Here is a 262314-nt window from a genome sequence, read left to right as displayed (position 1 = left end):
TTGAAGTAAATTTTATTTGTGTTAGTGTGCGCCAAACTATATTTGTTCAATCGAATTTTTATAATAGTACATGAAAACAAGTGTAACTTAAGCGTGCTTAAGTGAAATGTAATATTGTGATATTTGTACCTAAGAAGCGTATTTGTAAATTATATTAATAAAATGTTATTTGTGTATATGTTGAGTTTCATTTAAATTATTTCAAACCTACTGCTGTATAACTAGATAATCTTATATTTGAAGAAACTGATAAAGAAACACTAATTTTCCATAATACTTATAGGTACATAGATTCTTTGAAGATGTAGAAAATATAAATTGAATCTATTTTTTAATAAAAAATATCACACATATAAATGTGTATTGGTATGACAGTTGTCTCAGGTTTAATTATTATATCTGTGTAAATATAAATAAGTATTTATAAAAGGTCTACAAATCAGTACACCATGCCCTATAAGGCTGGTTGCAGAGCTTGACCGACCATCAGTGCGTACGTCAGTCGCGCTTGTCATATGTATGGAAATTCATAAAACCGTTCATAGCTAGACCGACCATACGCACGCGTATTGTCATGCGCATTAGTGTCATAGTCATACAATTGTTGATGCGTATCGTCAGGACCGACGGTACGCACTGACGGTCGGTCAAGCTCTGCAACCAGCCTAAAACACAAACATATTATGTAGTTACTGTTAATTTAACTAAAAAATCTGTCATTTTAAGGAACACACATCCATGCACGGTGTACAATATGATTCCTCTCATATATCGAAAACTACTTGACCTATTCATACTCTCATCGTTCTATTAGAAATAATATAAATCATAATTAAAATTATAGAACAAAGTTTTATCACACTGAAGTATAAAGTAAATTAAAAGATACAAAAAACGTGAAGATTATACGCATGAAATATGATTTTCCGCCTAATTTGGTTTAAAAACCACGATCGCGATTAAAATATAAAAACACATATCTAATTTACTTAAAAAAAAACAATACCTACACTTTAATTATGATAAATGTGATAATTTTTCGTTAATTTTTCATCATCTATAGATTATAAGATAACAATCCGATAGAAATATAATTTGGGGATTATTTGAAACGAAAATTCGTTAGTCGTCAAAATGGCAGCATACTTGTTGTTTGGATTTTTAGTCGCCCTTGGGCTGGGACAGGTGAATATTAGATATAATCATAGTTATTTACAACTAATATGATAAAATAATAGGATGATACGTTTTATTTTCTTTTTTAAAACGGAAGATTAGAAATAAGACTTTACTCTCTATGGAAAACTGTTTTAAAGCATCTTGAATGATAGTGGAATAATTAGAAACTATCTGTATAATATAAGAACTTATACCTATACGAATTATAGGACTTCAACAAACTTGCAAACTTGCAACTTGAGAAGTTTCATCCCAATATTGCAACTGACGCACAAGAAAGATCTGGAGAGGCTTGTTATTAAGTTATGTAATTTTTCTCACGATTTAATCTAAAATGAACAAATAATTGAAATTTCAGGGAGATTCTCTGAACACTCCACTACAACCGGCGTACATTGAACACCTTCGTAGTAAGTATAATACCTACTAGAATTAGAGAGGTTTAATTTTTTTTAATGATAAATGTGAATTTCGTTAATTTTTCATCATCTATAGATTATAAGATAACAATTAACCGATAGAAATATAATTTGGGGATTTTTTTTTATTTTTTTTTAATGCTTTGCAAAAATTATTCTCCAAAATCTTATTTTATATACCTATTCATAGTAGGGGAGAGGGGGGCATTACGGGGACGCGGGGCACGACGGGGCTATCCACACTTACAGAAAACTATACGGTCTAGATGTGTTTTGTTTTCGCTAATAGGTAGCCAATTTGTATCTCTCTTAAGTCTGAAAGTGACCGGCGAAAGGCTGCGCACGTTTGATTTTTAATAGGAAAAACGATTTTCAACGTAATTTCATGTAATTTTGAGTGACTATGAATACGCTTATAAAATGGTAAGTGTTTATTGCTACTATCATGTATTTACTTTGTTATTGCAGATAAGTTATTTATTGATATGTTTTGAACAAAAAAACTCAAACCCTCACTCATTTTATTTGATTTGTTATTTAAAATAATGTGAGAATTGGGGCATAACGGGGACATGGCTACGGGGTACGATGGGGTATCCCGTTATGTTAGAAAAAAACGAGAACAATTTAAGAGAACGAAGAAATGTTCTAATCCAAATGACCCCAAGTTAAAGAAGAACTCTAAGAAACAGAAGACCCAAAAAGACTCTTCTGAAGAGAATACCGACGAGGATACCATGTGCATGTACTGCCTTGACGGGAACCACACTATTTAAGGTCTTCGGAAGATTGGGTGGCTTGTCAATTATGTGGACGGTGGGCTCATATATCTTGTGCTGGTGTAGATGACGACAATACAGAAGAAATCCACATGTGCTTGTATTGTGACGCAAAATAAATACGTACCCCATTCTGCCCCTACCCTGGGGCACGATGGGGTTTTCATAATAGTTTCAAAAAATTAAAATTATAACGTGATATGATTATTTACATCACCAAATTCTATGCCAAATGATAGTTTAATAAGTAACCAAAGTGTTGTGATTCATTTTAATTAATAAATACATTGCGTTGATCATGTTACTGTGTATTTTCCTTAACGTCCCCATTATGCCCCTAGGTATGTACGCAAAAGGAAAAAATAAAGAATCAGATCTAACACGATAGGTAAAAAAAAATCTTACAATGTTGCGAACGTCTACTACATCTACTTTTTCTATTTTATAGGTACTTACCTAATCGTTAAACTGAAGTCGAAGAGATTACTTATTAGCCAAACTTTAAACGATAAAAATTTCAACTCGAAGAACGTTTTACGTAAACATGATACGGACACCTAAAACTTGCTACTAAAATTGTATGTTCTCAAATCTCAATACGATTTCCTACAGGATTCGTACTATGCATAGAATTTTCTTCGCTATGAAACACTTTTCCTTCTCATTACAAAGGTAACTGCAGAATGTACCATTAAACTTAATTTAATATAGGTGCTTCGTCCCGTATCGTCGCTGGTTGGGAAGCTGAAGATGGCCAGATCCCCTACCAGATCAGTTTGCGTATGGTGAACGTAAATGCTGGAGTATCATCATGTGGTGGCTCCATTATCCATCACAACTGGGTGATCACCGCTGCTCACTGTTTGGCTAAGTATGGAATTTGATGATTTATAATTGTATTTATTGAAGTGAAACTTCATTATCGGGGTTGGAAAAAAATGTAGTGTAACATTTTTTCGTTACGCGTGACATTTTTCCGTTACGCGCCATCTTTTTCTTATCCCTACCACGCGTGATTCGACGTATTTCTGTAAAGTTGCATATAGTAAATTATTTTTTTTTAAATAAGGTCATAAAGAAGTTTTACTTCTTACGTGTGTACACGCACACATTTTATTTTTTTATTTATTTATTTAACATATTTCTTACTAATATAATTTACATTATTACAAGATAAGTACCTACTCATCTTTACTTATTGAGTAAAATGTAGATACCTATATGTCCACTTATTTTTATAATGCTCGTAGTTTTTGAATATAATTAATCTATTTTGAGATTAATAAATAGATCAAGAAAAATACAATATGGCATACCTAATATTTGGCGAAGTTGTAATAATAAATAAATGAAACACAGAAAGTGTTAAATATTTGAAATAGCCTGTATTGCTTTTCTATGTGAATTTTATGATCAGTTTTTTTTTTTCATTAAATTACTTATTTTTCTTCAGGTGAAATCGGTGAAAAAGCACAAACATGTACAAATAAGTACCTATAGCCAATGGGTTTTTAAAAAGTGTAGTTTCTCAATTTTAAGCGTATTATGTCTTATCTTTATAATTATGTTTTAATAATTGTAGTTATACTCATCCATCATTTATTTAATCGCTAAGCGTATATGATAGAGTAGGTAATTAGGTAAGTACTTAACTTTTTGAGTCATGCAATGAAAACTGTGTGTTTCTTAGACTTAAGATAATTAAAAAAAAATCTAGAAATACTTAATAATATTCGTATAATAATTGAATCCGTTTATCCGTTTTCTGTCATTGTACCTACTCACAGAATTTGGGATCTTACTAAGTGTTATACCTACCTACTGGAGCATTTAAAATATTACGACAAGCTTTTTTCCATATTTGTTGATGTTTAGTTTTATGTTTGCCTAAGTATAAAACAAAACACGAACAGCTCTATATCTATCAAGCAGTTAATAAACACAGCGCTGTTTAATGAATAATCTAGGCTTTCAATAAAACGGCTGATATAGCTAGTTAGCTGCAACATTTTAACCACGTAAAATGTAAACTCTATTAGTTACGTAAAATCTATTAAAATTGTATACTTACATTATTTTCAAAATATTCCAGTCGCTTCACATTCGTGGTCCGCTTTGGGCTCACGAACCTCACTCGACCGGAGTACATCGTGGAGGCGACGAGGAAGTATATCCACCCTCAGTACCAGGAGAACGTGAACCGAGTGCAGACTGATGATATCGCTTTGTTGGGCATTGATCAGCATATTCCTTATGGCCGTGAGTTTATAGTTAACGATATTTGTTATATTGGAAGATTAGGAACCTTTCGCGTGGAGCGTTTCGGTGACAAAACATATCTACAATACATTTTGGTAGTTAAAAGTTATTTGTTAAAAATAGAGATGATTATGATTCATTACACACGATTTACAAGGATTCTTTAAATTCGAGTGTGCTGATTTTGGTTTATAAAAAACCTCAAAATTTTTTGAAAAAAAGACGAATCAATCACCGTTCTTAGTGATTGATTCGTCTATTTAGCATAGAATCTCGTAAATTAGTGTTGAATAATGTAGTGGTTTTCTATAAATGATAGCAGTCTGTACGCTATAAAGTTAAACTAATATACAAACAAAAAGTTACAAAATTATTTATTTATGATTAAATATAAATTCCAGCATACATCCAACCCTGCAGGCTGGAGAGCAGCGAGCAGACAGCGCTGAAACACATTGGAGAGAGAGTCACTGTTAGTGGTTATGGACTCACAGACGACAGATGGAATGGTAATATTTTATTATACATGTCGGAGAATTTAAATAACTCTCCATAATTAATTATAGTTAGGTAGATATGTGAAATAATATTAAATAATGACTCAGTGCGCACACCTTGCGCGGTCGATGGTGGTACCGAGACTATATCATCGAGCTACTGACTCAAGGAATATAAACCATAGCATGGCCCGACACCCCATGCATTTCATATCAATTGAATATCAACACTATGTTGTACACCATAGAGTACATTATAATAGGAAGGTATAGCCACATAACAACTACTATATTGTTATAATTCTCTCACACGGTATAAAAATACCTTTTGAATAGGAAATATAGGTACTGATGTATGTCTATCTTGCACTTTCTTATTATTGCAAATATTACGAAAATAAACAGTGTACCTAACTACAATTTCATGCTATGGATTTTCAGTAAAGTTAGGATAGGTAGTATTTGAAATCTCTCCACGTGAGAAATTGTTAAAGAATAGAAAAAAATCAAACTTGACCGATTTTTTTTTTTAATTTGGATGCTTCTAAATCTTAATATCAAAATTCTCCACATTTTTACTAATGGATTGCCGATTTACTCAATTTGAAATACACGAAATTCATAATTCGCTTAATCCTTTGAACATGAATTCAGAATTGTAAATTCAAGTCTACTCCTGTTTTTTATCTAAAAGGCACAAAAAATAGTCAACAATATGCATTGTTGAAATTGATAAATGCAGTTGCTTTTGCTAACGCTAAAAAGCTTAAATATATCAGTACAGATAATATAATACTAAATTATTTTACAGGTGGAGATTCATCTGAGGTCCTGAGATGGGTGTACCTCCGCGCCATCTCCAACGAGCAGTGCCTGATGTTCTACCCGGGCAGTACCGTCATCCAAAAGCAGACCATTTGCGCAGAATCCTACAATGACACAGCTCAATCTTCCTGCCAGGTAATTTGAACTTTGTAGATACAGAATTTTGTAATAAAAATAGGAAAATAAACAAAACCACACTTTCTAGTTCCGGAGCCTTTTCGTCTTCTGTATTTTGCAAAACCAATCGTGTAGGTATCATGAGTCCGAGTTAATGTAAAAGTAAGGACATGGCTTCCATCTTCCAAGAATTATGTACCTATAGCAAAATTACTAGTAAATATATTTAGAAATACATATTAGAATCCTATGAACATTTTAACATTAACATTAACGTTAGCATTAACATTAAAATTTACGTTAACATTCAGCAATAAAGGCCAAATGATGCCTTTTTGTAATATTGTTCTTTTTTTTTAAATTATTCCATTCATATTATTGAACAATAAAGTGTTACAAATAAATTTTAAAGAAATTATTAATTCGTAAAATTAAATCAAATCGATTTCACTTTCTTAACCCAACCTAAGAATTGTATATTTCATTGTAGGGTGACAGTGGCGGCCCTCTCACCATCGTCGACGCTGATGGAAAACCCACCATGATTGGCATCGTCAGTTTTGGATCGTCTGCTGGGTGCAATGGACCTCATCCTTCAGGTAAACTTAGATTTTTTAGATAATTAAAAAAGGTCGATAAATAACTTTTAATTCATCCATCTATTCGTATATGAAAATAATTAGTATTTGCATACTGAGTCTGTCAAAAAAATGTTTAAAAAAACATCGAATTTTATGAAATTAGTTTATTCATAATGTTTAGTTAATTCGTTTCTTTTAATCAGAAAAAACTTATATTCACATAGATATCAAGGAACAATTTAAAACTACTTACTATAAAAGTTGAACGGCCATTTTTCAGTGCTGATTTTCAATATGTTCTTATTTATTTATTACAGACAACTTAGGGCCCATAATATATAAATACCTTACAACTAACATAAGGTAAACGCAGCTATCAACGACCCATCGAAAATCTGAAGGTATTACCGACCTATAAAAGTAATTCGAAATTTAAACGTTTCCAGAACTATTCTAGCTATAGGTAGGCAAAGTTATACACGAATGTATTAATTGAGCATCGTATACTTTAACGTTAGAGTGAGTAACTGAGCAAAAAAGAGTTAAAATGCGTAAGTTGCTGCGGGGTAGCGTGGAAGCAGGACGTGTCGTACTGTTCCGTTGTTCCTTCGGGTAAGTACTGTGAGTATCTTTTTAAGACATTTACAAACAAATGACATCTATACTTTAATTTATATTACTAAATGTCAATGCATTTAAGTGTCAACTTTTCATTTCTTACAACATTTTATTAATAAAAAGTAATTTGAAACGATAAAACTTAAAATTAAAATGGGACGGTGTTAGCTTCACCAGTTTAAGTCGTGGCAGGTATCAACGACCCGTAAGTCGGCAATGGCAGCAACGTAACTTTTTGTTTTATTTTCTTTTATGTTATTATATCACACTAACACAAGTGGTCTTATGGACCAGTTTAAATCTAAGCTATGAGTCTTCATAAAAATCTATTAGCGACTAAACTTTTTTGTCTAGTGTTGTGTCTTTTAGCGTTGTCAATTTATACAAAGTTATGATATTTTCGAGGATCCCTATCGAATAGTTACAGTAGTAAATCATTGTTTTTTTTTGTTTAAACAATATGCATTTGTTCATATTTTGTATGACATTAATCAATTATAATCTATTTTATAGTCTGATGGTCAAATGAATTAAAATAACCATTTTTTTATGGGTCGGTAATACAATTTAGGTTTATACTTACATACTTTAATACCGACCCGTGTGGGTCGGCAATAGCAACTATAGGAAGCTATTACCGATCGAATATAGATTGTTTAGTTTCTCATCTACAAATTCAAATTCAAATTGCTTTATTTGCAGAATGTAGAATAAAGATGTTTGTATATACAGATAATATTGATCCTTAAACATTCCGCTCGTAATTGAGCGTGCAAATATATTTTTATTACTTTTATGACATAATAGGTGCCTATTAAAAATTATATTTTTTTTAGGTTCAATTAACATAAAACATATAATTAGGTATATTTTTTCCAGAAATATGGAGCCACGAAAGCGGCGAAAAGTATTCAGTAAAACACAACTCGCCGAAGCAATCAATCAATTAATAGCATAACGAAATATCCTAGAGTTTGAAATCCTTAATTTAATATATGTACATATATTAATAGTATTATGTTGATTAATTTAAAAGTTTGTAATTATTTAGTTCATTACTAAAAAGTACTCATTTGTTTTATTAAAAATAACTACAATAAAAAAATACGAATATATTTGCATTTTTATTTCATTTTATTAAGATCGGTAATCATCATCATCACTAGCTTCTATACATTCCATTGCTGGAAAAAGGCTTCCTCTCACATACGATCGGGAATAGCTGCATAAAAATCGTTAATAGCTTCACAGCCGTTTTTATGGGTCGGTAATAGCAACAATCGACTAAGTCACATTGTAAATTATTTTTTACAAGATAATCCTTTATTAGAATGTATTTGCTTCAATAAATACATTTTTTATACATAACACTAGCATATAAAATGAAATTATAAATCTTTAGAAGAACCAGTATACTTAAAAAATATGGTTGATTTTGAAATTGCCTTAGAGGGGTCGTTAATACCTGCGTTTACCCTACATTTAAATATTTTTTTTTTATTTTTGTTTATAGCATACGTCCGCCCCGGTTTCTACCAAAAGTGGTTCACTGAAGTAACCGGTCTTAACTTTGACTGGAGCAGCGAGGACAATGAGCCAGAAAACGAACCAGACGTGGAGCCAGAACCAGTATTGATTATTGATCAAATGCAATAATATAATTAGCTTTTTAACTTCAGTAACATGAGACAATAAAAGTTAAATTTTACTAAGTAGTTTTTTTATTTATTTTTATATGTGTATCTCAGCTTCGCCTGTAGTGTCGATGACTGGCCGTATAAATCCTACCCCCTCCTACTCTCCTCCATATACTCTCTGCTAAAAATTATCATACAATCAAATACATACTTTACGATACATACATTCTATAAACACATACAGACAAACATTCATTTTTATATTAAAAAATTTGAAAAATTATGTGATTTTTTCGGTATGCATGATAAAACGTAGTGATTATATCCTGTTTGATGCATGACTCGATTATGCAATACATTGATTAAATAGGATGCGATGTGAAGAAAATTGTATTGATGAGTATTCGGTATCACAATGATAATTTTGATAAATGAAACACATGCATTGTTATAGAAAACATAACAATACATTATGTAGTCGGCCAACTAGAATACCCTAAAAGACGACCCACTGTGTAGCTATAAGTATTTGAAATTATAAGAAACTAGGTTTCCGCCCGCGCAGTCAAAGAAAAACCGTTCCCGTTCCCGTGGGATTTGCAGGATTGCATCATTTTCCCGGGATAAAAAGGGAATATTTTCCCGGGATAGCCTTTCTCGGGTATCAAAATATCTCCATACCAAATTTCATTAAAATTGGTTCAGTAGTTTAGGCGTGATTGAGTAACAGACAGACAGACAGAGTTACTTTCGCATTTATAATATGTATTAAGTATGGATACGAAAATACTATTATTTCTATGAACATTTTGACTTTTGAGTACATACTTATCTACTCAAATGTACTTTAAACCGATTAAAAAATACGGTAATTACTAATTAGATATGCGTGAATGAGTTGTCGAATTAATTAGATCCTTATCGTTTTAAATGATAATCACACGAAATAACAATAAACCTAATTGAGCGTAAAACAGGTGATATTTTGTGATATTAATATTTATATCACTGTTTTCGCAATATAAGATTGTAACAATAATAATCAATGAGAAGATTATAGTTTATCATGAACGAGAACTAAATTATAATTACTAGACCTACACTATAATTCTGAATGTTATATGGTCCGTTATCACGTCAAAACGCCTGTACCGATTTTGGTGTAATACAATAATAGAAATAAATAGCTGAAGGAAGGCTTAATAAAAACTAAACTATAAGTGGTGAAATAGACTGAACTACTCAATATAATATGAGAGATTGTTAAATTGTATGATAGTTACGTTGCAAATGAAGAATTAAGAAGAATTAAATAGAACTTTAGAGGAGGCTTCCTAACATAATTATATATTCTGGCACTGAGAGACTTGTTAGACCGCTATGCTACGGTGCTAAACGCTAACACAGCCGTAATAAAGTTGAATATCGCGTGCGCTCTTTGATCGCGTTCGAGCTCGAAACTAAATCTCGTAAGTCTTATTTCGTTTATAACTAAAGTAATAATTGATCTAGAGAAGGATTGGATAGTTAACTATGTTTTCTTACTGTTAACATTTATTTTAGACATAAAGTCATAAATATAATAATTAAGTAAATCTTAAAAAAAATGTAATAATCCTTAAAAAAAGCATAATTTTTGAATAAAAAATGAATCGTTCTAAAATGTTACAATTACGTAACTGTCTTGTGCATGGAAATAAAAAGACCCAATAAATCGTATACTAAAGTTCCATTTTGATTGTATGTGTGACTGTTTCAGAATATTAATGCAAATTCACATAAAATTTAGCCTCCCCTTAAGTTGTGTTACATAACGGGCAAATAAAACACAAAGATCAATATTAATCATGTTTATTTATAAATACTACTTACAATAAAATTTTATAAGATTCTGTAGTAGTCATTCATAACACAATTTTATTGTAAATGCATTGTTATGGACATTGTTATGGACATAAAAAGTGTTCAAAATGAGTACTAAACTAGATAATAGTCTAGATTTTTATACATATTTGTCCATAACGAAATGAGAATCACATAGTCTATACAAAGAAACAACACAATTAAAAATTTCCTCTCTTGACACCAGCCTCAAAAACGCTCAATTTCGCACTTTTGATGGTTCCGTACTTTAATAATATCGCCTTTTCCAACTCCATAGTACAAAATTATCGATCAATTTCATTATTAACAAGTTCAACTTGTGGCAGACCATCCAAAATCTTTAATATATTCTTGCAGTACTGCTTCTCTTCTATGTATTCTTCTTCCAACTCCGGTCGTTTCAAATGTTCTTCTAGAACATTCTTCAGATCTAAGCTTGGGTCTTGACACTGCTGTTTCACTCTGGAATCTTCTAGAAGGGAATGTAGAATGCTCAAAAGGTGTTCTGTTGTGTTGTCTCGTCCAGTTTTGATTTGTTCAGCTATCGTACGCGCTAAGTTGAGTTCTATGAATTTTTCTGGAAATAAAACATGTGAATTTTTAATATATGTGGTATTCAAAAAATAATCAATGCGAAAGTTGGTGAGGATAAATTTATGTATTGGACGTAACTGGACGGATTTTTCTGATTTTTGTCCGCAGTTTCGTTCATGAGTGAATCCGCGCGGTCCACTCTATCACACTTTTCTCTGTCCATTAACATAAAAGAAATCGTCGCCAATTGTTTAAATGTATTCTTAGGTTAAGTAATATTGTAACTTTCTCGGAGCAATAAAGAATTCATAAATAAATAAAACTACCCACCTCTAGCGTCCGGGTAGTGTTGGCACAGGTACGTGACGAGGAAGGCTGCCCTGGTCTTGGCCGCTGGGGCGCAGTCCGAGCCCAGCAGGTGGGTGAGTGTCTCGCACCCACCTTGCGCTGTTAGTTCCCGGCATGCGGGCTCGAATTCACGGGTGGCCGCTGTAATTGTGAAATAATATTGTGTTTATTAATTTGTATTAAAAAAAAAATTTGATATTGTGCATTTTTGTTGAGATTTGACATAAAAATTATTCAACGAATTTTATAAACTATTTTAATGCTACAATAACAAAATCTACTATTTTTTATTCCAGGGTGAAACTAGGACATAATACAATACACATCGTAAGTTCAGATTCCTATATCCTTACCGACTTTATAAATGTGGAAGTGTTTTTGTTTGTACAATAAAAATGTAAACTATGACTGCATTGAGCATTTGAAAACACGAAAATCTTTAATACATCTTGTATCTACCCAGTATATTTACTACCCAGAATTATTTTCATTTCTAAAACACTATCTCAACCTTAACATAAAAAATCGTCAAATCTATATAAAATAACAGAACCCTCACCCGATATAGCTGACACACACTTGGCCAGTACTTGGCCGCGCTCTGTGGACGCCAAGTGCAGTACCACATTCAGGAGACCACACTCCAATGCTCTCGCTTGGCAGAAGGGATTGTTCTGGCATAATTCTGTGAGTATTTGACTTGCTCGAGAGCGTACTTCTTCATTCTCGCTACTGTAGCAAATTGGAAACATCGCAAATCCGCCCATTTTGTAGAAGTCTGAAAATAACATAAATTAATCAATAAATAATTGGTGATTTGGTTGTATCAAAAAAAAATAAAGGGTTAAGACCCAGAATTACTGCCCCGTCTATAAATGTATTCATTTAAAAAAGTAAAAATACAACACTTTTTAGCTTTACTCAGCAAAAAAAAACAATCACTGTTCTTTATTTGTCACTCTTATATGCCAAAATTCATTTAAATCCAATTCTGAATGCTCTGCCTAGGAAGGTATGTTTCTGTTCATTCTTTAATTTTTTAATTATTCTATTTACACATTAGGAGACAAATTAAGCAAAATATCAAAAAATCTTTATTATCTATTCAGCTTTTCTTGAGTTAAAGGTTGTTCAACTCAATCAAGTACTTCAATTAATGTAATTTTGATGTTAAGTTTCATCCAAATCCATACATACAATAGTTTTTTCGTGAAAGATTAACAAACATACACACGTCCATACTCACAAACTTGCGCATATAATATTAGTAGTCTAATACTTACCATTAGCCACATCAATATCATCAATATACTCGAGCACATTATTGAACGCCACATCCACTTCCTCAGGCAGGCTCTCACCAAGCTGGATGCTCTTCATCTTCTCCGAGTCTGTGAGCACCTTGATACCGTTCTGGAGCACCTCCGCTACGTTCACTGTGATGCTTTTTAGGGCTTCCTCTAGGAATTTACGCCTCTGGAAATTGATTATTTATCTTTTATAATTTAAAAGGTGAATTTATTTTATGACAAAAATTGGATTAATGTGTATTTTGTTGGAATGAGCTTATAATTTATACTTTGATGGTTACCTTTTGTTAGAACTGAATTTTATAGTTTTTGTCAGGTCCTGACGATGATGTTAGAAAACTGGTCATAGTTTTCATAATAAAAATTGTGTTTTAAAGTAAATGAAAGTGGAATTAGTGAATTACGTGCTTCATTTAAAAAATCGAAACTATGAATAAGCTAACAAGTTAATTAAATTGGTAATAGATTTTATATATTTAAAGATATACCTTTCAATTGTTACAGTATATAATATTTATAATAATATAAAGCTGAAGAGTTTGTATGTTTGAACACACTAATGTACCAATTTTAATATTAATAATTACGAATACTTACTTCTTCATCCATTGGTCCAAACTGTGAATTACCAGGGGCATCTTCAGCCTTAGTGGCTTCCATTGCAAACCGCAGCAGACCCTGGAATTTTAACAAAAAAATATTATAATAGTCTTACTTTTGATACATAGATAGGTACATATGTTTTCTGTTGGAACATAAGATTTAATCTTAGAAAAATATTGAACCTAAAGTAAATTATAATATTATAGTTATAAAATTTCTCAAATCAGTATTTAAAAAAATTATGTAGGGACAAATTTTTGCTCAAATTATAAACTTACACACATGAAATTATTCAAAAAGCAATTACTAGGTATTCATACAACTTTATGAGTATGGTTTTTGCAAAGTGACAGATAAATATGTTTTTAGATGTGGATACTAAGGGTAAGGGAAAAATCAATAGATGAAACAATTTTCACGACTTTTAGCTTTAGTTATTCTAAAATCTTGTAAGACTTTTCGCATTAGACACTTGGAAAAACAAATTACCTGCAAGTTTCTGGGCTGCCGCGGTTGTGGGATCACTGACTGTTCATTTCGGGCAGGAAAAGTGAGGGCACCAGCTATTGAAGCTCTATTCTCTTCATTATTTTGATCCATGTTTGATTTTACGTATATTTTAGGTTAAACACAGCACACACTACACGTAATTGATAAGATACTTGAGAAACTACGACAGACCGACAGACGCCGACTTTTATTCAATCAACAATGACGCATACAACTAGAATTAGCAATATTTATGTGTGTACGAACTCGCATGGAACTCTCACTTTTACTTGCTCTCACTTCTAGAAAATATAAGAAATCTCTAGAAAATTTACACAAGTCACAACAACGAATTTGGGACAATATGCCAAATTGCGAAACCAACGAAACAAACATTGACATTGACTTTTTATAATGACAGGTGACGTTTACGCACAGATAATTTAAAGAATATAGCCTGTGAATATAGCATGTCTGTCTCTATTTCTCTATATTCTGAATTAAATCTTTTTTTTTTTTTTTTTGCACGCCTCATAAGCGAAGCGTTGAGGTGGGTACTACTGTCACTTCGCGCAAAACATCTGATTTTTCAAACTTAAAATGTCTTTATGTATCAAACATTGCACTTGTAAGATAATACATACACATACATATTAAGAAAAAACACTATTTTTAACATTCATGATATTTTTGATGTCATTTTTGTTATTTAAACTAGTTAAAAAACAGTTTAAAAAAGTTCTGTCTTGGACGTCCGTGTGTCTGTATGTGCGGAGGATTTTCTTGTTAACACGATAGCGACCGAAATACTTTACTACCTAATAGAGTCTTTTTTTTTTCTCTTACGCTTGAGTATGCTCAGGAATAGAACCCTTTCATTTTTCAGGGTCTGATTCGATGTGGTTTAATTGTTATTAAATAAACAAAAAAAAATATCGACTGTTCTCCATAATTTTAGTATATCTATATATATTCTTTATTTACACCATATACATAAATATCTACATACTTATATTATATACACCTTTATAAATAATCAATTAAAGGATGAGATTATGAGGCGTGCACTTTTGGATTTTCCAAACTTTTTTTACAGTACAATAGGGGAGCGCTTGGCCACGATCTCGCCTGATGGTAAGCTGAGATGTGGCCTAAGATGGAGCGCGCTGCCCTAGAATGTACCTGTTCACTCTCCTCTTGAAGACCTCCATATTGTACTCGTCGGGGAACACAGACTCAGGAGGCATGTTCCAGTCCCTCGCGGTTCGAATGAAGAATGTCGATCCGAATCTAAATATAATTTGTTTTATTTCTTAAATTAACACGGATATATTTAAAATTGACATAGTATTACCTAGTATCTAATCTGTGGTATTACGTGCTGCACCTCGGAGCAATTAATGCTGCACTATGTACCTACATGCATATTATGATTGTCACGGAAATATAGACATACTATATATTTCCATAATGATGGTATATTATTATAGGTATAACTGTAGCAATAATTTAATTGGATTGGCTGTTACTCGTTTGTAATATTAAAATAAACTTCGCTAAATGCATATGGATGTATACGGAACATTATATACCAAAAAAGATATCAAAATAGTATTTTTTAAATTTTTGTCCATCTGTTTATTCTGATTTATCTCTAGAACAGATGGACTGATTTTGATGACACTTTGACGTAAGGATTAAATGGCAAAACTTATTGACGTGGGTGAATCGGCTGGACACAGCTAGTAGTAAGTAGTTCCGGAGTTCAGCGCTTTCAAACAAACAAACAAACTCTTCAGTCTTCCATACTGTATTATTATACTATGGAGTATGGAAGTACAGATAGCGGAGTTGAAATATGTGTCGAATAATAAGCATAATTTCCCTATCAATTGTAAATACGTAAGTCGAAATGCGATCATTGGTGATATATCGCAGTGACTGGCCTACGTATAACAAACAAGATTCAGCACCTGAATTTGCTGACCAAATAAATGAATCACTGTTCAAAATTTTACTCAGATTTGTGCACAGCCGACTCAAACTTTTGCATTTATAAAATACCTATAATGGCTTAAATACGACTTACGTTTTTCTATTACAATGTTGATATTTGGAAAATTGTCAATATAATATTATCAGAATTGAAAACCTCGACACTGATAAACAAGATACGTTATCTAACTCTCAAGATAAACTGGATGTAAAGTAAGAACATATCGACATCCCAACGCACGCGAACATTTGTTTTGAAAATATTTTGATTGACGTGGAAAATTTGATCTGAAATAAGAAAATACCTATTTAAGAAATATTGTGATAGATTTAAAATCGGTGAGTTGATTTTTTATTATGTTTAACGGAAGGTAATTCACGATCCTGTAGCGTAGGTACTTACTTACTCATACAAATAACAATTAGTGTTTATAATCTACTAGCAAACCGGGCGAACTTTGTTTCGCTACCAGCCTTTTCTTTGCCATAAACCTCACGGAGCCCGAGACTTTTCCAACGAATGCAAAACCGTGGAAATCGCTTGGATAATTTTTTATTTAGATTACATATTTCAAAAATAAAGGAAAATAGATGAAACAATAGAATAAAGTATATCGATAAAAGTATTTTCTTGAATAAGAAAATGATAAAACTAAGACGTATATTGTGAAGGAACAATAATTTGTGATAATTTATATGGATAATATCATCGCGTGTGAAAAAAATCGATTAATCTTACATTTTGACTTAAACATATCCTTTTGTTGATATAGGTATCGAAGAAATTTGTATTAGGTAAAAAAACGATCATTTCAGTAACAGGTAGCTTATTGCTAGCACAAATAAACAAACGGTAATAATAATATATATTGATAAAGATGGTATTTGTGTGTTTCCTTCCGTGTGTAATCTTTAGGGAACTTCGTAAACAAATTACGTAAAAGATTATAGTAATTATAATTTTAATGCCTAGTTATATCATATATGCCTCAAATAATAAGTAATTTTCCTGAAGCGACCGTACTTACTCTACTTGAGATATCTTCAAGGTACCACGGTTTCAAAATTATCATTACATATTATAATACAAAGTCGCTTTATCTGTCCCTATATCCATATGGATGCTTGAATCTTTAAAACTAAGCAACGGATTTTGATGCGGTTTTTTATGGATAGAGTGAATCTCGAGGAAGATTAGTATAGAGGGCGGATAGCTAGACGATTACTGGAAGGAGGTCCTTCAAATTATGCGAGCACTATTATCATCTATTTGTTTTATTATTTCCTACGCTTGTGGTAAAATTAAAAATTTGGACATACTCATTGTTGTTAGCATTTTAGTACGTGTGAACCTGTTATTGTAAAAGTACTTTCGTCCTTACTACAATCTAATACTACAAGATCTTAACTCTTCAAATGATTTCAGATAAACTGCTCTTGTTATGTATCTCCGTTATCGTGATCTGGAAAAATCTACGAGCGCTATCGGAGTGTAGGGATATAAAACTCAATAATAATTAGGTATTATACTCTTAAAGCTCACGTAAAAATCGAGAAAATAATATACAATTAGATTATTTTTAACCGACTTCAAAAAAAGGAGGAGGTTATCAATTTGACCGGTATTTTTTTTGTATACGTACACCGATTACCTACTCCGATTTCCGAGGTTTCTGAACCGATTTACGTGATTCTTTTTTTTTTGGTTTAATATCATGTGAGAGGACCCGCAATCGCACTATTTTGTTTGTAGGTATAGGAATTAGGAACACAGTACCGAGTACCTACGTACTTAAAATTTAGATTGGATACTATGAATGAATGAATAATACTTTATTGTACACTTTATAGTAGAATGCTACTATGTGTTTGTTTATAATAATAATCGTGTGCCTATGGGTTATTAATATTCCACCAGACCAATTAAGTAACGACGTCATATTTTATGTATTAAAAAAACATGGCTGAAGATCATATCAATAAGTGACCTTTTATTTATATACAATTGATTGATGATAATTCCTATGTATGATAAGATTCAAGGTTCTTCTTGCGTATTATTATATCTGATAGAACTGATTAAATCTGTATATTACAGTAGGTAATTAAAAATTGAAATTATTTCATAAGGCACTGTCTTTGAGAAACATTGTTGTTGTGTATAACCTTCTTGACTAATTTTACCGGTCAATAAGGTTACTGACTGGTTCAGGGTTTTGACTGTAGCATATACATATAAAGCTATTGTCTATCTCGGGATTCGGGAAATTACTAAAGAGAAAAGGAAAATCTTGTTCCTGTCAAAATGACTAAAGTATAAAGCCACCTTTATTTGTGGCAAAATTATACAATTTCTCCTATTTCAATATAAAATTTCATCGTTTTGTAGGTATAATAATACTGTAAATAAATGCAAAATAAATACAATTTATGTCCTCAACATTGTTGAATGTGTGTCGTATAGCATATTTTTTTAATAATTTCCAGGAATGCCGCCTCGTCAAGACTACATCCAGCCCAGTCGTATCCGGGTCGAGCAGACCCGTACACCCCCTCCCCCGCCCCCCGGCCGGCTCCAGCGCCCCCCGCACGACCACCCCGCTACGTACATTACTTCCCAAACTAGGCGTAATAATGCTCCTACCATACAGACCTCTTAGCTATGGATTTTCTATAAAATTCTATTACCCACGCTGCCGAATTAGAATTTGTTGTTTTAACTCAAACTTTATCTAATCTGTGTTTTTATCCAGCCAGTAGCGATTCTATTTTCGAATGAAAACATTACTCTACAGAAATTTGCACAGAAATTTGCCTATCTATTTTTTATCTACGATATATTTTTTTTTTCGGCATAGTTTATGAGTTATGACTATCCATTATTAATTAAAATACCTATAAGTATTATTAGGAATAATATTTAGTAGAATAAGATAATTTTAATTAAGAATTTTCTAAATTAAAAGTATAATAATATGAGCTATGTTTATAAATATACTATGTACAATACTGATTTTGTAATTCCAAAATAAAATATTTAATAATAATATAATATTATTTAAGATTTATAGTCTGTCTGTCTGTATCATGAATGGTGACTGATAAATATTTAGGATTAATTATTTGGATAAAGATGAATTTGAAAATCGATATAGTTAAGTATGTAGGTACCTCATCTGAAATGGGACACGAAAATTTAGAAAGTATAAATGAATATTGTATAAATACTAGTATTATTTAATTGATTTATAAATAAAGTATGAAAAACTAAGTCTTGTTATTTGATTAGCTAAAAAACTAGATATTTAAAGAAAAAAAAAAACAAACAATATCAAAACAGTAACAACCCTACTGCTTCAATGCTGCGTAGGTTATTATTTCATCACAGGGGATTAGTCGCTTTACTGTTCCTTCTGCCTACTGTGCATGTGGTACAAACGTTCGTCTGCCAACAGCCAAACCGCTCACATACACAGTACACACACTGCACACATCACATCTCGTCCGTCGCGAGTCGTCAGTCGCGACGCGCATCAGTCGTAATTCGTAACTCGTGCCTAACTGCCTAAGCAGTCGTCGCGGTACCGGCAGCAGGGAGAGCCGCGTTTTCGCGATCTTTTTAAAAATGACACGAACAAATTGCGTTGTGTACGGTTGTTTGAACTCGTCAATAGCGAATCCAGATCTATCATTTTTTAAACTTCCTGCTAACTGTGAAAGGTAAGAATGATGATACCTACATATAATGTATATAATATTATATTAAATATAAGGGAAGGGCCGAATGTGGTTTGACCTATTCCGAACTTAGGCTCTGGCTGACCATTCGATTAAAAAAAATGTGGCCTAATTTCTGTTCAATTTCGCGCGCTTTCTGCAGAGCGACATGTCAAACGTCGTGTGACGTGTCATGCCTTTTCGACGTTACTTCAAACATATTAATTGTAAAACGTGATTTTTTTTATTCAGATTCAGATTACAATTTAAAAAAATCATGAAATCACTGAACTGATTGTAATTCCAAAACGTAAATGAAACAGGCTTAGGATAATATAATTTTTTTATAATATTTTGTAATCACTCACTTGGAATTGTTGTAAACCTTCACACCTTTCATAATGAAAATGACAAATAACAAAAAAATATTTCGTTATCTTTTTCAGACGATCCGAATGGCTTCGTTTGATATCTCGAGAAGATTTGATGAACAAACCACCTCACAGTTATACTGTATGTGAAATTCATTTTAATTCTATGCATATTCTATCGGGAAAGTGTCGCAAAACGCTCAGAATCAATTCCTTACCATCTCTTCATCTACCAGAGTTTCTAAAAAAAGATGCACAGACCTTAACAGAAACTCCGAAGATGGTTGAAATCTCTACACAGACGGACCAGCTTAAATTAGCATACAGTGACAGTAATCAAACTGCCAGATCTCTTTCAATGGATTCTCCCGGGAAAAGAAAGCAAAACTCCTATGTTTTGGAATGTGGAAAAAAAATTAAAACTGATAAATCGGAAAAATATCAAAGGGATCAATTCCATGAGTTTTGTGACAAATATCTAACGAAAGAGTTAGCTGTGTTGATAAAGGCACAGACTCACTTAAAACATCGTTCTACCGGAAATAGATATGACCAAAATTACATTATGTTTTGCTTAAATTTATATTATAACAGTCCACAAGCTTACAAGTTGCTGCAAAGTATGGTATGCCTCCCAAAGCCGGAAACATTAAATAAGCATAGAATAAGTACCAGTAACATCTAAAATAAACGACGGACTTATGTCAATTCTGAAAACTAAAGTCGATACCATGAGTAAAATGGAAAAGAACTGCTCAGTTGTCATTGACGCCATGGGTTTAAAGACTAATTTATTTTATAACTTAAAGCAAGATAAAATAATTGGCTTTCATGAAATCGATGGAGTACAGTCACCGGCACCTGCCAGAAAAGCTTTAGTCGTGATGGTTCGTGGGATTTTTGTCAACTGGAAGCAACCCGTGGGATTTGCATTACTCTCTGAAAGTACAAACTATGACGAGATCGCTAAGTGGATTGATAAACTTTTGGAAAAACTATTTGAGATAGGACTCAACATTAGAACATTTGTCTCCGACATGGGATCTGATCTATTCAACATTACAAAACATAGATTTGTTACAATTGAACAGCCTTATTTCTTCATTAATGAGAGAAAAATATATTATATTTTTGATGCACCACACCTCATAAGACTGATTCGCAACTATTTCATTAACTACGACTTCCATTTCCGTGACCGTGTAGCTAAATACGAAAATATCGTTAAATTTTATGAGAATGACAAACAAAAAAGCATTAAACTTGCACATAAATTGACGAATAGCCACATCTATCCAACAAATTTGGAAAAGAGGAAAATTCGCTATGCTACTCAACTTTTAAGTAATTCTGTTGCCGCTGGTATATCCACTTACGTAGATTTTAATCAGATTGAAGAGTCCGGCAGGAGCACCGCTGAGCTCATTAGAAATATGAACAATTTGTTTGACGCATTAAACTCATTAAGTCATAACGATAGCAATGAACACAGAAGAGCATTCTGTGGAAAAGAATCTCAGATAACTTTCTTCAAGGAAATGTTGACTTTTTTTCAAGATGTGCAGTTGATAAATCCGAAAAATGGAAGAAATATTACTTCATCTGCTAAGTTTATAAACGGCTTTCAATTAACAATTACTTCTATTTTAATGTTTTTTGAAGATTTAAAGTCAGAAGGGCATACGTTTTTAAGTACAAGGAGGCTCAATAAGGGTGTACTAGATAATTTTTTCGATCAAATTAGAACCAAAAATGGTCCAGTAACCGCACCCACAAGCAGACAGTTTATATCTGGTTTTCAAAAAATATATTTTTCCAGTATAAAAAGATCTCCAAAAAAAGGTATTTGTGATTTGGGAAAATTCCTTACTCGTGCGATCAGACAACTGACTGACGAAATGTCACACAAGAAACGCTTGGTGTGTGCATCGAAGACTTAGATAACGTTGAAATTATGAGCTCAGAATATAATCAAATGAATATTACCCAAAACAACTCACTATTTTATGTATGCAGTTATCTTCTGAAAAAATGCAGCGAGCGTCACAAGATTTGTCAAATTCTGAAATCATACGTGAAACCAAATCAAGCTAGCCTCAAGTTTAATTCGGAAAAGCGATACTCAAGATACAGAAAATACAGCAAACACGTCAACCAAAGCTTACTAATTGTCCCACCAGACGATTTTGTTGAATATGTCCAGAAATTAGATGACCTATTCTGTTCCTACTTTAAAAGAGAACACATCAATTGTGAAGTGGTTGAATCTATTTACAAAGAATTCAACTCAATTAGATTTATTTTACCCTGTCCATGTTTCCCAACAGGCTACTTAAAAAAGCTGTTCATAAGAATGAGAATTTTTTACACTATAAAATTGAATAATGAAGAAATGAGGCGTAACAGCCGAATTCATTTTACTATAAATAATTTGTCATTTGAATAAAGTGTATAATAATATGAAGATTTTGTTATTGTAATTTGTTTCATATTAATACTGACTTTATTTTAATATACCTATATGACGACGAAGACTTTTTCTAGAAGACGCCGGATCTGCTGGAGGCATGAACCTCGCTATCATGGCTTAGGTTTGCCAAACTTTGTTCCAATAAAACAATTGTGTAAATATTTTCTTCTTTTTATTTCCAATCGCTCTAATGCCTTGTCCTCGATTAAACCATCGAGCGGGTATGCTTTTTATATAAACACGGAACATTCCATTTGTTCAATTGTTAAACATTTTAAATTTTAACATTTGTTTTTAAATTAATAAAAAGTAAACTTCAAATGAGGTTTCATTCCGGCCACAAGTATTATTATTCTTGTGATGGAACTTCCCGCCGACATAATATCACAGTATTACAATATTATATTAATAATGTAAGATCATTTTCAAATTTTTGAAAAATGAGAGAAGACAAAGTTGTGTTATCAAGCTAGTGATATTACGTACCCGTTTAAACATATTGTTATCCATGAAAATGCCTACCACGTAACTTGGTCTCATAAAATTTTAATTAATGTTATTTTTAATTTGTTTCATTCGTGTAAAAAAGCAATTATACCATGTAATTTTAACAAAACAAGGGGTAAATGTGGGACAAAGGATGTTTTAGTACGAGTAACTCAGGGGGCATACCTTTTATTATATTTCATAATAATTATTTTTATAACGTACCTATTACCCTGGTCCCTGATATAGTGATAAGTGAGATACCACTTTTATTGCTTTTCCTTTTACGTTAATATTGTTTAATTCGCAGGTACGTAGTCTTTATGTAATTTGCCACAGATAATGTTGTACGTAAACCCAAGATACAGTCTTACACCTAGCTAAAGCTCACTAATTCCTATTATTTGCCCAAGGCTGTTTCAATATAACGTAAAATATAATCCCTAAAAACCAACATGGATTGTAATTTGTAATTGTTCATTATTACGATATTCTTTTTAAAAAGGCCCAAGGCGAAATATTCTCTCTCAAGCTCTGACATAATCTATGTAAAGATTAATTATATTTCACTAGCTTGCTGTCCGCGGGTTTATCAATCCATGCTTTAAGTAAATAAATAAAAATAAATAAAAATTGTTTATTTCTTTTAAACAAGTTTTCATCTCGGGTTGGAGGTAAGTGCCTTCATTTAAGTGACAAATTTCACTTGTGTTAGAAGGCGCTTCTCTTCCATAACAATTACTAGGCATTAACAATTAAAAGAAAGCTTAAAAAATAAGGTAATACATAAAAATAAAAATACTCTAAAAATTGGTAGAATGGATGCGTGTGTGTGTGTGTGAGTGTGTGTGTGAGTGCGCGTGTGAGTGTGTGTGGGTGTATGTGTGTTCGCATGTTGTTGTTTGTGTAATGTACGTAAGAATTAAAGAAATGTGTTTTTTTTTTTTTTTTTTATTTAACATCTTCATTTTACTCCCTACTATTTACATGTTTTTAAAATGTCTTCTGCTTCTGTATAACTAATTTCTTAAAGCCATTTTAAGGTATGTTTTTTACATTCGTTATATCGATTTCCATATATATTTAAAATTTTATTTACATTTTTGTATAAAATTTCTGACTGTCTATTGTACTGACGCTTACTAAATGATGTGTTCGTTTTATGAAATAGTGGAATAATGTCTCTTCTTCTACGATTCGTTATGTTAGGATCATATGTAGTAGCCTTATGTTTTTTTAGGATAGTTGCAAGAATATATAATTTGCGTACAGATAGTAGGCCCGTTGTGGAGTAAAGGAGTTCAGTAGAATATTTGTATGGTTTAAAATGCATAACCTTTATTAAAGCACGTTGTGCACGTTCTACTTCCAAAAGTTTTGTTTTTGTGGCTCCGCCCCAGACCGGTATACAATAGGTTAAAATTGATTGCGCTAGTGTCACATATATTTTGTTTAGCAAATCCTTATCAGCAACATGGCGAAGTGTTTTAAAAGTCCATGTTATCTTCCTAATTCTGGATGTTATTAAATCTATTTGCGGATGCCAGGACAATCTTTCGTCAATTTGTATTCCCAGATATTTCGCTGAGGTGACTTTATTTATGTAAGGACAATGGCATGTAGTAAGATTACATTGGTTGTGGATTTGAATACTAAAGTTGTTAGAAGGTTGAGTTTTTTTAGTTATAGAAAAGCAAATGTAGTTTGATTTGGTTGCGTTTAATGTGAGAAGATTAGATTGTAACCACGTAGCAATTTTTGATAGACCTACTTCAGCTTTCTGTCGAACGGCATCCCATGATTTCTCCGAAAATACTACTGCGGTGTCATCAGCGTATGAGTAAATTTTTGCATCATCTAATTTTAGTTTACAGAGGCTGTTTATGTATACTAAAAAGAGAGTAGGGCCCAAAACACTTCCCTGGGGAACTCCAGTTGTTATATCTGTGTCATCGCTGTAGTATTGTCCAATTTTAGTCTTTTGTGAACGATTTTGTAGGTAGTCTTTAAATAATTTTAGTGGAGTTCCTCTAATACCTATCTTTTCTAATTTATTTATAAGTAAATGAACCGAAACTGTGTCAAATGCCTTCTTAAGATCAAGGAAGACAGTAAGGCTTTTACGTCTAATTTGTCAACTATGTGTGTGCTTAAGGCAGTAATGGCATCCTCTGTGCATCTTCCAGATCTGAAACCGTATTGGTTGTTTGCTAGTATGTTGAATTTATTAAGATAGTTAAGTAATCTGATGTTTAATAGTTTTTCTAGGACCTTTGAAATACAGGATAAGACAGAAATCGGTCTGTAGTTATTGAGATCACTTTTGCTGCCGCTCTTATATATTGGTGTAATGATCGATCGTTTTAGAGGATTAGGGAAAACGCCTTGCTGAAAGCATAGGTTTGCTAAATGACAAATGATAGGAGCCAGTTCTACTACAGCTAATTTTAGAAATTTCGATGGGATACCATCCCATCCGGGAGCACTGTCCTCTTTCAGATTGGATATAACTTTATGAACCTCATCAACATCTGTATCCAGTAAACAAAGTGAAGTTAAATTTGTATCTTCTTCCTCAAGCGTCTTTACACCTATGTTAGATATTCCTATCTCGTCCGCAAGTTTATTCCCGATATTAGCTAGGTAAGCGTTTACATAATTTACTGATTCTAGGGGTGTGTTCTTAATTTTTAATAATGTTGTATTGTCCGACTTTCCCTGTTTTAAATTTGTAATTTTGTTTATGTTTTTCCAAAGATTTTTTGTATTTTTAGTTGATTTTTCTAAATTTTGTCTTTCGTAATTGCGTTTTAGTTTTTTTATAAGTTTGTTACAATGGTTGCGGTATCTTTTATAAGTAATATTCAGTATTTCGTTATGAGGATCCATTTTAAGTTTCTTTTGCATTTTATTTCTATTTCTTATACAGCGTAAAATACCTGCTGTTATCCATGGTTTAATTATTTGTTTTTGTTTTGATATAGTCGTTGTCACTGTATTCTCTTTTATGATGGTTGTAAGTTTTTGAATCAAATGACCAGTCAATAAACAAGGGTCATCACAGTGTAATAATTCTGAGATATTAATATTTGCAAGATCGATAAGAGCTTTATCAAAGTTTATTTTTGTTAGAGTTTTAGGACAGTTATTATATGAAATTTTAGTTAGGTGTAAGAATATCATCAGGTGATCGGTTATAGACGTATTAAGAATAATAATGTGGGCACAGGTTTTGTTTCGTTCAACATTTAACATAAAATGATCAAGACAGCTAGATTCGCGAGTAGGTATTGTGTGTCCAATTAAAAATCCTTGCATCGTCAACATATTTAAATACCGTATTCTATTATTCTTTTCATTATTGTTTTCATTTGGTTTGGCCAGTATGTTTTTATTAATATCTCCAGTTATGATAGTATTTTTAATAGATTTATAAGAAGTTAATTGACGATCTAAAGAGTTTATAAATTTGTCTGCGTTAGTATTAGATGGTGAGCGATAAATTCCTAGGATTGTGTAGTTGTTCGATTCTATTTGTAGGCAGGAAGCTTGATCTAATTTAATCTCTTTTACTGTAGCATGTACAGAATCTCTAATATAAGTTACTACACCGTCATTTTGATTGATATGATTCGTGGTTGCATGTGAGACATAATCTTGTAATTTAGGAATAGGTTTGTTTGGTGTAAGTCTACATTCAGTGAGAATCAATATATCTGCTGTACATTTTAGTTGAGTAAGTGTAATATAAAGGTCGTTAACATTGCTGTATACGCTTCTAATATTCTGAGAAATGATAGTTAAATCGTGTTTTTCTTTAGTTATATGTTTTTCTTTAGTTTAAGTGTATGGGTTCTTCTAATATTCTTGTAAACTATCTATCACGCTACGACTTTCAGGAGTGGAGCCACGGGGGTGAAACCGCGCGGAGCAGCTTGTATAAAATATAATCTTCAGCCGTCTTCATGCCTAATGTCATCAGTAATCAGTTTAGCCGCCAAAGAATAACTTAGACCACACGCGTTCGAACAGTAGTGTGAGTCATTATTTTTTATGACTAGTAAGTAGGTATTTTATGTTTTTTTCCCATCAACATCGCTCAATTTTGTTGTTAAAAGTTATATGTATCTAGACACGCGGCAGCGTGTCAAGCCGAGTTCAAGCGAAGAGAACTGGCGAGCAGCAGCCGTGTGTATATTTACACGAACCATTTCGAGCCACTTTTCACCCCCTTATAACTCGAAAACTATTTAAGTTAAATAAACCAAATTTGGTACATATCAAGAGGACCTCAAGATAAATAAGAACCTTAAGTTTCATAAATACAGATTAAACAGTTGCGTAGATATTAATATCCAAAAATCGCAATTTTTAAGACTGACTGACTTATAGATATATACAAAACCTAACCCACTTCCAGATGACCTAGAAAGTTCAAATTTTGTAATCAACTAGGTAATAGTAAGTGTACAAAGGAAAAAATCAGAAAATACTGAATTTATTTGTATTTAATTTTTTTTTCAATGACATTAATTTTGTTTGTATGGAAAAATGGAAAAGTTTAAAAAAATAGAAAATAGTATATTCACCATAAAAGTGTTAAAATATAGATCAAAACTAATGAGTGGCCGAAAAAAATTTGGAAATCCATCAATAAATGACTGAGATATAGATTATTGAAGTTTACATATTTTAGGACGAAACATCTGTAGATTCAAAGCGCCTCTGCATCACACTCACTCGCGCTAGTATCGCTAGGGCTGATCACTTCGATTGCATGATTTCTTATTATTCAAAACTGTAATTAAACGTAAAATAAAAGAAAATTGTAATAAAAATATTGCTCATACAGTTAAAAATAATATATAATTTTACATATTCACATTTATTTATTCTTTATTTATGAGTGTTTAGTTTAGTTTTAATTTCAGTGTAATGGAAGAAAGCTTCGTCGAAGGTCGAAATGATTTAATTTGCGTAATATTAATATAAGTGAAACATCTTTAGGCGCGTTTAGAGTAAAATTTCAAGATCGCGTCATGGCAATACCGTAACGTCATGGAGTAAGGCGACGATTCTTCTACAACGATCTTTGCATCTTGGTAATAGTGTGTGTACAAATTCACGCTGAATGTTTAGAAAATCATGTAAGTAATCTTTTAAACAGAGAACGAGTTTAAAAAATTGCAGATAATGACGGGGCAATGTGCGCTGACATTCATTACATATAAGAAAATATAGAAAATAATATTAAACGAACCATACAGAGAAACCGCAAGAAAAAATAAAAAAAATCGTATATAAAAAGTATTATATTCATAAAGTAAATCAAATTTGCAGAGTAATTTTCTGTACAAAAAGTAATGATATCCCACCAAAAACATAAATGTAAAATTTGGAGCCGAGTTCAATCGTTGACTTAATTTGCCAAAAAAAGAAATGAGATCTAAATGTGTGCCAAGTTCTGCAGACAGTCCAGAAATTTATTTACAAAGATGTATTAAGTTCTTAGGTTGACTGAAAACTCAATTGTTTTATTTTCCCTTAGAGAACAATGTTTATTCCAAAATATAACTTTTTTAATTTGAATAATATAATTATTTTCACAAAGCAAACAACTAATGACCTATTGAACCCCATAATTTGATGAGGCTAGTTTTACATACTTACTCTTTATATTTTGTGAGGTTCTAAAAACTAGCCTCATCATTATGGGGTTCAATAGGTCATTAGTTGTTTGCTTTGTGAAAATAATTATATTATTCAAATTAAAAAAAAGTTATATTTTGGAATAAACATTGTTCTCTAAGGGAAAATAAAACAATTGAGTTTTCAGTCAACCTAAGAACTTAATACATCTTTGTAAATAAATTTCTGGACTGTCTGCAGAACTTGGCACACATTTAGATCTCATTTCTTTTTTTGGCAAATTAAGTCAACGATTGAACTCGGCTCCAAATTTTACATTTATGTTTTTGGTGGGATTTTTATATCACAATACATATAACTAAGAAAAAATCACATTATGAGGCACATAACAATTTTGCATTGCTATGGCCTATGATAATTCTCCTATCATCAATCTTAGATGTCTTATTTTAGGACTGTCGGGTCTAAGGGAGCCTTTAAGCCCCATATCTGCACATTCAACCGATCGCAGATACCACCGCCCTTTGAAAACGAGGTGTGCCGTGTGCTAATCTCTCCTTATCGAGCCTAGCATACAATTTCAACCACTACCTACCTGCTTCTAATAATACAACACAAATACACGTAGGTAGCTTGATTTACAACATATCACATTCTAACTGCATCTGTATTGTCAATACTCTTTGTTATTTTTGGCGCGCTAACATTGATTTACGATATTCGATTTTTTAAAATGTTACGGGCCGTCCCATTGTTTTGCCGTTTTTGCATTGAGGCCATTGACACTCATTAAATTCTTCGCGCACTTCGCCATCTGCACGCCAGAGGAACGGACAAATAGATTTCGATCTATATATTAGATTACGGATAACGTGGATCGCAGGTGTCATTTTCCCTCATTTAATTGATTGGCAACAAACAGTAAAAATAAACATTGCCGCAAGTGGCAGGCGTGGCGGTGCGGCAACGTCGCAATATCGACCCGTCCTCCACTGCGCTGCGTGAAAGCTGAAAGGCATCATTTGAAAAGTTCGCTCGATGCTACTAAAACAAGCTTCGAGTGGAATGGAAACTCGTTATGATGTGTTTGTAATGAACGTGAAAGTTATAACGAATTTTATTAAAAGTATTGAAAAATAATTCAATTTTATTTTTGTTGCATGAAAAAAAACCAATAAGATATATACTTTACTATGTATTAGGTATAGTTTGTCTTTTAAGCTAATAGTGCAATTGAATTTTAATGGTCAAGCACTAGATTTAAAAAGAATATAAAATGATGTTTACATTAAATTACCTCCCATAGGTCGGCATAGTAATTAGTTTTATATTTTAAAGGTACAACACTATAGTCAGGTAATTAAAAAGTATATTCTCATAACGAAGACCTTGAAATATACTAAGATACGTTTTAATTAAGCAATAAATATTTTAGGGCGAGTACATAATTTTAATATTATATTAATTTATTATTATTAATAAGTACCTAATGGTTTCAACTTTGTACCTTAGAAAAAAGATACATAAATGGCATTATTGTAATTTTTCTAAGTATGTATCTAATTACCTACACAAAATTTTGAAACATGATTAGGGTTATTTACCTCAATAAGTGGCTTTTCTAAAAGACCCTTCAACATATAGACTAATCTGAAATACTAAACTATTGTTTGTGGAATACAATACTGTGAAATTCAAAGATACCTATCGCTAATAGACTTAAATAACATATTGAATGAACAAGTTATTTTGTTTCGTGGTACATTCATTAATTCTTACCTATGCACGTAAAAATAATAAAAAGGAAAATAAACTGTCCAGTTCTGAAAACTAAAAGTTATTAAGATCGCATTTCATTACAACCTGAAAGAGCAATGCTTTGAATTTGAGAGGAGTAAATTCTAATTTTTCTCTATAATTATAGTAGACCAACCTAAAATAAGGAAATAAAAATATTTATAAGTATTTCATTTTCAAACTCAAAGAACAAAAGCTTCTTACGTCAACAACGCTCCATATTCCCTAAGTCTTGTAAATGGAAGTAAATAGTGTATTTATAACTTATCAGGGGTCAGTTCCACTCACTAAACATCTCGGTTCTTGTCAATTATAAATAAATATTCAAGTGGTTCATTGTTTCTACCTGAATGCTCTGGATAATAAATAAAAGCTATTATTCATGCTATGCAAAGTTTGCTATCAAAAGCCCGCAATTCGTTGATGCGGCACGATAAATAAAATTATATTCTCTATTGAAAAATGAAAATAAAAATAAAATTCGTGATATATAAGGAAATCTGATGTATTATCATCGTTATCATCATCATTATCAGCCTATATTTTTCCACTGCTGGACATAGGCCTCAGTCACAGAACTATATCGGGATAGAAGGAAATAGTTCGTCGATTTATATGAGAACTGAGCGTGTAGTTCTGTGGCCTCACTCCTCAGTTTATCTTATGTTATAGGTACTATACGTTGATTCAGGAATTCAAAAATATAAAGAATACCCCTATATAAAATGCTTATAATGTGAATATATACAGCCAATAGTGTCTGGACCATTAAACTTAGGTATTCGCTTTGAGCAAGCACCAGCCATTCTATTCAATATCCATAATTTATCTATAAAACTTTAAATAAAACGGAAACAAAATTAACACAAAACAATTTTCAATTCATGTATAGCCAGCTCTATTAGAATAGCCGGTTAGATAGTCAATAAATTCATATTCGCAAAACAGGATCATAATTCAAACAAATCTGAACCACGGTTACAATTAAGTCCTTGCAAACGAAAGTTGCAAAACATAAATGTATATACAGGGTGGCTCTGAAATACGTTGACAACTTATTTTACGATTTATTTTATTTTTCTTTTACACAGTATATCGGTGACTACTTTATAATAAAAATACAGTATTATTTTAATGTAAATATCTATTTATTTTCAAAATAACCACCTTTAGCTTTAATACAAAGACAAACGTTTTCTGAAGTTTTCGACGATTTTCCGTACCTCCTCTTCAGATATTTTGTCCCACTCACGAGTAAGTGTTGCCTTCAGCGCGTCTACACCTCTGTGTGATGTTGCACAGGCCTTCGCCTCTAGAATTGACCATACGCTGAAATCCATTCGATTAAGGTCTGATGAAAATGGAGGCCATTCCTTGGAACTTATGAACTCTGGGAAATGGTCCATACATCACTACTGCACATTTGAGGCCCTGTGAGATGCAGCAGAGTCATGTTGAAAAGTCCACGGTTGGTCACCGAAGTGCTACTGGTTCCAAGGAAGAACTACACTCTCTAAAATATCGCGTCGGTATATTTCTTGATTCATTTTCACACCTTTTTTTACGAAAACGAGAGGAGTTTTGCCTGTTGAGCAAATGCCACGCCAAACCATGACTGATTCCGGTCTTTTCCGATGGGGGATAATTGCTGTGGCTCCAGGGCGACTAGAAGAGTAAACTTTATCGTTTTGGCGGTTATGAGACTGTTCAATCTGAAAAATTTTTTCATCGGTGAAAAAAATATTTTTCCACGCTTCACCAGCGGAGCGCGCTTTCAGTAAGCGACATCTTTCAAGGCGTATTTTTTTATCTTTATCATCCAACCGCTGCGCTTTTCGAAGCTTGTATGCTGTTGACTTGAGCTCATTTTTAACAACTCGTTGTAACGTTGAATGACTTACACCTAAATCTCGAGCCATTTTTCTTACCTTGGCTTGTGAATTGCGGGTCTATCTTTGTTTGGCGATATGTCGAAGCCTAGGCGTCTTTACAGTTCTTTTTCTGCCTCTTCCCAGACAGTCACCAAGATGGCCAAGCTCATCGTAGCGTTTAATAGCAGAAGAAACTAACTGCCGACTAATACTGAGAAGTCACACTATCGCGCACTGCCGCTTACCAGCCTCATATAAGGATATTATTGCACCTCGTTGAGCAGACATAGTAAAAAATGACTAATTTTTAATTTATTCTCTTCACAAATAACGTTAAGTTGGCGCCAAAACATGTGAAAATAATAATTAAAAAACAAAAGCAACGCAGCATGTCCCATTTTTGAAATTTATTATTTTGAAATTTGTCAACGTAATTTAGAACCACCCTGTACTTATAATATACTTTAATATTATAAAGCTGAAGAGTTTGTTCCTGTGAACGCGCTAATCTCAGGAACTAACTGGTCCAATTTGAAAAATTATTTCGGTGTTAGAAAGCCCATTTATCGAGGAAGCCTATAGGCTATATTATAATATCATCTCGCTGAGACCAACAGTAGCGCGCGGAACAATGCGGATAAAACCACGGAGCACAGCTAGTATTGAATAAACAGATAAATACAATAAGTATATTATACAATAACCTTTAGGTGTAATGTAAATCGAGAATGACCGAGTATAGTTTGCGGACGGTCGTTTCGTTCATTGGAACAAAATAGACGGGTAAGGTATCTCTACATTACTCTAAGCTGAGATTTTTTGTTTTTATAATGACCTTAGAAATGGATTTAAATATTCAATATATTTATTATTTGATTTTCTCTTCGTTTTATGAAATACGTGGTCCCGAATGTTATGATTGAATAATATGTAAGACGTTTCTTAGACACTTTTTGCACGAGAAAGGTAAAAAAAACTTAACAACTCGAAATTATTGGTAAGAAATTGCTATCTCTAAATCCTTTTATAGAAAAGGATATATAAAGGATCCAGCTTGCTGTGCCCAAATAAAGTAACAAAAGTGAAGAAATGAGGATTGTTAGAACGAAATCTAGGCATATATACCTAGGTAGCTTATAAATTGATGAACTATAACAGTCACAATGCAGCATTTGATACCACATACATACAGACAACCAGACAAAACAACAGACAGAGATAAATAGAATTCAAAACATCTTCGTTAGGGGTTAAAATAAGAAGTAAAATCTAAAACTGGAACGTAATCCTTATGGGTGGTGCGACGTTGCCGCGCCGCTTTCGCATTCATCGCAGTACGCTGAGCCATTCACCGCACTAATATTTACCCGAGAACTGTGCCCGAGAGCTTGAATCGCCGGGGAAAGCGACGGTGTACGCGGCCACTTTTGGATGGGCATGGTTGTGCTTTTAGCATTTTGGAATAATATGACTGGATAAGTATAATACAAGCTTTGGTACAAGAGAAAGTTTAGTCCAAAAAAACTTTTGGCCCAATATCCATTATTTTTAATGGATTCGTGATGTTAGGTGATATATCACGCAAAAACTACTGCACGATTTGTCTCTATATAAATGTAGATAGTCTGGGATATCAAATTGGTATTTTTATCACGCATATATATTCCAGTGCTGTGTTTCGACTAAATCATGTTAACACATTGTCTTTTAATAAATATGTTTATTACCTACAGATTTTAATTCCATTACATATAATTATTTTACGCACAAATATTGTAATACAATAATTATATGTGCATTGTTAAAGATTGTTGAAATTTGTCTCCTATTCAGTAAGTCATTAAAAATATTTCAGAAAGATAAGTAGGTACCACATCTTTACCAAGTAACATAGGCAATTTTTTTATGCCAAGACAACGTGAGCGAAGCTTGGGCAAAAGGCTAGTAAAAGCAAGTATTAATACATAAATCAGTACCAAATTTCATGCGAAATTATTTATCCAATATGGTGTAAATGATTTCGAAACAACTGCAAACTATCTTATTTATATATTATTAGAAGGAAATTCGATGGCTGCAAGATGGATGGTGTGGTAGGAAATAATTGTATATGTTGACCTTGACCTTGAAAGAAGAAACGAAATATTATCCAGAAATAGACGATGGAATAAATATTCCCAAATACCAGACTATAATTTAGGAGATCTGAAATGACAAAAGATGCGTCGATCCAGAGAAAAGCAACGAAAAATGAATTCGAGAAGAGATTAACAGAGTTTGATCGTTTGATGTTGTTTATGAAAATTGTGTGCTAGTGTTTGACACTAAACGACTGTCTATGTGTTAGTTCATGGAAACACATAGAAAATCGTTATAACATAATTAGAACCATGCGAAATCTGGGGGCACGGCAGTGCCCCCGCCAAGTCGAGCTTAAACATACATCACATTTAGGTTTGAAACAAATTACAAAACAATACATAAAACAAATGAAATTGAAACAAAATTTTCTTCATTTAAATAATGGAAATAAACGAACTTTTACATACGTTTTAGAATATTTTACTGACAACGCCTAACTTACAATAAACAAAACACCCCCTAGATGGTCACTAAACAAAAACTAGCTCCAAAAAGCAAGCTAGAAATCCCGAAATGAACAAAAATGCTTTACATCACACGGGAGGGGTCGACCTTCAGGGCTACAGAGGTAATTAGATCGCCCTCTCGCCTCCCGACCCCATCCCCAACCACCCTGTATAGTACAGTTTCCTGTAGTATATGGCTGGTTAGGTATATACTGGTGTAGTATGTATTTCTGTGGAGAAAAATTCATGTTTGTATATTTTTTTGATGAGTTATGCTAATGCTTGTAGAATTTTCTCCACTAGCATTAGCATAACTCTGTTCATGAAATTACTGTTACAATACAAGAGGAAAATCAAATAAATAAGAATCATCAAAATCGGCATAGCCGTTCTAGCGTTACATGTTGTGTCTGTCACGGCTAAAACCAGAAATGCGGCTACGCCTATTTCTAGTTGGCTTTAGTACACGGTAGCCATTACATCAGTGTAGTACCTACATTACACTGTAACAATGTTTTAGGTTTTATGATGCCAGTCTACATTTGTATGCTGTATAGCTTTCAAATAGTTACATATAAGTTGTCCTATACAGGTTTTTAGGCTATAAAAATACTATCCACGGGTAATGCAAAACTATTTATAAGACTTTATACGTAGTCTTTTATTATTAGTCTGTGATAAGACGTAGAAAATATAGAACTTCTACCTTGTACCAGTTGCAATACTACGAACTATTTTTTCATCATAATAATAGGCAACTACAGACTATATATACTACCTATATACCTAACTAGTGTGTAACAGGCCGATTCAATAAAGCCTTCAGAAGCATTTGTTCAGTCACTTCACTTACAGACATTTACGTAAGAAGAATATACTACGTCAATGCTCACAGTATTAAGCCTATAAGTCGCAGGCTACAGCTTACACTTTACAGCATCGATTTTGTTACAGATTTGTTCTTTGAAGATAAAACAATATTTCAACCGAGAGAACAGACATTTAAATCAATAAAAAAACAAATCTATAAATACTGTATTTCCAACAATAGTTACAACATACAAATTACAATGTAACTTTGTATGTCTAGTATAGATTATAAAACATAATATGGGCTAGGCTAGGACTTCGCTAGTAGGATTCGTAACGCGACCGTGCGGTCCGGCAACGCCGCGCGACCGACGACCTCAGCTATCACCCGTCGCGTCTCGAAAGGTCATCTCTATTCCTGCATTACCAAATTGAAAGTGTTTTGTACGTGATTCTGGAATTAAGATTAATTGGATACTGGATTTGTGGCATATATTTGCTTGCTTGCGTAATTAAATGCTTGATTGAAGACCCGAATGATCAGTCGCCTTTTCAAGTTTACCGTGTACCGAGTCCTGACAGCTGTCCTTTTATATCCTAATCTACAGACTATATCTAAACTAATAATAATATAAATCTATAATTGAACCCGCTTATCACAAAAACTACTGCACTGGTTTCAAAAATTAAGATGTAAGTAGTTACGTGATTCTATAGTATTCATACCACGGGCGAAGCCGGGCGAACCGCTAGACCGTAGACGCTAGGTAAATTTATAAACTTGAAAGTTTGTGGTTTTGTATGTACTTATATGTATAGATGTTTGTACTCTTTCTTTCAATTTGAATCAGGGATGAAGAAATATATACCATTACATACTATATAGCACATTTCAAAAGTACGTAAAAGTACGTACGTAAAAGTACGTTTAGTTACATCCATACTAATATTATAAATGCGAAAGTAACTCTGTCTGTCTGTCTGTTACTCAATCACGCCTAAACTACTGAACCAATTTTCATGAAATTTGGTATGGATATATTTTGATAACCGAGAAAGGACATAGGCTACTTTTTATCCCGGAAAAATGACGCAATCCCGGAAATCCCACGGGAACGGGAACTATGCGGGTTTTTCTTTGACTGCGCGGGCGAAGCCGCGGGCGGAAACCTAGTCGATAAATAATACTAAACAAATACTATAATCGATGTATGCAGCACAAAGTATACAGACTAAATAAATTAATTATGTAGGTATTGATTTATATATCAATTAGACTAGGCCACTAGGGTGTTAGGATGGAATTATTATATTTTATTACAATGGTACACTTTTCATTGATAATGTATAGTAAAGGTTATTGTCTAAAATTTATATCAATAAATAAACAATTCACCAGAAAATAAATTAGTAACCAAAGATTGTTGGAAATATTCAAATTTCGTATTATAATTTTGTTTATTACGAGAATTCTGAAGGACGCGTAAGTTACCAGACAACCTCTGAAAAATATATTATAATCCATAAGTACTAATATTATAAATGCGAAAGTAACTCTGTCTGTCTGTCTGTTACTCAATCACGCCTAAACTACTGAACCAATTTGCATGAAATTTGGTATGGAGATATATTGATACCCGAGAAAGGACATAGGCTACCTTTTATTGCGAAACATGTATCACGGGCGAAGCCGGGGCAGACCACTAGTATATTATAAATAAGCTATTTTGGGCTATTTTAAATTTATAGCTTCACAAAATTTTAATGTTTTATCTTTGAATTTTAATTTCACGTAGGTACCTACCTAGTCGTCCAACTTGCTTTTCAATTAGGTACTTATATTTTCAAATTATTAAATTTACTAGCTTACCGCCCGCGGCTTCGCCCGCTTTGTCTAAGACCTAATAAATTATATAGGTACTAAAACCTTCCTCATGAATCGCTCTATCTATTAAAAAAACCGCATCACAATCCGTTGCGTAGGTACCTAGTTTTAAAGATTTAAGCATACAAAGGGACATAGGGACAGAGAAAGCGACTTTGTTTTATACTATGTAGTGATGATGATTTTTAGAGATAAAAGAGGAGAAATAGACTATGTAATAAAATATGCTTATAGCCCATATTTAGGTAGGTAGCTACTTGTAAAAGGAAATACATAGTAATACCATTATAATATTAGCTGTGTTAATATTATATCCGCCTATGTCTTATTCTGGGTGTTCTACCTTCATACTAGGTACATTGTTACCCGCTCAGTAGTATTTGCGTGAAAGAATAACAAACATAATATGTATATACCTAGATAGATGTCTATCCAACCTCAAACTTTTTATCCCGGAAATCTCACAGGAACGGGAAGTATGCGGGTTTTTCTTTGAAAATGCGGATGAAGCCTTGTTTTATCTATTAAATAATTAATAATCATTATCTTCTTCATATTTAAACCCCATTTTAAATTAAATATAATCAATATCATAAGTACCTAACAAAAATGTTAGGTATCTTATTAAATGTAAGATGTTAAGAGTAAAGACAATGCTTTGTTTCGTGGTTGTAACTGTTACTTTTTAGTCAGGCGTACAACTTTATTCCTAGATACCTACCTACCTATAATAAAAGTAAAACTAGAGTATGAGCTACCTATTGAGAAACGGGTATTTTAGTTTCTTGGCTCGAATTAAATTATTTAAATATTCTGTAAAATATAATAAATCATTCATGTTTTAACAACATGGATTAAATAATGTTGAAAATATAACCTCAATCTTTCTGTATCGTTTACAAAATTACATGCAAGTTATGTAAATTACATTTCCAAAACGTGTCTCTACAATTTAAGCTTAGGTAAAACACATTTAATCCACCTTTTATCATTACAATCACTACCGACCACGTGCAGGCCTGGCGACTTGGGATTCTCGAGACAAGAGCGGTCTCCATTCTCCGCCGCTCGACCCGTCGAACGCCTTTCGCGCTTTCCCAACTCGACGGTTGCAGCGTTCATCGATGACACACATTCAAGTGTCGCAGGTCTCCCGGTCCTCAGTCCTTGCCATCTGAACAATTGTTTTCACATAGAAATCCCATAAGTACACCGTGATAAAACATTTCGTACAACGTGGCGAAACATACCAAATACCAATCTATCTGTCTTGCTTGCACGCCCGCGTCCCTCTCGGCTCCGCCCCCCTCCGACCGGCGCGCCGCCTGGCGGCCGAACCGCGAAACAAACTATACACCGTTGCCACTCCGTACTTATAATTTCGCTAGACGTAAATTTCATCGGAAACAGTTCAATGGACTTCGTAAATCCTGAAACGTATCAAGTAACGTGTAACACGTGGTAATCTAAGAAAGTGGTGTTTCAAAATCTGTTATTTATCAATATATGTGTATTAAAAAGTGATATTATAGCATCCGCGCGTGTGAGAATCGTGGCTAAGTCCCGTTGGAAGATTCTGCGTCCGTTTTAGGTTTAAAGGTAAGTGCGATAAGCTTATAACGTTAGGGAAAGTAGGAGAAATGTGTCTAAAAGTGATATACGTGAATAAAAGTGCGTTAGCAAGTCGATGTACTTTTGGTGTTTCGTCATAGTAGCATAGTAGGTAACTGCGTAAAATGATGTCAGTTGTCTCGAATCAGCTACGATAGAATAGATTTCGTGGTCAGTTTGACTGTTGGCTGCACGTGCAAAGTTATGTAAGACGATAAACTAATCAAGAAGTGTACGCGTTATTTTTGTCCGGATGCTCTTTGGTGGCTAAAATAACTGCAATCGACACCAATGAGATGTGGTTCTTGTGAACGGGCAAGCTGGGCCGCTCACAGAATGGGCCTACAAGGCTAAAGCCGCCTCTCACTAACATAAATCAAGTTAGAATATGTTCACCATCTATTTGTCGTGAATCTTCAGATTTCTGCTGAAAACTTTATAATATATACCTAATTATTGATGGATGAATTATAAAAATCAAGCAAGACGAAACACCAAAACTCAAATCGAATAAATATATAAAAATACAAGGCATGTAGGTAATCAATTATCATAGCAAATCTCCGAGTAATGTTTAATTACAAAAATGTAGATTAGGTACCTATACCTAATTAATAATTACCTATTATCTTAATAGAGAAATGTTAATTTTATCACTCATTATCTTTAAACATTTGCAATATTGACGTAAAGTCATTAATTAGGTACGTGTTTGGGTATTTTATGTACAAAATTCGAATTTCAAAAAAATACATAACTTAACCGCTATTATCGAATTCCGCAGTAAAGAGTACCCACATAATGTAATCAAGTTGAGAAAGATTAATAATAAAATCGTACATAGGTATTATTTTTCTTGTCTTTCAAATAGATTCGTCATAATTGTTGCGTCACTTCCTGTTTACAAATTACTCAATACCTATTTAATCAAGTTCTTTATAACCTAAGAAACATAGGTAGGTATACACCTACTTATACATATGAAACAACTTATATATTATGTAAAAAAAAATACCTACCTAGGCTAGGTATAAACCTATGTTCATTAATTTTACATAATATCACTTAGGTAGGTAGGTAGGTACCTAGTTCGTGGATGTATAGATAATCTTATCAGTCAGTAAAGATCTATCATGAAAAATAAAATAAATGTCCAATTAAAACAAGATTTAGGCATTGGATTTAGGATGCTTTTTTCGACTTTTGATTTTACATCTCATTTAGAATTATTGCAAAAATTATCCCACTTAGTCCAGTCGTTTTTATTTTAAATACCTCCAACTAGGTATATAGGTACCTATTCATATTTTTTATATTTCCAAAACTAAAAGATCTTAAAAAAATACGTAACTTGGTACATAGGTATGACGAGCACAATACGTATTATTCATCCCACATTGGCGTTGTTCCAAACGAACAGAATATCAACAAAAATCCGAGTAATGCTTTCAATTATTTACTGTGATAAATTTAATGTGTGTGTTGGTGTAAATAAAGCTTAGAAGCTATTTTTGTTGTACTGGATACTAGCGCTGCGCCCCGACTTCGTCCGAGTCGCGTATTTTTGGTATCATGCAAATACTGCTACTTAAATAATGTTCAATGTTACATCCTAGTAATCCTAGTAATATTTGTGTGAAATAACTCTGTCTTTCTGTCTATCTTGAATCTTGATAACTGTAAACTGCATCGCAATGTAATAGGTAATAATTGTACACATTTTGTTGGGTTGCGATCTTCTCCTAAAATTGATGTAACGCCTATAGGCCCAACAAGATCGTGATAATATTATTATGTTGTGTGTATGTCGTGGTCATATCGTAGATTTGATCATTTCATGATATGAGTGGCCATTTCACGAAATGGTCGCATATCGTGAAATGGCCAACATAGTTTGATCAGATCGTTAAATCGTCAACGTTTCACGATTTGGTCATCCACATTTGGCCAGATCGTATAAAATATAAAGAGTCCATAAAATATTAAAAAATTTCAGAATAACTATATTCTAAAAACTTGTTTAATGTCATTTAAGTTAGTGCCGCGGCAGCGGCCGGCGAATGCCAGAAGCGAATCGTTTTTGCAATAGAAAACAGTAGGTTAGGTTAGGTTAGACTTCGATAAACAACGCACGAGCAGAGCGAGCAAAGCGAGCGTGCCGCGGCAGCGGCCGGCGAGTGCCAGAAGCGGATCGCTTTTTAAAAAACAAACAATTATAATAATATAGTAGTAGTTTCTTAAATTATATTATTTAAGTCGCATTTTTTCTTAAAGCCGCCATCTTATCACATAAACACAGAGCTTGCAGTTGCAGCGCCTCTACCAACGATTAATGTAACTATTTTACGATATGATCAAATAATTTTGATCATTTCATGAAAAAACCGTGCGTTAATTGGCCATATCGTGAAACTATTTCTTATCATTGATCTGCCCAAACCACATCATGATGTGGCCAAACTAAATTGGCCATTTCACGATATGCGACCATTTCGTGAAATGGCCACTCATATCATGAAATGATCAAATCTACGATATGACCACGACATGTATACAATTTAAATAAATAAATAAAAAATATATATCTATTTCTTTGTCACGGCTAAAACCAACCAATAGTTATTGATGAAATTTGGAATAATTTTTGTTAGTTAAGAATTGAGATATTAATTTATTTCGAAAGCTGCGGTCGACGAAACTTATGAAATATATTTGCAGATCAAATTAAAAAAAATCACGCCATCATTTTGAGTCCCGTTACAACAATGGTTAGAGAGTGAGCATTATAACTCAAGAGATTTGATACCAGATTGTAAAAATAGTTTCAGTGATATTAAAAATGTTTATCATGTGCTTGTCCATAAATAAAACCAATCCATAGACTAGATGTAATAATCATCTGCACAAAAATTGCATTTGTAATCTACTAGCCCTTCGCCCTGGATCAGTTCGAGCAGAAATACTAAAAATGCAGTTACTCAGAAATAATGTAGATAAATACTGCACCCCTTTTAAAAAATCTGTCATTAATAGAAAAGTAGGTACGTGGAGTGAAATAGATTTTTAACCGACTTACAACAAAAGATGAAGTTCTCAAGACTACGAAAAATAATTGTTTAAAGGCTGACGAAGCATTCTTTTATAATATTGTTTAAACTAATAGAAAATCTTTTTAAGAAGATGATTTTTGTTTGTTTATTACGATTTAAGTCAAAAACTAATCGATCAATGTGAAAAAAATCACTATTGGAAAGTCACATCTTTACCGAAGTAATATAGGCTGTATTTTATCCCGGATCAACTCGAGTAACGCCGGGGGAAGAGGCTAGTTATACTTAAAGAAAGAATGTACTATAAGAAAAGGGAGGTGCGTTATCTTTACGTTGTTGGCTACATGAGGGTGATTTGGGGTAGGTATTTACAGCCTTAGTTTACAGCTTACTGCTTATCTCCAAAAGCAAAATTGTTCCCTGGTCCTTTTTTTAAGATAAATAAATTAAGAATTTTTTTCGTAACAAGAGGATAGTGAAATAGCTGACCAAATCCCTTGCAATCGTTGCAAACAGATAGAACCTTCACAAAACCAAAAACAAGTTCGAGAACGCATGCTTTTTTTTTTGTGAGGTGTTTCTCAATGTTAGCCAGAAGGGCTTCTACATTTTAACGCGGTCGCGGGGGTGAACTGAAGGTTCACCCTGGTAGCGACATGCACAAGGGCGTCCCCCCTTGACGGGGATCTCGAACCTCGGCTTGGGCTGTCGCTTGAGTGGAGGAGGCCAGAAGGGCCCTAATCGGACGGGAGAACGCATGCAAACCGATGCATATGTAAAGAAAATGTAATGCTACAGAAATAAACACAAATACACTTGTTAAACTTATAGGTAGCATACGGCATACCTTCTTGTACAAGGGTTGAAGGTATCATCTGATCGCAAGCAACGCTGCAGCCAGCAACTGGTATTAGCAACAAGTCTAGAACTAATTGGAAGTTAAATTAGCTTAAAGTCAAAAATAGATCGTGTCATTAGAAAAATACTATACGTAGTGATTCAGAAACACATTTGTTTGTGGCTTCCTCCGCAATGTACTAAGTTGTTATCCAATTAAAGTATTAGCTGGATATAAACAGTATTAAAGGTGACGCGGTTTTTTTAATTATACGTGTCAAGTGACGTCACATAGCCTGATTCTTGGAAACGTAATAGCTGAATGGTTATAATTGTTTTATGGGTTAGAAATCATAGTGCTTTGGACTTTGACCTCTTTGGTAATCCCGAGAGGTATTGTATCTTAATTGACAATACAGTAGAGGGATGTAATTAGTAGTATAGCACTTGGGAATTTACAAAACATAATCATATTGATAGAAGATTCATCAGGATTTAGGGCAACTACAAACTGTAACTGTTTATATGTAGTTTATTTTTACTGCTCAAGAGCTATCTATGGTAATGCCTTACATCTTCATGCAATACATCAAGTAACAAAATATTCAAACTCAAACTCAAAAATTTATTTATTCAATTAGACTTCTTAAACATATAAGCACTTTTGAAACGTCATTACATTTACCACCGATTCGGAAAGCAGTATCTACGGAGAAGAACCGGCAAGAAACTCCATTGTTGCTCTTTAAAATCATGTCGACATTACATATTTTAACATTTACCACCGATTCGGAAAGCAGTATCTATGGAGAAAAACCGGCAAGAAACTCCATAGTTGCTCTTTAAAATCATGTCGATGTGATATATTAGCTCTATCCAGATGATAAGCCTACTTTTAAAACGCATGATACTCTGTTATTCAATGTAGAAATTGCTGATGAAAGTAACAGTTCAACATATTAGGGGGTCTGCATTATTTAAATCTCACCTAATGAGCATGCATAGCACCACAAGTGTACCTTTTGGATTCAGAAATTCGCTTCTAAAAATGCAAATTTCAAAGACATCATACTGATACTCTCCTTTGTTGCAGGTTGCGTGCAGTGTGTTACGGTGCAGTGTTGTGAGTGTGTGTGTGAGGATGGCTAGCTAGCGGCGGTATGCGCGCCCGCTAGCCATGCCGGCGGCGGTGTCATGGCGCAATATTCACGGACACAGCCGATGCACAGGTAATATGGTTGTAGCTACAGACTTAAATGTTAAGCGAGAAGTCCCCTAGTGTAGGACAGATGCATTATGCATACATCTGTTTCAATTATCGATTTTTTCTTTAGGAACAAGGGGAACTTGAGAAACAATTTCTTTTCGTCTCCACCAGGAATCGAACCTAAGATCCCCTCGGTTCTACGCTCACGCGTTAATCACTGGACCAAGGAGCCGGTCAATGTCAAATTAAGTCTATAGGACGGTGGAATGGTAGGAATTATGGCTAGTCTGTACAATACGATAGTATCGCAACTCAAGGATAGAAATTTGTGGTCAATTATCTAGTACATTTGGAAATTTAGTTAATGAAGCTATTGTCAAGTTAATATAGTAGTAATGTATTTATTTCGTAGCACGATTATTAACTCAGTCAACTAGTTTGTCGCCAGTCAGTCGTCAGTAATGACTGAATCGCTTAGACTGTTTTATGGCGTCTTTAGGCAAGGAATTTGGGAGAATATACTGAATAATTATTAAATAATTGTTAATAGATTATTTACTCCACTTTTTCCACTTGATATTTTCTGATGAAAACGTTTTTTTTACTTGGACAAACTGGCAAGTGCAAAGATTTGCCTATGTACAAACATTATGACCTCATAGTATTTAATAATAAAATAGGTGCGCCGGCGTCGCGTGGGTAGCTGGCGATTTATCTGTGTAATATATTATGTATTTCTTTATTATTATCATTACGTTTTGACGACCATGAATTCCTAGGAATTCAAACCTACGTGAATTGCTGTGAGCTAATTTTATTTTGGATCTAAAAACTTTATAGACACGTCTTTCAACATGTATTCCACGTTTCCAAACAAACAAAAAGGATTCAACAGTCTATTCTAGATCGGATCTTACTAAAGTTTAACGCAAGAACATGTTATCTACGTCTGTACTTTCTCAGCTCTAGCATTCAGATACATCTCATTTCTATGCTAATCACTTTACAAATATCATCGTTTTTCTCACCCAAAAAAAGTTTCCACCAATTCGTAAAGTGACGTGCGATTTTTATGTACGCGTTATCATTATCATCATTACATACTATAAAATAAAGTTGCTTTCTGTTCTGTTCCTATATCCCAATATCCGTACGTATGCTTAAATCTTTAAAAATACACAACAGATTTTAATGCGCTTTTTTAATAGAGTGATTGAAGAGGAAGTTTTAAAATATGTATAATCGGTATTAGACACAGCGATTGACTTCGACATTTCATATTACCTTTCTACCTACCTTACCTGAGTCACCATATGCCACGCGAGCATGTCACTCATTAACAATTAATAACCCTGATGAAGTCACGCCGTGCTGCGTGACCTTGCTACGTTCCAATAAGTTGTACAAACGAGCGGTCGTCGCTCCTTTTATCTTTCGTAAATAATCCTTTTATGGCACAATAGTCTCGCTGTTTTGTTGTTATAGTGACATTCGATAACCTCTAATTATTCGTGGTTGCTGGGGACGGGATTATGTAATGTCATCAGTAACTGCTATGTCAAAAAGGTTTTGAAATACAGGAGCTGTAAAATTATGAATGACATTTTTCTAACACGTTAACACGGCCAATTTACTTCGCTTGAATAAAATATTAATTGTATCACTAGACTAGACGAATTAACAGGCACTTTTTAGGCGGGCGTGACTTACCACCTTAGATCTCGTCACCGCTTTCCATCAGGTGGGACTGGGGTCAAACGTCCGCCTATCTATGTATAAAAAAAAAAAAGACTGTTAATATTTACCCTCTATTGTATCATAGAGGGTAAATATTAACAGTCTAGGGAAAAAATGAAAAAATATCATCAATATAAACGCCATTATAATATGGATCAATTCTTATTGATTCATATTATACTACTTCTATGAAATTTTAGGTAGGTCACAACTCACAGTAATAAGGCTTAATGAATAATGATACTCTAATAAGGTCGTCAACCTGACTGAAACCTACCTATGCTGACGGCACTAATGGATATGTTTAATTGACAGACTCCATAAAATTTCAGTAAATTACTGCTAAATTGACCTATTTTTACGTCTTTGGGCCACGCGTCATCAACCTCGTCACGACACCTCGCGCACCGAAACGTGACATATTAAACTGTTTATCTTAATTAAATTTCCATGAGAACTGATTGCGGTAACCAATAATATACAAAGCTGGCTTTGGAGCGTGGGCAGTTGTGATTAGATTGTTCTGGCCAATTACGACTCTAACTTTGATCATATTATTCGTGAATGGTATACGTATCAATTGCCATTATGGTCTATTGCTCACTAAGAATTTACACCTAACTTTGCAGAATTTCTATTTGATAGGGATTAATGAAAAATATATGTATGTCGTGGTCATATCGTAGATTTGATCATTTCATGATATGAGTGGCCATTTCACGAAATGGTCACATATCGTGAAATGGCCAATTTAGTTTGGCCACATCATGATGTGGTTTGGGCAGATCAATGATAAGAAATCGTTTCACGATATGGCCAATAATAACGCACGGTTTTTTCATGAAATGATCAAAATTATTTATTTTGATCATATCGTAAAATAGTTGCATTAATCGTTGGTAGAGGCGCTGCAAGCTCTGTGTTTATGTGATAAGATGGCGGCCGCTGGCGAAAATTAATTAATTAATTCGCAGTTAAAAACTTCATAATTCGTTTAATAACAATATTATGAAGAAAGTTATAGCAAAGAATTTACGACGAAGAGGTACGAGTACCTACTATGGAAAATGTGGATATCTTATATGTATTTAAGAAAAAATGCGACTTAAATAAAATAATTTAAGAAACTACCTACTACTATATTATTATAATTGTTTGTTTTTTAAAAAGCGATCCGCTTCTGGCACTTGCCGGCCGCTGCCGCGGCACGCTCGCTTTGCTCGCTCGGCTCGTGCGTTGTTTATCAAAGTCTAACCTAACCTAACTGTTTTCTATTGCAAAAACGATTCGCTTCTGGCATTCGCCGGCCGCTGCCGCGGCACTAACTTAAATGACATTAAACAAGTTTTTCGAATATAGAATATATTCTGAAATTTTTTAATATTTTATGGACTCTTTATAATATTTTATACGATCTGTCCAAGTGTCGATGAACAAATCGTGAAACGTTGATGATTTAACGATCTGATCAAACTATGTTGGCCATTTCACGATATGCGACCATTTCGTGAAATGGCCACTCATATCATGAAATGATCAAATCTACGATATGACCACGACATGTATACATACATTGTATTATGCCTGATCGTCTACTTGTAATGAAATCGATCAGTGAAACGTGAACCGGTTCATGCCCCACAAGTAGAACGTGGTTATAATACTTCTCATTTCATATTATAAACTTGAAACTTTGCGAACCGCGAACGCATCTTCACTTACAAAGTTAGATTTCCTTTCGTTGCATTTCAACGTCTGAAAAAATTTGGAAGATATGGTAGGTGGCAAATTTTGCCCTGTAATGACAAAATGGGCTACTTTCATCCGGTTAGCATACGTGATTAACTGCAGTGACGTCAGCACAGGGGGGTTACCATGATGTCTTGTAGCAGTATTATACCAGTGTGGGAAAGTGATGGCGCTAGACGATCTATATAGATCTGTCGTCTTTCCACACTAGAAATAATGCTTTAAAACATTATCGTACAGGTACAGAGAGACGTATAGCATATGTGTGTCGAATCAAATGTTCTGAAACGAGGGGTATCTGGTCTCCTTCAAACACCCTTGCAGGGCAGGTGCATTGACCACCTGGCTGATGACGAAAATCGATTTAGGTTTAGAACGGTTTGTGACGGTGTCGTAGTATTGCGTTTGATACAGATACATAATGACTTTGTTTAGAATAGTTTAATTCGTGTTTTGTTTAATACTTTTGTAAGTAATAAGAATTAAGAAATGGGATATTTTTTTGATTCCTGACCAAAATTTGAAGGAACATAGCAAAAGAAAGCCGCAGACTTTTTATTGGAGAATACGATTGCGGTGGTCATTGTTTTGAAAACTTATAAATCTGTTATAATAACCTGAAATAATAATTATTATGCTATCATAATGATTGTATAATTTCATAATGATTGTATTTCCCTCGGTAACCTCACGCGATGCCGGTTCAATAAAACGCAGGTCATAATAATTAATTGCTCGACTCGGCTTGACAAAAAGTTAAGATAAAAGATATGAAGTCAAATTTTTCAAGATAATGCAGTATATCATGAAGAAATAGGTATTTATTTAACAAAACTGACTAGCTTGCAAGCAGCAAGTTTAGTTAGGAACTACATATTATGTATAATAAATATCCTGGAATATTAGTTTCACCCCGCAGCTTTGCTCGAGTGGTCGCTGATGAATGTATCTAGCTTATATAACCTCACCTAGTACACCTTTTCTAGCGTCAATGGGTAACAAATTTCAATCCTCTTTATCTTTATAATATTAGAAGGATTATAATTTATACCCTAAAAGGTCGCATATTAAAAGGAAAGGTCCCATTTTCATACAAAAACCGATGACGTAATAGGCCATACAAGGCTCGCCTATCAAGGTTTGCTTACCAATTAAAAAGTGGCCGCAATAAACAATTCCTTTTATATTGGATTCGGTCACAATTAACTGGTCAATATAATTGATATTTTGTCGGATTATTAATTACCTACTCATTTTGGTAACTAGTTTTATTACATGTTTTTATTCGTTCAAGAATTTGTTTTGTTCACTTATTCACTGAACATTATTTATAGGTACCTATTGATTTATGATATCAACCCGAACTCCCACCATTTATTTCTAAAAAAGAAATTTCGAAAAAGATTCCCCAAAGATTCAAAACTACGTTGAAATCAGAAAATCATTGACATAAAATATATGTACAATGTACATACTAGGTTTTTGTCATTATTCTACATTATGTAAAAGTTAAAACTTTGCGTAGTGTAGAATTCCAAATCAGTGGCTTCTAAAATACCCTATTGATTAAAAACCTATAATCATAACTTGGTATTCATTTCGTATATTAACTATAAAGGTAATACAAGGAAATGTTTTTACCTCAATAAACTGTGAAATGGACACCGGGGCTTCACTTGTATGTGATATGATTACAAATGACCTATTCATAATATAATATATATAAATATTTATAGGGTTCTAATTTTATGATGAGTTTTCTGCTAAACCCTGTAATGTGATATGGGGCATGGCCCATGGGTCTTCAATTTTCGTTTGTATTACGTATAGTTGACTGCACAACTAAGAATAATGATTATTCAGTTATAGTAATAATTACATATTTGACATGAATTATATTTACGACAATGTTTGACAATGGCTACGATATGACCTCTAAACTTTCATCACTAATCTAATAATATGAATCGGATTTCTGACCCAGGTATGTGTTCACAAGCTGCCTTATAACAAATGAAAGGAAAAATATTTTATAACCTCCTTTCAAACGCACCTGCCCCATCTTGTACATTCTAGTAATATATAGTAAACACTGACCTTGGAGACAAACAAATTGCATACAGCAGACAAACTAGGTAATTTAGTGCTCTCAGACGTATGCCTATTCCTAGATTCCTGTCGTGATCTGTTGACTGCAGAAATAGATTGCAGGCTCGATATTTCTAGACTTTATACGAATGCGTTACAGGTTATAAAAATTAAACAAGTTACACAATTTTTGGTTTTATTCTGAATTGGTAAGCTTCTCATTCTGGTAGAAACTGGATGTTCTACTATCATTTAGCCGTGTTTGTGTTTACTTCATTCTTAATAGCCATTAGTACCTAGGTTAGCCATTATTAAAATAAGTCGTGATTAAGCAATACGTCACTTATAGAAGTAATCTCCACCAGCTAAAGATACTTTCTTTCTAATTTAGTTAATCACTTGCAAACAAAAATTTATCATACCTCTGTTATATAAGAGCATCACAAAGAAACAGGTCAGAACCACTAATAATAACAATAATTTTAACCACCAGTAATAGCTGCTATCATTTCGTTACAAAGTAGAATTTTAACCAGTGTGTTCCCGTTTTAACCGGTCTAGACTGGTCAAAGTATTCTGGAATTAGACCGCGGTTCAGTAAATCGATTGTCTCCAGAATAGCTGATGCACTAATTGTGGTTGCTATGGGAAACCTCATTTCAATGGCTTAATCAAGGATGGTGACAATCGATCTATCCATTGCGCTTTTCAATGGTAGATGACGATGCTATTGTAGACAGCGTTCAATAGATATGGAATTGATGTAAGGAATTTTATGTTCTGTGCTGGATTATTTTCGGTAAAATCTGAGTGATATATTTGTGTTATTAACAACTGTCGATTTTTGCTTCAAGTTCTAGAAATCTAATTGTATTAGTTTCATCGACATATTTTTAGCTTATACCTTTGTATTCTGGTAAATCCGTGTGCATTGAATTGATGACGCTATCCTTCTAAAAAATCTGACGCTAATTCGTGATTCCGAATGATAGATTATTAGCAAATACCATGCAGTGCCCGGTATTATCATTCCATTAAAAACGTTTTTTTCCTACAGAGCCCCTCGCTTACGTGCAAATGATAGTGACATGAAAAAACGCAATTTTACATCGTAATTGCAATGGCCATAAAAACTATGACACGCTTGCTGGGACACGTAATAATACAAATAATAAGTTAAACGCATTAAGGTTTAGGAAGTTTAAACCCACGAACTTGATAACGAGGCAAGTCCAATCGCCAGTTACGTAATGATTGTGTTCACGCCTACACATCAATTGTATAACAAAGGGAACGAACTAAATATATCAAGCATCAAGCAACCTACATACGTATAGCTAGCCGTGAGTCGCGATACAGCTGATCACGAAACTGTATCACGCGAGACGGCGCGCGACGTTGCCGCTCTGCTCTAACGTACACGGCGCGCGGTTGCCGCACCGTCTTTACTCTTGACTTGTTTGCGGTGCGAAATGCGAATGGAAGCAACGAGTGGCGCTAACTTTTTTTTTCGTTCGAATTTGTTCAAAATAACATATTGCTTTCGTACTGATGAGGTTTTTATTTAAGTGCTTTTTATAATTCGAACTTTGCATAGAAATATAAATTACTTTTTGTTTTATTGTTTTTATATTTTATTAAGTGCATGTTCCATTTCGTAATCATTATGACTAACAATAAGTATGCATTGTTAGCGATTTTATAGGTACCAAAGTTACGAAACTACGACATTAATTTTATATTAAAATTTCAGTGTATTTCATACAAATAGGTACGTGACATAATAAAAATTAAAAGGTAATTTAGAGGTTTATAAAATTATGTGGGTGTTTTTGTCACATTATTACATGTAAATAATAAACATAAAAAGCGCACATGTTGTAGGATTTAGGTAACAATTACAATAAATTATTATTCAAATAATAATATAAATAACTATAAATTATATTTAGTCAATAGTTTAATCGTATTCTAATGTCTTATACACAATCAAGGACATAGGTACAATACAATGTTTAACAAGAACAACAATATTGTATAAAATTAAACCGGTTATATGTATAAGAATACTGTTAAAGTTACATATAAGGGTCAATCAATTTTTAAAGGTCCCGATCATAATTTTCTCGTATTTTTTTTTTTTACTTAATTTTCAGCATTTTACTATTTCATTTAGAAGATAATTCTTCGTAGATTAAGATTATATAAGCAGCAGTGATGTTGATTAAATACATTTGTGGATTTAACTTCACGAACCGATCTATTCACGGGAAATAATGTCCTTTGGACAACTTACACAATAGTACTTTTTTAAATGTTAAATTCCCTTAAGAATTAAAACAAATTCTTCTAATATTAAATAATAAATAATATTTTGATATTTGTTCTATTTACACCCAAAATACGAAATATTTTTATTAAAATTGAAACGAATGATGTCTTTTGAACAACCAAATAATGTTTCATATACAAAAAAGTTTCAGTAAAGCGGAAATAGTGATATTTTTTACAAAATAAAAACCGGCCAAGTGCGAGTCGGGCTCGCGCACAAAGGGTTCCGTAGCAGCAAATATAATAAACTTATTATTTACAGTTAAATCAACCTATCTCAAAAACTATAAGAGATACTTTGATCAAACCAAAAATCGTTGAAAGAGTTAATTAGCATGCATCACCTCTATTTTTTTTAGAATTTTATACCCCGTAGTTATAAAAATAGAGGGGGGGGGACATACTTTTTACGACTTTGAGAGCTGATATCTCAAAAACCGTTCACTTTAAGAAAAATGTTTTTTAAAAAACTTTATATCATTTTAAAAGACCTTTCCATTGATACCCCACACGGGTATGTACATCGAAAAAAAAAATTTCATCCCTCAGTTACATGTATGGGGGGCCCCACCCCCAATTCTTTTTTTTACTATTTAGTGTCATATTTTTGTAGCGGTTCATACAACACATATTCCCATCAAATTTCATCACTGTAGTACTTATAGTTTCCGAGTAAATCGGCTGTGACAGACGGACAGACGGACAGACGGACAGACGGACATGACGAAACTATAAGGGTTCCGTTTTTGCCATTTTGGCTACGGAACCCTAAAAACTATTAAGGCGAGGTTGTTACGTATCGTATTATTGATTTTACTTAATTAAAATGAACTGATTCTCGATAAAACTGAATGAATGAAGTATAATGTGATTTTCATATGGGGACATCTTAGTTGTCTTGATTTTTGAAATGTTAAAATTACAATTAAACTAGACATAAAATCGCGTAATAAAAATGTGTTCCCGAAACAGCCGAGTAATAAACAAAACATGAACTATTTAACTGTTAAAGTATAAGTTTTATATAATTATTGTCCTAGGGACAACCAAATTGTCCATGGTACAACCACTTTGGTTGACCAAGTGACTGGTTGTCCGCGGGACATTTTTTAAATTTTGGGCCGCCAAGCAAATACTATTGTTATTTTATATATTAATCTCAGCTCACACTAAAATATAGACGAAAGCGCATCTCGTGTAGTATAATTGATAACAATGCATCAAGTACTTACGTTTTAATCACAGTTGTCTGACGGACTGACAAAAAAGCCACCCCACACTCACCAACAACGCTCGGACGACTGTTGCCGTGATTTTATACAAATCAAAGTGGCGTTTGAGCCCGACAGTTAATTATTGTGTTTAGCTTGTTGTTTAGGAATCTACCGCGCCATATGTGTTTTGGTTTCATAACTAAATTACGGTTGTCTATGAGACCTGTGTCATGTAGGTGATTTATGGGGACAAAAGTAAAATGCCTGAAAATCGTATTATATCCAATAAAAAAAAATGGTTTGTATGTTTGGATGTCAATAATTATGTACTGAAACAAGGAGTGTATTTGGTATTTATGGTCGTGATAGTATGTGTTCGTGATGCGAAGTTTGTTAATGCATTGTGGCATGGGGACAAATGTGATAGTACTGGAAAATTGCATTTAGTCCCTCGACAACCATGAAACAACGCACAAATTAATAAAACAAGTAAAATATTGTTCGCAATAATGCTAGAAAATATTAGAAGGAATATAATTAAAACGAATTTAACTCTTTATGATTTCATGTTTATTAATTATCCTTCAGGGACATGATCCGTACACGTCGGACCAATAAAAGTTGATCGACCCATAAGTTATAACTTATAATACATATAATATTATTGTGAAAAAGGTGATTGGTGAAGTTTTGGTATTGTATCACATAGGCGTAGTAATTATTGTATAGCTGTAGGTAGGTACAACGCGCACCTTCTAAAAGAAAGTACTAGAATGCATTGGACGTTATTCACCAATAACGGGCTTATCGAAATTGGCCGAAACGTGTCTTCGTTAAGCCTCAATAACGGTATTTAGCCAATTAAATATGGCGAAACGGGTTCCCGTAATTCTGATTTGCCATTTAATTGGCGGTTACGATGTTAAATATGCGATCTTTAGCCGTTTTTTCGTTTTACTGTAACGTGTTGTGAATTCTGTGAAGTATGGACCTTTTTTAACCCTCACCTTGTTAGTTTTTACCTGTTCGCGTACAATACCGGCAGGTGAACTAGGTATTGCGATTTTATTTTATCTCGTCTAGAACTAAATTTACTGAGGAAGTATTATTGCCCATGTTATTTTGTTAGATGTGTTCGTCTTGTAGTTTAAAAAGCTTTAGAATGCCCCTTTGTGTGATTAAAATAGTAGATTACGTAATTTTCCTAAGTATTCGTTAATTAATTATGCTAAAATCGCCCCTAAATAACAAACTAGTATACACAACGCACCTTTGCGTTATTACTTATTAGTTATTACCATGAATGTATAATTATTATTTAAAATTATGAGATAACAAAGATCGTTTACTTATTTATATTTTGGTCCAGTGCTTTGAAGCATGAAGTTACACATAATTATAAAAGTAGAAAACAAATGAATAATTTAATGCCATTCTGGAAATTAACTTTGTAGTAAACAGTGCATGAGGAAACTAAATAATTTGTTCCAAGAAGTACAATAACTCAAGTTTGTGTACAAGTAAATATTTCCTAATAATAAATCGATTGGCTTATCTACGACGATGATGTAACCTCTATAAACATCACACGAAAGCATTCACAACTTAATTGAGCCACCTCCGACCCTATATTTAGTGTTCGCTTGTACGTTTCATAAACAACTTTTCTCAGCTCGAATGATAACCTGTATCGATCCGCGCGTTGCCCGTCCGCTGCGCGATGTTGCCGCACCGCACGCACCATCCTATTATTTATAAGGCCGCCTGAGGCTGGCTTTACGTTGACTATAATATAGAAAATATTTTTACATTGCCTAGGATTTTTAAATACAATAACGTGGGTTATGTAAGGGAATATTGCTTATATTTTTTACTTTAACAGTAATAAGTAGGTATAAAAATAACAAACATTTGTGTAAGCATTTGCGTATCTTTCTCATAAATATTTAAAGATAGTGAAAATCTCAATGATAATAATACTACAACTGAATCAACATTCAACACTACTTTATCTCAAACGATATATGTATAAATATGAGCTTTGCGTAGTTGTACAGTCAGAAGCATAAATATATTACTATTTGCAGATTAGCAAAAATATCTGTCACAAGAACGAGTTCAATAAAATCTGTCTGCCCTTATACAGCAAAAATATCTGACATTAGTAGGCAGCATAATAAAGTGGCATCAAAATTATGTGACGAAAATGTACAGCAAATAATTGTGATAACCTCACACAGCATAAATATGTGACGTCACCTAGGAGGCAATAATATCTGACACAATTTTATATATCTATATTTCGATGTGATTCCTCATATTATAAACCATAAATATGTGACATCAACTAGGTGGCAATAATATGCCGGGCGGTGTAACGGGGAATGTAATCCATCGTCCGGTGCGGTGAGGCGACTTGAGACGTGTTCCGCTCATGCCGCCAACGGGAGGGAAGAGCAGGCAAACCTCCTTTCCTGTTCTTGGCTTGCGCCTGGCCTGGAGATGGGCTGCCGCCGAGGGGGTTGCGGAACAATTCTAACAAATACCCGCGGCCCCATCATTAAAGCGGCTCGACGGAACACAGTGGGGTTTTAGTCGGTAAGAATCCGACATAACCCACGGCTCCTTCCCCGGGGGCCGTGGGTATCTTTGGAAGATTTCCCCACTATTAAAAAAAAAGGTGGCAATAATATCAATATTATCTGACACAATTTTATATTTCTGCATTTTTCATCGATTCCTCACAAAAAGCATAAATGTGTGACATCGTCTAGGTGGCAATAATATCTGACACAATCTTATATTTTTGCATTTTGCATTGATTCCACACAAAAATCATAAATATGTGACATCAACTAGGACGCAATGATATCTGACATCAACTAGGAGGCAATTAATATCTGACAAAATTTCATATTTAAGTATTTTGCATTGATTCCTCACAAAAAGCATAAATATTTGACATCAACTAGGAAGCAATAATACCTGACATCAACTAGGAGGCAATAATATTATCTGACGCAATTTCATATTTCTGTATTTTGCATTGGTTCCTCACAAAAAGCATAAATATTTGACATCAACTAGAAAGCAATAATATCTGACATCAGCTAGGAGGCAATAATATCTGACACAATTTCATATTTCTGTATTTTGCATTGATTCCTTACAAAGAGCATAAATATGTGACATCAACTAGGTGGCAATAATATCTGGCGTCCATGACATGTTTGATATATTATAACATAGAGCGACGGTATATGTCTAACGCGATCATTGAATGACGACATTCAATTGAATGACTAGGCCGAACGTTGATTTTGCAACCGTCACTCAACGTCCAACTAGTTAGCGGATTATAACATAGCCTAAGGGGAATGTTATAATCCGGATGTAAGGCTCGGCATATTGTTGAACTAGCTTCCGCCCGCGACTCCGTCCGCGCGGATGTCGGTCTTCGCGTGGATGGTTTATTTCTCCATTTTGAGTAACTCTGACAATGGCATCTTATAAATATCTATTGGACCCAAATACGGGTAGGCCTATAATAATACGCAACGTGTGTTCGCGGTTCTACAGAACAACGTCTATGGATAAAACTGAAAAATTAAGATTAATTTTTTCTGCGTATTTTTCCAGGATAAAAAGTATCCTATTTTACGCCCAGGATAATAAGGTATAATTATACCAAGTTTCATCGAAATCGAACCGTTAGTTTTCACGTGATGCCTGAACATACAGACAGACAGACAGACAGACAGACAGACAAAAATTTTTTTAATTACATATTTGGGTTTGGTATCGATCCAGTAACACCCCCTGCTATTTATTTTTTCAATATTTTCAATGTACAGAATTGACCCTTCTACAGATTTATTATATGTATAGATAGATGACTATTGCGTTCATTGAAAAACAAAAGTTGCTGAGAATTTACACTATCCACAAGAAGACGGTTGCGAGCAGCGCTGGCGCCTATTTCTGTGTATTTAAAAATTATATCGAACTCAACCACACCACCATAACCAGACCAACGACTACTGTGCTAAATGACGTTTAGAAATTGACGAGTTGTCCTTTAGTCATTAAATAAATGTCGCCATGAATGAAATGAACGCGCCAGTCATTCAATCAAATAGCACATTCTACCAGATGACTGCGACATAGGTATATAATTATTATGTCAAAAGCCGCTAACGTCAAACAAAACAAAATAAATTCGAAATGTGACATGCTAGCCGCGGATAGATCATAGAAAATATATCACTTAGTGAATATTTCAATTTAATCGTGATATAATATTATGATATATCTAGACATAAATGTAGTATGCATACAATAAATAACGTAAATAATATTTATTTGTTTTGTAAATTTTAAATTCAACTGAAAATATAATCGTGTCAGATATTATTGCCTCCTAGGCGACGTCACATATTTATGCTGTGAGAGGTTATCACAATTATTTGCTGTACATTTTCGTCACATAATTTTGATGCCACTTTATTATGCTGCCTACTAATGTCAGATATTTTTGCTGTATACGGGCAGACAGATATTATTGAATTTGTTCTAGTGACAGATATTTTTGCACATCGCCCCCTAGGCATATATTATTGCTCGTGACTGTACCTAGTTCTTTTATTTACTTACTAAGTTTTTCTTACTATGGGTACTCATAAATAAATAAAATCAACTATTCTAAAAACTTAGAACCACATACGTACTTATTTAATTGTTCTTTTGTTGTAGGACCTAGATAATATACCTATTCTCATAGGCTTCCCATAGGTATATTAACTCATACACAAATTTAATAGCTAGAGTCAATCAACAAACAGTTTGATTTATATTTATATACAGTAGGTAGCCTGTATGTAACCTTTTACCTTATGTTCGAATAATAATAATTATTATTAGGTCTGTATATTACGTATTGTTGTTTAGTATTTATCACAGAAAAAAAATTTATATGTAATATGTATCTATAAATTACAATACTCGAATATACACCTCATGTTAAATTTTTAGAAGATATCCCAAGAGTTGGTATCAAATATCGTATATTTTTGCCTAGTACTTAATGACGCTGTCACAAATCTGCGTTACTCAAATTTAGGTATCTAACGTCGCCACGTGGTTCGCGGGAACATCGCGCTCACGTAAACATAGCGCATTCCATTTTATACACCATCTTCATACTTGATATTATTTTTAATTTATTACGAATTTTAAAAATTCTTTTTTGTACTTTTATTAGTAGGTACAATTATTCTGATAAGTATGTTAGTTAGTAACTAACTTTAAAAAAAGTGTGTGTTTTACAAAACCTCTAGTAGGTATGTACCATAAACCATTGTATGCAATATCTAAGCTTTTTAAGAAATGTTTAAAATACTTTTTTAAGAATTATCATACATAATTTATTATTATGTTACCGGCAATGTATTAAATCCGGCATTGTATACAATTCTTAGAAAATATGTTACATGTATGTTATTTCGAGATACGGTCCGAATTAAATAAATTAGATTCGTCACATTACCTAGGAAATCTGAACTTTTCCTAAGGAGCAAAAACATTTGCAAATGTGAGTGGTTTTTGGGAAAGCTATTAGCCATATTATGAGGTCAAAACTAAAATCCAAGATGGCGCCGACGAATATTTTACATCTTTTCGTCATGGGTGTCATTTTCATGGTTTTTGGGGTAACTATTAACCAATATGAGGTCAAAACTAAATTCCAAGATGGCGCCGACGAAAATTTGACATCTTTTCGACATGGGTGTCGTTTTCATGGTTTTCGGGGTAGCTATTAACCAATATGAGGTCAAAACTAAAATCCAAGATGGTGCCGACGAAAATTTTACATGTTTTCGTCACGCTGAAAACGATAATTTTGTATGGAGTGTCCGGGGTGTGACTAAACGCTAAACATAAGGACATTCTCCCATTACGATACGCACAGGCGATTCAAGTATCACATGCAGGATACTTGAATCGCCTGTGCGTATCGCAATGGGAGAATGTCCTTATGTTTACCGTTTAGTCACACCCCGGACACTCCATACAAAATTATCGTTTTGACCTTAGAGTATACATAAAGCTATGTATACTCTAAGCGCATGTCACTACTATATTCTTATGCTAACGAGAAATATTTTATTTGTTTTTATATAAAAATTGTTTAAGTATTAGAGCAATCCATACGTTACAAATTATTCATAATTACAACTATCTATATTTCCCAGTATCAAGCATGGACGTCACTATCAAAGTCTTTTTAACTGACAAATGTCTGCTTAAGATTGGCACAACTGAAAGATGTGACACCCGCCCTCTATAGTTTACTAATATTATATAGTTACTCTAGTCTAAGGTTTTGACAGACAGTTTCAATAATTTTTACCGAAAATTCACCTATATTCTTAAATCAATCCCTATGAAAAGTATTTTAAGAAATAATTTCTGAGCAGACAAAATATTTAAAATGAACCATTGACACGAAAAAGTCAATGAATGAATTGTAATTGTGAATTTATTTATTTTTTAATCAATTTTATTAATAGTTTAGTAAACCACACAATTGAAATAAAAAATGTATTTATTTTCAAACCATAATATATTATAATTATACTTATAATACAGGATAACTATAAATTACTCACACTAAAATATTTATGTCGATATGACTTATCCTTGAAAGATCTTTTATCGAATCGTATTTAGAGGTATTTAGTATTTACAGGTATTTACGTATTGTTGACAAAACGAAATCTTTCGTTTAAGTTTGCGTTGCAAATCTAGTAAGTTTATTAAGTTACATAAAGGTTACATAATTACTAAATATTTTTTAGTTGCACAAGTTTAACGAGTTGTCATTTTGACCAGAAGTTACACACTCCAACTGATTTTCAAGAACTTTCCGCTTTTTGCATTGTTTTCGTAAGTCTTTTTGTAACTTCCCTTTTCGAGAGTTTTTGCTAAGTAAATGTTTTTTTTTTGTTTGAGTACTTTGTTCAGCATGTGAAATACGCGAAATTTTCGAATCTGTCTGTGTGGAAGCTTCGTTGGTTTCTTTTTCTTCGGTTTGGATGGATTTTTCTGGATTTTTTGCTCCAGACAAATCTGGCAAATTAAATGATGGGACTGCGCTCCTTTTTAATTTTTTAACATTATGGTCTGTAGATTTAAAATGCAGATCGCACACATAATATCTTTTGGAAAGTATTGCGATGGGTTTTTCTGCCAAATCCCAGCGACCAACAACTCGTAACCACAGCAAACACCTGGAAAATATTTGACAATTATGTAAATTATTGAAGTAGATTACATAAACAGTTCAAATCTATGCTCAATACGTATATTGTACCTTAGAAATTAAGTGAGATATTAATTGACTTACATTGCCTCGTCACTTGGAAAACTAAAAAATCTTCTGTTTGCATCATATTTGTCTGATGTAAAACACCCGTAAACAGCACAAGATCTAACCATTTTTTTGCAATTATTTTTTTTAAAAACGAAAATCGATTTTCACTAATCAAAAATAATAAGTATACAATTTGATTAATGTTGTCAAGCGTAAACTTCGCGCGTGTCTTCCCTGCGGTAAGAGCAAGCTAACTGACGTGTGATCGTGCGCGGTGCGGGCAGCGGGATGAGGTGTTTACTTTTAGTGGGAGGGGGTGAGTGGCCGTGGCGTTAGTTAATATGTATACAGTCATCAGTTGTCTAGTGGCATAAACATACCTTCTATACATGAAAAATAATTCCATTAATTTACTTAGTTGTATCTAATATTCTAATATATTTAAACAATATGAGTGTAATACTTAGGTATATATAAAACAAAGAAATTGTTGAATATTCGTACAATACATATATACTCGCATTTATATGTCACAAAACCACGTAACTCCGGTTCACATCCCAAGATATCCATCACAAAAGTTTCGAGCTCGGGAAATTCAAAGTTGAAACTTCAATTCCTTGCTATCGCACCCTTTTTACTGCCGGCACTTTCTTTTATGGTCACGAACACTCCAATTTCCTATTTCAGTTCGCAAACGGAGTTTTCTTAAACTTCTTTATATAATTAAAAGTTTATGTTGCCCTTACTCTAATTAATTTACGTGGCGAATCCAATTTTCATGCTTTTGTGTGAACGTTTATGCTTTATAATATGAAGGTCAATTTTATATTTATAAAATAACGTCACGTTCGTTTGATGGTTATTTATTATATTTATTTGATGGAATCCAAACACGAACGACAGTTCTGATATAGTGAACTACAAGTTACATAGTACAGGGATTGATCGGAATTATTTGAACATTTAATATAAAAAATGATTTACGTACCGACCTACGTATACAATTTCTTTCAAGTTTTTGACTATTATTTATTTCATATTTAAAAAACCGAGTTTAAACCCGTTAATAAATAGTTAACCTAAGTGGAAAATTTTCTTCTCATAGACACAGTTTGATTGATATGCTAAGTGCCTCGCTCCTCCATTTCACATCAACTCGATATTTTACGAGAATCAAGTTTTACTATAATCATAAAACTGTACTGGAGATATAATGTGCTTATATATAATTATTATCGTTTGAGTTACTGCCTGACGATACCTCTTTACGGTATACCCAGGATTCTTTATAGTCTTTTAACTTTTTCCTTACTGTTTAAAATTTAAATCTCTTCTTATCTTTTTAATTGAAAAAGTGTCTAATGTAACTAGAGACGATGGCGTAAATGAAGATACTTTATACAAAAACTTAATCTATAACTTTCTCTGTTTTCTTATACTGTGTTTCTTAATCTATTTGTAGAATTTAAACACTTATTTTAATTCACAACATCACCTAATTTATAAACCCTTCAACAATCAATATCAGTTCACATGTGAAAATATATAGCGCGGATTTATTATAAACACAAAAACGTACATTTCTGTTTACATCGTCTATATTAAGTAGGTTTTGATCCACATTCCTAGACTTGCTCTCGGCTGCCGTCCGCGCGGTATCGACCGGCCCACGTGGCACGCCTCAAGGTTACAGATCGCTTTTCGTTATATTTAGTCCATTCATTTAGATTACTTATTGCTATATACTTGCATACGCTATTATTATTCACGCTTTATCTGAGCATCATTACCATATCTTTATTATTATCATACCTTGCTATCAACTAGCCTATTTCTAATTAATGACCTGTTTTCATATTTCGCAAACAAATATTTATCTTGCTCAAAAGTTATAGCGTAAACACTAAACATGTCTATTTAAAAATGTATAACTATCTCAGTTTGTTGCTCGCTGTTTACGTTCATAACTATTAGACATTTCTAATTTCTTTATCGCTAAAGTTCTGTTTTCTTCATAAATGTTATTGATGATTAATTGATTAATATTACCTCGTGTAATAGCTATATAATAAGTTAGGTACCTATATATTATAATAAGTTGTTTTGTTTTTGTTCTTCGTGTACTTGTACTTCGTTATAATGTAGAAACTATTGTTTTATTTCATAACGATTGGTATATCAATTTTTATTTTATTTCACCTTTAAAATTAGTGAACTATTGCTCAGCAGCAGATAATTTTATGCGTGATATTTTTATCTGACGATCTATTAGTTAATGACATATTAGTTCACTCTCGATTTAATAGTTTCGTTGTGTGATATCGAGTAAATTGCTTTTATAATAATCTTTTTGTTATGTATGTCGGGTTGTATAATAGAAAGCAATTAATCTCAATGTATATTTTATTTCATGTAACAATTGTAAATAGTAATTAACAGAAAAGGATTGTATAGAATGCCGTGTATAAGACCAATGTAAAATCAAAGATGTCTTCCCGAAATATAGTGTTGCCAGATGACGCTGTGTGTACCACAGATTATCAATATCCAATTTATGGTGCCAACACTCTCCCTCGTTATAAATTCAAAGGTTCAATCTTTTTGGAGGTCTTCTCATCCTAGTACTACGACGGATTTCAATTCTGGACGGTGTAGGTTCATGTGTATCTGGAATTGTTTCTGGTACAAGGTTTTCTGGTTGGTAATTTCCTGGACTTTCTACTGGCTGTGTAGATGATCTTCTTCGAGTAGGACTTGTATGTAATATTACTGTAGGGCTAGGTTGTATGCATTCTTTTTCAGGTGAAGCTGGTGTAGGTGAATCCTCTTGCAGGTACGTTGGTCGGTAAGTATCTGGTGTATTAATGTTCTCACTCAAACAAGATGTCTTTATTATCTGATCAATATGTCTGTGATGTATCTTTCCATCTACTTCCACCTCGTAATGTAATTTTCCTTTCCTCTCTAATATTCTTCCAAATTTCCATTTGTTACTATCATACATCCTTATTTGTACTCTATCCCCTGGTTTAAACTCTTTGTTTACCTTTAATTCTTCATTGTTGCAATCTCTAACTTCTTGTTTTCTTTTCACTAAATCTATTCTTGTTCTATATATTCTTTTAAACATCATTTCTCCTGGACTCTGCCCTGTAGAGCTATTAGGTGTTTTTCTATACATCATTAAAAGTATGATAGTAATAGTAAGTATGATAGTAACAAATGGAAATTTGGAAGAATATTAGAGAGGAAAGGAAAATTACATTACGAGGTGGAAGTAGATGGAAAGATACATCACAGACATATTGATCAGATAATAAAGACATCCCATCCTCGTCGCCAATCTGTTATGTATGTCGGGTTGTATAATAGAAAGCAATTAATCTCAATGTATATTTTATTTCATGTAACAATTGTAAATAGTAATTAACAGAAAAGGATTGTATAGAATGCCGTGTATAAGACCAATGTAAAATCAAAGATGTCTTCCCGAAATATAGTGTTGCCAGATGACGCTGTGTGTACCACAGATTATCAATATCCAATTTATGGTGCCAACACTTTTTATTCTTATGTTAAAGTAATTTACACAATAAAGAAAAATAGTCATCCATACACGTCCAACTCGACAATAGAAAACATATACCCCATACGCTGGCCATACAAAGTTATGAGTCCACTATTATCATTAACCGCAAGATCTCGGGACCAGTTCCACAGGTTATACATTCAGGGTTACAGACCGGGCTTTCTAGACTGAAAAACTGTGTAGGTGGCCTGGCTTTCGCAACATTTTGTAATGGGTTTCTAACAGGTTCTTGATTGTGTTTTTTGTTGTTTTTAACTAATTTCGATGTAATTTCTAGATGGTTCTAAAACTCTGTTTCCTTCAAGGTTAAATGCGTATTTACTGCGAATGATTCATAGAATTTGTCTACCTATATACTGATACACGAGGAAAAGCGTGTGTAAATAATATTCATTCCAGTTCAATACGCTTATCTTCTCAATCTATTGGAAATATTTCAACAATTCTTCCTTAAACGTGTACAACTATGTCACAAATGGCAGAATATTTCTTTACAGAGCCTGACCTAGAAATAACTTTTCTCCGACAATATATTGCACAATGTCCATTAAAATATTTAACCCACATTCTCGGAATGTCGCGATGCGCCACGTGCGTGGATATAGCACAAAATATATTATAGATATAAGATATACATAGTATAGAACAGTCGCTTTCTCTGTCCCTGTGTCCCTATGTATGTTTAAATCTTTTCAACGGATTTTAATACGGTTTATTTTAATAGATAGAGTGATTCAAGAGGAAGGTTTTAGTAATTAGTATACGCGGGCGGGTCGCTAGTTATTATAGTATAGCTTAGTTCGCTTCATGTTCGCTTCTATCTGGGTGGTTTGACGTCACTTTTTAACCGACTTCAAAAAAAAGGAGGAGGTTATCAATTCGGCCGGTATAATTTTTTTTTTTTTTTTTTTTTTTATGTATGTACACCGATTATTCCGAGGTTTCTGAACCGATTTACGTGATTCTTTTTTTGTTTGATGCGGGATGGTGTCGAATTGGTCCCATAAAAATTTTATTCGGATAAGCCCAGTAGTTTTTATTTTATGAGCATTTTTGTCTGTAGGTATTTTATTCGGATAAACCCAGTAGTTTTTATTTTATGAGCATTTTTGTCTGTAGGTATTTTATTCGGATAAGCCCAGTAGTTTTTATTTTATGAGCATTTTTGTCTGTAGGTATTTGTAAATTTTGCAAGTGCAAGTTTGAAGTCGGTTGTTTTTAACGCAGTTATCACTTGTTAGTCTATAAACCTAGAAAATATCGAGACATTTTGTTTTTGGTATCTACGATTCTTTACTGTAGGTATATTGAAAGTTTTTATAAACAATAGAAATAAACAGATGTAATCTTAATCATTTTGAATACTACACACCTACCTGCTATGTATTTTTAGTCATACCTACTTCGTAAACTGCGTAAAATATCAAAGTAGGAATCTTAGTAATTTCTTCAAGTAATAGCTAGGTACTTATAGCTGTGTATCCATACTAATAATATTATAAATGCGAAAGTAACTCTGTCTGTCTGTTACTCAATCACGCCTAAACTACTGAACCAATTATTTGCATGAAATTTGGTATGGAGATATTTTGATACCCGAGAAAGGACATAGGCTACCTTTTATTGCGAAATATGTACCACGGGCGAAGCCGGGGCGGACCTCTAGTTATATATAAATTATCCACAATTAGCATTTACTAAAAAAACACAAAGACTTTGTAGTGTTATTTTATTGTTTATGCGTCTAGGTACTCTTTATTACTTTCCCATAGAAAAAACATCTAAGTATTCAAGGAAATCTATTCATAAATATAAGACGCATTCACTTCAATTATTTGTTTTGCCTTCTCCTAATAATAAATGACTTCATAATTACTGTTATAATTGTCTTATCAGCGCATGTTTCGAGATAATTTATAGATTGTTTTTATTACAACTGCGTTGTTCTTTGCTTTAGTCTGTGTCGACGATATTTTTTACTCTAATATGGAATGTGTAAAATGCGTACGTGATTATCTTTTAATTTTTAATACTACCTACTTGCATTTAGTTTTGAATTTTAATGCAAGAAAACATTATCAAATTCTTAAAATAAATATATTCTCAAATAAAACCCAACCGAAAATCAAAGAACGAAATCATTCAAGTGACTTTGTAGGTAAAATGTATAAAATAAATTCTCTGGTATCGGAAGGGTCAGGCGGGCGAGCGACCCAGCTGTATCGATCGCGACGTTGCCGCACCGACTCGACTTTCCCCGCGTTGCCGCACCGCGCTTTATTATGACTTGTTGCTGTCTGTCGTTCTGCGTACAGCGCGCGCTGATGTAGGTTGCGACTTGCGTAGATAATTGAGCGTCAGATGTTTTCGTCGACCTGGCGTTTTTAAGTACATACTGCTACAAATATTTCGTGGTATATCGTTTGTTAACATTGTCGAACATCTGCCTTGTAATTTAAAACGTGCCGTATAGGTTGAACCTTGGCTATTTATAGGTTATATGCTAATGAAAAGTATTATCAATGAGCTAATTGAACTTAAGATTTATTATCATAATAAAAAACAAATATATTCAACAATTATTTAATCAGATATAAAAACAATACTGTTTTTAATAATCACTTGACTTTATCGACGATTACATTTCCATGCGTGTTTAAATCGACTTATCTTTTGCGATATTATTTCGTTGCGTTTTTTGCTTTACGTCTATTATGATAACTAATAGGGTTTCACAATGAAAATATTAAAAGTATATTCATCTATTTATTATAAATTATAATGGATTAGAACGTATTTTTTTTAATAAATGCAAAATTTGCGTGCGAAATTCTAATTTTTGGTCTAGATTAAATTCGTGCACTACCGGTAAAAGAGAGTCAAAGAATAATTTGTCCTCATCCGGAACATTGGTTGACGTAACCCGGACTTCCTCTTCTTTCGGTATTTCTAAAAACTCGACGCGATTTTCCTTCACTCTTCTCTTTCGTTTTAAATTTTCAATAATAGATGGATGGTCATCTTCACTAGATGATTCCGCTTTAATTATTAAAGTATCGGCACCTAGATTGCTTGGGCTCGATTCATCAAGTCTGTCTTCAATCGAAGTTGATGGGCCTTGCTCGTCGTTCGACGAAGAATCCTCTTTAAAATTAATACGGTTCTTTCTGCGTTTCTGAAAACGTTTCCTGTCCATGCTTCTCGTCGGTCGGTGCTGGTACACCACGTCGAGGAAGGACATCCTTTCAGTGTGTGCGTATCGTGAGTCTTTTTTTCGCAACGAACGCACATAGTTGTCACGTAGGTTTCTCCATTTGCCTTGTAATTTTTGAACTGAAACAATTTAGTACATTGATAATACATACAGTGTCCGGATGACATTATCTTTGAAGATAACATAATAACTAATTAGTAATGTAAAAAGTGTTAAATTATGATATTATTATCCATAAACCGTTCAAACATTATATCAATGTAAACCGTAACAAAACGTACAATATAATATAATAAATAATAATTAAAGACAAATACATATTTATAAAACTAAATAATCATTTTAAATACTTACAAATATCTAACTGATTAGAATCTGGCAATTCATCAAAGTTTATTATGAATACTCTTGCGATTTCCGCCCATGCTTTATCCTTGTACCTTCTCAGCTTATTTTCATCGCTAGTCAAATCCCATATAGCTGGCTGTTTTGATACTTCAGCGATGAATAATTCAGCGTCTATCGAATATGTCGACATTTCGGAATTAATAATAAAGCGTTTAATAAGACTTCGTTTGTAAAACGCGCGTCGATCGCACTCGAACCGCTGACTGGAAATGAACGCACTACGCAGCGCGAGCGGTACGACTCCGCATTCCAGTTAGCCGTGCTGGCAACGTCGCTTCAGCGGTCTGCGTTTTGCGGACTGCGTTTCAGTATTCAAATTCAATAGAACAAGTAGTAACATTTACATAATAATAATCATTAATATTTAGTTTATAACTTTAAGAAATTGCAAATCACAAAGTAATTCAATTCAATATTTTAATTTATGGCAGTAGGTACTTCTATCTCTTCTATGTAAAATTAATGAACTAAGATGAAATTATTGTAATCTGAATCACAAAAACCCAGTTGCTCCGTTTTAGTGTAAAAGACCGGTATCTAACAAACATTGTTTTACTTTTGTTATTTTTATCCAGATGTTTGATTAAATTATATACATATAAACAACCAAAAACACAAAAACAGAGCCTTCACATGTTTTAAACGAAACTCATTGAGAGAAATGTCCAAAGTATTAAAATAAATGCACTTTATTCTCGTTCAGGTAGAAGTTTAAAATAATAGAGAAAGTTTATAAAAGGGGTTTATTCCTTGAATAGAATAGGCGTTCAGGCTTTGTTAAGTTTCCAACTATTTTGTATAATTCTATTTTGATGAATGAGTCTAAATATTATATTATTTAACATTAAACCTTTGTGATATTTTTCTGTTGTTTGTTTTACTATTCTGTGGAAGATTTAATTTTTTAATTTCGGGCCAACTGTTCGTCGAAATACTTGTTTACGTTTCGCCTATACTAAGCTTACAAAATTTAGTTTTTGTCTGATGTAATAAATTAAATAATGTATGATTATCCATATTAAATATTTCGTTTGTTTCAGGTATATAAAGGCGACAGGTAAACGAATTAGTCAAATATTTATCATAATATCCATTTATATTATCATAGCAAATACTTTAATCTTAGTATCGAATTCTATGAATTGGAATGGGATTTATTCATAAAAATACATAATAGACTGTAAATTTAAAAATTAGCATGAGATTACATCCTAATTAATTCATAAATGTAACGAAATATTAGTTATGTAAACTTATATAGGTAAATGATAAATTAATCCACATAATATGATTTATAACTAGAGATAGTCAAAAATAATACACCAAGTATAAAAAAAACAACTTTAATAAACCTTACAATAATCAACAACTTAGACTAGTCAAAACTATCTCTATTCTGTCTTTTAACCTGGAACCGCTTGTCATGCGAGGTCCCCGCTTCGAGTTTATTAAAATGCGTAGTCACAGCCTCCTGCATAATGTTAGCAATCTGTGCTCTGACCCACATCTTAATGTCTAGAGGGAATTGTTTCATCTCTGGCAAAAACGATAATAAAAATAACCTATCGCTGTCACCGTCTTCTGACATTTCTAGTGGAAATATGGGCATTTCTACTTCTTCTGTAGGTGCGAATTCTGAGCTAGGCTTTTTCACGCGGCGTCGTTTGCGCGTTTTTGGGGTTGGTATCACTACTGGGGTGTCTGCTGGCTCTATTTTGGGCGTGTCTTCGTCTACGTCGTCCATGATGATTTCTTCTCGTGTTATGTCTTCTGGCTCGCTGTAACAACGATAAGGTATTATTAGTTCTGGTTAAAGGTTATGTTACAATTTATAATGGCTGTATAATATAATAACAGTTTTATTAAGATTCAAGAAAATAATTATTTATTACGAACGATAACTTAATCTAATGAGGAATATGCAAATCCCATCATTTGCGAATAATATTTAATTAACTAATTAACTAATATGTATATTTACCTACTGATATCTCCGCGACTATAATTTATCCGCGAATTAAGTAACAACTAAGTTAATTTATTCTCCGCTTAAGTTAGACGTCTAAACACGGTTAGTGTAATTAGCTAGAAATAATGGTACTCATTAGTAATTAGTAGGTACCTACGCTTTCCCTGTTAACTTAATATACCATCCTCTCTCAAGTGTAGGCTAGGCACGACTATCTGCCCTAGTACCTACATAGTTTTCCTATATTATATGTGTTAGTCAATTTTCTATGCTATGCTTATGCAGTTATGCTATTTTTTTGTATTTTGGCACGTTGTTCAATGAATCGCTAAATGTGTTGCTAAGCGCAAAACTCTAGAACGGCTGAACCGATTTCGTTAATTCTTTTTTTATAATACATATTCATTGAAGTATGAGGATTGTTCTTATGGAGATAAAACGTAATCATGTACCACGGGCGAAGCCGGGGCGGTTCGCTAGTACGTAATAAAAAAAATACATGACGTAAACAGTAGGTATATATATTCCTCTCTGAGAATATAATCAATGATACTCACTCAGTCTCATCGCTGACATCTCCGTCGAAGCCTCCGAGAAAACTCATACGTTTGAAGTACATATACACACGTCGGTGGATTCGAACCCCTGACCTCCTTGAGCGCAGTTCCCGGTTGTAAGCGTCGCGCAGTGACCTCCATTTCTTTTGCAACTGCAGTACTGTTGGCAATATAAATAAGTCAGTGGAATACAAATGATGCGTAAAAGTATCGGCTAAGAGGTATAAAAGTTTATTCTAAGGCTATATTAACGTTAGTAATAATAACTATGCTTTTACTATACGTTTGCAAAATTTACAACGTAATAATCTTAATCACAATCAGGTATCCTATTAAACCTGTTTCAAGTAAAAATGTTTGTTATTCCCCAATATACCTATCCATATTATTGAAAAAACGTACTAATGTATTACCTACCCAAACAACAGTATTACAGAATAAATAGGGTTTATAGGACGCGTTAATCAACAAAACAACACGTGGTGTCGCAATGCGTTCAGTCTAAAAAACGCACCTCGGTCGTACGCAGTGGCCTTGTCGAAGGAGTCCCAGTTGGGGAACAGCGCGGCGCCTATCTCCTTCCAAAGTACCAGCTTCTCGTCCCGGTCGAGCGTGTGGTGGCTCTGATACAACCCCGGTCGCTTCTTCACCTCTTCAATGAGCCGCACCGGGTTGAAAGAGTACTCGCCGTTCATGATATGTGACTCTGCGACGAAAAGACGCGCGCCCAGCGCAACAGTCGCGGTCGGACTGACGCGCGCCCCGTCGCGCGCCGGTCGCTGATTGGCGGGCGCTGCGACTGTCGCGTCGGAATTATGTCAGCTGATTATTATTATTGAATTGTTTTCACTGTTGCAACGATGTTTCGCTGCTTATTTTACGTCGCACTGTCGACACGTATCCGTGACGTTGTCAGTTGCAAGTTCCATGTTTGAATTTTTGTTTTTTTATTCGATAGTCATTACTCATTTGTATCGTGTAAAAAGGCTGCATTAATTATTCCTATAGTGAATAACACTATGTTTATCTCATGTAATTAGTCAAGGATATTTTTACTGCACTCGTTAGCGTTATCTAAACAAATGTTAGGTATCCATTTTATTTAACTTTAATACAGGTTTAGGGCTAGACTAGCAGACTACTAATAGCTTAACCGGTTCAGTTACTAAATTGATACCCGCTCGATAAAAGGTCGTCTGTATTCTGATATAATTAGGTAGCCTAGATTTCAAAGTGTCTCAACTCTCGATATTATTTATTTTGGTATTAGGTAATTTAGGTATTTGGTTATTTTCGAGTTTATGTATTTAAGGACGCGGATAAAGATGTTATATCTCGCGGAATGTATTATCGTAGATAACTTTAAAATATTTTAAAAGATAATTATATTTGATAAATTTCTTGTCTTTAGAATTTATTTATTACCTACCTACTATAAAACTTGGATTAGTCTGAAAATAATAGTTTAATAAAACAATTTTGGACCTATAGGTATATGCTTGGTATATGTATTTCGATTCTCAAGTATTTATATGCTGTATGTACCCTAATTCCTATACCAAGAATAATTTTAATTGTTATGTCGCGAGTCGCTACTCGCGACTAAGAATCGAATCCGGAACATTGAATTCATCGTTAGCAGACTGATTAAAGCGATTTGACTGTGGATATCTGATATACATGGTATATCCTAATTCCTAAACACTTGGCTAGAAATACATGAAACAATAATGATCGAACGTCGGTACCACACGCGTGATTTGTAGTCGCATAAATCAAAATATGTATTCGTAGACATGTAATTACTTTAATTATGGGTTCTAGTGTTAGATATTTATTGCGTGTGTGTGCGTGAGATTTCGTCGTGTTGGTGATGAATTGCAGTTAGGTTCAAAAAGGTTGAACATCAATTATTTATACGGGAATATAAGAAGGAAAAATACGATGCACGATGAAATAAATTTTTTTTGTGGTATCAACCTCGAAAAACTTTAAAAGATCGATGAAAAACAACTGGCGATTTGAGTTATCAAAAATTTCATGGCAACGAATCGCTCGAATGTCATATCTCAAGAACGAAACAATAATTATTTGTTCGGAAAGTTTAAGTCTCAAGTCAAAAACATAACTTTTGTATGTAATCATTCCGTGCGGTATGTAATCCCAAAATACATCGCGTGGGTACAAGATATTGATGTGGGGCGGTGCGGCAACGTCGCGTCGCACTTTTGCCACACCGACCGGCCGGTACCGCTATGCGAGGTTGCCGTGCCGCCGGCCCGCACGGTGCGGCAACGTCGCGCCTTCACTTTGCTAAATTGCGCGAGTTTGTTTATTATAGGCTAATTGCTGGCGATTTTTAGATATGAACGGGTCGAGCCGTCCTTCCTGCACGTAATCGCAGTAATCTGTACTATACACTCTACAGCTCAATTGCGTTTTTGTTGTTCGTCTGGGGCACGTGTGTCGTGCCCTACTCAACAATCAAGGTTAAATCTATATTCAGAATTGTCTTTTCATATTCGATTCGTTTTTTTGGAGTTGAACTGGCTTATGGGGACTTATGTATTGTGATTTGAATTATCCTAGCCATTGTTTTATACGACTAGGACTTTTTACTTGGGATTTATGATTGTGACAGAGTCGAGATATAAATCTGAACGAATTATTTGTTATCGCGAATCGGGGAACTATTTACGTGATAATGTTAACTGATAATGGTTTATCGTTGGCCGACCCCAGCGATACGTAATACAAAATATGTATTTACTAGCCTAGGTACAAAGTTCAGTTTTGTTCTAAAATACGAAGTTACGACGAAATAGGAAGTTCATCTTAACTCTTAAGTATTACTAACTGATAAACAATAGGTATTAATTAATTTTACAGATTTGCTAACAGAGTTCTAACTTATTAGGTATCTACCTATAATCTATATAAAGTAAAATTTTAAACTCAAATAGGTACAAAGTCTCTCATACATTATTTAATATTGAGTACCTTATAAACCTTAATTTATTTTACTTTCAAATGTTGATTATACATAGTACCTACATACACATCTTCGAAATCTAAAAGAAAAGATTTAGGTGTGGTATAAGATTAGGTATTTCAAAATATTTAAGTATTGTAAGAACCGCGGTAGATACGAAGACATTAAAAAACTCGATTTTTCTAGTCATCATTATTTATGGGCATTAAACTACACTCAACTCACTGGCTATTTCCATTTCATATTTAATGATCTTCATTAAAAATAGCTCAGTAGTTTTTGGGTGACGCAGTTCAGTACAAAACAAGATATAGGTACATACGTTGTATAGATAATAGAATTATAATTACATTAATAAATATTAATGTAATTATAATTCTTCTTCTAAAGTAAAGTATAGTACAACATAGATGATAGAATATAACAAAAGAACTACTATGCTTAGGTACTGCATTTGTATGTATGTTACTGCTGAACACATTTGGATAATGTTTGTCATTCAAATCAGCCACGCCACAGGTAAAAAATTCTACGTATCTCCGCGGTCATGTACAGTTTTTAGAAGTATATTTTTGTTAAAAATAATATTATTGTTTTAAAAACCATTAGAATTAGTAATTATTAACATAATACAGATTAGCCTTTCGAAGTAAATGAGAAAAACGATAAAGATAATATATTTATGTAGGCAGTAGCATTAATCGGTGGACCGGTTTTAAACCCGAGTGAGATTTTTATTACAGCCATAAAGAGATGCGATTAAATGCTCTTATATTAAAATACACATATATGGGTATGTTTGAAATTTTCTTTCAATACTCTAATGAAATTTTAATACTTCGTACGTGCATCCAAATTAGTTTCCATTTTAAATGCAGTATTTCGATGCTTATAGAAGTTTAACGGAATGAAACGAAAATATACATACGCTACGAATTGAGAACCTGATATTTTTAAAGAAAAATGCAGTTAAAAACGTAGGTATACATATTCTCTGAATCCGAAAATATAATATTAGCAGATGTTACTGAATACAAGTTTTTCAGACTAATTTCTACACAGATCCGTTTAAAACTCACGTGATGATACACAAACACAAACTTTAAAAGTATGCTTCATATTTTAGATATTATGCTAAAGGCAAGCCTTCACGGAGAGAAATGACTCATCATATACAGACATTGGAATTTGGAAGTCATTATATAATAGTTTTAACTTTTTATACAGTAATGTAGCTGTCTGTCTTTCTGTCTGCTACCTTTCCAACATAAAAGATCAATGTTATGATATTTACTTACAAGATGACTAGACTAGATAACTGAAATGACGTGAGGAATCATAAAGTTTTAAAAAGTTAATAATATTTGACGTGTTCAATTTAACTTATTTTAGAACTTATGTTTTCTGTTCTTAAACGTTTTCTGTGTTTGCATATTAGGTGTTTAAGTTCCAAACTTTAATATAACCTAATCATTAACCTAAAATTATCTTTGGGCGTGGGAATAACATAATATACAATCGGTTATTATGCTCATAATTTACAAGGTGTCTATTATGTGATGGCGGTAAATAGCTAAGCTGCAATTATTTGTAGGTGTTGGATTATAGGTCGAGCTAGGCATAACGTGTATAATATTAATATCATAATAACCAGTTGGGTTCATGAAGTACAGAATGGATACCTACTTATTGTTTATGTGAAATTATTACGTGTTATGTGCTTGACAAAATGTACTAGGTATGTTAGGTTTGGTTTTGGTATAAAATCACTAGTAGATACCTTAATATTTCTTGATCAAAATAAATAATTATAATTTACATTTAAATAAGTATTCAATGATCACGATTTACGACTTTCATAGAAGAATTCGCATATGAAATAATATTTATCTTGCAAACGAGGCTTTTCAGTCCCCGTACTATGATATCTTATAGTAGTATTATTATATTGTGGAAAAGTGACAGCGCTATATAGGTCGTCTAGCGCCCTCACTGTCCTACATTGGGAATAATACTGTTAAGACATCATGGTAACCGCCCCGAAAGCTATTATTATAATCTGTGATGATGCCTCATCGCACAGAACAGCACTTGAAACGAGTTTCTCAGAAGAGAGCAGAAATAAATGCGTTTCCAAGAACCGCGGCTGGCAGCATTCTTGCACAGGAAACGATGGACATATCACATACATGCTTTGATATTGCATTTATGTGTATCGAGTTCTGTCGGTTTGTTTTTAGATTACTCATGAACAAGTAAGCCATCGATTTTGAACCTACATTTTGCCCCTTCGTGCTTCTGAATAGGGTAGACTGGGTACGGTTGAAACAATTTCACTTATAACGACCATAACTTTGCTTTTTATAACCCGAGCGATGAAAAATATATGTTAAATAAAAGAGCATGTATCTGTCTACTAATAGGCACTTTGGTTTTAGTTCCAGGTGTATTTTTTTAAATAGTAGATCAAATTAAAACAATAAATCCGATTTGTTTCCACCGTCCCCATACCAGGGGCGGTTGAAACAGTGATTGGGGTCAGTTGAAAAACATGTGAATAATACAAAATATAGTATTAAAATATGTTTTATTGATTGTTTATTTTAAATCTAACAATAATTAAGAAACTCTCTTACAATAAGGTCTGCTCTCTACACATGGTGACATACAAACAAGACAGAAGTACCTGCTCCTCATCTTCTGATGATATCTTCTCTTGTACATTTTCTTTTTGCTTTAATGGTGTTTCTTTTACATTTTCCTCCATCAAACTTCGTCCTTTTTCCTCTATCCAATCGCTTCTTCACTTGCTCAGCTCTTGTTCGTTTCAAAATTAATTCTGGCTCTTTTCTTATCTCTTGCTTATCTGTTGTGTCAGTGTAAATAGTAGACTTCCTAATTTTTCGCCCTCTATTATTATACCTTCTATTGTTATATCCTCTATTATATCCCATTTTTTTATTTTCTTGCTTGCCAGAGTCATCTCGCATTCGAATTTACCTTAGAAGCGAATAATCGTGCTTCTCTGCCGCTTTTTGCAATGATTCTCCGGTTTTCACCTCCTCATATGCGTCTTTGTACTTCGACAAGTCTATTTGTCTTCCCAAAATCTCTCTTACACGTACTATCGGCTTCTAAAAAATCAAAAAACAATTAAAACAATGTTTCAACCGTCCCCAAAAAAAATGTTTCAACCGTCCCCAACTCCTACTTTAGGTAAAATACAGTTATAGTAATTGTAACAACAATGATACACAAAAATTAATCACAATTTCATATTCCACAAGATTCACTTCAAACAAAAACGCACACTTAATACTGTCACTTAAATAGAAACGCCAATAATTGGAAAAATCTCCAAGCCAAAATACTTACTTTTGGTCATAAAAACACAATAGGGTCTTATAAAATCAGCTGAAGCGCGCGGAGATCGACGCAACTTTGTTGTTCGTGTTTAGAACAGTTGTGCGCTTCATTTTCCCCTTGGACCCCTAACCCCCCCACCAACGGTTTGCGAGATATTCGTGTTGTTTCAACCGTCCTTTGTTTCAATCGTACCCAGTCTACCCTACTGTTTTGTAACTTTGACTTAATTACTATGAGTATTGAGTTGTTTTTGAGGATAAGTTATTTGCTGAATACTGTACTATGTATTACAGAATACTGGAATAGTACAATTCGCTCTTAATGCATTAATTATCTGCTGCAGAAATGACCGTCCATGTCCCATCTGGGTCATACAAGTAACAACCATGACGTGCATACTACAGAATTGTTCTCAATAATTATATTAATAACAATATTAACAAAGAATACACTGCACTTTTTGCACAATGCACATCCGTTCTATTGTCGGCAGATCTTCATGCTCCCTTGCATGTGCGTCATGCATGGGGAAACCACCTCTATATTATACCGTACATTCGGTTCATTTCAGCGTAGCGTACTCGCATAATAGACCATAAAATGTGCACTGTTAAACTTAACATTATTGTCAATAGTGAACGCCTGCGACTATTTCAAATAATTCTATGGACGTGGGCTGAACGTACCTACCCTGTTTCAAAGATAACATCCTAATGTAAGTTTTGATGGGATGAAAGTCCTTTTACCTGTTAATGCAAGATAAATAACAGATGTATAGTATTAAATCTTCTCTTTAACTTTATTTCGATGATATAATTTAAATACCAGATTACTAATACGATTAATCATTATCTCTCTTTAATGCCATTTGTTAGAATCTTCGTTTCCTAATTCCTGTTGAAGAATGTACAATATATTAATGAGTCTGCCGACATCCGACAACTGTATCAAGAAAAAACTCCATTATAGTGCTGGTTAAAGCACAGAATGCACAGCTCCTCGACTGCTTTGTCCACACCGATGTAGGTTACCTACAAACGTTCCTAGTTAACTTTCAGCCGGATACGTCAAGTTACGCTCCTTCAATTAAACTCGCTCCTTACATTAATTTATTCTTGTACAGTGCGCTTTTTATAAGCAAGCCAGTGCCGTTTAGCCCTGTTGAATATGCAATGTAGTCTACAAGATTAATGCAGGTTTTTTCCTTCTGTCAGTGTGTATATTAATTATTTATCAAAGGAAGGATACATAGATGCAAGTAAAGTGAGAGCTTTTTTTGCCCTCTGTACCTGGAAAGGTCATGATATTTTTATGATTTCAATCTAAATAATGACTTGTGCTTGTTCTTTAAATAAATATACCTCTACAAGTATTATTTGTCGTGATGTTAAATGATGCCTATGCAGTAAAAATAAAGGTTTGTAAGTAAGAATAAAGATCTGTCAACGTGTCCAAATTACATCTGCATTGTAGTTGACTCATTTATAGAAGTACATAGTAGCATACAGTGAATATTAGAATTTGTAGTAAGTAGGTACCTACTGTAATTTAAAAACTAAGATGATTATCAATTTTTGTAGATTGAAATTTTTGATTAAGATGACCGGATTTTAAACGCAATTTATTCATAAACCAAATAACAAAATCTGTTAAGAAGTCTATACCAAATTTATTAGGATCGCATAAATAAAACAATAAAATACCATTGTATTTTTTATTAAATTAACATGTTATTAATAATTAAGTAATTCACGGATATTCTAGAGAATCGTAATTCTAGAGAAATTTAAGTCGTTTAAGTAGTACAGTTGGTAACAAATACGCAGGTAAATCATCGAGATATAGGTAAATAGTTTATTAGAAGTACAAGTATATTTGTTTTGCTCTTTTTCTCCAATCTGTCAAAATTCTTCATTAGATTTTAAATTTTTAATAACAATGTAAACTATCTATCTACTATACTCTAATCATATTCGAAAAACAAAAAACAGTAGTTAGTAAATAAAATATCAAATTTATATGCGCCTTACTCTAAATTCCTTATTATGAAAACTTAAAATTGAAAAAATTTTGAAATTAACAAATAATTTCAATAAATAATCTTTTGGAAAGCATGGGCATGGGAAATTAAATGGTACCTTATGTAATATTTCGTATAATTTGCTGCCCGGACGTTCCATTTTGGGCTTAAAATGTTCCAAGAAAGCGGCTTCTAAATTCATTACGTAAATATTGAAAGTATCTGGTGGTACTTTTAACGCATCGTAAAAAGAAGCACCTTTGTTGTATTCTTTAAAGTGGGTGAACATTGAAGAGGTATTAAGGTCTGGTATTTGTTCCAATTCACTGGCTAGTGTTGGGCAACTGTGTTTTTTCGCACACTTACATAGTAGAAATCCAGAAACATAAGTTAAAGCGCCTTCTTTGGGCACATCAAAACGATAATCAGTATCATTTATTGATACCAAAGATGTTGGAATATCAGTTTCTGTTTGATTTGTTTCTTCATGAAAGGTGTTTCCCTTTTGCAGAAAGTCACATATTATATCCTCTTGACAGGCACGTGAATTCTTAAGCATATCACTAAGAAATAACTTGGAAAAAGATTTCTGGAACTCGATAGGTGTAGGATTTCTACAGGTTTCTCCTTGCCGTCTAATCGCGTTAAAGAATTTTACAAAACAATCTTGATTCAAACGTCTGGTATGTAAACTTTTGAAACCTTCATTTTTTAAGTCAGTTGCTAGCATAAGAATGGATTGAATCGATATTGTCATGTTCTTAAACGTTTCAATTTCTATTGTGTTGTTTCCTGTAGTTTCAATAATTTTATTGAATGTTATTAGAGCCTCGTTCAATGCGTCTACTTGATAGTTTTTAAAAGAGAAAGAATTTTTATATTTGTATTTTGCTTGTTTTTTACTTGAGTTTAAAACATCAAATACATCATTCAACTGCTTAATAAAATCAGCTGTAGCTCTCGCACATTCAGGCAAAATTCTGTCCAAAATTAATTTGTTGAAAGCTGCATACACAGATAAGCTAAATATTTGTACAGCGTATTTAACGCGCCTTTTCTCAACGTTACTTGGATGTAAATGTTTTTCCGTTACCTTCGGAATCATTTGCAGTTCCATTTCTTTATCTTGACAATATAGATACTGTACATACTTCCACGAAATTGTTTTGTCATCTACTTTAAAATCGTTTACCAGTAGGTTATTACGAATGCTTTTAATTAAATGAGGAACATCAAAAATACAATATATTTTTTTATCGTTTATGAAGTAATACGGTTTTTCCGAGGTAATTTGTTTGATATATTCAGCATATCTATTGAAATTAGAGTCTTTATGAGATATTACAGCTCTGATATCTATTCCAATGTTAAAAAGTTTTGAAATCACTTGTTCTAACCATGATTCAAAATCTTTATAATTGTTTGCACTGGTGACGAAAGAGTAAGCTATAGGTTGATTCCAGTTAACAAAAATTCCACGGAGCATCAAAATACAGGCGTGCGAAGCAACTTCTTCGCTCACTTGTCCATTTATGTTACGCAGGCCAATAATTTCATCTCGTTTTGAATCGTAATGAAGATGATGCTTAAGATCCATTTCATATATAGATAAAGTGCAATATTTAGCAGGTTTCGGTAATGATTTTAATTTAGCCGACAGAAAATTTATTACGCGATCATTAAACTTTGGAGAGATAGTAATTTTAAATCGAGCTAAAGTAGTTTCACTGGGCAGATGTAGGAATGTTTTCAAACATCGATATGTTTGCGGGCTAGCAAAATGCAAATTTAGTGCGAATAACTTAAATTCAATGTCAAATCTGTTTCCGTTTGCATGTTTCTTCATTTTATTTTGCCATTCAATCAGTTTACAAAATCTTTTTGTAACTTCATCTTCAGTTTTAATTATAAACCGCTTCTCTTTGTTGGAATCTTTCCTCGGAACTCCTTTTTTGTATTTACTAAAGTCAGACTGAATCTTCAACTTTTTTAAGCGCATTTCTTCTAACTGTTGAGTTAGTTTTCTTTTCGAGGGCGTGTTTAATGTGTCAGCAAGAGCCACTGTAGTTTGAGTACTTTTACACAGATCTCCGTAAATTTCTTTTTGTGTAAATTCTCTTTGTATACAGCTGGAATAATAATAATCAGGCTCAACTTTTGGTGTGATCAATATAGGCGTAGAAGGATTTGTAGTTTGTGTATATTGGTCATAAGTTAGGACTCCCTGAGCGGATCTTGATGGGATTGCATCCGCCTTTAGCTTGGGTACGAACACGATTGAAGATGGTTCAAAATGTTTAGAGCAGATTGCGTAACTTCTTGGTTTTATATCTGGTCTGTCAAGGTCAGGTCTGTTGATGATTCCCAACCATAGCTTTCGTCTGAAAAATGAAAAGACAGTTTTCTTTAAAAGTATACTTATCTGTATTTATGTTATACAGAGTTTGTGCAAAGCAAATTACTATAAAGTGTTCTGCTGCGTAGCTGAACTTCGATTTTATGAAAACGTTAAAGTTTAAACAATTTTTATTTTTACTAGTTATTAAAAATTTAAGTAATACCACGTGTTCCACGGGCCAAATCAATAGGTATCTATATACATACTACGAGAAACGTTAAAGTTTAAACAATTTTTATTTTTACTAGTTATTAAAAATCTAAGTTTGTACCACGTGTTCCACGGGCCAAATCACTAGTAATGTATCTGTATACATACTTCTCCTATGAGTAGGTAGTGGTAATTAGTTACCGATATATAAACACGTTGTTGTACACATCGTCTCAAAAATTTACCCAATAAACTTTTTAAATGTTTGCATTTATGACCTTTTTTGCAGTAGTTTTACAAAAAACTTCATTGTTTACTAACTTTTAACTAAATTATTAAGTAACTTAAAAAATATGGCTTTTCAAAACACAGTAGGTATACAATTACTAGGTATATTGTACATTACTTATACTTAAAATAAACAGATAGCGAAACCATAACATCTAAAAATTCTGATTGTTTATAATTTCACTACCTAGACGTATATATATATATATGTATAAATTCTTAATAACCTATCACCAAGGCCAAAATATAATTTATAAAGGCCAAGGTCGATTTATATAATTATTAGGGTTCAAGTTGAATGTTCAAATGAGTATGTACAGTACCTTTTCTCATCTACAGGTAATGAAAAGAAAGACAAATTATCCGCTCCTTGTTTCGCTAAACACCCATCAAACGCGCAATGCTTCAAACCAGCCATTGTTGCACCATACGTGAGTTATTCAAAATATGTAGTACGTGCGGGCTCTCCACTCGAGCTCTGACCGCCGACTGCCGGAATGGCGACGGCGCCACTGTGTAGGCAATAGGCATTTATCCGTTATCGAAGCGCATGGCTGAGCTGAGGCCTGCCTTCTTGCTTGCTCGCTTTGCGCTCAAGATATTGAATTTTACATCTCAATGGAATATTTTATCATCCCGAAGTGTTGAGGCTAGTTTTATATTTATGATATACGGTTTAAATCAAGGCGAATGTAACAAATTCAATATGAACTTCATAATATTATATCTCCTTTGCATCAGGTAAACCGTAAACGTTTTATATGTAGTTTCAGAGTAGGTACATGTTTGATACGAAACTAACAGAAATTGAAAGCCAGTCTAGAAAGTACCTAACCTAGTTACCAGTTTAGAAACCACCTAATTTATTTAAAAATCAGTATGCCTTAAAGTTATGTATCTTTATTCTTTAGTAATGGCATGACATTAATTTTTGCTTCAACATGTTTTAAAATTTAAATGTATGTATTTAAGTAATTACTGACAATCATTAAAAACGTTTATTCAACATTCAATGTATTCGTTAATCGTTACTACGATAAACCATTACGGCCATAAAAATAACAAATAGTAAAAAATATTCGCCATCACGTCCTATGTAATCACGTAACTGCTGAATCAGTTTAGCGACGTTGCCGCGCCGCCTCCTGCACTGACAGTGGCGGCTGGCGCCACGTTGCCGCACCGCTCGGGCGTCACGTTGCCGCACTTCCACGCTGTTGAAAACGATTCATTCAGTATTGGCTTTGTAAAATATGCTTCTGAATTTTACTTTGTTACGTGCGTTGATAAACGTACCGTAATTTTATCAGATAAGAATGCAATGATGATCACAAAGAATGTTAAAACAAAGGCACAACATTATTTTTTGTTTTTGAATTTGATAGCAAGCATAATTTTAAATATTAATTAGGCACATGTAATTAAAGAGTCGTCGTGGATTAATTCGTTTTAAGAAACTTTAATTCACTATTGTTTGCTTTGTGCAAGCTTTTAATACCTACTTATCAATTAAATGTACCTAGTAAATCGTAACCAGGTGTTTTATTAGCCTAATATATTATTATTAGGTACAATTAAATATAGCCAGTCCTATCTGACACATAAGTACCTACCTACGTTAATTATATTACTTATATTATAGCATTATGATTCCAAAGACAAATCCGAAATTGGTTTGGTGATTGGTGATTAAATTGTTTACTGTTATTAGTGTGTGATGTCACGCCATTTCAAGTAATAATTTAATAATCATCGATATTTATATAAAAGTAGGTATAGAAAGTTCCAGGCCTATTACTACCGTAAAAAAGTATCTACTCAATAATTTTCCCAAAAAGGGTTATTTATCACAAAGGTACTTAAAATTTAGATCATAAGTTTTATCCTAAATATTCAGCGACCAAAACGGTCATAGAACTGTTAAATTACCTGAGATATATTCGTAATGCGCAAAATAAATGTAATATGTATGCCGTGGCACCTTAAAAAGTGGCAATTTTTCCCAGAATTTCTACAACGCGTTGTTATGCTTGCCTTTGTTATTTACGTGAGAAAGATCGAGAAGTTTTATTCGGTCTATTGTCTCGGAAAACTAGTTTCGACACGCGGCGGTGTGTACATCTTCTAGAGACCGGTTTGGGTGTTTGGTGTTTTTAATAACGGAATCTGATACACATGTTCTGTACATTGCTGGGCATGTTTAAAGATCGGTGAACGGAAGCGATGTTTCTCGTATGTACGAGGCGATGGATTGACATTGATATTGCTATTTTAGATATGGTTGTGAATACCTACATTATTATTTATTAATTATACCCATTAAATGTCTGTTTGAATTACTTATAAATATGATTAGAAATTTGACGATTACCTGCTATGTGAAATGAGTAAAATTACCTACGAATTGAGATTTATATTCTATCCAATTTAGATTATATATGAATTATGTACATACAAAACCAATGACATTTGCAAACCTTAACTACAAGTTTTAAAAATGATGCCATAAAATATAACATGCACCATTCAACGGCTCAATAGTAAAATGAGTCATTTTTATACGTCACAACGATCGCATAATACAAGCCATAAGCATTCTGGTATTCGCAGAAACGTAGTCTTGTAGGTAGTTAGGTACGCATTAGGCATTCCTGGCACATGGCCATTCATCGGCTTACTGTCTGTTTTAGCAGCAGACTTCCTTTCGGATTGCACTAGTATGTATTCTTTAGATTTACCCCGTTGGGCTTCGGTGCTGGTTTTATCTTTTATCCCGGTGAATCTGCCCATTTCAATTTCATTTGGAGTGGATGAATTTTTTTTTATGTGCTGGTGATTTGTATTTGAAAGAATTTTCCCCGATTTGCTATTTCCATACATCGTAATAAGCAATTCTTAAAAGTATTTGATAAATATTGGATTGGAAAATTGAGAAGCTTCAGCATCTAGATAATTATTTTGATTAGTTAGGTAATTATTATACTCAGTTAGGTAATATATAAATGCAATAATAATTAATTGACAACTGCCAATGTGATCTTCGACCTTAAAGCGGTAGGCAGTTAACTAAATATCTATACCTATATCATTACCTAATGACCAACCTCAGTTGCATGTATAATATAGTAAGCAAATATGCACAGAACAATCGTTGAAGCCCGGACCTAGACTCAAAGGTCACGCGTACCCACGACGTTATTTACAACGTCCAAAGAGTTATCGTGGACAACTGTATACGTTGACCCCTAGTGGCTTCCAGTGTATGTGAAGCAATTTATCTCGGCTTGCAGTTGCAACAATGTAGTTGTGAAAGTGAATACGTCCGGTGTAAGCTGAGCCGACCACACGAGAGTGTACGGATCGGGGCACTACGGGGCCCTGGATAGGGGTTGTACATAAGTGCTTAATGGGATAGAAAACAGGCTAAGTAGAGAGGTGTACTGGGTTTAAATCTAGAAAATATGTACCGTAAATAGGATCTACATATTATAATGATCTTATTATGTTTATTTGAGGCTTGGAGCATTTTGTTTCGACGTGTATAACTATTACTAAAAAAATCAACAAACTCGAATTCTATTCAGTAAAGTTAGTTTGGTTTTCTTTATACCATAGTTATTGTCTTTAGATAATCTCACTCAATAAAAAAAAACAGAAGTACATTTTCCTAACCATTTATTAAAATTCCTGAAACTAAAATTGTGTTAGGAGAAACTGGGAAAAGGCAATTAGGAATACTAAACTCTATTTTTCTTATATGGTATTATATGCCATAATAATGCAAGGTTGTTTAATAGTGTATTGACTGGCTGACTAATATAGCACCCATATACCTAGTTATATCTTTTTTCTCTATTCCATTACATGTTTATGGTTTCGCATTTGCCTACAGAGCATATTCCTTATTCATGTACCTTGGAATGTGGCTCTTGCATGATTAAAATCACGCTCGCACCATAAAATTGACGACAGCGAGTTAGAATACTGTATCTCAGCATTTACACCAAACCAGTTTTTTTCAAAATCTTTATAATAAAATAGACCTGAGCTTATCGTAACAGAATTTATGAAAAAAAAAAAATTAAAGGTATTATGGACGTCAAAATAGGTTTTGAAAATTGGAGTAGTACCTACGCGAAGTCACATGAGGAAATCTAGTAAATTATAAGCCTCCTATAATCTTAGTTAGGCTTCAGTTAAAGATAAAAATATAATATTATTATGTTTAGGTATATGATGCATTTACCCGTTTTAGAAATGCCTGCATTCTGGGGCCTCTAATAACTGAAATCCCTGCAAAGTATATTTTTACTGCACTCTCATAATCGGTAGGTGCAGCTACCGGACGCAGTATGCGTTCATTTATATATTATGTATATAGCGACATCTGCATAGCGGTTTAATCTTTGCGAAATGCGGCAACAATATTTTATTTTATATGTTCAATGTTCATGCATACGCAGATTTAGAGTCGTTAATCGAATTGAAAATACCTCAAAAATCAAAATCTATTCCACTTCTTCAGCTTTATGTTTTACTAGCTGCTCCGCGCGGTTTCACCCCCGTGGCTCCACTTCTGTTGGTCGTAGCGAGATGATATATAGCCTATAACCTTTCTCGATAAATGGGCTATCTACCTAACACAGAAAGAATTTTTCAAATCGGACCAGTAGTTCCCGAGAAAAGCGCGTTCAAACAAACAAACACACTCTTCAGCTTTATAATATGTACCTATTAGTATAATATTAATGTATAATAGGGGATAGGAAAACTAGACTTTACTTTGGTCTTAATGAAAACTGAAAGCTGATTTTCTTCACATATTGCCATAATAATTATGATGAATCGAATCTATTCAGCTTCGAATGAGGCAAATGAAAATTTTGCTACCGATTTCATATAAACTATAATGATAAATATATTCTAAATACGCCGTCAAACCTGTTTTGAGCAAAAAAACTAACGTTATGACTCAATCGAGATAGTTAGGTGTTTTTCTTAGAAAGCAACTGGAGTTTTATTTCATCAACTCAGAATCTTATTTATGATTCATGCATATAAAATCTTAATAACTTTCACGCGAAAGTAGGTACGAATTTATATATATTTAGATTTTAGAGCTACCATTTCGATTCGTATTTTAATAATGTGAAATACTGGGAATCACGCACATATGATTATAAATTCAAAGATGTAGTAAGAAAGAAAACAACTTATAACTTGATATTCTTATTTTAACATGGATTTCTTTCATCGTAAAAATGTTATATATAAACGTAGAAAATATTTTTTTTTTTGGATCACAAACTTCTTTCTTAATCATGTTTTTGTCGTTAGCACTTAGCCTAGGTAGTGGCCGTACCCGTACGTTGAAATGATTTAAATGTGTGAATAAGTAACTGATATTAAGTGTGAATAAGCAATAGTTTCATTTCAGTATGTTAAGGTTATTACTTGTATTCAAATTTTAATTCTTCACCAGAGACCTAAGTCCTTAACTTCTTATTTCAAAATTAAAACAGCCAATGAAGACTCGTTGAAATGCGTTCATATATTTATTGTTGTCTACACGGTCTACATTTTATGAAGGAAAACTCGTCTAGCATAAATTACCAAGAAATGAATGAAAATACTCATGAGTCCTCGTTCAAATACACATAGTAATAATTCTTATTATTTTAGACGTTAATTAGCTCATATCAAATGTAAACGTCCTTACAAGTTCGTGTGTACAAAACGCATTGAGGTATGACCGATTATATTAGCAACACTTATTATCAGCTCGCAATTTATAAGTAAAAACATTGTTTTTATTTTGAGACCGTGTGGCGTAACCGCGCGCCGACAGAATTTGTAATGGCGGTCAGAGGACTGGCAACGTCGCTCGGCGCAGCGAGCCACGTTGCATGCGTAATTTTATCAGTCTTGAATCTGTTGGATTTATCTTTTTATCAACGTCCCGCTCCGCTGGTGCCTGTTTTCTTGGCTAGGTTAGAATGTTTTCAGTGAACAGCGTAGGGGCGGGATTTGGCAGTGTAAGGGTTGGATTGCGTACGTCGTTATTCATGGTAAATAGAATTTACGCAGCGAAATTTTGGATTTAGTAATCTTAAATATCTCGTGTTCTATACATAGGTATTTTAAATTGTAATTTATAGTGTACGAAACTTTTGCCTGATTTTTATTAAACAATCTAAATATGTACCTGAGATATATTACTGTGACCTACATTCGGTAATCCAGCTATGATTCAATTTTATCTAATCTCGTATTGATAACGAGAGTTGCGATTTGTTTTTCGTTACACAATATTATACTGTGCCAGAAAATAGACGTTGCTAGTTTCTAGTTGAATATTAAGAGTAAACAAGCGACACATACCTACTATGTCTTTGATACAGCTATTGTTTTTATATAAACATATTTCAATGGCTTAAAATAGTGACTAAAAAAATCGACACTGGCCATATACTGGCTGGCTCGCACATAGTATGATTTGCCCCGACAAATGAATAAAATATACTTGCAAATTTAATCTTTCACCCTTTGTTCATTTTCCGAAATAACGCAGTATCGACCCTCGGGGTGGCGAGGGGCGCAGGGATGGGCGGGTGGTTGGGACCTTGAGCCTGGGAATGTGGGATCAGCTGTTCTGGAATATGTATTCTAGAATATTGCCGAACATTGCTGATAAGCCGATGTTCGTCGTGAATTCGTGATGGATGCGTTAATGTTAGATAAAGTTTTCGGGTACTTATAAAAAAGTTTATGAGCCTGCTGCTATTTGGTACGGAAATTTATTAAAGATAGCATGAATTTAGCATAAAATAATGTATTTTTGTCCAGATATTCTGTTTTGCTGTAATAAATGCTGTTTTTTCGGTAATATTGTGGCTTATACCATAACAAAACTTCACCTTATTTTCATTGTTTATATTTGTTTGGAGACTTCGTATATTTTTAATTTTATAAGATTAAATTCGTTTACGGACTGTGTAAGAACGTTATTAGCTGTACATTGGTCGGTCTTTTTATGATTTATTAATTATTAGCCTTTTAAACCTATACCGTAAATAAAACACGTAGATGTTATAATTTAAGCACATTTAATGTTACATTGTGTTTTCAATCGACTTTCGTCTTTATTAATGCGTACTAAAGTGCCTTTTTAGAAGACCAATTTAATCGATAATTTGGTCCAGTCACCTTTTATGCGAACGGATCATATCAATATTTATTTTGGGCTGAATTTCGTTCTGGTTGACCTGTACTGAATCGGTTCTGTTGCTTAGCAACCAGTGACCTCCGTCTGACCTCTGCGATTGATTTCGGATAAATTGATTTTAATTAAAAGATAGATACATTTATATTTTATATCGTGTTAGTTTCAGTTATTTACACAGAATTACAGTTACAATTTATGTCTACGAAAATTAAGAAATTTTTAAATAAAATGATTATCGACAAAATCAAACGTTTTTAATTTTTAAAAAGATTTTCATTTTTTTTCTCACTCACGGCTTTAAACAATTATATGTATAAAATAGCAGTGTATTTCATTTATGGTATCATATTATTGCACATGTACTTTTCCGTGTAGTTGATAAAATATGAAATGATAAAATAATTGTTGTTATCATAATATCCTATTGGTGATATAATGTAATGTACTGCTACGTGAATCATATCGATCGAGGAATATGGGGCATTATTCATTTCACATCTGTTTTACTTAGTAAAAGTACGAAAAAACTACTACCTTCCTCTTCTACATAGAAAATCAACCTTTTATAACTTACTATTACTTTTTATAATTCGCTTCCGTGCTCCATCTAGGAGCCCAGTGTGCCTGCAGTGGATAATTGACCTTTTTTTTTTCGAAATAGAGCGACGCGGACGAGGCGTGGCGCTACTGTCCTATGACAAGTATCACTTTGACTATTTCTACAATATAGTTTCCACGAAGCATATATGTGCATGTATTATTATATACCATTCCATTATTTATACGTCTAAAAGCGGAATTAGTCATAGTCGTATACGCCTCGCGATTTATTCGCAAATCTTGACTGTCAAGTAAATTAAGACGAATGATGGGCTGTCTTGGACACATGATATGTTTTATTGTTGAGGTATTTTGTATGAGATATATGAACGTAGGTAATTGACTTTAGTATTTTTGGTTAATGCAATATGTATTGGATATAATTGAAAGAAAAGTTTTACTGTATAATGATTAAAAAAAAGGATCAATTAGTGAACAATTTTCGTGTTGTCATCATGTAATTTCAAGGTCTAAATTATAACATACCATATACATATTATAAACAGAAGCCTTTAGCAGATCTTAAAAATATTTAACAATTAAAAATATTGGTGGTGGTGAATATTGTTTTCTACACGTGTTCTTTATTTAGGACGAGATAGTGTTGTGTAGTGATGTTCCAGATTATGTATAAAACATTATTCAGTTTCTTTTAAAATATGAGAATTCGTAGCATAAAACATGATAATTTAATATCACGTTTTCACTAATTAATAATTATCCCATTTCTTAGACTGAATAGATACCTATGTTGAATTGAATAAAGATGTTTCACAGTGCGCATAATAACTTAAACAAACGAACTCATATAATTAATTAACTGTATGAAGTGCTTTGAGTATATTTATAAAGGTCAAACATTTGAAGGTCACTGTAACTGAACCGGATCTCTAGGCCTTACATTTCCTCTGTAATCATCTTCGAAATGGTATTACTCATTCAAGAACAACGTATTATTATTTTTTATCTTAATGTCCTTTTTTAAAGAAATAACAATAATTAATTGGTACGTCGCTGACAGAACATGCGCCGGCGCAGTATGACGCATGCTGAAGTAAACGCTGACTGCTGACGCCTACACTCGTGGCGTTCGGTGCTCGTGGGCGAACTGCTTTTAAATTTTTTATCTATGGTTTTGATCGTATATTATAGCATCAGTTCATGATTATGATATGTATTAAAAGGTGTTTTAAAATGGATGAAATGCGTGCTTCATAAAATAGGTAAAGAATTTTCTGTAACTATATAAATTAATTAAAATAGCGTAGTAGTAGTCTATATTTTAAGATTCAGATTTAGAGCCTTAAAATCGAGATCTAGTAATATTTAGGTAATAAAATAAATAAATGTGACAATTAAAATAATAAAGATTTATGTACTTTATCATCATATTATTATGACGTACATTTCAAATTTCACTTGTGTAAATAATATTGTGTGTGATGTTTTATCATACATTTAGAGTATATTAAATATTTCTATATTTACGATACGTAAATGTTTGGTAGTTATGTATTTTGAAGATGAAATTTCATCAACCAACTTCCGACTAAAAGGTTTCAAAAGAGAGACGTCCATTTTTAAGGTCGCGCTATTTTCGATCACTTTAGAAAGTAAACAAAATCTTGGCAGACTGAAGTCGTTCGGAAATAAGCTATTAATTATTTATAATATGGCGTCTGATTTCTAGTCGTTCGTCGTTTTTGTGCATATCATTCATGTCATGTAATTTTTTGTCGCCTTTGTATTTTGAATGACGTTCCCACACGAAGACTGAAGTTCTCATTTTTTATTATTACACAGAAAGACATTATTTCACTGCAGTAAATAATTGTACAATTTTGTAGATATACTAGATAATTTGATGGAAAGAAAACGATAAAACGATATAAATTGGATAACAGACATTAAAAAATATTATATTAAATACATCCTAGTTGATTTTATTTCTCAGTTAAAAGTTAAAGAATTTAAGACTACTTAGTGAAGAAATACCTATCACTATTTTTTTCACATGAACTTCATAATATTTCCGAATTATTTCGTGTTTTGATAGCAATGAAAGGAATTGAAAACGAAATATCACACTGATTCATAAAATACATTTTTTTATTATGAGAACTTGTGGAAATTCTATGTAGGTATATTTACTGAAGGTGGTTTTAATTATATTTTTTATCTTTACAGGTAAACAATTTGGACAAAGAAGAGTTAAATAACGACGATACGAGTTTAAAGGCACGTACACGAAATTCCATCTTCACTTACTTTCACTTCCATACGTCGTGATTTTATACAAACTTGTTTATTTTTATATTTTAATCCTATATTTTTTATACTTATCACAGTTGATCGCGGTTGTTTACGATAAAGCAGTGGTTTAGAACACAACACTGCTTGTTAGCATTCTTGTTTGCATTATAGAAGTTAGTATAATACGTGTTACTCGCTGAACGTCGGCGACACGACTGGCATACGGTTCATTCAACAGTCGGAAATTGAGTGGGCGGGGCGTGCGGGGAGCAACGTCATTGGGCAAGCGGGTGGCGCGCAGCGATGGCCGCCGTCACACTTGGCCAATGAGCTGTACGCGGACTGAACGCGCGTCCGTCCGGCTTCGAAGCGACGTTGCCAGCTTTCCAGAAAAAAATACCAGATTCGACCTTCTTAGGACCCCCGGTTTTTTTTTGTTTGGCCGCGTTATCATTCGGGAACGCGGTACGTTATCCATGTGATGGTGCTGCCCAGGTGGATTGGGTGTTGTGTAGTGATTTAGTGTATTATGGTGTGGTCGGCGCCATCGGGGGAGGTCTTGATAGACATCATTTCAAGGTACCTAATCTGGATCTTTGCTTGTGGGCCTATTGACGTGGCCAACGTGGAAAAACGCTGAATTGTCACACTTTAATCTAACTTCCTGTATGGTGCTCACGTTTGTCGAGAACTGAGATACACTGTCATCTGAGTAAAACTCATTACAGTACATATCGGTAAGTCTCGGAGGATATTTGAGCAAATTTCATTCGTGTAAAATGTTGCAACGTTGCACCTTAATCGTGTTGGAATGTCGAGGCTAAGTTACTAAGTGCAGTAAAGTGTCACATTCAGTTCTCTGTAACATTTGTTTAGTACATTACTAAGTATTTCATTATATTTTAGTATTAATTTAGATAGCTTTTATGTCGGGCTTATCCACATCCATCACATCATCACATGACACACATTACAGTACCAAAATATAGTTTTCACTATGTCGTTCGTTTATTATGTTGTTACGTCAATGATAATAATCACGATCATTACATATACCTAGTATAAAACTAAGTCTATATCTTTGTCCCTATATCCCTAGACCCTATGTATAATTAAATCTTTAAAACGCAACGGATTTTGATGCGGTTGTTTTTATTAGGTAGTGATATCATTGTAATAGGTTTGATGTCGTTGCCAAGCGAATGTAAAACTTAGTAGTAGTTTTGATTTCTTAATGCCCGGTTTACTCTGGCTTAGTACTAAGTACGTAGTGCTTGGCACCTGCCTCAAACCTATTTGGTAAATAGCACATCTAAATAATATTATGCTTAATAGGTACTTATACTTATAATTTTTTTATACTTTTCCGTTTTTGAAGTCGGTTTTTTTAATGTAGTTATTTTTGTTTAATACTGTTTAGTGTTTTTTTCAACACGAATCAAACGAGCCTCGAGAAGTCGATAAAGTTGAGTCAATTAATTACCGAGTTCCTATAGCCACCTTTCGATTCCGTCATCAAATCAGCTCAGCATTATAATTTTTAATCGCAATCCAATTTACATGTACGAATACAAAATTTCAGCTCAATCGGTAACCGGCAAGTGAATCAAAGTTACTTGCTAGATTTCCATGCTCATAAAATAAAAACTATTGGGCCTACCTATCCGAATCAAATTTTTATGGTCAAATTTTTTGAAGTCGGTTAAAAAGAGAGAAGTATGTTATCTTCGAACAAAGGTACATCGCGCCGTTTGTATGTACGCGGAGCGCAAGGTATGCACACGCACGCACACTACGCTCGGGTATCACTCGATTGCCAGTCAGTGTGGCAGTGCGGGCCGCGCCATTGCTACGAGCGGTCGGTGTTTGTTTATACAATTAGGTACGGTTACGCGCAACACTGCAAAATGTATAAGCGAGCCAGAAGATTTTATTGTCAAGTTAACGGTTGTTTAAACGACTCCATTTCAAACCCAGAAATGTCGTTCTTTACGATACCCTCTGAACAGGAAAGGTGAGTGAATAAAATACGTATTTGATAATACTTAATAAGAATGTAGCTTTTTTAAAGTGTTTACTAATATTATAAATGCGAAAGATTGTAAAAACTATGGATGTAGGTTTGTAACTCTGTGACGCAAATGAATGTGTGTTACTCAATGCTTTTTTTCTTTTCTAGACGTTTAAAATGGCTTCATCTCATCGACCGCAAGGAATTGATAGGAAAAAATATACAATTTCATCGTCTATGTGAAGTTCATTTTAGCAAAGATGTGATAAAAACTAATACACAACGCAAATTATTGGCAAAAGATAGTTTACCAAGTTTGTACCTACCTGTAACAAAAAGGGACAACCAAACACAAACGAGTCAAACTTATTCATCTGTCTCAAGATTAGCAATTTCCAAAATAGAGAAAATTGATTTACCTGCGAATTCTTCAAAGGAGACTTTAACAGAAAATAATAAGGCAAAACGAAGAAAATATTGTATTGTTACAAAGTTGTAATTATTGTAAAAATTAATGTAATGAAATATTATACTTATTTGTCTGAAATAAATGCTTTGGTTTATAAAAAATGCGTTTGTTTAATTTAATTTTATAAACCTTATTAAATTATTTCTAAAACGTGCTCTAACGCCGCGGCCGGGAGTTTGCCTACTTCTCTCTTTTTACTATGGAGGTAGTATTACGATAAAGTATAAAGTGATTAGAAGTTTTATACAAAGCTACATACATATATCAATGGATAAAATATGTCTGTAACTTTGTCGTTCTTCATACTTAACTATATAGCTTTGTACCTACTGCAAAATGGCAACTTTATTTTGTCCAACATTACTGATAGTATTCTCTCTTACTAGTATTCTCCAACATTAAATTTAATTACACAGTCAATTATAATTGTGTTAGCAATGTTATTGAATTCGTAATTAGTAGTCCTAAAAATTAAAAAATCTAAAATGAAATACCTATCACATCTTGTAACGACAATTTCTCCTTTCAGAAGTAGGGAGAGTATTAAAACTAGGTATACTGTATACATAAGTTTTACTTACACCCAAATTAACAATAATTTCGTTTGTATTTTCAGTTTAAAAATTACATAACCATACATGTACAATATACATTAATGATAAGATTCATTTTGTAGAATTTTCAAACATTTGACATTGAATTGTCCTTCTGCACTTAATATGTGATTTTCATTCATTCTACAACTTACTCACAACTTGTTTTAGAGCGTTAATTTTTCTACTTCAAATTTCAATATCAATATACGCGGTTTTTTACCCGCGCCCGTGTTACCATAGCAACCGGGATTATTGAACATTACAGATAGCTATTTTCGCCAAGGTCAAATATTGAAAGATAATTTTAATCTGGCAAGATACGACAGACCTTGACCGAAAGTAACACAGGTTGTTGGTTTTATGTCTATCTTATTCATTAATCATTATAAATTAATTGATTTAATACCTTTTTGAAGCGAATTTTATATATTTTAGCGAAAAAGTTACTTGTTAAATTTATATACTTAATATCTTTTTATTAAGAGACATTGACCGTTTTTACCCGCTGTGCTCCGCTCCTTTTCGTCTTAGCGTAAAATAAAAAGTTAAAAACTATTGGGCCTATCCGAATCAAATTTTTATGGTACTAATACGAAACTACTCTGCATCAATAACCTAAATTGGTTCAGAAACCTCCGCGTAATCGATGTACATAAATAAAAAAAAATATATCCCACCAAAAACATTTTCATGTAAAATGTTGCCAAGACGAGCCCATTTGACTCGCACTGTGAAAAAGTTATCAGATCTCATGTAGAGCCAAGCTTCTAACACTACACGCCCTAACTCTACAAGGCCTAACTTCACAAACTCTACACCTTAGTCAAAATATGTGGCTTGGCCATTTCGCTACATTCACATCGGCGTAAGGTGAAAAATTAATTAATTCACTGTTCATTACTTTTGTGTTATACAATAGTTCTTGTAGTAACGAACGGCCAAGCCACATATTTTGACTAAGGTGTAGAGTTTGTGAAGTTAGGCCTTGTAGAGTTAGGGCGTGTAGTGTTAGAAGCTTGGCTCTACATGAGATCTGATAACTTTTTCACAGTGCGAGTCAAATGGGCTCGTCTTGGCAACATTTTACATGAAAATGTTTTTGGTGGGATTTCATTTCTTTTTGTAAGTTGTTTGTAGTTAACAAAATTTTATATGTCGATTAAATTAATTTTTTTTTAACAAGGAGTACATATATATATCTAGGGGAACCAAGTTTTAGATTATTAGATTAGACCTCTAGCGTCATCAAAATTTAATTTAAAATTACAGGTCTCATACAAACTCCCATTCCCTAGTTTAAGGGGTTGGGGGATGAAAGTTACAAGTTTTATAATTTTTTTGTTGTTTGTGTGCTAATACTAGCTTACATACAAAATTTCAGCTTTCTAGGACATTAGGAAATACCTTAAGAATTTTGATGATCATCAGTGAGTCAGTGACGAAATTAGCGTTTTTTAGATATAAATAAAATCTGAAGTATAAAAGCTAATGTAATTAAAACTTAATATTTTCAATAAGTCCGCTATTGGCAATATATCCCGAAAATTTTGTTGATCTAGCATAATCCAAACCCAAGTTATGAGGGTTCAAAAAAACGTCGAAGCGCTTCGAGAAAAGGTAGGTAGTGCCCGTGCGCTCCGCTTGTTCGCTTTGCTCGTCTTGGCGGGGGCACTACCGTGCCCCCAGATACCAGCCGAATTAATAACCTCCTTTTTTGAAGTCGGTTAAAAAGAGAGAAGTATGTTATCTTCCAACAAAGGTACATCGCGCCGTTGCGTCGCGTTTGTATGTACGCGGAGCGCTTGGCCTCGTCCTGCGTTCATGTACGTACGCACGCACACTACGCTCGGGTATCACTCGATTCATCGATTGCCAGTCAGTGTGGCAGTGCGGCCCGCGCCATTGCTACGAGCGGTCGGTGTTTGTTTATACAATTGAGTATTTGAATAAAAAAAAATTATTGATTTTTTTCATGTATTTTAAAACTTTATTATTAATAATATTGATATTTAATGCAAAAAACTCAAAAAAAAATGTTTTTCAATTAATTATAAGCAATAAACGCGCCATGACTGGTCACCATAGATGTGACGTCAAAATGTTATAGTTGTATACGTTTTTGTATCAACTGCAATGAGTGAAAACTAACATTATGACGTCACACGCGTCCGGGTGACGCTTCGGGAGTTGTTGGTATGTTTTCGGTACTGGATTCAAAGACTAATTTTTATTTTGAAATAACTTTTGAATTATTGCAAAAAAAATTTAAAAAAATAGTTTTGTTATAAAACTAATATATAATCTTTCCATTTAGCACAAAAAAAAAATTTTATTCAAGTACTCAATTGTATGGTTACGGGCTGCACTGCAAAATGTCTAAGCGTGCCAGAAGAATTTATTGTCAAGTAAATGGTTGTTCAAACGACTCTATTTCAAACCCAGAAATGTCGTTCTTTACGATACCCTCTGAACAAGAAAGGTGAGTGAATAAAATACATTTGAGAATACTTAATAATTATGTAGCTTTTTTAAAGTGTTTACTAATATTGTAAATGCGAAAGTTTGTAAAAACTATGGATGTAGGTTTGTAACTCTGTGACGCAAATGAATGTGTGTTACTCAATGCTTTTTTCTTTTCTAGACGTTTAAAATGGCTTCATCTCATCGACCGCAAGGAATTGATAGGAAAAAAGATAGAATCTCATCGTATATGTGAAGTTCATTTTAGCAAAGATGTGATAAAAACTAATACACAACGCAAATTATTGGCAAAAGATAGTTTACCAAGTTTGTACCTACCTGTAACAAAAAGGGACAACCAAACACAAACTAGTCAAACTTATTCATCAAACTCAAGATTAGCAATCTGCAAAATAGAAAAAAATTGATTTACCTGCGAATTCTTCAAAGGAGACTTTAACAGAAAATAATAAGGCAAAACGAAGAAAATATTGTATTGTTACAAAGTTGTAATTATTGTAAAAATTAATGTAATGAAATATTATACTTATTTTTCTGAAATAAATGCTTTGGTTTATAAAAAATGCGTTTGTTTAATTTAATTTTATAAATTGTATTTTAAACGTGCTCTAACCGGGAGTTGGCCTACTTCTCTCTTTTACAATGGTGGTTATATCACTATAATAATATATATACAGGGTGTCACGGATGTCCTATCGTAGGCCTAATGGAGCATATAGTGTTTAACCTTCTGATGCTGTAAAAAATATTTAAAAAATCCGGTCGTGCAGGAAAAATTATCTTACCACTTTTCAATAAACTTTGTGTTCGTAACCCTAACTACGCGGATCATACTCGCGAGCGTTATACATAAGCTGTCATTGACCTCGAACGCAATGCTTAATTTCGAACCTCGAAAATAAATACCTACTGTTTGGATAATATTTTTTAGAGTATACGAGACAAATACACAAGTACACTATCGTTATTCGTTACCAAAAAAACGAAAATTTACCTACTTAGTACCATCGCCTTCTGACCGCACCCTTTTTATACTTAATCATATTTTAATCTTTACTTAGTTTTTTTATTTAGATACATGCGTATCAATTATTTAATTTATTTTTGTACAATGATATTGAAATAAGGTACATACATACCAACTTGTAGAAATTTCAGCATACAACATGCAGTAGGTACCTATCACACACACTAAACACACCTTCACAACATACCTACTAAAGCACCCGTACTCAAACTCAAACATTTTAATACTCCACGTTCGTATAATACCTAGGACATTACCGACTCAGAAACTCATAGATGAAACACAGAAAGATAATTTTAATCTGGCAAGATACGTACGACAGACCTTGACCGAAAGTAACACAGGTTGGTTTTATGTCTATCTTATTCATTAATTATTATAAATTAATTGATTTAATACCTTTTTGAAGCGAATTTTATATATTTGAGAAATTACAAAGAAAAAGTTACTTGTTAAATTTATATACTTAAGGGTTTGGTCTAGTAGTGCAAACAAATGCATCCTGTCATCCTATATGTAAATAATACAAATGTACTAAGGGAAAGTTGCTCCACTTAATTTTTAAAAATTAAATCATTCGTATGCATAATTTAATATTCGTAATAAGTACCTAAAATGACAATTTGAAACAATTTTCGTGAAAATTACACCGGGTGATTCTTTTTATCAGTACACAAAATTTGCGAATACGTTCTATCAAATTTTGTATATCATAAAAAAAAATGTAATGTTTGTGTAAAAAATTATAAAATAGAAAAATGCGCAAATGAAAACAAAAGATATTTATTTTTGACTAACTTCCGCCCGCGACTCCGTCCGCGTGGATGTCGGTGTTCGCGTGGATGGTTTATTTCTCCATTTTGAACTGGGAAGACGTTTCTCACTAAATTAATATTAGACGATTATGATTCACTCCAGTCCAAACAGCAAATAAGCAGGCTTCTGCTTCTGCAACGTTTAGTTGTCCCTGAATTTGGAAAAAATAGTCATGTTTCTTATCTATGACAAAAGTGTTATTTTTTTGCATTGTATTTCAAATATTAAATTTTTTATTTTTAACCGCATCTTCCGCATTCATGTATTTGGCCGGAATTAGACATTTAACTTCTACTTACTAGTCCCATTTTCCCTTCTTGATATGGGAATGTATAAAGTAATTTTTTTAGATATTTCTCGTTATACTTTTAAAAAGTTATAATTGTCATTTTGCTCATTAGGTAAAGTAATTTCGATATCAGTTTTAAGTTTTTTGATACCTGCAATAATAACGTCATAATCGCCTGCATATACTTATCGATTACACCCTGTATACAATCCACCATCCACATTCATAATGTTTTCCTGTCCTCCTCTCCTTTACATTTTAAATGAGTAAATCTGCTACCACTGAAGGATGTTTCATTGTGATCAGCAAATTTTCACCACTGTTGTCGATTATTTGTTTTTCATTTTTAATCAGCAATTGGGAATCATCAGTTTTATTTTTTGCAGATTGGTGATGTACCCTAACAATACGTCGAAAAGGGAAAGCATCAACGAATTATCGTTTTCGTCCTCTTTTTTTATTCTTCGCGTCTCTGTTACTTGTGTTTGTTTAGTTCTCAACACCTATTGAATTTTCTATGTTATTGTGATCTTCCATTACATCTGAGTTTTGATGATGTGATGATAATCCATTCGTTTTAATATTGGTACTTAGAGGTCTAAACTAGAAATGGTAGACTAAATTTGTCAGCGCGTCTGTAAGATCAGAATATAAAACCAACATCCTGTATTTAAGTTACAAAATTAATAATCAAATAACATGCCGCTACGTTCAAAATGACTAGAAGAAAAAATTAAAACACCTCGACATATTTGGAATTTTGGAGTAAACAAATCATTTTTCCCGTATGTCCCAAGTTCAAGTTCTCAATACAAGTTTATATTATGTTTCGTATTTCTCAAACGAAAAATAAACATTTTTGGAACTTCAAAAAAAAATTATATTATAAGAAAATTTATGAGCTTAATTTAGTTTTAAAGAAATATACATCCCTTTACTGACACCCCGTAAAATAACGAAATTTTTGCCAATCACCTTTGGTTTCATTAACTTTATGTTCGAAGATAATTTTTTTTCTAGTAGTTACACGCATATTTTTTTCTTTTATTTTCCATATCGAAATCAAATGTTTAAAAATACGAATATTTGCACAAAACTAAGATAAAAATAATCAATTAACAAAAATATTAAATTTAATGAAGTAGAGCAACTTTCACTTCGGTATGAAGGAAAATCGAGCGTAGAGCACACGTCAGAACGCTCCGGCCCAAGGAGCGCGACTAAAGAAATTCGCTAGGATTTTTCCTACTTATTTTAAATATTTTTTTAATATTTAAAGAATTATCAAAATTCAAAAAAAAATTTTTTAAAGGTTTAATACTCATTCAACTCGAATAAATTAATGGAAAAAATAACTTTTAGCAGTATTTATCAATAGTTTTTGTAAGGCAAAAAATGGGAAATTTAATGAATTTATAACGTTCTAATTAGGAAAATCATAAGTTTTTCGGCAATTGTATTCAGCAGATTTTAATAACGACTATATAAGGATAATAATGCGCTGATCAAATTGTATAAATTGTAATCGGTTGCAACGTAGTGAGTGCACAAACTTAGCTCGAAATGTCTTTGGGGGAAAGAGACTTATCTTGAAGGCCTGATTAAGGTAACATAAAGTAACTTTATAAATGTGAAAAAATTCATGCGCATTGCGTATATAACACTAATTGATAAACAAGAAAAAAAAATTCAGTTTATCATTTCAATAGCCGGGAAAAAATTGTCAAATAACTTGTTGAAAACGCAATTTTGCTAGACTGCAGCCTTTATCTTTTTATTAAGAGACATTGACCGTTTTTACCCGCTGTGCTCCGCTCCTTTTCGTCTTAGCGTGATGATAATGTATAAGCCAGCCTTCCTCGATAAATCGGCTATCTAACACCGAAATAATTTTTCAAATCGGACCAGTAGTCCCTGAGATTAGCGCGTACAAACAAACAAACTCTTCAGCTTTTAAATATTAGTATAGATTGGCACTGCAGGAAATCCTCGATAGTATACTAAAATCTTGGTGTTATAAACATTAGGTTATAATGTCCAAAACTAGTTTTATCGGATGTAACCGATAAATGCTATTTACTACTTACTACCTGTTTTCATCCGGTCCACCGGGATAGAAAGTAAGTAGTTAATTTATTAATTCAGTAGTATTTATCAGCGTCAAACTTAATCAAGATTTTGATCTTTTTTGTGAGGGACACTAAAATACAACTTTCACATTTTATTGTAATGATGAGGGTAATTCTTAAATTATTCTTTTCTCTGTAGAATTCGTATGTGCAAGTGCTTAAAAAGTATATGAGTTTATGAATTAATAATTATTTAATTATTTTCAATTACTTACAAATCTTTATTCTATCATACCAACTTTATTACCTAAGTTACGTCATCATTTAAAATATGTAGGTAGTACCTAGCTTGTAATTTGTATCCAATGTAGCCTGGGCAAAGCCGGGACAAACCATTATATTCAATAAACATTTTTACAATCAGTCATATTAGCGTGATGCATTACTTACTCATATATCGTGACAAACGGACAGTAATAACTAACAATATTGTTTACCAATTAATACACACGAACAATCGAGCTGATTATATTTTTATCTAATGACGTATAGCATATTTGTTATCTGTTACTTTCATATTTCACAATAAAAATATTAAATAATGTAGTGTATAAATTATCTAGTTTTAACATTTACTGCAGCATTATGTTAAACATATACCCCGTGTCATAAATACTAAAATTGCATAAAGATTGTAGGTGTATTGGAAGAAGAGTTCCATAAAAATACTCTCTTACGTGATCTACACGTCTTTAAGGAACGACAGCACAGCTAACATTAGCTAAAATACCAATACTAGTTAGAAATCGTGATAAAATAAAATGTCAATGCTGCTAATACACAGCTGTAAGTGCAATTTAAACCAAAGACATCACGTAAACACCACGTGAAGGTTCAAAGTTAGTGAGTCAGAGCGATCTAAGTTCGCGTAAACACGATCGATTTAAAGAAATCCAAGCAAATAACACAAATAATTGCACAATTGGTATTTGTGACCTATAAGTCATCCGGGTCAGTGGCCCTCGCGTGCGGCTGTCGATGCATTTTATATTTGATAAAGAAAATTAATTGTATAGGTCAATAGGCGTGTGTGTTTTTTAACCGACTTCAAAAAAAAGGAGGAGGTTATCAATTCGGCCGGTATGTTTTTTTTTATGTATGTACACCGATTACTCCGAGGTTTCTGAACCGATTTACGTGATTTTTTTTTTGTTCGATGCGGGATGGTGTCGAATTGGTCCCACAAAAATTTTATTCGGATAGGCCCAGTAGTTTTTATTTTATGAGCATTTTTGTCTGTAGGTATTTGTGAATTTTGCAAGTGCAAGTTTGAAGTCGGTTGTTTTTAACGCAGTTATTACTTGTTAAAGAAGCAAGAGATATCGTAAGACTGGCTAAATTCATCTAAATTCGTTTAAAATTTCACGTGGAAACGATCTATTATACATATTATAATAACGTTAAACAAGTTTTGATAGTCTAAGCATCTAATATGCAGTAGACTTCCAAAAGCATAAATTGCAATCAAGCTGTCATGTCGTCCACAACGACTAATTTTCGACGGGGATGTTATTATAATTACATAAAATTAAAGATCTGAATGTATTTGGAATACAGTTCGGTGATTTTGACGAAATTTGACAGAGCGATTCAATTAGTCTTTATAACTGTTCTTCACCATACGTTAATACCTATATTAATATGTACTCGTACATGTGTTCAACTTTTACTTTGCTCCATTTTATTATTATGTTCACTTATTACAAGTTCCCTTACAAGGCTGACAGTTAAATCCCCATAGCAACAAGGCGTGGGCTGTAGAACCTGTTTACGTAGCGATCCACGGTCAAAATGAATCCAGCTTCCAAGTACATATTTGAGCCTCTGAAGTATTATATAAATAATCAGGAAAGTTACAAATATTGTTTTATTTAGTTTTATTCAAGCTGAAAGTTAGAGGTGATACGTAAGTCATAATCATCGATCTGTTAAAGATTAAAGAAAATATTTTTAAATATAAATTTTAAAAAGTTGTTAAAGACGATAAATACTTTAAAAAAAGTGAATAAAACTAATGTAAGTATTAGGATAATTTTTAACTAGGCACAAAAGATAATTACGTAACGAAGTTGAAATAGAGTGTAATTATAAAATTTATTGTCGTTCCATTATTTCAAGCTTATATAAAAATGGATATTACAATAAGGAAAAATGAGTCATTAAGGTTTCGTAGTTCAATGATGCCTCCAGCAAACAAAAGCCAGTTGGTTGGGAAATATTAAATTTCGCCGTTATGCCGTCTGAACACCCACAAGTGCAAGGACTTCTTTGGCACTTGTATAAAGTATAGTGGCTATAGGTATACGAAGGCTGAGATGCGGTAAATGTGGATGTGGTATTCATTATTTCGAATTTTTTTTTTCGTTTTTTTCAAATTGACAGGTACTTACTTGTAAATTTTGTTCAGTTAAAGATAAGATTTTATATTTTTGTATTCATTAAAGTCCACTATCACAATGATGTTTCAGAATAATTTCTATTAATGCTGTTTGTTGTTGTATGAGTTCACGACATTAAAAAGCAGATAAGGGATACAGCAAAATATTTATAACAGTCCATTTAGATGTCAATGATGATTCCAAACGACATAATATCAATGTAGATTTTATCAACACAGCTTCGTTTATAGGCGCACTAAGACCTGAAGTATCATAACAGTGCGTTGAATAACACATTATAACAAGATATATAGATAATATCTCCCAGCGCTATGCCATCTGTAACTTAGGAGCCATTAAACCGGGATTTATTACCACTGGCGGGGGTCCAAAGAAAACACGGCGATAATTCTTTTTTCATTCATTTCCTATCTAATGTCTATGACCTAATTCTCGATGGTTAGACGCAAGTTAGACGTGACAATGTGACCATAAACAAAATTACCATGCGTTTAGTTAAGCCTCGTTGACACTGTTAATGTCTTAATGTTGGTGAGAAACACGTTAGATCTCAATTCAGAATAATTATGTAGATGTATTTATTCTTATTATAATAGGAGAATAACATATAAATAATATATACTCATATTATAATGCTGAAGAGTATGTTTGTTTGTTCGAACGCACTAATCGCAAGAACTCCGATTTGAATAATCATTTCGGTGTTGAATAGCCCATTTATCGAGGAAGGCTATAGCTAGGCTATTTTATATCATCACGCTAAGACCAACAGAAGCGGAGCCACGCGGTTGAAACCGCTGAGCGCAGCTAGTAGGTTATAATGTGTATAGACTATAGACTTAAACTTTGCTGGCCAGTGCAAGCTTTCAGGTGGTCAAAAATTTTCTTTAACATTCAAGTTATTACTGTTAGCATTTTTGGACGATATATTCTCTACTTTGGACGATATAGTCTATCAATTGAGGTGCGGACACTAGAAACTATTCCATTAGTTATATATAAGTAAAATTTTAAAGGAAATAACATACAAAGTCCAATCCATTATTTAGTTTATGTGGCACGTAGCAAGGTTAACGAACTATACTTCTGATATATATTTAATGACATGTTATCTATAATTATCCAATCGGTGCCTTTTAATAATTTTCTAATCACTTGATGATAATAGCACTTATTACTAAAAGTAATTATATGTACTATGAGAGATCTTTTAATTATTAGATATTTCCTGTTGTGACGTAGGCTTGTGTTATTAGCATTTTAACACGCTTGAGATTCCCCTGTATGATTTTGATCCACTCATTTAACTCAAACTTTGTGTAATTATCAAAAGATCGGTGACAAATGTCAATACAATAATTTGAAGAAATAAAAAAAGAAGAAAGATCATTTATTTTTAATTTATGTATTTCAATTTATTAATTAATTCCATAAGATATTTATTATTTATATATTAATTATATATTAAAAGCTGCCTCGCCAGACGTTTTTTTGTCCTATTGTCCTACCTTTCTCACCCTAAGAACTTTCATTGTGCCTAAACAAATGAAAAAAAGAATTAGCCGAATTAGTCGAGCCGTTCTCGAGTTTTGCGCTAAGCAACACATTTGGTGACTTAGTTATTTATATTTATATAGATTAACATCATCTAGTCGTTAGGTGTTACAAGACATCTGTCGTTGTATGTGAATAGCTCAGGGTTCAATGATCAAGACTCGGCTGACATTTCAGCATACAAGTGTTGTAATGGTTACAAGTGTTTAAGATTCATTTAGGCTCTATCTATTTATCTATCTAATAAAACGAAACGAAATTTAGAAGATAACGAAAGTATCTGGATGTTATTCTTTTTGCGTACGACATCTTTATTGTTATTTGCTTACAAAAAAGGAGTAGGTAGGTGAGATAGCCAAATTTGACTTTGATTGTATAACTTTACCTTCTTATATTTTACGCGAATTATAGTTTCATGATAGTTTCATGCGTCACTGCCTGTGTAGATAAACACATTAGACTCATGTCCAAAATAAACAGAGTAAATCTCATCTAATGATCTCTGATGAATCTAAATATTTATCAAATTTAGTATACGTTAAGGTATACGTATATAAAAATAGAATGAAAATAACTAAAATATCTTACAAGCAATAAATAACGTAGGTAATGTATTTTTTTATATTATTGTTGAATACAAGTAAGTCCAAACAAATATATGGGTCAACTACATATTTAATACGTAATATGTAATTTTATTTTCTATAAATAAATTTATAAACTAGTAGGCTGGTTTATAAATTTCTCAATAAATCACACGAAACAAATCTGTCACTCACAGTTTTAACTGAAAAATCAGCAACAGAAAACTATTTATTTCGGCTCGATGCAAGAATAATTCCCACAGGAGGCAGATCTCAAAATAAAAGAGGACAAGTGACAGATCGAGTCAAGGTCGCTATGTGTGGGTGCAGCCACGTGCTTGTATTTGTCCACGTAGTTTTTGTCATTCGAAATACTCATGTTGGGATTTTTAGACATAAAGAAAGTTTATTTAGCACCACAGTAAAATCAAAATATCTAATACTGATATTAGTCGAGAATAGATTTATAATATAGAAATGAGCTGTTCACATGTCGAATAAACTTTTATAAGTTTAACAAATACAATTCTACAATAATTATAGCTGCATAATATGTATTAGCCTCCTCATGAAAATATTTGGACTGAGTACTGACAGATATTAGTATTTCCTGGATAATGGACATAGTAGGCACGCTAAATTTATTTAAGGTAATGTCACAGAATACATAATAGTAGCTAAACGCTACAGAACGGACACTCTCCGCCTCCCGCCAAAATTAAACACTTACCTCACCCCGCACGATCAGACATGTTATGGTACCCATTTCCCCGCAAGGACGATACCAACGACGTCTTTAGACGAAACGCAACGAAGATTGACAACATTTATTATTTTGGATTTGTGATTATCGTTTTTCGTAGAAAATGGTTAGATATTGTGCTGTTTACGGATGTATTTCATCAGAAAAACGCGAATTTTTTTTTACGCTAGTCACAAATGTGCCAACCATAAAGAGTTTACACACACATTTGCAGTCTCTACAGTGTGACTGTCAAAACTATAATTTTGTATGGAGTGTCCGGGGTGTGGTAATGTCCAATAATGTCATGTAATTAGAAGTTTCCACACTACTTAAATACATAATACTATAATGTATTTACGAGACATACTTTCAGGAATCATCATAAATGTATTAGGAAACATAATCAATGTTTTGTTTGTTATTGTTTTCCTCCAATTTACAATGAACACTACACATTATACTTCATAATTGTATAATGCATCCACTAATTTACTTAATTACGAATTGATTAGTACTAAATAACCGTCCATATCCGTGTCGCCTACTATTTATTCTCATCAATGAAGTTAATATACCTACAAAAATAATATAGAAAATTGACGAATGTCATGTAAAATATTTGAGCACGTTAATATGAAAGTGGTGCGTCACTGTTGTGTGTGTGTGATGATAAGATACGCCCACACACACTACGACACTCGATTGTTTGGTCAATAAATACAGTAGGAGATTGTGTATTTGTATAGGGAATGGTTTGATTTTTTAATGTTAATATCGTAGGAATCGTGTAAGAAAGACAGGTTATATGGTCGTAGAGTTTAACAAAAATATTGCTTGAGTTAATATTCACTATGAAAATGTTTTAGAAACTCGTCATTAAAGAGTACATAATTAGTAAAATACGTATCTAATAATAATTAATAATTACGTTCTCGTACTTCCACGCGTAAACAAACTAGACGTTAACAAATTTTCCTGTTTGCATGCAACATTGAAATGGGGCATAAAATTGCTTCATTGATTCCCTAATACAAACTCATCCAACTTGAAGTCTTTATTCTTTCAAATTGTCAAGTTCAAAATAAAAATAGTAAAAAACAAATTGTTTTGCAATGAATAAAGATGTATGGATCAAGTTTTCTGTCAAGATAGGTATAATTAATTACGAATTTGCAATTAATTCAGCGTGCATAAACGGCACGTGTAAAACAATGTAATGTTATCGTTGTCGAGTCAATGAAATAAGATAGATACCTACATACATGTATACATAACTATGTATATATATTTTAATGAAGTAAATGAAGTGATCTTTAACGAATATTTTTAGGATTACGATGTAATTCTGAATCTTTGTGGCGTATAACAAAAATAAAATCAGAGAGTAGCAGTAGGTACAAATCTTCCATAATTTTTATATTTGTAGAGTAAAAATTAAATATTTATTTCTTACGTTTGTAATGGAATTTAGAAAGGAATATTTGAAGTACTTTGTTGAGTATTGGGCATTGGCCCTAAAATTAGTAAAAATCCAGTATAATATGTTGAGCATGGCCACTTGCCAACTACATGTGTGGTCTTGCAATGCCTTTTCCTACTTGTCTGGATATTACGAACTAGCTGCTCCGCGCGGTTTCACCCCCGTGGCTCCACTCCTGTTGCCCGTAGCGTGATGAAATATAGCCTATAACCTTCCTCGATAAATGGGCTATCTAACACCGAAAGAATTTTTCAAATCGGACCAGTAGTTCCCGAGATAAGTGCGTTCAAACAAACAAACAAACTCTTCAGCTTTATAATATTAGTATAGACTAGCGATACTCCGCGGTTTTACCCGCAGTGCTTAGCTCCTGTTGGTTTTAAGCCTAACCTTCTTGGATAAATAGGCTATCTAACACCGAAATAATTTTTCAAATCGGACCAGTAGTTCCCGTGATTAGCGCGTTCAAACAAACAAACTCTTCAGCTTTATAATATATAGATATAGATTATCAGAACAAAACTAGTCTCATTTGTGATGTTATTCCGTTTTTTAAATTATGGTTGTGTCTAATTAATTAGGATGATGAACATTTCATATTTTGCCTAATGTAATAACAAGTTAAACAAACTAGGATAAAGCTGATAAAGTCAATAAAAATGTTAGAAGATTTTTTATTGAGGATTTTAAAAACCTATTTCCCGCTTTTTTACCATTTATTTCTTACCTTTAACAACTTCGTAAACAAAGACCACTAACAACGAAAAACACAAGCTATAATTTGTAGAATTTGTGGGTAGGTACTTTGAGTTACCTCTAGATAATAGACGACCTATGGACTAACACGTATCCTTATGTCTGTCGTAATTGAAGGCTGCGAGGTTTCCTCTTGTACTAACTATGGTTGTTTCATATTGTATGTATTTTATTATCTAGCCAAACGCCTAGAGGAAAAATATAACAAATAACAATATAACTTTCAACTTTCTTTGGTAGTTGGTAGTTTGGTATTAATTGTAACTTTCGAAAGAATTTTCAAAATCAGTTGTTATTTTTTTTTTTGAACTCGAAAACTTTACGAACATACACACCAAATATGCAAAATCTAATTTTTCCTTTTTAAACATAAGGTAGATTGAAATTTATTTATTTTATGACTTAGCTTTTTTATACATGTCGTTTTACTGCACAACAATATACATCCCGATTCATATGGTCTACATATGAATTCTTACATTTCATATTTTCATGTGACAATAGAAAACAGTTAAATTATGCCCGGATATACGTCATGTTTATGCCAAAAGCTGCCTATTTTCCCCGCAGTAAACAGCAATTGACCCGTTTTGCGGAACATTTAAAACTATCCTATTCAAGTTTTGTTCGCGTTAACCCAGATTTAGGGATGCTGTGTGTCTGCCAAATTGACGGAATATGAGGAAATTAAAACGCCTCTTTTATTGTTTGGCAGGTCGTTGTTCTCTATATGACTAAATTATTTAATACTGCCATCTAAGCCCATTTTAAAATTTATAACATTTAGTACCAACGGAGATAAAACCAGCTTACCAAAAATTATTATACTTAAGTACTCAATATTGACTTACAAGTTATCTTAATCTAATAATTCTAAATTTGGTATAATTAACAAAAGTAAGATTATAGTAGTCATAAAATCTCATCGAAAAACAGAATAGTTCGTAATATAAAACGAATTGTTTATCTTCAATGATGAGCCAAGGTTACATTCGTGTTATGTAAAGTTTTTTAGACTTATTCTTTAGTGTGATAATTCGTGTTATTGCGCAGCAGGATGCAATCTAGTTACTGGTTTTAACCTTAGAAATGCCAACGATCATGAACCATTAGAAGAAAATCTAGCAAAAGTGTTTAAATAAAAGGTTTGCGGCCAAAACAATGTTAAAATATATATTATATTCTATTGTTGTTAATAAAAGCAGACTCCATGACTCATTCACATCTATATCAAGTTCATCAAAGGCCAAGCATAAAACCTTCAATCTGAAATCAGTCATAAAAATATAAAATAGCCACAGAATAGCTATGTTCTAGACGTAAAAGCCAAAACACTAGAAAGCGTATCCAATCGATAACACGGGCCTCGCTAGTAACTCTCCAAGTACTATATTACTAACTTCTTATTCTTGTTTCTTTACTATTTTCTTTCGGTTTCCTCGATGTAGCCAGTTCGTGTTCTCGGTTTTTATAGAGTTGCCTTTTAATGTTTCCTGCACGTTTCCTGTTAAACTCTTAATACATTTTCGTTTAAAAGGTGCTTTCTAAAATTTAACTCGCAGCCTGCACATTTGCTTCATTTTATTGAAACTGCATCTTAGTTGCATAAAAAGTACTGTAACATATTAACAATGAACTAGCAAAGCATTCTAAATAACAACAGCTAGGTATTACGTTTTAAACATCCCAACAAGTAACACTGACATAAATAGAAACGAACGAAATCAAGGAAAGTTCGAATAATCCACATAAAAAGAAGTAGAACGCAAAATAAACACCCTAACATAAATATTGTACAAATCGAGAAACACATCGTCGCGAGAATTACGAAATTAAACCAGACTTCAACAACGCTCCTCAAATATGTATATGTATAGCTATCTATCGCGTAGAGTGAGTGACCTTCGACGCGCTGGCAACAGAGTAAAAACATCTACATACATACCGCGTATAGACGGGATCAACAAAGTCGCTATACTATGCGACGTAGCTTAGCACGATGACCTGTTCCGCCATTCTGTGACGCATCGCGCGCGATTACAAAATGGCGTAACTTTAATCGTCCACGTTCGAACTTCGCCTTTATGCCATTAGAATACAACTCGCTTTCTAATGAACTCGCGATTCGAGCCGGGTGTACTCAAAGTATGGGAAAGTGTTGATTGTATTTATTTTGCTGCGCAGTCGGACACAAGTGCACTGTTCCGAGAAGTAACGAGCAGATGTATTATGGTCTCTGCACATATGCTAGTTGTATTCACTCTTCATTGTGGACGAAATATTAAAATTGATAGTGCTTTTATTGATTCATGTAGTCACAAAAATTGGCAAGGGCATTATTATGACATCGTACGTACGTTTAAATTTAAGTTTCAAAATGCTTTAACCGATGTAGGTATAATGTTAAAGATGTCAGACGAGTGTTATTTGAGACTTTGAAAGTGTATCATATTGCAGTAGAGCAACGGTAGTGAGACGTCGTGATTGGTCGAACAAAAGCTGATCCAGACCAAAATATAATGTATCATATCGATGTTATTAACGGGACTTGACACAAGGTTTTAAAATTTATAAGTATTTTATCCCAGCAGTCTCTTATGGATATACGTAAGTCAATTATGAAGTTAATTCATATTATGTTTTAAAAAATATTTAATTATTCTGATAAGTACGACACAAAACAAATGAAATACAGTGGGTTATGCTTGTTATGCATTCATTGCATATTTATCACACGAGTTTAATTTTTATAAGCGGTTCATGATAATAATTTTGAACTTTGAAGCATTTGTTATTCGATGCTTGGTTTCCTGACTTTCCTGTACAGTTAGCGGTTCATAAATTTGTATAGATTAAAGAATTTGGAACAAAACGCCGTTTTGGCGAGCTCATTTGCGTGCTTACTGTACATCCTGAAAATGACGCCGTTTCAAATTAAATAGTATGTATTTCGTTTTGGGGTCGGTAACGGTATTGCTCGTGCAGGCGAGAAACATTTTATTTACATGCGTTTAAAAGTAAATTATACGATTGTTTAGAGTTTAGACTGTCCTCGGGTCGGGTAGCAACAGACTTCAATAACAAACGTTTCAGTATTCAATTTCATTTATACAACGATAAAAGGCCAGAATTGTAAAATGTAAAGGTAAATAATTGTGGTACTCTCAATAGAAATATGTATTTTTCAAGGATCATAAATAAAATGTTCCAACTGCTGACGAGTCAAGATGATCGATCACTCCGGCGTCAGCGCACAATCGTTTGCATCATTATTATGTATATTTTAATTAATATGCACATAGTTGCTAGGTGTCGTCGACCGCACGCTTACTCATGCAATGATGTTAATGTGATCTGTTCGCTTTCCATGTATAATTGGAAATTTCGTTTCCTGAACTCTTTTACTAAGTTTAAGATTATTTCATCTTGGATATTATTCGTTGGAAACAATTGTAGACTGTTCTCTTACTTAAACTGCGTTTGCTTGAAAGTGTCGTGTTTTACAATGCCCATTAAAATGCCTTGGTCGATTCCAATTTAAGCGGTTTCTTCGTGAAAGTCGGAAATGGCAGGTGTGGGTGTTGAAGAAATTGTTTTAGTTGCATCATGGTTATTTGCTGCTTGATGAGATTTTGAGATAATGGAGTAGGTAATGTTCCTAAAAGATGCCAGCGTGATGATTTTTTTCTAGACCCTGCCAGATGAACTTCTTCTGGTACCGAGTAAATGAAAATATACATGCTTTTAAATAAATAGATACCTACATTTATAAGCTTCGAAATAACTTGGAAATGCACAGACAACAGTTTCAGTGTGACACTAATTGAAACGCCTGTCAGTCGGACTTCACGGGCTTCAGGGGATAAAAGTAATCAGTGTAAAAATAATACAAGGTTCCAACTCGTACACTTTCTAGCGAACGTTTATCTTTTCACAAGTAATACTTGTAAAGATTAAATGTCATAAATGCTGACGAGGGATAAATGAAATCGCAGGTGTAATGGTAAACTGTGTTCGCCTATGTCTATGTTTGCGATTGTATTTTCCTAGAATATCCATTTAAATTCCTGCCTTTTGCGGAAGCGTGGCTTGACAACAATCTCTTGATATACAACGGCAGTGTATAGTTATGAGAGGTTCGAATGAATTATTGATGACGGAGTCTAATACCGTGATCGCCAATTTAGTTTTTGCGTTGAGTGAAATTATTCGACGCACGTGTACGAATTTATAATTCTCTTCCGATCGAATCTACTAAGGTGATTTGTTTTATTTGTCACACGTCGATATAGAAATAAACTGAATAGAAGTTACTGTGAGCGATGAATGTATCTTATTTGCAAAGTCTAGTTGTACCAAGGTTTAATATCTCTTAAGTTTACAACAAAAAACCATTGAATCAAGTGCAAATGATTACAAATCGCCTCTATCCGGCGACGGGCGCTGAAAGTCATCTGATAAGAGCATAGTAGAAACAAGAACGTACATATACAGTAGATATATGTAAGTATGTATATGTTACGATGTATTTATACTTTGGAGGTCGGGCAGGTCGATTACTCACTGGATATGAATTATGATCGATAAACTTCATTTCAATGTCAGAGGGACCTCGTCCGATGTAATTGCGTTTCATAAAAAGATAACGATTCGTTCATGTTTTTGACATGTTTTGCAGGTTTTTCCTAACTAAATAACTTACTTGTTGTTTGATAAGATTTCTGATAGATATCGTAAATTTTGATATGTTAATTTACGACCCTGCATGTCGTATTAGTAAACTGAGGTTAATTTACGATCAGAACGCAGAACCCCCAGGTTATTTCTGTCAAAATCGGCTCTAAAATATTTCTATTTAGTGTAATAAGATCTTTTCGACATAACTGCATTACAAGTAGCAGAAGTATGTATATTCGAACAACATCATACAGTGTAATGTGAGAGATGTTTATTGCAATAGTATCGAGTGGCTGGGAACGACGCAGGCGGCTCTGATTCTTGCAATTAGTACTGTTACCACCTGCGATACTCGGTGTATAATTTATGTTACGGGGTTGGCAAGTTTTCTCAAGAGAATCAGACTTATGTTACGAAAACATATGTTATCCGCCACCAAATGGTTTACACCTTCAGTTTAATAGTCTTATTTTTGTTCAATCTTCACCTTCAATTTTAGAATTAATGTTTTCAGAATAATTATAAATACGTATGTATTTTCTTTTCGTCTACATACAAATCTTATGTTTTTATTGGACGAATCTTTACTTTTTCTTTTTATAAGCTCGCTCTGAATAGTCATTTGTCACTTCAATTTATTATCGGCTTCAGATTCTAGGAATTTCCATTAGGAAATGTGAAAGCTTTGGTTCTGAATACCATTGTACGGTTTTTATTTATGATAGATAAGAATAAAGTTGTCAATAGGATTTGGGAAATTATCCTGGAAATCCATCGATGCGTACAAATAGGACAAATGATAAATTAGCACCTTCAAAATCGAAGCAAATATTTGGCATCAATATTCAAATAACGTAACAAAGCCAAATTAGGGACACACAACTACACAAGGCGAAGATTGTTACTGTAATAAAGATTTATTACCAAAGGCAGCAGCCCTAGTCAGTAGCTGACGCGAAGAAAGTGGGACACATGCTTGTAAAAATAGATACCGGTTATCGATTGTGTAAAATACTGGGAAATATTTATAATTCAAACATTCAAATGCAGCTGTAGTTTTAATTTCCATTGCTGTTGTCTGTCTGTGACAATTTCCTATATAAATAGGACGAGGAAAACTCATTATGACATGTGTCATCGTAAATTCAGGACAAACAGACGTGAGCAATGCGTGTACGATATAATTGATTGTAAAATAAATCGTAATAAACGTCTGCAGAGCGTCTGTTGTTATCTTTCATATCTTATCAAGTTTCAATTTAAAGCATGTGAACTTTATTCCGATATTTTTAGTCATTGCTTTTATCTCCTGCCATCTGTTCTTGATCGTGATTATATAAATCAGATCAGAAACTTTTATGCCAATCTTAGTAAGGTCTTGAATTACTTCTGCTTGATTTGACGACGCAAGTTTAGTCGGATTGGTAGATAAGAAATACATGTTTATGAAATCTATGTTTCAAAGTCAAATATTTTATTTATTTATCTCTAATTTTCTACATATTTCACTAAGAATGCAATTTTAAACAGATATTATCTTATAATAAACTTAATAATAAAGATATCACAAAAAGCAAAATAGCTGTGTCATCACGTGTTGGTTTTTTGCTAAAAGGCATTTGTTATTGTGCATGTGAACGTACATATTCCAAGGAATTCTAATTGGCACTGGAGAATTTCTAAATTAAGCTGTGTTAATTATAAAGTGGAAACAATGCGAAGCTTGTAAGGATAATTTGTAGAATTATCTCCTTGATCTCGGAGTGCAGATCCCGTTGGTAGATTTGTTTTTATATCCAATGGATTCAGCGCTTAAGATCAAACGCTCGAATCCATTAGATCTTTAGGTACTATATCGTGTATGGTTACTGGCGTTGAAAGATGGTATGTTTGTCTTGTGATTTGTAGTTCAAGCTGGTTAGGATTCCTTTTAAATTCGATTGGAAACAGGCATTCGATATGGCGCCTAGATATTTTAGGAGCTCTTGTGAATTTTGTGTTTTTGAATCTTTTGGAACATAGATGCAAATCAGAGTTGAGCAGGTATGATCAATTTTGGTTAGCTGAAGTAAATAAAAACGTATAAAAGATTATGTTGATAGGTCTTCTCTAAACACAAATCTCCAATCTATGAGAAATATGTGACAAGCAAATATTTTCTTCGTTATGCTGTTTGAATTTCTGCATAAATTCCTTTTTACTTGTAGTAATTTCATCTTTTAAAATAGAACATGGTAACCCTATGATATCTATTTATATCAGATCGCCTCGTCCGGTTGTTCACACCGTGTTTACAATTTGGTCCAGCGTGTTTAATTACGTGACGTCTCGCTTATTTTTAATTTTCACCGGATTCATCATTCTTCACACCTTTTTTCATTACAAACATTTATTGCTTCATAATAGTAGCTCCAATGTTATCTTTGAGATGCTTTTTCGTTTTAGAAATTCTAGGAAGTTTTGGTATTGTCCCTGGATCTTCTGTACAAATATCGATTCTTAGATGGATTGTTTTTTTTATTATGTTTGATCTCCTTTTTATGATGATATAAGAACTTCGTATTCGTATATGGATATTGCCACTGTCCTGTACTACTAAATTAGGATTAGTGAATCACTGTCCCAGAATTGAATGTGTAGAAAAATATTCGGCCATGCTATTACAGATTGTCCACTTAGTTAAATGACTGCCAACAATCACTTAGTATGTATTGCAAATTGCATTTTGTTTATCTGATAGCGTACACCGGAAATTGCTGTGTCTCGAGTGTCAGTTCGAAGAATTTATGAGAGATGAATGTTTATATTTGCATGATGATTTCATGGGATGCACAACGTTTTGTATTGTGAAAAAGTTATTTTGACTTATACAAATAAGAAAATTTGTATATTGCACAGAATGGTTACTGTTTCGTTAGTCATTATAAAGTTCTTGCATGCTCGCTTCGAATTATTCTTTAAGAATTTTGGTATTTCCCGCAAAATTGCAATCATACAATGTTTTGGGTATAAGATCAAAAAGTGTTTCGCTTTTTATGACATCACGTCGGGAAAACCGAGAGTCACGTTTAACCGTTAATAAATAAAGAATGTTTGAACAAAATCGTGAAACCTTGTCGAAATATCTTCTAAGGTAAATCTCGAAATATATTTTGGATGCTTATTATTGATGTATTACAAAAACTTTATGTATGAATAAGAAGTCTGTAATGTTTTACGAAAAAACCATAGTAAGCCTTGAAAACAAAAAATCTGCTCATGTTCTCTAAACTTTTTACGACACATTTTAAAAAAAATGGCAAAAATAACTCCGTCTCAAAATCTTAAATACTTATCTAACTTTGAAGTGAATAGATTTTTTGTTCGCATCTGACAAATTAGAAACATTGTCTTAGTACTTAGCCATTAATCAGCAGCTGTGACCTTGAAAATCTGAACCACGTTAGAGACGACATAATTGGTAGCGATTTTTCAAGCACAGAACTAATTATACTGAGTCAGTATCCGGTTTGAACAATGGTTGAGTCATGGATATTGTAACCGCTTGGTGTGTGGTGTAAACAATGCCCTTTACGAATCGAAGGGATGCGGCAGGTGATCTACCTCTGATTTTGCAAGTTTCTATTGCGTTTGGTAAAAGGTGTGGAGACCAGAAGATGTTGATCTTTTGTTATCTGATTTATTATATTGATATATTAAGAAGAGCTGGAACGTCAACACATTTACACATTGCACATGTTAGGCCGGGAGATACTGACACAAAATTTCGGGTCATTTGTAACAGGATGGCGGTCTAGTGGGGTCTTACTTATCCGACGAGTGTGACTTACGCCCACGCGACTAGTCCGCCGGTACCAGCGTTCTGACCATCATTTTTCTTTTTGTCATTGCGTAATAAGACCTCTGTAGAACCGCCATTCTGTTACAAATGACCCGAAATTTTGTGTCAGTATCTCCCGGCCTATGTATGTGTCATATTTTGCAATTGTTTATAAATACAGGGTGATGTTATTGGTGTAGTACGAATATCTAAAAATCTATGAAGAATTTTGTGATACAGTAAATGGAAGAATTATAGACTATTTTACAGTATTTAATAAAATCATTTAATTTTTTGTTCATTTTCATTAGAAATGTCAATTTTTCTCACCAAGGTGGAAATTTGGATGATAAGGATCTTGTTAGAAAAATATAAATTTTGACTAAGATCGGCATTTTTTTTTTCAAAAATCAAATTACTAATTAATAATCAGAGTTATCACCATTTACATTAATTTACAAACGATATCGGTTGTTCTTACTTAAAATTGAATACCAATGTCTTATTGCGGTATGTGTTCTTTGGAAGTGTTCGTAAAGTTGTTGATCCGTAATTAAATTTTGCGGAAAATCTTTTAGAGCGCTTAGTTGTGACATATCCTAAGCATATTTAATAGAATTAAAAGACGAGCGAATATCCAGAATAAAACACAATACCTATTCTTTATGACATTATTTAAAAAAAATACGCCAAACTATACACAATTTTTACTTGATGCAATCCTCAAAGATCATGGACATAGTGTATTGCGCCTTCCACCATACCATCCAGAACTCAACCCAATAGAGTTACTATGGGACATAATTAAAGGGAAAGTAGCATCACAAAATGTGAACTTTAACTTGAAAACTGTGGAAGAATTATTTAGAAAGGAAGCAAATGCTATTAGTCTGGATATGTTTAGTGACGTTTGGAGAAAGACGCGAAAACATGAGAAAAAATATATTCAATTAGAACCAAAAGTAGATAATTACACTGACTCATTTATAATAACATTAAGAAATTCCGACGGCGAAACATCGTGTTCTTCGAGCGATGAAAGTTTCAGTGAAGTAGAAGATTACGATTACGATTAAATAGATTCTTCTTCTTCTCTATAGATACTGCTTTCTGAATTGGTGGTAAATGTTAAAACTGTTAAACTGTTATGACGATTCAAAAGTGCTTCTAGAAGAAGTCTAATTGTATAAATGTTTGAGTTTGAGTTTAAAACCAATAGTGTGAAAATTATACAATAAACATGTAACACGTATTTGTTAGCGCGTATTGGTAGGTATTACGTACTTAGTACAAATATAATATTTCTTAGATATTTTTACTCGACCAAAGTCAGGACAAGACTGCTCCGCAACTGCAGAAAATGTCCGTCATTTAAATCACTATCAAAACAACCATCCGTGTGTTGGGACTTGGGAGTGAGCGCACGTGTTATTTGTATTGTTTTTATGACCTGAAATTTAATTATTATTTGATAATTGAATGATTATTAATACTTTTATCCAATTGATTATTTTTAGAATAAATAATGAAGTTCATCAATTGATTTACTTTTAAATTATAATTTTACAGGTAAATTATGAGAGCTTTCATAATTATATTTGCATATATTTATCTACAACGCACCCATTTTACAATTCAAGTCTAAAATGAAACTAGAGTCGCATTTATTTTTGAACACACTGTAAGTGAAATTGCATAAGTGTGAGTACTGTGAACATGCCAGCTTTCCTTAATTGACCTGTACGGACGACGCGGTTGGCGCAGTGGTAAAGTAACTGCCTACTGAGCCGACGGTCCCGGGTTCGATCCCCGGTCAGGGCAAAATATATTTGTGTGATGAACTCAATTATTTGTTCTTGGGTCTGGGTGTTATTATCTATATATGTATTTATTAAATATTATATTTATCATCGCCTAGTACCCACAACACAAGTCTTAATTGAGCTTAGTGTGGGACTAGGTCGATTTGTGTAATAATGTCCTATAATATTTATTTATTTATTTATTTATTTACATATTTAGAAATTTTTGGTAAAAGATACAAAAATACGTTTATTCGCATAAGAAGTTGTGTAATGACTGAATCCAAAATATTTTCTGAACGTGTTATTCGTTAGGTATGTTTTTGTATTCGATTGACTGGACGGATTGTAATTATTGTACGACTAGCAATGCGTCGTTGCTTTACTTAGAATTGCTACAATTAGCGTTCTTTATGTTTACTTCGTCTTTCCCTGGTATAAATATTCACACACTGGGCTATGAAATGCAGGAATAACGGCTGTTTAACCTATTACAATTAAAAAAGATACCATCAACAATATCATTAGATTAACATAGCAACACGTAAGTTCGTTATATTGAACTTATTTACATAGCGTCGTTTCTTATACAGCTGTCACAACAGATGCGTCGACGTGACGGTTAAGTTCGTATGTATGTGTCTGTACACCTTACATAATTCATAACATTGGTACGTTGTGGGGAGGAATAAAGGATATGTCGCTTTGTGATGAATAAAGGATATGATCTTTTCAATTGAAGAAGTTTTTCAAGGTTAAGGAAATTTAATTTTTTGAATGTAAATAGACTGGTTGGACTATATTTTTTCTCTGTGATTTGTAAGATAGGATTACATAAATGGTTCCTATTATTGTATAACAAGTGATTAAACTGCGTTAAAAACAACCGACTTCAAACTTGCACTTGCAACATTTACAAATACAGACAAAAATGCTCATAAAATAAAAACTACTGGGCCTATCCGAATAAAATTTTTATGGGACCAATTCGACACCATCTCGCATCGAACAAAAAAAAGAATCACGTAAATCGGTTCAGAAACCTCGGAGTAGTCGGTGTACCTACATACATAAAAAAAAACATACCGGCCGAATTGATAACCTCCTCCTTTTTTTGAAGTCGGTTAATAATAATTATTTATTGAGTAACTATATAGAAATAAAATATTGGAGACAATTTATTATGAAAAAAAATATCGAAAAAATATAATAGACATAAGATAGTCGAGCGTGCTTGACCGGATTATCTTTTCATTTATTATTAAGATTCATTAGGAATTATTTCTTCAATGAGATAGAGGTCCGCGCCGCAGTCCAAAAGCCCAGCGGCGGCGCGCCGGGTGCGGCACCCGGCGCGGCGCGGCGTCGCCGGCGTGGGCTAGTTATTTTTAAAGTTATTATGGGGTGGGCGGGCAGTAGAAAAATCTCTCTTTAAGTTTAATAAAAAAAATATTTTTATTAAAATCAAGTAGCTTAACTATTTAGTGATAAACATGATAATTATAAACATTGCCAATAATTTTATTGGCAATGTTTTTTTTCATGTCAGAGCAAGCAAAGGAGCAGGTGGGCCACCTGATGTTAAGTGGTCACCACCGTCCATAAACACTTGTAACACTAGGAGTGTTACAGGTGCTTTGCCGGCCTTTTATGGACAAATAAGCTCTTTTCTTGAAGGCCCCAATGTCGTAGTTGTTCGGGAACACCGCAGGTGGCAAATCGTTCCATAGTTTCACCGTACGCGGAAGGAAGTTGCGGGTGAAGCGGACAGTGGTGGAGCGCCAACCATCCAGATGGTGCGGATGGAACTGGTTTTTACGGCGTGTGGTCCGGTGGTGGAACTGTGCGGCTGGTAAAAGGTGGAACAATTCCTCAGAGCACTCCCCATAGTAGATTCTGTACAGTATACAGAGAGACGCAACGTCTCTCCGCACTGACAGTGGGTCGAGCCTATCGGAAAGCCTACGGTCATCGACAATTCGAGCTGCTCGACGTTGGATGCGGTCAAGAGGAAGGAGTTGATACTGTGGGGCTCCGGCCCAGAGATGAGAACAGTGCCCCATATGCGGTCGCACCTGAGCCTTGTACAGCTGAAGTCGGTGGGCCGGCTTGAAGTACTATCTCGATCTACTGAGCACACCAAGTTTTTTCGAGGCTAATTTAGCCTTCGCTTCCAAATGACTGCGGAATTGAACGTCACTCGAGATTTCAACTCCGAGGATTCCGATTTTCGGCGATATACTAAGGGGAAACCTCAACCTGTGTCTTTAGGAGATTGAACTCGATTAAGTTCGCCCCAATCAGAGACTTCTTGGAGAGAAGACTCGACTTCAGGCACAAGTTTGTTTCGACTCTCATTGAGGCTTTCCTTTGAGGTGTTTGCACGGCCGGGATAAAGAGCATCCCCCCTACTGTCGTCTGCATAGCAATGAATGTTACTGATTTGTAACAAATCATGTTTATAATTATCATGGATAAAAACAATTTTGTTAACTTTTGCAGGATTTAGACGCGATCTCTTCGCAGTTAAGACTAGCCCAGCTACAGAAAAAACCCTTTTACTTGGCGTGCTTGAAGCTGGGATAGATAGAAGCGATCGCGCTAATTCGGCAAGCCCAGGAAAAACAACTTTTTTTTTGTTCCCAGAACTTAAGAATGTTGCCCTTTACATCTCCTAAATCTGAAGGGTTAGCCGTAGCCAAATATCTCCAACACTCTTGAGCGACGTCGTCATCCCCATCAATAAATCTATTGGAGTGTTTTTTGGCTAGCTTTTGGAGTAAAACATCTGGCATCGATATAGTAGACATTGTCTATTATCGTTGCCGTGTTGTAGACAACAACGCGTGCTGTGTTCGCGCGCAAAATTTGAACTCGGCGCCAATTTTTCTGTGACCCGGCGGCGGCGGCGGCGCGCCGGGGTCTCTCGGCGGCGGCACGCCGGCGTGGCGCGGACCTCTACAATGAGACTCGTTATCAAATGTGTTTGCAGTTTCTTTCTTTATATTTTTATGACCTACAATCTTTCGTGATTCTATTTGACCTAAGTTTTGTTTATATTTATTAGTTTTTTTATTATTTATTTTCTACCTCTCGATATAAATAAAGCACATGATTTAACTGATTGATCACATGACAAGAAGTCAAGAACATCTTATGTAATATTTTTCAATAAGTAATTGCTTTTAAATACAAACCCAATGGACTTTAATAAACATACATTATGAATCATGTATCATAACAAGTCGTGGAAATGTTCAATGCGGTATTTATTTAAGTATTAAACTTTATTTCCTTGTTTTGAGTAGAACTAGTTAGCTGGTCTGACTTCTACCTCGTTTAATCTTTAACTGTGTTGAGTTTAGAAGCATCGTTCAATACTTTTAAATAAACTTTGACTTTATTTTTGAAGTGAAACTTCTTTAGGCGCGAGAATAAAATTTCAAGGTCACGTCACGGCAATGCCGTCACGTCATGGAGTAAGGCGACGATTTTATCTTTGAATCGTGCCAAAGAAGTTTCACTTCTGACATGTTTGTTTTGAAATAGAGTGAGAGATAAAACAATTTGCAGAGTTAACCGAGTAAAACCTTCTGGAAATATCTGCTTTCATATTGACGCAATTATTTCCTAGCTACGAATCCACTTACATGTAGGTAACCCTTGCACCCACTTTCCTAGATACTGTAGTGCTATCAACCACTACAAAATGCGTCGATCCAATTAAAACTACATGTATTCATCATGTATTGAACATCGATGTCAGAAAACAGAGAAGGCTTTTAACATGGAAACATAGAAACTTTCACACTTACAAGTGGGTTGATTGTTTATTTAAGCAGAGGTTTTCCATTTTACATACATAATGTGGTTACGTAATTCGAGTAAGAATTCTCGAGTTAGCAATGGTGTGTTTGTAATTCAATGGGGTTTAAAAGTAAAACTTTCTTTAAAGGCAATTTAAAGTTTCTGATTTTGTTATTTATTTGTTATTATGTATTTATATTTACTTACACAATCGACATTAAGTGTAAGTTTACATTTGACAATCTATTTGATAGGTGAGCTTTGTAGCTTACATTTTAAATCATAGTTACTCAGTAGTGGTACAAATTTGCATTTCCAAAATTTCCACGTTGATTGTTTATGCAAAAACGTTCGTTCTTTATACTTTTAGAATCATGACAGCCTTGAAATCCAAATAGACGAAGTAGAACTTCTTCTTATTGACAAAAACCTTAGTAAACTCTTCGAACTTAAGCGTTCTGTACTTATTCAAGTTATTCCTATAGGTACATATAGTTTGATAGCTACAAATACGAAACGAATCGACAATACAATTCGTTTTTACGAAGCGAAGTTCTAAACTAGTTTGCAGTGTCAGGACGAGCTATTGTGAGCTAGCCGCTAATGATGGCCATTGTCTGGATCCTTGGCCATGCTGGCCAAGTTTTGTTGCTTAGTGGTTGTGTTATGTGGACTGTGTATGGTGGTTGATAGGGGTTATTGTTTTGAGTAACTAAGAAGGGTTTGAATGAATTATGTATTGAGGAATCTGCAGACCTATCTAATTAGGGTTTCATTGATAATTTTAAATATAAGTAAGATAACCCTTTACAACCGGGAGCAAAAATTTTGTCAAAACCAGTTAAAATCTTATTCTGTCCTTTCCTTATGGTCCATATAATGTAAAAAAAATATTTAAAAAAATCCTGTTCGTGCTGGTCTCCAGCAATCAGACCCTCACAATCGTGAGTCTCAGGAATAATTTGTAAGTAGCATGATCGTGAGTGTTTCTTCTCATCGATTTATTTACATTTATTTATAGATTAATAAAAGAAAATTTCATATTTTAATATATTTATTTTAATAAAAAAACACATATTCAACATTCTTTTATAATTTTAATCAGTCTTCAAGACTAAATAACGAGTAAAATCAAACTTAATAATAAATATTAACTTCTAGGAGATCAAAGTATGTAATTGTAATGTCAAGTACAGACAGTACAGTAGGAACCATAATTATAACAATAATCAGCCTTAGTAGATACTAATAAAGATAAAGACTACATATTTTTAACATGATAGGACATAAAACAATTTTTGTCACGAGACAAACATAAATACCCATCACATTTGGCACATTTAATTTTAGAGCGACTTCCACAACCTTCCATTCGACAACATCTGGGTGCTTTTATGTCATCAAAGACAGGATAGTGTTCATATCCGTCATACCTCTTTGCTTCTGATGGAGCATTAGCTGGTCTGAATATTTTATAATGTCGGCGAGGGACAGATGGTAAATCATCCTCATTTTCTTCTCTACGAAGACGATCTGGTATGCAGGATAAGCTATCGGCAACATTCAAACGAAAATCAAGCAGAGCCAGTGATTCTTTTCTAGGTAACTTATTGGCTAAACAATCGTTTCTGTAAAGCCTCCAAGAGTTGACCAGCGCAAGATCCAAGAAGTGTATGAGAACTTTCAACGTCCACTTTTTGGTTTTAATAAAAGCTCGGTAATATTCCATCTGCTGATCAAGTACGTCGACTCCACCCATGTATTGATTATAATTTCTCACAACTTTTGGGGCTGGAACATCGACGTATGTTTTTTGTTGTTTATTCCATCTCTTAACGTTTGATTGGTCTTCGCCAGCAGTACAGTTTGACGCTAGTAAAACGGATTTATTATCTTTCCATTTTACTATTGCGGTGGGCTCACAAACAAATTGCTGTGTCTCTCCTCGTTGCATCTCCGAATCTTTTTTAAATTTTAGTGTTGTTCGATCGGGAATCCGGTTCTGCATTATAGTTCCAGTTGAATGCAGACCTAACCTGTCCATTTCCTCAATCAAAGCAACAGTGGTGAAATATCGGTCATGGTACACACAACTGCCGGGAGGAATCTTTTGTACTAAGTGTAAGATCACAGAGGGACCGAGGCCGAGACTTGAATCACCAATTGTAGATCTAGCACCTCTGTAGATCTCAAAATCTAACATGAGTCCTTCAGATGTAGTCAAAACAAAGTTTTTCAGGCCTACAGGTCGCGGCTTATTTTTTACCACTTGACGTAGTTGACAGCGCCCTGTAAACGGGATCATTTGTTCGTCAATAGAGTAAAATCCCGGCACTCTTTCCAACTTGTTACAGGTTTGTTTTACCTTGTCGATCATAGGTTGTACCTTCCATAGCGGATTACCTGTATCATTTGCAGCCGGAATGTCAGAATCAATAACATGGAGTGCATTACGAAGGACAAGGAACCTGTCTCGTGACATAAGACGAGATACCAGCTCTAACCTAGTACCAGCTCTCCAATACATCGGCAGTCGAGGAAAAGAAATGCAGCCCATGATGATATGTGCTGCAAATAATTTAGCGATCTCTGCACTTGTACATTTGAGTTCACGGCCTGTAGTGCGTAGGAAATATACGTTTGTGCAACGCGATACCTCTTCTAGAAACTCAGTGTCAAAATAGTCATTAAAATAATCAATTGGACGCCTTACCGGCTTTATTTGCAGAGCAGGATAGTCGTGCGCTTTCTCTGCGAATGTAGTCTGCTTCCAGACTCTCTTTCTCGTTGCCCTGGGTGCTGATGCTGAAACTCTTCCTCGAACAGCTTCCGGAACAACTTCTGATAAGCTGGATCTATCATGTGTAGCAGAAGTTGAATTGCCTTGGCGTGATCTTTTAGATGCCCGAACAGTGTTTCTTGGTGTCGGCGGGATTTGTATCTCATTCAACGGAGAAGGTTGTGGCACTACTGGAGTAGCTGACGTCGAAGGAGACATAAAGGAACTCTCAGGGACAACTTCATCGACCTGCTCCCCTTCAAAGTGATTTTCATCATTAGTTTGCCTAAATAAGACATCTTGATCGAATAATTCCAGGTCGTCTTCGTCAAAATCTTCTAACTCTGAATTATTTCCATCATTTAAAAGGTCTGCTATCATGTCATCAGTAAGCTTAAGCCCTAAAATAAAAAATAAAACCATATTTAGGAAGCATAATACTCAAAACCAACTTAAAAATGCACCACAACAAAACAGATTAATTGTACGTACTACGACCGGTATCACACGACCGTGAGTGTTTAAATTTCGAAGAAGATTCTAATAAAACTATCGATGTAAAGTACAAAAAACGCTTGATATACTTTACAGAAACTCATAAACAAACGATACACATAGAAAGTTGTTTAAATATCTGTTTAAATTACGTAAATATTAGGTACTTACGCGAGCGGGAATCGTTGTCGAAGAAAGCAGCCATCCTTCCTGCGGCCTCTGGGCTACTGACAAGTTATGACTTGTGTCTACACTAATAAACCAGTTTTTCGCGCGCTCTCAGATAGACTCACTAACGATCGGCACAGGTTGCGTTCGCAAAAGTTGATTTGATTTTGGTCCAGATTTTTTTAAAGTCAAGACTCACGATCTTATCAGACCGGTTGTAAAGGGATAAAAGAAAGTGAAGATGGAATAAAATTTAAAGTGTACATACTTACTGTGATCATTTCTACTTCTATTCACTTTGGTATATTTGCAAAAGCAACAATATCATTTGACTTATCAATTCTATGGCTACTACGTTAGCTATTACATGTGTATTTGCCTGCAATGTGTCACATCTGAAACTTAAACTATATCACGTCATGTTCTTCATGTGCATTTGAATGTGTTGAGTGTTGACCTTAGTCTCGTAAGCCTTAAGTTTTCCGTGTTTTGACTCTATTAACGTTCCATGTTGATTGTCCCCAGGCCCGGGCAGTCGGAGCACGGGCACGGTGCGCTGGCGTACGGCGGCAAGCAGGTCGGCGTGGCGCAGGCGCGGCCGGCGGCCCCCTACGCGCCCAACTACCCGCCCACGCCGCTGCGACTGCATCAGACCGGCTATGGCTCCGCACCTTTATACAGGTAACTATTAATAACTGTTGTAACGTTATTAAGCATAGCATTAAGTACGCGGTTTCGCCCGAAGATGGGAATGAGATGTTTCACCGCGCTATAAAGTAGCCTAGATGTCAAAAATCGTATAAAATCGCTCCGACGTGAGAGGTGTGATGGGTGACTAGTAACCCATCTGTAATTATCACCTTAACCTATGTAAAAAATGGGTACGATATATTCATTATTCGTGTTACCATTGAAACGTTTAATTTATAGTACATAATTAGGAATAGAATTAATAAGCGGTAATAAGTAAAAGATTCGCGACCTAGGTTATGCATTTGTAGCACACTTCAGCGCGGTCAAGTCGTTGAGAGATACAAGTATCTACTTATACTTTGAGTGGGAAAGTTCCATGTTTGTTCATCAATCATATCGAATATATTTTATCAAGATTAGCCAAAAAGTTGTCACTGCAAAAAGTGACACCTAAAAGTCAGGCCATATAATATTAATAATCGTCCTTAACAATTATATCTGTATATGAGACGGCTGTGACTTGTGACGTAACGCGATCTTTTCATAATAGTCTGGCAATCAGCCAGCGGGTAACTGCACTGGCACTGCGCAGACCGCTGGCACTCGTCTGGCACTCCGCCTGGCACTCTCACCGCTACAGGAATAACTGAGATTACCTTTGTGGAGAGCCATAACCTCATAACATGATTGTAGGAGTGATTTACTAATGGGAGTTGTTAATTAGGTCACGATACAGTAGGTTAGGTTTTTTAAGGAAAAAGTAAGAAATGAAATAGGTTTAGACACTATCCTATTGGAATGTAGGGTAAAAATATAACTTAACACTTTTGAGAACATAAGATTCCTTCAAACGTAACACGAAGTTATTCGAGATTTTTAAAAGAAAATATGATGTCGTTAAACTTATTTACATACGCATAGATAGGCAAACATACACCATATATTAAACTAGATTTAAAGACCATTTTCTTTAAACCAGATCAATATTTTTCACCCGATTTTATCCTTATGTTAATTTCTCAATAATATATGCTTAATCATGACAGTTAACCATGGTTTAAGGCTCCGCCTATGAAGTAGAAATATTTAAAACTTTACGTCATATTTCTGCGAAGTTACATCACTATAACTTTAACTAGCAATGTATATCACAAACATATCGAATTTCCCGTGTGGAGTTTCTGGTCTCCTATCGGGCGCGTCCCCAGGTGGCGGATAGGGGGAGGCCTCCCAGATATGGGGGGTACCGGAGGTATTGCCGGCGCGGACCAAAATCAGCTTGGAGGAACTCGAGGGCTATGTGCCTTCGTCGCAATTTCTGCTCTGCAGGGAGTTTCCCTGTGCAGTTGCTGGGTTCGAGTTCGAACAGTGCTGCTGTTGGCGGCGACGTATGGTAACCAGTGGTTGCGGACGTTTTAGTCCTACTGGGCGAGGGGCTGCTCTGCAGCGGTGGATGGCGGTTGCTACAATCGCGGCGCGGCGGGCTGGGCGGCAGGTTTTCTGGCGTCTGGTAAGGGGCTTCGGCCTCCCGTCGGGCAACCTGTTACCCGTCGTAGTGTTGTTGTCACGTCTAGCAGCTACGACGGACCAGGGGGCTTGCCTTAAACGGCTGGTTCGAGAGGAAGGACACCTCATCAAAAACCCTCAAATCTGCGTTTTCAGTCCAGCGGCGTGGATTTCCTGTCCCTTTTGGACAGTTTGGCTCGGGAGTGCGTGAGCTTTAGCTGTGGCCTCCCATGGATACCGCCCGACCTCCATGGTGTATAAGGGTTATCTGGGTGCAGGGGGCACCGCCCGGACGGACTTTTTATATCCCCCATACTCGTGGGAACAAATATGTCACTTAACCCGGCCCCATTTAACGACGACTTTAGCAAAATAAATATGGACAATGATGGACAATATGATTCGGATGACGTTAGGACAAGAAGGACGAGAGCTGTGGTGCTTTCAAAATCAAGCTCAGCCAACAGCGTGGTGGATCTGCATTCCTACGAAAAAGGAAGGCTGTGGCGGAAGAGGTCCCTGGATAGGAGCCGCTCCGGTTCAGATTCAGAGGATGGAATTGGGGATTCAAAAACCCCTTGCCAAAAAACATCAAAAAGAGGGAAGGGCCGCACGCCGGGTACGTGCGCCGCTCGGCGTGCAGCCAAACTGGACGCGGCGCGCAAACTGGAGACAGAGTTGCAGGCTGAGCAGGAAGTCGCGGAGTGCGCTGAGCGCATCGAGGCGACGCGTGCTAGCGCTCCTCTCCCCCCCATACCAATAAAGGAAGGGAACACGGCGGAGGCTCTTAGCCTCCGAATTGCGGAAAACTTGGCCGCCATTGAGAAGGTGCGGTCCAGGTCAAACAATTTGAAGACAACTTTCAAAAAAGTCCTCAAATTGGCGCACGATGACATTGAACTGTCGGTGGCACAATTCAAGCGGCTGACAGTCTCTGAGGAGACACGGCTTCTGCAGGCGGACAACTCCCGCCTACAGGCCGAGATCGACTCCCTCAAAAGGGAGCTCGAAAAGGTGAAGACCCCGCAAAGCGTACAAGTGTGTCCTCAACCGCGGGAACCTGATGCTGATCTGGTAGCTGACATTTTGCGCCAGGTTGGAGACATGATTAACGCCAGGTTTGAGGCCCTAGAGGAGCGTCTGCCGCCGGCTAAGCGCTTAAGACCGGCGCTGGCGGCGGATAACAGGAGAGCGTCAGTGGAGGGCGTCCAACAGGCGACCCAGGACCTTGTCACTCTCCTACCACCAGCAGAAAAAACGTATGCAATGGCTGCCTCGGTACCGCAACCGGGCATATCGGCGACGGGGTCCACTCCAAAACGGGCCGTGAAGCATGCTACGGCTCCAGTCGGGAAGACTGCTTTAAAGCAGCAAGTGGCGGTACAGGTTGCAGCGACGGCCATGAAGCCGAAGCCGAAGGCCAACAAGAAGAAAAAAGCGGCGTCGAAAAGCGCGGCGAACTCAAAACCCGCCAGCAAAGTCGCGCCCTCCATATCAGCCCCATCCTCAGACCCCCTCCCGCAACAGCAGCCAAAAGAAGAATGGACTGTTGTCGGGAAGGGCGGGAAGAAAACAAAGGGGGCCAAGGCTAAGAAGCCTGCGGCGCAGTCTCGCAAAAAGCGACACAAGCTCCACGTTCCCTCTTCCTCGGCTGTCGTCCTGACCCTTCAGCCGGGAGCGGAGGAGCGTGGCATAACCTATGCCAAGATCATGATGGAGGCGCGGCGTGGGATCGATCTTGGGGAGATCGGCATTGGTGCGATGCGCTTTAAGCGTGGTGTTACCGGTGCCAGGATATTGGAGGTACCTGGTGCTTCCAGCACAAAGGAAGCGGATGCTCTAGCCACCAAATTGCGGGAGGTATTAGGCGAGGATAATGTGAAGGTGACCAGGCCAGTGAAGTGCGCAGAGCTGCGAATTACTGGCCTGGATGACTCGGCCTCTGCTGAAGACATTGCGGTCGCGGTCTCACACGCAGGGGAGTGTTCCGTCGAGCACGTAAAGTGTGGTGCTCTGCGTTCTGGCCCTCGGGGCGCAATGTCAGCCTGGGTGAGCTGTCCGGTGACCGCGGCGAAAAAGTTGGCGCAGGTGGGGCACGTTTTGGTGGGATGGGTTTCCGCAAAGGTCTCATTAATCGAGCAGAAGCCCCTACGCTGCTTCCGCTGCCAGGAGCTAGGCCACGTAAGTGCTACGTGCTCATCACTCGAGGATCGGAGTACCATTTGTTTCCGCTGCGGTGAAATGGGCCACAAAGCGGGTGAATGCTCTGCTACCACTGCTCACTGCGCCCTTTGTGCAGAAGCAAAGCGACCAGCAGAACATCGACTTGGAAGCTTAGCCTGTAAGGCCCCCAAGCCAAAAAAAGGCGGAATGCGGAAGCAAGATGGCGCTCGGGTTCCATCACGCTCTGCTCTGGTGCCTGCTGAGGTGCCGCAAACGGAGGCAGCTATGGAAACGCAGTAATGGCCCCACTGCGTTTCCTACAGGCCAATATCAACCACTGTGCTAGGTCCCAGGATCTTTTACTCCAAAGCCTGGCAGAGTGGGAGATTGATGTGGCGATTGTGTCTGAGCCGTACAATGTCCCCGCCTGGGATAACTGGGCGGGTGATCTGGATAGCTTGGTGACACTAGTTGCACAAGGCGGTACACAAATAGAGCGAGTGGTCAGGCGACGGGGCTGCGTATCAGCGGTAATTAACGGATACACCGTCGTGGGGGTGTATTTCTCGCCAAATCGCTGTCTCGCTGATTTCGAGGAGTTCCTCGTCGTGTTGAGAGATATGATCGACCTCGCGCAGCCAATGTCTGTTCTCCTGGCCGGGGACTTCAACGCCAAGTCCGTGTCTTGGGGTTGCCGGGCAGGTGACGTGCGAGGTACTCTGCTTGCAGACTGGGCGGTCGCCTCTGGGTTAACACTTATTAACCGCGGAACAGAGCTGACATGCGTGCGACAGAGGGGTGGCTCTATTGTAGATATCACCTTCGCGAGCCCCGCTCTCGCTCGTTGTATTCAGGACTGGAGGGTTCTGGTGGACGTGGAGACGCTTTCGGATCACCGCTACATCCGGTTCAGCGTCTCCACGCCCTCGACGGCTCACAGTCGATTCCTCACTGGTGAACGCCGTCCGCGCTGGGCGCTTGGAAGCCTAGATAGGGAGCTTCTCATTGAAGCTGCCATAGTGCAAGCCTGGCTCCCGACGCCGCAGGGTGACGGTGTTGATGTGGAGGAGGAGGCCACTTGGCTTGCCGATGCAATGGCGCAAATCTGCGACGCGAGCATGCGGAGAGTGCGGTCAGTTCCACGAAGGCGACAAATGTACTGGTGGTCCGCCGATATCACCCAGCTACGCGCTTCTTGCGTAGCTGCGAGGCGGGCGTACACCAGGCATAGACGCCGTAGACGGCGTGACGAAGAGGAGGAGGCGCGGTTATACGCCGTCTACAGAGACTGTATCGTGTCTCTCCAGGGCGCGATAGGCACAGCAAAAACTCGCGCATGGGAGGAGATGCTCGAGGGTTTGAACCATGAACCCTGGGGTCGGCCTTACAAGAGGGTGAGGCAAAAGCTTCGCCCTTGGGCCCCGCCCCTATCTCAAACTCTGGAGCCTCGATTTCTGGAGCAGGTGGTGACGTCCCTGTTTCCGAATCGGGGAAGACATTCTCCCCCGCCGATGGTATCCACAATGACTGTGCAGGAGGAGTATGCTGATGAAAATGTCCCGGTGGTCACGCGTGACGAGCTCGCAGTGGCAGTGGAGCGGCTCAAAGCAAAAAAGACTGCCCCCGGCCCTGATGGTATCCCAGGGCGGGCTTGGGTACTGGCGCTAGAGTCACTTGGACCCAGGGTGGAACAGCTCTTCACAGAATGCCTTCAACAGGGCCAATTTCCCCGGAGGTGGAAGACCGGGAATTTGGTCCTGTTGCAGAAGGACGGACGCCCGCGCGATTCGCCCTCGGCTTACAGGCCGATCGTGCTGCTCGATGAGGTGAGCAAGCTCTTTGAGCGCGTTTTCGCAGCTCGCCTCATCGACCACCTGGAGGGAGTGGGGCCGGACCTGAGCGAAAACCAGTTTGGATTCCGCCGGGGACGGTCCACCATTGATGCGATCGCTGCGCTGCGTGAACTCGCAGACAATGTGGCTGATGAAGGTGGAGTGCTTTTGGCGGTGTCTCTTGACATCGCCAACGCTTTTAACACGCTACCATGGAGTTGCGTAATTGAGGCGCTCCGCTATCACAACGTGCCCGAGTACATGGTGCGATTGCTGCAGTCCTACCTATCAGAGAGGGCTGTGGCGTACCCCACACGCCGTGGATGGATGGAAAAGGAAATGTCGTGCGGTGTTCCACAGGGCTCGGTTCTTGGGCCTCTCCTGTGGAACATCGGTTACGACTGGGTCCTGCGCGCCACTTATCTCCCGGGTGTAAGCGTGCTTTGCTATGCGGATGACACCCTGGTGACTGCGCGTGGGGCCTCGTATAGGGACGCGGCCCTCCTTGCGACCGCTGGGGTGGCGGAAGTTGTGCGCCGCATTAGAAGACTTGGTCTAGAGGTGGCCCTGGACAAGTCAGAGGCGATTTTGTTTCGTGGCCGTCGAAGGGCGCAGGCTGCTGGATCAGCAATCCAGGTGGGCGGTGCGTCCATCAGCGTTGGTCCCACGTTGCGCTATCTGGGCATCGTGTTGGACAGCAGCTGGACATTCGTGGAGCACTTCCGTCGCCTAGCCCCCCGGCTTGTTGGGGTGGCCGGGGCACTTGGAAGTCTGCTCCCGAATCTTAGAGGGGCTGGGGGTGCGTGCCGTCGTCTTTACACCGGCGTCATTCGCTCCATGGCCCTCTATGGTGCGCCCATTTGGGCTGACTCTTTGAGCGCCCGTACCAGACCCCTATTGCGTAGACCGCAGCGGGTCATGGCGCTCAGAATCGTGAGGGCATATCGCACGGTGTCCTTCGAGGCCGCGTGCGTAATGGCGGGGACGCCCCCGTGGGACCTGGACGCCGAAATGCTGGCAGACGTTTATCGCCGCGTCGCCGCGTCTAGATCGCATGGGATCAACCCATATCTGGAGCAGGTCCAGCAATGGAGGGCTGATGCTCTCGAGCGGCGTTTCATTGAGTGGAAACGTCGGCTCGAAGAGCCCAGCGCAGGAGTAAGGACGGTCGAAGCAATCCGACCGGTCCTACGTGAGTGGTGCGACAGGCGGCATGGGGCCATCACCTTCCGCCTGACACAGGTACTGTCCGGACACGGTTGTTTCGGGCGGTACCTGTGCAAAGTCGCCAGACGGGAGCCGCAAATGGCTTGTCATTGGTGCGACTGTCCGGAGGACACGGCAGACCACACTCTCGCCGTGTGCCCCGCGTGGTCAGAGCCCCGAGCTCGCCTGGTCGCAGTCGTCGGCCCTGATCTCTCCCTGCCTTCCATAGTTCGCAAAATGGTTGGTGGCGACAGATCGTGGTCCGCGGCTATCACATACTGCGAGTATGTGATGTCGCAGAAGGAGGAGGCAGAGCGGGCCCGCGAGAGAAACCCTTCCTCGGATCCGATTCGGCGTCGTCGTCCTATTGGGCGTCGTCGCCGTGTCGCGGCCGCTTTACACGGTCGCGACCTGCCTCCCTGATGATGGGCACCGGATGGTGGAACGGGGATATAATCCATCATCCGGTGCGGAGAGGCGGCGTGAGAAGTGTTCCACTCACGCCGCCCCCCCAGGAAGGTAGACCTGGCGGCCTCCCGCCACATTCGCGTTGGGCCTGGAGATAGGCTGCCGCTGACGGGTCTGCGGACGCGGTTCTACCGAATACCCGCGGCCCCGTCTATAAAGCGGCACGGCGGAACACAGTGGAGTTTAGTCGGTAGGTCCCTGCACTCAGCTGGGTGAGTCCGACATAACCCAGGGCTCTTTCCCCGAGTGCCCTGGGTATGCCTAAATGCATTCTCCACTATAAAAAAAAAAAAAAAAAAAAAAAAAACATATCGAATTTAAACAGAACCACTCGAATTACGTTTACTTTGTCATATTTATATGTCGATTAAGTAACAACTGTATTGGTTTACAACGCAAAATGTATGTGTTTATTTTTTGCAAATTTGTTAGTAAATGGATATTATTTTTAATTACATTATTTAGTATGTACTTACTAGCTTTTTTACGAATTTCGTGATTGAAAAATGAAGACGTGGTTTAAAGCAAAAAATAATAATCACATAGGATAATGTTGATTTTGTAGTGGTAAATGTCTAGAAGAATGAATGAAATGAAAATTATGAAATTTGTTGCTTGATTAAGCTTCGTTATTTTATTTTTAAGGATACGCGTACCTTTTGTAATTCGTATCTGGCATAACAAATAATACAACAAATAATTGGAATTGCAACTAAATATGATTATTTGCAATAGCTATAGCATGGCTCTAACGACGAGTTATCTCAGCAATTTGGCCGATTCCGATCTTAATGACTGGCGTTGGGTAATTAAAGTACAATGCCACTTTAATGACATTACAAGATGTTATCTTGACTGACACCAAAGTTATTAGATACTAGCTTTCCGCCCGCTTTGCATTACCTACTAAAAAGTAAAAACTTCCCCTTGAATCACTCTATCTTTGTATTAAAAAAAAACTGCATCAAAATCTGTTGCGCAGTTTCAAAGATCTAAGCATACGTACATTAGGAGTTAGGGCAGACGAGGCAAGCCACGGCTTTATACTAGTAATGCTGCTTTATAAAAGTGATCACTAAAATGTCGAGTAAAGTCTGGCATAAAAAGTAGGTGGATAAAGTTAGTAAGTTTGTAATCTGGGACGCGTTCCGCGCCACGTCAGCGTACTGTGTCTGTGTAGACTGTAGAGTGTAGCGCACGAAAGCATAACTGCAATGCGTATCGCGAATCGAGAGCAGCACGCTGGCGACCACGTGTCCGCGACGCTCGATGAATAATAATAAAAAATAAACAGCCGCTACAGTTATCCGCCCCCCGCCCCGCGCCACGCGCCGCAACCTTGGCCTTCCCCGGCCCCGCGTCGACGCCCGCCGATTTCTCGAACGCAAGGTTGTCCAGCTTTCCAACTTTATTTTATTGTCTTTGAACGTTACAACATTTTAATTTCACGGGAAGTGAGAATTACCTAGTTTTGGTGGTCGAGGGTTGAATGAAATATGCAAGAATACGCTTACAATCGTGTGACGTAAATCTATAAATTGCCAAGTAATAAAATAAACAAAATTTATTTATAGATGAGTATGCACTCGTGTTGCGTAATCGTGACACTTGCAATTTAATTAATACTTGTGAAATATGCATAAGAATATTATATTTAGTTCCTTGTAAACTTCTTTTGATATTTTTATGAACACTACTAGGTACTGCGCCATTATTTTCTTTTATATTTCCTGCCAACAAACTAGATTCCTGTTCTCTACCAGGTCACAGATTCTATTCAAATTTTAACTTGTTTATTGCAAGATATGGCAAGATCGAATAACAAATACATGATTTACTCAAGAACGTTCTAGAAATTTTTTACCAAAAATTAAAACTTGTTACATAATTTTGTTCAGTTGTTTTATACACTGCAGAAAAATATAATTCGCAACCCTATGCGATTAATTCGCGTGCAAATTTTAATGGAATCAACGCGACCGCGACGCGGTGCCGCGGGACAATGATCTCAAAATCTTAAAATGAATGTCACGTGGCGACACGCGGGCCTGTAGCAGTCCTGTGGCCTGTTCTATATCCACATGTGGCGACTGGCAACCCTGGAGCGAGATTCGCGCGCGAAAAGCACGTGGTTATTGATTTTTCTATGAGTGCTAAATTAATAAATGAATGAAATGTAAATATATAATATTTTCGATGAAAGTTTACTTAGATGTTGAATGAAGTCATATTTAGATATGAACAAGGTTTGGCCACGTTTGGCTATGTTTTAAAATTACAAGGTTAGGTAATAATGCATAAATCGTGTTTCATTACGATGATAATTACGTCCAAATATTTGCATTGAATAAAACATAAGAATGTACTATTATCAGGGTTTTTTCGTCCTGTAGATAGGTTAACTAAACTGAGTCATGTACGAGGTCACTGACCCGTTTCAATTTGCAGTGTGCTTCTGCAATTAGCATTGTTTTGAGATTGCTATCTGCTCCGTCGATTTTGTTTCGTGGTTAATGTGTTAATTTAGTTGATTGTGTATTCATGAAATGCGAATGGATTAAGGGAAAAACTTGGTTTATTTGGAAGAAATAGAAAACGAAGGCTTGTATAGGAAACTGATTTGTAGTTGTTGACGTGAAAGCCTTCTAAAGTTGATTTTAAATTAGTCGATATTATGAAATATGTATCTATAAGTTAGTCATGATTGAAGAGCAAAATCGATTTCAAAAAATCATTTTTATCTCATAGGTAACATTGGTTAAGTTATTTAACCTACTACGTAACACTACGCAACAATAAACATGATGTTAAATAAATAAAATAAAGTAATTTAATCCTCGACTTGTGTTTTAAGGAGACTTTTTTAAACATCTTATCTTTAAACAAATGTCTTACGTCTGTCAGTATTTATACAGTCAACAGTAATTATAATAAAAGAGTTTAATTTAAAGTTTAAACCTTACAATTTATCCGAAACTTATTTGCATAAATATTAAATTTGCGAATTAATATTATGTATGAAAAATCGTATAATTACCGCGCACATAATTCGGTCGTTCAACTCATTTGATGACCCTCGATCGTTTTGGGACTTACGCCTAACTTCGTACAGGGGAGCAGAATAATGAAAATGGGTTCGTATATTTGGGAGAAGGTAACAGGAATTTATATAAAGGAACCCTATTATATTTGCATGAAATATTCGTAGAATTATTGGATCGGATGGAATTTGATTTTATAATTCGGGATACTTTTAATATTGTTAATTATTCGTATGAATCTTGTAACTTATGCTTATTGTATTTTTATTTTTTATTGTAGTATATCGACAAAGTGGATCTGTTAATAATAATTAGCTACTAAGAAATAATGTCCAAAATAGTATTTCTCCCTAATGACACTTTTCATGGGATACTTCATGCGCACACTTGTCCTTGTCGAATCAACATGTTCGTAAACATTGGTTATTTCAATATTAAAAACAGACACTCCAATTTTATTATAGGTATAGACTATAGATTATTATTTAATTTCTTCGTAATATTCCTAAAGTAAATTACAATTCACTTCCAAGTTTATAATGGATCTCTTATCTTAAACAAAAATATTGCAACGAAGGTGTGTGAACCCTCATCTTACGTAGGTAGTTGAAGTATTTACTAATTATGATTGTCTTCCAGCTATGGGCGCAGCGGCAACACGGTGGGCGAGTACCGGTCGGGCGCGCGGATGTCGCTGCTCGGCTCCGCGTACCTGCCGCCGCCGCCCGGCCCGCCGGCCCACCACCCGCCGCCCGCGGACCCGCCGCCCTTCAAGAAGATCCGGCTGTCTGCTGAGCGGCCGCACCAGTCGCACCAGCAGCACCAGCCGCTCAGGGTCGATACTAGAGTAAGTTCGTGGTGGTGTAGACCCAGCATATACATTATACATACATTATAACTTATATTCTAATATTATAAAGCTGAAGAGTTTGTTTGTTTGAACGCGCTAATCTCTGGAACTACTGGTCCGATTTAAAAAAATATTTCGGTGTTAGAAAGCCCATTTTTATGGAGAATATTGAAAACAATAAACATATTCAGACATCCTGTTTGAATAGGGTCAGCTGCTGCTCACGGAGTCCCAAATAAATCCTACATGGTTACGACATACGTAAAAATATCCTCCATCATAAAAAAAAAACTATGATATGATAGTTTGAGAAGGTGAAATTATCTAAAACGACCAATAACCAGTGAATCTATCAGTAATATTTTTTTTTATCGTTGAAGCGGGCAAACGAACAGGCTCACCTGATGGAAAGTGATGCCCGCCGCCCATAAGCATTCGCGATGTTAGGGTCACCGCGAATGTGTTGCCGGCCTTTGAGATATATTATATAAATGTGCCCTTTTCTTGAAGGTTTCCCCGTCAAATCCGTTATTTTATATACTAGAAATGTTTCAATTAATCCCATCTTTAGATAAAGATGGTGTTGACAAATACACTTCTTGTAAAATGGTAATTAGTTGTTACTTATGAGCATTAAATAACTTGGTAATTACAAGTAATTGTATTGAACATAACTTTAATTACAATATATTGTCCCTTACCTTCCAACTATTTTATAATTAAATGAGTAATTGAGTGACAGTATATAATTAGCAAGCAGGATTCTATTTATTAGTTGGGAAACTAATGTTTAGGCATTTTACACTGATGAAGATGTTATTTGAGTTTATTAATTAGAGTGATTTATATTATTTATGACACTGTTTTACATAAGTAGTGAATTTATAATAATGAACAAGAATATCTTACAAATACTGCAAAATATAAGAAGAATAAATATTTTTATCAAAAAGTATGAACTACGTAATAGGTACTACCTAATATTATAATAGTCTACACTCTACATCAAGTTTATATTTCTTAAAAGGTTGGAGTTAATAAATCGTTAACTGATAGACAGATTTTGTTTGATTTCTTTCCAATCCAAGATCCGGAATAACTACCACAAATATATGAAATTATGATCTACATACTAGGTTTCCGCCCGCGGCTTCGCTCGCGCAGTCCGGGATTGCGTCATTTTCCCGGGATAAGAAGTAGCTATATTCTTTCTCGGGTATCAAAATATTTCTATACCAAATTGCATGAAAATTGGTTCAGTAGTTTAGACGTAATTGAGTAACAGACAGACAGACAGAGTTACTTTCGCATTTATAATATTAGTATAGATTGACATTAATATTTTGAGACATACTTATAAAAAATGATTATTCTACAATTCCAGGAGCCCGTTATGAACTCGTATAACACGGTGGAGGTGCTCTCACCGAACCCGCCCTCAGAGCCGACCATCGAAGACCAGAACTTTCGCACCACCAAAGATGATCTGTTACAGCAAATATCTAAGGTATAATGTTTTATTTTGTTGGATGTATTGGAAATGAAGGATTATTCTATTAGTTGAATTGAAGTATATTTTATCATCAGCATGTTAGGAAACTGTTGGTTTTATATGTTAAATGAAGAAATACCAGGGCACTTTATATATATGACTTAAATAAAATACTTAAAAGTAAATAATCATCAATATTTAAAGTAGTGTGTTGTGGTGTAAGCAAAACTATTTGTTAATGTAATGATAATCTTTTGTGCTTAATTTGCCTTCAATCTATCAATAATTTTTTAAACATAAGTAATTAATTTTAATTTTCATTAGCAACAGTTGCATTCTTGTTATGCTGTGATATTTCAGTAACATTTATTAGCATTGTTTTAAGATAGGTACTAGATATTATTATAGAACATTTCTTACATATTATTTTAACCATTTTCTAACTTATGCATACAGATGTGATATTCCATGACTTTCTAAATAAATAAAAACGAACCATATTAACACCCCGTTCTTATCTTCCAGGTGGATAGAGAGATGGCGTTGTCGGAGGCCACGTTAGCGAAACTAAAGAAGAAGCAAGAGGAACTAGAACAGACGGCCTCCAAGCCGGCCGCGGCAGCGGAGCCCGAGGAGGCTCCGCCCCGACACAGGAGTCTGCCGCAGTGTATATATGCTGATAATAGGAAACGGGTCAGTGATAATTGGATTTTTTTGTGAAATGTAAATCTGTAACTCTTGCCTCATAAAACACACATAAAACTAGAGGCAAAATTTCACACATAAACATAGTTATTTATTCAACTACTACTACTATATAATTTTTTTTTTAACAAATTCTTCGAATTTCAATGAAAAGGATAATATTAATGTCAGTCAAATTTGAAATTTCTAAAATAAAAGTGTAGTTCTTGCATTAACACGTTCATCGCCGACTATTATTTTACAAAATCATAAAAAAATGTCATTGGTTTTTATGATTATTTATAGGTTTATTTGTTCATATATAAAAGTTTTACAGTGATATTTGTTTATTTTGGCTTTATTTTAGGGTTTTTTTAAGTGCCGGTCATTACGACCCAGCGCGGCCTAAACGGAATAATTATTACATTCAGGCCTTGCCGGTCACAATGCCGGTCAGCGTACTTACAAACGTTATAGACACGTCTACTACGCACGGGTACCGCGCGCCTAATGGATGCTAGCGCGGGAGTACACCGTGCGTGCGGTTGTTGTTCCCGCCTCCCTTCACCCCTTTCACCTCTCCCTATGACTCAAGCCAATCACGGATTGTTTTCGTTAGTTCGCATTTGTTTTGGTCATGAAATGCACGCTAAGATTTTGTTTAGCAGAAAAAATAGTTTTATTGTTAAAATGGACACTTTTTTTGACTTTGAGTTTACACAAGAACAATTACATGTAATTGACAGTTTAGAGAGGTCACATTGCAGTACTGACCATGTCATAAGTGAGGGTGATGAAGTGATAAATATTCCACGTACCAGAAAACGTCGAGTTATTTTGTCGGACAGTGAAGAAGATGACCGTGACTTATCTCCAGCTTTATCCGGCCATACACCTGAATGTGAGTGGTACCAGCCACGTGGTAAGCAGCCTCGTTTAATTCCTTTTACCGAAATACCGGGACTGAAACCTTACTCACTTCGAAATCAACTAGCCAATGCTACACCTGTTGATTTCTATTCCCTCTTAGTCACTGACCAGTTATTTGAAAATATAGCACATCAGACGAATATATTTGCCCAACAAAGTATCGATAAAGGTGGCATTAAAGATAAGTCGAGACTACGGCTCTGGACGCCAACCGACAAAGAAGAAATAAAACGATTTTTAGGCGTGATTATTTGGATGGGTATAGTGAAGTTACCAAAAATCGTAGACTATTGGTCTAATGATGAAATGTTGGGTCAATCTTTTGCAAAAAAGACTATGAGTCGCAACCGCTTCGAAGTTTTGCTTAGAATGCTCCACTTTTCCAACAACGAAGAAGTTCCAAAAAATGACCGGCTGGGTAAAATACGAAGATTGGTTGAAATATTGAACCAAACATTTTCAATTCATTATACTCCCGATGAATGTTTATGCGTCGATGAAAGTATGATACCATTTCGTGGGCGTATCATTTTCCGTCAATATAATAAGTCGAAAAGACATAAATATGGCATCAAGCTATTTAAATTGTGTACTACTCCTGGCTATACGACAAAGGTGGAGGTATATGGAGGAAAGACATTAGATTCACAGGATAATACTCCAACCAACGTTGTCTTGAATTTAGCACGTAACTACTTTGGAAAAGGTCATACCATGTTCGTAGATAATTGGTATACAAGCTTAGATCTAGCTGAGAAGTTAGTTCAACACGATACTCATTTAGTAGGGACCCTACGAAAAAACAGGAAGAACTTACCAAAGGACGTCATGACTGGAAATCTGAAACCGGGTGAGTTTATGGCAAAAGAAAACAAAAACGGAGTCACGGTTATGAAGTGGAAGGATAAGAGGGACGTGTGTTTGTTGTCAACCAAACATTCAATTGGTTTTACAAAAAAAAAGAACAAAAGAGGGGTTGAAACAATTAAACCGAAAATTGTGATTGATTATAATAAAGCCAAAGCAGCCGTTGACTTGTCTGACCAAATGAGTGCTTATTCGAGTCCATTGCGAAAGACGTTAAAGTGGTATAAGAAGCTCGGTATCGAATTATTACTCAATACTGCTGTAGTAAATGCAAGAGTACTATATGAAAGTACAACGAAGAAGAAGATATCTGTCGTCGATTTTAGGCGACTGTTGGCAAAGCAGTTGATTGAGGGTAGTCAAGAAAATACGGGATTGACCACACCACGACCCAGAAGACAAAAACACGAGCTTAAGAAAAAAGAAGGTGCAGCAGTATCAACAAGAAAATTTTGTCGTGATTGTTACAAATCAAATGTTGAGTTGCATGGAAGAAATGTGGCCAAGAACAAAACAAAGAAGGTTTCTTGGTTTTGCACTATTTGTCCCGGCAATCCCCATTTATGTCGTCAATGTTTTGACAAATGCCACTAAAATGTTTGAATATCCATTTAGAGTTGAATTAATCTTTAGTTTGATTGTTGTTCGTATGACGATTTGTAATTGTGGTTTGATAAAAAACGTTCCTAATATTTTTTGTTCTATTGTCTTTCTTTTTTTCTTAAATTTTGATAAAAACATGCCTAAAATTAATAATATTCTGTTGTCTTTTCATTTTTATGCATAAATGCAACTTATAACAGAAATAAAAATATATGATTCGAAATCCTATGTTTTTTCATTAACTTTTTTCTCTAAGTCCTAAAAACAGGTATGCCATCAAAAAATCAAAAAACCAAGTAGTTACAGGTGTTCATTGGGGCCGCGCCGGTCACATTGTATGGTTGAATACACAGCTTTTGCATTCTGCGGCGCGAACGGGCTTCGCAAAGGTAGGTCTGGCGTGCCGGTCATTTTGACCCCCCATGGCCCAAATGGCTAGATCAAGTGCCGGTCATTTTGACCCACCATGGCGATGAACGTGTTAAGTATAGTTAATAAGTTTCAAGCAAGTGTAAGCTCACGTGTTATTCTGATTCATAAGCTACATCATTGCCAAGAATAATTCAAATCCGTTCCGTGGTTTTCACGTGTAACAGTAACAACATACATCTTCTTCTTGTCTAATATATAAAAATCAATGCCACTTTTCGTTGTAATTCCATAACTCGAGAACGGCTGAACCGATTTCGATAATTCTTTTTTTATTATATTCCTTGAAGTACGAGGATGGTTCTTATGTAGAGAAAACGTAAACATGTACCACGGGCGAAGCCGGGGCGGACCGCTAGTTCTATAATATAAAAATGAATCCCAAAATGTGTTGGTAAGCGCATAACTTGAGAACGGCTGAACCGATTTCGTTAATTCTTTTTTTATTATATTCCTTGAAGTACGAGGATGGTTCTTATGTAGAAAAAACGTAAATATGTACCACGGGTGAAGCCGGGGCGGACTGCTAGTCTATATATATAAAACTCAAAGGTGACTGATATAGTGATCTATCAACGCACAGCCCAAACCACTGGACGTATCGGGCTGAAATTTGGCATGCAGGTAGATGTCATAACGTAGGCGTCCCCTAAGAAAGGATTTCCCGAAATTCATGCGGGAACGGGGAAAAACGGGGATGCACGTACAAAGTCGTGGGCGGAAGCTAGTTTATAATATAAGTAGGATAGAGTTATAATTGTATTGTTATACTTATATTATATTTTATATTCCAGGCGGCAGCAGGCCACGCTGCGCTCGCGCACCTCGGCCCGGAAGTGACGTACCCGCTGTACAACCAACCACAAGACACGCTCATATACCACGAGAACATCCGCAAACACAAGAGCTTCCGGAAACGGTTAGCAGACCATTTGCGGGCTGTGAGGCTGGAGGCGGAAAAGGTTGGTTTGAAAATGTGAAAAAACTATGTTACAATGGGAGATTATAGTTTGGTGTTAGGCAAAAAGTGGGTGTTACTCCCAATGGGTTGAAGTAATTACTAAAGGATTGGTGTAACTATCTAAAGATTTTTGTAAAATACAATCTATCTTTTTTATTACTGTATGTTGTCCATGAAAAAGGATTTGTGTTTCACTACAAACTGATTTTTATGCACTGCTTAACTTCTAACTATGTGTATGATGGTAAAAACATGATATAAGCATGATTGCCATACAATACTGAAAACAGGATCCTGCAACTTTATATATATTTTACTAGCTGCGCCCCGCGGTTTCACCCGCATTGCTCCGCTCCTGTTGGTCTTAGGGTGATGATATATAGCCTATACCCTTCCTCGATAAATGGGCTATCTAACACAGAAATAATTTTTCAAATCGGACCTGCAGTTCCTAAGATTAGCGCGTTCAAACAAACATCTTGAGCTTTATAATACTAGTATAAATGCAGCCCCTTAATAAGTTTGAGCATACTACAAAGAATAATACAATTAAATGCAGCCCCTTAATAAGTTTGAGCATACTACAAAGAATAATACAATTAATATTAATAATTTTTTTAATTTCCAGAAAGAAGACGCATTAGCGGAAGCATACAGTCGGCGAGCAGCCGAATGGATGCGTCGTGTAGAAAGACTGGAACAAGGACAGAAGAGGAAAGCCAAGGATGCAAGAAATAGGGAGTTCTTTGAGAAGGTATAATTTAATTATTGGTTATGTTGTACTAAATGATATAAAAACATAATTGGCTTTAAGTGTAGGTAGATAAATAGGCAATATAACAGTGTGGATAGAATGAAAATTAAATAAGACACTGATTCCTTAGTAATTATAAAGTTTTATTGTAGCATATAAATAATGTCAAGTTGTTCTGGATCACTTAATACTTCCTTAAAAAGGTCTAAACACTATTAATAACAATAAATAAGACATTTCTCCGACGGCGTTGGTTCCTCCGGAATAACTACCTTAATTATTATTAACTTCTAATTAACTACCTATTCGTTAATAGCTATATCGTTTACTAGTTTCACTAAGAATATCCACTAACAATATAAATTATAACTATCTAAAGATCAAACAAACTAAACTCATAAAAATCTTCCCACCCAGGTATTCCCTGAACTCCGGAAACAGCGAGAAGAGAGGGAACGTTTCAACCGGCTCGGAGCCCGCGTCAAATCGGAAGCCGAGCTGGAGGAGATAGCTGACGGTCTACATGAGCAGGAGCATGAAGACAAGAAGATGAGGTCTCTTACTGTGGTGCCACCGTTGCTCAGGGACCCCAAGGAGCCGAGACCCCTACACCTGGATGTTAACAGTATGTTTACAAAAAATAAATAAAAATCGATGTTCGTTTTGACGTGAAACCTATCAGCGAGTCGCTTTTATTCATTTAAAGAACACTAGAATGACTTCGTTCTAATTATTTTAATAGCAGCTGACTGAATATTATACTGTATACATCAGTAAATTCGTGTTCCATGAAAAATTTTATTAATATCAAACGATACATCATTTGTTATGATCGCGTTGTCTGTCTATATTCAGTGTATGGTTTTTTTGGCCAATGTATGTATGTAATGTAAAAAAAAGTTTCACTATTACCATGATTTCATGACATAATACTTTTATTTTTTTTAATAATTAACATTATCCGCAGAGCGCTGTATAGACATGGAGACGGAGCACAAGGAGCTGCAACTACGCAACACGTGGTCCCCGGGCGAGCGGGAACTGTTCCGGGAGAAGTATCTGCAGCATCCCAAGAACTTCGGCCAGATCGCCTCCTTCCTGCCGCGCAAGAGCGTGCGGGATTGCGTCAGGTATACCATCAGATACACAAGTACCAAAAGAAAAGCAAGAACAATACTAACTAGAAAGGAACAAGATAATAAGAAACAGAAAATGACAAGAACAAGAACTCTAGCACAAGCACCAACGTCGACACTTATTACAACAGCAACATCAATACGATCACTGAAAATTACAACAACCAGCACTTGCACTAACAGCACCAACTGCAACACATACACAAACACTTATAACGTTAATAGTATGTAAACCACCACCAGCACTAACACTTACGCAACTAATTATAAAAACAACATAGCAATTACAAAAACGACACTAACAGTGACATCAATATTGTCATAACTTTAACACTAAAACCGACACCAAAATTATTTTCCACAACCAACACCTTTATAATATCTCCTTTAAACGAATTGATTTAAAAAAGATAACATAAACTATAGTAGTGGAGTATGTAGTGAAGTATAGATGAAAGAAATGATTATATTCATCCTACTAATATTAGAGGTATAAATGTGAAAGTTTGTGAGGATGGATGGATGTTTGTTACTCTTTTACGCAAATACTACTGAACCTACTACAATGAAATTTGTTACGTAAGTAGCTGAAGACTTTAATAAGTCATAGGCTACTTTTTATTCCAGAAATCCTACAGGAACGAAAACTATGAGGGTTTTGTTTTGAAGGGCGAAGCCGTAGGCGGAAATTTAGTATACTCATATTCCTATACAAGAACAAGTATCCTTTCCATAATCTTACTCCATCGTGCAGGTTCTACTACCTATCGAAAAAGGCGGAGAACTACAAGCAGTTGCTGCGGAAGCCCCGACCGCGGCGACACGCGCGGCCCCGACCGCCGCCGGAGCCCGAGATGGCGCCCGGGGGCTCCACTGGCGTTACTACGCGGTTACAGCGGTCGCAGGGTATGTTGTTTTGTTAATAGATGAGTTTTTAAGCTATTGCATAGCTTCTATCGCGGGCCTTGAGCGCGGGGACCGAATCGAGAAATTCCGTAACGAAAAAACCTCACGCTCCCCACGGGGACGGGCGGAGGTGTGGCTTGAAGGCATAGCATGCAATAGCGCAACCGCGGCAGTCCCCGAGTGACACACGTCTTTTTGAATCAATTTTTCCATAAATGTATGTATGTAATGTACCAAGAACAACTTAATTATTATTATTATCAAAGCCAGTTTGAATGCAATGATTTTTTTTTCATTTTTAATACCAACTTCGAATTTTTTCTTTATTGACTATTAAACAAAAAATATCCGGTCAGCGTTGTATAATACATTCATTAAAATTAGCCATATTTTCATGAAAGTAATCTACAAAGTCAACTGTAATGCTCATAAAACTATGCATAGGAATGCCTTATACATGTCGTGGCCATATCGTAGATCGTATAAAATATAGGTTAGGTTCGGTTAGGTTAGACTTTAATAAACAACGCACGAGCCGAGCGAGCAAAGCGAGCGTGCCGCGGCAGCGGCCGGCGAGTGCCAGAAGCGAATCGCTTTTTAAAAAAAGAAACAAAAATGGTCGAATTTCGTGAAATGGCCATCCACGTTTGGCTAGATCGACGATCTGGCCAAATGTGGATGACCAAATCGTGAAACGTTGACGATTTAACGATCTGGCCAAACTAAATTGGCCATTTCATGAAATGAGCAAATCTACGATATGGCCACGACATACATATATGCATAGGCAGAGTTTTGTTTCGGACAAATAATAGCATGATTATGAATCTAATTCTTTATTCAATACGTACGTCAATTTAAGAGCGTGTCCGTGCGCTGTTTGGCTCAAATATGTGATTTTTCAAACCAGATTGTCCATCAACCACTTATCTTATACCACATTACAAATATATGAATTACTAATAATTTTAGGAAATGTTATTGTCTATGTTGTTAGTTAAAGTTTTTTTCGATTAATACTTTTAGTAATATTTGTGAATACCATCAAGATAACTGATGCCCGGTTCCTATATTCAACGGATCGTCATAGTATCAAAGCTACTATCCGTTTTTCTAGAACTAACTACGAGTCGTTATTACCGTTCCACAATTTTATTTCTTGACGTGCTATCGACGGACATCCGTTGGTCATAAAAATACCGAGCCCTCTTCACTCACAGATGTGCGTTTCGTTATAAGCCAAATTGAAATTAAAATAACACAAAATTCAGGACAAAATAAGTTAAATATACAGCCGAATTATAAACTTTAAGAATAAAGTTTCTTATTAATAAAGAACTAATACTAAAGAACTATATATTTGTAGACATCTGCGTGATAATTTTCCTTCTAAACAACCTAATGCGTTACACAGAAAGCAAAAACGGAACGTTTTTCTCGCGCACGCGTGCATTGCTTGTCAGTTGTCAAATTATTGTCATTCATTGTTGATTGATGATTCATTGTCAAGTTTTATAATTAAAGAATAACAATACAACGACCACTGTTTATATATTTATTAAAAATGGATATTACGCCGGTAAGTACGCCTTTATATTTCTTCTTTAAAATCGTCTGCCGCTTACTTTTTGCTTCGGACACTTTTAAAGTCAAACATATATTTCTGTTACAGAAATCGAAGAAGGCTATGAGTAAAGACGAGATTGCTCAATAATTATTATAACCAGTAAGGAGACTAATGCTTCTACGAATAAATTAAAGGATGAATGTTGGACTTCGTTGACCAACACATTTAATGCAAAAATTGGTCAAATACCTACCAGGAAAACTTTTTATTTTCAGCCAAAAAATTCAAACATAATAAGGATGATGGACAAATATTATGAAGTAATAATTGAAATACTGAACACACAATAATTGAAATACTGAACACACAATAACTAATTAATTTTTGTATATTATTAAGCAATATATCTAGACATACGGTAGAAAAAGAATTTGTTAGGTAGTGCTAAATGTAAATCCTATGTTAAAAAATGTATTTAGTTCAGAGAGCCTATTACAGCGTTAAGGAATATAATATAGAAGATGATAATCGATGGAGGGTTTTCGTGTAAGAATCACAGGACAGTTCTTTGGCATATATTATGTAGTTACATATTAATATGTAAAATTAAACTGTAATAAAGAAATAAAACTTTTATTCCATTTTATTATGTACTTTTATTTATTTTTTATTATTTACAATACAATGTTTAAAAAATTGATTTCTACATTGCAAACATAGACATACATAATATAAATATACTAGTGGTCCGCCCCGGCTTCGCCCTTGAAATACTGAACACACAATAACTAATTAATTTTTGTATATTATTAAGCAATATATCTAGACACACGGTAGAAAAAGAATTTGTTAGTGCTAAATGTAAATCTTATGTAAAAAATGTATTTAGTTCAGAGAGCCTATTACAGCGTTAAGGAATATAATATAGAAGATGATAATCGATGGAGGGTTGTCGCGTAAGAATCACAGGACAGTTCTTTGGCATATATTATGTAGTTACATATTACTATGTAAAATTAAACATAGTTATAAAGAAATAAAACTTTTATTCCATTTTATTATGTACTTTTATTTATTTTTTATTATTTACAATACAATGTTTAAAAAATTGATTTCTACATTGCAAACATAGACATATATATATACTAGTGGTCCGCCCCGGCTTCGCCCTTGGTAGATGTTTATGTTTTCTTTCCATAATAACCATCCTCGTACTTCAAGGAACATTATAAAAAAATAATTATCGAAATCGGTCCACCCGTTCACGCGTGATGCCGTGACCAAGGGAAATAGGTCTGCCACTGATATCGATATTGTGCCTAAAGCATAGAACCTCAGCGTCAACAGTAATTGATGTTATGGAGATACCCCATGATTCCTGAAATGACAACATAAATTAGGTATGTAATAAGGTTAGACGTGTTTGGTATAATATTAATGCCTCCATTAAACTAACCTGGCTCCTTTTATTCGTACGTCTGGATAAATTTCAAGAAGTAATTGTTCAACAGATTCTTTATCAAGTCGAAATCTCAATTGAAATTCGTGAGAATCCAGGGTCGCAAAAAAATCCACTCCTTCTCTATAATATATACTCTTTCACGCCCACTATCTTCTTCCGAAATTCGATATAATATTAAACACTTCTCTATCACTATCTGAACTCCACATTTTGATATTGAAGCGGAAACAATGAAATAGTAAGAATTTAACCGCCCGAAATCGACGGGTAAACAAAATGCTATACGAATAGTAACTTTGACAGCATAATGACGTTAAAAATATTTATAGGAACGCGATAAACTGTCTTCTCCATACAATATGCTTACCGTTCGTTAATAGTAACCCTCCCATCCGTCAGTAGGAAGCCGTCGGTAAGTTGCTTGACGAGACGTTTTTTATAGGAACGATTTTCGCTTACGCTTGGTTAATTATACTACTATTCGTAACTAAAACGGATCGTTTTTCAAATATAGGAACCGGGCATGAGCAGATGTTTGCTTAATTTCACTTTTAGTGTCAATTTCGAAGCTAATGGCTTAAAACATCGAAAATAAATGTAAAACTAACAATTGATATTCTAATTTAATTTATTATTTTGTTCAGGATCTCGCGCAGTGGACAAAGAATCGTCAGAAGAAGTTGGTGTGGGTGGTGTTGGGGGTGTGGGAGTGGGGGGAGTGGGGGATATCAATGGTATCCCCATGCCACCACACGCACCGCCTTCTGCGCATCCCTCCAGGTACGATATATTATTTACAAGCCTTTTATTATGTTGTAATGTATGTATGTCCGGCTCAAATCTTGGAAATCAATTTTTACCTGACTACGACGAAGCAAATGGAGGAGTTATGATTATGACTTGTATGTTGTGGGTATGGATGCTCATCTGTTCCCTCATAACTTATAAAGTAGTAATTAGGCAAATAAGGTGTCGTTAGAAGCCTCTTCATTGTTATAGATTACATGACGTTAGATAAATAATAAATAGATATTTCAGAACAATTTTCACACACGGCACGATCTGATCCCATACTAAGCTTTCGCTTGTGTTATGGAAAACAGATGGCTGATAAACATTCATATATAATTTTAAATAAATACTTATATAGAGATAAACTGACTAGTTACTAAAATAATTTAAAAAATAGTTATGTGGAGTATAAAATGAAAGAACATTTTAGCACAATTCAAATATGAAACACCTTACAAGTTAACTCCAAAATGAGTTAAATAAATATAAAGTTTAAAAACTACAACCCGACTAATAACACACGCCCTAAAAACTAGAAAATATGGAAATAGTGTCCGCTGATAGAGATTTGTCTAAAGGTAAGCCATGGTCGTAGCCGTAGGTGGCTCTGCTGTAGTAAAAGCAATACATATTTTGATTCCAATTAATGAATTTATTTATTATTTATTTAAAATTATATATGTATGTTTATCAGCAATCTGGTTTCCTAACACAAGCGAAAGCCTAGTATGGGATCAGATTGTGCCGTGTGTGAAAATTGTCCCGAAATATTTATTTATTTATTTATTAAACACTGAAAAACATAGAGATAAATGTAAGAATGATTTCCTGGAAAGTTAACGTACACACAAATATATTCCAAACTATAATAAATTAAAATAAACTTAAAATTTGATATCAGCGCCATCTACTGGTTATTTTAAATTAAAACTGCATTTCTTTCGCATGTACAATTATAATTCGCATGCAGTGCCATCTCTCGCAATAACTTTGAACTAAGTAACATTACCAGGGCAGGCTCTGTTGTTTTCATATAAACCACAAGAGTGGGTTATAATCGGAGCTCTGTTTCAGTTATTTAAAATATCTATTGATAATAATCATAGTTGAAACTTGAAGCAGGCACAAAGAATAGTATTTTAACAAATAACAAGTTACGGTCTTACTAATAAAATGTTACCCATAACCTGTCTTGTTTTTATGACTGACGTTTCATGTGAGCAAGAGCAGGACACAGCTACGGTAGAAAATGGTGGAAATTTATCCATTGTTTAACTTTTTATTAGTAAGGCTGTTTTTGTTTTCTTCATTGAAGCAGGCACAAATACTAAATAGTTTCATGAGTTGTTCTTTTCTCTAGAATCCAATGCGAACAATATTTTTTACATCACGATATCGATTCATAAAATCCTTTATTAAACTATTCCAAAATAAAATTATCTAATGAATCAACGATTCATTGTTTTTGTAGGTATCCAGAATAATTTGTTTTTGGAAAACAAGAAAAGAACATTAAATTGTTTCTTCAGTTGAAAAAATAACATCTAACAAGAATTATTTTATACAGATATACTGTTATATTTTATACAGCTTTTCTAACAGTTTTATTCACAAACAGGTGACATCTATCAACCCGAAATTTGCTAATTATAATCTAAATCCTCATGGGAGTTCCCATGGGAGTTCCATGAACAAATGTGGCCATCAGACCATCCAAATTTTATTACATTATTTTCATCAGATAATTATGTGGATATTAAATTAAACTTATGTAGAAAATGAGACCAAAAAATAATGTACAGTGTACACACCAATCCTATCTAGTATAATAAATGCGAAAGTATGTTTGTGTGTTGGTTGTTGGTTTGCCTCTCTTTCACGTCACAATGGATAAAATGATATGATTTTTGTATCTGGAGATAGTTAAGAGTCTAGAGAGTGACATAGGCTACTTTTTACCTAAGTGTAATATTACATTTTTTTGGAAATTTCCTGTAAATACACGGGCGAAGCCGCGATCCGCAAGCTAGTTCACCATACAATGAAATATAATCCAAGCCCATCATTAATTCAGTTCTCGCAAACAAAAAGCAAAATAAATACCGCCAATACACAATCCAATCACTTGAACAAACAACTGATGTTGTGTGGGCAAAACATCGATAGCTCTGCTTTATTCGTATTTACCATACGAACTGAGCTTTTCCGTTGTATGGAAAATTAATAACTTCTTTTAAAATATAATGGGTTCTGTTAAGCCTGAAAGATAATATATTGGTGCTTCTTAAAACTAATTAATATCAAAAACAGATCCCTATAATGTAATACCTAAATACCTAGTCGTTAATATCACTATATATATTTATTTATTTAAGCCTTTTTTGCTGATACAAACATACATATAAAACTAAATATATCTTAAACACTATTATTTAACACATCGGATTTTCCGGTTTGTTTATCAGCGTGTCTTAATGTGGCACATAGGCCTCTTCCAGCCGCTTCCACTCATTTCTATCCTTCGCATATCTGGTCCATACTGCTCCACCAATCTTTTTAATATCATCTAACCATCTCTTCACTTGTCTACCTTTTCTTCTTTTTCCATCACGTGGTTGCCATAATATATGGTGGTTTATATAATTTAGTTTTAAAGATAAAATTAGCTAGTGTTTTTCTAATCCTAAGTAGGAAGAAGGAACGCATCTCTCTGACGCTTTCCATACAGTCAAGCGAATCTAATGAACAATGATGTGTGAATTACTAAATCCTTAACATATGTGGGTAGTTACGTATATTGTAAATCTCTGTATAAAAGAAAGCACGATGAATGCACGAAAGACTCTTGCACGATGTTAACAAACTAATTGTACAAATACATCTTTACAATGTTATGCTCAGTTTTTCATCAAATCTTACACCAAGCGAAAAAAATTAGAGCGGCGAATCTTACAACAGTAAGGAACCTCGAGCGCATCAAAATTATTTCTAACAAAAATGTAATTTGAATAAAACGTTAAAAGCCATGTTTAACACACGCAAAGTGGCTCGTTTGTTTGCCCACCACTCGCGTTATGAGATCGAGGATTTCTCATTTCATTAATCGTTTAAAATTCATATTTTTCTAGCAATCCACTCTGTTCACTTTTTTCTTCAATTTGCAGTCTGCAAGTTTTGTTTCTCTTTAATTTCGCTTATAGCATTCGATATTATGTTTTTGTTTGAACGGTTGGTATATTATTATTGGAAGATTGGTGATAGTATTAAAATAAGTTATGTATGATGGAGATTTAGTTCAGCTTAGTGATCGTAATTTTAAATTTTTTGGACCTTTCTCTAAAGATTCTACATTCGCTAATTTGCATTTTGTAGGCATATATAGTATTAAACTTGTGTCTGTTGTAGTAAATAATAAGGTATGTGGTATGGAAACAAGCGCTAAAAGTAAAGAAAGCATTAGGTCGGTATTCTACTTCTTATAAAACATTTGGTGTACAAATTCATCTCTTCACCGCTCCTTACATCATCATCAAACAAAATAACAAGAAGTTCCCCTTACAATATGTTCAATAAAATATCTCCAACTTCAATTAAAATAATATTCTTCAATTCACAAATTCGGCTTGGTCCCGCGGGACGGTCCCGAAGACGGGGCGTGATCGCGATATTCGTGCGTGTGTTGACAATCACTCCAGCTATTATTTGTCCAAATGTCCCCGGGGACATACGCCTTGCTCTAGTGTTGGGATCGTGTCGATGGTTGAGATTTATAGATATTAGATATGCATATGTTTATAATATCGATATGATTTTTATAGTTATGTTTATTATTATTTTTTTGCGTACGGCTGTACGTACATGATGCAAAATACATATAAACTTTACATAAATTTTTCGCGTTTAGGAAATAGTTTTAGAAGAAACCAACAAAATAAACTTTTCTCTCAATTGATTGCAAAAAATATCTTAAAACCAAAGTATTTTCGAATATCTATACATATAATAAATCTGTAGAAGGGTCAATTCTGTACATTGAAAATATTGAAAAAATAAATAGCAGGGGGTGTTACTGGATCGATACCAAACCCAAATATGTGATTAAAAAAATTTTTGTCTGTCTGTCTGTCTGTCTGTCTGTCTGTCTGTATGTGAAGGCATCACGTGAAAACTAGCGGTTCGATTTCGATGAAACTTGGTATAGTTATACCTTATTATCCTGGGCGTAAAATAGGATACTTTTTATCCTGGAAAAATGCGTAGAAAAAAATTAATCTTAATTTTTCAGTTTTATCCATAGACGTTGTTCCGTAGAACCGCGAACACACGTTGGGTATTATTATAGGCCTAGCCGTATTTGGGAATTGGGTCCAATAGATATTTATAAGATGTTATTGACAGAGGTACTCAAAATGGAGAAATAACCATCCACGCGAAGACCGACATCCGCGCGGACGGAGTCGCGGGCGGAAGCTAGTTACTAATATTATTTTGAATTTTAAATTCAGGCAGAATTTTAAACTCGTTACGTCTTGCTGTTCGCATCCCTACCGCTTGGTTTGTTTAGATTTTTACGCAAACACGCGGCAGCCCATCTTTCTAATTGCCTTAATTAAAGCGCCCAGTGCCGAGGGGGGGACGCTCTCACGAAAATACTTTTTTTTACAAGCCAGTATTGATATTTCATATCGGTGTATTTTTTATCGTACTGTATGGTTTTTCGACTTTTTTTGTTGGTTTGGTTGGCTGTAAAAATGTGTGTGATTTCAGATTTGGTAACTGTCATTGCTTAGGTTGTAATTGGCGATTGTTATAGAAGCTTATTGATGTTTTTATTGTTCGAATTTCCAATGCGTAAATAATTACGACTACTCACGTGTAATTTTGTAACCTAGCAAGAATTCTTGTAAAATTTTAAAAGAGTAAGAATGGCAATTTATTAATTTTAGTACTTATTTATTGACATGTATTGTTAATTATTATGTAAAAAATATATTTTATCGAAGCAAATCGGTTGCTATTTGCTACTCATATATGTAAATAGTAACACATAAGTTATCACTTGAAAATAGTTTATAATTAAATAAGCAGCATCCACAAAAAGTCCATTAAAATAAAATAAACGTTTAAAAACGTACTATAATCCGAATTATGATCGCAAACAGTACGAAGAGATTAATTGAATAGCGGGTTACAGTTGGGAGTTAATTACCACCCTGTCTATTAATTGGCTACGGTTTAATTGCGTTCAAATATGCCGCAGCTAGCTCTGTTTTGTTATTAACCGACTGCGGAATTGAGGGTGCGGTTGGTTTAGCTTTTTGGTAAAAGTTGATTGGTTTGAACGTTCATAAAGTTGTACCAAAATATGTTGGACGTTCGTACTAGATTTAAATGAATACCTACTTATACCTATGTGTTATAAAATCAATCCTCTTTATCGATTTACGTATTAAGTTTAGAAATCGTTGGTTTAAGATATATATTTAATTATAACTTTAGTTTCTGCTACACAATCATCTTCATTCATCTCGTACACATTCTCGTACTCAATATATATTTTCCTAATTTAAGCTTTTCTTAACTCTTCATATAATTAACCAATTACTACTTAAACTGTACGCAACTGATAATCAAAAATTAAACTTTAAAAGCGACACGAGATTAACAACGCACGGCGCACGGTACGCCGTACAAACATAATTATCTCAATTCTCTTTACATTACCATCTGCCCTCCGGCCCCGCAATCACCGCTTCATAAACACGGATTGTTTCAATTACTTTTTTTTTTTAATTATACACCGCTTTATTAACTTGCCGGTTTTATTCGGCGTGTTGCAGGTTAAGATGAATTTGAGATTATAAGATAGTGGTTTATAGATGTACAATGAAAATCCACATTAAATAAGGGTGGGATAAGTTTAATGACATAATTTTTAAGTAGAAATGCAGCCCCAAAAAGCAGAAAGAATTAATATTATTTCAAAGTACTTACAAGTAGTAGTAGGTTAGTCTCTTACTGCGTCTGCGTTTCATATTCATATATTCGTTATATTTGAGATAGAAAGGGTTATTAAATGTACATTTTCAGATATATTTTTTAGATTAATAATCATAACACATATTTTGATATAATAAATTGAATTTAATATCGTTTTCGCTCTGATACTTGTTATGAATCAAATATAACATGAACATATTCCTCTAGGTCGGAACTAAGCCGCACACCGCCACTACCACCGTCCCCACCACCAGCGTCGTCCGCCCCACCAGCGCCAGTAGCGGGCGCGCCGGGCGGCGGGCTGACCCCCGCACTCACCGCGCCCGCGCTGGCCGAGCCCGCAGCTCTGCCACCCGCTCAGCCCGCGCAGCTCGCGCCCGCACAGCCCGGCAGCGGCGCGCCCGATATTACGAGAGGTGAGTGTAATGATGATGATGTTATTTTGGAGAATTTGTTTTCGTTTTTGTTGAAAACTTTTAATTAAATATAATATGTGTATAGTTTGTGAAGAAAAGTACCACTGTTTTTAAGTTATTTTTATTTTAAATGGAAAAATTAAAATGAAAAATTAGTCATCATATTATGGACCTAATAGTGGACATCGTTGAGAATTGTGATTAAATGAAAATTTTTAATTTAATTAATCTAGAATAATTATAACAAATATATCGTTACGTTTTGTATAAAATAGAATAAAACATAAATTTAATATGTTACATGTTTGTGCCCTAGACCCGCCCGTATCATCGAGCGCGAGTATAACAATAACAAGCACAGCGTGTCCCACGGTCACGAGCGCAACGAGCGCGATCACGACCGCCGCGAGTCCCACGCCCACGAGCGCGAGTACGACCGCCCCGAGTACTGGAGCGAGTACTGGCGCGAGTGCGGGTACTGGTGCGAGTACTGGCGTGTGTCTCAGTGCTATAAGCTTACCGCCTGGAAGTCCAGCTGCCGCGCCAGCTCCTCGCACGCCGCCTCCGGACACTGCAAGGGATCTCGTGGAAGCGACTAGTGCTACTTCTGTTATTACTGTGAGTTTGTATACTGATCTTTTTTTATTTGAATTTTGTAAAACTAATACTTATATAACTTGATTGTTTGGTTTAGCTGTAATATGGATGAAAATTTATCGAATTAATTTCCTTTAAAATATTATAGTTTATTTATTGAAGTAATTTAAAGTACATGAACAAGTCTAGAAACATCATCAATTCTTTGTTGTACTCTTGCACGATTTTGATCACAAAATGCCCATTGTGTTGAATTGTATTTTAAATTAGTATAAAAAGTATTAAAGTAGTCATTTCATTCTATTATAAATCTATTTAAATACCTATACATGTCCCTAAACACATGTTATCTAAACATGTACATGTATAATCATGTAAGTGTACGTGTAAACATGTACAGACGGCAGCGAGCGGCTGCAGCAGCCCGGCGGGGGGGCGGGCCAGCGCGCCGCACACGCCGCAGCCCGCGCACCCGCCCACGCCCACGCACCCGCCGCCCACGCCCGAGACCGGTTAGTGTTGTGTGTTGTGTGTTGGATGTTGGGTGTTGTGTGTTGGATGTTGTGTGTTGTGTGTTGGATGTTGTGTGTTGTGTGTTGGTTGTTGGGTGTTGTGTGTTGGATGTTGGGTGTTGTGTTTGTTGGTTATGTTAATGACGTTGAATGAAATAATGAATGAATGTTACTTGCGTTATTTAAGTTACTTAAACCAGCTTTGGTTGTTGGTAGGTTCTTTGGTTACAATTGTTTTTAACATTAAAAATGTGTCTTAGCAACGTTACGGTAAACACCGCTAGTATGTAAAACAACAAAACCTTCAGCTTTATTTATGATTGATGGTTACAGTGGATCAAAAATTAGTCTATAAGTGGTCTTTGAAATATTTTTTTCCTATTTTAAGTATTTGTTAAATATTCCGTAATGGAAAAACTGAAATAATCCTGGATGATATTAATGTCTTTTTTGCTTTTCAATATAAAATTACATTTTATCAAATTAATTGACTCATGACATTTTTAATTGTTTTACACGCATGATACTAAAAACCAAATTATTCCATTAACCTACACTTAAAAATCAAAGCGTCCTGTATAATTTTTTTAAAACTATATACCTAATCTTAATTGTATTCTCTATCTACACTTATTGAGATATTTTGGAGAGTATAGTATATAGGTATAAATTTGTAACGACTTCATACGGGGATAGGTTTGTAACTTATACCTAGAATTATTGCCATTCCATTAGATTACATTTCTGGGTAACATGATTCGTTTATTAAATTTGAGTCAAAGTTAACATTATTCGGCAAAACATTGATATCGTAAATTGTTGTAATATATGGGTTATAAATTATAATAAAATGAATAAGGTATGCATTATATTATTTAATTAAAGTTTAGGACATAGGTATTAACAAGAACGCAAATTTTAATTATCTTACTTCAATAATGTGTATGCAAGTAAAAAATATCTTGTGTCAAAGCATATTGTGATTTGTTTAAAGATTGAGTGAACGCATATTTCGTAAATATTTCTAAAATAAAACACACATGTTTCTATAACTTTATTTTATTTTATATATTAAGATTATTTGTTAAAATTTAACTTTGGTTATTAAGCTAATTAAAATTACATTAAACATACATGATTTAACACTATCCTACGTCCGTGAAACGAAACATAACCGTCGTATTCGAAAATGTGACGTTCACTGTTGCACTTATAATTTGGCCACTCACGAATAAATTATTTAAATAACTAATAAAACATAATGATTTACGCGCTCGAGGTCGAAGGTTCGGGGGAATCTTGTGTGCTTTCTTCCGCGTGACACTGCTTCCTGTGCTTGTGCACGAAGTAGTAGGAAGGGAACTTGGAACCGCACGTCTTGCACGGGTAGTAGTGTATAGTAGTGCGAGCAGACTTGCGGTGCCGACACGACCAGTCCCTCTCTGGGGTAGTCTCTCGCCAAGCCACGTTCAGAACTCTGCTAAAACGAACTGGTCCATCGCAAGAGGCTATGTCCAAAACGGCCGTTTGTCTCTTCGGTGGATCGGGAGCTTCTATACGCTCGACGTCTAGTTCGCTCGAAGTGGTCGATGATGGTGAAGGCGGTGGTGGGCTAGCGGGGGGTGATGGGGCTTTGGCCCGGCGCGGGACGGGCCGGTGGGCCCCCGGCGGAGGCACCGGCCGCGCCACGCAGGGACTCGGCCCCAGCCACGCGCGGTACAGGGACAACATCGCGCGGGGGCTGCTGCGATCAGACTGAGCGCGAAAATCTTCTCCCGCCACTTATATAGCCGCGGCTTCCCGCCAATTAGGGATGCTCCCTGTGTCAATGTTTCTTTATGTTTTAATTAATCTTTGGTTCGACAAGAATTGACTTTACGCTGATGTTTAGCGGGATTCATTCCATTAGCTCCGTAATTATAACTAATTACATATAATAATTATAATGAGAGCCATAAAAGCACGGGCAAGATCATTGTTTATCTGCAACAAAAATGAGGTAGGAAAATTAATTTGACAATAGATAAGCTTTTTTTACATTTTGCTTAAATTTGTAAATTACCTAAAACTGTCCTTCTGTCTGTCCTGTGTACACTGTCTTTGTGTATTGCCATATTGTTATATTGTGAAAAATCCCAATATTAAATAATTCAAGTTCGTCCCGTAAACCACCAGGGATCCTTGCGATCCGTTATTTAATTAAAGTTGACACAAATCGTACCGTCACATCTCGACCGCGGTCTTTCCAGATCATTAATAAAACATGAAGCTTGACAATTTTTCAAAAGATCTCAAACGGTATGAAATATTCCACTCTATACAGTTGGAGTCTCGGCAAACACTTAATTCACTTAGAGGTCCCTTGCCGCGGGCCGGAGGCCTTCGGGACGTCCATTGTGACTGTGGTTTTTGCATTCTGAATCGCGACTCTATTTGACGACAGGGAAGATACTATTGTCCGTAATTAATGTCTTGGACGCGCTTTCATAATGATAGGTTCTCCGCATAAAACAAATAGTTGCATAACTAATCAATGGAAAGATGCCTTCAATTATCAAATACGTTTAGCTAAAATGTAGCTGTTATTCTTCATAATTGCCGTGATATTCATATAGTTTCTATGAACAAGAAATTATCCTATACTTTCATCTGAACAACCCAAACCACTTATCTTTAGAACGCCTTTTTCGGATCTTAAAATTTGTTGTATTTTTCATATTTATCATCAGCATGGATTATCATCAGCATGCCTTTCGACGAAAATAATACAAAGGAAAGCATGTTTTTTTAACATATTTTTGCTTTCACTGCCTAAAAGTAAACTTACAAGATCCCAAAAGAATACCAAAATTCTACCAAAAAAGCAGTACTACACCACCAAAACAAAGCCGACATCCAATTACACAACACGGATGAGCTCAAAACGGTGCATTACAATCAATTCAATTACAATCGGGCGGTTGAGTGCTGATTTGGTATTCCGTGTGAGAGTGTCACGGCTTAACGTGACGGCCCTTTGTGCACCTGTCCTTGTGTACAGGATAGATCATGTGGGATATTCTTTTGGTGTGTGATATTGTGACGGTTTAAGATGTGTTTATGGTGGGATTTGGCTTGGCAAAAGTATAGTGACACGTTTTATACAGGGTGGACAAAGAAAAGGGACAAAAATTACAGAAAAAGTATTAAAAACCGAACTAAATGAGGCGAAATTTGCAGTTTTGGCTAGAACAGATTAATTAATTTTACAATGTTTTCAAAGCCTTGTGTTCGGTACCTTCTGTTATGTGTGTATTCTTTAATACTACAATTATTTAAGATCATCCACTTAAGTATAACTCTGACCATCTGACCCGTCCTTACTCGGGTTTAAAGGATCACGATTCTAAGGGTGACATGAGATATGATGCCTTGTATATTCTTTTGACGTCGAGATTAGGGACTTTAGAGATCGTGGAATATACTAATGCATTTTATGCTATCATTTCTACGAGGACAGACCTTTTGGAAATCCAAAATTATTATTGGCAATATAATAATTATACTTATTATGAAAATTTATTAGCTTTTTTAAATGATTCTTAATTTCGCAATTATTGAAATAATTACTAACAATTACCATAACATTATTCCACATTAAATAGAACTCAAAAGGTCGCAAGTACGTCTCTAGCAAAAGGAAAAACACAAACAAACAATTCATACATTATTCAAGCACACAAATCATTGAATTGGACGGCGTTTAATCTGCGAAATGTCTCTGCTGTTTGCATACAGAATAAACAGGATCTGTCGGCAGCTCGTTAAATTGACACGCTTCACGGCTTAAGCGATACGATACGATACGATACTGTCAAATATGGAGCTCATTTTTAATCGAGGAATTGGATATTGACTATTCATGTGGAGTGAGGTTTGCACAGGGAATTGGATTCCTCGACATTTTACGACGTTACGGTTCTGAGAGATTTTTCAGGAATAAGATGTTAGGTTCTGGTTCTTTAAATACTATTTTTCTTAGTATTTCGTGTTTTATTTTGTGGAAAAAATGTTATTGACAGATACCTGTTTTTTTTGTAAGAAATTGATGGTTACAATGTTGAACTGTAAACCTAAAAATTAAAGAAGATTCAAAATAATCCTGAAGTTTATATGACCAAATTAACTTTAGCGATTTAAGTCATTTTTTTGTCTTAATTTCACTACAAAATAAGCTAAAAAAAATTAAAGCTATAATTTCTTTCACTTAAAGTTATCCAGATAAATACGTCAAGTTATTCAAACAGGCGTGTAATAAGTGCTGATTTACAGCAAGTTGAGTGAAGCCAAAGAGATGGATCCAATTAGTGCTCGTTCAAACATCGGTAATTGGGGGATTAATTGCTCCAGGATTTATATAGCTGGATGTGGCCTTCGCTTTATACATATTTTAGTGATTTCAACATTAATGAGAGGCTGATGAAATTATTAATATAGATTAAAGGATTTAAATTGTTTATGAGGTTTAAGCCTGCTAGTTGATTATAGGTATGTCCAATAAGACGAAATTATATATAGTTATGGATGGACAAGCCTTATTATTTTTTCGGTAACTTGGGTTTCTAGTTGAATTTAGAAGCTAAAAATAGCAAGCAATTCAGACAAGCTAGATAAAACAAACCAGATAGAAATGTGCAGATGATTATATTGGACATTCTAACAACGAACATAGTTATTGCAATATTTATTTCACATAATAAATTCTTCTCTTTTTGTCAGAACACTAAACTATTCACCTAGCAGAGAAAATATCTCTTGGAAATGTCTTATTTTATTACAACAATCGATATTCCAAATTGAGCATTCTTCGTCAAAAATCAACATCGTCTTGTAATTTTAACGTGGAAATTCTTAAGTTGAAGTGGAACCTTAGAGTGGGACGTTAAGGGGAGGTAGTCTAGCGTTTAAGATAAACGGTGTTTGCGAACTCGTCGCTAATTAGCTGAACATACTGTGGTATTACTACACTTGCATTTAGTTTTGGTTGGAGGTTTTATGAGTTAAAAATGGGAATTTGTAAAGTATTGCGTATCTACAGAGTATCCATTGAGATCTACCTTCTTTATAAATTCTGGAAGCTATTTTTCTGCAATTGGTGTTCAATTTTTAACCATTGGTTCATTAAGCTCGGGATTTAAATTTGTTACGTTTTTTATACAGAAATTAATAAATTATCTAGAATTAAAATACTTATATTATACTTGTCTTTATTTTTTCCATCTATATTAGTATTGGACAAATTGAAAATATTTTCAATTTGTCCAAAACTAATATATGTAGATGGTTTATTATTGGACAATATTATTTGACAAATTGAAAATATTCTCAATTTGTCCAATACTAATATAGATGTATATTTAGTATACAATAAAATTATAGTATAATACATTTAGAAATACATTCAAATTTCACAGTATGAAAGCACGAGTATTCCTCTGTAATTATTGAATAAATTTGCAATGCTGTTAGAACAAGCTGGCTACAATTTAGCATTGCTGAGCCAACAGAACCGTTAAATAGTTAGAACTGCAAGAGAACTAACACTGCATTTATTTATTCTAGCTCTATTTCACCTGCTATTTTTAGATCTATTTCTGATATAGTGTTGTGATATTAATATAATTTAATAATAGGTATTTTAGTTTTAATCATTGCTCTTGGAAGTTAGAGTGAAAGGACAATGTTAGCACAAAACTATACATTCTGAGCATTCAGATTCAGGCAGACAATATATTATTATTTATTAGTAAAGATTAAAAATATTTAATGTCCTTATATTATCCTTAAAATATCTTTAATATCTTTACTTCATGAATCGTGATGATATATTTCTAAAACATCTTCTTACGCATAAAAAAACTGGTTAATAAACTACCCTTCCCAAAAACGTGTATGATTTTACTATGTACATCAAAACAGCAAGGTATTACAATAGAATTATGTCTGAATAATTAACAGCAATGCACCGTCAGTTTTAAGTGAATCGTTTGGCCCATCGGGATGTTAATATTGTACGTCTGTCTGGTATAGTGGGATAGAGATATTAGTGCTTTGATATTTGGCTGGGTAATATGGAATGGGAATCGGAATTGCTGATGGTGCAGTTTACACATATACTTATTTTAGCATGTATAGTTATAATATTATATCATTAGCTAGGCAATGATATTTCTATATCATTGTGGGTGGTTATTTAGATGTTTTTGTATATTTAGAAAAGTTCATCAATCTATTTATTATTATTAAATATTACCTTATTTTTCTCACGAAAACATTTGTATATGTAATATGGCCAAGGCTCAAAACATTGTTGATCTTTGAGTGTTTATCTTTAGATTTTAAATGGAATTATTGGTAAATTGAAGTAACGAATATCTTAGGCCATAGTAACAGAAATGAGATATTGACAGATTATTTGTGACCCTTATAGAAGTATAAGTGCTTATCCCAGTGTCGCAGATATCCAGTTACAATTAATAGTGGTTAGAATACATTCCATGATCTTATATATTTTATTCCTACAGCAGTGACAGAACGCACGAGTACCCCATCATCAACAACAACAGCAACAAGCATCAGCACGGTGCCCGCGGGCGAGTGTGCAATATGCTGCACGGCGAACGCGACGCGAAGCGTGACCGCGACCAATGCGAAGCAGTACGGACTGGACGCGAACACTGTGGGCGAGAAGGTTAGTTACATAGTTATGTTACAATAAAGGCCGGTTTGAACACTTGCTGATAAGGTCCCTGATAGCCTGTATGACACATTTCGATGTAAATTTTAAGGTAAGACTAAATTAACAGCAACTTCACAAAAAACACACACTTCATAAACTTGTAAAACTGGTTGTAGACACATTTTATACTTACTAAGAATTGAGCGATATAACTTTATTGGCCCTTCGAGTTATCCCATCTTTATGTTTAACTTAACTTCTGCAGTACTTTTCCCACTTTAACTCAATTTTTGCAATACTTTTCCCACTTTAACTTAACTTCTGCAATACTTTTCCCTCCTTAACTCAACGTCTGCAATGCTTTTCCCACTTTAACTCAATTTCTGCAATACTTTTCCCACTTTGACTCAATTTCTGCAATACTTTTCCCACTTTAACTCAACTTCTGCAATACTTTTCCCACCTTAACTCAATTTTTGCAATGCTTTTCCCACTATAACTCAACTTCTGCAAAACTTTTCCCACTTTAACTCCACGTCTGCAATACTTTTCCCACATTAACTTAATTTCAGCAATACTTTTCCCACGTTAACTCAATTTCTGCAATACTTTTCCCACTTTAACTCAACTTCTTCAATACTTTTCCCACTTTAACTCAACTTCTGCAATACTTTTCCCACTTTAACTCAACGTCTGCAATACTTTTCCCACTTTAACTCAACTTCTGCAATACTTTTCCCACTTTAACTCAACTTCTGCAATACTTTTACCAGTTTAACTCAACTTTTAAAGTACTTTTACCTTAGAAATTAAAGACTTTACCGGATTTTGAACGCGATTTATTCATTATATTATTTTCCCGACGTTTCGAACACTTTATAGGAGCGTGATCACGGGGAGACCGCGTTTAAAATCCGTTAAAGTCTTTAATTTCTAATAATGTTACTAGAAAAAATATTTTGACGTTACTTAGTTGAGAGACTGCTGAGACAGGTTTATAAGTATGATTATTTGAACCATTGATTAAGGAGTTGAGAGTTATTTAACTGAGAGGTGTTTAAGCAACAGATCAGTCAGTTTTTTAAGTAAGGCTGTTAATCTATACATATAATAAATCTGTAGAAAGGTCAATTCTGTACATTGAAAATATTGAAAAAATAAATAGCAGGGGGTGTTACTGGATCGATACCAAACCCAAATATGTGATTAAAAAAATTTTTGTCTGTCTGTCTGTCTTTCTGTCTGTCTGTCTGTCTGTCTGTCTGTATGTGAAGGCATCACGTGAAAACTAACGGTTCGATTTCGATGAAACTTGGTATAATTATACCTTATTATCCTGGGCGTAAAATAGGATACTTTTTATCCTGGAAAAATGCGTAGAAAAAAATTAATCTTAATTTTTCAGTTTTATCCATAGACGTTGTTCTGTAGAACCGCGAACACACGTTGCGTATTATTATAGGCCTAGCCGTATTTGGGTCCAATAGATATTTATAAGATGTCATTGTCAGTTACTCAAAATGGAGAAATAAACCATCCACGCGAAGTCCGACATCCGCGCGGACGGAGTCGCGGGCGGAAGCTAGTGTATAATACTAGTGTAAAATCAAACACTAGAAAGTACAAGTTTTCCCTTGTTAAATGTGTCGTGATATCGTTGCCAGGTGTGCGAGGGCTGCCACTGCCAGTTCGTCCGCGCGCGGCGCGTGCGGTGCGGCGTGCGGTCGTGTGCGGGCCCGCGCGCCAAGCGCCTGCGCCATCTGCCGCCGCGCTGGCACGACCTGCCCGTGGAGGACAAGCGGCCCATTATGGATGAGTTTCGTTAGTATTTCATGATTTATTCATTCATTGAAGTGAAACTTCCTTATTGGGAAAAATTTAGAAAGAAAGAAGGAAAGCATTTATTTCTACATATTTCTTTTCTATTTCTACATTTAGTGTAATATTTTTTCGTTACGCGTGACACTTTTGCGTTACGCGCCATCTTTTTCTTATCCCTACCACGCGTGATTCGACGTATTTCTGTAGGTAAAGTTGCGTATTTTTTGAAAAATAAGGTCATAAAAAAGTTTCAATTCTTACGTGTGTAGGTACACTATTACACGCACACATATTTTTTTTTTTAATTTGATAGTTAAAATTAAAATAATTAAGTACCATAAACTAGAGATATAAATTTAATTTAATATATAGCTTGTTACTTATTTTAAGTGAACAAATTGTTTAATTAAAGTCTCAAACCTAAAATAAATTGATTCTATTAACATATTTTTTATTTAATATTTAATGATTCATAGATGTCAAATTGGTCAAGATAGTTTTTGTTGTGAATGCATTTAAAACAGATAATTTTACTACTGTTTTATTCATACGTTGTGTTTATTAAACATTGTTATAAACTAATTAATAATAATTAGGTTTAACGAATTGAGTGGTTGTAAGAACGATGTATGTGTATGTCCACAATCTATTTTCTAGTATCAACTAATAAAATAAGCATATTAACATAATATTCTCTATGTACAGAAATACCAAGCACGCTAAGCAAGTGCTGCCTGACCTGCTTCAAGCGGATAACGCGTCGTCTAGAAGCACTAGGCGGTGCGGTCTCTGAGCCTAGCGAGGAAGAAACCGCCCGCTTCAGGGCGTTATTACGGGAACACGGGCCCGCTTGGGACCGCATGGCAGCCGCTAGCGGCCGCTCAGCAGCCAGCCTCAAAGCGTTCTACTTCACGTACCGGCGCCGGTTGCAACTGGACGGGGCCCCCGGGAGCAGCTCCCCGGGGTCCGACACCGCGTCCGCGGGGTCCCCCCGGGCCCCGGGGCCCCGGACAGACGCAGCGGCCCCCAGACGCCGCGCGAGGAGGGATGAGTACGACTCGTCTGCTACGGAGACGGCGGATGAGGAGAACGATGCGCCTAGTGCTAAGGTGAGATCAATTTAAAGTAAGAAGAATTTAAAATAATAGTAGGATGTGATTTGTAAAACGCAATGTGTTGCTCGAATTTGAATCGAATTTGTATTATAGATATGCATTTATGTCAGAACGAGTATAACAAACTGATGTTACTAACTAAATAATAGAAGATAGATGAATAATTTGACCAAAAAATCAACGAAAATGATATATTTATTGCTCTTAGAATTTTACAATATTTAATTATGTAAATTTGGTTAGAAAACATTTCATCGTATAGCTACAGATATCCGTTTCACACTTCATTTCTCTTAAAAATATCGTGCTATGATTAAATGTGTAATTAAAAAAATGTTAATATTAAAATTCTACTAATCATAATATTAAATCTCTCTTCTTTCTTACACAGACCGCAACAAGCGGCGTAGCGACATCCCTGAACCAATCGTGTGCAGTAACATCCGCAACAATCAGCACGCCCACGAGCATGGGCGCGAGCGTGGGCGCCAGCGTGAGCACGAGCGTGGGCGTGGGCGCCAGCGTGAGCGGGAGCGGGCCCTGCGTGAGCGCGGGCACACCGCTCACGGTCAGGGATGTGGTGTTGAACATGATTGAAGTTAGTCTCATGAAGAATCCGAGACCCCCTCCGCAGCCCCTGCCACCTAAGGTATTTATTTTTTTTGTGGGGAAAAATTATGAGGGTAGTAAAATTAGTGATAGTTGATTAGTTGTAGGATAATGTTGCTTCATTTGTTAGGAAATCAGTGAAACATTTAATGTTGGATTTTATGTCAGATAACATTTTTGTTTTGCCTATTGTTTTGTGCAATTGTGGATGTTTAACTTAGCCTCGGGTAAAATTCAGTTAAATTTTCTTTGTTAATGGGATTGAAACATATTTACACTTCTCAATTCTATTTAAGTATATACTTATGATTTTCATAAATAGAAAAAGTATTCGTAAAGTTATCCAAGTTATTACAAAATGAATATATTTATAATAAAATGTATGTATGTTTGTCAGCCGAACCACGAGCTGGCGACGCTGACGGTGGTGAGCGGCGCCCACCACAGCGGCAGTTCGCCCGCACGGCCCCCCACTTCCACTGCGGATGCACCGGATTTGGTGCTGTTGCAGGTGTGTGATAGTTATTTAACTTTTAATATATTTTTGGAAGGGACTGATTTAGAAAAAAATAGACTGATTTAGGAAAATTTGAGTGCTTAAATTTTGTTTGTGATATTTATATCACTTGCTTAACTACAGTATTAAAAACATTAAAAAAAAATTGCAAATGAAATAGTCGAAGTGAAATTTTCAGAAGTAGAAGTAATAAAAAATATTTATTATTATATTTATTAATAGTATGTGTGCAAATTAATTTTTTACTATATGTAATATAATGTGTATGTTTGTCTGCAGGTGGACCGTCCCCCCACAGCAGGAGCCCCAGGGTCAGCAGGGGCGGATTCCCTTCTCGACCTCACTGTCAAAAGGCCGCGCCTTGACAGACATCCTCCACCCTCTGTAAGTATATTATATTATACATACTACTATAGCACACGATCGCACTTTATGCTTATTATATATAGTTCAGAAAATAACAATTAGTAGACAGACAGAAAGACGTACACACTTTTTTTTCCATAACCAAAGTATCTATATTGAATTAAACATTCAAGTACTTGAAAAAGCTTTATAGAAGTAACAAATGGAATGACAATATCATCATCATTTGCCTTTGCTTGCATGATCTTTTTGTGATCTGTATAAACATTATCTCTAATCAAATAATCAATGATATATCTACACTAATATTATAAAGAGGAAAACTTTGTTTGTTTGTTTGATTGTAATGAATAGGCTCATAAACTACTGGACCGATTTTAAAAATTCTTTCACCATTTGAAAGCTACATTATCCACGAGTAACATAGGCTAGGTTTTATCCCGGAAATCCCACGGGAACGGGAACTATGTGGGTTTTTCTTTGAAAACGCGGGCGAAGCCGCAGGCGGAAAGCTAGTACAGTATAAAACTACGTTCTATAAGAACTACCTCTCATTAAACAAAAATTAAAAATCAACTAATTTCCACAGCCATACCGCAACGCGGAGTACCAAACCCCGTACCGGCAACCCGAACGCGAGTCCCCCAACCAATACGCAACAAAGCCCAAACCCGTTGCCTCCCCGCGGCCCACCATCAAGCTCCCCAACCCCAAGGGGTCCATAACCCTCGGGACCCCAGTGGAGAGCCGTTTCGAGGCCCAGCGGACCCCTCCTGACCCCAAGACGGGGTCCATAACAGCGGGCACCCCTGTACACAACCCCCACCACTTGCAGGATAAGAGATACTTCGATAGCAGGAGGCGGAGTCCCGGGGGAGCGTACTATGGCACGAATCAACCAAGGCCGCAGTCACCATCGTTTTCTACGGTGAGAATAAATTATTAATGGTTAAAAAAACATGATAAAATACTATTTTGTGTGAAATTAATTTGATGATTTGTGTTAGAAATATTAATATTAGTGTCATAAAAGTTAAAAAAAAATATTTTTAATACAAAGAACCTCTAACGTTTTTTCTATTCTTTATAAATTTATATTTATAAAGCAATGCCATAAAACCAAATATATCAAATTCTACAAAGAACGTCGCTTAAAAGATTATTTTTCACAAAAATAATGTAACTGTTGGTAATTTACATTTAACAAAGTATCATGTTAGTTCAAACAACACAATTTTTTTACCTATTGGCAATTGTTTGCCCGCATACTAAGATAACAAATATTTAGTAAAACTATTAATAAAAAATTTAATACCGCAAACGAGCAAACACTATCAAAAATAAAAATATTCTATAATAGTGCAAAATTGTGACGTGTTTCTAATAAGTGTCTATATTCCAGGCACCAAACGCAGCAGTAGCCCGGGGTCCCTACGGGTTGGAACGACGACAGATCATGCTGACAGACTTCATCACCTCCCAGCAGATGCACAGTGGGGCCAGAAGGGAGAGAGAACCCCACCCCCACCCCCAGCCCCACCCTCACCACCACCCCCACCACCTCCAGCAGCAGCAGCATCAGCACCAACAGCATCAAATACACCAGATAAGGAGGGATAGAGATACAGTGTCAGTGATACAAAGGCACTCCCATGCGTACTCCCATCCACATCCTCCGCCTGGTACGTATCAATAGCAAATAGATCAAAAATAATAAAAAACATTAATACTTGACATATTAATAATGTATAGATAAACAAACAGAAGAATTAAAATTATTATATACAAAATGATTGCAATGTTAGTTATACATATTATAGTACTTATATTTTGTATACAAATGCGTGCTCATACGCACTTTTTTACATACGTGCTAAAAATCACAGTAAGAAAACTTGAAATGAAATATACTGACTATATACACATAGACAGACAAAACAATTAAAAATTATTAAGTAAAACGTAAGTAACGTAATCTAAGTACACAAAAGAACTTAATTTGAAACGTACATGTTATTGTCACGCAAATGCGTATGCACTTACGCACGCACTTATGTACATGCCTCTAACAACAAAAATTGTCATAAATACAATCTATTTTTTCAACTATTAAACCAAGCGTTTAAACTTTTTTCCTTATATTTATTTTCATAATTATTTATTTATATATTATCAACCAGCCATTGAACGGTTTTTTCCCTTCTTTTTCATAATATATTATTATCCACAGGTCACGAAGCCTTCACCCAGCTAGTAAACGCGGCGTCCGCGGCCGCAGCCCTACCTGTCCCTCGGGCAAGGGAACCGGAGCCCGAGATGCACCACCCACACCACCAGCAGCACCAACACCACCAGCAGCAACAACATCACCAGCAGCACCAACAACATCATCAGCAGCACCCGCAGCATCCGCAACATCATGAGATTAGGTAAGATAATCGAGATTAGGGACGTGTAACACGCATATCGTATGAAGCATTCTTTTTCGTGTTCATTCATCATCATAGGTGTCTAGAACATTTTGAAATCAAGTTATATCCTATATCGTATGTTAGTCTCCTTCAATTAGGACATTTCCAGCATGGATTTCTGATGCTGGAACATCTGAAAATTTAAATTTTAAATTTAAATTTGAAAATTTAAGTGGGTTTTGTATTTTGGTGTCCAAATTAGCGTAGAAATTTAACAATTTTATTAATTAATTTACTTTATTAATTTTAATAGTACGATTGCGATTCTAACGTTTTCAACCTTATCCATTTAATTTGAACTTCTCAACCTTTTAAATAAGTTTATAACGATAAATTATATTTCCAGGGGCAGTCGAGAATTCCCCATGGGGCAGAAGTACGCATCGGGCTATTCAGCCGACATGGAGCGGCGACCTTACGAAAGGGACCGGCCTGCACCTAATAATAGAGATAGGTAAATATGAAGAGAGAGAAGTCCACATATTATGTTATTGTATTTGTTAGGAAATAACAAAACACTTTCTAAAAGAAGACTTGAAAAGTAACGCATTTAAGTACTTTTGATTTCGTTAAGTGTGCAAATAATTCTTTTTTAACAACGTAGCTGATATTTTTTTTTTCTTTTGATGAATTATTTCTGAACTAACATAGCGTTAAATCAGTTCGTTTTTGTTTAAGTTCTGTTTAAAAATCATTAGTTTTAATCAGTGGAGACTGGAGAGTAATAACTAATAAGTAATATTATATACTGCTTTCCGAATCGGTGGTAAATGTTAAAAATATGTAATGACGATTTAAAAGTGCTTTTATAAGATGTTTAATTGAATAAATAAATGTTTGAGTTTGAGTTAGCCAGGGACACAAACTAATAAAATATAATATTTTTACAGCAGAAACGACAGACTGGTAGCGCTGGGTTCGCGGAGGTACGTGGTTGACGTCGACCATCACCATCCTCACACGCAGGTACGATATATCTATAGATAATTAATTTATATGAATTTTTAGAAGATGCAATCAGAATCACAAAATCATCAAAAAAAATGTGTACGTGTACAAGTACACACGTAAGAAGTCAATCTTCTTTATTTTATTTTTCAAAAAATAATTTACTTTACAGAACTAAGTAAATTCACGCGTGGTAGAGAAAAAGATGGCGCGTAACGGAAAAATGTCACGCGTAACGAAAAAATGTTACACTAAATTTTTTTCCAACCCCGATAAAGAAGTTTCACTTCAAAAAGTTTTTTCTTGCTTTTGGGCTTAATTTTCTTTCCTAGAATTTTCTTGTTTTAATTTATTAATAATTCTTAAAAATATATTTTACTGCAGCAGGTAGTAACGAGTCAAGAAGACAAGCGGTTTAGCGGTAACGCCGCGTACAGTGTGGCGAAACCGCGGCCGCCCATTGAGAGGAAAGATGGGTAAGGACTCAATATAGAAATAATTAGATAAACATACTTAACTTTTCTACGAGATTTATTTAAAAGACAATTATATAAATGTATGGGTTCGATTCCCAGTAGGGCAAAATGTTTCGGTCTACCAGAGCATAGAAGACTGATCAAACCTATTTGTCTTTAAAAAAAATAACAAAAAAATATGTGTATGTTTGTCTTGTTTTTCATTCTTTTAGGTAGTTATAGTACGCGTCACGTAAAAAGAACGCTGGATGAAAGTGATGGTGTGTGTTTGCACATGGATCGAGTTTTGCACGAAAGCTATGTGCCGATTATTTTATTTTTGAACTAGTCTCGCGAATCGTGGCTTCGCAACTACCTATTTGTTATTTTTATACCACCTCATAACACCAAATACACCGATAAATCGCCAATGCGCAGCCATCCGTCAGCGTTATTTTTACTTGACGCGACTTGTAATATTAACAATATCTTAACATGTTTTAACCTATGCAGTCGGCCACCCTCAACCTGCGCGTCTACCGTGAGCAGTTCTAGCGCGAGCGTGTCAGCAAGCGGTGCGGGCGTGGGCGCGAGCGTGAGCGCGGGCGTGGGCGCCGGCGTGGGCGTGGGCACCAGCGTGGGCGTGGGCGGCGAGCGGCGGGCCACGGACGGCACGCTCACGGCCGCGTCGCTCATCAACGCGATCATCACGCACCAGATCAGCCAGACGTCGGACCAGCGGTTTCCGGTGATGAGCCTTTTTAATTTAAATGATTAAACTTTTGATGCGATATGTCGGTTATTAATTAAAAGTGACGTTAATCGGCATTTTGACCTAATATTGCTTTTTTCGAGAATAATTTTTAATATTTCATTAATTATTATAGATCTCAAATTTTAGGCCTTCTAAAGTGCTACTTAGCAAACTGTTCCCATATCTTTTTTTAATGTAAATTCAAAGTCAATTTATTAAACTGTTAAAAGTTAAAGTTATAATTTATTATGTTATAAAAATGTTTATTATCAGCTTTATTCCACTGTTCCTATTTATCAAAATATTTCTTTATATTCCAATAATAATTCTTAAAAAACGTCCCATTTCACGCCTTATTGTCGTTGGTTTCAGAAGATCATCCGCGAGGGTGAACAGAACCCACAACCTGACCGCGGTCAGCCCGGGCCCGGCTGTGAGCGTGAGCGTGACCGTGACCGTGAACGTGAGCGTGAGCGTGAGCGTGAGCGCGTGAGGGAGGAGCCCATCACTAGCGCGGCGCACACCACTAGCATAAAGCTCGGGGATCTAGCGTCGAATATCATTGTTCGGGACTTTAGCAGTCCGAACACGACTACGTTAATGCATCCCAAGTAAGTTTTGGGTTCTATATTCCTTGGGTTTTTGAATTATAATTTGACGTGACGTGTAGATCTATGAAACTAAAATTGTAATTATTTTGCAAAAATTTTGCTCATCACAGTGAACTATAAGCAATACAGTAACCCCAAAACAAACCATAATTTTAAGTTAAATTTCTAAATCAAACAACATAACCAAAAATACCTTCTCAATTCCAGCAATAGGATACTACCCCCCACGGACAGCTACCCCCCTAACAGCGTGAGCAGTGTCTCTACAAGCGGTGCGAGTGGGGCAACGTCAGGGGCAAGTGGGGCAGGAGGCAGTGGGGCAAGTGGGGCACAGGGGCAGGAGGAGTGGAGGCGGGAGAAACACTCGTACTTCGAGCCCGTGTCGCCCACGGATACTCAGCCCGCTAGGTTAGTTCATTAGTTTAGGAATTTACGCCCTATTTATTTATTTAGCATTTTTATGGACCATAAAATGTGTGAATATGAGCCATACGTGACTTACGACTTATCGTTTTACTACATTCTTAACTCTAGATGCCTTGTTTCTTTTTCTTGTTTGAAATAAAATAATTCATATCTTGAATTTGATATATTTGGTTTTATGGCATTCAAATGCTTTATAAATATAAATTTATATCTTTTTTATCATAAAAAATTCAAGACTTACGTGATAAATAGATTTGTAAAAGGAAAAATAAAAGTGTTTTAACCTGTTTTATAGCGTGATACAGGATCTTATAATAACTTTTATTTCTTATTGTTTTCATGCGATTTAGTAACTGTACTGTTAAAAATTGAATTGTCAATACTAATAAAACCTTATTATTTCAGCCGAAGCACCGACACCCGACACTACACAAGTGCGAGTAGCGCTACAAGCGGAACTAGTAGTGTCGGAGTCAGCGGAGTCAGCGGGGTCAGTGGGGTCAGCGGTGTTAGTGGGGTCGGCGGAGTCAGCGGGGTCAGCGGGGTTCGCTGTGGCGTGCTGACCGCGTACGACTACGTGACAGCGCGGATCGTGGACGTGATGCGGAACGACGCTGACAAGCTGCCGTTCAGCGCTGACAAGCTGCCGTTCAACACGCCCTACACCTACCCGTACTCCGCGCTCAATGTGGCCACGCCGAGCGATCGTTAGTATTGTTTAGTTTATAATTAATAGCAGGTTTTCTCTCCAATAGTATACAATGTGATAAATTTGATATCTCGATATTTAAAAATACATTACATTAAAGTATAAACCAATGATAATATCATAATTAACTGACTGACTGAATATAGAAATGTTGTATTAGAAATACTCGCTATCGTCAATTCGTATTCCATTTTTCAATTTTATCAAAAGTATCAAAAGTTTATCATTTATATTATTATGCGGCCAATTAGTGGTGTTAGTTACCAATTACTTTTTTTAAATATTTTTCCGTGCATTATTAACAAATGCATATCTTTATTTACAGCAAGTTCAGGCGCACCACCGACCGGCGTGGTAGCAGCGCCCCCACTCACACGTGGTACTGCGGCAGAACCAGCACCACTCATGTCGGCACAGTACGAACCGCTATCCGACGAGGACTGACCCCCCGCCCCCGGACGTGACCCCCGGGACACTAGAAACCCCTGGGATAATAGGAACCCCCGGGATAATAGGAACCCCCGGGATAACAGGAACCCGCGGGACACAAGGGACACTTGCAACCAGGATAGTCGAAACTCTGGGAATACAAGAGCCCCTCAAGAGCCCCAGGACCCCCGGAACCCCCGGGACACAAGAGTCTCTCAAGTGCCCCGGGACACTCGCAACACAAGGGACACTCGGGACCCCCCGGAGTCCAGGGACTCCCGGGAACCCGACAACCCGCTCTAGCGACCCACCGTCATACGCACCGCCGTTCACAGACACTGAACACACATACATACATACAAAAAATGTTTTAATGAAAATCAGGCAAAATGTCAAAGATTACAGCACGCTATTCTTTGATATTGTATCATTGTTATGAACATTATTTTACTTGATTTTACTTGAAACAGTCGTGAAAAGTAATAAGATGGAAATAAAGAATTGTTTTTCTCGTGGTATTGAAAAATATGAAAATTTTAATAGTTTGAAATAATTAAATGATGCTGTGTCTAGTTTGTGTGTTTTGACTGTATGCTAGACTTTACCGCTATATAATAACAAAGTTTAATTTAAATTATTTATATTGTATATAATTTATTTGAATTTATCAGTTTTAATTTTATAATTATAAATAAAAATCATAATTGTTAATCTTTACAATGAAATGATACTTTACATTTAAATGAAATGATTCACTGTTTAATTAGAATTTCTGTAATCTAAAATTAATATTATTTTTTTAATTATATAAATGTATGCGGTTAAAACTAGGTTAAGTCAGCGGTCGGTAACTGCGTATGACGGCGGTCAGCGAACATTCTGGAAGCGAAGAGATTTCTTGCACGCGGCATATTAATAAAATCATAATTATTACGGAAGTGACATGTGTATTGGCCTTTAATATTGCTGTGTATATTTTATCGATCAACTTTTAAATATTTTATTATGAAACTATGTTTATCTGTATATCAATGATTTATCAATGTACGGAAGCTAACATTTGTACGGCTCAGCCTAAAAGCGGAAAATTAGGCGGAAAATTGTGCGTTTATATAAGCGTGCAAGAAATCTAACAGTTGAAGAAATAAAGAAGGTGTATCTCAACGAATTTCTACTATAAGACTATACGAAGTGATAAATTGTTCCGTAGTTAACACTTAGTGGTTTGTGTCGCGGACGGACTTGTATATTTTAGTTTAGTGGATCGGACACACAGTGTCACTTGCGTACCGTTTATTATCTTGTGACGTCATTGTACAATATTCGACCGATATTCGAATGACTATGAAAATTGAGCTTGACCGATGAATTCACTTTTGTTTCAATTAGTTTTAGGCGACGTTCGCTCGTAACGGGTAATAAAGAGTACGCAAACAGAGGAATCTGCCTTTAGTGATATAATGATGTAACCCGAATGCGCTTGCATTGTGATGTATGTATAGTAATGTCCCGGGAGGGCGGTGGGCGCCGGGAACGTGTCTTCCATCACTCGACCACATTCGCAACTTCGTCCATTGTCTACGCCCGAGTGCTTGTATATTTTGTATAGTGAAGCCCCGCAGATTCCTCGGGCTCGTCCGGGGAAGCCCCGCGCCCTCGGGCTTCGCCCTCCGCCGACGTAGTATTCGCGTAGCTTTTTCGTTTCCACGTTTCTTGTAAATAGCGCATTGTTTTTTTATTTGTGATGACGACGGCGAGGCCCGGCGGAGCGATATAATACTGTATACATCGGTGTACGGATACAGCGCTAAATTATATACATATTGTAAAAGTGTATGGTTATTATGTATACATACTGTGCATTTGTAATTATACAGGTTAGCGATAAGTACGATAGAGATTTTTTTTTCAGTTCTAGTTAGGTTCGGTCCTGGCCGTGGATGGTATGCGTGTGTGCGTGCGTGTGTGCGTGCGTGTGTGCGCGTGTGTGCGTGCGTGTGTGCGCGTGTGTGCGTGCGTGTGTACGTGTGTGCATGTGTGTGTGCGTGCGTGTGTACGGGTGTGTGTGTGCGGCCCCCGCGCCGGCCCCTCGCCCATAAAGTTTCATTTATTGTTAAACGCAAAAACACGTCACTGCCATTGAATCCTTTATTACATAACGCGGAAATTTGTTTTGTTTCGTAGTCGGCATCGCTGTAGCGCGCAGGGCGAGGCCGGGGGGCGGGGGCAAGGGGCAGGGGAGGAGGGGCCGGACGCGGGGCGAAGGCCGACATTGTGATTTCTTATAAACTTGTAATGTAATGTAAGTAGACGAAAGAAAAGATAATCCATGTATGTCCGATCTCGAGCCGAACTTCGGAGAGGACGATCAATAAATAAGATTCAGAGTATGTTGTGTTTTATTTACTGGTTTCCTATGAATTGATTTGTAGTTGAAATGAATAATTGATTATGATTATATTTTAATAATAAGAATATACAAATTTATTTTTCAATGCTTTTTATTTTGAGATTCCGTAAAATTAATTTAGTTCTGTCTATCTATACTCATTTAACTTAAATTTTCAACCCTTAGAATATCTGATGAACCATATTAGCCTACAAAAAATAAACAACAAAATAATGTCATCAACAAAGAATTTATTCTCGTTTATCCATATTGCAAAGTATTGCACATTTTTTCTACCCAAAATGAAAAATCAAATGCACTCATTCAATCTAGTTTTGAGCAAGCAATAAGTGCAAATATTATAATATCAAAGTAAACTGATTTTATAGTACACTACATGAATTTACTGAGAAACTATGATACAATCACGCTCTACTGGTCCACAACGTCGTTGACAACTACCTGCGGCTCAAAAAATTAAGAGTTACATAGGTACTGTACAGTGTACTTTCATATATTTGTCATTTTGAATATAGCGCCATCTATGAGAGTTAAGTGTTCCAAATGCTTATCATAATGGATCTTTCCAAGAAAATATGACATTTCCACCAATAAAAAGTAGCTTATGGACATCTTATGGCTGAATTTAATCAGCGCTGATGGCAGAGATGGCCTGGTGGCGTGAAGAATTTGTTTCTTTAGGCGTATTAATCTCATCTCTAAACAGATTTTAAAAATTATTTCTCGATTGAAAATATGTACGTGATTTTTTGTAGCAAACGACATTCAGTAACGGCAAAAAAATGCTCTTATATAGGTAGCAGAGTCTAGATTATATAGGTAGCAGAGAAAATTCAGTACGTTAAAAATATTTGGAAACGATTGCATTTTGAGAGGCACTTTATAATTCACTCTGAACCCAAAATTTTATCAAAAAATCTATATCGTAAACGATGCAAATGCATGACGTTCGCTGCGTAAAGTGAAAAGACTCCCGTCTTCGGTCTTTCCAAAGAGTAAAGTAATATAAGGGGAAAAGAGAGCCCTCTTGGGGATTTTTTTGGCATACAAATTGAAAGCGCCATCTGTACTTTGTAACCAGAAACTAATGCATACTATATTCATACCTACCTATAGTATGTGTAGCACCATACTTATAGTTGTATACGTAGTATATTATTATTAGTCTGTGCTTATAGATTTTGAAATAATTAAGTCTATTTTTAATTCCGGCCACTAAACTGACCCTTAAGCCCACGAAGTAGAGGGTTTAATTGTCAAGAAGGGTTCCGGAATTAAATAACAGACAAAACTACTTCAAATTAATAAACAAAATTAAAAAGTTAAGAAAATAATTTCTCAATGATGTTATTTTATTACTTTCTTGTAATAAGTAAATACTTGAAGTAATAAGTAAGTCTGCGAAATTGTATTTAAACAATAGTTCATCAACTCATCACTGAGAAAAGTAAATAAAAGATCTTTTTAGTTTTCATTTTTTATTCTTGTAATGCCGGTATTTATTAAAATATAATTGGGCAGCAAGTTTCGTCTCATCATCACCAGTATACTTAATTTTGCCGCCTAAAATCCGATTCACCGACCTACACCAACTATATATTAAAACATTTATAGTTGTGTTTATAAAACACTTTTTCAAGTTGTCTTTATGTATGGTACATTTAAATGAAAAATCTATGAATATATCAACTAACGCAATAATGTTAAACTTTATATTTTTTCTTGACATGTTGCTCTTTAGGAATGTCACGGCTATGGTTTGTATCTCCTGAAAATATTTTTCTATTTCCTCATTAGGATAACAAAGCCACTTTTTGTTTTGATATTCTTTTGCTTTTATAAAAGAATTTTTTTCATTGGATGCTGTGTTGTCCAATAAATTTTTTCTGCATTGTTGACAATTTTTTACAACATTAGTTAAACATTTTTTCAGGACCCAGCCACAAACATAGTTTCTTTGGCCAGAATCTGCTGCGATAGGCTGTTCGAGGCAAATTTCTTTGTTGAAATTTATTTCTTGTTCCTCGGGAACATCAGGGGATTCAGGGGCTTCGATTTTTTCCCTTATAAAAAATTCTAAGGTTTGGAGACACTCATTAACATCCTCTTCGCAGTTAGCCCCTTTTGAGTGCGGCGTGCTATAATTATTTAACATAAGTGCTTTATATGCCCCCTCAAATGCAACAGAGTTAGGTGCTACATTTCTTGCCCCATAACTCCTGATGTTCCCGAAGAAATTCTCTAATGGGTCCTGATTAAAATTTCTGGTCAACATGGCATCCAATTTATATTTACCAGACAATAATTTCCAAAGAGCCTCCATGCCTTCAATTGTTTTAATAAAATTTGTAATTGATGGTACAGTAGTTTCGGCTTTGTGGATTTTATCGGCAACATTAAGTTTTTTAATAAATTTAACAGTTCTTAAAACTTCTTTCGCTTTTTTCCACAAGTTATGATGAGGCGATGACTGCTTTACAGGCCCTTTATAAATTTTGCCATTTGGCGAAATTGTCATTGTGCTCCCATTTAGAGTGTCAAATAAATTGTCTAATAATAAAGTTAAATCTATAATCTGCCGACAATCTTCCGAGAGAGCTCCTCGGGCTGTTAAATGCTCAGCCACAACAGCCATACTGTGACTGAAAATTTGTGTTGCGTGTTTCACTCGCATTTTATTAATTTTTTCTGGGTTGACGTGCTCCTCTGTTACTTTATCTAAAAGTCGAAGCTCTCCGTAAGACTTGTCGGCAGCGTATACCATTTGGAAGTATTCCCATTTTACAATTTTTTGTGTATTATTTACGGTGTAAATAAGGTCCTTCGTCAAAAGATTATTCCTTACACCCTTTATTAAATGGGGTACGTCATATAAAGGAATAATCTTTTGACCTGCTATATGCATGAGCTCATTGCGCCACACTTTGCCGTTCCGCAAATACATAGCCCGGCTTTCCTGGACCAATTCAGTGATGGCACCGACATTTACAGTGCTTTGGTCACAAACTGTGTTGATAATGATGAGGCCCGATTCTACAGCGTGTTTGACAACAGTTTTTATTAATTTTTTTAGACCAATTTTGTCTAACGCATTAGTAAAATAATAAGCCACGGGTTGTTTAAAATTGCGTTTCACACCCTTCACCATAAACACAAGCGCATGATTAGCGAATCGTTCCTTTTTATTATTTGCAAAACCTTGCATCTCATCTTTCTGTGCACTATAAGATATATTTGGTGTCAGAGACACTTCATCAAAGATGAGGCTGCATAGACGATCGGGTGCGTCTTTTTCTGCCATGGTTTTTTTTATCTTTTCAAAGATTATGGGATTGATACCAGTGGTCAATTTAATTTGGCCTAGTAAACGTTTCATAGCCTTTATTGACGGCAAACAAAAATAGCTACACAAATGTTTGTATGCCTTTGGACTCTTTTTGTAAAGAGATAATGACAATATTTTGTCATCAATTGTGAAGCGTCTACCTTTCGGTTTCTTTTTTGACTGCAGCTGCATGTGAAGAAATATCTGAGCGGGTCTTTGCAATCGTTTTATAACTCTTTGGAAAGAGACATCTTCAGAAAACTTTTGCGCCGTTTCTAAACGTAGCTTAAATGAAGCTCCTTTTTTACGCAATCGACATATTTCAGACCGCAGGTGACTAATTTCGAGTCGATTTGTTTCTGCTGGCACACGGTACATGGATTTTCGTTTTTGAACATCTGAAAAGTGATAAATTACATGTTACATAGATAGCAGAAAAATACATGACTCGAATAAATGTTTTTGAATTAAAATTTTTGTATACAGGATTGTAGTGTGTCAAGCGTTAATCCCTGCCTACCCTCGATGAGACAACATTGTACGCATATGTTTGTAGTTCGTAAACAGCAATTATAGCACATTGGGAGCTATGGGTGGGTAGATAAATTGATGCAGACAATTATGAGAAAAACAATATACCTTTAAATATCTTTCGATTTGAGTTCACGCAGTAATTGTGCTCCCTTGTTATTGCCGATGCGATAACACCAGCGTAGCTTTTATCTGAAAAATATATAAAATAACATTCGAATTAATATCTATACTAATATTTAAAAGACAAAAGATTTGTATTTTTGGATTTTTGTATTGAATAAACTCAAAAACTATAATATAAAGACTGATTTAAAAAATTCTTCCACATGTGATTCTAGAAACCTACATTATCAGCGTGTTAACATAGGATATGTCGACAACCCGTACGAAGACGGGGCGGACCAGCTTCTCCGCAAGTTTCCCACTTTAAGCTTTTATAGGTACAATCAGCATCTATCTAAATATATTATTTTATTTTATTAAGTAAAATAAAATTATATATTTAGATAGATGCTGATATAAGAATATATAAGAATAAAGTGACTCATTGGGTATCAACGCACAGCCCAAACTTCTAAACGTAGGCACTTGAAATTTGGAAGGGATGTACTAAGAAAGAAATCCCAGGGAATGGGAATTAGCGGGAAAAACTTTTTGTATGGAAAATCTAAACCTCATCATTACCAAACCGTTAGACTCTTGAAATTTGGCATACAGGTAACTTAGTAAACTTAAAGCTTAGTTACAAGAGGATATAGCAAAATTCCCTCATGAACGGGAGTTAGCGGGAAAACACATTTGTATGAAAAGCTAGAATTAAATATTAGGGACTAGGAGCTATAAAAGCTTTACAAATTCATACCTGTAGTAACAGGAATAGAAGAGCAGGGTTGATTCCCAGTGGCGACAGTGCTAGGGATATTCGGCGGAGTATCAGATGGTCCTGAAATAACAAATGAAATTATAATACATTCATTTCATTTCATTTCATTTCATAATACAATGAAATGAAATACAATTGATACAACTGAAATTAGACAAATGTACGGATGGTTTTTTTTATATTTTATTTTTTAGATATTTGTATTTTAAAATTAATACCTGTAGTAGGAAGAGAAGAGCAGGATTGATTCTCAGTGGCGACTCTGGTGGTGCTAGGGATATTCTGCATAGTATAAGATGATCCTGAAATAACAATTAAAAATTTGTCTCTGTGGTTTAGGTGTGAAAAGTTAACAGACAGAAAAACATTTTCCTTGATTTCGTTTGAAATGCTCATTGCCAGCTATAACATTACTTGACATTGGCAGAAATAAAACCTTTAATAGGAGCAAAATTTCAGAACCAAATTATTTTTTCTTGGTAAATTATCATAAAATATCTCCTTTTATTTCATTATAAAAATAAAAACAAAATATCAAACAATACCTACTATTATTATTGTGGTTTACATGTGGCAAGTTTTTACTTTAATTTTAAATGGAATCTCATATTTATAAACTCACCGTGCAAATGCAGAGTTGGTACAGCCAATGCATTTAAGCGTTTGTTGCGGTTTCTGTGATCATTGATGAAATGAATATCACATATCATCTTCCTTTTATAAAATTGATAATCTGAAGATGTTTCCAGTTTCCCTCCAACAAGATTTACCCAAATTCTGAAACGTTCAGGAAATTTGTCTGGGTTTGGAAAGTGATGCATAACAACTCCTGAAAAATGTTAATTACCAAAATTAATTAAGAACAACATAAGGTGGAATGTAGTTTCCGCTATCCTATTTGTAAACAGTAAAATATAAAATATCTTGTTAGATCATCTGATTTTAAGGATCTCCTACCGAAAGCATGAGTAGATAGATACTAACTCAATGGTCCAAGATCCCAGAGCCTTAAGACACAACTTATTTTCTAAAGCATATAAGTTTTGGTTCACAGTAGTAGAGCACTATATATGCATTTTAGATCGAGTGAGACATCCATGGTAACTTGGTACACTTTCTTAAACTCGTAATCTATTACATATCTAGTATGTTAGTTTATTCTCCCCTATATATATATATATATATATACAATATACTAAATTATTTTTAAAATGATAATTTTTACTATTAAAAGCAGTAAGTATTTTTCAAATATTAAGATATTTAATCTGAAGCGCATGCTCATGTGCTCTCGCGGTCATACTAATGGTTGAGTAAATTTGGTGTTTAGGGGATGTTTGGTCATTGCAATTTGTCTGACTGTTAGTAACAAATGGCTGTCACATTAGAGCTCACCAGTAACTTTTAACTGACTTTACTATAGATTTGATTTTTTTTTTGGCGCGTTTGACATTCATTTGAACCAGCCAAGGTTATTAATGCCCAGAAAGTTACAATAGAGGGGATGATATTCCCAATGGTAGGTTTGATTGAACTTATTAAGGAGAGTAAGGAACATCACAAGAGTCATTTAAAATAGGTAAGTACCTAGTTCCATTAATGGGGCCTGTAGGACTACCAAACTGACATTTTACTACCACGCCTATGATAATGCCTACTTGTATACTCACCACTTTTTGAAAGTCAAAGATATGGTATGAAAGGCAATACAAAGGTACTTACCGGGTGTATACTTGCATCCAAAAGAACAAAGATGAGGCATCGTAATGAGGCTGGTAACAGCAGAAAACACAACACAGATTTATTTAGCGTCCTTTTCGCAACAAATACAACATAAATAGCGTCCCTTTTCGCACCAAATAACGTAAATTGTAGCGTCCTTTCTCGCAAAAACTACCACTATAACTGCTTTAAGCCGAATCGTCAATGCGACACAAGAAACTGTATTCCGGAACAGCACTTTAACACCAGGAGCGAGGAGCAAGCTCAACTCAGCGTCACGTATGATAAAAGCACTTAATCCAAGAAATACACACCGAATAGCAATCAAAATGCGTACACGCAAGACCACAAGACACGGCAGGCAGCCATTTTGTGTGATCTATCAAGTTATCAACGTAAAACACTGGTGCTGCCATGCTCTAATAAAATGAATTCCCCAATTCTGTTAATGCGTTAGAATGAATTAACGGCTGTGATCCAAAAAATTATAGTAACAGTCACTTATTAAACTAAAAATAAAAGTAATTAGTTAATTGATACACTTAAAATCGTTATTTAAATATTTATTATCGTTATTTAAATTCACATGACAGGTTATTTATTCCCATTATTGAAGCAGTTCTTTAGATCTGCAACACCAGGATTGTTTCATTCATTTTCTAGGACAGCGACATCTATTGTGATATTAGTCATTTAGCAAGACAGGAAGTATTTCTAGTTACAAGTAAAAGATGGCACCTCTATCTTTGCGATCTTGGTAGATCAAGGGCACTGTCCCCCCGCTGGGTCTTTCCCAGCGCTGCCAGTATATTTCGCATTGGTGTACAGTCGATACCTATACCTATAGATTATTTACTGATAATATCAGGGTATATTATATACTTCACCCGTAAAAATAATGTACTCTGTGATATACTTGCTCTGCTACACGTGCTAACCAATTTCAATTATGTACCTACTTGTTTTTTGACCAATTCATAAAGTAATGTCATGTGATAATACTATACTTAATCGAGATAGTATCTAAATAGATAGATTATTATTTAGTCGTATCTAGGTCATATTGATGAAATAACTTTTTTTTGTAATTTTTACTGTATTCATGCTCTCATAAATCCCAAGGAATACGCTAGTTGTAGAAATATATAAAAACTTAAGTCATATCTCTGAAATTATTCCTTCGTTATAAATTTAGTTTACAAATTCAAAATTTAAGTAAAATATGCAACAAAACGTGATCATTGGCATCACATGACACGCTGTAAATATAATGGCATGCATCCAAGAACAAACACTAATTAATTATTACATCAGTTACATATAAAAAATGGAAAGCAGTCCTCGAATAAGCTACAGTAATCCTAAAAATCGCACTTGGACTGGCGTAACTGTGTTCTCAGCATATTTAGTGTTATTAATGATCGAGATTTATATAGAGTTCTATGAAAATCAATCACATTTGAGAATATATCGAAGAATGTGCGACATTGTTGCTTCGCTGAGTACATAATTTGCAGTGAGCATCGAGCATGAATATTTATTATTTTCTTTTCATAAACGAGTTTCGTGGTGGAATAAAAACCAGTGCATCAGTTACATTAATTATCCAACAGATTGTATAAGTACCTTGTTTGTCCATAATATGTAAGCTATACGGATTGAGATATGATTTTTTTAAAACGACGTAGGCATCCGCTAAGAAAGGATTTCCCGAAATTCTTGCGGGAACGAGGAAAAAAGGGGATGCACGTAGAAAGTCGGTGGCGGAAGCTAGTAAATTATAAACGTATTTCCCCTGTAACTTTTGTCACCTGTGAGAATATACTCCACTAAAATATTTTATGAGAAATTATGGATTTGGTAAAACAAGTAAAACTTTAGTCACTATTTCACTCTATTTCTCTATTTAGTTTTGAAAAGAGATATGTATCCAATCTTATAAATTATTTTCCTAATGAAATTGTATCATATTTTTGGATGTATGTTTTTGATGAGTTCATCTGATGATAATCAAAATGGTATTAAAGTGCGAAAAAATATATAAAAGGTGTTTAAGGCGACTACACCACCGAAACTAGCGCCCCCCCAACATTTTATTTTTTTACTCCTTAACCAGATCAAATTTAAAAAATCTAGCTCGGTACTTTGCTAGTATATTACTTGTAGTATTTTTGGTATTACTTTTCATTATTTTGCATTCGGTAAATTAGGAGAACTTTTGATTACCGCCAAAAGTGGCCACTTTAGGAGTAAAAAAATAAAATGTTCGGTGGCGCTAGTTTCGGTGGTGTAGGCCTCTTAAGTGGAAATAAAACAAAACATTCTATAATAAAAAAGTGTTTATTGACACATCACACAGAACCAAGCAGCCTATATACAGACGACTCCCCACCCGTCACTTTGTGCCGAGCGAGGACATCAAATAAATAACTGAATATGATTTAACAAAATGCACATACAAAAATGGGGATAAAAATTTCGATCGGCTTTATACAAATCATACATTGAGTACATCATCTACACTTGAATTAGAGCTATTTGATTAGACCTTGGACAAACTACATAGTTTATTGAAAAAGTATGTTTTTTATCACGACAATGAGGTCTGATCTTATTTTTTTTATAATATCTACTTCTTGGCGAAGTCTTCTCCGGTTTTGATGTTCTTGAGGAGTTCAGGGAGGGCATCCTTGAGCAGTTGTTGTTCGTACGCGTTGAGTTTTCCGTAGCCGAGGTTCTTTTCTAGACCATTTTTGCCGAGCAACACCGGGTTCGCGAAGTAGGCAGCTTCTGTGAGGTCAGACTTGACGTACGCGCATTCTACTACGTTGGCTTCACCCTGGAGAGAGAAAATTATTAGTGATTTTGGATATATGTAAATTAGTTTTTTGATATTGATTGCAAATAAATTAATTATATGAATTGTAAATGTATATACAATCTGAATCGTAATAAATATATTTTATTAATATCTTGGTTGTTTTATTTGAGTTAATCTATACTTATAAAATAAATATTTTGTACACTGTTCACATCTAAAGAATGCTTGGATTGATTTATATGAATTTTTATTTGTAGTTTTTCTCCCTTATTTAAATAGAATGGGTTTAAAATGTTTTCAATTTTAAACATGCTTCATAAATTTAATAAATACACACACATACATATTTCTTATATATTCCATAATTATAGAAATATTGCCACTTTTAAAACTATAAGAAAGAGAAGTCATCTATGCACACTAGGTATTGTTAGTTCACCACATTCTCACGTGATAAAGTATAAATTCTTTTTTTTACATTGTGTAACAACATTTTGGGGGCAATAAGACCAAGATGATATGAAATGATAATGAAAAAAATATAAAAATAAATGAAATACATACCTTAAGTCCCCTAAGCAGTGAGTTGGTGAGCCTGGCGCCGGCGTACGCCATGGAGAGTGTGGCCGAACCACCACCGGCCTTCGCCTTCACTACCTGCAGACAAACATACACACATATTAATAAATAATATAAATAAATATTTCAGGACAATTTTGACAATTTCAATATTAATAAAATAGTTGTTCAAAATTTTAATATGAATATGACCATAATATTTTTGCAGGTATAATAAAAAAAAAAAATAACGAAACAAATCAAAATTAGTCAATTAATTTCGACCCTAAAAACAAATTAAATTGTCGGTATTGCATGATGTAGGCAATAATCCTTTCGACATAACCTAACTCCAGTACCCTAAAAATGAAATAAGTTTCTTTCAAACTGCATCATTTAGCCTCACTTGGCGTCAGCCCTCGTCAATTCGCATAACCCTACACCACCCCACATCACTACACTCACCTCAGTACCGGCCTCCTGTATCCTCTTGGTCAGCGCATCAATCTTGGCTTGGTCGGTGAGCTTGACAGGGGGCTGACTCTGGCTGAGCAGGGGAATGATGGTCACACCCGAGTGCCCTCCGATCACGGGGATGGTCACCGAGCGAGGGTCTACACCGTTGATCTCGCCGATGAAAGCGGCGGCACGGACAACGTCCAGGGTTGTGACGCCGAACACGCGTTTCGGGTCGTACACACCCGCCTGGGGATGGACAAAAAAAGTATTTGAATTAGTGGAAAAAATAGCTTTAGCAATAAATATAATTAATGAGAATAAAGATGATGATGAAAGATTTTTTTGAGCATTAGTGGCGCTATATAAATTCTGTCAACTGATTCAATACAAATATTATTATCGTATCAATTACTTACACAAAGAGAAATTAAAATAAATATATAATTACAAAATCGGTACGTAAATGAGCAAGATAAAGGTTTGTAAACAAACGATTTAATAGATAGTCATAGTAATTACATATTTATAATCACATCTTATGAACCCAGTTTCGCATCATTTATTTTCATTTGATGTCTAAGTCTATACTTAAAAGTTTTTATGACAAATTCGTGTTTTGCCCTTGTCTAAAACCAGGGCTATCAATGTTATCAAAGATAACCAAATAAAGAAGGAAAGTTGATCCGTATATAATATCACCTACCTTCTTCAAAACCTCAGACGCGATGGGCACCATCGAGTTAACAGGGTTGGTGATGATAGCTAGCATTGCTTTGGGTGCCTTCGCAGCCACACATGCAGCAAGGTCCCTGACGATGGAGGCGTTGGTGTTGAACAAGTCGTCGCGGGTCATGCCCGGCTTGCGGGGGACTCCGGCTGGGATCACCACTACATCGGCAGCTGCAAGATTGTATTTACATTAGAGTATTGGTTTAATCGTGTTTTCTGGATATTTTAAGACTTGTTTGAATAGTGTTTTGGTTAGTTGATGCAATAGGTATTAATGCTATGTGTGTAGGGTTTATTGAATTCTAGGGTTGAATGTTATTTAATAATGTACCTATCAATAAAATTAGAATTTAATCAAGTAAAATTGAATCAGAATGTCTTTTAGAGTAATAATTAATGTTTCAATCACCTCAAACAGTGTGGTGTAGAGTTTTAAATATTCGAACTATATTATAGGTATGTAAAATATGTTAAAAGAGAATCTCTGTATGTATATTACTGTTAATTTACTTTTATTTTTCGGGAAAATGATTATTCATTAAATACTGTCATTAATATTATTGTAACTACTTGTTTAAATAGGCCTCAAGTCTAATCAAAAACAAATAATCAAACAATTTATGACCTTGATTAAAAATTGATTGTAATTTTTTACATGTTTAGATATTTTAAATCTTATTAATAGCTCGTTAAGAATTATAATGCAATAAATAGGGTAATATATTGAGAATATAAATAATTGTTAACCTATTTCTATAAGTTATATTATCACATCTTTTATGGTCTGATATTATTATCAATAAACATTATCTTATCACAGAATAGACGTTTACCATTATGTCATAGAAGATGCCTCATTCAATATTAGAAATTTTTTCATAAGAATTTGTATCACTTACTTCCTTCACAACAACAATCTATACGAATATTATAAAGCTGAAGAGTTTGTTTATTTGAACGGGCTAATCTCAGGAACTACTCATGTGATTTGAAAAATTATTTCGGTGTTGGATAGCCCATTTATCGAGGAAGGATATAGGCTATATATCATCACACTAAGACCAACAGGAGCTGAGCAATGAGTGTGAAACCACGGGAAACCGCTAGTTAATTGATATTAATAAGATGTTATAATAACATTATAAATACATTACATATATGACTTTACAGGAGGAATACATATACATATTATCCTAAAGTTTTGTAGGTATGTACCATTACATTAAGAGAGGAAATTATGTATGGGAAAATCACTTTTCAATGCATAATTACTCGGTATAGGGAGTACAAACTATAAAAACAATAATCATTTTAGATATACATAGCTCTTTTGAATCTGTTGTATGTAAAAAAAAATAAAAAATCTGCTCTATGCTCTACAAAGCCTCTAAAAAAAATAAAAAAAATATCAATACTAACTCCATGTAATCAAGATTTTGCTGGTCATAGCTTCTTTATATAATGCAATCTAGAAATATAAAATTTTTTAAGACAAAAGACATTTGTAAATAGACACTCTTGCAAGTACAGGTCATGTGATTACTTTACTTCAGACTTCTAAGTGTATGCCCATATACTTGTAGTAGTAGTTCAAAAGAATCAATTCAGTAGTTATGATGTTGATCATTATTTAACAAATACATTTTTAAAGCTTTCCTTAAGACTATAATAATTCTTATTTATTATATGATCTACCAATTGGGACAATATTGATACTGCTTTATATAAATCTAATAAAAAATATTATAAAAGAGCCCATTAGTTGTTGTTGGTTTGATAATAACATAAAACACATTCATGTTGTTTCCAATTTCAGCATCTATAAAAGTTTCCATGAAAACTGACATTGACATAACATGGCCTTCACTATTAACTATATATAGGTTATGACTATTATGTAACAGCAACATAACCTAAATTAAATTAAAAATCTAATTGGATGCTTACATTCAATAGCGGCGCCGAGTTCTTCAGGTCCCTTGTGGCCCGTGACCTTGGCTGGGGTGTCCATGTGCGAAAGGTCGGCTGCTACGCCAGGGGTCACCGGCGCGATGTCATAGCAAGCCAAGTGGCTCACCAAGGGGTTCTGTTTCAGCAGCAGGGCCAAGGGCTGGCCGATACCACCGGCGGCACCAGCCACGACAACTTTGTAGTTGCTCTGAAATACATTTTTTATTATAAAACATGATTAAAAACTTTCGACTTACCCTCAGATATTGAGTTATAACAAAACCGAAACAATATTTTTTTTTGCAAGGAATTTAAATCCTCATTACTGAAACTAATTGGCCTTCAGATCAAATAGCACTTTTTACCTGAGGTGATGTGGAGAAGCTCTTGGCTCCATTTTGTACGGCCACGGAGGCTACGGGTTTTAGTACGCGTGAGAACATTATTGTGCGTATATTATGAATGGAATTACTTAATAACTTCGGGTAGGTATACGATTTTAGAGTAATCAGCACGACCCGGCCGACCTTTGCAAGATAACTAGTGATGTAACTTCACTGTCACAAATGTCAGCAAAAGCGATTACTGATAACACGTCATGTGCGGCAAAAAAGTCGCGACATTCATGGAACAAAGAAATGTGTGGAAACGTTTTCCTTGTTCCATGTGTTGCATTCGCATTTTATATCTTTTCTGGAAATTATTATGTCATTATAACATAAAATACAAATTGCATATATTTTCATTTTGTGAGAAAATTAGTATAATTTGTAACATTTTTTCAGCTGCTTCTTTTATACATATAAATTTATTTTTTCTCCGTATTCTAAGATGTTCTGCATCTTTTATTTGCACACATAATATGTGTATTTGTATTTGTACATATGCACAATTTTTAAAGATCCATAAGGATATGATACTGTGCATTTATATGCACAGTATAATATTTTAACTAATGTGCATATAAATGCACATTATATTATGTTAAAGATGTTATGTACATAGCTAAAGTTTAATATTGTTAGTATACAAGTTGTGTAATACAATGTAAATATTATTTCAACGTTATATAAATAAAATCTAAAGTCTCGGTCGATATATTATACAATATTGCACGCATTCCTATTATATCTACGACAGTCGACACGTTTAGTAAACAATTATTGTTGACCATACACTTTTAGCTTGTCAGATGGTTTTCGGACTGATCTGTCAAGTTTATACCAATGAAGTGTCATTTTGTCAAAGTCAAATGTTGTGAAGAAAAACATCAATATTTATTGAAATTTGAAGCCATTCAATTTTATTTCACAAAAACAAATACATTATAAATAAACGAGGGAAAAATAAATTAATTTTAATTATTTAAAGCCATACAAAGCAGTCATCATGAACGTGATCCAGGCGGTAAAAATGTATATTACAAAAATGACTGAGGAAAGTGGGCCTGGAATGAAAGTGATTTTAATGGATAAAGAGACTGTGAGTTATAAATAATTATTCTTTCAATTGACAACTTATATCACTTCAATAAAATTCAAACTTTACACTTTATAGAAGTGGGCAGCAGCTTTATATAATTATTTGGCTCATTTCCTTTGCCTGTATCATAATAAATATAATTACTATAACAGTGTGTTGCCTATAAAACTGGAACTGAAATGGATAAAATATTCATGCTTTATGACATTTAAATCAAAGTATAACCATGAAAAATATCCAAAATGATTATCAAAATATACAGATACTCCCAGTTATTATATGAACAGCTGTTGCTGTTGTGTTCATTATATCCACTTTCTAATGTACCTTATTTTGTGTTTTGCAGACTAGTATAGTAAGTATGGTATTCAGTCAGTCAGAGATCCTTCAAAAAGAAGTCTATCTATTTGAGAGGATTGACAGTCAAACAAAATGGGATAATATGAAGCATATGAAATGCATAGTATTCCTGCGACCTACCTCAGAAAATATAGCCCTGTTATCACGAGAACTGAGGTGTCCTAAATATGGAGTATACTTTATTTGTGAGTGAAAATAGTTTGATTTTTTAGATTGTTATATTTTAATGTTTATGTATGAAGGGCAATTAATTCTTTTTTTGTTATTTGTATGCTGTTATACCTTATAAATTGGGAAACAGATTATTTATAAAACATTGTCTATGATTTTTTTCAAAATCAAGCATTTACTTATACAATTAAATTAATAGAACACTTCTGAATCATCAGTTTTACCATTTATCACTGTCATATATTTACTAAATATTGAGAACATTGCAAATTTCATCAGTCACTTCTGTAGTTATAGATATGTATACTAAAGTCTATTAATTTTCTTCATGTAATCTTTTTACAGATTTCAGCAACGTAATATCAAAAGCGGACGTAAAGACTCTAGCCGAGTGTGATGAGCAGGAAGCTGTGAGAGAGGTGCAGGAAGTGTTTGCTGATTATCTGGCTGTGGATCGACATCTGTTCTCGTTTAACATTGTGGGCTGTTTGCATGGTATGGATTAGAAATGTTTACATTTGTTTATATTGATGGTTGTGTATAGTTCAATTTATACTATCTATACTAATATTATAAAGAGGAAAGGTTTGTAATTTTGTATGTATGGTTTTCACGCATAAACTACTGGACTGATTTTGATGAAATTTGGCACAGACAATCTTTAGACCCTGAGAAAGAACATCGGCTATTTTATTGCGAAATATGTACCACGGGCGAAGCCGGGGCAGACTGCTAGTTAAACAATAAATTGAGAGGTTAAACAATAAATTGAGAGGCTAGGCTTTTAATTGAGCAGTTGATTTAACCAGTGCACTGCTTCCAGTGACACAAAAGTGCATTATTTTTTATAATGTATTTTTTTGCTGAGAAAAAATTAAAGCAATCCAATTTTTTATTTTACTACATTGATAATATTTTTTTTATTTCAATTGTCAAAAACAAAAGAATGTTATCAAAGGTAAACAAATAAGGAAGGAAAAATCTTACAAAACTTTTCTTAAATTTTCGTTCAGTCTATAATAATCTTTAGTTCCTGAAATAGTCCAATTAAAATTGACGAAATGAACGACGATTGTCGAGTAAATAAATTAACATTTATTTACTCTTTTTTCGACAAGAACAAAGTTGGCCGTCATTTTTTTTTATAGTTATTAAAATTTGGGATTCCAATTGGAATTCACATGTAAACAGGCATATTCACTAGTAGGGTATTATTTCATGTATTATCAAATTCTTACACTTTACAAATATTTTGTTTATTATTTATAGGTCGATCTTGGAACCAACAGCACTTACAGCGATGTTCGCAAGGCCTCCTTGCTTTACTCCTTTCACTGAAGAAGCGACCCATAATCCGGTACCAGGCTGGTTCGGAGCCCTGTTCCCGCCTCGCTGATAGAGTCAAGGAGCTGATGAGGAGGGAGTCAGTGCTCATGGATAATAATATACCGTTCAATGGGGATGTTCCTAACCCTCAATTGTTGATATTGGATCGACGGGATGACCCTGTTACGCCATTGTTGCATCAGGTATGGATAGAAGATTGGCCTATAAATTTAAGACTTAGCTCACTGTTAAGTGTTCAAATATTGCGATAAATAATATGACAAATAAATCGCGTTTATATCCGTTAAAAGTATAATTTCAAAATATATACCTAGTGCTTGTGTAAAATCAAATTAGAAAATATCTATGGCTTGAAATTATTGAAATTTAAAACTAAAGTGTTAATTTATGCATTTTAAGAATTAATTAGATCAGTGAATGAGATATACATAATTATATCAGTTTGAGCATTGAACATAACAAGTGTTGCACAAGTAAAACAGCTGTTCAGTAAAGCATTAGCAACTTTTATAAGTACTTACATTACTTTACTACCACTGTACCGCCTCCTTAGTACAGTGGTTGACGCGTGAGCGTAGCACCGAGTGGTCCTGGGTTCGATTCCCGGTGGAGCCTAAGAAAAAAAAATGTCTTGGTCTGGTAGGACACAGAAGGCTGATCACCTACTTGTCCCTAAAGAAAATCGTTCGGTGAAACTGATGTATAATGCATCTGCACCTTACCCCACTAGGGGACATGGGACTTCACTTTTACGTTAATCTAAGGCTTAAAGTATTGTAAAAGTGAAGTCCCATGTCCCCTAGTGGGGTAAGGGGCAGATGTAAGCTTAAAGTTTAAGCTTACATTTGTGTTTAAGTACTACAATATCTCCGCAGTGGACATACCAAGCGATGGTGCATGAACTAATCGGCATCCACAACCATCGAGTATCGCTGGCACATGCTGAGGTGCCCAAAGAGCTGAAGGAGATTGTACTGGCGCCGGAGCAAGATGACTTTTATACAAAAGTGAGATTTACTTCGCATACTTATGTAGTTTTCAGTTGACCTATGGAAGCAGCAGTTTTTCAGATATTCTTTTTAGAGCTCTTTAAATTGGTCGTATACCAAAATAATATTATTCCTTCTTTAGCATATTCTTAAAACATAATATTATGCCAATTGTTGATTGCACTGAAGAAAAAATGGTTAAATTAATTTCTGCATTTTTGATGTTATTTGCATGGACCATCCACTATAACTTTTGAGGATGAGTATTTCATTTAAATTCATTTTATTTTAAAAATATTCATTCAAAATTTTAATATTATTCATAAGATTAAGTATATAAGTTATTATTTTTTCGTTTTTTGTAAATTTGTGAACAAAAACTTGAATATTTAAATATTCTAACAGAATCGCTACGCCAACTTCGGCGAGATCGGTCAAACCATCAAGTCGTTGATGGATGAGTTCCAGAAGAAGGCCAAGAGCCATCAAAAGGTCGAGAGTATCGCTGACATGAAGAACTTTGTGGAAACTTATCCGCTTTTCAAGGTTAGTTACGAATTTATAAAAAAATAAATAAAAATGATGAAGAAAGTAATTCTTTCCTACAATTTACAAAAAAAAAATATATCGTATTTTCAGTAAGTACATATTAAAAAAAATTAATAATAATCTGTGTATTTGTTACTTTACCTTCATGCATGCATACTTACGCTTTAAATTCCATTTTTCATAAAACTATTTATTTCTTACAGTATCCCTTTAGAGTTTATATTCTTTTAAAAAACTGTCAACTCCGTTTTATTATTTCACACACCATAAAAACCATTCTTCATTCAATTTTAAGCTATTATTTCGACAATATATTATATGTATGTTTATCAGCCATCTGGTTTTCATAACACAAGAGAAAGCTTAGCAAATCATGCCGTGTGTGAAAATTGTCCTGAAATATTTATTTATTGAAGTGAAACATCTTTATCGGGGTTGGAAAAAAATTTTGTGTAACATTTTTCCGTTACGCGCCATCTTTTTCTTATCCCTATCACGCGTGATTCGACGTATTTCTGTAAAGTTGCATATAGTAAATTATTTTTCGAAAAATAAGGTCATAAAGAATTTCTTACGTGTGTACACTAGTACACGCACCCTTTTTTTCTTATTTATTTATTTACCTGCCACTATTTATTAAATACTAGCTTACCGCCCGCGGCTTCGCCCGCATTCTCTAAAACGATTTGAGATTTAAACTATTCTATCTCTCAAGTTGGATCTAACTGCACATGGTGTGCGAATTTTATTATAATCGGTTAAGTGGTTTAGGAGTCCATTGAGGACATTGTGACACGAGATTTATATATATTAAGATGTTTGGATCAGAAAATGTGCGGCACAGTGACCAAACACGTGACGGTGGTGGGGGAGCTGTCGAGTTGTGTGGCGAAGCGCGAGCTGCTGCTGGTCTCCGAGCTGGAGCAGGAGCTCGTCTGCCAGGCTGATCATCAGAAGCATCTGCAGGTATTTAATTGCTATTTGCTTAAGACTAATGTGACTGAACTGATGTTTTTGTTTTGCAAAATGAATAAAAAACATTCAATATTTTTAATATAATAAACCAATTTTAAACGCGCTGGTATTGGTGGTGATTTTTTTTTAATTTATAAGAGGTACTTGGTTAATTATGATATGTTATAATAATTCAATTATGGGACAAATCTCAAAATAATCAAATTTTTTTGATAACAAGTTTCTAGATTTTGTTCCGTAATAAAAAAAGAAAAACTAAAATATTTATTCTGTGACAAGTTTTTTACAATTTTTAGACAAAGTGTTAAGCATTAAAATGCACATGAATTCTTACACAAATAACATTTAAATAATTTATTATTAATTGAACAATAGATACAAGACCAAGTAATATATCTTTAGTTATATTTTATTCACCATTCTCACCACACCTTTTCTTTCAGCGCATAAAAGCCCTATTCACGAACGACAAGATATCCGACTCGGACCTCATCAAGCTGGTCTCGATCTACGCGCTGCGATACGAGAAACACGCGAGCAATGCGCTTGCGAGTCTGTTGGAAATGTTGCGCACGCGCAGCACAAGTGGGGATGTGACTATACCAGTACTCGGCTTGGAGTATGGCGGGGCACATGCAAGGCAAAGTGATCTGTTTGGCTTGCAGGACGCTACTAAGATCACTAAGCGGCTTTTTAAGGTAAATTTTAACCAATAGGTACCCTAGAAATGGTTTTGTAAATGGCTAATTTGTAGGAGAAATAGGTCGTAGCGTCTTCAATCTTAATTGCATTGTTCATTACTATTATAAATTAATATCTCTGGTTATTTTTCTGATTTTCATAGTTGCTCCAATTTATTCCTTCTATTTACAAAAATAAATAAATTAAAATTTTACTAGCGCTTTAAAAAACATTACTTATACACAATCTGAACTCAAAGAGCAATAAACAGTGACATTTTTATTATCTAAAAATATAATAAAAAGAGAAACCAAAAATTAAAACATGCAATGAAAATAAAAACTTTCTATCAACTGATTACACAGCCATACCAAAACTTACATATCCATTTTTCTTCCAGGGCCTCAGTGGGGTAGAAAACATTTACACCCAGCACACGCCGCTCCTAAAGGACACTTTAGAAGACCTAATCAAAGGGAAGCTTCGAGAGAATCTCTACCCCTTAGTGGGGGGAGAAGACCTATCCACGAGTAGACGGCCACAAGAAATTATCGTATTCATTGTAGGTGGAGCCACATATGAAGAGGCTTTATGCGTTCAACAGATAAACCAAGCGTATCCGGGTGTCAGAGTTGTATTGGGAGGGACTACGGTGCATAATTCGACGTCGTTTATGGAAGAAATTAAGTTTGCTATGCAAGGCGTGGCTAGGACGCATACACGGCATATACGGAATGTGTAATTTGGTCCTTATTGTATTATGTTTAAAGTCCAATTTGGAAAAAAAAAGAGTAAGTTCTTTGGCGTATGGAAAAAAATACTAGAATATACAACTTGAACATATGTAGTTATAAATTTTCATACCACCTAGAACTAACTTCATGCTGTTAAATTTAGGTGTCGGTGTGCGCGCGCATCGTAAAAATTCACTCTCATCATTTTTCTCCATCGCGCCAAAAGAAGTATAACTTCAAAAATATGAACTGATTAATGTGAACTTGGATCTAAATCAAGATGATTGGTGATGAAAAAGATGTTTAACATTCCGTTTATGCGTTTTTTATCTTCATTCTGTGTAACTATTTGTGGTTAGGATCACCTTTAAGACAAATATCATTAATATTGTATTTTCATTATTTATAATCATAAGGAATTGTATTCTTTCCTTGAGATTTATTAATTTATTTATTCTACCCCCATCTCTTTTGTATCATTACTACTAGTGCAGTCTGTCTTCTAAACACATGGACATAGCAAGACTTTATTTATGTGTCATTATACAGGGTGTCCCAAAAAGTAGTGATGAACGGAAGCTGGGAGGTAGAGGACCTAGAGGGCTATCCGAATCACCCCCATGTATGTTATGTGATTTTTCGTATTTTCGGAGTTATGACGTTTTTTTTTAATTTTTCACCTACTTTTTGGGACACCCTGTATATTAAACAGGGACAGTTGGAGGAGGCCTATACCCGAAAGGGGCCCAGGACATTTATCCGAATTATATTATTAATATCTTCTAAGTGTAACTTCGTTGTAAATTGGGTTGAAATGTCATGGAATAATAAGTGCTAAATAAATAAATAAAAAATATATTAAGCAATTTTCAGAAAGTCTACTTTATATAAAATTAATAATTAGTAGTACATACCCGGCTTCTAGTCTTGTCTTATCCAAGTTATTATTGTATTATTTACTGCAGTTATGGTCACTTGCATGGCAATTGTTAATAAAACATTAAATTATAAGAATAATCTACTGTTATTTAAATCAAATCAAATCAAATCAAATCAAATTTGTTTATTTGCACGTATATGGTTATACAAAGGTGTTAATATACAATATTTATATCACATATACTGCCATTGTAAATGGCGTGCAAAAATTTTTGAAGGTACAAATAAAATTATCAATAATATAGGTACACATTAATACATTCAATCAACTAAAAAAAAAGATAATAAATTACAAAATACATACAAAATTACAATTAAATTAAATTATAGGTAACTCATGCATTAATGTCATTATCGTTCAAGTATTCCTTAACACTATAATAATTTTTGGCTTGTAGCAGTCTATATACTTTATTTTTAAAAATATTCGATGTCAGTTCCCTAATTTTTATTGGTAAGTGATTGAAAATAGTGATTGCCATGCAATACGCATTGTTTCTATATAGCGCAAGGCGGATTTTCGGTAAGCGCAATCTTTCTCTATGTCGTGTGGTATTTGTTTTTTCATATTTATCAAAGAAGCTAATATTTCTTTTAACGAATAAACATATTTCCAAAATGTACAGACATGGCAAAGGCAAGATTTTCAATTTTTTAAATAGTGGCTTACAGCTATCCATAAAATGGACTCCACACATTGCTCTAATACATTTTTTTTGTATTTTAAATATTGATTGTATTGCTACAGAGTTACCCCATATTATTAAACCGTATCTAAGTACCGATGATACGTATGCGTGATAAGCGATCATGGCGACATCTAAATTAATTGTCTGTTTTAATTTTCTTAACACATACACAAAACGATCTAATTTATTTATAATTTTTGCAATGTGTGGTTTCCAGTTACAGAATTTGTCTAGTGTTATACCCAAAAATACACATTCATTAACAGTAGTCAGTTGATTATTTTTGTATTTTATGTCAAGTTGTAAGTTTGTATTGTATGATTGGAAATTAATTATATTTGTTTTAGTCATATTAATTTGGAGATTATTTAGTTTTAACCATTGTATAGCGTCGTCTAGAGCTTTAATTGTATCCCTTTTTAAGTCTTCCTTATTTTTACTTTTTATTATAAGCGTAGTGTCGTCTGCGAAAAGTATACTGTCTACGTTTATTGCGTCTGGTAGGTCGTTAATGTATACCAAAAATAAGAGGGGGGCTAATATGCTGCCTTGTGGTGTACCATAATTGTTGCATGTATATGTAGACCTGTATGATTTTTGGTGGGATTTAATGGTTTTAGTGATTTCCACGCACTGTAGTCTATTTTCTAGATAGCTTTTAATCCAATTATAGGCGTTACCTCTTATTCCATAGCACGACAACTTAGACAGCAGTGTTTTGTGACAGACAAAATCAAAAGCTTTTGTCATGTCCAGGAATACACAACTAATGAGTTTTTTATTATTAAGGCATTCTGTAATTTGTTTTATTAATGAAAAGCATGCTACGGTGGTGGAGCTATCTTTTTTAAATCCGAATTGTTCTTTTTTAAGGATATTGCAAGATGTAAAGAAATTCTCAATTTTCTGAAACATAACTTTCTCAAAGACTTTTGATAATATGGGAATTAGAGTAATTGGTCGGTAGTTGCTCATTTCTGTTTTTAATCCTTTTTTGTAGAGTGGCTTTACAATTGAGAATTTTAATTTATTGGGAAATATTCCTTCAGTCAGCGATAGATTAATTATGTATGTTAGAGGGGTAATTAGGTAAATTGCAGATAATTTTAAAACTTTAGTGTCTATGTTATCATAACCAACGGAGTTAGTGTTTTTTAGCGTCATTAATATTTTATAAATGTCTTCTTCGTTTACCGGTGACAGAAAGATGCTTTTAGAATTTTGGGGGAGATTAGGGTAAGAGTTATCATTGGTTTTGTTTGTAATTTTTGATTGTGATGATAATGACGTAAAGTAGTTGTTAAATAGATCGCATATTTCGTTTGGTTTGGCATACATTTTGCCATCAACGTGAATCTTATCAATTTCGGTCTTAAATATATTGTTATTCGTATGTCCATTAATAATATTCCACGCAGCTTTACTTTTATTTTTAGCATTAAGAATATATCGTTGATTATTTATTTGTTGTGCTTTGTTAATACATTTTTTGAGTATATAATTATATCTATCGTAAATATATTTGTTATGTTTTTTATTATGTTTACATTGGTGATATTTTAAATATAGAATCCTTTTTTTTATACAACATTTTTTAATACCTTTAGTTAATTTTTGGTTTTTTATGTGTTTGCATGTATGTTTTATTTTAAGTATGGGAAAACAAAGATCATAAAATAATGTAATCGTGTCATGGAAATTGTTAAACGCTTCATTGGTTGTATGATAGTTATATACTTCAGAAAACGATAAATTTGAGATACTATCTATGAATTTTGCAATATTTTCCTTACTATGATCTCGTATGTTTTTATAATAAAAAGTGGGGTTGTCTTTTATTTGTTTGTTAATTTCTAGATTTATTGAAAGTGACTGTGCTGTCTCGTGATCTGAAAGTGTTAAATAGTGTAGACCCGATTGGGCCCCTGGTATGTTGCTTACTATAAGGTCAAGAGAGGCGTTTTTACGTGTAGGTACTTGTATATGGTTATTTAGATTGTTGTTACTGAGAATAGATTGAAGATCATTAGCTTTTTTTGTATTTTTCAGTGTATCTATATTCCAATCACCGCAGATAATAACTTTTTTATTGTTTTTTTTACAAATTTTACTTAATAAATGTTCAAAGTTGTATAAAAATGTAGATACGTCTGGTGTAGGTGTTCTATATATACAAATTATTATGAGGTTAAATTTAATTATTTCAACGGCACAGTATTCAAATTGAAGAAGTGTGGGGGGAATGAGGTTATCGATGAGATTGTATTTGAGGTTATTTTTAATTAAAATGCAAGATCCACCACGGCGTTGGTTTGGCCGAGAGAAGTATGAAACTAGTCTATAATTACTTATTCTCACATTTGGTTCTGATCCATGTTTCAGGAAGGTTTCTGTGAAGCAAATTATGTCAATATCACCTAAATCATTATGTAAGTTAGATAAAGCCATCTCAATTTGTTCTTGTTTACTGAGAAGTCCGGCTATATTTTGGTGAATTATTGTAAGTTTGGCATATTTATTTTGCTCTACGAAAAAATGTTTTATTCATATTGGTATTATTGCCTAATATTTTATAGTAGTTAGTTATTTTAGTTTGGATTGTTTTGTGTGGGATTGTTTTATTTTTTTTGTTTGATTGAAATGTGCAGAAGTGTAAGTGGTCAATTTCAGTATTCAATGTATAGGTTAAATTTATTAGATAATGTGCATGATAGCTTAATTTTTTAATAGTCTCATAATATAGTGATGTGTGTATTTTTAGGTATTTACATTTTTTATAATTAGATATTATAGTTTTTAAGTGATAATTAATTAATTTTTCGTTTAAGTAAGGATTGTGTTGCACCTGTGTAACAAATACTGTTTGGTTTCGTAGTTGATGTAGTGTATTACATAAATGAATTATTATGAAATAAATTATCCATACTTATAACTCTTTTTTGTTTTCGTAATTTGTTTCCTACTTTTTCCCATTTACATGAAATTTTGATTGTCAGAAATTATCTAAAAATGACTCTTATAATGTGCCTATCTAACTTTGATATCTTAATTGTAGAAGTCTAAAAACATTAAGGGTCAAATAAAAACACCATATTGTTGTGTTCAAAACACATTTTTTTACGTTTTTTATTGAAAAATATCCGACGCAGCTGTACGCGTCGGCCAACAACACGTGTCCGCCGGCGACACGGGAGCTCCCTTACAAAACAAGCGAACACTCAAGCCGTGTCTAAGCATACGTTACATTTCCCATCGCTTCATATAAAACCTCGCACACCCGACATTCAGTCTTTGAAACCCCGGCCGTAGAACCTGCTCGTTCCTACTCTTCAGATCTGACAAAACAAATTTAAATAATATTCATTCTTGTTCGCTTCGAGAAGGTTCTTCGTCGAGGACATGGACAGTTGGTAACACCTCTGCCCCGCGGGGCGACAAGTTGTAAGGCATTAACTAATACAGTTCGGCGTCTGACGCGTATTTTCAGTTTAATTAAAGAAAATCGCGTGAAACGACACGAACTGGGCCGCTGGCCGCAGCCCGTTACCTACGCTCGCAAAATATAGTGCCATATCAGGTACAAAAATAAAAAAAGCTGTACAATTCGCAATCCGTGGATCGCTTCATTGCGCACATGTGCAGTGGTGTTTACGTTTCAAATGAAATGACTAACAACGTTGACATTTCAAGGCACAAGTTATTTTTCGTTCAAAATTAAATAATTTATTCATGTAATGGCGCAGTGACATAGCGCGCGTTTGGCATCGGGTCGTCATGACCGTTCAAAAATCATTACGAAATCAATTTGCGAAAATAATGGTCGTACCACAAAACAATTTAAACGCAGTTTAACTTTAAACCCGGGATCTGTCACTTTAATAGTTGTCTATGTGATACGACAAAACCAGATTAAAGAGAACCCGCGCTTAAAGTTAAACCCTGTCTAAAGTTTTTTGTGGTAGGACAGTAAATGTCGGGCCGTGTCACTGCAGCATTACCATCGAGCGTTTTATATAGTATATCAAAACTTTATTGGGAATGCTTCGTTTGCATTCAGTTCTGCGAATAAATGTCACAATAAAATAGCAAACTCTCTCGCTACTGATGTTCGAAAATATACAGAATAATAAATATATTTTTATATCTCCAGTTTTGATCAAGATAGATAATTATTTGGAAGCAAGCTTGCTACTAAATGTTTCTATTTAATCGCAATGTTTACAATCTATGCACATATCCTTGCATATACATTTTACATTAGGGGATAAATATTATCCATTCGATTCTTCAAAACAGTAGCTTAATGTAAATAATTGGATTCGTCTAACATTATCATCGACTCGGCTATAGTATGCAAGACCTTAACATAACCACTTCACCTGATTTCGTTTCACTTTAAATCATACATTACATTTTTATATTTCTTCTAAGTTACATTGTCTCCTTATCGATTAATTCACAAGATACATTTCGTTTTTGCTCGTACACATAGTTTCGAATAGGCTATTATTTTTTATTATTAACAAAAATACAGTAGAAATTCCCGTAACAACCTATCATAGTGTCACGAATACAATCCGCACATACACAATATAATCACGGTACATACATTCAGTTCCGTTTCAATTGACGTTAGACAGGTGAAGTGAGCAAACTCAAATGTTAGCCAGAAGGCACCGAAGTCGTTGCCTTCGCCCCCCCTCCCCCCCTACATATAAGAGACCCGGCGACAAGCGCAAAATGCTTCGTCTTGAGTATATTTCTCGATAATCAATCACTCGTACACAACCGCATTCGTCTACACAACGGTCAGACACAACAACCGCCCCGCACTCGCGGACCGCTCTCATCGACATCGATAAAATATAATCCATACAATCGCGTAACAGACAACACTACACGTAGAATATCTCACACACAACAAACACGCGGTGGACGCACGCACGCTTCAATAAAATTCTTAAAAGAAAAACAAAAAGTTTGACAAAATAAAAAAAAAACTGAAAAAATTAAACAACACCGGCCGCAGCGCGTTGGCGACTCTTCGCGAACGTGCTGGCGGCTGTTTAGGCCCTTCCCGACATCTTTTTTTGGGATTTTTTTTGAATGTTCATTTTTATACATCACAAATTATACGCGAATAAGCCGTTGAGGAAAGGTCTCTCGAATTTACCGCTACTCGTATCCCTATATACATATTTACACCTAACTTAGAGGACTTAGGAGATTTTTTATACAGTAAACAAACGCGCGTATTCATGGGTTTTATATATTACTTCGCTATAGTGAAAGATAAATGGATCGATGTTTACCTATTGGAACGTGGACTGATCAATTCCAATCCTATCTACGTGTAAATTTATAACACATAGCTAGACAGCTCTGTTGAGACTTAGTTTAGACTGAAGACTATTGTGTTTGGAAAATCAATTTAACCTAGCACCGTTCGAGTTTAATGCTACATAAATTCAGCGTGATGATGTATTAATCTAAAACATGTACGCACACCAATAAAAATTAACCAATATAATATTTGTCTTTTCAAATTCATGTACTCGGCCAAGTTTTAAGTTATTTTATAAAAAAAGGAATCTCACATCACGTAAAACAATAAAAAAGTGATCAATAGAATAATTTTAATATTATTGGAGTCTCACATCACAAGAACATCTTCATGTTAACTGAAAACACTCAAAAAAGATTGTAAAAAAAAAGTGATATTTAAAATGTTGATTTCATTACACGATTGAAACATGCCCAAATTAATTTTATGACTTCCCAGTGTGCCTAGTGCGAGTTTTCATCGAGTACGAAACGTTACTATCGCGTTTGCGTCACAGCCGAATTAGTATGGGAAATCGAACAGCGCCCCTAGCGGACGTATGGGGAAGCTTTGATTCCCCATACAAATTTCGCTTGCAATTAATTATTTACTAGTCCGCCCCGGCTTTGCCCGTGGTACATTTTTCGCAATAAAAGGTAGCCTATGTCCTTTCTCGGGTATCAAAATATCTCTATACCAAATTTCATGCAAATTGGTTCAGTAGTTTAGGCGTGATTGAGTAACAGACAGACAGACAGAGTTACTTTCGCATTTATAATATTAGTATGGATTTAACGATTTTACACGTGTACACGTTTTAGCCAACACAAATATTGCGTTAATTACAAACCGAAGCATAAAATAGCGCGCATAGATGTGAATTGAGTCCACAATTGGCGCTACCCAGGGAGCACCGCGCGGAGGTCATGGACTATGCCCCCCTTCATACAACAGACAGACTTACACTTTCGACGCGTATTCATAAACCGATTTTACCTCCGTACTTCATTTAAACCTCATTATAAACTTGTTTTTATTTGTATAAATTTATAAAGAATAGAAAAAAATGTTGTTTTTATTTATTTATATATTTTTGAATTATCGAAATTGTTTTTTATGTTTATACTTTTTTGACCAACTTTTTTCAAGTACATTATTTTCGATCTCTATTCGTGATTTTTCCCGCTTAAAACTACTCTAAAACGTTTTTACTCCGCATCACAAATCATTTTTCCACCCAAAAATGTTTACCGATTTTTAACACATTACAAAAAAAAAACAAAAACTTTTTACCGATTTTTTCATCTCAATCGATAAATCCGGTTCATCATTACGCTCTACCAACCACACTCGCCATGTGACCCTGCATCTACGTAACGGCTCGACTGGAAACGGTCCGACGTACGAATTATAAATATATACCTATAGGAAAGTAACGGGTTGTGAAAACACTTTATATTATAATATTATGTTTACGACTGTTGCGATAAGAATGGATAACTGGGAGAATTAAATTGAATAGATTTTTAGTAAAATCGACGTTACGTTGAATACTACTTTAAAATTAAAGAATTAAGTAGTGCAATTGGTATCTAATTATTTAAAATTGACTGAAATATGAGTTTTAAAATCACTAAAAATATAAATAAGTTTTATAATTTTCCTGATAATTCATATCTAATGTGATAAAAAGACTTCTGGAACATAGTAAATTACAATAGGACATCTCAATTTCGTTGTTTTTATTATTTATAATCACATTTCATCATAAACTTCTTACCTAACATTTACAACTTCATCACGCAACAACAATTGCGTCGATTTCGATAAAAACGCGCACAAAAATAGACCACAGCCTGGTCCCCGTAATCACGCAACGTCACGGGCGGGAGCTAGTAAACACATCACCCGTTCTTATCACAACAGCATCATTAATTATAACGCCCTTACATATATTTCACTTGTTCGAGCGCAGTACACACTACATATTAAATTTCGTTTATTGTCACATCTAAATCCCTTAATATATAGTTTTTTTAATCCAAATTAATTCAGATGAAAAAAACCGTTATATTATTCACTGTGATACACGTACATACACTCCAGCACAACTCATTAAGGCAGTAATCGTAAATATATTTATATATAATACATCTATGTTATATAATATAGGCTTATTTTAAACATCTGATATATACATCGGATGTAAACAGCAATGTACGGTCAGACAAAAAATCACCTAATTTTTAAATTACCAATGTTCGCAAGACTGATTTTAAAAAACAATAAAACAGAAAATATATCTTAAAATAAATAAGTATCAATAAATATGTGTGTAACGATAACTTGGATATATAGAAAGAACAATCTCTCGACGAAATCTTGGCATTTAAAGTTAGTAGTAATTTTTTGTCCGTCCGTACACATAAGCTAACATTCCCCCAAACAAAGCGACATGAAACTCCGAAGGGTAATACAATTGACTCAAATTGGAATTCGCGGGTTAACACTAAATAATAAATATATAACGCGGCGCCGCGCGTTAAACATGTGGGTGGTAGCTTTTGGTAGAATTCGGTGAGAGAAACCAAAAAAATGGTAGAAAATGTATACATATTATATTATTTATATATTACATATTCGAAGCTGCCACTCGACATGTAACCTTAATCTTTTAAAATCTTCTAGCAAGGGTGTTTATAGACAAATACATTAACTACACACTGTAATATTATTTAAATTGACATGTTCCAAGGTACGACACAAGCTGCCTACATGTAAATAGTTTCATATGCTTAAAATATAAAAACTGTGAGCGCAAAGTCTACCAAATTCTACCATCCGAAGAATTATCTACCTATAATACAAATCACGACGTGGCAGTCGTTTTTAAACATTCTTCCACAGAATGTATATACATTTGTACCACCCAGCTATACTTTGTGATATAAAATTATTCGATTAGCCTCCTCCTACGATAAGCTAACGATTTGTAGCATTCAATTTGTGTGCCTGTTTGATAAAGTGTTGCCAATTGTTAAAAATGATTCTTTTAATAAATATAAACAAAATATACATTTAATAAGTTAAAAATTCATTTTTAACCGTATAAACTTGTATATTTTGATAGTAAATAAATAAATCATAGAAAAATAAGAGGAAATTGATTTTAATGTTTTTCCAGTGCATTTTTATAATAGTGTGATGAAAGCATTTGTGATTACGAGATAAATAATTAATTATCCCATTGTTCTTGTATTTGAAGTAAATATCATTTTAAAAGTTATGTTATTATCATACATTATATAGTTTTCACTATATAATTGTAATGATAATGTAAAAAATTCATTAGAATGTTTCTTTGCCTGACATCTAAATCATCAAGTATTATCTCATTTTAGTTCCCTACTATAATCAGGAAATATTTTGTAGTATTCAACACAATGTATACCAAATCAACTCACAAATTGAACGTCACTAATTAACCAATCACTTAAACCAATGTGTGTATCCCTAGCCGATACGCGAATCACTGCGTTGCTATGGTTACCATAGTATCACGGCGAAGCCCCAACGTGACGCAGCACAGTGCTGCGGGGGCTCGCTCGGCCCCTAGCGGAGCCCCCCATGGGGCTTGGGACAAACGCACAAGGCCCATACGGCCGCGCTGTAGTCTAGCTCGCACATAACCCCGACACTTATATGACGAACACTTATTGCGTGAGACTGTCATTACGCAGGCGCACCTGCTTCACTATGAAGGCGCCTCGTTATAAGTAGAACTATCACTGAACAGGAGCACACAATTTTACGTGAACTTTATCACTGTTTAGGCGCACCGACTTTCTCTAGAAACTATCACTGAGCGGGAGAACGCAAATGCTTTTGCGTGTAATTTTATCACTACGTAGGCATATCCACTTTTGCTTGAGACTTTATCACTGAGCAGGATGCACCCTGTATAAAGTGATATTGGTTGCTGGATTCATACACGCGATCCGTATAGAGCGACTTCAGTTGGAATCATTTTAGCATTTCATGTAGAGCGTGTTCATAGCGCTTATTCCCACTGCCAGACACAGTATTATGTAGCACAGTCATATCCAAAGTCCAGTTGAATCTAGTTGCCACTGCAGTCATGCTATAGTAGAGTGCAAGCGCCTTCAGTCGAGTTCACATCTTTCATTTCAGCACGTGCCGTGTCTAGTTTCCACTTTAGTACACAACCATATCTATAGTGTAGTCAAGTTCAAGTTCACTTCAAAACACAGTTGTATAGTGCACGCTCATGTATCTACAGTCCAGTCTAGTTTCCACTATGGTGCACTCCCATATCTATGGTCCAGTCGAGTTCACACACATCACGTTCAGGGCCAGGCGAGCAGGCAGGCGCGGCGGGGCGGCATGCGGCGGGGCGCGGGGGCGCGGGGCGCGGGCGCGGGCGCGGGGGCGCGGAGTGGGGCGCGGCGCCCGCGGGCCCGGACCGCGCCCTACGGGTGAGACGAGTGCACGCCCGGCGTGCTCGACCCGCCGGACGGCTGCTGCGGCGGGAGCAGCACTTGCTGGAACACGGATAGCGGCAAATTTAGTATTGAAGGACACGCAATTGAATACCAGTTACACATATTATGTGCATGTTTGCTAATGCAGTTTAGTTTGAAAGTAAGGGCTGATTTTTCAATCCTTGGTTAAAACTTATTCGTGGAATAACGTATTAAACTACCATTTCAAAAATGTATTCTAATTGCCCGTATTTGACAGTGTACAGGTGACATTTTAATACTATCGTGTTATACTTTATTGGACGGGTAAGTTTTAACCAAGTATTGAAAAATCGGCTCTGAATCATATAATGTAATAATGGAATATCTATTTGTTATATTTCTGCAAAAATACCAAATATATTTCAAATATTACTGGAGCGAAACATCTAAAGCAGCAAACAGATTACAATTGATATTGTAACAACAATATTACATTACAATAGCAAATTTAATACACGTATAACAATTATCTTAGATTTTGTCTTTGCATTATTCCGCTGCAAATAATATTTTCATCGTATTTCAATGTTTAATTCAAGTATTATTATTTTATTCACATAAATTATATATGCATCTATTTAACATATTTATTTATTATTAATATTAATATACTTCATTATGTATTTATTTTAAGTACACTTAATTTTTTTTTAATATTAAGACGGACCTCAACAGCCGGTGCAGCCTGAAAATCAGCGCTGTTTTTGTGCAGCATTTTGCTGAGGCTGTATCCGTTTGCTAATCGTAATAACTCAGCCCCCGGAATCACAGACACAATAGAAAATCTATTTTGTTGTGGTCAGATCGGGCCACTCGGGGTTAATTGGTTTAAGATAAATTTTGTTATGTTGTTGGCTGTGTTTTTTGCAATAAATTTATTTTCTTTCAAAAATAGTATTACTATGTATAGCTGACCTGTACATGTTGCGGGTGATGTGGGTGGTGCGGCGGCGAGGCGGTGGGCGGCGCGTGGTTGAGGTACGCCACGTGGTGGTGGTGGTGGTGGTGCGCGCCCCCACCCGGCCCCATCAGTGGGCACAGCACCTGTTCAGGGGGAAATTATTGTTTATTTAATCACATTTTTCTCACAATGTAAAAAATCTTCTTACAAAAGTAGCTTTGAATAATGATGGCATAAAAATTGGTGATAGCAATTAAAGATTTTTTCAATCTTTATGATATTCTTGCCAAGTCAAATTATTGAATAAATAATAAATATCAATTTTATGCGGAACTTACGAGTGAAAAATCATAAAATTTCGGTACAAAATTTACACAACTGACAGATATTTGAGGATGGATGTTCACATACTCTTGGTACCTACGTTCTGGTGGTTCTGCGCGTGCAGCGGATGTAAGTATTAGTGTCGATGGTGTTATTTGCAACGGGTGCTGATAGTGTTGGTGACTGTTTGTAGCTAGGAAATGGTATTAGTGTTAGTGTCATTAGTGTTGTTACCTGGAACAGTGTCTGCTTGTGAGTATTTAGTGTATAGTATCGTGTTGTGCTCTCGATGGTGTTAACTGGAACGGCCAATACTAGTAGTAGTAATGATGATTGTTAGTAGCTAGTGTAAAGTGTTAAATTTAGTGTCAGCAGTGTTAGTGTTACCTGGAACGGCGGCTGCTAGTACTGTTAGAAGTGACTGTTTCTCCCAGTTAGTGTCAGCAGTGTCATTCGTGTTAGTGTTACTTGGAACGGCGGCTGCTGATTGTTGTGTAGTGTCACTAGTTAACACCAGGGCTCGGAACCGGTTTGAAAAGAGCGGTTAATTTAGATTATATACCGGTAAATATATCGTTCCTTCATTTACCGGTTAAACAAGTGAACTGTTTATAAGTAACCCAAATGATTAAGGTTACCGGTTACTTCTGCACAAACGGTTTTGACACCCAAATTAACCGGTTAATTCCTTTATTATTTTTGCCTCATTTTTTAACGCTTGCCACAAGATATAGTGAATCTAATATCTATACATATAATAAATCTCTAGAAGGGTCAATTCTGTACATTGAAAATATTGAAAAAATAAATACCAGGGGGTGTTACTGGATCGATACCAAACCCAAATATGTGATTAAAAAAATTTTTGTCTGTCTGTATGTTCAGGCATCACGTGAAAACTAACGGTTCGATTTCGATGAAACTTGGTATAATTATACCTTATTATCCTGGGCATAAAATAGGATACTTTTTATCCCGGAAAAATACGTAGAAAAAAATAAATCTTAATTTTTCCGCGCGGACGGAGTCGCGGGCGGAAGCTAGTATCTAATATATTCTATTCTAAAATATAGTTTGTAAGTATAGATGTATGGATGTTTAGCACACATATAGAGGGTAACTTGGATTAACACATAGGATAGTTTTTATCCCGGAAATCCCACGGGAACGGGAACTATGCGGGTTTTCCTTTGCAAACGCGGGCGAAGCCGCGGGCGGAAATCTAGTTATTAAATTCAAATCTATACATATAATAAATCTGTAGAAGGGTCAATTCTGTACATTGAAAATATTGAAAAAATAAATAGCAGGGGGTGTTACTGGATCAATACCAAACCCAAATATGTGATTAAAAAAATTTTTGTCTGTTTGTCTGTCTGTATGTGAAGGCATCACGTGAAAACTAGCGGTTCGATTTCGATGAAACTTGGTATAATTATACCTTATTATCCTGGGCGTAAAATAGGATACTTTTTATCCTGGAAAAATACGTAGAAAAAAATTAATCTTAATTTTTCAGTTTTATCGTCACGTCACGTTGCGTATTATTATAGGCCTAGCCGTATTTGGGAATTGGGTCCAATAGATATTTATAAGATTTTATTGTCAGAGGTACCTACTCAAAATCGAGAAATAAACCATCCACGCGAAGACCGACATCCGCGCGGACGGAGTCGCGGGCGGAAGCTAGTTTAAAATATAAACTAAAATTGCGAACTTGAGTGCGATTAAGAATTTTGTAACTAAATGACTTCGCAACGTCCAGGCCCGTCGAGCGAGGGTAGCGGGGGCCGAGGATCCTTATGTAACTTGGTTTTAACCGGTTAATTTTCACCACCAAAACCAATATTAATGAAAAACCGGTATTTCGCATAAACCGGTAAAAACCGGTAAAGTGCAACCTTTAACCTAAATCAATTTCGGTTTGGGGTCAATGACCGAAACCGGTTAAGAATTTAAACCGGTTTCCGAGCCCTGGTTAACACTACCTAAAATCACGGCTGCTGCTAGTGGTAGACACTTAGTTTAATGTCAGTGCCACTAGTGTGCGTGTTACCTGGAACGGCGGCTGTTGCTGGTGGCGGTAGACACTTAGCAGCTAGTTTAGTGTGAGTGTCACTAGTGTGCGTGTCGGTGTTACCTGGAAGGGCGGCTGCTGGTAGTGGTGGTGCGGCGGGTGGTGCGCGTGCGCGTGCGGGTGCGGGTGCGGCGTGTGCGCGGGCGAGGGCGGCGGGTACAGCGCGGGCGACGCGGCCGCGGGGCTGGCGGCCGGCGCGTAGCCCTCGCCCGCGCCGCCGCCGCCCACGCCCACGCCGCCGCCCACGCCCACGCCACCGCCGTGGTACATGCGCACCTGCGATGAGAACACGTCTCGTTAGTAACTATAGACTACATAATACACACACAAGCTAGGATCTGCGGGGTATAGGACCTGCAGCAAGAACACACGTGTGTTTATTATTGGTAATAATAAATATATTTTATTTTCAACAAAACAGCTAAACCGCCTTCATTGTCATAACTTAATTAAATTTCACTTAGTCGAAACGTCTGAGAGAACAAACAAAAATAAAAATACGGAAAACCTGTTGAAAACATAAAACCAATAGTCGAAAAATATTTGACGTTTATGACGGCAAGAATGTTGCCGAAATTTTTTTGGGGTCCGCGTTTAGTATGGAATCAACGTGCTCGAAACTAAAAATCGTAAGCGCCATTCACATTTTTATCAAAAAGTGAATGAAAATATTAAGTATTTTCTAAATCTAAAACAGTCACGAAATCGAGAAGGTACCTATTAGTATTTGTGATTTTATACGAATTATTATCGTAAAATACGATTGTAATGAGCATTTATATGATATTTTAGAGGTAACTCCAGGATTTTTTTTATCGAGCAAAATTTTTCCAATCGTGTTTTGGAAACAGTAATCCCATCACACATACGTTCAAAAACAGTCCATTTTGCCGTGTTCACCTACTAAGGCCCCCTAAACCTATAATCACACCATATACTTATATGTTATCTGTATACCATGTGCGGGTACTGCAGCGCGGGTTGCGGCGGCGCGGGGTGCGGGTGCGGGTGCGGGTACGGCACGAACTGCTGCATCGGCGCCGGCGCTAGCAACGGTTGCCCCGTCGCTGTCGCTACTTGCATGCCTACAACACATTATATACACATCACAAACGGAGAAGAAACTGAAAATTTGATAGTATTTCATATTTTAGTTTTACAGCTTTCAAAAAAAGGTCTCTCTCCATCGTTACAATATTGTTAGCATTGAAATATCGTTGTCAAGTGAAATGCTGAAAACTCTGATTAAATATGATTAAATTTATAAAGAATAGAAAAAATTCGATCACGAGGCGGGACTCCAACCCGCATCCTTTCGCGCCAAACCGGGGCGGATGCCTGACCAATTCAGTTACTCGTGACCCGCCAGAGAAAAAATTAACATTTTAATGAAATTAAAGACCTCAAAATGAGCTTTAATTCTTCCATTTACCATATCACAAAAATATTCATAGATTTTTACATATTTTATACAATACAAAATATCCATTTGTTGATGGGTGTTAATGCAAAATTAGCATATGCATAAGATCTGTTCTGCCAGAATTAATATTTAAAAATTAACAAAAATTCATAAAGACAATATATTCGTACCTTTTCTAAAGTTTCTCTGTGGCTGTGTAGGTATGGGCGCATGTTGTCCAGCCCCGCCCGCTACTGCGGCGCCGCCACCCATGGCTGCGCCGTATATCTGCAAATTTATTTACATCATATTACTTTTTATATTTTTTATGACCATATATTATCTATATCTTTATAGATAACATCTTTTTGGTTGTTTTAGGTTTCTCAGAAATCACTCCTTTAGTTGTTATGTCACACAAAAGAACTTCACCTGTTATTATTTGCCAGACAAAAAACAAAACAAATCTATGACAATGATATTTTGATGCACTCATTTAGTTAAAAAAACTCAAAACCTTATTAATCAGTAGGAATTTATTCAAACATAATTGTTGGATGACACGAAAATGTTTTTTTTTTAATCTTCTTATCTTATATTCTCTCTTCTATCTCATAATTATTTGTAAGTCACTTTTTTTTTCAAAAAAGATTAAGCACTTAATAAATTTGAATTAATAAAAAAATACACGGATATAGCCATGCGCTAATTAAGTGATAAGTGACACTTGACCGATAAGTTTGTTTATTTTACAGAATTAATTACTGATAGTGACATGATAATTCGATTTATAGTTAATTATAATTATGCAGATCGAATCAAATTGTAAGTTATTTCATAATTTATAAAGCCTCCTCGATACATATTTCATTAAGTGTCAAAAAAAAATGGATTTTAGAGTACACAATACGACAGAGATAGAAGAATAATAAATTGTATACTAAAACTTTCCTCTTGAATCACTATCTAGAAAAAAAAAACCCCATTAAAATCTGTTGCGTAGTTTTAAAGATTTAAGCATACAAAGGGACATAGGCACAGAGAAAGCGACTTTGTTTTATACTATGTAGTGACTATAACGATAAGAACTCGAGTACCAAATACAGACGTAAAAAAACTAGATTGAACAGCCTTGACTTAATTTATACTTATATATGTATAGCATGTATTTGGGCACACGTCAAAATTAGATAACTATTAAATTAGCACCCCGAGCACACTGTCGCGTTACAACATATATATGTAAATGTTTCGTTTTTTTGTTTAGCAATAGATACAGTGACGACGTGACCTTACAACCAAGAGGATGTGCGTAACGATAGCAGAGTTATCACATAACAATATTAAAGCCATTATATAAAAATCACATTCCTAATCAGAGCTGGATATAGTTTTATCACAATCTTATCAATACATTATTGAGGCTTGAAGGTTGCCAATGTTTTCATTACTAAAAAGATGTGGCTTGTGTGGATCGTGTTAGCCGTTCTCGGGATAAAAGTGTTCAATAAATTGACATCTGGAAAATGTTATGATGATACCGTGATGAGCGGTAAAGTGGTGGTGGTGACTGGCGCTAGTGGTGGTATAGGGTTCGAAACAGCATTAGAACTGGCTAAGCGAGGAGCCAAAGTAATAATAGCTTGTCGAAATGACAAGAAGGGCGAACGTGCTGTGAGAGTCATAACAAAACTGACCAAAAACAAAAGAGTCCGCTATATACATTTGGATTTAACCTCTCTATCATCGGTGAGACAGTTTTGCCGCGAATTGAGCACTACAGAAGCGAAACTGGACGTTTTGGTAAACAATGCGGGAGCTATATGCACTACGCGCGAACGTACCAACGATGGACTTTTGAAAGACATGCAGATAAATTACTTTGGCCCCTTCTTATTGACCAATCTTCTGATACCCATGCTGAAAGCCGGAGCGCCTAGTAGAATAGTAGTTGTTTCATCAGCCTGGCACAAGTTTGGAACAATCGACGGGATAGATGACGAAACAACTGGCTATATTCAGTCGTATGCCAACAGTAAGTTATGCAATATCCTCTTTACTAAAGAACTGGCTAGGCGATTAAAGGATACCAGCATAGTGGTCAATTGCTTGAATCCGGGGCAAGTGAATACGTCGCTATATAGAAGTTCCACTATATTGGAGAAGTTGCGAAGTGTCTTATTGTATTTCTTTTTCAAAACACCAGCGGAGGGTGCTCAAACATCCGTGTATGTGGCTGTATCAGATGACTGTGATGTGGTAACTGGTGCTTATTTCGAAGACTGCAAAGAGGTGAGGCCTAGTGCAAAGGCCGAAGACGAAAACTTAGCTAGGCAATTGTGGACAATTAGTGAGAAGCTTGTCAATTTGAAACCGGATGAAATGAGTGGGGTTTTAACGTAGTTTATATGTGTAGTTATTATCCTGTGGATATATAATTATGAAGTTCCTAAATTAAATGTAGTGAAATTAAGGATATTTTAATGTATTTGTGAAAAGAAATTTTATAAAGTACAATAAATTATTTAATATTATTCATTGTTTTATTAACCTCTGGAAAAATCGTATTAGTAAAAAACACACACTGCAAACTGATTAAAAACACTTCAATTTTATGGATTATTAGATTAGAAGTTCAATAAAAGTTTTAGGGCGGTAACACACGCAAAAATAACACGAAATGGGGTGACCAATGACTTCCAAACATTTTAGTAGAAAAAATTGCAAAAGCCTTCAATCATTTTCAATATTACAAGGGCCAGTCTCTAAATTCTTGGTGGTGGTTGGTTATTATTTTCAATATATAAAAGATTCCAAATATGTTCTCGATTATTTTACAGTACTTCCGAATCATTTACTAGAAGTTCTATAAAACAACAAGACCAGAGCCTTTTGTTTTGACTTCAACAAAATTTACTTAAAAAAAAAAAATGGAATTTATCAAAGTTAATCGTAGTTAATTTGATCGCAGACAAAAGATATTATCATATAACATTGTGTAGCTCAAAATACTATGCCCTAACAAAATAAGGTTAGTTTCCAAAATATTAGGTAATTTCACATTTCGATCTCTAAAATATTAAAAATGAAATGAATTTATTCGCAAAAAAAAAAAATGCTTATACAGTGGTGTTATTTCAAAAAGTTTTTTGAAGTGAAACTTCTTTATCGGGGTTGGAAAAAAATTTAGTGTAACATTTTTTCGTTACGCGTGACATTTTTCCGTTACACGCCATCTTTTTCTTATCCCTACCACGCGTGATTCGACGAATTTCTGTAAAGTTGCATATAGTACATTATTTTTTAAAAATAATGCCGTAAAGTAGTTTCACTTCTTACGTGTGTACACTAGTACACGCACACATTCTTATTTGTTGTTTAGTTATAAAGGGCACCCCACACGCTCACCGCGTCGTGTCGGTCGCGCTTGTCGGCCAGCAGCAGTATGGGCGGGCCGTACTGCCGGCACTCGCAACCCATCTCCATGTGCCCGTTGCCCGGCTGCACATTCATCATCTCAATAAAGGAGTTTGAAACTTTTTGTATGGACGCTGGCATATCGACCCGCCGCGGCTCGCCGCCATTTTGATTTTTTTTCAAAATCGGCGCACGATTAAAGTGGTATGTATGTATAGAGGACACATAGACGAACAAAAAATGTCTCATAACATAGTACCCTAAAGCGTCACATTACCGAGATATTTGGAGGTAAATATTCACTTATGAGTACAACGAAAAACACTAAAAATAGACTTATTACGTGTCTATATGCATAATATTATCTCCAAATAATCACTCCCAGGTAGATTATTATTATTACAGGAAGAAAGTAGGTATTCATTACATTACTTACATAAAAAAAATATATGTAAGTAATATATCTAGTTACTAGGTAGTAGTTTATGTAATGTATGTGTGTTTTTATGTAATGAATGAACCTACTTTCTTCCAATAAACTGTTAATAATAATAATCTACCTGGGAGAGATCATTTTGAGATAATTTTATGCATATAGACACGTAATAAGTCAATTTTTAGTGTTTGTCGTTTCAATGCCCTTTGTACCGAGTTTCATTTCGAACCGAGGGGTACTTTCATGTGATATCTATTTTTTGTTCTATTTTATTGTGTACATAATCATCCCTAGTACTTTTAACTATGTCACTGATCGAATGGGTTGCTTGGAAGAAATTGCTTGTAGCAATAAAACCGCCTTTTGACTTATTAGGTCCTCCTATTAAGTAAAATTTGTATTTTCTATTTGTGTGCAATAAATAAAATGCTGGGTTCGTTTCTCGGTGGAGACGAAGAAAAAAAAATGTCTCGGTCTGGCACAGAAGGCTGATCACCTATTTGTCCCTAAAGAAAATCGATCAGTGAAACAGATGTATAATGCGTGTGCCCCTTATTTTTTTATATAGAAGTATTGCTGCGGTTTAGTACGGGAGCCAGGTACATTTTCGGTCAATTATTTTCTCTAGAGAGAAACTTAAAATGCATCAGGGACTTTTACTGTCACTTGCGACCGTCAGCTGTATCTCCGTAGGTCCATAGGTAGTGTGACGCATGTAGAACTTTTTTTCAACAATTTTTTCCCATTTGAAAATTCTGTCATATTATATTTTTATAAATTTATATTTATAAAGCATTTGAATACCATCATACCAAAAATATCAAATTCATATTATATTTTATCTAGTATTTTGAAAGAAAAACAAACTCAGTTGAAAAACCGTTCAGTACTGCGGATGAACGCAGAAATATCATACGCCAGTTCTCTTCGCTTGAACTCGGCGAAAATAATACAATATCTGACCTACATTTTGCTGTCAAAACGAACATTTTTTTTTAAACTTTGAGTTATCTTACACGACGGTAAGTATGCAAACATCACATTACTCATTTTTAAAACTTGATTTATACAGTAATAAAATATTTTTTTTTAAGTGAAATTTCTTTAGGTGCATTGAGATGCATGCCAATACCGTCACATCATTAAGTAAGGCGACGATTTTGGTATCTTTGAATCTTGCCAAATAAGTTTCACTTCTGACACGTGTGCTCGACACACACCCACATTTTAATTCATATTAATATACTAGCGGTCCGCCCCGGCTTCGCCCATGGTCACGTACTACTTGACTTTAGGAATATTATAAAAAAAGAATTATCGAAAACGGTCCACTCGATCACGCGTGCTGCCGTGACCAAGGAAAACGGGTTTAATTATTATAATATATACAGATTAAAATGTAACTCACGGGATGTGGGTGCGGTAAATAAGCCGGTGGTTGCTGTGAAGCTGCCGCTGCTGCCGCCATCATGGCGTACGGCACTGCTGCCATCTGGAAGTGGGGCTGGCGGAACAATTGACGAGTTATTTATTTATTTATTTATTCGTACACAGTTATTAAGAGTATTCATTCATTTATACAGACATCATGAACAATACTAAAATGTTGAATTATTTATGTAGGCACGGATATTTAAATTAAATTTCTAAAATCGATTGAGTGATTTAGTTTTATCCATATACATCCTATGTAGTGACAAAACTAAAAAGAAGGGTACTTTTTTGCTTTTTTTACTATTATTTAAATAAAGTTTGAAATCTGTCCTTTTGTAAAAATAGAGTTAACATACAAACTCACAAACATACACAGGTGAAGCGTGTTAAAAAAACAATTTATGTCTCTAAAATACTATTTTATAAATTTGAATGAACATACAAATAAACTATATAACTAACTCACCATATGCGGTCCCGGTGGCGGTGCGGGCACGTAGCTCACGCCAGCGCCGACCACGCCCACGCCACCGAGTCCCACGCCCACGCCGACGCCGCCCACGCCCACGCCACCGACGCCCATCGGCGTGCTTGGTGTGTGCGGTCTGGGAAATGCAAGTTTTGTTAGATTCCATTTTGCTGTATATTTCTAGTGTTCAATACTAAAATAAAAAGGCAATATAAAATGCTAGCTAATAAAATAAAATTCAAACTCGAACATATTTATTCATATATAAATAATTTACAAAGGTTCGATTTCGCCAAAAATGACTTTATTCAAGAATAACTTCCTATTAATCCTTGTTACAAATTTAATACGAAAATTAGAGACGTTTTAACACTAGCCGAGATTATATTAATTAATGTTATAATAGTAATTCTTTGATTCGAACCAAACTGAAAGATTGAAATGAACTAGTGTATAAATCTCCAAAATTGAAGTAACCGCTTCTCATATATTTAATTATGGGTACTATTCTATTTGATAGGTCTATACATAATAATTATAATCAGATTACAATTTATTTTATTGTGTTTCATTGTGTTCTGCGGATTTTATTCTTGCGATTTAAATTCCCTAATAAAAATTCGCGGAATTTTCGTCAGTTGAACTCAAACTCAAACTCAAACATTCATTTATTCAATTAGACTACTATTTAGTAGCACTTTCGAATCGTCATTACATAATTATTTTAACATTTACCACCGATTCGGAAAGCAGTGATCTATGGAGAAGAATCGGCAAGAAACTCCATAGTTGCTCTTTTAAAATCATGTAAATATTACAATATATGAAACTTATATCTAACTACATAATATGCCAATGAACTGTCTTGTGGTTTTTACGCGACAACCCTCCATGGGTTTTTATCGTCCATATATTCCTGAATATTGTAGTACGCTCTCTGAACTAATACATTTTTTATATAAGTTTTAAATTTAGAACTACTAAACTCTTTAATATTGTGAGGAATTCTATTGTAAAAGCGTATACCTTGACCCATAAATGAATTTTTAACTTTAGCTAATCGGAAAAATGGCATTTCAATTCTATTCCTGTTCCTTGTGCCATAATCGTGTCTATCTCCTACTCTTGTGTGTAAGTCGGAGCTTTTGTGTACATGCAAAATATTATTAAATATATACTGTGATGGTACAGTAAGGATACCAGTATTCTTAAAATATTTTCTTTATATTAAAATTGAATTCAGTGTACCTGCTGTGCGACGGGGTGGTGGGACTGCGGGGGGTGAAGGGCTTCGCGCTCGGGTTGAACTCCTTCGCGTTGGGGTTGAGGGTGGACTTCTTGAGGGTTGCCGTGGCCCGCTCCACGCTGGGGGATGCTGCTTCTCGTGGGGAGCCGCTGTGAGCGCTGCGCTCTTCGGGCTCTTCCGGTTTTGGTACTGGGGGTGGCTGGGGGTAAATTATATATAGGTAAGATACTTCATGAAATACAGAAAATTATGTAAGATCGTTAACACAGTTAAATGAAATAAAATGTGCAAGCAAGTATTACAAACCACGTTTTGTCAACACATTCAAACGGTGCAATTTAAATAATAACGGTTTTAACAATCTAATGTTGTCATGAATAATTTTAATTATATCAACAAAAACAACAAGTCACATAATCATCAAACAAAACATAACAAATTTTAAACTTTTTTAAATTTGGCAATCCTAAATACATAAAAAGAACTTAGATCGGTAAAGAGATGAATATAATCATGTTTTTTATTCAAAGAATATCATCAAAAACTTTAAAAGTTTGTGTATTTTATACTACATTGCGTCATTCTGTGCAAATGTTATCTATTTGCCCAATAGCATTACATATAACAAGTGTACAAAAATAAAAAAGATAAATATAATATATAATATTAACCTTGTGATGTTCCGGTGCTCTAGCTGGCCGTTTGTGTGGTTCTGACGGTGGGCCTACATTAGCAGACACTTCTGGTGGACTCGCTGCCACGGGACATGGCTGTGACTGCAATGTAGATGCATATACATTTTAATATGTTAGCAATATAGACAAGTAAAATAATTTAATTTTGAAGAGTACTTAATATGTAGTCATAGTAGGAGTTATATTGTATCTTCTCTAAAATGTCGTTAAATCTGTAATACCAGATTTACACAGTGCAAAATGCTATTACGTAGCTCTTTTAACTAACACCGTTTGTACATACTTTCCTCTTATATGTTCTTTATGTGTCTCTTTTACTTTTGTGTGTGCAATAAAGAATTAAATAAATAAAAAAATATAAACAGAGATCAGCACATTCAGTAAAAACAATAGTCGGTTTGTCTAAAATAAAAAAGGTGAACAATCGAATTAAAAAGCAAAATTATCAAGTCACTCAGCTTCTGTAACATTATTTTATATTATCTAAGTAATAGACAAAGCTTTAAATATATTGTTTGATGCTTTTCAACTGCATTACTGTTTATCGGTATTAGAGTGATACTAAGGTTTTTTAAGTATTGTAACTAACTTGTGGTTGAGGATTATGCGGCGCTGCTTGCATCACCTGCGCGGGCGGTATCACGGGTTGTGTGGGCGCCGCGCCCACGCCCACGACCACGGGCACGCCCACGCCCACGTTCACGGCCACGTTCGCCGCGCCCACGGGCACGCCCACCGCGCCGGACACCAGCTTGAACTCTTGACCGAACTTGCGCAGCTCCTGTAAGAGTATTATTTTATGATTGCAACTTGATGACAGCTTGCTTGTTTTAGAAGAGTTAAAGGTACACATAATGTGACCGAAAATGAACAACTTATTTTGAGAAATATCATAACGATTTGTAATAATTTATATAAAAATGAATCGCAAAATGTGTTGGTAAGCGCATAAGTCGAGAACGGCTGAACAGATTTCGATAATTCTTTTTTTTTATTATATTTCTTGAAGTATGAGGATGGATCTTATGTAGAGAAAACGTAAACATGTACCACGGGCGAAGCCGGGGCGGATCGCTAGTAATTTATAATACTAATTCTGGTAAACATCAATTAACTGTCAAATAGATTGATCAATAATGTTTTATTTTTGTCAATATTATACATAATTTTAAATATGTACCTGTAATTCATCTTGTCTTCTCGGTTCCCTAGGTTCTCTAGGTTCCCTAATTTCCCTTTGTTCTCTGGGATCCCGTTGTTCCCTCGGATCTCTTTGTTCTCTCGGGTCTCTTTGTTCTCTGGGGTCCCTTTGTTCTCTGATTTCACGTTGGTCCCGCGGGTCCCTTTGTTCCCTGATGTCGCGTTGTTCCCGTGGGTCTCTAGGTTCCCTGAGATCGCGTTGGTCTCTGGGATCCCGTTGGTCTCTCGGATCCCGTTGGTCTCTGGGATCCCGTTGGTCTCTGGGATCCCGTTGGTCTCTAGGATCCCGTTGGTCTCTAGGGTCCCTTTGGTCTCTAGGGTCCCTTTGGTCTCTGGGGTCCCTTTGGTCTCTAGGATCCCGTGGTTCCCGAGGATCTGGTGGTGCGTGCCCACGGCCGCCTCGACTTGGTGGCTCTGACGCTCCGCTCTGTTTAGAAAGTGTCTATTAACATGCAAGTATATAGTTTCCGTTTTCATTGATTACCTATTAAAATTGTTTACATGTTGACTTACTATAATATATTATTTTATTTTACTGTAGAATACATTTCATTAATTTTTCATATTTTAGCATGTTTCTGTTGCCAAGTTTCTAGGATTTCTTTTATTAATAGTTAAATTCCATTTTAATATTTAAAATAAAGTTTGTTTACAATGCTACTTTTAACTTTTTTTTGGGATGTTTAAACAGGTTGGGAACAAACTTAAATACTAAAATTCAAGGAAAATTATTTATTTCATCAAATATTTTGTACAATACGCGTTTGTACGCGTCAAAATGGCAATCACAATTATTATTGCCACTATGAGATGTCATTATGTCACTATGAAAATAAAAAAATTACAATACTTTTCAATTAACAAAAATTAGCAACAAAATTACCCAGAAATAAATCTTGTCCATTTAAACACTATTTTCAAATGCACTTTTAAGTCACTTTTTTTTAATATTCATTCCAATATCTACCTCTACCCCTCCCTCCATAAGGTCTATAATTCGATTGATAAGAACGATTCGTCTGATATCGATGTTGATAAGAGTTATTTCGATACGGGCGGTACTGATAAGGGTGGTATTGATAACGGTGGGGTGTGGTACTAACGTGATGGTGGTGCGGCGGGAAGCCCTGCCGCGCCGGGACCGGGGTTCGAGGCTCGCCGTTCATTTTGTTGTTTGACGGTCTGCAAAATTATTAGTTTGGTTAGTCATTTGCATTGATAATTTTATCAAGCTTTTTTACTAGCTTACCGCAAGCGGCTTCGCCCGCTTTGTATAAAACATAATAAATTATATACTAAAACTTTCCTGTGGATGCATTACATTTTTGAAGTGAAACTTCTTTATCGGGGTTGGAAAAAAATTTAGTGAACATTATTTCGTTACGCGTGAAATTTTTCCGTTACGCGCCATCTTTTTCTTATCCCTACCACGCGTGATTCGACGTATTTCTGTAAAGTTGCATATAGTAAATTATTTTTTGAAAAGGTCATAAAGAAGTTTCACTTCTTACGTGTGTACACTAGTACATGCACACATTATTTTTACAATGATTTCTATGTACAATAACACTAACGCGTGCGCATGGTGCGGGAAGGGCGGCGCGTGGTGGCCGGCCGCCTGCGCCGCGTAGCTCTTGTTGCCCGCGCTCACACCGCCCGCACCGCCCGCACCGCTCACTGCCGCCGGACTCGTCACCTGTTGGACACATATACGTTTATTTGTTATTTTTATTTTGAACAGTAGCTGTTTTTATGGCTTTGCCAGATAGAACGTGTGTCACGTACATAATATAACCTACTATATAACAAGTGATAACTGCGTTAAAAACAACCGACTTCAAACTTGCACTTGCAAAATTTACAAATACCTACAGACAAAAATGCTCATAAAATAAAAACTACTGGGCCTATCCGAATAAAATTTTTATGGGACCAATTCGACACCATCCCGCATCGAACAAAAAAAGAATCACGTAAATCGGAGAATCCACCCAGTGAGGACTTATACCCAGTAAAGTGCGACATCCCGCACACCTGCGATTCCAGCAATCACCGTGATGCCCACCCCACCGAAGACAAGGCACTCTTGATTCCAACATTGAATCGGAGGGAGGTTGTTAAGTTAGATATAATTTATAATGTAATTATCATACAATAAATTATTATTATAAAGTTTATTTCGTTTTTTTAGCGCCTTCGCAGGTCGGCCAATTTAATTCGTGTACTTAACGCGCGTAATTATAATAATTCAAAATAATTATTAACACAACTAAGCAAAACCAAAACGACCGTTACATCCGAAAGCCCAACTTCAGCTCACTTTTATAACCACCCACTCGGTTCGGGTTGCCAGTTGGGAATTAATTTATAACAAAAGGCTATTATAAAGTGTCAAAAGATGCACATACCGCATGTTTAGCGGGCCAGTTTGTAGTTTCACGGAATCAATCACAATATCATTAATAGTTTTCTAGATCATTTTTTCTTCGTTTTTAAAAAAAATCGTAATTTTAAGCTATTGCATAGCTTCTATCGCGGGCCTTGAGCGCGGGGACCGAATCGAGAAATTCCGTAACGAAAAAACCTCACGCTCCCCACTCCGACGGGCGGAGGTGTGGCTTGAAGGCATAGTAGCTTTACCGCGGCAGTCCCCGAGTGCCACAGGTTTTTTTTTTTTATATCGAGTACCAGGCTACCATAAAGTGACAAGAGTTACATACGACATGGTCAGCGGGCGGCGTGAGATGGTGTCGGGGCGGTCGCGGCTCTTTGTCACGTTTGGCGCCCGGCGACCCGCCACTGCCACCCTTCACCGGCTTGCCGGCCTGCTGCTGCTGCTGTAGATGTAAACATTTATTATTTAAAAAAAAAATATTATGTGTATGTATGAAATATCTTTGTTTTTTTTTAATATGTAACTTAAAGCTTATTGTTTACGGAAAAAGCACGCTCGCGTGAATTGACGATTGCAAGACGAATACGTGCATCATACGTAGATAACGTCTAATTGTATTTCGATTTCATTTTAATTAGTTTTTAAATTAAATTTGTTTTGTTTTTTTTTGCGGGCCTCCGGCTCCGACTTCGTGGAGTTGGTAATTTTTTCAACATTGTATTTAAAACCGTTTAATAAGTTACAAGCCATGGTCTTTCAACCACATACATCATACATAAAACATATTACATCTCACTCGCTTGCCTATAAGAATCAAGCAGTTACCCGAATTTTAAGCCATTTAAAGCGTGAACAACGTATTATTTTAAAACACCTTATATATAAACAATATCCTCACCTGTCCATTCTTTCTCTTATTAGGTATGACATATTTAGGCTGTTCTTGCGGGGGGCGGAGTACAGCAGCGAACCGTTCCTCCTCGTCGCCGTTCTCCAGTTCAATGCGAGCTTTATACGTCGCCGCACCTTCTATTTCCGCTGCTATCTCTTCCGCTTTGGCTTCTGCTTCCCTGGTTATTAATTAGGACAATTTTTATATTACTGTGGGTGCAAATTAGGACAATTATTTTGTTTACAAATTAGGACAATTTTAATGCTCTTGTGATTGAAAATTAGGACAAATTAATTTTGACAAAAAGGTACAAATGAAATTCGCAGTACACTGTAAATTTACTTGTATAGTAAGATTAAATATTTGAGTCGTAGGAACCTAAGCATTAACGAACACTAGCACGAAAGATTGCCAAGCGACTATCACCCCTTTTGCCCGCATTCACCTATAGTCCTGCGTGTCTTTCCTCTGCAGTTGTAGCGTGTACCCAGCGAACGAGTGATCGTACGTGCTGTGCACACCGTACACCTCCTCATTCTTCCTGATCCATGTCCTTCCCGACCCTGCCGCTGGCACGAAAGATTGCCAAGCGACTATCGCCCCTATCGCCCAGCACTCACCTATAGTCCTGCGTGTCTTTCCTCTGCAGTTGTAGCGTGTATCCAGCTAACGAGTGATCGTACGTGCTGTGCACACCGTACACCTCTTCGTTCTTGCGGAACATGTCGTTAGCGTCCCAGCCGTTTGCTCTATCGAGGTCTAAGTCATCGAGCCGAGCGTCGCCGTTGAGTGACGGTGAGTCGCCTGTGTCTCCATCGCAGCCGTCCCACGGCTCTAGTTGCCGCTCTTCTGCTGAACGGCCATTGCCTGGAAGGTGTCACGTGTTGTGTGAAATGAATAGTGATAAAGTTTATGTGATAATAAATTAAAAGTTTTGTTGTTGTTGTAAACACTTTAAAACACAATTGGAAAGAACTGAAGACAAATTTTGCTGCTATACCGGCTACCGTTCGAGAATTATTTTTAACTAGCTTTTCGCCCGCGGCTTCGACCGCGTTTACAAAGAAAAACCCTATAGTTCCCGTTCCCGTGGGATTTCCGGGATAAAACCTATGTGTTAATCCAAGTTACCCTATATATGTGTGCTAAATTTCATTGTAATCGGTTCAGTAGTATTTGCGTGAAAGAGTAACAAACACACACACATCCTCACAAACTTTCGCATTTATAATATTAGTAGGATAGGAAGTAGGACGTATAGCTTATAGCATAGCTTATGCATAGCACAGTAATACAATTTAATATCATTTTATGTAGTCTGTGTGGTTTATGCATTGCGAAATATATGTTTTTCATTTAAAGAGTGCAAAATACTATTTCTGGGGAAATTATTAAGCAGTATATTAACCCTTACCTTCATAGATTTTTCCTTAATATCATTTTAGTTATGTTTTGGTCGTCTATACGCAAACAATCAATTTATCACATCTCACCATTAAATTTGCTAGATATAGCGCTGTCTGTCTGGAACACGTCGTGCGTCGCATACTCGAGGTCCGAGTCTTTGGCGCGGATCGAGACCACATCCTGCGGTTTGAAGATCAGCTTCTCCACCACCGAGTCCACGGCCACCACGCCCTCTTGGTCCACGCGGTGGGCTACTTCTAGTACCACCTGGAAATTTATAAATATCCACATTAAAACCTACAAAGACTAACCCAAACTAAGTACGTAGAAGTGTTGAATTTATTATATTACTAGCTTTCTCCCCGCGGCTTCGCCCGCTTAGTCTAAAACCTAATAAATAATATACTAAAACCTTCCTCTTGAATCACTCAATCTATTAAAAAGCCCGCATCAAAATCCGTTGCGTAGTTTTAAAGACTTAAGCATACATAGGGACAGAGAAAGCAACTTTGTTTTATACTATACATAAGTGTTAAATTTATTATATTACGAAAGGGGATATACATAAAGATTTTTAAAACATTGTAACTAAAATTATTATTCGGTTATCTATGACAATAAAAAATGGTACTAAAGTTCACTAACATTAGTGCGATAGCAGGCGAATTTCCGGAATATATTACACTGCTATGAATTAATATGAATTAAATCATGATCCCCGAAGTTCTTGTTAATATTATTTCTTCCATATATTAGAGATTTAGATTTAATATCTGATGTTATATAATTTAATTTTACGCATATATTTGCATGCTTTATACAAAGTGAAACATGATGAACAATTATTTCTTAACACCTCGCTGTATCATATTTTTGGCAAATAAATGTTATATTTTCCTTTTTATTTGTATTATTTTTCTGTATATTAAGTAGCTTTGTGTTGAACAATTGTTCATATCTATTATTTCTATAAATCTTTCACTGTCTATAATAAGTTACATACTTATCCATCAGATATATTCGTAAAGTCGACGAACCAAAGAGGCCCCTAGCAACTGAACACCATTGTACTATTTAGTAGTCTTTGTTTAGGCGTAGGTACCTAAATTTTCTAGGTCTCAGGTAACTTGACACTTAGCCGGCCGAATGATATATTAAGGTCACTTATTAAGTGTAGGCCCACTTTAAGTTTCGGTGAATTATACGTAAGATATGAACTGTGTGATTAAAATTTGAATAATTTGAATTAAAATTCGTCTATATGATAATTGCTAGACCCTAGTGGTAACTTAAATAAGCATTATAAAATAATTTTTCTAACATAGATATTCTATAACGGTATAATATTATGTTGAATACTTTGTAGGACTTCAAAATATTCATTGAAATTTTAATAACACGAGTTTTAGAATCGAAAAATCGATATAATTAATTCTTCAATAGAACTGAATAGATACCCTACTTGATTATTATGTATAATCCACGGCGTGTACTTGCGATAAGGGAACAATCAGACACTACTACTGTTGCCAATGCATATGATTATAAATTATAATGTTGTTATGATTACAATAAAACTATTGTTTTATGACTTTTTCAGAATTACAAATCAGTCCTTATATTACAAACCGGTTATTAATTATTACGAACATCATAAATTAATTTATTATTATTGTTTACGTGAATATCATTTGATCGGGTGGAGCAATTAACAAAAGAGAAGAAGAACCATAGTGTTGATCATATCATAAAAATGCCATTAACATGCCATTTTGTCCTTTCACTCATGTCAATGTGTTTCTCAAAACCTTCAGAGAATTTCGGTCATTGCCCCTTATTCCTTTTTAACAATATTCCACACTATCCGTGGCACATAAAGGGACATCTACACAAAACTAGGAAGTTCGAAAGATAAGCGGCGTGATTCATCACCGGATCACATCACACGCGATGTATTAGATTACTGTGTTGAAATGTCCTCCGCCCGTATATACGTTGAGTACCGTGCCTTTTAACAGGATTCATTTTTTTTTTCATTTAAATAAATTTGTGGAAAGGTATTTCTTGAAGTGAAACTTCTCAAGACGCGTGGATAGTAAAATTTCTAGGTCACGTCATGGAGTAAGGCGATGATTGTGGTATATTTGAATCTTGCCAAAGAAGTTTCACTTCTGACACGCTCTTTTTTATTTTGAAATTAATATAATAATAAGTCCTGTACAGTCGAATACGTTTTACGTCTAGGTAGGTGTTTCACATTGTGATAAGCCTTAAGTAGTTGATAACTTGATAAGTCCGTCTTCAGACACATTTTTATTACGACAAAGGGTCAAACCCATAACTTATGTAATTATATTGTGTGTATGTATGTTTTAATTCTACTAGTTAGACGAAACTAGCTATGCTCTGCGGTTTCACCCGCATTGCTCCGCGCCGCGCTCCTGTTGGTCTTAGTGTAAATATTATAGCCTTCCTATGGGCTAACTATCACCGAAATAATTTTTCGATTCGGACCAGCAGTTCCTGAGATTAGCGCGTTCAAACAAACAAACTCTTCAGCTTTATAATATTAATATAGATAAATATTTACTTTTGAATGCCACACCATTAAATGTAGTTTTGCCAATAGTTATTTATTACAGAAATAATTTACTGTAAATGGGTCTAAATAGAAGGTAATCAACGGCAAAGCGATACCGAGTACCCTGCTATTCATCACCCACATTAGCACCCCATTCCATCCCTGGCAATAAACGTGAAAGTGAATACATTTGTTGTCTTTGTTTAGGTAGGAATAACATATCGACACTGGGTACTTTTAACCGACTTGAAAAAGGAAGTTCTAAGGTCCAGTACATAGTATACAACACAATGGCTTTCCGCCTTCTGTGTAAATTTACTCTGGATATGATTAGATTTTTAAAATTAAGCAACAGATTTAAATGGGCCTTTTTGTAAAAATGAAGTGATTCAAGAGGAAGGTTTTAGTATCTAATTTATTAGATTGAGACAAAGCTGACGAAGCTGAAGCCGCGGGCTAAAACAAAAAAAATATATATTACTACTAGCTGTGCTCCGCGGTTTCACCCGCATTGCTCCGCTTCTATTGGTCTTAGCGTGATGATAAATAGCCTTATAGCCTGCGCCTGCCTCGATATGTGGGCTATAAAAATTCTTTCGGTGATATATACACCGAAAGAATTTTTCAAATCGGACCAGTAGTTCCTGAGATTAGTGTGTTCAAACAAAGAAACAAACTCTTCAGCTTTATCATATTTGTATAGATTTGTAGTGGGTGATTGCTGAAACACTACCAATTCATCCGAGCATGGTTAAGTTTAAAAAACTACATTAGTCTATTAAATAACAAATTCCTCTTGTTTCCAAAATAACTGCGACAACTATTATTACACAAAGTAGTTGCCAAATACTTGTGTTAACCTATGACGGCTCTTTTCGTTTGCCTCTTTTTATAACCATCTTAAATTTGGCGATATTCCGAAATTTGTTTTATAATTTTATGTCTTTTTAAAACAGCGTGTGTGCTAAATCCACGTGTCAGAAGTGAAACTTCTTTGGCGAGATTCAAAGATACCAAAATCGTCGCCTTACTCCATGACGTGACGGTATTGCCATTCCGCGACCTTGCTATTTTACTCTCAACGCGTCTAAAGAAGTTTCACTTAAAAATAAATTCATTATGTTACATTGTTTGCCAACCCCTGTAGATTTTTCTTATTTCTTAGTTCTTACCACCATCTTATTTCTACGATCTTAAGTTTGTATTTGCGTTTCAAATCTGATATATTATTTAAACTTCTCAGGTTTCACCATAGTGACTGAATTCGAGCCGATTAGAATCGGGTCACTCATAAATATGTCATAAAACTATTGCCCATTACGACACAATGCGTAACAAAGTTGCTTTATTAGATCGTATACTTTCACATAAAAATATTCTTTATTGCCCGAGCACTTAAAGCTAATTTCCGATACATCTAAATATTTTTTCCATTCTGTATCGATTGGAGAATTTATCGGCATTTGTTTTAAAGTTTGTGTACGCGACGTGAGAAGTGGGCAATTATTGAAATTTATCGTTTCAAGAGAACCCTTTTTGTTAGTCAACATATTGGAATTTAGAATATTTATTTTGTACTTAAATAAATAAAAACCTTTAATTTTGAACTAGTTTTTACTTTTATATGTAGTTCGAATAGGTCCAATTGAAAGTCCGGGGTACAAAGGAAACTAAGCTTTCGTAAGTATAGGTTAAGTGTGATTATGGATCATAAAACCTTGAGTAAGACTGGAATATCAATGTTAAAGTAAGCATACCTAGAGTATTTATTATATGACATATTTTATACAAAAAAAAAAGAAAAACAAATGACTCGGTCTAAAACTCGCTAGGTCGGTCATTCGCTTTAGCAATCATAACCGTTCAAGAGCATTCAGAAAGCTCCTTTATAAAAATAAAGGGGAACCGATTAAAACGCTATAACTATAGTATAGTTCGAAGCCCTTTTTCCAAAGGCACTGAACCAAAATCAAGACACGAGCCGCACAAAGACAGATCAAGTCACTAACTTCATAAAGCACCCATTTGCATATATTGTACAAAAAACAGTTACGACAACACCCATTCTATGTTCTGTCTAGACATTTTTAGACAAAAAGTGAAAGCACGAACCGCCACGGCACATAAAGACTTGTTAATATTGGAAAATCATTATGGACCTTATAAAATGTGTGCGATTCGATTTCTGTTTTTACGACTATTTCGATTAATGTGTTTATTTATGTAGATTGTAGTAACAGGATTGGGCGCTAATTTCTAGATTTCGAATTCAATTAAATATTTGACGAACGAAATATAAAAAAAAATTGATAAAAATGTAGTTCGATCATTTCTAATTATTTGATAATTGCGAATGTTTTTTGACTTGTATCGCAATTAATAAAACGGATGCAACGTAAATAATAATTACACTTACACACTTATAGACTACCTATACAATATTATGTTAATGTAAATCGGATAGATTAAAAAAAATGAATATTTGAACAGTGACGTATCCAAATACGTACTTATACAAAAAAAATCGGTATACATAATATAAATCTCACAGTTTATTTCATTATTTACATTGTTTATTCATTTTACACGAAACAACAATATAGGAATCGACAATTTTATTCCTCACTACATTTTTTTCAAGCGAGACGTAATCATTGGCCGTAAATTATTATTAACTAGATTTCCGCCTGCGGCTTCGCCCGCGTTTACAAAGGAAAACCCGCACAGTTCCCGTTGCCTTGGGATTTCCGGGATAAAAACTATCCTATGTGTTAATTCAAGTTACCCTCTATATGTGTGCTAAATTTCATTGTAATCGGTTCAGTAGTTTTTACGTGAAAGAGTAACAAACATCCATACATCCATACAAACTTTCGCATTTATAATATTAGTAGGATAAAAAAGCAATCAACTACCTACTTAATTATGCTAATAGAGTGACGCTAAAAATTGATAATAAGAGAGCGATTAAACATTGTACTTGAATAAGACATATCATTACTATTTTAATAAACAGCTGTCCCGGCAAACGTTGTGCTTTACTCTTATCAGGGGGTATGAAAAATAGATTTTCAGACCTACCCGATATGCAGACAATCAGTTTCGTGAGAATCGGTCAAGCCGTTTCGGAAGAGATTAACTACAAACACGGCGACACGTGAATTTTATAAATTAGATAGATTTCTGTAAATAGTATTATAAAGTTAATTTATTCTATCCTTTCGTCTGTAACGCTTAAAATTACGCTCAGAGTTATTTCAAAGTAACTAGGGAATGAATTGGTTTAGATACGATTACGTAAGGCCCTAAAGGATTTGCATAGTACCTATTAACATTAGTCTGGCCCTTCGGGAGTTCATTGATTGAAATGTAAACATCACTATCACTACATAGTATATATAAAAACGAAGTCGCTTTCTCTGTCCCTATGTTCCTTTGTTTGCTTGATCTTTAAAACTACGCAACGGATTTTGATGCGGTTATTTTTAATAGATAGAGTGATTCAATAGTATTAGTATATCATTTATTAGATTTGAGACAAAGCGGGCGAAGCCGCGGGCGGTAAGCTAGTACTAGATATATTATAATTCTTGATTTGCATTCATGTCTGAAGAAAAAAGCGGACGTTTCTCATACGTATTTAGTGATCATTATGATTTTTAGTGCAATCTATACTAATATTTTGTTTGTTTGTGTGAACGCGCTAATCACAGGAACTACTGGTCCGATTTGAAAAATTATTTCGGTGTTAGATAGGCCATATATCGAGGAAGGCTATAATAGGCTATATAACATCACGCTAAGACCAACAGGAGTGGAGCACTACGGGTAAAACCGCAGGGCACAGCTAGATAGCCATACAATTGAATTAAAACAATTCGAATTGGAATTTTATTATGCTTATATTTCTATACATTATTAATTGTAATGCTACATATATTCGGTATCCTTCAAGGCTCTTTAATGATAGTAATTTGGGGTATTACACAACTTCTGTTCTATTTTTTCAGATGATATAACGTAAGATAAAACAAGATTGATGGGACAAAAAATAAGTTAACATGACGGCGTTATACTGACGAAAATATTAACAAACTTTATACATAAAAATAACTATCGCAAACGCCGGACAAGTCAGATATTCATCAGTATAAATATGTGACCGTTTATAATGAAACAAGCAATACGCCCCGGTTTTACTCGCATTACTCTGCTCCTATTTGTCTTAGCACAGCATGATGATATAATATATTAAAACCTATCTCGTATAGAACCATCTCATAGTGAAATAATATTTCAAATCGGACCCGTGGTTCTTGAGAATATTGCGTTCAAGCAAACAAAAAAAACTATTTTAAAATCCCTTTACCAGCATCAAACAGACGTATGAATCTGCCATCTGCCCCTTAGCCCACCAGGGGACACGAGAGTTCACTTCTTACCAGCATAATTTTTTCTTCGTAAAGAAAATACATAATTATCTTATATTTTTAACAATGTAAATTATAAAGGCTGCATCCATACTAATATTATAAATGCGAAAGTAACTCTGTCTGTCTGTCTGTCTGTTACTCAATCACGCCTTAACTACTGAACCAATTTGCATGAAATTTGGTATATAGATGTTTTGATACCCGAGAAAGGACATAGGATAGGTTTTATCCCTGAAATCGTACGGGAACGGGTTTTTCTTTGAAAACGCGGGCGAAGCCGCGGGCGGAAAGCTAGTAATGGTTATAAAGGTTGCATAATTATAAAATATAATGATAATATCAATTATAAATTATAATAACATCGAATGGCTTGCAAATTATCTGCACTTCACAACGTAGGCGCATACGGCATACATTATAAAGCATAGTTTATCAATACCTTATAAAACATTACCTTGACTTACTTCCTGACTTAAACCAATATAGCTTAATAACTTTAATGTAACTTATTCACTTAGTACTTTAAAAACGAATCTATGGAATGCATCGCTATTTATGTCGGTTTGAAATGTACCAAATATGGCTCTTAAATTCTATTAATCAATTAGTCGACATCTCCAACTTTCACAGGATTTTTTATTACCCCCTTATAAATTATGAATGAACATATATATGGAATGCATCGCTATTTCGGTTTTGAACTTAAAACCATAACAAAAATCAGATGTACCAAACATGTCTTTAAATTTCTTAAAACTAAATAATATCTCCAAGTTTCAAAGTATTTTTTTATTACCCCCCCTTTTCCTCTTTTTCATCTCAATTCAAATCGCGGTGAAGCCGCGCGTAAATACTATACGTAGCCACCATAAATATTGCAAGTAACGTTTTGTAAAAAGCCGAGATCACAATGCGTATATCGATTCGACCCACTTTACAGTTTCGTGGTAGATAACAGCTTTGCGGGGCTACATTGCTACAAGTCTATTTTGTGTGAATAAAAATAATTCATCTAGGACCTAGGTATATGTTGTGTCACATTTTAGATGTAAATTTCGTAGGATTTACCTGTTACGTTTCAATCTTAGGAAGAGTAGATTACCGCTTTGTTTAAAATCTATTCACTACATAGTGTCACATAAAACAAAGTCACTTTCTCTGTCCCTATGTCCCAATGTATCCTCAAATGTATAAACAACGGTTTTTAGTTTTAGGATCTCAGCATACAGACACACAGAAGCGACAGCGTCTTTGTTTTATACTCTGTATTGATGAGTAAAGACCAAAAGCTTAAATCCATTGAAGGTATCCCTTCGACATATTTATTCCTTCCAAAGCTTACTTATTTGTAACTTGAGTTAAGTGACCACTCATTCGTCACTTAACTTATACCTAATCTCTCAATAGCCAGGAATAATTTTGACGCGGCGATAAATGCAAAGGTTTAAAAGTTATGTTTTTTTTTACCTCGTATGGTATCGATTGGTGTGCCGAGAACACGTGTCAGAAGTGAAAATTCTTTGGCAAGATTCTAAAGGTAAGATAATTCTAAGATACCAAAATCAAAATCCAAAATCGTCGTTACTCCATGACGTGACGGTATTGCCATGACGCGAAATTGAAATTTTACTCTCAACGCGCCTAAAGAAGTTTCACTTGAAGACGATTATTACAAAATGAGGGATTTCAATTCGAAAACCAATTAATGTTATTACGACCACCTAGTGCGCCTAATCGAGATGAGACACCAAGATACAGCATATAAGTGGAATTTATTAGTGTTTATTTTATTTTACCCTTTTCTGCAACACCTTATTTTTATTATTTTAAGGAGAAGAAAATGTTATCTTACAAGTCTTACTAATATGATAAACGGGATACTTTGTTAGGACGGATGCAGGTTTGTTTGTAATTCTATTACGCGAACACCACTGAATGGATTTGGATGATACTTGGCAGTGATATAGAATATGTACCATAAGCTATAGAAACACTTTTCCTAGCGCGGCACAGCAAGTTATTAATAAAATTCACCAAGTTTGTGAGATGCCAGTAGCGAACAATTATTTATGCGGAACGAGATTTTTAATTGTTATGTTTGACCACAATTCTAGCATTTCTCAATTGTGAAAACCTCTGTAACCGGAAGATATTATACGATAATACGACACAAGTGCGTGCGCGCGCTAGAAAATGCTATAAAAATAATAAATAAAACGCTCCGTTGATAATTGAAATAGCGTATTATGTTGGCTGATGGATGTTCTTACATACTTTTGATAAGAGTTTTTTAAGTTTAAATGTTCACAGAGATAAACATACAAAAAGAATAGATGACTGCAATGACCAAACAGCGGTCAAAGGCATTCCTATACCCGAAAGACAATAAAATGGCCCAGTCTAATGAAAACTATTCAAACAATATTTTCATGTCATTTCGCAAAGTAAAATTTACAAAATAAATCAATTCATAATGGAAACAGTGAATAGTACCTACATAACAATCTTGGGAAAAAAGAGGATATAGCGACACCTCAATCTGAATCGCGCAAGCGAAATGTTTTCGCTACATAGCATAATATACAGGGTGTCCCACTGTTGGTATACCAAGCTCAAAGGAGGTTATAGTTTTAGGTTATAGGTTATAGTATACAACATCATTACTCGGGGCCTCAACGGCCGGCCAGTCGAGTAGACTGGTCGAGGATCTTCCCCTTTTCGATGGAGGAAGGTGGAATTCCACCTTCCCTCCTCCACACTCACTCACCTCAAACTGTGCACTGAAAGTTTTGAACACGCCCTCCCACAGGCTGCCCGACTGCGTGAGCACCTGCACGATGTCGCCGACGTGCGACGTGGCCGCGTGCATGAAATGTGCGTTGTTGTACACCCCCTCGGCCACCACGCGGCCCCGCGGCGATCTGCAACAACAACAACAACAACCGTAAACAACAAGAAAAAAACTTATTGCGGGATGGGTGCACTTGTTGTAGGCCCTGAAAGGCTATTTGACATGTATTTTCATTATTTTTTGTGGCTTATTTCAATACATTGTCAGAAGTATAAAATAAATAAGAGACAAGTAGTAAGAATGTATAAGTGAGGTATTTATTTCAGTCCGTATTAAGTACATAATATTTACTTCATGGCAATTGATTTTAAATATTGATCAATAAGACGATAAAGCTCTTCGTGTGATTTATATCTATACTAATATTATAAAGCTGAAGAGTTTGTTTGTTTATTTGAACGCGCTAATTTCAAGAACTACTGGTCCGATTTGAAAAATTCTTTCGGTGTTGGATAGCCCATTTATCAAGAAAGACTATAGGCTATATATCATCACGCTTAGACCAACAGAAGCGGAGCAACGCGAGTGGAACCGCGGAACGCAGCTAGTAATGTATATGCAACCAGTTGAGGTAGCTAGATTCATAAAAATATTCATTCAGTAGGTATAATTACGTAAACTATGCAACATTCGATTTGCCGACAACTTCCTTCCTCATTTCAAAAAGCAAATTTTAAGATTTTGCAATACAATAAATTAAAGATAGTTAACAAACTTGTATATTCTCGTAATTAGAAAAAAAAATTGTACATTCTCGTAAATTGGAAAAAAACTTATATTTATTTTTCTCGGCAAGCAATTTTTTAGTAGATTGCTAAAAAATACGACTCTGATTCGTTATGATAATTCATTTCAATAAAAAGCAATACATATTAAAAAAAAACATTTAAAACTGCGATACTACGGGTGACGGTACCACAGTAAATCCTATAATAGAAGAGGTAATTTTTGCATCGCTGCGCTACACTACACTAAGTGTAAAATCCGTTTATGAGTTTGTAAAAGCATATTGTCATGTCTGATATACCTACTTCACATGCAAAAAATGCCCTTTATTTTTTATTTATATGTACATTTTGTATAATTGCATACTAATTTTTCAACTTCACAATTACAAAATAAAAAGGTCACCTTAGGGTCAGTGCCGGATTAAGCCAGCGTGGGGCCTGTAGCAAATTCTGTCAAGAGGCCCTTCGTTTGCTATAGTTTCTCAAGTTAAAGGGTTTCGCCGCTGCACTGTACGTACACGGTGCTTCTGTGTGGGTGTTATGTTACCAGATATTGAAAATTTTCCCAAATTTTTCCCCGACTACGGAAGAAAGAGGGTTATGTTTTTCGAGTGTATCTATGTATATCTAATATTTCTTTGGCACGCCCTGCAGTATAAACCGCTGAACCGATTTTGATTTATGAGGTGACATTGCAATCATCTGAATTATTATGGTAGTGGTGTTAGTGACGTTCTACATAAATTAGCTGTCAGGGTTTAATTTTAATTTTAATATAAATATTTGTATATGATAATTTTTTATAATATTGTAAAAATTCTTTTATTACATAAACGATAAATTTTTAATTAAATAAATTACATAAAAAAAATGTTTCAAAATTACAATGATTACCTATATTATTTTTTATTTTCAAAATGAGTATATGAATGCGGATAGCGGTAGTTTTTAGTCTAGAACACGGGACATTTTATTTTTAGAAAGAAAGAAGGAAGAAATCATTTATTCCAAATTTCCAATACACACAAACACACAACAATAGCATTGTAAATTATGAATAATAGGTAATAGAAAACATAAATTTATGTATGGTTGCTTGCGCTAAAAAAGGAAGCCACTCAGGATACCTGAGGCATAATACCTTAACACTGATTTTCAGTGACACCTTACGACATCCACATTGTCAGCTGCTTTACTGGATAATAAATAAATATAATTCCTGAATAATAATAATTTTGTCATATCCATCACGGAGTTCAAATGAATTAAATCGCGGGCGAAAACGACTCACGTTTTTAAGCTATATAAAAGTAACAAAAAAAAGTATTATGCTTATTAAAATTATCTTATAATGATCATGAACCTTTATTGCACTATACAAATAATCACATTCACGATCGAAAAATCCAACAGCACTGCCTCGAAGATCTTTTAACCATTTTACCGTTTTACCCATAAAAATGGCAAATTCATTTTCAAAATACTGGCAGCATACGTTGAAGTTTTGTATTCGTTTATGTAAAATTATTATTTGTATACAAAATTAAATAAGCCAAATAATCTACAGAGAACCTGTAAAACGATGTTTTATCTTTTTGTTTGTTTTCGGAAACAAATTTTACAGCGTTTTAATATCACAAGACAGCATTTTTTTACTAAAATAGCAAACCCCTTTTGACGTATTGCATGACACTATAATCGCTATAGCACTGGCGGAGGTTCGTATTCGTTTTTGATTTCGTATTTTCTTTGACAAGGGCGATGGATGATTGTCATGCTCCATCTGCCTTTTATTTTATAATCTAAGGTTTGATAGTCGATAGAATCCTATTTTATTTGATCGGGTTGTTACGACTAGCTCGTTCGATGACAATATCAGGGGATTCCCCTGTTAGTTTTGCCGTGCTACCAACTTGCGTGTAGCGCAGTGCAAGCAGTACAACACAACTTTTGGTGTAGCCAGCGCTCAATTGTAGAAACGTGGTAAAATTTTAAATTATTGTTGTAGATTTTGATACCAACGTTTCTCGTGGTAGGTACCTACGTGTATTTTATTTTACGGTACGTGTATTATAAATTGATATTTTTTTACGGTCAGACAGGTATTAGACCGCGGGGCCCCCCGAGTCGCGGGGCCCGTAGCATTTGCTACTCTTGCTACGTGGCTAATCCGGCACTGCTTAGGGTAAGAATTTTATGTCTTTTTGCAAAAATTTAACTGTAAACTGTAGTTGACTACTCTATGCGATCATTTTATTGAGAATATTAAAAATAAAAGGGAAAAAGATAAATACTATACTTATATATTTTTCCTTCTACGGCAGTTTTTGTGCCACAATCCATATTTTGTAGTAAAAATATTATTTTTATATTTAGCGCGCAGTGTTGTTATAAAGCATGGTGATAATGTATCTTATTTAAAAATTCAAACTTTCTTACCTTCCTACATCACTGTATTAACTAAATTCTTATCTATGTGTTTTAAATATTTTTTAAATCGTAACTTTCTTTCATCATTACATATCTTCATTGAATATGCATTTAAAATGCGAACCCAAAAACATTTTCGTCACATAAATCCTTATTTAATTCTTATTGGCTCGTCAAGATTTGGTTCAAAGTTACTATACATCTCAATTATAAATATATAACAGAACCCACAATATAGCTATATGTACTAATAATATAAAGCTTGTTTGTTTGAAAGCGCTAATCTCAAGTAATTGGTCCGTTTTGAAAAATTGTTTCAGTGTTGGATAGTTCATTTATCAAGGAAGGCTGGTTATCATCATGCTAAGACCAACAGAAGCGGAGCCACGCGGGTACAAAATTATACAAAAACTCTAACAGTGATTCATAAATTTTACTTTGTAACACAACTATGAAAGTAATAGAACACGATTATCAATAGGAAGTACCAATCAAAACTAGTACAAAGAAATAACAGTTATTACAAGAAGACACTTAATTTGCAATTGAAATCATTTCTCAGAGGGGAAACACCATGTATCATACGAGTACTGTTACTATTGACTTGCTAATGGTAATTAATTTTTAATTTAAACAATTACCGGTGCGTTATTTTTCATGCTTGTTTGTGCTTCTTTGTTTCAATTAATATGCAAATTAAAAGAAATGTATGTTACAAGACACAGCATAGCTTAGTTTCTTTATTTTATTCTGAATAAGTTATTGATCAAAATTAATTAGGCAGTAATATTAAAATTCCTCACTTTATAATGATTTAGGAGATGCAAAAGATACAAAAACCAAACCATATTGTAATATTTAAACCAACATTGTTATAGTAACCATTGTAATAATTTAATTAATAGAGACAAGCTTCACTATTGGATAGTTTCTACTATAGTCAAAAGTAATCTATGATCAACAAGGTTAATAAGTTGGTTAATAATATTTTAGAAAGAGGAACATAATTCTTATGTTACAAAAACTTCTATATTTCATATTAAGAACCTCCACCTTTTATTGAAATTACTTGTTACTAATACTTATATTACTCAGACACTTGGGCTTTTATGAATTTGTTGATAGAAACTATGTTTTAACCAATGACCTATTATACTAGTAGACGCGGCATACGCCAACACCATTGCACTAAAAAGCAGCGTAATTAATACATACCTACTTACTAACGCATTATCACCAATACAGTTGTTCTCTCTTTCACTCTCACGCACGAGACATAATACATGTCTCACTCATGTACTTCGTAATAACAACTGCCGATTAAAATACAAAAAGAACGTCCAGCCACGACGCTGAATGGTGCGTGACTAAGTGAAACTCGGGCACTTACCTGAGTTTTTTCTTGCCAAAATAGAGAGCGGGTAACGTATCTAGCTCTTTTATATATCATAGGTTTTAACCCATTGAGCCCGCAGCGGCCCGATCGGTCCACGACACAATAGATTTTCTATTGTGTCTGTGATTCCGGGGGCTGAGTTATTAAAAAATAAAAAACTTTAAGTTGCCAGCTAATTTAAAAGAAACTCATTATGAAAACAAAACTTTCAAATATACTTTTGAACATTAGCATAGTCATAGAACATTTGAGCTAAAAACTTCTATTTAAAATTACTAAATTGACAAGGGTGACCATAATTGTAAACCTAGGCTTGTTTTTATATTCAAAATTTTAAGCTATGTTAAAATATTTTAGTTTTTACACTCAATACCTTATTACAATAAACATTGTGCCTTTTACATTCACTGTTTTACCTATTTTCCTTAACACTGAATAACAGGCAATGCGCAAAAATGTGCCCTAAGGTTGTATCCGCAGTGCTCCGCTCCTGTTGGTCTTAGCATGATGATATATAACCCATAGCCTTCCTCTATAAATGGGCTATCTAGCACCGAAATATCAAACAAAATAAAAATTCAGATTTGTAACTTTTAAGCCTTATGAATAACAAATAATTTAATTTTCGGATTGTTTAAGGTGGATGTTCCGACCGTCCCTCCATACATTTTTGATTACCTCTAAACACTTAACACAGACACTATTTCTTTAAAACTAATCATTTTATCACTTCTCTATAATGAAATGTGTGCGCGTTCGACCTTTTTAATCAATAATTTACAATATTTACTTAGAAAAACAACAGTAAAATACCGGAAAAATTTGACACTTCTACAGTAGTGTGCGTGACTTTTGCCAAGCGAAACACGACATAAAGCACGACATCTAGCGCATAGACTATATACTTATTACAGATCTAGCGCGTCAATGTCTAAACGAAAGGCGATGTTTAGACATAAGACGCGCTAGATGTCGTGCATTCGCGTTCGTTATCTTATACATAATGAGCATAATTCTAATAAATCAAAGTTCTGTGTAAAAATTGAGTAATTTCATTTCCAATCGTTCAAAGAAAATAACAATAAAATAAAATAAAACTAATGACCTTAGAAACTATGTTTTTTTTTGTAAACAATTTATTACTCATTATTGTTCGTCCGTCGTAGGTCTGTAAACTGTACACTGAAGAATTGTACACTGAAGGTAAATGGTACTGTAGGTACTTTAGTTCGGCGTCGTCGTCGGCTTGATATAAATTACATTCTTGATTTCATTGACACGCGCTATGATTTGCGCGCGGAATTTCTTGTGTTGTGAATTTATTTTTGTATGCTATGCATTTTAATTGATTCAAATTGCAATGTTTCTCTAGTATGCATTTGAGACTATATTGTAAATTGTAATAATTGATCGTGGGTATAGTAATTAATTATTCTAATAACGCAATTAGTAATATATGTATTTTCGGTGGGATTCAAAACAAAAAATTGGCCCGTGATTTTTATGAAATTTCACCACATTGCAAATCACATCAATCATAGTTCATACACATGTATGACGAAAGTGATTAGTATTGTGGCTAACATTGACTCATCAGTTCATCACTGAAACCAGTGATAAATCGTGTTTGAATATTTTTAAACAATGATATAAGTATACAATTATTATAAATCGGTAAACTATCAAAGTAATCACAAACTTGCAAACATTGGTAAAATGTCCAGTAGTTTATGAGCCTATTCATTACAATCAAACAAACAAACAAAGTTTTCCTCTTTATAATATTAGTGTAGACAAACACTATGAATACGATCACGAATGCAAATTCGGGGATTTTCTAATTATTGCTAAATAATAATTGAATTCGTTTTGAAATACTCTATAATTTTTAGTGTATAAATATTAAATAGACATTTATAATGTGGTGCTCATTTTTTTTGTACTGCTAACGCTATTGTAGGTACCTATTTTCGTTGTTTTATTTCAAGTGAACACGGCCATACAATTTTGTCACGAGCCGCCTATGATTGTAGGTACTTTTGTTAGGCTCCTTCGTCGTCCGCGTCGCGTCGGCTCGAAAGTTCTTGATTTCATTGTCACGCGCTATGATTTGCGCGCGGATTTTCTTGTGTTGTGAATTTATTTTTGTATTATTATTATTTTTTATTTTTTTTTTATTTTATTGATTCAAATAAAATATTTCACTAGTATGCATTTGAGACTATATTGTATTATGTATAATTTATCGTAGGTATAGTTATTCTTATAACGCAGTTATATTTTCGGTGGGACAATTTGACCCGTGATTTTTCTGAAATATCACCACGTTGCAAATCACATCAATCATACACACGTATGACGAAAGTATAGTGGCTAACATTGACTCATCAGTTCATCACTGAAACCAGTGATAAATCAGTATATCATATTTTATTGTGTTTGAATATTTTTTAAACAACGATATATACAATATTATTATAAATCGGTAAACTACCAAAGTACTTCCGAATTTTCAGACAGACAAACAAGTAGTTTTAACACGCAGTTTTCTTATACTAGTAGCAAAAATCAAAACCATAATATTATGTTTACCTACTATATTTTACTAAAAGTCGAGTGCGTCGAAATCGTAAATAATAATATAATGTTTTTCACCTTCCTGGTTATTTTCCCATAGTAAATAGTGTTTTAGGTTTGTTGTTGTAGGTAGGAATAATAATAATTATTCTTACTTGTTGGTTATGAAATGTATATTGAAATAATTTACTTTTACAAATCATTAGTGATATTAGTTTTGAGTGAAAATGCTTGGATCAGCATAATATTATATGGTACTTCAAATACATGTTTTGATAAAAAAACAATAGTGTAATAAAATAAAACTGCGTTTTATTGTAATCAATGTTGACAGTTTTAAATTCCAAAATTATTGATCAATAAAATAGTTTACACCAACAAATATAACTTTTATTTTTATAACCATCGTTCATAATATAAACCGTAGCAGGTGGCGTTTTGAAGTTCTGTCTACTCATACAGAAAAATGGAAAACTTGTTTTTTTTGTAAACAATTTATTACTCATTATTGTTGTTTGGCTGTGTGTTTGGCAACTCGAAGCGTGGTCGTCCGTCGTAGGTACTTTTGTTCGGCGTCGCGTCGTCGCTCGTCCGCGTCAGCTTGATATAAAACATTCTTGATTTCATTGACACGCGCTATGATTTGCGCGCGGAATTTCTTGTGTTGTGAATTTATTTTTGTATGCTATGCATTTTAATTGAATCAAATTGCAATATTTCTCTAGTATGCATTTGAGACTATATTGTAATAATTGATCGTGGGTAGGTATAGTAATTAATTATTCTAATAACGCAATTATATTTTCGGTGGGATTCAAAACAAAAAATTGGCCCGTGATTTTTATGAAATTTCACCACATTGCAAATTATATATTATACAATTACAATTACAATTATTATAAATCGGTAAACTATCAAAGTAATCACAAACTTGCAAAATATGCTTTTCCGAATTTTCAGACAGACACACAATTTTATTAGTTTGTTTTAGCAAAGTAGGTACCTATACCTATACGCTTACGTCGCGCGTCGCGTCGCGTCGTCGAAAACGGTGCGCCCAGAAACAAACATACCTACCTAATTCAGTTACAATCCTTTTTTTGTTCCGTAATATATTGTATTCTAATACGATTTTTTTTATTCGTCGGCCAGTTCTACTAGGTATAAAAAGATAAAATTGAAATATAATTATTGTAGCGACAGCCATGTTACTATGTTTTCGTAAATATGTTTTTCACCTTCCTGGTTATTTTCACATAATCTTATATATATATAAATGAATCGCAAAATGTGTTGGTAAGCGCATAACTCGAGAACGGCTGAACCGATTTCGATAATTCTTTTTTTATTATATTCCTTGAAGTACGAGGATGGTTCTTATGTAGAGAAAACGTAAACATGTACCACGGGCGAAGCCGGGGCGGACCGCTAGTCTATACAAAGATTATAAAGAGGAAAGGTTTGATTTTTTGTTTGTTTGTTTGTTTGTATGAATTGAATAGGCTCCGAAACTACTTGGCAGATTTGAAAAATTCTTTCACCATTCGAAAGCTACATTATCCACGAGTAACATAGGCTAGGTTTTATCCCTGAAATCCCACGGGAACGGGAACTATGCGGGTTTTTCTTTGAAAACGCGGGCGAAGCCGCGGGCGGAAAGCTAGTCTAATATAAAAATGAATCGCAAAATGTGTTGGTAAGCGCATAACTCGAGAACGGCTGGACCGATTTCGATAATTCTTTTTTTATTATATTCCTTGAAGTACGAGGATGGTTCTTACTTCTTATGGAGAGAAAACGTAAACATGTACCACGGGCGAAGCCGGGGCGGACCGCTAGTAAATAATAAAATAATAAATAGTGTATTAGATTTGTTATTGTATCTTGTATACCTACGAATAATTATTCTTACGTCTTGTTGGGAAATGTTCAAATACCTACCTATTGAAATAATTTACTGTTACAAATCATTAGTGTTATTAGGTAGTTTTGAGTGAATAGGCATGGATCAGAAATTCAGAATATAATATGCTACTAACTACTCAAATACATACACGCCAAACTTGTTTTACATTCACGCCATCTAGAGTTCAATCTTTATCATTTTTGTATACGTCTGTGTGTGTAAACGACCCTGTATGCAATGACAGATGTTAAAACGCATGGTTTTACCGAATTGGGTGGATTTTAAGGCAATGATATGACATATTTAAATAAAATATAATATTCAGTAATCGCCATGACTATTCCTACGACCTTAATCTTTTCCAATTACGCAAAAACTCAAATAAACTAGAAATGTAGAATTCAGCGCCATCTAGCGGGACATTGGCTGGGAACAGATCGTAGCAATCACCTTAAACCGTAACAAAATAGAATAAATTAAACTCAAAGGTTCTATAAAGCATTCCAATTTACATGATAATTGCTATTGCAATAATTTTATAATCAACTTCCTTAAAAACATCAATCAAATGCAATGTAGATCTTTCCACGTTTGTGTTTCAATACCTTTTAAAGTCCTTAGAATGTTAATAGATATATTAAACAAAGATTTTACAATGTACCTATAACTATAAAAAATTAGATTTGCTGGTTTCCATTTCTTTAAAACTAGCGTAATAGGAATTTAGTTTGGATGTTATAAACGCTAAAAGTTTTTCCTTCTTACTCGCCGCAACAAAGTAATTTTATAGTAAGTACTAGCTTACCGACCGCGGCTTCACCCGCTTTGTCTAAAACCTAATAAATTATATACTAAAACCTTCCTCTTGAATCACTATTAAAAAACTATCTATATATATTATAATACTATCTATTAAAAAAAACCGCATCAAAATCCGTTGCATAGTTTTAAGGACGCTATAACGTATTTTTACAAAAACACGCTGTTTTTCGGTACCATTTTAACTTAAAGCAATTACACGTGAGAACATAGTAATATCTTAATTTAAAGATAATATATTCAGCTCTACGTTCATCTTATAAAAATTGTACGACGTCATACAAAATTGTCGCTGAAATACGTTTTTTCCATCACAATAAACGCATAAAATGCAAAAAAATGGGGTCTAAACCGGTACCATTTTAGGAAAATTAAGAGCCTAATCTATCTTCTTAACTATTATATCTTATTGAGGGATATATAGTCCTTTATATATGGTGTAATTTTTATGAATCTAAATCAAAATTTTATTTCAATAATGAGCTAAATTAAAAATACTTGTCGATTTCTTCATACATTTTGTTCTCGCGGTTCGTCAGACCGCGCTCAGAAGCGCTCTTGGAAGGACGGGTGTATCGCTCCTCGTCCCAAAAATAAAAACGATTATTGTGCGTGCACTGTCTTTTTCGTGATTTGAAATATTTGATACTTTTTATGAGTAAACTGTATAAGTTTCATATTCCAATTATTTGTAATTTAAAATTATGTTTTTAAAATTACCTTGCCTGAGATCCTCTTTTTTATGGGTTGTTGAATAGATTGGTGGGGTAAAACAATTCAAGATGGCGTCGATGAAAATTTGGCTTTTTTTCGTGATGGGTGTCATTTTCATAGTTTTTGGGGTAGCTATTACCGAATATGAGGTCAAAACTGAAATCCAAGATGGCGCCGACGAAAATTTTACATCTTTTCGTCATGGGTGTCATTTTCATGGTTTTTGGGGTAGCTATTAACGAATATGAGGTCAAAACTATAATCCAAGATGGCGCCGACAAAAATTTTACAACTTTTCGTCATGGGTGTCATTTTCATGGTTTTTGGGGTAGCTATTAACCAATATGAGGTCAAAACTGAAATCCAAGATGGCGCCGACGAAAATTTTACATCTTTTCGTCATGGGTGTCATTTTCATGGTTTTTGGGGTAGCTATTAACGAATATGAGGTCAAAACTATAATCCAAGATGGCGCCGACAAAAATTTTACATCTTTTCGTCATGGGTGTCATTTTCATGGTTTTTGGGGTAGCTATTAACCAATATGAGGTCAAAACTGAAATCCAAGATGGCGCCGACGAAAATTTTACATCTTTTCGTCATGGGTGTCATTTTCATGGTTTTTGGGGTAGCTATTATCGAATATGAGGTCAAAACTATAATCCAAGATGGCGCCGACGAAAAATTTGACATCTTTTCATCATGGGTGTCATTTTCATGGTTTTTGGGATAGCTATTAACGAATATGAGGTCAAAACTATAATCCAAGATGGCGCTGACGAAAATTTGACATTTTTCGTGATGGGTGTCATTTTCATGGTTTTTGGGGTAGCTATTAACGAATATGAGGTCAAAACTAAAATCCAAGATGGTCGTCGAATTTAAAGATCGCGTCATGGTAATACTGTCGCGTTATGGAGCAAGGCGGCGATTTTGGTATCTATGAATCTCGCCAAAGAAGTTTCACTCCTGAAGTCCTGACACGTTTTCTCGGCACACACGTTCTTTTTTATTTTATTCTCTTCGTTTAAATGTTTTAGATAAACTTTATTTTAAATAAAGTTTAGCGAATATATTTAAAGAATATATTTAAAGTTACTAATATCTGTCAGAATATTAACATGATTGCCACAGAGTTGCGTTTTATATTAAATTTCTAAATATGCATTTCAATGTTCTTTAAAATTGTTTTTTTTAAGACTTTCTACAAAACTGTGGTTGTTAACGTTTTTGTTATTTTATTTAAGTTTACTTTAAAGGAGTAAGAAAAATATACCTAATTATCGACGGTTACATTGGGGATTTGGTAATAGCTGTCTCAAAAACCTTGAAAATGACACCCATGCCGAAAAGATGTAAAGTTTCGTCGACACCATCTTGGATTTTAGTTTTGACCTCATATTGGTTAATAGATACCCCAAAAACCATGAAAATGACACCCATGACGAAAATATGTAAAATTTTCGTCGGCGCCATCTTGGATTTTAGTTTTGACCTCATATTCGTTAATAGCTACCCCAATAACCAAGAAAATGACACCCGTGACGAAATGATGTAAAATTTTCGTCGGCGCCATCTTCGATTTTAGTTTTGACCTCATATTGGTTAATAGCTACCCCAAAAACCATGAAAATGACACCCATGTCGAAAAGATGTAAAATTTTCGTCGGCGCCATCTTGGATTTTAGTTTTGACCTCATATTCGTTAATAGCTACCCCAATAACCATGAAAATGACACCCATGAAGAAAATATATAAAATTTTTGTCGGCGCCATCTTGGATTTTAGTTTTGACCTCATATTGGTTAATAGCTACCCCAAAAACCATGAAAATGACACCCGTGACGAAATGATGTCAAATTGTCGTCGGCGCCATTTTGGATTTTAGATTTGACCTCATATTGATTAATACTTATTTAATAGCTACTCCAACTCCTTGAAAATGACACCCATAACGAAAAGATTTCAAATTTTCGTCGGTGCCATCTTGGATTTTAGTTTTGACCTCATATTGGTTAATAGCTACCCCAAAAACCACCCACATTTGCAAATGTGTTTGCTACTTAGGAAAAGTTCATATTTAAAGATATAGGTAATGTGAATGTGTGGTAACGAATTTAATTTATTTCATTCCGACTGTTTCTCGGAATAACATACATTTACTAAGAATTGCTTACAATGCCGGGTTTAATATATTGCCGGTAACATATAATATTATGTATGATAATAATTCTTAAAAAAGTATTTTATACATTTCTTAAAAAGCTTCGATATTGTATACAATAATACAATTCATATTCAAATTGTTGTAAAATAGTCACACTTTTTTAAGTTGGTTGAATACACTAAAATACTTATAAGGATCGTACCTACTAATAATAGTAACAAAATGAATTTTTAAAGTTCCCAGTAATCTTCTGGAATCAATTTCAATAAAAATATAAAAAAAAAAATATCAAGTATGAAGATGGTCTATAAAATGGAATGCGCTATGTTTACGTGAGCGCGATGTTCCCGCGAACCACGTGGCGACGTTAGATACCTAAATTTGAGTAACGCAGATTTGTGACAGCGTCCTTAAAGATTTTAGCATACAAAGGGACATAGGAATACATTTAATTCCTATGAGAATCATCTTTGATGCGAGGAACCATGGGCGTAAATCTAGTTAGTATATAATGTGCACATATTATTATAGTGACAGTAGACAATATTCTAGTGCATACTAAGTTAAGTTAAATATTATCATGAATTATGAACATTTCTTTATAAATGTTGATTTAAAAACTAAGAAAAAGTATTTAAAATCGAATTAACCGTTGTATTTATATCCTACACAACAATTGAAGAATGAAAATTATCGTATTAAATAATGACATTAAGGACTTATTTTTGCTTATTTGTTGAACATAAGTGCTATGTCACATGTTTAGACATCAAAATAATCACAAGCAGATAACACAAACAATTGCAAAGGCCCCAATTGTTAAGTTTTGGTCATGATGAAATATTTTTTAGTTATTACAACATGTTTTATGTTATTTGTCAGTTCATGCAGGTAATCAAATGTAATAAGTAAAATACTCTAGTGTTCTTACCACAAAACAATTTAAACACAGTCCAACTTAAAAACCAGGGATCTGTCACTTTAATTGTTGTCAATGTGAAATACGGTTCGAGTACCGCCTCATGATCGAATTTTTTCTATTCTTTATAAATTTATAATGTGAAATACGACAAAACCAGATTAAAGAGAACCCGCACTTAAAGTTTAACCCTGTCTAAAGTTTTTTGTGGTAAGACATACTGTTTATTATAAACCACAAACAAATCAAAACAATTTGAGAATGAATCTAAAGTTTGTTCTGAATAATACCTTGGATGTTCCAAAATTTTCTAACTCATTAAGGACATTGGATGCTTGCCAGAATTGCACTATTTATTTCCCGATGTAAACCTCGAAAATGTACATAGGAATATATAATTTTTGCACCAACAACTGCACTATTACTTTGTGAAAACAGACAAATTATCTTTACTGGGCGTATAAGAGTTATTTGCGATACGAGGAGGGATCAGCTGTTCGCACAGGGCTATATTAATCGTGGTCAGAGCACGATAAAAGTAGGACAAATACTTATAGCGATACGACAGGCGGCCGCCGCTCCTAGACTAGTGCCGCGCCGAATACCTTTTTATTAGATAGTTTTGTTTACACGCTGCATTTGCGAAATAACCACGCTCACATCAGAAAATCTGTCAATGTGACAATACCGACGTCTATTTTACGTGTCTCAAGATTATTGCCCCAAATAACAAAGACATGTCATCCCAATGCTGGAAGTTGGTGTACATAAACTAGCATTACCTCGGTGGCCCTTGGCGATTTTTTCGTTTATTGTTCATATCTCCTTCGCCTGACTGCCCCGGCGGGTAGGCACCTTCTCGTCTACGCGTAGGGACCGGAATTTTGGCTAATTATCACTTCTTTCTTTTACAACACAGTCCTTTCAACTTTCGCGGATGCACAAAACTGCAGTTGAAATTAGGAGTTAACACTCAAAATGCGACAACAGGGATGCATCGAATACACTAAAGTCTATAACATTTGCCAACAAATATAAATTCAAATATATTTGAGTACAAAATCGCAGTTCGATTTATTCTCGGGAACTAATCCCAAAAAATAAACGGGTTGGCAGATTTCTCGTGCCTGCAATCAGCGCAGGAATACAACATGGCGCTGTGACGTATTCGTCAAAAGACTTGCAAAAAAACTTTTATGCAATTTTTTATTCACACAATTTTACTGTTAAATCTTAAAAAATGCGAATATTTTTTTAAATATTACAAAACTATGAAAATGATAGCAGTAAACACAAAAATTATTAATGAGGTCAACTTTTGACTGATTTCCACTAATACACTTTCAATATGGCGGATTGAGGTACTTGACTTTCAGTATTGCTATTTTTTGTTCTTTTTTTCATTAAAATATTAAGATAAAATGGAAAATAAATTTATTTTGCAAATACTATATAAAATACTCCTAAAATGGAACTATTTTTTTTTAATATCAACGGTTTTTTAAAGAATGGAAATAATATTTATTTATAAGATAATTTAAATCAACTGTGAATTAAACAATAAGGTTTACTAGAATATCAAAAATATGTATGTGAATTTTAATTACGCTTATTAATTTTATTTTCCTATTCTATTTTAATCATGATTTTAATAAAACTTACAGACAGAATACCACAGACATTATCTGACCATATACATTTTTTATCTGTGGTCGTTACATTGAACGACAGGAAAAGAAATGCAACGCGCGCGCGCGAATTCAATTCTATGACACGAATACGAAACCACACCAAGTTATTATTGATCGTTAAGTAATTTATAGGTCACCATGAAGACGAACACGAAAAATTCGGAAAATATGTCTCAACGCGAGAAATTCCAATTGCTTAATTCGGAAGTGCGTTCCTTTTACGAATATTGTAAAGAAGTGGGTATGAGTGACGATGAAATAGATATTATTTGTCGTCCTTTGATGAGTGCTGTGAGAAGGGCGACGATTAAGAGATGGCGAAGGATCATCATTTTGATGATGTTGTTTTTGGCGACTGGGTATATTGTGAGCCAAACCGATTCATTCCAATGGCATGTTGCTGCAGTAGCTCGATTGACGCTGATCAAGCTGCTGCCTTTGATAAATTGGACACCGATGTATTACAATCAATGTGTACTGGGGAGATTACCGCTACAGAATTTTGAAGCTGAACCTGTTTCTACCAGTGACTGCATTGCTTGTGAAGCTATACGTAAGTAGTTAAAATAAATTCTTGCAGTTGAGCGAAATTTTTTGTCCTAACTACGTACTTACCAAGTTTCATCCTAATCTTTGTATTAAGTTTTTTGGCAGGTAAACTACCCTCTTTAGATTCAAGAAAAATTATGGTCTAAACTAAGGTCTAAACAAGTTACAATCTTAAAATAAGTCAAAGAAAACTTTTTGGTTTGACGTGGCATATTGTAAACATATTTTACACAACTTTAACAATTTATCTCTATGATTAATTCACATTATTTGATAAGTAAAGTTGCTTTTAAACATGTAAGAAATAACAAAGAAATTTTAAGTAAAATAAATCAATCAGAAACTGTTACTGTATATTACCTATAAGTAATCAATACATATAATAAAATTCTAGAAAAGTCGTGTCTGTACAATCAAAATATATAAAAAAAAATTAGCAGGTGCTATTATTAAATCGATCCCAAACCCAAAACTGTAGTTAAAAAATTTTTTGTCTGTTTGTCTGTTTGTCGGTTTGTCTGTTTGTCTGTATGTTCGTGCACGCTAATCTCAGAAACGGCTTATCCGATTAAGATGCGGTTTTCACTAATATATTGTGGTAATCTTCATTTAACATTTAGTGTTTATTTCATGTCAATCGGTTCGTAAATAAAAAAGTTATGACCATTTAAGTATTCACGGCGAACGTTTGCTAAGGCATTCTATACACTGTACGATAAAACGTAAGTTATCTGTTACAATTATTATTCCTGTAAATGTCCAAGTGATCATATCGAAAGTGCCCAAGGGTGGGGGGGGGTTTGGTCAAATTAGAATTATTCTTACTTCTAGGTAAATTTTATACATAAAATGTCCTTTAAATTATGTCGGTGAGTCGGGGTAAGACCGGACGGATTTTAGACGTATTGAAATAGTCTAGCAAAAGCCCGATTTTCTCAGCACTAGTTCAAGATTTACTACTTAAAACTGATGTAAATGACAATTCATTTAACATCGCTTTGCTCTACAATAAGTTTATTCTTATAAACTCAACAGTTTCTTATTTTAAGGCGTTTAAAAACAACACTTACTTTTTTTATGACTATGGTAAAAAATTACTCTTCGGGGTAAGTTCGGACATGCTTTTAAATGCACTTCTATTGAATTTAGCATAAGGTCGATTAAAAAAATATATCCGATCTTTTAAAGGGGTGACAGACGTACGAGTAAGTACGCGAACTTGTGGCTCGACGACCTTTTTCGCTCGTGTGTCACCCCAAGTACGCGTACTTAAAAACCGTCGAGTAAGTTCGTTGACGATCCAACATGTTTGAAATTTTACTCGAAGCCCGCCTTGGCTCGCACGTCTGTCACCGCCGTTACGCTCTAAAATGATTATTTGACGATTTTTTTTGAAATCCACTTTACAGGCGCGCGGCTCGTCGGAGCGACGCCCAGAACCTGAAGGTCGATGCAAAACAAAATGAAGTCGTACAGAATTTTGCCCTCGTAAATAAATATGCTCGTATTCGCCGAATTTTTGATGTTTACGTTCTTACCCCATGTACGGACTTACCCGGACTCACCTTATTATATTTTTAACCCCCGACGCAAAAAGATGGGTGATAAGTGTTTGACCGCTATGTGTGTCTGTGTGTGTGTGTCTGTTTGTGCCACCGTAGCTCGCTAACAGGTAATCCGAATTAGATGCGGTTTTTTTAGTTAGGCATCATATTTTCCGACGCTGGTTCTTAGATAAAGTGTATCAAAATCGGTTCATCCATTTATTATACCTAGGTATATTATTATAGGGGTAAATGTGGGAATGAAAAAAACGAAAGTTGTCAAATATAAGTACCTAAGTGATATATTAAATGAACCTACTACCTATCAGTAACAAATCGGTTCATCCATTTATTTGATATAGGTATAAAAGTGCTAATAAAAAAATGAATTTGTCAAATATACTCAAGTGACATATCAAATGAAAGGGCATGACGTGTAAAGTATAATTAGACATACTTTATCAAAATCGGTTCATCCATTTATTATACCTTTATATGGGTAAAAGTGGGAATGAAAAAAAACGAATGTTGTCAAATATACCCAAGTGACATATCAAATAAAATTGCATAACGGGTGAAGTACACTTAGTTATATTTTTATCCAATTCGGTTTATCCATTTATTAGATTACAGCGGTAAAAGTGGGAATGAATAATGAGGTTAAATAATATACTCAAGCGGCATATCAAAATATGAAAGGGCAACGTGTGAATTACAATTAGTCATATTTTATCGAAATCGGTTCATCCGTTTATTACATTTAGGGCTTTTAAGGGGTGACAGTGGGGATAAATAAACCGAATGGAGCATCAAACTACAGGATATGACGTGTACATATAGGTACAATTAGATATGGTTTACATCAAAATCGGTTCTGCCATTTACTAGGGATGGAAAGGGAAGGGTTAAAAGTCTGTGAAAGAAGAGGGGATACGGGAGCGAGAGGATAGCCACACCCTGGAAATTTTGAACTCTACTGAAAGCTACATAGGCCTGGCCCTTGGCAATATTTTTTCCTAAGTATACCACTTCTTTTGCCACTGTGGTCCATTACAATTTGTGCACGGTTACGGCCCAACTTAAAAGATGTCAAGGAGCAACAAACTTATAGATATCAATATGATGTAGGAATGTAATATGGAGGTAGAGGTAGGTCTCGCTCACTTGAAAATATTACATGAAAATAAGAAACCGAAAGGAATAAATAATTATTTTACAAACTTCCCGACGATCTTTAAAATTAAGTACCATATATTTTGATAATGAGGTATATTATGATGATGTTGGCATGGCAGCCCCGACGACTTTGTTTTTTTTTATAAATATTTAAAATGGTATTTATTTTTAAAAATCTTCGGGAAGTTTGTGAAATTATTTATTCCTTTTTCTATGCACTTTTCTTCGTAGCGCTGTTTTTTTTTTAATTTAATTTTTATTGCACGGTCTAAACTGTATAGTTACTACAGGCGTGAGACAGGATTCAGGAAAGATCTGATTTGGCTTTTGTGCTGGATTTGATAAAAACTGAGTATCGATTAAGCTGATCAGTTGCTGCACGATACATAGTTAAAAACATCCATACAAGGGAGGAAGGAAAAGAAATTTGCTCCCCTCCCCCCTGGTGCCTAAAAATAATATGACATAATTTAAAAGAAATTTTACGTAGAAAATTAATAAGGCATTTTTTTTTGTATTGCTTAGCTCAGTTTAGTAATAAATTTTACTTACAGTTCTTTTAATTATTTATGGTAGTCTGTGTTTACTCAATAATTTAAGATAAGTAGTAACTACTATGCAGTCACTATTCCACGCGGACGAAGTCGCGGGCACAGCTAGTAGTTAATATAATCTATACATATAATAAATCTGTAGAAGGGTCAATTCTGTACATTGAAAATATTGAAAAAATAACTAGCAGGGGGTGTTACTGGATCGATACCAAACCCAAATATGTGATTAAAAAAATTTTTGTCTGTCTGTCTGTCTGTCTGTCTGTATGTGAAGACATCACGTGAAAACTACCGGTTCGATTTCGATGAAACTTGGTATAATTATACCTTATTATCCTGGGCGTAAAATAGGATACTTTTTATCCTGGAAAAATACGTAGAAAAGAAATTAATCTCAATTTTTCAGTTATCCATAGACGTTGTTCTGTAGTAGGTACCGCGAACACACGTTGCGTATTATTATAGACCTAGCCGTATTTGGGTCCAATAGATATTTATAAGATGTCATTGTCCGAGTTACTCAAAATGGAGAAATAAACCGTCCACGCAAAGACCGACATCCGCGCGGACGGAGTCGCGGGCGGAAGCTAGTAGTTAATATGAATACGAAATTTTAAATACATACGTCATAAAACTTAAAAGTGATTGATAAAACTTTGTTTATAATATGGGATGGAGTAAAAAGTAAAACAATCGTATTTTAAAATCAGTCTTAAAGTTTTTAATTGCTTAATTTGCTTTCAAGAAGGTTTCTGTAGTCTTAGCTCTATAAAATTTCAATATTTACGTTTATTTTCGAATTACTTACATTATACAATTAAAAGTCAAAATTACATATTTATTTTTGTGTATATGTTACCGGAAATGTATGAAATCAAGGAATTGTATACAATTCCTAGGAAATTAGTACAATTCCGATACCATTTAGGAAATGTATAAAATATTGTTTAAAAAACTATTTAATGCATGCATATCCTAGGAAATGTATAATCTTCCTAGGAATTGTATACAATTCCTATATCGTATTAGGAAATGTGTAAAGCAAATGCTTTCTGTAATAAAACACGTTGTTATTTTTTTATTATAGCTCTTATTGATACAATCGGGTAACAGTCATACCGTAAACTTGTAATAATATGATGTTCATAATATATATCTTACTAATTAACATTTTAAAAATCAACTATGTATCTAACTTTTAACGTAAATATCACAAAATCAACTTATATTTATTCTTATAAAATCAAATTTTCATTTTGCAAGTAATCAGTCCCCTCGTCCCGCTGTCCTCGCGTATATTTGGCGCAGTCGGATTGTACAATCCGCCGTATTACATTACGGCTAGCTGTTTTAATATGCCGAAAATTCGTCTTTTTCAAAAATTCTACAAAAAGACGGTCGTGAGCCGACGGAGCCCCACTTCGTGGGGCTCCTATTTCTGTGTAGTTTTAAAAAACACGAACCTAACCTAACCCACCCCCTTATCCAAACCAAAAATTTCTGATTACGAATTATCGGCATAGTTACTACAAAATGCCGACCGTTTGTAAACGGTCAGATTATATACAACTTGCCTACGACATATCAATATCTTAAATGTTTTACATTTCCGATAGCTATTTAGGAAATGTATAGATTTCCTAGGAAATGTGTATAAAATAATATTTCACACATTTCCGTACGATTTTAGGAATTGTATACAATGACGGATTACATACATTTCCTGTAACATATATACATAGTATAGTATTGTATTATTAGTATTAAACATTCAAAATCTTTTTTCCAGAGAACATCGCACGCATAGCGAACACAGACCACAACGAAGTACTAAACCACCACCTCCTAAGAGGTGCGCCTGTTATAGTAACAGACGCGTATACAGACTGGTCTTCCGGCGAATATAACTTCACAGGCCTCGTGAATAACGACGACAGGCTCCGAGAATCGGTGCCCTGTAGGATCCTAACCAATATACGTATTGGGAAACAACCCATGGACCTACAGGAGATCGTTTCGCGTATTACTGAGAGCAATATACCATCTTGGTTCATACATTTCCAGAACTGCGATATTCGCGCCGTCAAAACGTTCAGGGTTCTCGCTCCTAGACCATACTTCCTTTCCCCAGAAATCCCCCCTTCCCATTTCAACTGGCTCCTTCTATCTAAGAATTATGAAACGAATCGCTATAAGTACTTGGAGTTTGATATTGGCCTGATCATCATGTCCCAACTCAAAGGGCAGACTTCTATTCAGTTGAAACCAAGGATGCCATGTGAAAATATCTGCGGTCCGGTCAAAATTGATTTGCAGGAAACTGAGACATTGGTTTTGAGCAATTCGTTGTGGGAATTTGAATATTTGCCCGGGAAAGGGGAGAATCTTGCTATGATCACTGAAACCGATTGGGTTGAAACCTAAATTATAATATCGAGTAATAGTGTAGTTAAATGTATCGGTGGATTCATAATTTCATAATCCTGTAGCTTAAATCTAAATATACTATGTGTATCGTAGGCCTCCTGTATTATTTAAAAATGGTATACGATTCATTTTACGTACTTAATATGGAAAATCACGTCTTTACAATTTATTTTATAAGAAACTAGCTTAACGCCCGCGGCTTCGCCCGCTTTGTCTAAAACCTAATAAATTATATACTAAAACTCTCTTGAATCACTCTATCTATTAAAAAAAACCGCATCAAAATCCGTTGCGTAGTTTTAAAGATTTAAGCATACAAAGGGACATAGGGACAGAGAAAGCGACTTTGTTTTATACTATGTAGTGATACTTATTTATTTACGTAACAGTATTATTTGTAAGTATGTTAACTATACCTATGTTATTAGTACCTAAGTATATCGTGGATAAGATTTTAAAAATATCAGGTTTTATAAATATACCTAAAAATCAGCTGTTTCATTATGTAGATCATCAACTTGCTATAATATATATAAAGATAACTCCTTACCTATCCAATAAGTTTCTTATTATAGTCTAAGATCCCACTGCAGGATTATCAATATACAGGGTTACAGGTAAAGTCGATGTAGATCCGTTAAGGGCATGTAGTACACATCATTTCTGAATGATTTCACTATGTAACCTCCCATCCTAAACTTAACCGTTTTCGAGATATTCGAGTTTTAATTTTTTTTATGAAAATGCCCAATTTTTCGGCTATTCAATTGAATATTTTGAATTTTTTTGACTCTTATGATTATTTTTTTGGTTTTTTACATGAAGAATGAGATGCTTGACCTCAATGACTAAAATTGCACGTAAGTTAACTAAATAGGTCATTGTAGACGATCGAAACTTAAGAAAATAAGTATAAATTATAAAAATATATTTTTATTTTCTGGATATCTCAAAAAATTATTATGGCACTTGCTCTGCAGATATGCTTAAAAACATCTACATTTTATCAGCTATCCAACGAGGTATAACACTCTAGGGTATTTACTAACCTCAAAGGTGAAACTTAGTTTCTAAGGCTACATGGCAGTCAGAATAAATAGCCCTTATTTAATCTTATTAATTTGACTTAAGTTCAGCATCATCATTTCAGCCTACTGGCTTCCACTATTGAACATAGGCCTCCCTCGGCTAGGTACAACCTTCATGCATCCATCGATATCCCGCTATCCTGACCTAGGAGATCATTCAGTTTTATAGCATTTTTTTTGTTCACATCGTCGATCGTACAATTAATGACCGTACGCCAACTATTACTTGAGCGTAAGTGACTAGTTACTGGCTATTGTTTGGAAAATAACGTAATCGGTGCGTTGTTAACGAGAGTTGGCATACAAAGTCACTCACGCTCAACTCATAGTTGGCGTACAGATCGTCGGTGATTGTAGTAAGCTAAATTTATTCACCTAATGTTTTTGAATAAAATTTTATAGCTCATGTTCTACGTGTCCACCTTTATTTCGCACACATTTTCTCATTCCTTCACGTAGTCCACTTTTCACTACACCATGTGGTTAATGTTCTTCTTATGTCGTTAGCAGCATTTCAACAGCACACAAGCAGCAACCTTTCTTTGAGAACTTCCAGTAACGATATGGGGTTGGGCTCACTGTAAACGAGGCTCTTCATGTGCCCCCATACATAAAAATTAATGGGGGTCAGGTCGGGACATCTGGGTGG

At 34.9% G+C, this 262314-nt stretch overlaps 11 protein-coding genes and 1 long non-coding RNA gene across 12 annotated transcripts; 6 read left to right on the top strand and 6 right to left on the bottom strand.

Moving 5' to 3' along the window:
* Positions 1-1094: 1094 nt before the first annotated feature.
* On the top strand, positions 1095-8982 carry LOC123700195 (collagenase-like). Its single transcript, XM_045647341.1, has 8 exons — positions 1095-1185; positions 1538-1589; positions 3089-3248; positions 4470-4636; positions 5038-5145; positions 5945-6093; positions 6566-6674; positions 8788-8982. Exons 1-8 carry the CDS (start codon positions 1135-1137, stop codon positions 8928-8930), a joined length of 939 nt encoding a protein of 312 aa, XP_045503297.1. The 5' UTR covers positions 1095-1134; the 3' UTR covers positions 8931-8982.
* A 1764-nt stretch (positions 8983-10746) lies between these two features.
* On the bottom strand, positions 10747-14362 carry LOC123700306 (hsp70-binding protein 1). The gene is made up of 6 exons (XM_045647489.1): positions 14080-14362; positions 13585-13665; positions 12961-13153; positions 12237-12455; positions 11660-11818; positions 10747-11372 (listed from the first exon to the last, which is right to left on the bottom strand). Exons 1-6 carry the CDS (start codon positions 14188-14190, stop codon positions 11080-11082), a joined length of 1056 nt encoding a protein of 351 aa, XP_045503445.1. The 5' UTR covers positions 14191-14362; the 3' UTR covers positions 10747-11079.
* Positions 14363-67075: 52713 nt separating this feature from the next.
* LOC123700170 lies at positions 67076-68321 on the bottom strand. Its single transcript, XM_045647308.1, has 2 exons — positions 68075-68321; positions 67076-67839 (listed from the first exon to the last, which is right to left on the bottom strand). Exons 1-2 carry the CDS (start codon positions 68256-68258, stop codon positions 67283-67285), a joined length of 741 nt encoding a protein of 246 aa, XP_045503264.1. The 5' UTR covers positions 68259-68321; the 3' UTR covers positions 67076-67282.
* Positions 68322-69459: 1138 nt separating this feature from the next.
* LOC123700169 lies at positions 69460-71427 on the bottom strand. The gene is made up of 3 exons (XM_045647307.1): positions 71169-71427; positions 70655-70814; positions 69460-69906 (listed from the first exon to the last, which is right to left on the bottom strand). The coding sequence occupies exons 1-3, from the start codon at positions 71347-71349 to the stop codon at positions 69504-69506; spliced, it is 744 nt and encodes a 247-aa protein (XP_045503263.1). The 5' UTR covers positions 71350-71427; the 3' UTR covers positions 69460-69503.
* Positions 71428-92258: 20831 nt separating this feature from the next.
* On the top strand, positions 92259-177362 carry LOC123700171. Its single transcript, XM_045647309.1, has 31 exons — positions 92259-92525; positions 127356-127511; positions 138379-138586; positions 139974-140096; positions 140607-140774; positions 144389-144556; positions 145184-145309; positions 145727-145933; positions 146264-146439; positions 147200-147351; positions 151025-151160; positions 157380-157588; positions 157905-158206; positions 158586-158697; positions 165261-165427; positions 167080-167236; positions 167942-168345; positions 168743-169000; positions 169358-169471; positions 169757-169861; positions 170433-170771; positions 171246-171525; positions 172074-172272; positions 172661-172768; positions 173205-173280; positions 173647-173738; positions 174231-174465; positions 174844-175082; positions 175290-175490; positions 175914-176215; positions 176543-177362. The coding sequence occupies exons 1-31, from the start codon at positions 92476-92478 to the stop codon at positions 176659-176661; spliced, it is 5688 nt and encodes a 1895-aa protein (XP_045503265.1). The 5' UTR covers positions 92259-92475; the 3' UTR covers positions 176662-177362.
* Positions 96916-97749, top strand: LOC123700172. Its single transcript, XR_006752599.1, has 2 exons — positions 96916-97501; positions 97664-97749. It is a non-coding gene; the product is annotated as an uncharacterized LOC123700172 (long non-coding RNA).
* On the bottom strand, positions 124588-127029 carry LOC123700168 (piggyBac transposable element-derived protein 3-like). The gene is made up of 2 exons (XM_045647306.1): positions 126834-127029; positions 124588-126568 (listed from the first exon to the last, which is right to left on the bottom strand). The coding sequence occupies exons 1-2, from the start codon at positions 126865-126867 to the stop codon at positions 124650-124652; spliced, it is 1953 nt and encodes a 650-aa protein (XP_045503262.1). The 5' UTR covers positions 126868-127029; the 3' UTR covers positions 124588-124649.
* Positions 177363-187846: 10484 nt separating the features above from the next.
* On the bottom strand, positions 187847-192597 carry LOC123700130 (probable malate dehydrogenase, mitochondrial). Its single transcript, XM_045647263.1, has 6 exons — positions 192403-192597; positions 192035-192245; positions 190062-190258; positions 189365-189604; positions 188906-188998; positions 187847-188359 (listed from the first exon to the last, which is right to left on the bottom strand). The coding sequence occupies exons 1-6, from the start codon at positions 192478-192480 to the stop codon at positions 188150-188152; spliced, it is 1029 nt and encodes a 342-aa protein (XP_045503219.1). The 5' UTR covers positions 192481-192597; the 3' UTR covers positions 187847-188149.
* Positions 192598-193305: 708 nt separating this feature from the next.
* Positions 193306-200356, top strand: LOC123700316 (vacuolar protein sorting-associated protein 45). Its single transcript, XM_045647498.1, has 9 exons — positions 193306-193519; positions 193866-194064; positions 194396-194545; positions 195320-195579; positions 196273-196404; positions 196792-196932; positions 197764-197901; positions 198354-198608; positions 198992-200356. Exons 1-9 carry the CDS (start codon positions 193427-193429, stop codon positions 199331-199333), a joined length of 1710 nt encoding a protein of 569 aa, XP_045503454.1. The 5' UTR covers positions 193306-193426; the 3' UTR covers positions 199334-200356.
* A 10410-nt stretch (positions 200357-210766) lies between these two features.
* Positions 210767-253963, bottom strand: LOC123700441 (ataxin-2 homolog). The gene is made up of 20 exons (XM_045647652.1): positions 253419-253963; positions 238897-239050; positions 229202-229382; positions 228329-228575; positions 227715-227886; positions 227142-227258; positions 225996-226117; positions 225369-225603; positions 224402-224848; positions 223811-224002; positions 223198-223302; positions 222529-222725; positions 221278-221416; positions 220786-220881; positions 218933-219025; positions 215716-215812; positions 215080-215207; positions 214186-214398; positions 211736-211864; positions 210767-210838 (listed from the first exon to the last, which is right to left on the bottom strand). Exons 1-20 carry the CDS (start codon positions 253454-253456, stop codon positions 210767-210769), a joined length of 3174 nt encoding a protein of 1057 aa, XP_045503608.1. The 5' UTR covers positions 253457-253963.
* On the top strand, positions 216816-217968 carry LOC123700314 (retinol dehydrogenase 14-like). Its single transcript, XM_045647495.1, has one exon. It carries the CDS (start codon positions 216983-216985, stop codon positions 217925-217927), a length of 945 nt encoding a protein of 314 aa, XP_045503451.1. The 5' UTR covers positions 216816-216982; the 3' UTR covers positions 217928-217968.
* Positions 253964-254422: 459 nt separating the features above from the next.
* LOC123700534 lies at positions 254423-260834 on the top strand. Its single transcript, XM_045647782.1, has 2 exons — positions 254423-254880; positions 259940-260834. The coding sequence occupies exons 1-2, from the start codon at positions 254466-254468 to the stop codon at positions 260572-260574; spliced, it is 1050 nt and encodes a 349-aa protein (XP_045503738.1). The 5' UTR covers positions 254423-254465; the 3' UTR covers positions 260575-260834.
* The last annotated feature ends 1480 nt before the right edge of the window (positions 260835-262314 follow it).

The sequence above is a fragment of the Colias croceus genome, chromosome 19 (assembly GCF_905220415.1).
Source record: "Colias croceus chromosome 19, ilColCroc2.1".
Taxonomy (NCBI): domain Eukaryota; kingdom Metazoa; phylum Arthropoda; class Insecta; order Lepidoptera; family Pieridae; genus Colias; species Colias croceus.
Note: the sequence above shows the minus strand (reverse complement) of the source record. Positions and strands in the feature narration are given on the sequence as shown.

What these genes read in the sequence shown, in the direction of transcription:
- LOC123700195 (XM_045647341.1), top strand. Translation starts at nt 1,135, where the DNA reads ATGGCAGCATACTTGTTGTTTGGATTTTTAGTCGCCCTTGGGCTGGGA. An exon ending in GCTGCTCACTGTTTGGCTAA is followed by an intron (nt 3,249 to 4,469) that starts GTATGGAATTTG and finishes AAAATATTCCAG; the next exon opens with TCGCTTCACATTCGTGGTCC. An exon ending in CAATGGACCTCATCCTTCAG is followed by an intron (nt 6,675 to 8,787) that starts GTAAACTTAGAT and finishes TTTTGTTTATAG; the next exon opens with CATACGTCCGCCCCGGTTTC.
- LOC123700306 (XM_045647489.1), bottom strand. Translation starts at nt 14,190, where the DNA reads ATGGATCAAAATAATGAAGAGAATAGAGCTTCAATAGCTGGTGCCCTC. An exon ending in TTGGACCAATGGATGAAGAA is followed by an intron (nt 13,154 to 13,584) that starts GTAAGTATTCGT and finishes ATCAATTTCCAG; the next exon opens with AGGCGTAAATTCCTAGAGGA. An exon ending in GTGTGTGTCAGCTATATCGG is followed by an intron (nt 11,819 to 12,236) that starts GTGAGGGTTCTG and finishes TCACAATTACAG; the next exon opens with CGGCCACCCGTGAATTCGAG.
- LOC123700170 (XM_045647308.1), bottom strand. Translation starts at nt 68,258, where the DNA reads ATGTCGACATATTCGATAGACGCTGAATTATTCATCGCTGAAGTATCA. An exon ending in TTCTAATCAGTTAGATATTT is followed by an intron (nt 67,840 to 68,074) that starts GTAAGTATTTAA and finishes AAATTGTTTCAG; the next exon opens with TTCAAAAATTACAAGGCAAA.
- LOC123700169 (XM_045647307.1), bottom strand. Translation starts at nt 71,349, where the DNA reads ATGAACGGCGAGTACTCTTTCAACCCGGTGCGGCTCATTGAAGAGGTG. An exon ending in GGCCACTGCGTACGACCGAG is followed by an intron (nt 70,815 to 71,168) that starts GTGCGTTTTTTA and finishes TATTGCCAACAG; the next exon opens with TACTGCAGTTGCAAAAGAAA. An exon ending in GATGTCAGCGATGAGACTGA is followed by an intron (nt 69,907 to 70,654) that starts GTGAGTATCATT and finishes TCGTTGTTACAG; the next exon opens with CGAGCCAGAAGACATAACAC.
- LOC123700171 (XM_045647309.1), top strand. Translation starts at nt 92,476, where the DNA reads ATGGTGTGGTCGGCGCCATCGGGGGAGGTCTTGATAGACATCATTTCA. An exon ending in GCCGCCCACGCCCGAGACCG is followed by an intron (nt 158,698 to 165,260) that starts GTTAGTGTTGTG and finishes TTATTCCTACAG; the next exon opens with CAGTGACAGAACGCACGAGT. An exon ending in CGGATTTGGTGCTGTTGCAG is followed by an intron (nt 169,472 to 169,756) that starts GTGTGTGATAGT and finishes GTTTGTCTGCAG; the next exon opens with GTGGACCGTCCCCCCACAGC.
- LOC123700168 (XM_045647306.1), bottom strand. Translation starts at nt 126,867, where the DNA reads ATGGCTGCTTTCTTCGACAACGATTCCCGCTCGC. An exon ending in CGACAACGATTCCCGCTCGC is followed by an intron (nt 126,569 to 126,833) that starts GTAAGTACCTAA and finishes TTTTTATTTTAG; the next exon opens with GGCTTAAGCTTACTGATGAC.
- LOC123700130 (XM_045647263.1), bottom strand. Translation starts at nt 192,480, where the DNA reads ATGTTCTCACGCGTACTAAAACCCGTAGCCTCCGTGGCCGTACAAAAT. An exon ending in CGTCTGAGGTTTTGAAGAAG is followed by an intron (nt 189,605 to 190,061) that starts GTAGGTGATATT and finishes GTCCATCCCCAG; the next exon opens with GCGGGTGTGTACGACCCGAA. An exon ending in CACTGCTTAGGGGACTTAAG is followed by an intron (nt 188,360 to 188,905) that starts GTATGTATTTCA and finishes TTCTCTCTCCAG; the next exon opens with GGTGAAGCCAACGTAGTAGA.
- LOC123700316 (XM_045647498.1), top strand. Translation starts at nt 193,427, where the DNA reads ATGAACGTGATCCAGGCGGTAAAAATGTATATTACAAAAATGACTGAG. An exon ending in CATTGTGGGCTGTTTGCATG is followed by an intron (nt 194,546 to 195,319) that starts GTATGGATTAGA and finishes TATTATTTATAG; the next exon opens with GTCGATCTTGGAACCAACAG. An exon ending in TCACTAAGCGGCTTTTTAAG is followed by an intron (nt 198,609 to 198,991) that starts GTAAATTTTAAC and finishes TTTTTCTTCCAG; the next exon opens with GGCCTCAGTGGGGTAGAAAA.
- LOC123700314 (XM_045647495.1), top strand. Translation starts at nt 216,983, where the DNA reads ATGTGGCTTGTGTGGATCGTGTTAGCCGTTCTCGGGATAAAAGTGTTC.
- LOC123700441 (XM_045647652.1), bottom strand. Translation starts at nt 253,456, where the DNA reads ATGAACAATAAACGAAAAAATCGCCAAGGGCCACCGAG. An exon ending in GAAGACAAGATGAATTACAG is followed by an intron (nt 224,003 to 224,401) that starts GTACATATTTAA and finishes ATACTCTTACAG; the next exon opens with GAGCTGCGCAAGTTCGGTCA. An exon ending in CGCATAATCCTCAACCACAA is followed by an intron (nt 223,303 to 223,810) that starts GTTAGTTACAAT and finishes TCTACATTGCAG; the next exon opens with TCACAGCCATGTCCCGTGGC.
- LOC123700534 (XM_045647782.1), top strand. Translation starts at nt 254,466, where the DNA reads ATGAAGACGAACACGAAAAATTCGGAAAATATGTCTCAACGCGAGAAA. An exon ending in CATTGCTTGTGAAGCTATAC is followed by an intron (nt 254,881 to 259,939) that starts GTAAGTAGTTAA and finishes TCTTTTTTCCAG; the next exon opens with AGAACATCGCACGCATAGCG.